This window comes from Maylandia zebra, linkage group LG23 (assembly GCF_041146795.1).
Source record: "Maylandia zebra isolate NMK-2024a linkage group LG23, Mzebra_GT3a, whole genome shotgun sequence".
Taxonomy (NCBI): Eukaryota; Metazoa; Chordata; class Actinopteri; order Cichliformes; family Cichlidae; genus Maylandia; species Maylandia zebra.
In genome coordinates this window covers 24,073,591-24,282,253 of record NC_135188.1, presented here as the reverse complement: position 1 = coordinate 24,282,253, position 208,663 = coordinate 24,073,591, and the positions used below count along the sequence as shown (strand labels likewise).

Below are 208,663 nucleotides of genomic sequence, written 5' to 3'. Positions count from 1 at the left end.
TTGTCGCATTCTTGCCCCGTAAGCTCACTGCATTGCAACATTGTTCACTCGGCGGAGGCAGAAGAAGATGGAGTGAGCTGACGACATTGCAATACGCCGGGGCGGTGGGGAGCTGGAAGATAAATGACTTCATGCGCGCGGACACACACACGCATGCACACACAAAAACACCTAAAAAGATTTCTGAGCTGCTTTGAAGGCAGAGCACACAAGAAAGAGTGAGATCCCCGGCCATCCTGCAATCACAGGCATTCAATTAAACCTAAATGTCAGGAGCTAATGGGATAAAGAGCAGCATGGTGTTACGCTGATCAGCATCAAGGAGAGGGTTAATAATACAAGAACCACCGTATCTTCTTCATTAAGCTTTTCATAATAGAAATCTTTGACTGGATAATTGGAAGCTTGTGATTTATTTATTGAATCTGGAGTGAAGAGAGAAATGTCTTTTGCTAGATTTGAATTTGAAATATTAGCATTTGTAGACTTGAATTTGCATAATTAGGTAAATGTTAGCTTTTATTTTTGCTGACAGTGTAAATATCTCCCCTGTTATTCTGAGCTTTTTACAGGTTCCTCATGAACCTGAGTGGCTGACAGGTGGAGTCTGCAGTATACGCGTGCACCGTGTGTGCGTGTATGTGCGTATGTAAACACCTGTGCGTGCTTATCTCGTGAAGAAACACTGACCGAATCTGCTCCTCCTTCCTAAATCACATCCTGTCTTCCACATCTGCCTCCTCCACTCGTTCTGATGTGTTCTTATCTTGACATAAGGAAAGAAAAATATTTCTATTTTCCTAAATTCTTTTTCTTTTTGCTTTGTTGTCAAGCAGCAAACCCATGGTGGTAAGTTTTGCGGTATAAATCAAGTCATTTATGTGGTATGTTTGGAAACGATTACACAGTTTTATGGAGCAAACAGGCCAGCTGAAGAGAGGTCATGAAGATGCCAGCTATGGCTTTTCTATCTTAAGCTCTCTTTTTACGAATGGTTGTCCAAATGAGAGTAACATCGTCCCTTTTCAAACAGTTTTCAGGTTTTCATCCAAAACCTCAAAAAGGACGGCTATAAAAGGCTTTGGAACTAACACAAAGTTTTAACTGCGATTTGACTTGAGCATGCCCAGAGATGGACGACTGACAAAAGAGTCACACAGATCCAGAGATCATTTGGTAAAATCTAGTCGTTCAGGAAAAATAGGTGTTCCTGTAAACCTCCTTGCAATAGATTTGATTGCTAGCAGGTTGTTAGTCTCCTGGAGTTTGCATGGAACACACCAACTTGTCTGCAAACACAATTTACTCAGCAAACTGTAGTAAGAGGGAGAACATTTGCCTTTAGAGCAAAAGTTGCCCTTGACTGCTGCAAACAAGACATTTCAAAGGGCTGTTTGGTGACTATTGGTGAGTGTTTGCAATCATGCAGGCGTCTTTAATGCAAACTGTGTGCGACTGAGTACAATTCTGGTACAACAGTGAATACTAGTAGCAGCTAACAGCGATTCACCAATAAGTTGGGGAATTAAAGACACAAGACTGGCAAGAAGCTGTTGGATTATTAACTGGTCACATGACAGCCACTGGAAGCCAACGGGTAAAGCGATCAGTTTTTATCGGATTCCTTCGTGGAAGAGAAATTGTGCAAGTCATGTTTCCGAAGTCACGAAGAGGCAACAGAGGGCTTGGATTGCGGGGAAACTCCCAAAACACACCATGGTACAAGAAATCCCTTTCACTGGAAAGAATAGTGACTGTCGCTGCCCCCTCTCTCTTCCAGTACTCCGGAGCGAAGAGACAGACAGGACGGCCGGGGACACCGCCGGGTATTCTTTGCCCCGCTCCGATTTTAGTGGATTTTAATGCTGTGGCTGACACCACTGGACTTTTAATGTTGTTTTTATGTTTTTACTGTGTGTTCTCCCTGGCCAGGGGTGTTTTTAACTGTTTTTAATCTTTTTTGTGAAATAAATTATATTTTAGTAATAGAGTTTTATATTGTTCTATTGCCTTGGCTACTCCACTGCTCTGTCCGTTTTTTTAAGGGGTTGCCCTTCACTTACAATAAAACCTGGTGTCCACCTACATATCTGGCTACTCGGAACATGTCAGTGTCCTGTACCCATCCGTCGGTAAACTGAAACTGGGCTTGTTGCAGGGATCTGAAGTTACTAAACACTTCTTGAGTGTATGCACTCACACTTAGGAACATATAATTATAAATATGAGCGTGATGAAAGCTGGGCAGCACGCTAACGTCTTTAGCCCAGTCTGTATGCTCGTATGGGTCTAACTCTTTCACTCCTTTGATTTTTTCTTCATACCTTTTTTTTTTTGGCCTTTTCGTCAAGTCTGTCTTTGTACGGACCTGCCATGTTCTCCTTCGTTTTGTACATAACTGTTTTGGGGGCAAATAAAATGCAGGTAGGGATTAAAACTGCTAAATTAATGGTTATCGGTGCTGGAAATGCTAGCGCTTCATGCAGTGTTTTCATTTTGCTGCCACTCGTACCTACAATGCAACGCGCGAAAGTCACGTGGTCTGACTGACTCACTTTTGTGACAAGCCTCCAGTGGCCATATGAGGAATTGCAGTTTTGTGGTACTTTACATTTTCCTTCATTTTTTAACCTTGTATGTTGCTGAGGAATTCAGCTATTACTTTATTTAAAGAAGAGCAAAAATCCTTAATATTATACACAGGTAATGGTTTAAACAGTCTATATTTCTTTTTTTTCTTTTTTTTTCTTTTTTTTTTTTTATATTTCTAAACTATGCAAAACCAAGACCACTAAAATGGAAATCAGTCAGCAAGCAGTGATGATAGAGGCGGCTAATGTTCGTTAATGTTGTACTTTCTGGATGATATCGATTTAAAAAAAAATCCCAAAACAAAACAAAAAGCACATTAAGGCACTCCGCACCACATCACACTATTTTCCAGATGTGACTCATGTGGTGTAACGGCTGTTCTTCACAGTTGGTTTGTCACACCTGTGTCTCCTGTGGATAAACATCTCAGTTTTGCGTCAAACGTTCTCCCCTGAGCCCTGTGGCATTTATTTCTATTTATTAAACATATCTGGGCCACCCCGGGCCAGACCACATGGTTAACGCCTTTAGATTTATAGCACCCAAGCTTCGCGTCAAGGTGAAACCTCACACGTAGGCTAATAGATAACTCATAAAATTACCTAAGGGCAGACAAGCCTCTGCCGTTTGGTCCTGTTCATCATTTTTAATCTCGCCTTTACATCTTCATATGTGGACACTCCTACATTTTTGCATGTGTGTGTGTTTGACATGGAGGGGTGAGAGTCTAGTCTCAGATAATTACAGGCCACTGATCCCATCAGCTGTCACCGCCACACTCTTTTTACATGTCAATGACAGCCAAATGGGACCTCATATCCTTCCTCCGGCTCATACAATGCTCTCATTGAAAACATGAGCAGCGGAGAGAAAATCCGAAAGCAAGAAAGCATAGGATGCCACTCCTCGTCCCAGCTGGCGCTGGCTCAATGGCAAAGGGCACTGAATCTTGTCCGCGGAATAACAACCACTCCTATTCCTCTCCTCAAATCCTCCTCCTCATCCTTCACCTCTCTCCGGCCGACTTCATCACCGCCTCGGCTTAATCTCTGCACATTCATGGGGACTTGCACCCAGGCTCTGCTTCTTTGCCTCCTTTTGTGTTTGCCAGCACTCTGAAGAAAAAAGAGGGGGGACAGGGGTGGATGAAGGCAGTGGTGCCTGCGGTTGCTTTGGTTTGTCTTTTTTGGCAGGGGGGGTGGGGGGGTAAGAGCTTGGCAGGACGCCTGGCTGTGGCACTGCATACAAACATAGGGTGAAAACACAAGGTCTGTTTGTGTAGGTTTTGTTTGGCTGTCACATCTCCTTACCTAAAGAAGAGCGGGGGAAAAAAATTGCCACAAGAAATGGTTTGCCCCTCGCTCCCTCTAGACAGCCATCGATTCTCTGCAACAGCCAGGGGGGAGATGGACAGAGATGAGATGGAAAGCAATCCATATCAGGAAATTACTGACCATAACTCAATGAAATTAATTTAATCTTTACAATAAAGTCTTGGCAGGAAGCCCAGTCTTGTTTTTTTTTTCTACTTTCAAAATAGGAAAAGAGCTCTTCGATTAAATCTGAAATACTATCAGTCTGCATGTAAATCTACAAAACAGCACCAAGAGAGTAACCGCAATTCATCACTACAGTATATTGTATATCTGAGTAGACAAAGAGCTGACACAGTCCCTGTTTTCTTTCCTGCATTACATCCCGTTCAGCTAAACCTCCTTAACTCGATCTCCCTTGGACTCGGAGAAGCTGACTTCAGCGCAAACGGCACATTGCATGTGATTTGTGGAAGTTGAAATCTTTACCGTATGTGCCGCTCTTGTGTCCCTCTCGGGGTCCACGCTTACATGCTTGGTAGGGGCCACTGATGTGAAAGGGGACATTGCCAGGTTCCCAGCGCAGCTGCGAATAACATTGAAGTGGCATTCCAACTTGTCAGTGTAGCGTGGGCCATGCACAAAGCCACTTCCTGCTCCTCAGAGGGAAATTTGAACCAGCCGCCCATGCACGGGAATCCGGCAATCTGATCAGATTCAATATGTTTTCCAATGTTTATATGTAAATTAGCCACTGTGCCACTTTGTCATAGTTTAACGCCATGTGGTTTATATCAACGTCTACACAAATTTGTATTTATGTTCTATCCTGTCAGTGTTGCAGCACATCAGGGCCTCTGGGATCTCCTGGTATTTCAATTACAGAATGTCCCCCTGATAAAGGACAATCTGCATAGGTAACGCCGAAAGAGCTGTAACTTATTGCAGCATACGGCTGAGCTGACTGCTTTATGATCACTCTGGTCGTAACCACAACACCAAATCCAAAGGGAAGCTTTGCGGTGGAATGAGAAGGAAGCCTAACATGTTTGGAAGTAGAATGAAATTTGGAGTTTAAGCTACCTTTGGAATTTCTGTTTTCCCTAAAATAATCCCATCTGTTAATTCAGTTACTGTAATATGCATGAGATTAGCTGGTTCTGTTGGAGGCTTCTTCCTGTTAAAAAGGATATTTTCCTTCCTACTGTTGCCAAAGTGCTTGTTCATAGTTGGATGTCTGATTGTTGGGGTTTTCTCTAGTTTGTTTGTATTATTGTAGCGTCTTTACCTTACAATATACAGCACCTTGAGGCAACTGTTGTTGTGATATGACACTATATAAATAAAAGTGAACTGAAATGAATATATTACATCTATACAGTCTAAAGATTCAGCTTGCTAAGGTCTCATTCACAGGCCTAGAAACAGTCCAAAGAGGGTGCTGCACCAAGTTCACTTGGTCACTTGGCCCAGTTGCCTGTCGCTTGCATGGAAGACGGCAACTTGGAAATAGTCACCAAATACTTGCCGAGCAGAGGTGAAACCTGAAAAAGTCAGGTGCAAACTGGAATTAAATAAAGTTCACTTTTAGAGTAAAAGTAAAACTAAGATGTTTCAAACATCTACTTTGAAGACAAACAGACTGTCTTTCTACTTTGCAGCACACAGTTTCACTACTGTTCAGCGAGTTTTTGGTGAGTGTTTGCTAACATGTAGGGGTCGCACCAGCAAGTTAGGGTATAATAACTATTTTTCCCCAGTGACCTGCGGTCGCCAGGAGTCGCCGCCCTGTCCTAACAGAGTTTGTTAGCTTCTGTCTCCATAAAACCAAGATGCCAATGTCACAGAGGCTTTCTAGGAGGCTTACTCCTTACTTTCAAAACTATTAATAAATTAGCGCCAAGTTATCTTAGTGAACTTCTCAAACCACATACTCCTGCTAGAACACTCAGATCTGCCACTCAACTACTTCTGACCCAACCCAGATCTCGACTGAAGTCCCGGGGTGACCGTGCGTTTGCTCTGGCTGCCCCGGTACTGTGGAATACCCTTCCTCTCGACCTCCGCGCATCTGACTCCATTGCACTGTTCAAATCACGATTAAAAACCCACTTATTCAATCTTGCCTTTCCCTCTAGTTAATATTTCTTTTATGATTTTATATCATGCACTTCTATGCTCATTTAAATTCTTGTTTGCTCTGTACCTGTTGCTTTCCTATGTATTAGTGACAGTTATCTGCTTGCATATTTAGTACTTGCTTTGGTCCTATTTCTATTATCCTCCTCCTATACTCTATTTTACTTGTTAAGCACCTTGGCATACCCTTGGTTTTTAAGTGTGCTTTATAAATAAAGTTTATTATTATTATTATTATTTCTATGTAGTTTATGATCTCCAGCAACTCTTTGGTGAAGTGTGCAGCAAAATACAGCACTATGTTGAGGGCATTAACTTTGTCATTTGGTGGCTTCAGATACCATATATTCAATTTATCCTTAGGTTTGCTTTTTTTTGTTGTTTGTTTTTTTTTTGGGGGGGGGGGGGGGGGACTCAGAGCTCTCTCTAACTCTTCAGAATGGAGATAAATGTGATTTAGTTTGTGGTACTTGTAAAAAAATGTAAACACTGCAAAATCTCATTATAACAAAACAGCACTGTCAACAGCTTTTATGTGGACTATTTCTTCGGTACAAAGTAGTCTCTTTGTTATTTAACTGGTGCGTGCAACTCCCACTAAAACCACAAATTGCTGTTTTTAAATTCCACCTTTCACACAAGTTGAGCAAAACATACACAATGTATTAATCAGCCAGCTCTTCGTGATGGGGAGGGATTTTCATCAGTATACTTGGTACAGTTGATTCCCACTAAGCTGTCAACAGAGAAGATCAATCTGATGTGGAGTTACTCACTTTTTCCTGCAGCTCAAAAGGTAATTCTTAATATTTTATCTTGAAGAGTCAATAAGATAAAGGAGTCATATCATATCTCTATCAACAGATATTTGTATATTTATGGGAATCTCTGCAAGATTTCTGTTTCCACGTTTTTTGACCAATTCAAAATGAGGCAGGCTTTGGTTTCATGCAGATCCATGTGAGTATAACTACACACCTGTTATCAACCAATGGATAACCTGGCTATAGCAGAAGCTTCCAGAACCTGATGGATTCCCAGACTGACTCGATGATGTTGCTGTCCTCCGCTGTCCAAAGGGCTTCTCACTTTCAGACAGTGTACGTCTGTATCCACTGTGGTGATTAAGCTCTTCTTTCAAGCTCGGGTCTCATCTGAAGGTGAGCTTTCTCTTTGAACCAAGGAATCTGGGCTTCTGTCAAACCACCGCAAGAGTCTCAGGGTTCCCACAAAACCCAGCTGATGACAGTTGCTGTTTGGAGATGAGGGCATCAACTTGTGAGACCCAGCTCTCCCATGGGAACCTGTGGAAGCTTATCCCAACCCACTGTGCACCCCCTGAAACTGGTGCCTTTCCCATCATGGATTACAGGAGCTTTATAAAGACCACTTAGATCTCCATGCACATCTTTCATCCAGAATGTTTGCACCCATAAGATTGCAAAAAAAACCCTCTAAAACAAAAAAACCCCCAATACAAACCCCCCCCCCCCCCCCCCCCCCCCCCCACACACACACACACACACACACACACACACACACACAATTTCAAAGAATGTCAGGGAAGCAGAGAAGAAAATCAGCCGATTTGCAGAATCTTTAAGGATGGGACAAAACTGTGGTTGCCTCAAGGTGTTTTCTTTTGTAAGGTAAAGACCCTACAATAAGAGAGAAAACTCCAACAATCACACAGTGCCTATGAGCAAGCGCTTCACAACAGTGGGAAGGAAAAACTCCCTTTTAGAAAGGAAGAAAGCTTGAGCAGAACCAAGCTGAAGGAGGGGCCGCCATCTAATGTTAACTTCAGGGTATTTTACAATGCTAGCATAAGCTACTGCTTATGGCTAAGAGAAAGTGCTAAGATTGGCCAGCACATCTCTTTGTTTATCTAACCCATTGTTTAGGTGACAGTCGGTGGTGACATTCAGCAGTCCTGGAAAAATTAGTGGAAACTCATTAATCGCTAATGAGTTTCCAGTAACTTTGACAAAAACAATGCCTGGCCATCTAGTTTATTGGTATCGCCTTTGGTAATTCCTTTGAATTTAAACTGTCACATGCAAAAGTAAAAGCGCTATGAACCTCAACTATAATTTATAGTTTTAACTGGCAAACATGTTAATGCTATCAAGCTAAGATCTCAAACTGAACATCAACATCATTTAAAGCTTGCAAGCATCTTAGTTTAGTCAAAATACCACTATGCTAGCTAGTTCTTTGTTAACTAATTAGTTTTGCTTAATTTCAAAATAATATAAGTTACTGTTCAACACATTAGTCTGTAAAAATGTCACTGCTAGATGTAAATTGATAGTAGATTTTTTTCTCATCTTTGGAAGGCTTTTAGCCTTGTACCTCAGCTATCAATGCTTGATAAGAAGCGTTTGCCTTTATTTACTCTAGAGACTGTAAAACTTTATAAAAGAAGTCCAACTTCTGAGGTGAGTTGTTGAGTATGTGCTGAAATGTCTGTAAGTGCTACTGTTTTTGTTGCTGTTAGCTACTGTTAGCCTCTGCTAACCAACCTTAGTGAAACTTTCTTTTAGGTGGATACAACATTGTTCGACTCTGACACTTACTGAATGAAGTTATGATTATGATTTAAGAACGTAATCAAACTGTTTATCAAAGGTAAAGTGGTATTTTGTATCCTGAGCCTAATATGGCATACGTTAGCTCTTAATAACAGCTTATAGTTTTTAAATGGTTGTTGTTTAGCAGGCTCCTTCTCAGCTGTCCAGAAATGAGAGGGTCACATATCTAATCTGCTGACAATAAGTTACTGTGACAATAATATCAGAAATAAATAAGCAAGTTTATACATGTTTTCATTTGTTAAAACCCTGATTTCATTTCTGAAGCTGACGCTTGAGGTCATTTTACAAAGAAACCGGTGGTGTACCTTTCATTCATGTTTTCGTTTCGTTGGTGAAGGGGACCCCTTCTCCTGTGATAAAACATGGGTATGGTCTTTCATATCTTGAGTCAGAAGGTGCAGGCATAAATGTATCAGCCTGTCCACAACACCAGAAACCTATGATGGTATTCCTTCACCTCAGCTTTTAGTGCAATATGTATGTGGCTGGTCTCAAGCTACATACATAAAACACCATTAGTGTAAAGGGTGATGTCCTTCCAGCCCGCTTTATTAAAATATGGTGGTGGATGGCAGAGACTGCTTCCCACGAGTCCATGCTGAATAAACTTAAAAACGATACAGAAGATAAAGATGAACATTGGGACTACTTTTGGAGCTATCTGAAGCAAACAGGAAATCATGACCATATTATCATAATCTGAAGGATTATTAACTGTGACCACCGGTCCAAATGTTACTTTACCGTCATTTTTATTTGCCCATTTCTGTGTTTCTTCTCTTGGAACCCACTGTTAGTTAGTTTCTCTTTTCTTTCTTTTAGACTTGTAAGGGCAGGGGTGCACACCAGCAGTTTTCTTGTGTTTTTTGTTTGTTTGTTTTTTCTCTCTCTCTTATACATGTTGCAAAATCAATAAAAACTTAAATGTCAAAAAAAATAACAATAATGAAAATATGGTGGTGGCTCCCATAAACTGCAAACCTGCTCCTATGCATGCATGTAAATGTACTGATTCTTTAGCGCTTCTCTAATCTATCTGAGCACGCAAAGCACTTTTATACAACTTACCTAATTCACCCATTCATACAAGCACTTTCCTATCTAACCTTCACACACATCAGAGAACAATTAGGGGTTATTATCAGGCAGTAGCATGCAGACTGGAGAAGCCAGGGATCAAACCACCAACCTTCTGATTACCAGAGAATCTGCTCTACGTCCTGAGCTACAGGCACCCATAAACACATTTATGAGGATGCGTCAGTTTGTTGGAAGATGTAATTACACGCTAATCTGTGCATATCTACAAGTTCAGTATCCTTTAAAAAAATACAGATTGTATCTTTAAGGTAATAAATACATAAACAGAGACTAGAGACATAATATGTGACTTATATGGACATGTTACAGAGATAAACAGGGATGGGAAGCAGATGGAGATAGACAGTTGAAAGAATATCAAAGGTTTCACCGGTCTGCCCTATAACAGGGTTGAAATGTAGGGACAAGGACGGCGTTTGTTCTTTAATCTGCTCTCTCACACTGGGTTACTGCAGCTCTCCTGGGAATCACTTTCAGCCCAACACAGACTGACGGTGGGATCTAAAACACCACTCAGTCACAAAGCTGCAGACACAGGACAGGATACCAGCTTCCCATTTCAACAAGAAATGACAAGACTGTTTTGTTATGAATGGTTTTATTGGAAAAAAAAAACAAAAAACCCACCTCCACATACAGAGTTAAAAAAGAATATGCTGGATTTTCAGGTTACAAACAGACATCCTGTAGTGACATACGACAATAGTTACTGACAGATTCTGGCAGTAGTACAAATGGAGTGGTCTGCCTTTGATGGTAGTTTATCCCTGCCACAGTTTCAAATGAAATTAACGCCACACAACGTTTAAAAAAAAAGCAAAATTGGTAAAAAGCAAAAAAGCAAAACCCAAAACTTATAATAAAATGCTGCGAAAATATTGTGCATGAGCCATGATTAAATGACACTGACGGAGATAATATGATGTGCCCTGGGTTGTCATCGTTTTGTTAAATTGTGCGTTTCTCTGATGATTCTCTTCCGCCCTCTAGTGGTAGTAAATCTCTACTGAAGGAGCAGCAGTGAGCATGTCTGCAGACCCCGTTTACTTTACAAGTGCTCGGGGTGGTTCTGCAGACAGGTGATGAACTCTTTCACCTGTCTGCCCTCAAAGCAGATCTGGTAGACGGCTGCGAACAAAGGAAACCTGCAGAAGGAAGGAGACTCAAAGTTTATTGCATGTTGATGTGAGGACACTGCAAATGAACTGTTTGTAGGTCAAGGAACAGGAACAAAACAAGCTGCTGGCTATAAAAAAATAAATGATTTTAATATCCTTTATTGTCCGAGACAGGTTCAAGATAAAAATGAGCCCACAGCTGCTGGTCTAATCAGAGGTGTAATCAGGCGATATAAGTGAAAACACTTGTGTGTGTGTGTGTGTGTGTGTGTGTGTGTGTGTGTGCGCGCTTGTGTGGACTATGGCTGTTTATACTGCAGTTTGCAGGTAATTACAGATAGCAGGAATGCTGATAATTCTTATTAGTTTCATTTAGATTTCATGCTGCCGGTAATACCAAAACTTCAAGAACATAATTGTGATTTATAACTTCGATCCCAATCTTCGAAGAGCACAGCCAGAGTAAATATTCAGCCCGACTTGAACCATTAATGTAATGAAGGCGTACCCAGCAGACTGGAAACTGGTTCTGCTAATATAAAACAATAAAACAAAGACGTAACTGTACGTAAAAGGATTAGTGGACTTACTTGTTGACCATGTCCCTCTTTTTTAAGATCTTGTAGACCTCCGCGGAGGTCTGCGGACCCTGGAGCTTCTGGCCATTGAGCATTTCTGCCTCCAGCTCAGCGATAGACTGCATGAGCAAACATAAAAGTGTAGGCTGAGCAACCAAGTATGTTGACAAAAAGGACACACAGATAGAGATCTATTGTGTTGATGGCAGTAAGCTTTTCAGGGCTGTCCCGGATACCATTCTTTGGTCTCCAGAGAGTGAGCACTGCAAGCAGCAGACAAGCAAAACTGCTTCTAAGGGGCTTTGAAAGGGAGCTAAATCTAGCAGAAAAGTCACTAAGAAGGCGACAGTGAGATGAACTGAGCCGCGATGATCACTGCTGTGAGCGAGGGGGATATAAAGACTGCCCAGCAAATATTTGGTTAGAGCCCTTAAACTTCTTCCTTCACTGCGTCCATGACCCAAATCAAAGATAGCGTGTGCACGCTACCTCTGTGTACACTTCAATTATTCATAGAGTAAACCCAACGGGGGCCACTTTTCCTCAAGATAAAAATGCTGCAGCCCCATTTAAAGTCTGAAGGAAAACATGACTGACTGAAAGAGTTAAATCAAGTGCAGCTGGGTCCATAGACCTTTTGGACAATGATGCAATTTTTGTAGTCTTGCCTCTGTGCACCTCAACAGTGGATTTTGAATGAATCAGTCCAGACTTCCAGCTTTAATTCAAGAGGTTTAAGTTTTTTTTGCATTAAATGTTCAGAAAAAACAGCCATTAAAAGAAAACAAAACTTTGTTTTCCTTTTTAATACAGTCCCCGATTTTCACAGGCTCAGTCTCAATTGTAGAAACCAACATGGACCAACAAGGATTGTTTTTAATACTTGGAAATTCCTCTCGAGTCGCTCTGCCAGAACTTTACTTCACCCACCTTCAGCTGCTGTTGTTTGTGGGTCTCTCTGCCCTCAGTTTTGTATTTAATAACTGAAAGGCTGCTTGGTTCAGTTGAGATTAGGTGACTGACTTGGTTATTGAAGATCTATTTATTTGCCTGTGAGACTCTTGGGTTTTAACTTGGGGTTGAACAGCTTTGCAGCATTTGGTTGTATCCTCGCAGGGAGTAGAGCCTCGTACACTTCACAATTAATCCTGCCGCTTCTATCAGTAGGCACATCATCAATAAACACCAGTGAACCAGTTCATGCCCTTACCACACCATGAGCACCACAATGTTTGATAGATGATGTAGTATTCTTCAGATCATGAGCTGCTTCTCTAATCATACACACCTTTCTCTTTTTATTGTTCTACTACAAGTTCATCATAGTTTCCAGAACTGCGCGGGCTATTCAAGATGTTTTCTGGCAAAGTCTAATCTGGGTTTATTGTTCTTTGTGCAAACCACCTGTAAATTCTCTGTATCTCGATTCATAAAGGCACGTTTTGCTTGTAAACTTTGACAATGATATAAGTACCTCCTCTATAGTGTTCTTGACTTAGTTAGATGCCATTAAGATGTTTTTCTCAACGATGGAAATAATTCTGTCATCATCCACTTCAGTTATCTTCTGTGAGCTTTGAGGGTTTTTGGTGTTGCTGAACCAGATTGTTGATTTGGACACTACGACAGTTTTTGCTGTCTCTCTGATTTTTTTCCCAGGTTAGTGATGACCTCCCTCATTTACATTAGTATCTGTTTTAACATTATATCGAGAGTTTGAGTGAAATGCAAATGTGAACAACACTCACATGTCTCTGAAACTGCTCAACAGTCAACTGTTTAATTACTTTTGAGTCTCAGAAAATGCGGCACTATGTGTAAAAAGAAAAAAGCTGTAATTCCTGAACAGTTAAAGCTAAATGTTTATATAAAAAAAGACCTTTGAAACTGCACAGTAGTGCACTTCAATAACTTTGATTTTTTCCTCTTAATACTAATAGTAGATATTTGATTTACATTGTAATAATTAACATTTAGTTACCCTTTGGATTTGGATTTTTGTAACTTATATTCCTCTTATTTGAAAAACAATAATTGCGATGGACTGTCCTCTCTGACTCACCTTGGACGTTCTGACGAAGGCCTCTGCGACCTTCCGGTTTCGTCCTCCGTAGCAAGTGGTGATAAGGTCGGCCACGCCGCAGCTTTCCAGGAAGGTTGTAGAGCTCACTGAGCCTTTGCAGAAAATTTTGGCAAAGGCAACCATTTCCATCAGGCCAAGCCTGATTACCGCCGCTTTGGTGTTGTCGCCAAAGTCGAGGCCATCACAGAATCCAGCGCCGACCGCCACAATATTCTAGTAATGCATGAGGGGAAGGGTGCAAACATTTTAAGGTTTTCCATTATACAAGGAGAATTTGACTATGGAAACATCCGTTTACCTTTAAGGCTCCACAGAGCTCCACTGTGTCACTCTCCCGCACGACAGCGATGCGAAAGTTGGGAGTCTGCATCAGTTCTTTGAAGATGTGGCCGTTTGCCTCATTTCTTGCTCCTGTAGTGAATGAAGTTTATTAAACATAGAGTGCTAAATTGCTCCAGCAACACTTAAAACAGGAAGTAACTGTGCACTAGCTTGTCTGACCACCACAAAACCTCCTCTGCAACTTATCTACACATGTGCTGTACAAAGTATCTAACCGATGGTGGTTTCACAGAACTTCTCATCCGCCACCTCGCTGGCGATGTTGGCTCCCATCAGGACGCTGACGTCAATCTGTAGTTTCTCTCGGATGATGTCTGAGATTAGCGTCAGTCCTTCCGGTCCCTCATCAATGCCCTGGATGACAATAATCAACAATTTAAAACATAACCTCTACCCTGAATGGGCTTTTGGCCTTGAGATGATGGTGACACATACAGGATGTGATTGTCTCTGTATTATATTGTATTATATACAAAAAACTCATGATGCCATGACCGCAGAAAAATAAGAAGCTGTGGTTAGGATACTGTTTCCCCTTTTATGCTGGCAGAAAATGTGACATGAACAGTCACAGGGTCTTACTTTGATGAGTGATATCCCGATAGCTCCCTCTGCGATGTGAGGTTTCATCTGATCACAGAGTTTCCCAATGAATTGGTGCGGGATTACAAAGACGAGGATCTTTGCTCCTTTAACAGCTTCTGTGATGTCTGGTACAGCCACCTAGTGAGCCGACAACAGCATGTTAGTCCTCATACAGAACCAAATCATACAGTGCCAGTATGCAAGACACTTCATTTTGGATTTCCTCTAACCCACACAGGATCAAAAGTATACATACAGACTTAAATATATACATGTATTCACTTAAATCTTTTAATATGTGTTGCTGAGGGTTGTACAAATTCTTAACAAAGCCAAGGCCCAGTCATGATCACCAATGATCAATCATGACTAACAGACCCTGTATAAAATCCAAATAAATTCAAACTTTTCACCCAATTCTTTTTTTTAAGTGATTAAAGATGTATGCTGTACACTCAATCCACTCTGGAAAAACGGCAGGTCAGAGAAATCATTAAAAGCCCCAAATGACCATGATATTCATGCCCATGACGAGTGGATGTAAACTTCTGACCACAACCGTATATATCACTGTACACTGATATATATACTAGTTTAATGCTAATTTACGGCAGTATGTATCTGCGGTATATCGTTTTTCATTAACGTTGGTAAATATTTAATAAGCATGTAAGGAATAATGCAAAGATAATTATGACTAATGCAGCGTTCCACTTGGAACTTGATGTTGGAACTTGGGAATTATGTCTCTCCTGAGTTAGCACGTTCCAGAAAAACCAAAAAAACAGGAAGAACAGGTTTGAAAAAAATTCTTATCAAGGTGGAGCTATTCAGACATCACTAGCAATTCAGCATAATTCTTATGTTTTTGCACTTAAAACACACAGCCATAAACAGAGCCTGAGAAGTGCTCTGAGTGAGTCAAAAAACACACAACAGTGACAGCACAGATTAAAAGTTTACAGTTTTACTACAGTTTAGGTTCAGTGCCAACATCTTGGATTAGTAACTTTGGGTATGTTGGTCTGCGCTGACTTCCCGAGTGGGAAGTTCAAGTAAGGTGGGTGTTCCATAGAATACATTTCTGACCTCCAACTTATTAAGGAGCGCACCGTAATCTGAACTATTTAAAGATGACACTGCATACCCACTGCAGCAGCTTAGTTATTTATAGATTCCATGATATTTTCTAATTTTTCATATTCTATGACAGTTTGAACTCAAGTTTAATGATCTATAATTAAGCATGTGGTAACTTTATACAACCAAAGACTGCAAATAATGTCTCAAAAGCCAGTTTGGTGGCATTATTCTCACATTTTAATGAAATATAATGCACTCATTTGTATTTTCTTAAATTAGTTTTCGAGTGTATAAATAGTCTGGCCCCAGGATGTCTTTCTAGTTGCATTCAATAACAAAACAGTAAGAGGAGGATTGTGAATCATAACTGTAAAATACCACACCACAGATCTAAATATGGACGGTCAGCAGCTATGAAACACACTCCTAATTGAAATCAATTTGATTACAGATATCAAATCTTTTAGAGTAAAGGTCAAAGGTTGGTTAATTGTATTAATTTATTAATGTATCTTTCTTACGCTATATTTTTTCAGTATGTGTATGTATTGTATCTCTGTGTATTACAGTGCATTGCAGTTTTATGCTGTTTGAGCATTGTGAATGTAAAAGACCAACAAGGGACAAGGGCAGGAAATTAGCAATGGTATTGGAACCATGTCAAACTGCATTGTTCCTTTTAAAAAAGTTAAATAATCTTATCGGTGCAATGTCGTGTGCTTCAAGATTGCGGTAATTAGCAAACCGGACTGCATAATCTACAGATGATGCTTCTGTAACTGTTGCACTTACCACATTCTTGGGCAGCTTGTGGCCTGGTAGATACTTGACATTTTCATGCTCGGTGTTGATGATCTCTGTCAATTTCTTCCCGTCAATCATTTCTTCATAGACCCACATGTTCACCATTGGGTCAAAGCGGTTGGAAGCTTTGACATTGTGCCCGATAATTTTGGCAATGGCAGAACCCCTGAGGGAGGGACAAAGATCAGGTTAGAGAGCCAGGACTGAGCCTAACCCAAAACCACAGGTTGAAGCTCTGGGAATTAAGTGAGTACACAAAGTACGGCATGTTCCTGAAAAGGCTAAAAAAGCATGCTTAGGCTTGGAATTGGACTTCTTCCAGGAACATGCCCTTAAGGGAGAACTCTTTGTAGTCCCAAGAGTTAGAACCACAAAAGGTACTCACAGGTACTCCGTACAGGTACTCTACAGGAGTGTATGGATTTTATTTTGCAAGACCCTTATTTTAGAAAGCAGGATGCTACTACACGAACAGCTCTTTAGAAGCAATCGAGGAAGGCTGTAAATAACAGCTCCAGATCTTCCTTTCTGATGTGCAGGACAGAGGTAAAGATAAGCCTATTAGATTATGAATACAGCGGGTTTGCAACCAGTAAACGACCAAATCAGCGATCAGTTTTCAGTTGGCTGAAAAAAGGGAACTCCTACTTCTAAAAGAGGCAAAAAGATACAGAAAAACGTTACCAGTTTCCAGATCCAACGATGCAAACTTTCTTTCCGGGCATTTTTAAAAGTAGAAACTCCGACAGTGAGCGCTTTGCAAATACAGCCTGTTGTCCTTTACTCCCCAGTCTTTAACTTCCTTATACGCCCTGAAAACGCTGCTACTCTCTTACCACGCCCTTACTGTCACGGCTACACCTCTTATTATGTGCAGTTCATAAGCAGCAAAGCCTTCTCCACGCATCTCCACCGTTTAGACATCTCCACTGTTTTTGAAAGCTTCATAGCCCATATTCAGGTTCGAGTTTAAAGGTGACTGCATGCAACAGCAACAAGTCCGCTATATTAAAGCGAACGTTTTAAAGGCCAGTTATTATTTAATATTATCGGGAAATATGGGATACCGCCAGTCACATTACTACCTCATGATAACAAAAGCGTATTTTAAAGGCGCTTCCGGTCATTGGGCTTTTCAAAATAAAGCTCTTGCTAACAAAGGATGCCGCTTAAAAAACAAAACCACTACACCCCTAATTAATTTAACACGTAAATTAGCTTATACATTATATTTAAAAACGAGGTATGAAAAACATTAAAAACAAAGCAGATTAATAACGCGTTTCTTTTTAAATAAATATGATTCAGCCCATCATTGAACACTCCTGGCTATCAAACATTTTTACATATTTGTCAAAATATTTATACACACAAAACGCATCTGTTTAATATCTTTAAAGTTGTACTTGTCTGCACATGTTCAGCGTATACAAAAAATATCAAATAATAAATTAGTGGGAACAAATATGGATAATATGTGGCCTATTTGTGTAATTATTTATTCACTTTATTTTTCACCTACAACAATGCAAAAATATATTATAAATGTTTTTAAGGTTATAATTCCTTCTTTCAGATAATACTTACCAGTCAGTATAAAAATAACAAAAAACTAATTTATTTGTTGTTCTTTCTTGTTACTTAATACACAAAATCTGATAATATTTTATAAAATTATTATGTAAAACATTTATTTCCGTTTTAGATTGCGGCTTTTTAATCCCCTCAATTTTTTTTTAACCATTTACGCCTCTTTTACGTTTTTTTGTTGTTATTGTTTGTTTTCTTTTTTGGTTGGATGGATTTTTTGTTTATCATAAATGATTATATTTTTATATATCTTATATATCTCAATGCGGAAACGCTCCTGTAAGGTGAGTCACATGACCGTGTCCCCAACCGAAGCCAGTAAATATCAGGCTAGCTAGCAGTCTGTTAGCTACTCCCAGTTCCAGTAGATCAGACCATGTTTTTTCAGCTGTCATCGGCCAGTTGTCAGTCCAGCGTGTGTAGCCTGTTCGGTGGTGCTTTTCGTTAAGCGATGACCTCCCAGTAAGAGAGACTCCGTCCTTTAAAAAAAATCAGCTCTGTAGACTTGGCTGGCTTTACAGGTTAGCTTAGCGCTAGCAAGCTGCGTCCAGAGGAGGTGTCGTTGCTAGTGACTATGCAAGGGGAAACCACGACGATCCGAATCACGGAAAACGAAGGCAAGCTGGATGTATATCCCCAGAACAGGACCCCGAGCTCGGGGAGAGCGAGTGCCAAAAGCTGGCAGTACAGGTTAGTTTGTTCCGCTAGCAGCTAATTTAGTGTTGTCAGGAGCACTTCGTTGACCCGGACAGCACAACAACCTACTCTTTTTCAGTAGTGTTTAAGTGTGTATTTGGTTCTCAGGTATAAAAGCTGAGTCAGAGGAATGCTCTGTGATTGAATTGTGTATTTACCTTGCTGTGTTTATGGGCGTGTGCTCACTGCCTGTATCATTTTATGAGTGTCTCCTTTTGCCCCATAATACCAGCGATCACATGGAGAATATTGATGGCTACCTGATGAAATATACCAACCTGGTGACAGGCTGGCAGTACAGGTGAGTTCTGACCCAACTTCATGTGACATAAGTCATCTCAATGAGCATTAAAGACCTTACAGTTTTATAGGGACAAAGTACCTTTGTGTGTGTGTTTATGTGTTTCTAACTTACCAAACAAAAATGTAAGGTGTGACTGTGATTAAAAAGTCATATCATGGACAGCAGACTAAGCCAGTGTTGTTTGATTTCAGGTTCTTTGTCTTGAACAACGAGGCGGGCCTGCTTGAGTATTTTGTCAATGAGCAGTCACGGCCACAGAAGCCCCGTGGCATGCTCCCTTTGGCGGGGGCCGTCATTTCCCCGAGTGATGAGGACTCGCATACCTTCACTGTCAATGCCATCAGTGGGGAGCAGTACAAGCTCAGGGGTGAGGATCTGGCAGCCATGAGTGCTCTAAGTTAATTTGGCTTTAGCTGGTGCTTCTGTGCTCCTTCCTGAGCTCTCCACCTTTTATTGATGCCTCCATTCTACTTTTTCTTTTCTTTGTTTTAAAGCTCAGCCTTGCTCTCATTAACTTCCATCTTGTTCCTGCTGTATTGATCTGGATGTTTTTCCATTATCTGCTGCCGGTGATGCAGAAGCACACAGGAATCAATGCTGAGTATGATTACTGTAGAGTTACTGTAACAAGGTTGTGTTCTTCTTCTCCTGTGTGTGTGTGTGTGTGTGTGTGTGTGTGTGTGTGTGTGTGTGTGTCAGCCTCTGATGCCAAAGAGAGGCAGCACTGGGTCAGCAGGCTACAGATCTGCACGCAGCACCACACAGAGGCCATGGGGAAGGTAAGACTGACAGTGCCGAGTGTGTTTATACCTGAAAAGAGGCACATGACCATAATTTGTACCATGGTTGGTTTACACTGGATCATTCTTCTGTCAAGAATATATAGTTTTAAAAATTTATCTTTAAAAGAAGAAGCATAATTAAGATAAAAACAAAAAAGTCAAAAATAAAAATCAGTTGAGGCAGGCTGCCTGTTACACTTTTGTTGGATATAATGACACAGTAGTTCAGTTCAATTCAATTTTGTTTGTGTAGCACCAAATAACCACAACAGTCACCTCAAGGCACTTTATATTGTAAGGTGAAGACTCCACGCTTTTCTTTCCAAGCTCCTTGGACTACGATGACCTGGAAGACTGAGAACCTTCACAGACGTAAAGACTCCACAATAATACAGAGAAAACCCCATATATCAGATGACTGCTTGTTAATAGAGGTATCCTATTAGCCAATCACATGACAGCTGCTCAATGCATTTAGACACATAGAGTATGGTCAGGATGGCCTGCTGAGGTTCAAACTGAGCATCAGCAAGAAGGTGATTTAAGTGATTTTGAATGTTGCTTGGTTTGTTGGTCTACTGATCTGCTGGGATTTTCCCATACAGCCAATTCCTGGGTTTACAGAGAATGATCAGAGAGGGAAAATATCCCGACTGCTTCAGGCTCATAGGAATACAATAGTAACTCAAAACAATCACTTGTTACAAGCAAGGTATGCAGAAGAGCATCTCACCAGCAGCAGAAGACCACATCTGGTTCTTGTCCTGTTGGCAACTGAGGTTGCGGTTCACGCATGTTTGCCAAAATTGAACAATAGAAGACTGGAAAAACATTGCCTGATCTGATGAGTCTCAATTTTTGCTGCAACATTTGGTTGCAGCAAAAATTATAACCACAGTGTACTCATCAACTCATGGCTGCTTTGAGAAGATTAACACACGATGTCACAAACTGATTTCTTGAACATAACAATGAGTTCATTGCACTCATTATGTCTGTGGAAATATTCTTATCCTTGAAAGGATGAGTCAAAATCGCCATCAGATTTATGGCTCAGGTAATGGCCGATCTGTGTGTTTCTTACTAAATCTAACCGATTCTAAATTAGAAGGGTCGTGATCGCTGCATACAGTTTGTAGACGGGCACACCACCATTTTTCTGTAAGGAAACACGTGAAAGCAGAGAGAGAAGTGACAATGTTGTAAGCCCACAGAAGCACCACTAAAGCAACAAGGAAAGAGAAGGAAGTCTGACTGGCATGAAATCGTGCTAAAGTTTGCTTTGTAAGCTCTTATCAGATAATGCGTCTGCAGCTGTGTGAGCAGTTTGTGCAGATATTTGTGTCTGCGAGCAGTGATGACTGTGCAGAAAACACATTTTCATAAGCTCAAAACTCGGTGTGCTTACAAAATAAAAGCTAAAGGCGTATGGCTGCCTTGATGCATGAAGCTTTGTACTTTACCTTCATGTCCAGGATCTTTATCTAGATTTGCATATTAGCATATTTGCAGATTTTTAAAAAAAAAAAAGAAGTTTATAGTAAAAACCTGGAAAACTCATCCGATGTGAAATGTGCACTCCAGAGACAGCAGCTCAGTCAGTCCTGTCTGTCTTTAAAGGCTTGTAAACCATGAACAGCTATGTTTTACTTCAAAGTCCATCTTTGACATCATTGTCAAAGTCAAAATCATCATTTTTTTTCTGTGCTGATGAGCAGTGACACAATGCTCTTTCATTAGTCTTTTTTGGTTTTTGGAGCAGAAAACCCATGCTGCTGCACACCTTTAGGCTCTAAAGGCCCTTAAATGGCTGCTGATCTGTCAATAAATGTGCAGCAGTGAAACAGCCGGACAGTACTTTGGTATTAAAACTGTTAGGGTGTTGTAAAAACTTCCTCAGCAAAATCTATGACTCATGAGCGGATGTGACAGTTTCCTGTTTTCCTTTCACATGTGCCAAAGGAGGCAATCCAACAGAGTTAGAACAGTATCGGTGTTTATGTAAAGAAATATCAGCTTCCAGCCTGTTTGTAAGTGCAGCAAGCAGCAGTATTGATCTGGATATTGATCTCCAGATTGCTGTGCAGCCCGGGGCCCATTTTAATGGTCTGGAGGTGGCCAAGTTTAGGAAAAATGAGCAAAGATGTGCAAAAATATAAGAAAAATGTTTTTAAGTGCTATAAACCACAGAGCCTGGGAGCCGGAGCTGGCCTGGTAAAGACGGTGATCCAGGCCCAATGACAGCTTTGAAAAATTAGAAGTTTGGACTTTTAAGTTTTTAAGTTGGTCATAGGGGTCATATGATTGTCTGTTTTCTGTTTTCTTTGTATTATTTCTTTGTGTCTTTACCTTACAGTATGACGCACCTTTAGGCAATTGTTGATTTGACTATATAAATAAAACTGAACCAAAGGTTCGGGCCAGTTTTGGAGATTCAAAAAAAAATGAAAAAAAAAAAACAAACCCAAAAACATAACAGGATTTTTTCCCTTTTACTAAAATAAAATAAAAAGTGTTTTATAAAATAATATACTTTCAGCATGTTTTGTGCTGTTAGTCCGGCATTTAAAAAAAACAACTTTTTGTTTGTTTACGTACGCTTACAAATTGAGGAAACAGTATGGAGTTCAGGGGCCATGAAAAAGCCTGATAAATATCAGTAGTTTACACTGCTTATAAAATGTTTTTGAAAGCTTTTATTTTGAAAAAACAATATGGTAGTGCAATACACCCCGTCTCATTTATAGCTAGAAACACTGCGCTGACCCATAAATGTAATGACTGTGCTGGTCTCCGTTCCTCAGAGTCAGCCTCCGTCAAAGTCCCGGAGTTACTCCACGGCGTCTCAGGGCAGCGGCAGCTCCCCGATGTCCATGCGCCGGCACAGCCAAAACCCCGCCTCTTTGTTTGGCTGGTCGCAGGTCAGAGGCTCGTCGGCCTACTCCAGTAAGAGGTCCCTGCTGCCCGACCACCTGATGGACGCAAGAGAGGTACACTTTGATCTGAAGAAGTCATAACTCACCGATTGGGGGGAACTTTTAGCCAAGACACAAACAGTGGGGGCTAAATCCCAAGGGACGCTAGTTGCGTGCTACATTTTATGATGATTAAAAAGACTGGATGAAGGCGCCGTGTTTGGACAAGATGAGCAGACAGAAAGCAGTGCTGGCACTCACTACAATGTTTCATTAAAGTTTAAACTCAAGGCCAAGTACAAGCAAAAAGTACAAGAAACATTTAGTTCCTACAAGGCACGCAGCGGTGAATGTGAAATATTTAAGAGGCGCTTTAGAGCAGGACTTTAGCTCACTGAGATTTGTTTAGTCATGAGCTTTAGTAGTCTCTCTCTGAGCCAGTTTAATGCTGCAGATTGTCCACAAGGGGGCACTCTCATGTTTATTTAACTTGAGTGGGATACAGCAGGTTTTTGTTCTAATCAGCAAGGTGTAAATATGTTTTTCCCTTGAATTAATCAGAACGTGATAGTTAAACAAAGGCACTGAGTCAAAATCAGCAGAGCTGCCTGCACAGGTAGTTAATCACGGTCCTGTGAGGCTTTGCCCTTATTAAAAATAACCACGACATCCTTGTATTTCCAGATGATGAGCCAAGCCCAGGGTCAGCACAAAGACCTGATGCAGGGCATTGAGGGCCTGCCTGTGACTCCTGGCCTTTCCCCCCTGGACCAGGACCTGCTGATGCTCAAGGCCACTTCCATGGCCACCATGAACTGCCTCAATGAGTGCCTGCACATCCTCCACCTGCAGCAGGTGGCCCGACAGAGAAGCTCCCTAGGAGGTACGTGGAGGGATGTGGTGGGTTGTTGTTGTTACCTTTTGTGTTTGTCACAAAAGGTAACAACACGTAAGTTGAACTGTATATGTTAAAGTACCTGGATTACGTTAAGGGTGTGCTAATTAATGATGGTACACTAAAAGCTCAAACTCAGTTTAGTTCATCTGGACCCAGGCTGGCAGTCAGAGAGCTTTTGGCCAGCACGAGTTTCTACAAACAGAATACTTACAAAGGTGGGACGGCTTGTAAAATGATCTGCAAACCTCATAAACCTGCATTTTATTCATAGAACATAGAAACATTTTCTTTCTCAGTTTGCACATTTGACATGGTTTCTATTGCTGTATTGTGTTCAGGCAGCATGGACACGCAACTTTATTTAGTTGAACTCATATAGCACTAAATTCCAACTTTGTCTCAAGGGGCTTTATTTTGTAGTGTAAAGACTCTACAATAGTACACAAACCCCCAACAATCATATGACCCCCTATAAGCAAGCCCTTGGTGACAATGGGAAGGAAACACACCTGTTCAACTTGAAGGAACCTCTGGCCACCTGTCAATTGTAGTTTTGACGTAATTTTGAGTCCCTCGTGGTGCTTTATGGTCAAAATCACCTGCTACTGTGGTACTGAGTCGTCCCAAACACTGTCCCTCTGCACCACCTCCATCTTATCCCTTTATTGACCAACCCTTTATATTTACCAGTAAAATTGACCATGGGTTCAATAAAGGGTTAAATAAATTCTATATAAACTCAAGTTAAATTTTAAGTTCAGTAAATACATGATGTTTGGGAAGTGGGTGTTAAATATTTATGTCTCTACTGGGCACGCAATCCTAAGAACAAATCATAGTCTTGCTCATTCAGTGTCTGCACCCAATCTAGGCGGTTAGTTTGGCCGGACACTGGAATTATTCTGCATTATTGATGGGGTCACCTGTCCCCGTTTGTACCACCTGTCTCGCTGGTAATTGGATCTCAGATGGTTAAATATCCATCCGCAGCACCTCGAGGACAGCTCTGTTTTTAAGCTTCACATTAAAAATCATACAGTAAGGTGAAGGAGAGGAGACTCGCTGATCTTTTGTTAAAATGCCGGAAAACTCGTCCCACTTTTTCCACAGCGGATCTCGTTACTCGATGTATATTTCATCAGGCCGGACTCGCCACAGCAGCCAATCAGATTAAGTCTTCTGACGCACAAGGTGAATTTGAATTAGATCTGTCCTCTGCTATACGTACTTTTAAAGGGGGCGGAGGGGGGGGATGCCATACTGAGAGGGTTTAGCCAATCGGGGTGGGGGATGCTTCCAGAGTATCCTGATACCTGTCTTCACGGAGGAGTTGGGTTACACTCTTTTGGTCGACGGCAGCTCTCTGAGGAGCAGAAGCTCTGCCCGGTCAGCTGCAAGGCGATTGCGGGGCGCCGTGCGGTAAATGGTGGGCCGAGCTTAGCGCTACCTGTGCATGTAGGGGGGCCTCGGTCGGGTGGGAGGGAGGGGTAGGACCATGAGTACCTCTGAACCTGCACCTGTGCACTCCCCGTCCACTGCAGGACCCACCATTGAGTGGCTGGAGCCCAAACTGCCCGACATCCTGAAGAATGGCAGCAGCTCTCTGGGCAGCTTCGCAACAGGTGAGGGCCCGCTGGAGGGGAACCGCTTGGAGCTCAGCAGCCCCGAGTCCTGCAACTTCTCCGGGGTAAGACTGGGAGAGGGGAGAGGTTATCTGTGTCATGCTTGTTGCAGTTTTCTGTTAATGCTCTGTGAGACTGCCTCGTTTTAAAATCAGTCATACAAAAAAACTTTAATTTCTTCCCTCCTCTCTCCTCACAGGAACAGGAAGACATAGATGCAGAGGATGAATTGGAGGACTCCTTTACGGACAAGGAGGAGGACCTGGGTGCCGTGGAGGAGGAACGGAGCGTCATCCTACACCTGCTGTCGCAGCTGAAGCTGGGGATGGACCTCACGCGGGTAGGTCAAGTTCCCATATCAGCAAAAACAATCCCTCTGAGACGCCAGCACGAACGGGTCTTTGATAAGGCTCGCTTGGCTGTAACAGAGGAGGATTTTCCCGGAGCGAGAGGAGTTTCTTGTATCAATAAACACAGAGTTCAAAGCACATTGCGTCACAGTGAGGCGTGAAATGCTGCCAAGATTCCCTTCTGATTGGTTTTGAATGCAATTTCACAGAATTCTGGTAAAGAATAAACCAAAATGAGGAGTTCACACCATGTTCATCTGCAGCTAAATAAACCATTTTTTAACAGTGTACTGATACACAGTTAAAAGTATGTGGTAAGATTGTTCCACACGTATTTCAGCCTTGACTCAGCAACTGTTACACAGAAACACTGCCTTTCACTTCTTAGGTTGTTTTTTTTTTGTTTGTTTTTTAAAATAAATCCTCCTGTGCTTTTCATGCATCATTATAAAAAAAACAAACCCTGCAAACTTTTCTAATGTAACACAAAAAGATCAACATCATTTACTGCAGTCATTGTGTCCTGATCAGTCCTTATGGTCCAGTAACGGTCAAAGACGCTGATACTGGTGTACTGGTGCTTTGTAACTTAGCTGTTTAACAGAAAATAGAAAGAACTATGGCTTAACACTGACATGTTGGTTATTGCCTGCATCTGTTGTGAAAAAGTATCTGCCACCTTCCTGATTTTTCTTTTTTTGCATATTTGACAGACTTGCATGTTTTAAATCAGACAAATTTTAATATTAGACAAAGATAATCTGAGTAAATACAAAATGTAGCTTTTAAATTCTTTAAATCATTTATTAAGGAACAAAAAAGTAACACAGACCTACCTGGTCCTATGTGGAAAAAGTTATATCCCTATAGTTTGGTCATTTTGCAGATCTAGTGACAAAACATTTGTCCCAGTGAAAAAGCAACATCCAGATGAACAATATTCCTTCCTGGGATGAGAACTGACTTTGACTGACTTTGTTTCTCAGCTGTTTCTTTAGATCGTGGCCTGATGTGTTGCTTTTTGAGATCTTTTCGCAATATTTTTGTGATTTTTTTGTGATATTGTATCGATACAGGGACAACAAATATTTATCTTGTTAAATAAATTTAAATATTCTTGGAATACTAGGAACAAAAGGGATCATCTCATGCACCATCATCCAGACATAATGTTAGCTAAGCAAACTAACACATTATCCAACATTGGGCGCACTTAGCTTGACAATTCAGATCAAGCTAATGGCTGAAAAGGACAAACTCCTTACATCCACCAAAGAGAGAAAATAATAATCAGCGGCTGCCTGGTGATTAAGTTGAATTTTTCACATTGTGCAATTGACTGTAGCTTGTGGTGATAATCAGTTGCCCAGAGCTTGAGGGTGTTGCACAGTCATGACCACGTTTGATCACAAAGTGATTGCGCAGGTCGCCTGCACCTTTGCAGTGTGACTTGGACCGACTGCAATCCCTCTGAGAGATTTCAAAGGTCTTTAAATAACTGCTGTCTGATTTATAAATGCAGACAGATTGCCAACATTTCGCCATCAGTCTGAATGAGTCTCTGTCATTGAGCACAACTCGAAGGGACTCGACTCAGCTGGCCTGTAGAACAGGAAGGCTGATCAATGAAAATGTAATTGTTAAATGTGAATTTCTGTCTATGCAGACAGCAACAGATATTTGTCACAGTTAAATGCTTATTAAATATCAGCCTGTGATGAGGCTGATATCTAGTAGCACAGTGCTGTATTCGAATTAAAGCCGCCCATGAAAGTAATTGAAGCTGTTTAAAAACCACATTTTGAGGCAGGATAAGGAGTCATGGTTGAAGTAAGCTCCTCATTCTTGGTAATTAGTTGTCAAGGACACGTGCTTAAACACCCTGACCCGAGGCTTACGCTGACACTCTTATCTTTCAGTGTCAGTTTGTTCCTGTAGTTCGATATCCTGCTCTTGAGTTTCTGATTTATCTCATGGGTCCGCTGGCTTACCTCAGCTGGAACTCTAGTAAACACCCCATGATCCGCAGGGTCACGTCCTGTCTACGTCTTTTCACTTCCTCATTGCACTATATTTTTCTGCCTAACCTGAGCTAATTTAGAAGCATCCTCAGACTCAGTTTGTTAATGCAGTATGTTCCAGAAGATGTGATTTAAAATCTCTTCTCTTGTCCATTTTACTTGTAGGTGGTCCTCCCCACCTTCATTCTCGAGAAGCGCTCTCTGCTGGAGATGTACGCAGACTTCATGTCCCATCCGGATCTCTTTGTGACCATCACAGACGGCAGCAGTCCGGAGGACCGCATGGTCCGGTTTGTGGAGTACTACCTCACCTCCTTCCACGAGGGCCGCAAAGGCGCCATTGCCAAAAAACCCTACAACCCCATCATTGGCGAGACCTTCCACTGCTCCTGGAAGGTGCCCAAGAGACCAGACGCCTCCAAGGAGCCTTCACAGGGAAGCCCCGACCCCACTGCTTCCAGCCAGGACTCCTACCAAGTGCGCTTTGTGGCGGAGCAGGTTTCCCATCATCCCCCTGTGTCTGGTTTCTACGCCGAATGCCAGGAGAGGCGGATGTGTGTGAACACACATGTGTGGACCAAGAGCAAGTTCATGGGCATGTCCATTGGGGTATCGATGGTGGGGGAAGGTAAGGCAGCACAATTTTTAAAAAAACTGTGTTCTGCGAGGTTGGCAGCAGGAGTGGAAACACGAGCTGTTTTTACACATAGAGCACATGTAGGAGGCCCGCTCACCAGCAGCGAGTGCAGCGGGGGGTTAGCTCCTCTACACTCTCATTCACACAGGCTTTGCTGAATAAAGAGAGAGTGTAGAGCATTTATTGTCTGATCTGACTTCTCCCCATTTTAATTCTCACCTGCACCTCGATTGGATGTCTAAAAAAGTTCAGGGGCGCGCTGCATTGGAAACATTAGATGTTTTCACACATGAACTCGAGATGGCGTCAGCAGAATCAGGTTGGCTTCTTATCTAAAGTTCTCACTTCTCACGTGTAGCAGAAAGCAAGAGATGGCCCGCCTCAGATGTGTTTTCACTGCTGGAAGTAATCTGTTTGGCTCAGGTGGAGCATGCTGAGTTCTGGCAAGTTACCTGCTCTCTTCTCACGTGCACAATATCATGATGTGTGCTGTGGAGCTGGCAAGTCGCTATCTCACCTCCTCCTCAGACCTCGAGGCCGCAGTGCCAAAAAAGCCTTTCCATACACAGCTGTAACTGACAATAGAAGTGAGGTGCCCCCAACTCCCTTACTCCTCAGTTTGGTTTTAGTTTTATCTTAAAGCCCTCTTATTACCAAAAGCAGCAGTGTAATTAATTTAGGACTAAATTCTGGTGTATCAGGTGTCATAGTTGGTGTACATTCTCATTTGACTATTAATGCATTTCTTAATAAAAGTATTTCTCTCTTGTCCTTGTTAATAAAAATGTAGGACAGGACATGTTTGTACTTTACTGTGTAGGGCCTCAACCACAGAAGCATCTCTGTCATTTCCTCTGTCACCCAGTACAGACAAATAAGGGAAGTGTCGTGGTTGTGCGTCGGTATTGTGCAGAGGCTGTGCACAGCTTTGCAGACTGTCGTCTACATGCCATTGCTGTTTACCGTCACCAGGTGGCAGCATCAAAATTAGGTGGTACAGCCGACCTGTGAGATCCAGCTGCTCTTGATGTTGTTTATCAGTCAACCATCACCATTTGACCTAAACCTGCCGTCATCCTTGTTGGGCTGCAGGCTCCTTTTGACCATTTCTGCGGTAGGGCTGTTGCAATACTAACATTTCAGACTTGGTTGAGTATTTTCCTGGATATTTCTATCATTATTAATACCACAGGGTGGAAAAAGACAAAAGAAAGATTCGACTGTATTCTTATTTATTGTTGCTGGGTAATACATTACATAGTACACCCCTCATATCTCTTTGTTACAACTGGCAGAAACCTTGTAACTCTTGTTTCTGTATTTATTCTTCCAGGTTGTCTGTATTTGCTGGAGCACGATGAGGAGTACACCTTCACGCTGCCCTGCGCCTATGCTCGCTCCATCCTCACCGTTCCCTGGGTGGAACTTGGCGGCAAAGTCACCATCAACTGCGCCAAGTCGGGTTACTCGGCAGTCATTACTTTCCAGACTAAACCCTTTTATGGAGGCAAATTACACAAGTAAGTCTTAGTTTTTATATCCACAACAAGAAGTAAAAGAAATGTATTTAATGTGGTTGCAATGATTGTCATTATATCAATATATGTGGTTTGAATCGTATCAGATTATGAGCTTGTGTTCCTTTTTGCCCATTGGGATCCATTTTCAGAAAGTTATGTTGTTATGCTGATGATGCTCAATTTTATTTACCACCAAAGTGCAACAACTTCCAAGCAGTTACTGCTTCGTTTCTTGGAAAACAAAAAAGTTTAACTTCAAACTGAAAAGCAGAAAAACCCCCAGAGGTGACCTTATTTGGTCATTGAGACGATGCTTTCATTCATTCAATGAAATGTGCTCTCTAAATGAACCGAACTTGACTATGTGACCAGGTGAACTACTAGCAATACTATGACAGTATTCAATTTAATTCAGTTTTATTTATATAGCACCAAATCACAACAACAGTTCCCTCAAGGAGCTTTATGTTGTAAGGTAAGGATCCTACGGTAATACAAAGAAAACAGATAATCCTATAACCCCATGACCAAGCGTTTTGGCAACAGTGGGAAGGAAAAACTCCCTTTTAACATTCAGAAACCTCCAGCAGAACCAGACTCTGGGAGGGTCGGCCATCTGATGCGACTAGTTGGGGATGTTGGCAGTAAGACGAGTTTTTGATTGCCAGTTCTGCAGCTCTTTAAAATAAGTGTCCAAGATGGGCGTTTATATCTAAACAAATCCTCAAAATTGCATGTTTGTATTAATTCGGTCCTCCTACCACACGTTTAGGGTAACAGCAGAGGTGAAGCACAACTCCACCAATGCAGTGGTGTGCCGCGTACAGGGCGAGTGGAACGGCGTCTTGGAGTTCAGCTTCACTAACGGAGAGACGAGGGTGGTCGACGTCACCAGGCTGCCTGTGACGAAGAAGCACGTGCGGCCAGTAGAGAAGCAAGGACCGACTGAATCCAGGTCAGATGAAATTGAAGTTGAAGGAGCGAACTTGCAGTGTATTTAATAGCGTTTGCTGAAACATTTCGATCCTTTGCAGGCGCCTGTGGCAGCACGTGACCGAGGCTTTACGGCAGAAAGACGTCGAGAAAGCCACTGAGCATAAGACGGTCCTCGAGGAGAGGCAGCGGACAGAAGAGAGGCACCGTGTCGAGACAGAAACCCCCTGGAGGACCCGATACTTTGACAGAGAGGTGAGCAGTGGTGATTTATTAGGTTTCTGCTGATACAGCAGCTGGTATTTACTGCATAGGAAGTCATATTGAATCATATAACTGCCACATTGAAGATCTTACAACTTATATACACAAAATATTTGAATTGCATGAGTTAAAAAAAAAAAAAAAAAAACTTCTCAGAGGAGTTTCCACACATTAGTTTGATGCCCATTGTTTGGCAAAAATGTTGAAATCAAATACTTTGCAGCCTCAACTTAAGAGTCTGGTGTTTTGTCTAACTTTATCAGGGTAAACAATTATGCTATCTCACTGCAGACGCTTCATTATCACTGATACGTGATGCCACACTGACTCTCGTCTCTCCTCCTGCAGGGTGAAGGTTGGGTTTATCACAAGCCACTTTGGAAAAACTCTACATTCAAATCCTAGTTTCTTCAGCCCTCTCCTATCTTGGATGTTGATATTGTAGATTCAGGAGTGTGTGTGTGTGTGTGTGTGTGTGTGTGTGTGTGTGTGTGTGTGTGTGTGTGTGTGTGTGTGTGTGTGTGTGTGTGTGTGTGTGAGTGTGCCGGAGTGTGTCTGCGTGCACACACGCATGTGGTCGTTGGTTATGAAATGACAAGCATGACCTGCACTGACGTACAGACGAATGCGACGCTGAGGGGGGAGAAGGACCGAGACGGCATGACCGAAGGTGTTCTCGAATCTCTCACATGATGTTCAGGAAGAGTACAAGTTTTTGTACTGCAGATTAGGGTTTTTTTTTTTTTTAAATAATCTAATGTCAATGAAAACATATTCTTGTACAGGTAATGGTACTCTATTTACACAGCCTTAAGATGATCTGATGAATGATACTCTGTTTGGACTCGGATGATCCGCCTGGATATGGTTTCTTCTTCTTCTCCTCTTTTTAAACTGTGGTCTCACCTGAGGATAAAGGGACTTTTGGTGAATATCTTCTTTAAATAGGAAAGAAAATCCCCAAGTAACTGGAGAATACATCTCATAAAGCTGAATCTGTGTATTTGAGCTGATAAAACAGAAGTCATTCCCTCTGTCACTGGATGTATTTACTTACTCGTGGTGTTTTGATCTGAGCAGTACAGAAACATTTAGTGGATGCCTCCCAGAGTAATTATTAAACGGGGCAATTTCCCAGAGTATATACATAAAATAGCACATTGAGCAGTGCTTACAGAAATTTACGTACTTTAAAATGACAGATTTAAAGAAAAGTACTAAAAATTAAAAAATAACGGCATCTGAATACTGAACACTGAATTCACTCACTGTTTACTGTAGACTGCACTGCGTTTAATGTGTTTACTCTCATTTTATACATTTATTTATCTTGTCACTCTGAAGGAAAGGCCCCAGTCATATAGGCCTAGAGACAGGTTGGCAACCTGATGGCAACCACCAGTTGGTAGGTGGTGCTGGCAGTTGCAAAGAAGGTGCACTAGAACTGCTTTAGTTTCTAACATGTTGCTTATAGTTTGCTTGGAAGACACCAACTTGTCTGCAAACACTTTGCAATGGCTCTCTGAGCAGTAGTGAAACTATGAAGAGTGCAAAACAAGCCTGTAATAGAGACCGCTCACCCTCAAGGTGGAAGTTGAGTCCTTTAAAACATGTTTTCAGTAATAAGGCGTACTTTTACTTTGAATTTGAACGGTGTCTATTTCCGGTTTGCATCACATTCTCAATTCGTAGTTTCACTCCTGCTCAGAGAGTAGTTGGGAGACTGTTTGGATAACACCCAACGTTTCTTTGCACCAACTACTCACGACCTTTCACCGAAGCAATAACAAAGAGGTTATTGGTGCAGCACCCTATATCGCTTTGCGATCAGTTTTACCTTGCAACTGCTGGGAACCACTCCCCAAGCAGTTTGGAAATATGCCCCCCTCCCCCAGTGACGAGAGGTTGCCTGGGGTTTCCAGGTGTGCGTAAGAAGCCTAAGATGTCCTTGGTGGCATCACTATGACTCTATTAGGGTTTTTTTTTTTGGGGGGGGGGTTTAAATCATAAAATTTAGTTCAAGCTCCCCTTTAAGCTGTAAGCAGATCTATCTTAGGGTTTGGTGATGGGTAAAATTCTCCAACAGTTCCAAATAGTTACCGTGTCCAGTAGTGGGTGCTGTGTTTTTGCAACATTTCCTCAGTAATGCATTGTGCCACGAGGTTTCCTTAACATCAACCGTACATTTCCAGAGGGGTGTACAACAAAGCAAGTTCAACAACCTAAAAACACGTTCACAGATCATCTGTTGTACTAATCAACTTTGTTAACCTTCGAACGTTATTGGATTTCATGACTTAAATAATCTGATATATTGGTTAGTTTTTCTTGAGATTTCCCTAATGTTTATGTATGATTGTTTATTAGCCGTTACTAAGGGCATTGCAGTTCAAAAATAATCTTGTTTTATTGTCACAAGTAATGGATTACTCTGTTACAGTCTGCTTGGATCAGTTGGTTATTGTTTGTGGCTTCCAATACGTTGCCAGCGGGAAGTTGCAGAGTGCCCTCTGGTGGACACACAACATCAACCCCTGGCAAGGCTGAAGGGTGTTTCTCTCATTTCTTTCTTCCCTACTTTATCACGTTTTCATTTTAACAGTTATTAATGGCAACAGATTAGCACATCGCTGACATTAGCTAATAGCTGAGATGAGCCAATAGCTAAGATTAGCGCTGCTCTGAAAATAACCTGCTCCACACCAGGTTGTTTGGCATAAGTTGCCATGGTGATTTATCCAGTTTGAACCCCCCCGCACACACACACCTTTGTGATGCTGAAGACTTTGACTTTAGGCTAAACTTAGCTTGTTATCCTTTCATCTTGCTTCATAGTACACCCCTCAGGTCTGTACAGCAGAAGGAGGCACCACCTTGTGGCACTATTCAGCAATTGCACTTTACAAGCTAAATAATTCTCAAGAAGACAGACCACTAAAAGAACAAAACTTGCACATTGACACTCCCCATTGTAAGTGCTTAGTAGTGCATTCGTGAGCAACTATGATGCAGAGTTTTAGGTAAGTAGGTCAGACCAAAAAACAGTGTTTTAAAAGAGCTAAATGAGCACGTAACCAGCCAACACGTACACTGAATTTAACGCCAAGTTTAGTCAGTGTACGCCCTTGTTGATGATCACTATAAATTCCTTTAGAAACACAAAAAGTTTCCTTTCAAAGCTTCAGCTCTCAATTTAATGCTGAATGCTAATATTGATGTGGGTTTTGTTTTTGTTTGTTTTTTTTGACAAGTTCACGTTGCTGGAACAGCATGTTGTAGACTGAAAATTAGCAAATTTTATTAAATAATTAAATGATTCAGTCGCAGGTGAATGCTTCTTAAAAGGACAAAAAAAATGCTATGCCACTCTTCATGTCTTTTGCCTTTTTTCTTTGTGGTTTTGCAGTGTTTGGAAAAGTCCTGCAGCATGATTGCAAACTCACTTAAATTTCCTAATGTCTGTTGTGAAAGCTTTTAACCAAATTTGCTTCCTTTTGTAATGTAAATAAATATTTTCTTTAAATGTGTGTCCATCCCCGAGCTTGCCCTTCTTATTTCTGGAGTCACTTTGAGTACTTCATGTTCAATCAGTGTTTGTTTTCCTCTTTGATTCCACTCTACCGTGCTGTGATGTATACATGATATCCTGTATGTATCGCCTCCCTGCTAAAGCAACACGTTCTGAGAGCAGAAAGCCACCCTGCCATTGATAAGCTACCCCCTTCAAATCTCGGTGCCTTATGTAAACTCTTCATGTGCGTGTGCCGTCCAGCAAGGAGCACGGCACTCATCACCTACTTATCTGACCAATGCAATGATGTATGTATTGTTAACGTGTGTTTGATTTCTTTTTCTTTTTTCTTTTTTTTTTTTAAATCAATGCTTGACGTCGAGACTTCGACTGAGCACTTTTACTAACGGTTTTGACATCCTCCTAGTTTTTGGATTCTGCTGGTTGTCTTGCAGGTCTCTGAAATGCACTGAAGGAAACCTGGTATGGGGAAAAATGGATGTGTGAGATAATCTAATAAATGGTGTATCACTTGTATGCTGTGTCTGGTTCCTCTACTCATCAGCATTATTATTTATGTGAAAAAGGCTGATTTTAAGACATATTGGAAGCTACACCTGCACAACTCCAGAGTAGTTTCCCTTTTAACAAATGACCAGTACTATGCTGTGAAATCAAGTCTAGGAACTCATCAGCTTAGCCTTTGGCTTGGAGTTTCAACTCTACTCAGGACATCAACTTAAAGGGAGCTCTATTACACTCATATCCAGCTCCATTGTTGGACTCTACTAGAGTGGCTTTGCATGATTAACTGTTCAAAATAATCCATATTTATCACATTCATGGCCTTTATGCAGCCCGTCAGTTGATCCTGCCTGAAACGAGCTGTTCTTTCTCCCTTTAAGCCAACTGTTTTGTGATTGGCTGCCCCTCATAAGCAGAAGGTTTGATAGCACATGGGTGGAGCTTCTGTACCCACAGCCAGAGCTGTGAGCCTGGTATGACCATATCTTCTGTCATTAATCATATATTTTCTAAATCTGTGCCATCACAGTAGTTAAAAAATCTGAGGTTTTGATTACACTGACACTGACCTCATTATTTGAAACTCTCTGTTAAATATAACATCCACCATTATAACTGTACATATATGCACTCCTGTGAAAAGCTAACTCCACCCTCTCTGCTTCCATAGATGGTGAGTAGCTGAACAAACGCACTTGATTAACTGATTGTCAGCCAGCATGAGCACCTCTGTAAAAGCAGTCTTTCCAGTAGTGAACGTCCCAGTAAATTCACCCCAAAGTAAGACCATGTTCAGAGAAACTACAAAACTTCCAAGAGCTACAGCTGAGACTCTACAGGCCTCAGTTAGCGTGTTAAAGTTCAATGCAGCGCAATTAAAAAACGATTGATTAATTGAACAAGTATGGCTTATTTGGAAGAGTTGTCAGAAGACAGACTCTAAAAAGATAAATGTTATATTTTAGTTTGCTGATATTGCCCTGCTGCCCACGGGGTTCTAGGTCTTAACACTCGCTTGCTCAGACTTTGACTAAAGCCCATTTTGGCAGGATATTGTGTAGAATCTATGACGACGCTAGCCCTGAGTGAAAGAGAGACAGCTGACCTTGAACTCAGGCACAAGAAGTCAGGTATTTCAATAAAATACACAGTCCCCCACAAGGAAACCCACTGTGATGGAGCTCTGTGAAGAGCCGACACAGCTTCTTTACCCTGTGAGATTCAGCAAGGTGCAGCAGGATTTGCAGGTCTGTTTATTCAGATTATTCCATCATAATCATACCATTAATGCGCATTATTTGCAAATCAGTTTATTTTTTCTGTTTATTAATCATTAAAAACACGTTAATTTTAGCACATGTATGATCTGCATGACCTGCAGTGTCTTTGCTTCTTGCTGACGCAGTGTGTATCAAGTCATCAGGGTTCTTATCGAAGCATAAAGTTTTTTGTTTCTCAAATAGCAACTGTGTTGCACAAACGAGAGCCAGAGGATGGTGAAACACGCGAGTCATACATGAGGACGAGGCAACTATCTCAGCAGAAGAATGCCAAGGACACTTGAGAGATATGCCGGTAATAAAAGACTTTTACAAAAAGTTCACAGTGTGAAGTGTGTGGCAGACTAACAAAACAACTTCAGACTTTAGTTGCACATTTTTTCCCACAGTTTGCAGTAAACAAATATTATTTAAGGGGATTCTGTTATTCTTCTTTTTAATCTCTGTTGTTTTGGTCTTGAATTAACTCGAGCCGCTTTGTGTGAAAACTTGGATTTTTGACTCACTCAGAAGTAACTCGAAGTTTTGAGTTGTGTAACTAAATTGATGATAACTCAAATTGTCAACTGTCAACCCTCTGAAAGTTTTTCGTATTTATTTATTTACTGTAAGTGCTGGAAACAAGCATTCATAGCTTTAGGTATGGTTCACAGTTTAAAATAATCCTCATTTATCTTATTCTGGGCCTTCATTCTCTATAACAAGCAGTTTAATCCTCTCCCTTCAAGCTCATCTTCTTCTGACTGGCTGCCCTTCCCAAGCTTTGTTGTTCCTGCTGGCATCTTTGGCACTGGTGCTCCCCGTCAGCAGACAACAGCAAAATCTTCATGATTCCTTCCACCTTGATGAGAATCCCAGTCCCAGACACACTGAAGCATCCCCACAGCATAATACTCCCACCACCATGCTTCACTCTGGGGACAATGTTCTTTGGGTTGTACACCTCTGCCTTCATTCTCCAAACACAAGCAGTGTCTCTGTGGCCTAACAGCTCTAGCTTTGTCTCATGTGCCGATGTGCTTCCAGTATGCATCATAATCGGGTTGTCCTTAGCATATTTCAGTCTGGCCTGAATGTGTTTCTTCTGCAGAAGTGGTGTTTTTCTCAGTCTGTGCAGGGTTCTAGTGATTTTCCTACAATTCCTGACTTGGACAAGTCATTCACAAGTGTCTTGGTAATTGTTCTGAGATCTTTAGACACATCTCTCACTAGTTTTCTTTCCAGTCTTTGAAATCTTTTGCTTCTTACCTCTGTTTGTTCTCAGTGGTTCTCAACGAGTTTCTTTATAACTATGTATATCCATCTCCTGCTTTGTGAAGATCAACAATTCCTGTTCTCAAGTCTAAACTGATTTCTTTTGTTTTTAACATGATGCTTTGAGCAGTCATAGCTTAAACCCTTGCTGAAGTTTTCATACTGTGAAGATAATCTTTACAAGCTTAGAGCATTACAAAGCACATCCTTGGACAGCAGTGGTGCAGATGTGTGTACGCGGGGGGTGGGTGGGTGTGTGTGTGTGTGTGTGTGGGTGGTTGGGATGGGGGGGTCTGATACAGTCTGATACAGCTACACAGTGTGAAGAAGGTCATCAGTCTGACCCTCCCTGTAGTGAGCAGCGAGCTTCCTTTATTCTCCTCTCCCTGCGTCTCACTCAGGGCCTCCGTCACGGCTGAAGAGCAGCTTCTATTGCTTCTATAACCACCAGGAAAAGTCTCAGCAGCTCCAACTTATCATTATTATCATTTTAATTCACGATGGCTCTCCATATATCTGGTCTAATAACGATGGTCATCTTTTATTTGTTGGTGCTGGGGATTGGGATCTGGGCTTTTTTGAAATCTAAGAAGATGGAGAAAAATTCAGCTGGTGGACAGGTGGAAGTTTCTTTTTTGGCTAATCGGAGGGTCACCTTGGCAGTGGGCGTCTTCACCATGACAGGTGAGTTCACGTAGAAGTGTGTGATCAGTAATTTGGTGCTAACTTCAAACACATTTTGCTTTGTTTTTTTTTAATGAAACAATATCTGTTTGCTTTTATAAAAGTAGTAACTTGTACCATGAATGTGAGACTTGTGTGTGCTCTGTCTTGTATGATCGGCTGCAGCTACTTGGGTTGGAGGTGCCTTTATCATTGGAGTTGCAGAGACTGTTTATGACCCCACAAAGGGGTTAATCTGGGCTCTCATTCCTCTACAAATATCAGTTTCATTCATCATCGGTAAGAACCTCTTACAGAGGAGTATTTACCTCCAAAAATATGCCTAAAATGGGCTATTTTCTTCAAAATAAGATCCACTCATACAGGATATGTCCTTATCTTCTATCATTACTTAAGATTTTTTTCTTAACTGTCCCCTTCTCTTAAAGGCAAATTTTGAATACCTTGACATTCCTCAGCGATCACTAAACTCTTAACCACAAGAATCGAACATAACCTGAAATCTAATTTCGGCACTGCTTTGATTGTTGTCTCTTTTGCTAAAGGTGGTCTGTTCTTCGCAAAGCCGATGCGGGATAAAAATTACATCACCATGATGGATCCCTTTCAGAGGAAGTATGGGACAACACTGACCGGGCTTCTCGCCATCATCCCTTTCATAAGTGAAGTCATGTGGGTTCCTGTCACGCTGATTTCCTTGGGTAATATAAACACACAAACACTTCCTTTCAGAAGTGTTGCCTAAAGGTGCTTTTTGTAGTTACCCTGCAGAATTTAGCCAAACATTTTCACAACCAGGGGGCAGCATTTTACCAGTTACCTCTAAACTTCATATTTTAAATACGGTTATATCCTCATAAGGATTTGCCCACTTAAAGAGCGTATTCACCAGTAACACTGGCTCGCCTGCAACATCTAGTGGTCCAAACTGGTATTACACAAACTACAGCATTCAACTTTAGTTGCCGTCTCTTCAATACAACACACAGGTGTTCTGTTTTTTTTTTTAACTCTTATTTTGTTATTTTTTGGAAGGTTTTAAAACTTCTAATTGCCTGTATTTGCCATGAGTATCTTTAAATATTTATAATGGTCAACATGATTTTCAGAGGTATCGATTATGTGTGTTTTTCTCCCAACAGGAGTCACACTTTCCGTCTTTTCCGATCTGCCCTTAAGTCTCTGCATCTGGATCTCTGCTGCGGTGGCCATCGTCTACACAGTTCTTGGAGGTCTCTATTCAGTTGCTTTTACTGATGTCATCCAGTTATCACTGGTGTTTTGTAGCTTGGTGAGTTTAATGTGACAACACATAAACAAGACTGCTTTTCCAACACGCCAGAGGTAAAAGTTATCTCTCGCAAGAAAGAGTGCACGTTACAGTTGAAGCAGATTCGTTTCTCAAAAGCTTTACTCTGTTTTTTTTTTTCCAGTGGTTGTGTGCTCCCTTCGTTCTGGCGAGTGATGTCTACACCGACCTCCGTCAAACGGCTTTCAACCACACATTTCAGGCGCCCTGGCTCGGCCGCCTTGAGCCTGATGACGTGTGGATATGGATCGATAATTTTCTCGCAATGGTGAGATGACATAACAGTAAAATGTTTCTAATGATTTAATAAGATCTGAAGTCCTTGAAACCTTATATTAAAACAAAAACATTGTATATAAAAGATTATATCAAATAAAGTGTAAAGTTGATATGTCGCTAATAAACAAATTGAACAAAAAGGCTGAAAAAATAAGAGGTACAATAAAAAAGAAACAGCGGGAGGAACATTAGGTTAACTGGCAAGAAGTAAGTAATGTGATTGGGTATAAAAAAGTCTCGTTAGGCAGAGTTTCTCAGAAGTAAAGATGGGCAGAGGTTCACCAATTTCCAAAAACCTGTCTACAGATTTCAGAACAATTTCAGAAAAATTTTACTCACGTAAAATTATGAAAACTTTAAATCTCTCCTCATTTACAGTGCATAATATCATCAAAGGAATCAGAAAATTTGGAGGAATCTCTGTGCGCAAGGACAAAGCTGAAAATCAATACTTGCCCTCAGGCATTTTGAGACATCTACATCATGAGTGTGATTTGCTTTTAAACTCTTGGCCCTGTATATGTTTTTATTTGTTAAAAACAAACTGTGAGCAATAAGTTCTTATGCTGGTAATTACTAAAACACAAGAAAATCTCTCGGTTTTAAAAAAAGTAGCTTAAAAAAAATGAACATAGTAGATTGTGGGCTTGCTCTTTGTTTTCAGAGTGTTGGAAATTTGGCGTTTCAGGACTTCTATCAGAGGACACTCTCCTCCAGCTCCACGGCCACGGCCAGAATGATTTGTTTCATAGCGGCAGGTGTGGTCATTGTTCTGGGAATTCCACCTGTGCTGATCGGAGCTGTTGCAGCATCAACAGGTACACCTGACGTCTTCTTTCTTCTGGCTAAACCCTTTAGTTGTCCCCACAGCGGATCATCTGCCTCCATTTCACCCTTTTCCCTCTGCACATCATTTACTAAAAAAAATTCAAACACTACACATAAAACTTAACTAATATTCTTTTTACTCATCCAAATAGTTTTCATAGATTTTATTTTGAATTTATATTTTATCTGGCAAAAAGGGGCTTCCATACACGATGAGCCTTCAGCAGAATGATTCAGATGATCCAGAGATCAGAAAGGAGCAGGAGGACTCATATTTCAGTAACTTTAAACATTATAATGTTTTCTCTTATGCTTCAGACTGGAACCTGACCTCTTATGGCTCACCTTCACCCTATGAGCGAGGAGAGGCTGCCATGGCGTTGCCCATTATCCTTTTGCATCTTACCCCCACCGCTGTTTTCGTTGTCGCCATGGGAGCCATCGCCGGCGCTGCCATGTCATCCACTGACTCGTGCCTGCTGGCGGCAACCTCCATCTTCACCACCAACATCTACACCCTCGTTAGGCATCAGGTAGGAACAAAGTCGGTCAGAATGCGGAGTTCTTAAAAGTTTGTGTTGATATTTTGGGAAAAATGAGCTTTGGTGTTCTGTTTAGGTATCAGAGAAAGAGCTGCAGTGGGTGATCCGCCTCTCCATAGTGGTCGTAGGGACTGTAGGAACCTCACTCACCTACCTGGACAGCAGAACGTTGGCCTTCTGGATCCTCAGCTCTGACTTGACCTACACCGTCATGCTCCCCCAGCTGATCTGCATCCTCTTCGTCGGATCATCCAATGCCTACGGGGCTGTGGCAGGTTACGTTGTTGCCTTTGTGATGAGAGTGCTGTGTGGCGAGCCGGTGTTCAACCTTCCCCCCATCCTGCGTTTCCCTGGCTGCTCTCTGGAGGATGGTGTTTATGTGCAGCGCTGGCCTTTCAAGACCACTTGCATGCTGTCCTCTCTGGTCACCATCCTGGTATTTTCTTATGCGACATCGCTCTTGTTCAACAAGGGGATCCTCCCAGAGAGGTGGGACCTGTTCAGGGTGAAGACTCAAGAAGAAACAGCACCAGCAGATGGCGCCAGACTCGGTGAAAATGATAAACATGCATCTGAACCGATGTTGGACACAAGATGCTAAGTTTATCTTTTTTTCCTACATTTTCAAGTCTTCAGCACTTCTGCTATATTAAATGATGCACATTGGTAATGGCAATGTTGCCTGATTTCTGGATTACTTTTGTTGTTATGCAAAATAAAATGAACAAATGCCTTTTACTTCACAGCTAGTTAAACATTATGTTTACAATTACCTTGAGTCAGAAAACAATTAATCCCCACCAAGCTGCTTAGAGCACATTTTACATGTTTTTTTTTTAATCATTATTTAAGAGAAATATCTGCTCTGCTGTAACAGCAGCATATTTGTGTATATCACTATTTGTGTGGGTAACTCCGTATAACAACCACTGCTAATAATGAACTGATTGTTAGTTAAACTTGAGTAAATAGCTATTTTACTGTTGACATTTCAATAATAAATATGTCGTACTAATCAGTGGGCATGTTATACTTTAAATCTGTTTATGTCATTAAGTTGTGCAATATAAAATTCCATACTGTGAAAAAGTTTGCCCCCTCTCTGATTCCTCATTTTTTGCACATTTCTCACGCTTATGCTATAAATTTTAATATCAGAGAGGTTAACCAAGTAAATTCAAAGTGCACTTTTTAAATGATTGTATTTTTCCCTTAACAAATGCAATGACCCTGAGAGGTTAAACACACTGGAACTTAAAAAAAATGACAACAGTAAACCACAATAGAAGTAGAAAAAAACTCAGCAAAAGTCAAATAAAACACGAAGGAAGTAGAAAAATAGAAGAAAATATCACAAAACGTAATGGATGTGTTTTTGGGGACACAATAATGTGACGGACCAGCTACGGAAGTGACAGAAACCAAAAACAAGTGTAGGCTTACAGTGACACAGGCTTAGAAGAAGCAGAGGATTCATTGATGTTGTGAGGAATAAAAAGATGAACATAAAGTGTTTTAAACATATGATTAATATAATAGTGTCAGTACGTTTTCCATTAGCTGTTCATTGTTAGCTCTTCTGTCACGTTATTGTCTCCCCAAAAACACACCCATTCTGTTCTTGATTTTTTTAAAGTTTTTGCAGCATTTTTATATTATATATGCTTTTATTTTCTTATGTCGCAGTGTGTTTGACCTCTCAGAGCTACTGTAAAAAAAAAAAAAGAAAGAAACCTGACCCTATTTAAAAAAGTTGTCAGTCATCTTGCTGAGCTATTTTCAAAGCAAGAACTGAAAATGACAGAAACCTCCATTTAAAAAACCCCCAGACAAAGCTGAAAAACAGTGTAAACAATATCCATTTATTTAGATATTTAGGAAATATTCTGATATAATGAAGCTTTATTATTTAATCTTTGCACAAAGAAGACATCATTCGACACAGACATGTTACATTTAAAGGGAGTGACAAACCCAGCGACCCTCAACAATAAATATGCCGATACGTCTTTACATTAGGCTTGGCGTGATATGCATTTAGAAACATCAAATGAAGAATTTGCAGAGCTGCGTGGATTTAGACGACACAACGACAACCCCCTTTAAGAAATGCATCATTCCCTCTGCGTAACTTGAGTCTCTGCGTAACCAAAATGATTACATAATTTTTCACAAATCATGACACAGAAAAAAGAAAGACAAGCAGCCAACAATAAAACACTCACAGTGCACTGGTGTGAGTTATGGCACAAAGTTTTGTCTTCTGTGACCTGACAGCACACAGAGAGGTTTGAGTGTGGAGGCCACAGCAAGCAGCTGAGTGTCACGAACACGGCAGACAGAAAACAACCTGACGTTACTGCGGGACTGTTTCAGTGGATACTCCTGGAGGTATGAGGTTCTCAGTGGACTAAATAAACCGATGTATGCAGACGTCTCTGTTAAGGCATGAAATGAGAAACGAGGTAACGTCTATCTACTGCATCGTCACAGTTGCAATAAAGATAAGAGACATCCCGTCCCCACTGCTCTGAATAGAAGACATCACAGACACAAACAGAACAGCATGACGAACACCAGGACAAGTGTCTCTGTAAATATTATATGCCTTTTTCTTACATATATAACTGCTATGTAAAGATACAGTCTTTGGTCCCAAATAAAATATTGTGCACAACATACACTTTAGAGTTAGAGCTGAACTCAATGAGACAATGGTAGGACATTATGACTGCATGATGATGGCGATAGCACAACCGGTGTTGGTTTATTTATCTACCGGTGAAGCCGCAATCTACTGCCTTCTTCCTAAAACTAACAAACAGATAAAACACATTCAAATGTAGTGTCTCTACATTTAAAAGGGGAATTGGTTGGTTTTTTGCTGTGTTTCCACAGCCAGGCCCCAAAGATGAAGCCTGGGATGACAGAGGCTGTGGGAGGGTCTACCATACAAAGTTCCTGATTGGTCACCATGATTTTCTCTCCAGTTATGGTGCACACTGTGGTCCGTGCCATAGTCTCTCCTATTCCTGCAGCCGTTACAACCCTTGCAATCCCTCCCATCTCTGCAATCTGTTCCATTCCTCCAACTACTGCAACCCCAGTAATCTCTCACATCCATGTAACTCTGTCAATCTGTGCAACTGTGGATTTTTTCTCTCCTTTTAAACGTGAAAATACGAGGTGCATATACATGAACACAAAGGTCGCAACTACTTCATAAGCTGCTGTGAGACTGTGCTGTAATACAGGGAGCACGATTAGACGGCGCAACATCTTCTCACATGAAAAAGTCATGTGACCATGTTTACAGTTTAGCGTTAGCCTTTCAGATTGCATCCACGCTAAAACCACAAAAAGTCAAAATTGTGTTGAATTTGTTTCGGTTATCCTGTTGAGCGTCTCTGATTTATCCTAAACTTTTATTTTTTAGCAGAGTTGATGGAAAAGTTTTTATCCACATCAAGATGTTTACTTTACAAACATCATCACTTAACAAAGCACTGGACATGATGGAGTTTTAGCTGGAAACACGTGTATTCGACTTTATGAACATTTTGAAGTGCAAATGACAGAAAAAAAACATCTCTTTCTAAAATATAAAATCTCATAGACTTCTGGATTACAACATGTCATACTCCACTTCTATGTGATTAAAATACATATGCTGTGTTATATATTTATTCCCTTTACTCCATTTCAAATAAAGGTGCTAAGATAAGTCACTCACTTTATCTTTAGAATGGCTCTTTATAACGTTTATACAAATCTGCACCACATCACATGTTATATCATCTCCTTTTTCAATATAGACATATTTTCTATTTTAAATAGTCATTACTGAGTTAAATAATCCTTTCTCTTATCTTAAATAGGTATTTGATATCGTTGCTGAAAAAACATTTCTGCTCTTGGTGAGGACCAGAGATGAGACCTTATGTCGATTGCTGCTGTAACATACATTCAGCCCTCAGTCTGAGGACAGAGAAGATAAGAGAGTGACTCTGATTTGTCATATTTCAGACAGAGGAAGGAGTTTTCTTCATTTAGGAGACGTAAAGTCAAAACAGTCCTGTCCTTTCAAACTGTTTAAGACTTTCAGTAAAACCAAAAACTTTACTTTTTGTGTTTTATAGAGCATCTGGATAGAAAAAACATCCATCCGTCACCTCTCTCACACGTGGGACTCATCCAGGTCCAGGTCGACGGGTGAGAGGGGGAGGGGAGAGCGGCGGGGCGACCGGCGGGGGGGAGGAGGGGACAGCAGCGGGGTGAGAAGCGGGTTCTCGGTGCCGTCGTCCTCGCTGAGGTGCAGCAGGGTGTCGCTGCGCGGCAGCAGGGCGGTTGTGTCCTCGTCCCCGGGGCTCTCTCTGATCCTAGAAGGCCCCGGGGGTGGTGGAGGAGGAGGAGCAGCAGCAAGATGAGTTGGTGGTAATGGAGGTGGCGGCGGTGGACCCGGAGCGGGTGCTGTGCTCAGCACTGGGAGTGGCGGTGGAAGAGGAGAGGAGGTGCGGGACAAAGGGAGAGGGGAGCAGGTTCTGGAGAGGGGGAGAGGGGAGCAGGTTCGGGATGGGGGTGTTGGAGTGGAAGGCCGGGAGATGGATGGGGGAGGGGAGAGGCTGCTGCGTAGCCCCCACTGCTCTCTCTTCTCCTTGCTGCTTAATGCTTGAGGGACCTGTGTGGGAATACACCTGCTCCTGTAGTTTAGCTTTTAAAGGGCTACTTCACACATAAATGACATAAAATTATATTTTTATCTCCTTAAAATTAGAGGAATAGCTGCAGATGGTCATCATTCTGGTTTGAAGGCCGTAAAGGCGTGCCACAGGGCTCAATACTAGGTCCACTCACTGGCCACTTTGTTAGGTACAGTTGTTCAACTACTTGCTAGCACAAATATCTAATCGATCAACCCTTTATATTTAGGCATGTACACATCGTGAAGACGACTTGCTGAAGTTGAAACTGAGCATCAGAATGAGGAAGAAAGGTGATTTAAATGACTTTGAATGTGGCATGTTGTTGCTGGTCTGAGCGTTTCAGAAACTGCTAAGATTTTTCGTAAAATCTCTGGAGTTTTACAGGGGATGAGCTGAAAAACAGAAAATCATCTCAAACTGAGTTCTCTGTACTCAAACGGCCCCCATAGTCATCAGATCTCAATCCAGAGCACCACTGGGTTGAATCTATACCACAAAGAATTAAGTGGTTCTGAAGACAAAAGGCAGTCCGACCCAGTACTAGCAAAGTGTACCTAATCAAAAAGCTGGTGAATATAAATCAGTAGATACTGCTACAAAAAAAAAATAGGATTTTTTTAGTGAACCAACTATGTAAGTACTTCAATTGTATTGTTTATACCACAACATGACATGGTATAAAACATGGCGATGGTAAGAAGAAGATGAAATAAATGTAGGTAACACTTAGTACTATAGTTTTATTTATTTTATTTAATGTCCACAGCATTCTGCATTTCCTCCTTCAGCTGGTCCTACCTGTGCATTTGTAGGTCCGTGCAGGTCAGCCAAGATCATGGCTGAAGAGGTGGGGGGTACTTCCAGGGTTGGGGACTTTGATGGGGCAGGACTCGTCCCTCTGCCTTCGCCCGGTGGGTCCACAGTGCTGGGAGTTGGAGGCTTGCTTGCCCCCGTGGATGCCTGCTGGCCTTGATTCTCTGTAAAGGTGACTGACCTCTTTTGGTCTCCATGCGCTGTGGGCAGACATGCATGCGCACGTGGTCAAAACAGAGACGATAGCGCCAGCTAGCGACTCGCTAACACATTAGCACCACCAAAGAGAGTGGAGGCAGCGAGGGGATGGGAGAGGGGGAGGCAGGGGATTGGGGGGGTAATGCAAGACAGACATGCAGAGCGTCCTATTGGGTGAGGTTGCAGATAAAAGGGACGAGCCGTTGCAGGGTGGAGAGGAAGGGTTACGAGTTGTGTCTCACCTTCACAGTCCAATAAAGTTTCTTTATTTCGAAACAAAAGCATGAGACAGAACAGAGTGAGAAGAGTCAGTCTGGTGGCAGGTGGTACAGCAAACAGCATTGGAACAAACACAGAGGTCGTGAATGGGGAGGACGGGTCAGTTCAAGTCAGCACACTGACAATAAATAAAGTATTGTTACAGGTATAAGTGTTTGTAAGTCTGGATTTGGATTGTGTGCTTGATCTGAAGTGCAGGGTGAGTTTTGCTGTTACTTTTAAAGATAGTCACGCATCCTGTTTCAGAGTTTTAAAACACATGATGCGCTTTCATCATCCCTCATCTAAGAAAAGACAGATGAAAGCATGTGTGCTGTTACCCAGTGGTTTGTTCTTGGGCTGGATGCTCCTGCGCGTTGTAGAAAGCCTCGCTCCAGATCGACCGCGTGGTTCGGTTTTTGGAATGGACAGCAGGGGGCGTCGCATCTACGGGAAATTTAAGAAAATCCACAAGATGGTTAGCCTGCCCACTGTATTGTAGCGCCTATGTGTGATGTCTTCCTCGTCTTTTTAGTAAATAAAATGCTTTTTAAAAACAGGTTTATGTAACACCTGTAACGGGACACAACCCAAGAATGACTGAATTATTTAAAATAAATACATTTCCACATCTATTTAAAAAATAATAATAATGATTTATAATAATAAACATGAACATAATACAGAAGAAAGTTCTATATATTATTAAAATGACCACAACAGTGATTGTAACAATATAACAAACTTATTAGACGTCTGAAAAATATAAATATATAAAATGAAAAATATATTAAAATAATATAAATCTATATTGCTTCAAAGACTTTGTCTTTTTTATCCCCACATTGTTTAAGCATTTTTAGGGTGGCTTATTTTGATAACTTGATTGATAATCAACCCCGACCGCAGACGCCACTCCTCCCTGAGCCTGGTTCTGCTAGAAGTTTCTTCTTGTTAAAACAGAGTTTTTCCTTCCCACAGTTGAGCTCTTGCTCACAGGGGCTCGTATGATTGTTGGAGTTTTGTGTGTTTATTTGTATTATTGTATTGGTCCTTACCTTACAATATAAAGCACCTTGAGGCAACTGTTTTTGGGATTTGGCGCTATATAAATAAAACTGAACTGAAGTGAATTTCTTTTATTTTATGTGTGTGTCTAAAAATACTTTTAAATTCTATTTTCTTGTAATGTATTTGCTTAAATGTGAATTAAGATAGCACATACTCAATGCCATCAAGTTACATGGACACATGGGACACATGAAAAAAGGTGATGTCCACACCTGTCTGAGTCCTCGCTTTCTTCCTAACGGGGGCTGGATCAGGAGGTTCTGACCTGGTTCGCTCTGCACACTGGCCACCCTGATGCAGTCAGTCATAAAGAGACACACACACACACACACACACACATTCACGTGCGCACATTCACGCAAAACACACAGAAATACGTCACCATAAAGGGACTGAAAAGCAAAGATTACCCAACCGTCGATAAACGCAACTTTGATCACAATAAGATGTCGCTGCTACTCTACCCATTCACTCACTACACAATACACACAGTGTGCTACAAGACACCCAATCACAGTACGGAAAAGAATAACAGTGCTGCCATGATTCAAACACTGAAAACACAACAGGGGAGTAGTAGGGCCTGGAGTGGCAATCCTGACAAAGCAACTTGTCTTGTTTTTTGTGCTACAAATGCCCCTGAAACACCTGAAATGTCCCCATCTAACCATGAAACAGTCATACGGCATATTTAAAGTTAGCTTCTAAACAAAAAACAACAACTAAAGTGTCCATTGTTTGTATTTTTTTGTGTTGCCACCCCAGTTCCCTCGTGCCCCTCCAGATTGGTATCCACAATAGGACGCCCAATTTGATCAGCGAAAAGCCTGATAGACACGTAAACAGTATGAAACACCATGGCACCGATGAGAGGCTGACTTTAGTGATGGCACATTAACTGTAAAGAACCACAGCTAACAGAGAAAGAACAGAGGCAGAGCTCCCTGGCCCCAGGGGCTCTGAGACCCTTTTTAACATTTTTTTTTTTGTAAAAGGGGGAGGGGGCCTGGTTAGGATAGCACAGCGGATGAGCTGAGAAGATGAGGGTCAGTGTGGAGCTCAAGGGGAAGTGAGGGGGGTTAAGGGGATAGAGACAAGGCACATTAGACCCACACAGAAAGAGATAGAGACGGGTAAGTGGGAGGTGGGGGGGCGGAGGTGTGACTGGCCGAGGCGATTTGATTCGATGCGGATGAGTGATCAACAGTGAGGCGGCCGATAGAGGTGGCCGTCCTGAGGTGATGCCCCTCCCAGTGGCAGACAGATGCAAGAATGCACCAACGGGACACAGACAGAGAGAGGGCCACTGTACCTAGAGAGGTTACCCTCCTGCAGAAGACCCTGGGACTCATCTAGCACATTGGGTTCACTGTAAAAAGGGGGGCGAAGCGGGAAAATGGGAGTTTAGGGAGTGTAGTGAGATCCATCACCACCCTGAGCCCCTTCCTTAGCAGGGTTTATATAAGCCAGGGTGTTTCCTCTAACCAAAAGTAACCAAAGGCAGAGCAGACTTTTGATTTTTAACATTCTTACCATGAAACAGAGTCTTAACACTGCTTAATAAAAAACGTGATAAATCAACAGAGATATACATAGATAAATATGACTGTGGTTGTGGAATATGACTGGTTGATTTCTCGTCCATCGGTCGGCTCTACATGTTACATAATAAACAGGAAAGAGTTGAACATTTCATGAAAGCTGCTCTGAAAACAGAAATAATCTCATTAGTTTAACCAGCAGGATAGAAGCACAGTGGTTCTCAAATATAGCTGTGAAGTTTAGACACTTTAGCTTTTTGTAGTCAAGAGTCAACGTATTTGAGAGTGAAGCTATCAGCTGATTTTTTTATTGGTTAGCAACCTGCATTCATAGATCGCAAGTGTAGAAACATATTAATAAAATCCTGGAACATGACATTACAAAGGAGATGTACGTCAGGCACTCAGGAGCCTTGATTGTGAAGCATAAACTCGCTGTAAGCCTCTGACGTCTATAACTGACGACATATGTTTCAGTTAGAAATTTGCACTGTAGCTACACTATGTGGTAAGCACAAGCCCCTCTAAAACTGCACCAAAACCTATGCAGGATTAGGACTTTTTCAGGGCCCCTGAAAAAAATTACTGGGGGGACAAATGTCAGAATTAATCTCCTGATTGACTGTTTTTGTAGAATTCTTTGATTGATCTAAGAAATCAAACTTCTGAGATTAATGTCAAAATTAATCTCATGACAAAGAGTTATATAAAAATGATTACTATCTTCTCAGAATACTGAAATTATTGTCAGGATTCAGACTTTTTCCACTCAGAGTTTTGAGATAAATGTCAGAATTAATCTCGTGACTAAGATTAATGTTCAAATTCTGACTTTTTTCTCTGAATTCTGAGAACAAAGTCAGAATTAATTTTTTTCTTCTCAGAATTCTGAGGGATAAAAAATCCAAAAGACACTCCCCATTTCTTATTAGTGGCCCTAATCCTCTTCTGCATTAACCTGATGTGTACCTCCCTAATGTAACTGCATGTGGCACCGATGTGGCCTGTAACTATTGTGATCAGCACAGCTGAATCCAGCTAATGTTTTGCCAAAGCTTTGTAATTAATAAATGAAAAAGGAACAATTCTTTTCTGAATATAAGGAATACTAATCATAGCATTAATATAAGGACTCACGAATGTCAGTTAACCCCTGGAGAGAGACTGGTGAAAACACTGGATGGTACAGGGGGGAATTTTGTGACCTAGTGACAGCCTGTAACCATTTGCTGGTCAAGGAAAACAGATAGTTCAGAACAACTGGTTTCCAGGTGACTGGTGCCTTAATGCAGGTTAAACAGAGCTGGTCACTGTAGGCCTTTTTACTCCTTTGTTTCCTGTTATAAAGCTGGCTGTTTGATCATGCAGGATCTGCAGTTAGCTCTATTTTTCAGCCCTTTTGTTTTCTCCCTTTCACTCGGTCTGACATCGCCTTTTAATGGCTAGTGAGATTATTTCTGCCTTCACACCATTTCATCTTTACTTTTCAAGTACAGGAAGAACAACTTGCATATTGCAGCTAACAACTAACTACTAAACCACCATTTTTTGTTTGTTTTTTAACCGATAAAGACTAAACAGATTGAATTAAAAAAAGATTTTCACTGAACTAGGTGTGACTGTTTTACATAAGTGCTTATCTGTGGCTCCCAGGTTCAGTGGGAAATGTTACCTGTGGCTGGGCAACATGGTGGTGCGGGGGGCCTCGGGCTGAGAGGCCGCCGAGCCAGTGGCGTGGCTGGAGAAACGGCGCTGTGACATCACCCTGGGCATGAAGGCTTCGTGCTCGCTCACCACGCTGGGAATGCTCATGGAGTCAACTGCAGCGAGAGGAACGTAGAGTGGTGAGTTCACTTTAAAGGAAGTGAACAGGAATGAGTGAGAATAGCTGGTGAAAACAAGGGAACAGTGTTTCTGACTCTCTTCATCGTCCTCGTCGGTACGGCTGAGCGTGTCCTGTGAGGGCTGCCGTGACGGTTGGCTGTCCTGCTCCCAAACTGTTCCAGTGCCTGTGTTGGATCGCGACATTGTGGCCAAACTGAGGCGGTAGGCTGACGTGGAGGTGCCCACCGTGCTGATGGATGTCTTGCCCTGATATGCTGTGGGGTGGGAAACGCCATACGTGACTGCAGAGTTGATAGCTTCTATTTGAAAACACTTACAGGACAAGTTCACCCTGTTTATCCGTCTATATTACTGATTCCTTTTACGTGGACATTTTTTTAAAAACATACTCATGTTCCATTAAGAAATTAAACATACAGACATACACAGCAATCATCTCCTGTCAGATTATATCAGGGTATTTGGACTGCAGTATGTTGTACGTCAGTATGTGTGTGACGAGAAGCCAAAAAACACTAGATGGATAAAATGGGATTTTTAGATGAACTGTTCCTTTAATTTTTTAGTATGTAGCTCCTGACCCGAGCCGCTGTGCACAGCCTCTTTGAGGATCTTGAGCTCATTATTGAACTCTGCAAACAGTGAGCTCTTGCAGAGAGGTCGTGGGATGAAGCGCCGCTCCAGCTGATCAGCGATGTGGTGGCGCGCTGTGATCTCTTCCTGGGAATCGGCCGGCTGGGTCAGCAACTGGAAAAGTAAGATGGAGGAAAAGTGAGGAAGATGACAGCAAACTTTTCAGGAGTGCTGAAGGAGCAGGAGGCTCCTGAAGTCCCCTACCTTGCACTGTATAAAGGGTCTGAGCAGGACAAAAATAGGGATCCGGGTTCGGACGATAAAGTCGATGAAGTCCCAGAAGGCCAAGCCGCCCACCTTCCTCAGAGCCATCTCCTTCACCTGCAGGCTCAGCCGATACCACTGGTTCCCCAGCGAGCGCTCGAAGCAAACCAGCACCACCTTCAGAGCTGTGGAGGAAGGAGGATGAGAAGAGGAAGACAAAGCAAAGCTATAAAATGTTCTCCCCTCTTCTATTGTACCTAAATAAGCAGCCTGGCTCGTGGACTCTGCTAATCCCTCCCTACGCAGATCTTTCCCAGGGTCACCCGGCGTGGAGCAGTGAGCCGGAGAGGCGTCAAGCATAAAGTTCTTGGTGCGGGATGTGGAGATGATACGAGGGGGAAGCAGGATGTTGATGACTGTCTGTAGGAGCAGGAAGACCTCCGGCTGCTCCAGGTGGGGGCTGTCTGCATCGAGAAAACAAAACAAAAGCAGGAAATACAAAAAACCCTGAGCAAGATGCTGATTGGCGTTTTAAGTCTCCTCCTCCAATCGCACCAATAAATCACCTTTGCTCCCGGAGCCTACAGTTAACACGAAGGGAATGAGCAGGTTGAGCAGCATCCCCTCCCGCCTTTCCTGATTGGTGAAAGGTGAGATCACGTGACTGAGGGGGAAGTCTTCCTTCAAGGCCTGTGGAGAAGCGCGAGGGAATTAGCATTAGCACGCGGAGCAGCTGCTTTATGAGTGGGTGTTTGATAGGGTCATCTCGCCATACCTGAATCTGCAGAGCAACCAATCGGACCACGGCGGTGCTAAAGGGCAGAGGCGGAGACAGGTAAGGGCTGAGGTGGAGGAGTGGCAGCCCGTCCGCCACACTGGAGGGGCCAACCACACCCATCACCTGACAACAGACCAGACAAACCACCCCACCAAAAAACTTAAGAAAATGCTAAAAAAAAAAAGAAAAACAACTTTGCTTTTCAACATCTTTGCAGTCCCATACCAGGTTGACGCAGACGTTGATAAGCGAGCGCAGGTGAGGCAGGAACGAGATGATCGGCTGTCGCTGCAAGGTCAGGCAGATCCCCTCGATCAGGCTACTGGCCGCCTCCCACTCCACCTGTCTCCTGGAGAACAAACAAGTACACACCACCACCCCCCGAAACCACATACAAGCACATTGTCATGAGTTTAAAAAAAAAAAGAGCTCACAGGGAAAAACAATTCTGCCCCTGAAGGGAGTTTGTTTGTTTGTAACCAATCTAGTGTCGACAGTTTTCAAGATATCACCTTCAAAGTTGGTAAAATGGTAGATATGGTACAACCTATATTAACCCTCTCAGGCTCAAATTAAGTTTCTGTTGCTAATGCACAAAAGAATACCTGCAGTGGTACTTCTGAGTAAAAAAACTCATAAAATATGTATGTGGGGTAATCTGCAACGCCTGCCTTGAGAGGGTTAACAACTATTTTTTATGGCCCGTCTTCAAACTTCACATCAACATACTAAGCCTTGGGGGACATTAGCACCCAAGGTCAAAGTTGACCTTGAAAAGAAACTTCAAGAAACCACATCAAGGAACATTTCAGATGAAAGTGCATGGAGAGAGCTGCACAACGCACTCAATATTTTTTCATTATGATGCCCTACGATGGCACAATGTTGCCATAAAATTTCACAAAATTACACAGCATGAATACATATTCAAATCTCAAACTTTTAGAGCTCATAGAAGTCAAAGATTGCATCAAAGACAACAAATGTCGCAAAGCTCACAAACATAGCCAACTAAACACTGCAGCAACAGATCCGCCTCAGAGCAGTGTTACCTCTCAGCTAGCTGCCTCCAGTCTACAGTCAGGGAAGCTTTTCTGTACTCTTTATTACCAACATTTATGCATTTATGTATATATGCAAATGGACCTCTGTGATAGTTTTACTCCAACTTTCTACAGTTTTTTGCAGGATTGGACCACTGGAAAGGCGAGGATAATGAAAAGTTATGTGAAACGTGTGTTTGGTTTTTTTACTTTAGAGCAGTATTACCGCAATACTCAACATACTGCAAAACTTTAAAAACTACAATAGTATTGTATTGTGGGCTGTCTGGAGATTCCCACCTCTAGTAAATACCTGACCATATGAATAAGGACTTTCAGGAGACAAGTTCACTGAAGTCCCTGAAATATTTGGATGTGTGCGATCTGACGGCAGCAGATGTGAAGGCCTGATGTTTTGTCTATACCTTCTCAAGTACAAGTAACATAATATTGATGAAGAATTCGTTCTTCATTGTGAGCTAAATAAAGACTAAAAAGACAACATAACACCTATATGTTGCTTTCCATGGCCAAAGACTGGACACTCCAGGCATAGAGGAACGCTGCCACTGATCCATTGTTAGAACAAACATCGTCACACACTTTTATGCCATTACGCATTTAAACTCACAGACAGGAAAACACAGTCCACAGAAGCACTTACGGTACAGCACCCACGAAGGCAGCGCTACAGAGGACAGTGCCAAGAAGCCGTCTATTCACTGTACACACCACGGCAGCGGCACAGCACGATACACTCACAGGGAGACGGAGAAAGAAGAGGGATTGTGTTCAACAGACCTGCTGCATAAAGCCTGAGGGCGAGCGCACCTGAGCGTGGGCATCTTGTGGATCTTGTTGAACATGCGGTCCAGCCTCTTGAGGATGAGGATGAGGGCAGGCCGGACGGCCTCGGACGACCAGTCGGTGATGGGCAGCATCTCCATGATGTAACGCCGCAGCCCTCGGCTCTCCATGGTCAGGGTGTCGTAGGGCGCCAGCTTCAGCAGGGCGTGGGCGATCTCTGCCAGCCTGGGGGCAGTAACATTCATTCAGTTCAACTTACAAGTGCTTTTTAGGATACAGCTTTAATTAACTAAGGAATGTGAAGAAACAACTTTACTGACTTTATTCCCAAAATGTGTGTATTGTGTCAACGAGATATCAACCGAAGTTGAATTAGGGCCGATCTGCAATAGTGTATAACACTATGCATAAATGCATAGTACGTGTAAATATTAATTAATATCTTAAGAACAAACAATTGCCACAACAGCAAGAAGGAAAACAAGTTTGAAGTGCCTTAAGTTTCGAAATAAGAGCAAGTTAATTGTCCACTAGTCAATCGACTATAGAAACCTACAGAAGAGGATTAGGGCCACTGGAAAAAAAAAAGTGGGCATATCTTTTTTTCTTCTTTTCAGGAATTCTGAGAAAAAACTCTGAGTTCTGAGATTAAAGTTAGAATTCTGAGAAAAAAAAATCAGACTTTTTTCTCAGAATGCTGTATTTTTTTTCCTCAGGATTCTGACTTTAACCTCAGAAATCTGACTTTTTTCTCAGAATTCTGACTTTAATCTCACTTTAATTCTGACTTTAATCTCACTTTAACTCTGACTTTAACCTCGGAATTCTGACTTTAACCTCAGAATTCTGACTTTAACCTCAGAATTCTGACTTTTCTCAGAATTCTGACTTTAATCTCACTTTAATTCTGACTTTAACCTCAGAATTCTGACTTTAATCTCACTTTAATTCTCACTTTAACCTCAGAAATCTGACTTAAACCTCACTTGAATTCTGACTTTAACCTCAGAAATCTGACTTTTTTCTCAGATTTCTGACTTTTCTCAGAATTCTGACTTTAATCTCACTTTAATTCTGACTTTAACCTCGGAATTCTGACTTTAACCTCGGAATTCTGACTTTAACCTCGGAATTCTGACTTTTTTCTCAGAATTCTGACTTTTTTCTCAGAATTCTGACTTTTTTCTCAGAATTCTGACTTTAATCTCACTTTAATTCTGACTTTAACCTCGGAATTCTGACTTTAACCTCAGAATTCTGACTTTAACCTCAGAATTCTGACTTTAATCTCACTTTAATTCTGACTTTAATCTCACTTTAATTCTGACTTTAACCTCAGAATTCTGACTTTAATCTCACTTTAACTCTGACTTTAACCTCGGAATTCTGACTTTTATCAGAATTCTGACTTTAATATCACTTTAATTCTGACTTTAACCTCGGAATTCTGACTTTAACCTCAGAATTCTGACTTTAACCTCAGAATTCTGACTTTAATCTCACTTTAATTCTGACTTTAATCTCACTTTAATTCTGACTTTAACCTCAGAATTCTGACTTTAATCTCACTTTAACTCTGACTTTAACCTCGGAATTCTGACTTTTATCAGAATTCTGACTTTAATATCACTTTAATTCTGACTTTAACCTCGGAATTCTGACTTTAACCTCAGAATTCTGACTTTAACCTCAGAATTCTGACTTTAATCTCACTTTAATTCTGAATTGAACCTCAGAATTCTGACTTTAATCTCACTTTAATTCTGACTTGAACCTCAGAATTCTGACTTTAATCTCACTTTAATTCTGACTTGAACCTCAGAATTCTGACTTTAATCTCACTTTAATTCTGACTTGAACCTCGGAATTCTGACTTTAATCTCACTTTAATTCTGACTTTAACCTCAGAATTCTGACTTTAATCTCACTTTAACTCTGACTTTAACCTCGGAATTCTGACTTTAACCTCAGAATTCTGACTTTAACCTCAGAATTCTGACTTTTCTCAGAATTCTGACTTTAATCTCACTTTAATTCTGACTTTAACCTCAGAATTCTGACTTTAATCTCACTTTAACTCTGACTTTAACCTCGGAATTCTGACTTTAACCTCAGAATTCTGACTTCAATCTCACTTTAATTCTGACTTTAACCTCAGAATTCTGACTTTAATCTCACTTTAATTCTGACTTTAACCTCAGAATTCTGACTTTAATCTCACTTTAACTCTGACTTTAACCTCGGAATTCTGACTTTAACCTCAGAATTCTGACTTTAACCTCAGAATTCTGACTTTAACCTCAGAATTCTGACTTTAATATCACTTTAATTCTGACTTTAACCTCGGAATTCTGACTTTAACCTCAGAATTCTGACTTTAACCTCAGAATTCTGACTTTAACCTCAGAATTCTGACTTTAATCTCACTTTAATTCTGACTTTAACCTCGGAATTCTGACTTTAACCTCAGATTTCTGACTTTTCTCAGAATTCTGACTTTAATCTCACTTTAATTCTGACTTTAACCTCGGAATTCTGACTTTAACCTCAGAATTCTGACTTTAACCTCAGAATTCTGACTTTAATCTCACTTTAATTCTGACTTGAACCTCAGAATTCTGACTTTAACCTCAGAATTCTGACTTTAACCTCAGAATTCTGACTTTAATATCACTTTAATTCTGACTTTAACCTCGGAATTCTGACTTTAACCTCAGAATTCTGACTTTAACCTCAGAATTCTGACTTTAACCTCAGAATTCTGACTTTAATCTCACTTTAATTCTGACTTTAACCTCGGAATTCTGACTTTAACCTCAGATTTCTGACTTTTCTCAGAATTCTGACTTTAATCTCACTTTAATTCTGACTTTAACCTCGGAATTCTGACTTTAACCTCAGAATTCTGACTTTAACCTCAGAATTCTGACTTTAATCTCACTTTAATTCTGACTTGAACCTCAGAATTCTGACTTTAATCTCACTTTAATTCTGACTTTAATCTCACTTTAACTCTGACTTTAACCTCGGAATTCTGACTTAAACCTCACTTGAATTCTGACTTTAACCTCAGAAATCTGACTTTTTTCTCAGAATTCTGACTTTAATCTCACTTTAATTCTGACTTTAACCTCAGAATTCTGACTTTAATCTCACTTTAATTCTGACTTTAATCTCAGAATTCTGACTTTAATCTCACTTTAACTCTGACTTTAACCTCGGAATTCTGACTTTAACCTCAGAATTCTGACTTTAATCTCACTTTAATTCTGACTTTAACCTCGGAATTCTGACTTTAATCTCACTTTAATTCTGACTTTAACCTCGGAATTCTGACTTTAACCTCGGAATTCTGACTTTAACCTCGGAATTCTGACTTTTTTCTCAGAATTCTGACTTTTTTCTCAGAATTCTGACTTTTCTCAGAATTCTGACTTTAATATCACTTTAATTCTGATTTTAACCTCGGAATTCTGACTTTTTTCTCAGAATTCTGACTTTAACCTCAGAATTCTGACTTTAATCTCACTTTAATTCTGACTTTAACCTCGGAATTCTGACTTTAACCTCAGATTTCTGACTTTTATCAGAATTCTGACTTTAATATCACTTGAATTCTGACTTTAACCTCAGAATTCTGACTTTAACCTCAGAATTCTGACTTTAACCTCAGAATTCTGACTTTAATCTCACTTTAATTCTGACTTGAACCTCAGAATTCTGACTTTAATCTCACTTTAATTCTGACTTGAACCTCGGAATTCTGACTTTAATCTCACTTTAATTCTGACTTTAACCTCAGAATTCTGACTTTTTTTCTCAGAATTCTGACTTTTTTCTCAGAATTCTGACTTTTCTCAGAATTCTGACTTTAATCTCACTTTAATTCTGACTTTAACCTCGGAATTCTGACTTTAACCTCAGAATTCTGACTTTAATCTCACTTTAATTCTGACTTGAACCTCAGAATTCTGACTTTAATCTCACTTTAATTCTGACTTTAACCTCAGAATTCTGACTTTAACCTCAGAATTCTGACTTTAACCTCAGAATTCTGACTTTAATCTCACTTTAATTCTGACTTGAACCTCGGAATTCTGACTTTAATCTCACTTTAATTCTGACTTTAACCTCAGAATTCTGACTTTAACCTCAGAATTCTGACTTTAACCTCACTTTAATTCTGACTTTAACCTCGGAATTCTGACTTTAACCTCAGAATTCTGACTTTAATCTCACTTTAATTCTGACTTTAACCTCGGAATTCTGACTTTAACCTCAGATTTCTGACTTTTCTCAGAATTCTGACTTTAATCTCACTTTAATTCTGACTTTAACCTCAGAATTCTGACTTTGATCTCACTTTAATTCTGACTTTTTTCTCAGAATTCTGACTTTTTTCTCAGAATTCTGACTTTAATATCACTTTAATTCTGACTTTAACCTCGGAATTCTGACTTTAATCTCACTTTAATTCTGACTTTAACCTCGGAATTCTGACTTTAACTTCAGAATTCTGACTTTAACCTCAGAATTCTGACTTTAATCTCACTTGAATTCTGACTTTAACCTCAGAATTCTGACTTTAACCTCAGAATTCTGACTTTAATATCACTTGAATTCTGACTTTAACCTCGGAATTCTGACTTTAACCTCAGAATTCTGACTTTAACCTCAGAATTCTGACTTTAATCTCACTTTAATTCTGACTTGAACCTCAGAATTCTGACTTTAATCTCACTTTAATTCTGACTTTAACCTCGGAATTCTGACTTTAACCTCAGAATTCTGACTTTAACCTCAGAATTCTGACTTTAATCTCACTTTAATTCTGACTTGAACCTCAGAATTCTGACTTTAATCTCACTTTAATTCTGACTTGAACCTCGGAATTCTGACTTTAATCTCACTTTAATTCTGACTTTAACCTCAGAATTCTGACTTTTTTTCTCAGAATTCTGACTTTTTTCTCAGAATTCTGACTTTTCTCAGAATTCTGACTTTAATCTCACTTTAATTCTGACTTTAACCTCAGAATTCTGACTTTTTTTCTCAGAATTCTGACTTTTTTCTCAGAATTCTGACTTTTCTCAGAATTCTGACTTTAATCTCACTTTAATTCTGACTTTAACCTCGGAATTCTGACTTTAACCTCAGATTTCTGACTTTTCTCAGAATTCTGACTTTAATCTCACTTTAATTCTGACTTTAACCTCGGAATTCTGACTTTAACCTCAGAATTCTGACTTTAACCTCAGAATTCTGACTTTAATCTCACTTTAATTCTGACTTGAACCTCAGAATTCTGACTTTAATCTCACTTTAATTCTGACTTTAATCTCACTTTAACTCTGACTTTAACCTCGGAATTCTGACTTAAACCTCACTTGAATTCTGACTTTAACCTCAGAAATCTGACTTTTTTCTCAGAATTCTGACTTTAATCTCACTTTAACTCTGACTTTAACCTCGGAATTCTGACTTTAACCTCGGAATTCTGACTTTAACCTCAGAATTCTGACTTTAACCTCAGAATTCTGACTTTAATCTCACTTTAATTCTGACTTGAACCTCGGAATTCTGACTTTAATCTCACTTTAATTCTGACTTTAACCTCAGAATTCTGACTTTAACCTCAGAATTCTGACTTTAACCTCACTTTAATTCTGACTTTAACCTCGGAATTCTGACTTTAACCTCAGAATTCTGACTTTAATCTCACTTTAATTCTGACTTTAACCTCGGAATTCTGACTTTAATCTCACTTTAATTCTGACTTGAACCTCAGAAATCTGACTTTTTTCTCAGAATTCTGACTTTAATCTCACTTTAACTCTGACTTTAACCTCGGAATTCTGACTTAAACCTCACTTGAATTCTGACTTTAACCTCAGAAATCTGACTTTTTTCTCAGAATTCTGACTTTAATCTCACTTTAACTCTGACTTTAACCTCGGAATTCTGACTTTAACCTCGGAATTCTGACTTTAACCTCAGAATTCTGACTTTAACCTCAGAATTCTGACTTTAATCTCACTTTAATTCTGACTTGAACCTCGGAATTCTGACTTTAATCTCAGAATTCTGACTTTAACCTCAGAATTCTGACTTTAATCTCACTTTAATTCTGACTTGAACCTCAGAATTCTGACTTTAATCTCACTTTAATTCTGACTTGAACCTCAGAATTCTGACTTTAATCTCACTTTAATTCTGACTTTAATCTCACTTTAACTCTGACTTTAACCTCGGAATTCTGACTTAAACCTCACTTGAATTCTGACTTTAACCTCAGAAATCTGACTTTTTTCTCAGAATTCTGACTTTAATCTCACTTTAACTCTGACTTTAACCTCGGAATTCTGACTTTAACCTCGGAATTCTGACTTTAACCTCGGAATTCTGACTTTAACCTCAGAATTCTGACTTTAACCTCAGAATTCTGACTTTAATCTCACTTGAATTCTGACTTTAACCTCGGAATTCTGACTTTAACCTCAGAATTCTGACTTTAACCTCAGAATTCTGACTTTAACCTCAGAATTCTGACTTTAATCTCACTTTAATTCTGACTTGAACCTCAGAATTCTGACTTTAATCTCACTTTAATTCTGACTTGAACCTCAGAATTCTGACTTTAATCTCACTTTAATTCTGACTTTAATCTCACTTTAACTCTGACTTTAACCTCGGAATTCTGACTTAAACCTCACTTGAATTCTGACTTTAACCTCAGAATTCTGACTTTAATCTCACTTTAATTCTGACTTTAACCTCGGAATTCTGACTTTAACCTCAGATTTCTGACTTTTCTCAGAATTCTGACTTTAATCTCACTTTAATTCTGACTTTAACCTCAGAATTCTGACTTTGATCTCACTTTAATTCTGACTTTAACCTCAGAATTCTGACTTGAACCTCAGAATTCTGACTTTAATCTCACTTTAATTCTGACTTTAACCTCAGAAATCTGACTTTTTTCTCAGAATTCTGACTTTTTTCTCAGAATTCTGACTTTAATCTCACTTTAATTCTGACTTGAACCTCAGAATTCTGACTTTAATCTCACTTTAATTCTGACTTGAACCTCGGAATTCTGACTTTAATCTCACTTGAATTCTGACTTTAACCTCAGAATTCTGACTTTAACCTCAGAATTCTGACTTTAATCTCACTTTAATTCTGACTTTAACCTCGGAATTCTGACTTTAACCTCGGAATTCTGACTTTAACCTCAGAATTCTGACTTTAATCTCACTTTAATTCTGACTTTAATCTCAGATTTCTGACTTTAACCTCAGAATTCTGACTTTAATATCACTTTAATTCTGACTTTAACCTCGGAATTCTGACTTTAACCTCAGAATTCTGACTTTAACCTCAGAATTCTGACTTTAACCTCAGAATTCTGACTTTAATCTCACTTTAATTCTGACTTTAACCTCAGAAATCTGACTTTAATCTCACTTTAATTCTGACTTTAACCTCGGAATTCTGACTTTAATCTCACTTTAACTCTGACTTTAACCTCGGAATTCTGACTTTAACCTCAGAATTCTGACTTTAACCTCAGAATTCTGACTTTAACCTCAGAATTCTGACTTTAATCTCAGTTTAATCCTGACTTTAACCTCAGAAATCTGACTTTAACCTCAGAATTCTGACTTTAACCTCAGAATTCTGACTTTAATCTCACTTTAATTCTGACTTGAACCTCGGAATTCTGACTTTAATCTCAGTTTAATCCTGACTTTAACCTCAGAAATCTGACTTTAACCTCAGAATTCTGACTTTAACCTCAGAATTCTGACTTTAATCTCACTTTAATTCTGACTTGAACCTCAGAATTCTGACTTTAATCTCACTTTAATTCTGACTTGAACCTCGGAATTCTGACTTTAATCTCACTTGAATTCTGACTTTAACCTCAGAATTCTGACTTTAACCTCAGAATTCTGACTTTAATCTCACTTTAATTCTGACTTTAACCTCGGAATTCTGACTTTAACCTCGGAATTCTGACTTTAATCTCACTTTAATTCTGACTTTAACCTCAGATTTCTGACTTTAACCTCAGAATTCTGACTTTAACCTCAGAATTCTGACTTTTTTCCCTCAGAATTCTGACTTTTCTCAGAATTCTGACTTTAACCTTGGAATTCTGACTTTAACCTCAGAATTCTGACTTTAACCTCAGAAATCTGACTTTTTTCTCAGAATTCTGACTTTTTTCTCAGAATTCTGACTTTTTTCTCAGAATTCTGACTTTTCTCAGAATTCTGACTTTAATATCACTTTAATTCTGACTTTAACCTCGGAATTCTGACTTTAACCTCAGAATTCTGACTTTAATCTCACTTTAACTCTGACTTTAACCTCGGAATTCTGACTTTAACCTCAGAATTCTGACTTTAACCTCAGAATTCTGACTTTAACCTCAGAAATCTGACTTTTTTCTCAGAATTCTGACTTTTTTCTCAGAATTCTGACTTTTTTCTCAGAATTCTGACTTTTCTCAGAATTCTGACTTTAATATCACTTTAATTCTGACTTTAACCTCGGAATTCTGACTTTAACCTCAGAATTCTGACTTTAATCTCACTTTAATTCTGACTTTAACCTCGGAATTCTGACTTTAACCTCGGAATTCTGACTTTTTTCTCAGAATTCTGACTTTTTTCTCAGAATTCTGACTTTTCTCAGAATTCTGACTTTAATATCACTTTAATTCTGATTTTAACCTCGGAATTCTGACTTTTTTCTCAGAATTCTGACTTTAACCTCAGAATTCTGACTTTAATCTCACTTTAATTCTGACTTGAACCTCGGAATTCTGACTTTAACCTCAGAATTCTGACTTTAATCTCACTTTAATTCTGACTTTAACCTCGGAATTCTGACTTTAACCTCAGATTTCTGACTTTTCTCAGAATTCTGACTTTAATCTCACTTTAATTCTGATTTTAACCTCAGAATTCTGACTTTAATCTCACTTTAACTCTGACTTTAACCTCGGAATTCTGACTTTAACCTCAGAATTCTGACTTTAACCTCAGAATTCTGACTTTAACCTCAGAAATCTGACTTTTTTCTCAGAATTCTGACTTTTTTCTCAGAATTCTGACTTTAATATCACTTTAATTCTGACTTTAACCTCGGAATTCTGACTTTAACCTCAGAATTCTGACTTTAATCTCACTTTAATTCTGACTTTAACCTCGGAATTCTGACTTTAACCTCAGATTTCTGACTTTTATCAGAATTCTGACTTTAATCTCACTTGAATTCTGACTTTAACCTCAGAATTCTGACTTTAATCTCACTTTAATTCTGACTTTAACCTCAGAATTCTGACTTTAATCTCACTTTAACTCTGACTTTAACCTCGGAATTCTGACTTTAACCTCAGAATTCTGACTTTAACCTCAGAATTCTGACTTTAACCTCAGAAATCTGACTTTTTTCTCAGAATTCTGACTTTTTTCTCAGAATTCTGACTTTTTTCTCAGAATTCTGACTTTTCTCAGAATTCTGACTTTAATATCACTTTAATTCTGACTTTAACCTCGGAATTCTGACTTTAACCTCAGAATTCTGACTTTAATCTCACTTTAATTCTGACTTTAACCTCGGAATTCTGACTTTAACCTCAGATTTCTGACTTTTATCAGAATTCTGACTTTAATCTCACTTGAATTCTGACTTTAACCTCAGAATTCTGACTTTAACCTCAGAATTCTGACTTTAATCTCACTTTAATTCTGACTTTAACCTCGGAATTCTGACTTTAACCTCGGAATTCTGACTTTAACCTCGGAATTCTGACTTTTTTCTCAGAATTCTGACTTTTTTCTCAGAATTCTGACTTTTCTCAGAATTCTGACTTTAATATCACTTTAATTCTGATTTTAACCTCGGAATTCTGACTTTTTTCTCAGAATTCTGACTTTAACCTCAGAATTCTGACTTTAATCTCACTTTAATTCTGACTTGAACCTCGGAATTCTGACTTTAATCTCACTTTAATTCTGACTTTAACCTCAGAATTCTGACTTTAACCTCAGAATTCTGACTTTAACCTCACTTTAATTCTGACTTTAACCTCGGAATTCTGACTTTAACCTCAGAATTCTGACTTTAATCTCACTTTAATTCTGACTTTAACCTCGGAATTCTGACTTTAACCTCAGATTTCTGACTTTAATCTCACTTTAATTCTGACTTGAACCTCGGAATTCTGACTTTAATCTCACTTTAATTCTGACTTTAACCTCAGAATTCTGACTTTAACCTCAGAATTCTGACTTTAACCTCACTTTAATTCTGACTTTAACCTCGGAATTCTGACTTTAACCTCAGAATTCTGACTTTAATCTCACTTTAATTCTGACTTTAACCTCGGAATTCTGACTTTAACCTCAGAATTCTGACTTTAATATCACTTTAATTCTGATTTTAACCTCGGAATTCTGACTTTTTTCTCAGAATTCTGACTTTAACCTCAGAATTCTGACTTTAATCTCACTTTAATTCTGACTTGAACCTCGGAATTCTGACTTTAATCTCACTTTAATTCTGACTTTAACCTCAGAATTCTGACTTTAACCTCAGAATTCTGACTTTAACCTCACTTTAATTCTGACTTTAACCTCGGAATTCTGACTTTAACCTCAGAATTCTGACTTTAATCTCACTTTAATTCTGACTTTAACCTCGGAATTCTGACTTTAACCTCAGATTTCTGACTTTTCTCAGAATTCTGACTTTAATCTCACTTTAATTCTGACTTTAACCTCAGAATTCTGACTTTAATCTCACTTTAATTCTGACTTTAACCTCAGAATTCTGACTTTAACCTCAGAATTCTGACTTTAACCTCACTTTAATTCTGACTTTAACCTCGGAATTCTGACTTTAACCTCAGAATTCTGACTTTAATCTCACTTTAATTCTGACTTTAACCTCAGATTTCTGACTTTAACCTCAGATTTCTGACTTTTCTCAGAATTCTGACTTTAATCTCACTTTAATTCTGACTTTAACCTCAGAATTCTGACTTTAATCTCACTTTAACTCTGACTTTAACCTCGGAATTCTGACTTTAACCTCAGAATTCTGACTTTAACCTCAGAATTCTGACTTTAACCTCAGAAATCTGACTTTTTTCTCAGAATTCTGACTTTTTTCTCAGAATTCTGACTTTAATATCACTTTAATTCTGACTTTAACCTCGGAATTCTGACTTTAACCTCAGAATTCTGACTTTAATCTCACTTTAATTCTGACTTTAACCTCGGAATTCTGACTTTAACCTCAGATTTCTGACTTTTATCAGAATTCTGACTTTAATCTCACTTGAATTCTGACTTTAACCTCAGAATTCTGACTTTAACCTCAGAATTCTGACTTTAATCTCACTTTAATTCTGACTTTAACCTCGGAATTCTGACTTTAACCTCAGATTTCTGACTTTTCTCAGAATTCTGACTTTAATCTCACTTTAATTCTGACTTTAACCTCAGAATTCTGACTTTAATCTCACTTTAATTCTGACTTTAACCTCAGAATTCTGACTTTAATCTCACTTTAACTCTGACTTTAACCTCGGAATTCTGACTTTAACCTCAGAATTCTGACTTTAACCTCAGAATTCTGACTTTAACCTCAGAAATCTGACTTTTTTCTCAGAATTCTGACTTTTTTCTCAGAATTCTGACTTTAATATCACTTTAATTCTGACTTTAACCTCGGAATTCTGACTTTAACCTCAGAATTCTGACTTTAATCTCACTTTAATTCTGACTTTAACCTCGGAATTCTGACTTTAACCTCAGATTTCTGACTTTTATCAGAATTCTGACTTTAATCTCACTTGAATTCTGACTTTAACCTCAGAATTCTGACTTTAACCTCAGAATTCTGACTTTAATCTCACTTTAATTCTGACTTTAACCTCGGAATTCTGACTTTAACCTCGGAATTCTGACTTTAACCTCGGAATTCTGACTTTTTTCTCAGAATTCTGACTTTTTTCTCAGAATTCTGACTTTTCTCAGAATTCTGACTTTAATATCACTTTAATTCTGATTTTAACCTCGGAATTCTGACTTTTTTCTCAGAATTCTGACTTTAACCTCAGAATTCTGACTTTAATCTCACTTTAATTCTGACTTTAACCTCGGAATTCTGACTTTAACCTCAGATTTCTGACTTTTATCAGAATTCTGACTTTAATATCACTTTAATTCTGACTTTAACCTCGGAATTCTGACTTTAACCTCAGAATTCTGACTTTAACCTCAGAATTCTGACTTTAACCTCAGAATTCTGACTTTAATCTCACTTTAATTCTGACTTTAACCTCAGAATTCTGACTTTAATCTCACTTTAATTCTGACTTTAACCTCGGAATTCTGACTTTAATCTCACTTTAATTCTGACTTTAACCTCAGAAATCTGACTTTTTTCCCTCAGAATTCTGACTTTTCTCAGAATTCTGACTTTAACCTTGGAATTCTGACTTCAACCTCACTTTAATTCTGACTTTAACCTCAGAAATCTGACTTTTTTCTCAGAATTCTGACTTTTCTCAGAATTCTGACTTTAACCTCAGAAATCTGACTTTTCCCCCCTCAGAATTCTGACTTTTCTCAGAATTCTGGCTTTTCTCAGAATTCTGGCTTTTATCAGAATTCTGACTTTAACCTCAGAAATCTGACTTTAATCTCACTTTAATTCTGACTTTAACCTCGGAATTCTGACTTTAATCTCACTTTAATTCTGACTTTAACCTCAGAATTCTGACTTTAATCTCACTTTAATTCTGACTTTAACCTCGGAATTCTGACTTTTTTTCTCAGAATTCTGACTTTAACCTCGGAATTCTGACTTTAACCTCACTTTAATTCTGACTTTAACCTCAGAAATCTGACTTTAACCTCAGAATTCTGACTTTGATCTCACTTTAATTCTGACTTTAACCTCAGAATTCTGACTTGAACCTCAGAATTCTGACTTTAATCTCACTTTAATTCTGACTTTAACCTCAGAATTCTGACTTTAATCTCACTTTAATTCTGACTTTAACCTCAGAATTCTGACTTTAATCTCACTTTAATTCTGACTTTAACCTCGGAATTCTGACTTTAATCTCACTTTAATTCTGACTTTAACCTCAGAAATCTGACTTTTTTCCCTCAGAATTCTGACTTTTCTCAGAATTCTGACTTTAACCTTGGAATTCTGACTTCAACCTCACTTTAATTCTGACTTTAACCTCAGAAATCTGACTTTTTTCTCAGAATTCTGACTTTTCTCAGAATTCTGACTTTAACCTCAGAAATCTGACTTTTCCCCCCTCAGAATTCTGACTTTTCTCAGAATTCTGGCTTTTCTCAGAATTCTGGCTTTTATCAGAATTCTGACTTTAACCTCAGAAATCTGACTTTAATCTCACTTTAATTCTGACTTTAACCTCGGAATTCTGACTTTAATCTCACTTTAACTCTGACTTTAACCTCGGAATTCTGACTTTAACCTCAGTTTAATCCTGACTTTAACCTCAGAAATCTGACTTTTTTCTCAGAATTCTGACTTTTCTCAGAATTCTGACTTTAACCTCAGAAATCTGACTTTTCCCCCCTCAGAATTCTGACTTTTCTCAGAATTCTGGCTTTTCTCAGAATTCTGGCTTTTATCAGAATTCTGACTTTAACCTCAGAAATCTGACTTTAATCTCACTTTAATTCTGACTTTAACCTCGGAATTCTGACTTTAATCTCACTTTAACTCTGACTTTAACCTCGGAATTCTGACTTTAACCTCAGAATTCTGACTTTAACCTCAGAATTCTGACTTTAACGTCGGAATTCTGACTTTAATCTCAGTTTAATCCTGACTTTAACCTCAGAAATCTGACTTTTTTCTCAGAATTCTGACTTTTCTCAAAATTCTGACTTTAACCTCAGAATTCTGACTTTAATCTCACTTTAATTCTGACTTGAACCTCGGAATTCTGACTTGAACCTCGGAATTCTGACTTGAACCTCGGAATTCTGACTTTAATCTCACTTTAATTCTGACTTTAACCTCAGAATTCTGACTTTAATCTCACTTTAATTCTGACTTTTACCTCAGAAATCTGACTTTTTCCCCTCAGAATTCTGACTTTTCTCAGAATTCTGCCTTTAACCTCAGAATTCTGACTTTTTCATCAGAATAATTTTTCCTCAGAATTCTTACTTTAATCTCAGAATAAGACTCATAAGAAATGCTAAAAGCATTTTGTAATTTAAACACAACAAAGTAAAGCCTGTGTGTTATCCATCAAGTGCTGGATGTGTGAAAGAATGTAGGTGGTGAGAATTAATGAGTCATAACTTTCTGACTAAATCTGCTGATGCCCAGCAAATACTTCAAGTTACAGTTAGTAATTTTTATGTTTTTCACCAAAAAGCATTCTGTACTCCTAAATATATCTAGAATAGTTTGTAATTACATCTTCCAGCGAGCTGAAGCAGTCTCATATCAATAATGTAATAAAAGCATGAAGCAACGAGACAATAATGTCACAGTCATCTGAATAAAATCTCATCTTCTTTCTCCTCACCTCAAGCTGAAACCCTAACCCCTAACCCTTAGGCTGAAAATCCCATGTTCCCTCTGACAAATAGTTTGATTACATTCTCACACTGAATGAGAGTTTATCTAATACATTTCAACCAACAGTGTTAGATACACGTCAAAGAAAGTTTCACTGATAGAGGATAACAGTTTAGCATATCCTTAACAAGTCACCTCAGTACTGCTGGTCAGAAGTGAGCTTCACTGACTCATCGACTCATTTTGGACTCCCTTCACAAAGTTTTACAGCCTCCTTCAGAGTAAATGAAGCTGGATGCTTCTCAGTCTGCATTGACAGCTGAGGTAAACAGTGGAGTGACAGGGAAAAATTCCAGGGTGGATTTGAATTTGATCCAAACATTAGTGGAAACACAGATACTGAACTGTTTGTATTTCATCTCTCTTGGCTGACTGAAACATGTTTGTCCTATAGCAGCCACTGTAGTTAGGGTTATGCACTTGAATCTCAATGGGTAAGAAAACTAAATAATTTGACAAATTTACACACTAACTAAAATCAGCTGCTATTTCATCGCACACCTCATGTGGGACTTGATGTCCAGTAGCTCCAGAGCTGTGACCCGCGGCTCGCCTGCAACGTTCTGTAGGATTTTGAGCCGTGGCCCACAGTGTTTGTAAAACTCGGTGCAGATGTTCAACAGGGACTCCCGTGGACGGCGGAACTCCTCCCTGGCAATGCGCTCGTCCAGCTCCTCCCTTGGCATGCCCTGGCCCTCCTCCAGCAGGTGAAGATTGTCCCTGACAATACAAAGATCTCCTCAGTCTTGGTTTTCAAACTCCAAAACTGCACTATAGTCATCTATTCTGAGACAGGTGAGAGTTAAAGTTCTGACCTGGTGTTGACCCCTCCGGACATGGCGTGGTTAGCCGTAGTGCCGCCCTTGTGGCCCTGATCACAGCGAGATATCTGGGGAGCCGTCATGGGCCTGTGGACGATCAGATGACAACAACTAAGAGGAGCTAAAAGCAAATCTAGACTCAGTTGTGTCTGCATTGGTAAGAGACAAACCTTGTGAGGGTTTCAGAGCTGTAGAGCAGGGCCTGCAGAGACGTAGCTAGGGCAGCGATGGCCGCAATCTCATCTCTGGCAGCCGAAGCAGACTCCATCGTAACTGTGTTGCTCTTCAGTTTCTGGAGGTAGCAGGGAACCAAGGCCTCCAGCACCATCAGCATCTGGAGACTGGAGAGGGAAGCATGGATAGTATGAGGACAGAAAGCAACTGACAGAGAAAGACGCCTCGATGTTTTTATTGATACCTCCTGAAGGATTCGGGGGCATATGCAACCACAGTGACGCACAGCTTGATGGCCTCGCTGATAGAAAAGGTCAGGTCCTCATTACCATAACAGAAATCTGTGACATATACAGAGTACAGTCAAACTAGTCCAACAGTAATGTTAGACTAACAGTTGAATTTATGAGGCTTCCTTTACAGACTTATTTGATATAAGAGGTTTAATGAATTTGGGCATCAGTCTGAGTTTCTGGACTTCTTTACCAAGTCTCTACTCTCCGACTAAATCCATATGTTGATACCTACGGCAGCTTTGTCTGGAGCCAGTAAAATTGACAGTTTACCCAGAGAGCGTAGAGGCTTCTCAGCTTTGACCAGCTCCAGAGCATCCAGGGCATCCTGGGTTTCACCTTCTAGAGAGACCAGCAGGTCGAACAGACACTGGGCCGAAACTCCTTTAGAAAGACCGGTACTGGTGCTGGTCTGAGATGGATAAGAAGAGAGAAATGCATCAAAGGAGACGAAGAACTTGCAGTGGTGCTGACCGACTGCAGATTCATTTGAATGAGTCCGAAAGTCTTACTGTGAACTCGAGCAGCGGAGCAACGCTGGCAAACAGCTGCAGGATAAAGGGTTTTCGATGGAGGATGTAAAACTGCCGGCAGCAAAACTCAATGCCCTGCCTCAGAAGAGGGTTGCTCTCGTAGTCTGCATAGACCTGTCACAGCAGAACAGGGAGAGGGGATGGGAAATGTAAATTACTGCGAAACTGGAATTCAGAGCCAACTGCTCTTCCTCCACTCACTGTCTAGGCTCAGTTAAGTGTGCACAGGTAAGCATACCTGCAGCATGGTTGGCAGCATCCACTGGTACCCGCTCAGGGAGAACAGATGGTTAAAGTGAACGGCGGTGTTGATGGCGGTCGCCGTGTACTGCCTCAGCAGGGAGCTGTCCTCGGGGTGCAGCAGAAGGGCCCCGTTGAAGACGTTAAGGAACAGCATCATCTCATCGCCCCACGGGTACTCACTGGGCATGCCCAGAAACATTTCCTCCAACAGTTTGATCCACAACACCTTGTGGAGAGTGTCCAAGCCAAACAGCTCTTTTCCTGGAAGGCGGAGCAAAGCAGGATTCATTATCCTAAAATAAACAGTAGGAGCTATACTCAAGTTTATTAAGCTGTTAGTCTTTTTCTCACCTTGAGGCTCATTAAAGAGGGAGAACTCTGCATCGATGGCGGTGCGGGGGAAGGAGGGCAGGCGAAGCAGGTCCTCCTGCAGCAGGGAGACGTGGGACTGCTTGTGCACAGCTGGCATGTGTTGTGTGAGGGAGATGAGGAAGAGGACTCGACCGACTTCTTCTAGTTTACGGGAAAACACCTGAAAACAAAAATTCAGACTATGATTTTCCTGTTGCAGGACGCTGTTTAGGGGCTGATTTAATTTTCACATTTCCAGCCTTACCTGTTTCTGGATGAGCTCCTGTCCTTTCTCAGGCAACATGTGGACCAGGTTGAGCTGAGGAGAGACTGACCTTCGGAACGGGTAGATGTCTCTAACATATGTCTGAAGGATAGAGAGAAAAATAATTACACTAAATATCTCTATGTTTAAAATTAAATTCAATGCCAGAGGTACAGTGGAACAGATGTGACTCAAAAGCACTGGTCTGACCTTTCTAATCTGCACAGAGCAAGACCGACCAACACTAACATACATATGAACTATTATTGATGATTAATGAAAATAGGTCTTGACTTCAGATAATTTAGTGCTTTTAAATAGTTGTTGCTTTTTTCAGTGAACAAAAAACCCCCTCAAAATAAAGTTCCCACCTTTGAATAATGGATGAGGTTCCATCGTTTATCCATGAGGAAGTAGTGTGCCGATCTGGCCTCGGGAATGTTGAAAAATTCCAGACACTCCTGGTTGGAGAAAAAGGAGATGGCTGATTAGTTTACTCACGCTGAATTACAATTTTAAATTTTATGCATTTAGCACACGCTCGCCCAGCATGATTTGAATTTAATTACAGTGATAAGCCTCCTCGGTCTTGCCTCACTGTGTGTGTGATTGACTGAGATGAGAGTTTTTACCTTTAGCAGGGCTTCAAACTGAGTGTCTTCGTGGACTGGTAGCTGGGTTGGGATGTCACATTCATTCTGCCCGTGCACCACCAGCGTTTTGGTTCCTGCAGCAACAAAATGCATGAAAATATTTACATTTTGTGACATATTGTTGATTTCTGTTATTCCATCCATCCATTCACTTCCGCTTATCCTTTTCAGGGTCGCGGGGGGAGCTGGAGCCTATCCCAGCTATCATAGGGCGAGAGGCGGGGTATACCCTGGACAGGTCGCCAGTCTGTCGCAGGGCCAACACACAGGGACAGACAACCATTCGCACTCACATTCACTCGCACATTCACACCTAGTGGCAATTTGGATTATCCAATTAACCTATCCCCACAAGTTGCATGTCTTTGGACGGTGGGAGGAAGCCGGAGTACCCGGAGAGAACCCACACAAACACGGGGAGAACATGCAAACTCCACACAGAAAGACCCCGGCCTGATGGTGGGATTGAACTCAGGACCTTCTTGCTGTGCGGCAACAGTGCTAACCACCGTGCCACCCCTTTTTTTTTTCACCCATTCACACACTGGTGATGGCAAGCTACATTGTAGCCACAACCACCCTGGGGCGCACTAACAGAGGCGAGGCTGCCAGACACTGGCGCCACCGGGCCCTCTGACCACCACCAGTAGGCAACGGGTGAAGTGTCTTGCCCAAGGACACAACGACCGAGACTGTCCAAGCCAGGGCTCGAACCGGCAACCTTCCGATTACAAGGCGAACTCCCAACTCTTGAGCCACAATCGCCCTCAATCGATTTCTGTTATTGAACATTAAAATTAAAACAACAACAAAAAGAGTGACCATAAGGGTCTTTCTCTGTCAGTATGAGACTTGTTTGAATAAAGCTAGAGACCAGAAACAGAAGTTTGCTTTTTGTCTTAGGAAACAATGCTTTTTATACTTTTACCTTTTATCTTTGTTTTGATTTAGAAATGCTGTTGGTATATAGCTGTGGAAATGCTCAAGTTGACTACCTTATCTCAGTGAATGAACCACTTCAGACTAGAAGTGAGAAAAAAGGAATCTAATGATGGATATCAGGGTTCATAATGTCCCTTTTGTTAAAAAAAACATGGTTGTGATGTGTGTTTAGTAACCTGTTGTCTTGTAAAATGGTTGGGTGTGCTTGGGAAAAGAAAGACACATCCTGATATTACCGGGGTTAAACTACACCTTGCTACATTTGGCTGTTCCCTTATCAGTGGGGGCATCACCACAGCGGGTAACTCTCCATGTTTTGTTTTTGCAGATTTTTTGCCAAATACAACCTCAAAGTGAATTGGTGTCTCCGGCTGGTGCTGAACCTGCAGCCTCTCATTTGCCAAGAACCCACTTCACTATGTGGCCACCCCAGTAAAAATGCAACTTAATATTAAATAACACGGTGCTGATCAGACATTGTGGGTATCTCAGCTGGTCTATCGGTCCTACCTTGGTCTGTTTTGCCAGATCGGTGGACGGTCTAAACAAAGATCAAATACAGAGGTGGCACCTGTGCATCAAACACCCTCTGCACCACAAAGTCATCGTTTATAAAGTGCTCCACAAACTGGAGCGTCAGAGCTAACTGGTGGATTCTGGTGGAGAATGGTTTTACAATACAAGCATTACTTATGTCTGCAGTATTTAGCACTCACCTGGCATCGATGCTGTGACCAGCAGTTTGACCTCACACTGCTCTTTCTTCATGGTCTGCTTCAGGTCTTTAAAGAAGAGCCCCTCCACGTAGCCGACCACCTCCCAGAGGAAGGTCAGCGTGGCCGAGATGGCGTCCATGCCCCATTCACAGGGAGTCCGCACAAAATACATGATCAGGCCCACCTTAAAGGAGGAGAAATGATGATGAGGAGAATAAACAGAACTGATGACAAATATAAAGGTACAGGTGAAGGTAGCTGGTGACCCACCAGGTAGTTAAAAAGGATGTGAGAGGTCTGGGCTGGCAGATCTCCAATGTTGAGCAGGAGCTTCCTAAGCATGTACATCAGCTCGTCCTGGTGCAAAAACCAAACAAATGGACAAACAATAAAAAACTCATTGTGAGTCTTTTTCCCACATCTGTCCGCAGGTGTTTGCCTACCTGTCTGTTGCTAACTGTCAGCTTTTCCAGGAAGTGGCGGAGAACGAGAGCTGGATCTTCAATGAGGCAGTTCCAGAGGATTTGCTGGGCAACAGCACTCACTGAGGAAACATTTTTGCATAAATAACCAAAAAAAAAAAATCACAAAAGTTTTGATGCAAATTCATTTTTTTGTGTAGTGACAGCTACCAGCCACGCCATCCTCTCTAACTTCGCCGTCTTCCATGAGGTGCACTATTGGTAGGACGGCAGCACAGATGCATGCTGGGAAGACAGCTTGAGGCGGCTGTAGCATGTGGTGAGTGGGTGTGTGTTCTGTTGTGTTTTCTTCATCTGGCAAAAAAAAAGAATTTGTAAAGAGCAAGTTTTATATAAAAAGTTTAAATTCATTTGTTTCTGACATTTTTCTACCTTCAGCACTGGCCAGCGAGCGGACAGACCATACAGAGCCCCGGCGGAAAGAGTAGTTCCTGTGGGAGTTGCTGGAGGCGCAGGATGGGCTGACAGACAGACGTCGTGATGCCAGGTTCACCACTTCTTCTGCTGGCGGGATCAATGCCAAACATAACCAGTAGAGGTACAGGGGGAAAAAACAACATGCTATCAGGGTAAAGAGCTATGCAGAGTCAAAACACTGTGTGCTAATGTGGCAACCTGCAGGGCTGAAATATGAATCCAGCAAGCAAGTGCCAAAGTCTGCAGTTCCTCTAATGAGCACATGAGGCTGAGTCCAAGTGTGAGTCAACCACTATAAGCACCCATGTTTAACATCTACACTTTACATACTTAAAGCATTAAAAAGCATGTTTACAGTATTGTGCAAAAAATGCTTTTGGGCTCTGAGAATAGTTTTACCCTTCGTAAAAACACAGTTTTGACTTTACGAATCATCTTTACGAATGTAGCTTAGTAACCAAGCGTGCTCATGTTAGCACTCCCCCTTTCATCTACCGTAAATATGGTCACTTCTGGCTTTCAAAACTATTACGGCTGTATAAAAGGTGGAAAACGTGGATGTGGCCATCATTACATTACCCACTGGTTTTGGAGCTTAAATGTTAGTGTGTTATAGCCATATTGTTTTTCTTGGAGTGCTAACTTATCAGCTGCATCCCTAAACTGTATGGGTGCACTATGTCAACTCAGTATTTCACTCATCAAAACTGAAGCACAAACCATCAGGATGGTCTGTAGAAAGCTGAAGTATTACTCAGATAATCCATTAAAAATGCTCTAAAAGGCACTGAAAGCACACAAATCATAAAGAGGTTTAGTCTAATGGCTTGAAGTAGTGGACGAGACCTAGCAGCTGCCATCTACCTATATTGGACACCTGTCAGTTAACCATAGACAGTACAAATCATCAACTCAGCTTCTGGGTCAGAACAATAACACCAGTGCAGAAGTGCCTTAAACCTGCATTCTGTCTGAAGGCCGCCAGTCAGTGATAGCGGTGACGTGGGTTTTGCAGACACATGATCTAGAGGTTGGTCTCCAACCAGAAAATGCTGGGAAAACAATTGCTTAACCTTGAGTCACACAGGCCTACTTACCAGAGAGCAACCCCACTGGCAACCACTGGTTGCTAGGAAAAAATACGCAGTTGCAAACCGAAATACAAAGACTTCCTTGTGATTAATATGGTCGCTAACATATTGCTGCAGAATAACAATCTTTTATAGACTGTGCTTTCTGAGCTGTAGTAAAACTGAAAAGTCCAATGAAACCTGGAATGGAGGCTGTTCGCCTTCAAAGCAAAAGTTGTGCCCTTTAAAACATGTTGGTTGTAGTACTGAGGTACAGCTTTTACTTTGAAGGCAAACTTTATTCATTCGTCATTCGTTGTACTACTGCTCAGCTAGTAGTTAACAAGTACTTGCAGAGAAACATCAAAAACTACAGGCAACTGTGGCAACCAAAGCATTCACAAGGAGGTTTTAGGTGCAGCACCTTCTTTGAATTCGATTTCACATTTCTTTGCATTTCTTGAGTAATGTGCACATGACGTCACATTGCCAACCAGTTTTTAAGATGGAGAAAAGGGATAATCAATCCAAAAGGCTAACACAGTTTTTGCACCAGTCTGCAGAAAGCTTTTTAATGCTGTTAACACAAGAGGGTCGACTCTGTTTTGAAATAACTCTCATTTGGCCACTGGAGGAACTTCTGTGCTCGCTGTTTTCCACCTCTTGAGGTTTTTCTTGTATAAAACACAAGTGCTCATACGCCTGGCGGCCCCACCTTCCTCCTCTTGCTCGGGTGGAGGGCTGCATGTGGGTTCGTAGCAGGCCTCCTGAGCCACAGGGATGGCTGTGATGATGCTGGCCTCGCGGCCCAGACGCCGCTTCTCCTCCTCCTGCTGCAGGTTCTTGAGGATGTGCTCGGCTCGCTGGTGGGAGCGCGACACCGCCCGCGCAGAGAAGGATTTCTAAAAAGGAGGGGGCGAGGATCAAATAGCACAGAGGTAGAGCAGCGGGTGTAGAAATTGTAGGAGGTTCAGAATCGGGGGCAGGGGGCGGGGGGAATGCACAAATTAGCACTTTAAATCTTTCAGGAATGTGTGTGCACAGCTACAATAGGCTTCTGAGGAGCAACTGGACAACACATTAATACAGTAACTCTCCTCCAGCACACCGATCTCATGCTCTAAAATGCCGTCCTGAGCATTATGAAGCACGCTGCAGTGTAGACGTATAGAATAGGAGCAATTTCAATCACGATAAACAATAAATGTGTTCAGACTGGAAGATGGAGAATTTACTGTATCTTGTGCACAGTAATTGCCTCACAGCATTCGCACAAACAAATCTAAAACAGCCATGATATGAAAAACAAACACAGCAAAGTCATTCTCATCCAATGACCATGCATCAACAGCACGACACACACAACATGTCTGTATGCCCGATGCATGCTGTTATTTTCTCCTTAACAATCAAAGCATGTGCCGGAAGACTCTTTTTAAATATGTGGATTGTGTGTGTCCCTGATCAAGATGCAACTATCCAAGATGACCCATGAAACCGCCCCCCAGCTTCTGGTCCGTGATGAAAAACCTAAAAGGTCGCTTCCCCTTCTGTCTTTAATGGTCTGAGGTAACAAGATGCATCAGCAGCACAAACACCCGGACAGAAATACCAACTTACTATGGCATGGACTGACTGAATTAATGTGGGGTACTAAAAACAAAGACAGTCGATTAAATTATAGAACATGTGCTCGCTCATTAAAATCTCATATTTCTATTCATGCTTTATGAAAAAAAATATTTAAAAAAGACAAGAAATTAAAAGGAGGCACCAAGAAATCTGTGTTCACACATTTTTCTTATATTTGCAGATTTCTTGGTGCAGTTTTCCACATTAAACTTGCAGCAATAACAAATGTAATATTCAAAGCAGTAAGAGTGTGCATATCGTCTTTTGTTTTTTGGTGGATTGTGGAGTTAAGTGGGATTAAAAAAATAGTTAAATTATAAACTGGCCTATTTTTACAGGGTTCACAAGCTTAGGAAAACTCTCTCACTGAACTCCAGTGGTGTTTAAAAAACCTTCTCTGTCACTTTAATTAAAAAGATAAACTCTAAAAGCTGTTTCTGATAGTAATACAAGTAGATTTGTGCCTTTTAGAATAGGGCTCAAACTTACAGACTGGTCTTCGTTGATTGGATCCTGGACGCTGCCAGTGTTCTGGGGCACCCAGGGAGGGTCAAATATGGGGACACAGGGCATGCCCAGTATTGGAGAAGGGAGAGTGAAGTTAATGCTGGGTGGAGGGATCTGAAAGAGAAGTACACCAAATTTAGTAAACACAGCGAATGCCCTTCTGCGCTCTCTCTTTTGGGGACGCTAAAAATGCAAACAATCTATTCCAATTTGTTCATGTAAATGGAGAGTCCTCGTCACATTAAGGTTAAGTATGGGGTTCCACAGGGTTCTGTGCTAGGACCACTTCTGTTTACAGTATACATGCTTCCCTTAGGGAGTATCATCAGAAGGCATAACATACATTTTCATTGCTATGCAGATGACACCAAACTTCCTATCAATGAATCCAGATAACACATCCATAGTTAGCTAAACTACGAGAATGTCTTAAAGACTTTTAATCCTCTGCTTCTAAAGTTAGCTAAAACGGAGGTTACTGTACTCAGCCCTGAAAATATTAGAAATGTGGTATCTAACCAAATGTTTACTCTGGATGGCTTTACCGTGGCTTTACCTTGGAGTTGTTTATATGGATATGTGGATATGTTCTTCAGTGCACATTTTAAATAAACACACATGACTGCTTTCTTATATTTGCACATCATCTTAACATCCTGTCTCACGGTGATGCTGAAAAACTTGGACTACTGTAATTCATTATAAACAGGATGTCCTAAAAACTCCCTGAAAAGTCTTCAGTATATCTAAAACATTGCAGCAACAGTACTGACAGGGACTAGAATGAGAGAGCACATTTCTCTTATATATACTATAATCTCTGTCTTTCTTTCACATCATGTCTTTTATCCTGTCTTTGTCCCCTCACCCCCAACCAGTCACAGAAGACGGTCCTCTCCCTGAGCCTGGCTCGGCTGGAGGTTTTTTCCTCTTTAAAGGGAGATCTTCTTGGACATTGGTTGATTGGGATATTACCTTAAAAATATAAAGGGTCTTGAGGTTTTAGTGATTTGGTGCTTTATAAATAAAACTGAACTCAACTGAACTACCTTAAAGATCTGCTGGGCTCCTTCCTCCATGCGAGGCCACACTTGGTAGCGAAAACGCCACAGAGTGTAAAACTTCAGGATGGAGTTAATGCGCTGGCAGGCCTCAGGGTGCTGGAACTCTGCCATCATCATTTCGGTCACTGCATCAGGGACCTTTACGGCGCACAGGAGAAACAAGGCAGCTGGAAGGGGGCAGATAAAAAGGGCAGGAAAGAAAAAGGTGAAACATGGTTGAGGGCAAAAAGCGTTCGTGAACCTTGAAGGGCACAGCGACCTAAGAGGGGACCACCACAGCTCAGTGATGAGCTCACCAGCAGCGGCTGCCATATGTTCATCCACACTGAGTAGGAGTTCCCAGGCTGCGGGCTGGATGTCTCCGTACATGTCGTCAGTCAAGATAGGAGCTGCTTTGATCAGCAGTGAAAGAGGAGCTGGTGACAAACTCATCACCTATGAGAAAACAAACATTTAAGATGAAAGTGCAAAGATGCAAAATGATCTATAATCTCTTTGCTAAGGTAGTAATAAGACACTTTATCTTTGACTTAACATCACCCACAGTGTATACAAACTGAAAAAGGTGCAAGCAGTCCTTTTCAGAGCTACAACACAATTAGAAAACTTTTATTTCCTTTTTTTGGACCCATTTTTTGCTTTCAGAACTGCATCAGTAGTTCATGCTGGAAGCATTTCTCACAGATTTTGACACATAACATCTGTTAAACCTCTGATAAACTGTTAAAACAACAGTTTAGCCATCATGCTGTTTTTGCCATGTTCTGATCCTACCATCTGAACGTTGCATGAAAAATCAAGACTCACTGGACCTGTCAACATTTTTTCCAGTCTTCTATTGCCCAAATCTTGGTAGCTTTTATGAATTATAGCCTCGGTTTTCCTGTTCTTATTTCACAGGAATGGCACCCGGTGTGGTCTTCTGCTGGTGCTTCTGTATAGCTCGCAGGCAATTTCTGTGCCACTTGTAGTATATTTTACAATTCTGCAAAATGTATTTTGGCAGCAGTTTCCGAAATACTCAGACCAACCACTGTGTCACATTCAAAGTCACTTAAATCACTTTTCACCTCAACTCTGATGCTTTGTTTTAACTTCAGTAGGTTGTCTTCACCACAACTACAGAACTAAATGATTTGAATTGCTGCCATATGATTGGCTGATGTGATATTTGCTTTAGAAAGCAGTTGCTTGAACAGATATTACACCTTTGTAAAATCATTAATAGAAATCTCTAGGCCAGACAGGCAGACGTTCCTCTAATGGCCAGACTCCCATGTTAAATAAACAACTTTGCATGATCAACCACACTTGCAGCCTGATCCAAAAATGATTGTCTGTATGAGTAGCTTCTTTCTGCACAACTGTTTTTTCTTTTTAAAATTCATTAATCTCAATGCTGGTTAAAGCTTAAAGCTGGGGTGCGGTCTCCTTTATTGACAGCACGGGCAGCTCTGATTCCAGTCTGAGAATGTGGTGCACATCAGGTAGGATGTAATAATTATAAAAATAACAAGAAAAACAGAAATTCACCTGATTGCGGATGTACTTGAGCATGCCTGTATCCTTCTTCCCTTCTGTGTTGGAGTCAGTGGGTCTTCTCTTCATGGACGGGGTCCTCAGACAAGACTTGTCTGAACACTGATGGGAAATAGTACTTTAGAAAGTGGCGAAGATTTAAAAAAACTAACAAAACACACATATTTAGGTTATTCATCCAGAAAAACAGCCTGTCAATTCCACCTCTTTGTTTTTCTTCACACGTCCTCCGATGTTACCAGAGGAGGCGCTGTCCTCCCTCAGGCTGTCCACCGTCTCCCCGTACACGAGCTTGATGGCACGGACCAGACGGGCGCAGGAGCGGCTGTGGTGTTGGTAGCAGCGTGGGTGGCAGAAGTCTATGTGGGTACAGATGAAACTCTGCTGGTTGCACAGTAGGATCATAATCTGTGCCGAGAGAGAGCAGAGAGGAGGTCAGTATGCGGGAAAGTACACACAGCTTTCCTCCCCGCATGTACCGACAGACTTACGTGAAGCCAGGACATGTTGCGGTGGTAGTTGTCCTCCGTCCCTCCTGAGCTCTGACCTTCTGGCTCGATGCTGGGTTCACTGGTGCTGAAGGGACTGCCTGCAATGTTAAACAAGAACAAACAACCCCATACAGGACGCTGATAATTGTCCACTTATTTCACGATGGAGAACAGTTTCTTTTCCCTGTGCAGAATACTTATAGTGTTCTTTTCACTCTCTAACAGGATCTGGCAAAAACAATACTGCAAAAGTAAACTAATGTTAACATACACTGTAAATAAGTCTTTAACTTAACACATTTTTCCCTATATATTTTACAGAATTTTCCTGTTATTTTAAAGTACATGAAATACCAATGATATGAGAAAAAATAGACTGTTAATTGGCAGGTCTGATGTAAAATAACATGAAAAACCTGTAACTGTGTTTTACAGTTTTTATTTTTTACAGTGTACTGTCATTTCCTTTGAATATTACACAATAATAAATAAAATTATGTTCTTTCCAGGAGTTTCAGTTACATCATACCGATGTCAGTAACTGTGTCCCTGCTCTGCGTTTGTGACAGCAGGCCTTCTTCGTTCTCAGACTCAGAGTCCTGCCGAGACAGCTTGGTGCTCTTCAGACTCCCCGCTCTGCGTATCGAAGACAGCGAGCCAACCTTCTTCACACGAAAACTGCGGGCTCCTTTGATCTGAAGCAGGCGCGAGCCTCCGATACGAATCTTCCGCACTGGTGCTGGAGAGCAGGGGAGTGGGGAGAGATTGTCTACAATCAACAATGAGCAGTGAGTAAATACGGAGCGGTAATCAGCTGCATTAACCAATCTGGATGACACCGAGTCTCACCCTGAGCCTCCTGGGTCTTCTTATCATCACAGGTGGTGTCAGACTTCAGAGTGTGGCTGCTGCTGTTGAGGGAATCGTGCCCGTCTTCGTCGTCGAGGATGCCCGCAAAGCTGATCTTCCTCTCGTAGCGATGGCGGCCGAGCTCTGGGTCCAGACGCAGGCGGCAGCTGTCCAGATCCTGCAGACAAAATAAGTAGAAATCAAATTCTCATCGCTATTCACATCAGATTTACCTTTTTGGATTTTGATTTCACTACTGACCACAAGCGGTTCGGTGCGCGGTCGTGGTAAGCAGGGGAAGGTCTCTCGCAGGAAAGTGGTGATCTCCAACAACAGCTGGCAAGCGGCCATCTTCAGTGCGAAGGGGCAGCCACATTTTGTAGGATTGACCGTGTCTTTGGAGTCAGAACAGATAAGATAAAATATCTAAATGTGGCTAGAACATCTTTTTTGTTCTGACAACCTAAAAGTTGTAGAAACTAAATTTTAATTTAAGATTTTTTTTTTCAAAGTACACACAATAAAACGCACAATACTGTGATCTTATTACTTTCATGCAGCATGTTTTTAAGTGTGACATCAACAGCTTGGCAAGTGCAGACTTTTTATTTTCCAATTTGAGTGGACGTTCATGCGAAATCGTCTTCTTCTGATTAATTCAACACCACACAAATGCACAATAAGGTGCACCTGATGATCTAAAGCTGCAAATGGACCATTATGAGGTAAATATTTTTAATGATGATACAAGTTATCATTAAAAAAACCTAATTTATTTAACATCCTATTGTCCAATCCCTTACATAGGGAAACGGATGAAAATGTAGAATTCAAGTCATGAGAAAACAAATGAATGAGAGTAATGGTTTGAGTTTTTATGTGCTTCTTATTTGGAGGACTGCATTGGTTTGCAGGCCTCAGCAATGTGATTTCTGCCATGCAGTAGCTGACACCACTCAGACAAGCTAAAACAGCAGCAAGGCCTTTTTGGGTCACCACGTCTCATGAGACGCTACATCTGTGTTATATCTGCACAGTACGATAGAGACGATCTGGCCGAGTGGAAACCTGTAAATAGAAGAAAAACAAGTAACAGACACTGTTTTGACTCACTGTCATCTAAATAGTCTTCTTCCTCGTCTTCTTTCCTCATCCTGCGTTTGGTCTCTTCATCGTAAATATAACCCAGGATGTTGGCGGGGCTCTCACTGTCCGAGTGGCAGAGTTCGCTGAGCCTCGTGCCAATCGCCTGAGCAGATTTAACACGTTTACAGTTAATGAAGCCTTTTTATAAACTGTAACCATAAACAATCTTCGACACATTTAACTCACGTCTCCCCACTGGCAGAAATGCTTGGCAGCGTTCCACTGGAGCTTCTGGTTTCTTTTATTGCCCACAATAGGCGATCGGCCCCTGGACAGCCCTCTCTTGGTGATGTTTACGTGGTGGCCCTTCATCCATTCGGGCCAGTTGCCACGATTACACCGGTGGACAAATCTGGCGCATTCCAAGAAAAGGGAGGCCCTGGCCACAACTGGGGCTTCCTAGAAGAACAGAGAAATAAATAGGTGATAGCCTTTGAAAGCTAACAGCGACATCTTTACTCTTTCATTATTTTCTCCAAAGTGAAACGCACGAGGTCCAGAGCAGCGGCGAGGATGGAGGCATCTGGTATGGTTCCTGGCTCGCAGCAGTTCAGGAGAAACTGGAAGCGTTTCATACCCTGTCGGATGGCGCCCAGATTCACTACATTCTTGTTCTTCATGGCCTCCTGGCTGGCTGCGAGACGCTCCTGGAAACCGTGAGGTCCTGAAGGACACCGTGAGGACCACAAGGGAAGAGGTATAACAAAAGCCGTTTGAAGAAGAGTTCTCGTTATAGACTTGCTTGTTTGCACAATAAAGGTTAGACATAGAAATTGCATGAAGCAACATCACCATCCAGGACATTTAACAAATAGCACTGAGCTGACAGATGAAGCTGAGTGAGAGATGACACACAGCCATCGGCAGGGGTTACACCTGAATTTTCAATCGTATAAGAATAGTCACAAAAAACAAGATGAATTTAAGGGCCAAAGATATTTTCAGGCACTTTTCTCCGGCATCTTTCTAAAAGGACCTACAAATCTCATTGAAATGTCAGGCGTAACCACAGCCGCACAGAGGAAAGCTGTATGTGGCCCATTGTGTTTAATCACTAACACTCCAGCACTGGAAATACCACCAGACATCACCACAGAAGAGACGGAGAGAGCACTGACAGCGTCATGCTTGACGTAGCACAGAGACACGCTCCACAGCAGAAAGATGGTTTCATAGACATGAGTTGTTGTGAGACACCGCCCGTCCTCTTTTTTCACCTTTGGGTGAAAACACAGAGGAGAGGAACCAATGCTGGACAGAACAGGACGTGCACAGTTGGAGAGAAGGGAATGTAGACCTATCGGGATAAATGAAATGCTTTAAATTTCTTATTATTATAGAGCTAAAACTGTCTTTGGAAGTAAGAAGTTTGGTTTCAGCACATATAAATGTCTGGCTTTAGGGTTTTTGTGGCAAATCACAGACACAACTTTTCACAGCTTTTGCTCAGACATTGTTTAGAAATCTACAGAAATACTCAATGTCATGAGTAGACATATATCCAAATGAATGTAATTATAATATTTATTTTAAGCTAGTTGCTAGCTATATTGTATTTTATTTTACTGAGATAACATTTTTTACAATGTGTTAGAGTATTGTGAAAAAAGTCTTGAGTCATCCCTCGTTTCTTTATGTCTTGCTAGGAAAATGGGAAATAAATGAAGTGATTTATTGGAACTTTTAAAGGAAGGACATTCAGAGCTCTTCTCTGGATGTTGGTCGGTCCGGGTTCTGGACCATGATCCAAGACGTTTCACTGTGTGTTTTTCTATTCAGGTATTAGTGTTGCTGCATTGGTAGCGTGCTTGGAATCATTGTCATGCTTAAAAATTGTCTTTTGTCAGGTTTTTAATGAATTTTTTCTTAGTTTTTAGTTATATATTTATCTGCTGTAGATTTTTCATCCATTTGTCCAGTTTCCTCAATTTTTTTAAGGACACACTGCACACCATGCTGAGATATGTAATGTTTTCAGCTAATAGCTCTTTGGGAATCACCTTGTTGGTACAAAAATACTATTTTAAGCCTGTCAAACTTTGCTCTGGCATTTTCAAAGATTCAACTTGTTTCCGTTTGTACATGGGACAAATTACATATTTTGGGACAGGCTGTTAGTAACAAAGTGACTAAAGATACAATTTAAAATTGGTTCTTTGCTAAATTGTCTATTATATGTAGACACAACACTGGTTTATCCCTTGAGCTAGGTTTCTTTTTTATACTTGAATGATTCATCACATCTGTGTGGTCAGTGTTAAGTGTCTTAACAAACAAAAACATTCCTGTGAAAATGATCAGGTATAAGGACTGGACTGAACATGAGCGAAAAGCAGCCAATGTCCAAAGAAACAATTTGAAAAACCTTCAGAGACCCTGGAGACCTATTGCTTTAATAGTCTGGCTACTTGGAAGCAAAATATAAAAGAAATAAAGGATGACTCAAGACGTTTGCATAAAGCTACATATTAGTTGTGTTTAAGGTAATTTTTCCATGCTGTAAAGGAACAAAGAAATCTCTTAGCTGTTGGATAGTCTGATGTTTTTTGTTTATAGCAATTACAAAAATGACTTTCAAAGGGCTGTTCAAGCAATCAAAAAGTGTTAATTCACTAGCATGAAAAAGTAGAGGCAGCAAAGGCATCCTGAACTGTAGTCAGTAGTATAGGGGGAAATGAGGCCAGTGATTCATATCATGTAACTCTAGAGAACTTTTGGCTGATCTTTTTGGCATATGCCTTTGACTCATCAACAGTACAAAAGAGAGACACAAGTACCTTCAGGGTGTGAAAAGCAGAGCCGGTGTGAAAACTCTATAAGCCTGCATTCTTTTAAGGGGGCGATCCTTACAGCTACAGAAAGATTAAGTGTCCTATAGAAGCAGCTGTCTGCCTCTGACCTCGGTAAACGTCGCCAAGTTTATCAGTGAGAAAATAGTGAGAAAATAAAACATCGAGTCCATTTCCCCTTCCCCTGTTGTTTTATATTAGCTTTAGTTTTGGGGAGGTTTTTTGGCAGGCCTTCCAGAAAATGATCACTTTGAATTGACACTGATGGGTTGAAAATTCACCCATCTGGATTAAAAGAGCGTAGCAGGCAGCTATCTGGCGAGGCTGACATGGAGAATGGTGGACGGCAGCACTGTCAAAAGACCACGACTTGCGAGGCCAAACAAAACACGACACCACCAGCGACAAACAGAGGCGAGGACAGAAGAAGAGAGGAACAGACAAAGAACGATGGGGGCATGGGGTGGGCGAGGGGGGCACCCCAGGGTGGGGGGGGTCTACCATCTTTCTCTTCTGTGTGGTGAAGCTTGGATGGATTCCTCCTGCCAGACCTCCATTTACCGAGCCGCTTGAAGAAATTCTCCTCCTCGTCCCTGCCGTACTCCGGCCCTACAGCGCCACCTTCAGATAGCTTCACTGCACTAGTGAACTTCACCTAAACACACATAAACACATCCGCGCATATCAGCTGGCAACGTAGACCAAATCAAACCTCTGTTTGCTCAAAAGGACGGCTGATTAGAAAAGCTGCGACACACTATGGTGGCTTTCAGTGGTGGCGAGCTGACCTTTGAACTCTGACGTATGAAGGAGAGTCGATCCACCGAGCTGATATCCAGCAAGTCCTCGACGCCGTCAGTCAGTCCAGAGAGAGAGGAGCGCTTCAACCAGTTCCCTGAAAACACACAAATAAAAAAACACTGACATGAACATCATCATGTATGGTAATAAAGAGGTAAATCTATAAATCGGGTAACTACACTGGGATTATGTATGCATGCACACCAATGGGTAGAACAGGGAACGATGCAAGGGCATTCACTCAATGTTACTGCACAGACACACACATTCAGGGTGTATAAAGATTCACAGAGATTCACAAAGATTCACAGAGTCATTCAAAGAAGTTACAGAAGAAGGACACTGAAACTAAACTGACCTTCCTGCTTGCTTTTAGCTGTGTTTGCAAATGCACTTTTATGATATGTTCAAAGAAGGAGGTGCCATGTGAATATGGTATATAGACAATTTTCATAATAAATAGAAGGGAAGTATAATTACTACGCTACCCATAACTAAATGAAAACCTACAAACACTTATAAATAGCCAATACTGCACTAGGGAGGAAATTTGCAAATAAAAGCTTAAAACTAAACCAATTTTCTCTGCTAAGCTAAAGTTAGGGTCTGGTTGTGTTTTATATTTTTATTTAATCAGCCAATCACATTTCAGCAATTTAGTGGATTTACCATTTATGTAACTTCAAATGTGGCATGGTTGTTGGTGTCAGATGGGCTCTTCTGAGGTTTTCAGAAACAGCCAATCTGCTGGGATTTACAGAGAATGGTCTGGAATGGTCTCAGCAGTGCATTGGGTGAAATCGTCTTATTGATTCAGAGGTCAGAGGTGAATGTGACCAGACTGCTTCTAGCTGATAGGAAGGCAACAGCAACTTAACTGAAAAAACTTGTTACAACTACTGTATGCAGATGAGCATCTCAACTGTAGCAGAAGACCACACCTGGTGCCACTCCTGCCAGCTGAGAACAGGAAACTGAAGCTACCATTTACTGGCTCAACAAAATTGGACAATAGAAAATTGGAAAAATGATTCTTGGTCTGGTGAGTCACAATTTCTGCTGCAACATTTGGACAGCTGGGTCAGAATTTGGTGTAAACAGCATGAAATAATGCCTTGTATGAATGGTTCAGACTGATGACAGTGGTGTAAGCATCTGGGGGGAATTTTATTTGCACACCTTGGCCTCCTTTGTACCAACTGAGCAACATTTAAACACCAAAGTGTTAGGGTTAGTGTTGAACACAGTGTACCCATCTTCTGATGGCATCTTCTAGCAGGATAACACACCATGTCCGAAAGCTCAAATTATCTCAAACATCTCAAACTATAATGATGCGTTGATTTAACCTTTTTTTCATGCTCACATATTGTTATATAAGAATGAATTTCAAATATTACAGACCTCAAACAGTATGAAAAAAATTGTTATGCTCTGTCCTATCTCTGGTAGGTGTAGCTTGAGTTGTGTTGGTATATTGTTTTGGTTAATTTAAGCTAGAAACAGCCTGCTTGATCTTAAGTAGGGGAGACCAGTGAACATCTCATTTCTACCTGTGTAAATAAGTTTAATTGCACATTTAATATATATACATATTTTTATATATTTATATCTTAAGATAAGAAAAAGAAGTGCAATTTCAATGTCTCAGTTTTTCTACGTGATAAACAAATACTGTTGTAGTAAATCAAAGAAAATTGACAGCATGACTTTGTGGGTTTAAATTGTAAGAAATAAAGTGTGTTAGGATGCCTGGGTCGTTGACCCAGGGTTTTTGAGTTTATTATATTATTTATACTTTCTAGTCTTTGGTTTCTTTGAGTTCTGTCTTATGGTTTATGTCTCTGTCTTCTTTAGTTGCTCTGTCTCCCCTATCACCTGTATCCCCTTGTCTAGTTCGCGTCTCTGTGTATCCTTAGTTCCTATATCCCCGTGTTCAGTCAGTGTTTGTGTCTGCCCTGGTCCCACGTCTCTGTTCCCTCTGTGGTGCCTGCATGTGAGTCTGTGTTATGTGTTTCCTGTTTTACTTTGAAGGTCTCTGTCTTATCTCAGTGTGTTCAGTTTACGCTTCCTTTTGTCTCGTCAGTTCTGATTTGCCCCAGCTGTGTTTCCCTCCTGTTACTCAGTCCCTGATTGCTCCCTCTTTGTATTTAAGCCCTGTGTTTCTCTGTGTCCGTGTCGTGATCTACCGTTTATTTTGCTGTGTGTTTTGTCAATCTGCCGGTTTAAGTTTATTTAGATTTTTTCCAGTTATGTTATGTTTGAGTTCAGCATTAAAGCTATTTCAATTTACGTTTGTCTCTGGAGTCTGCACCTTGGGTCCTATCCCTGTCCGCACACAGCCCACACCTAACAGTGTGAAATTACAGCTCATTGTTCAGACTGTGCTGTAATTAAACAGAATTTCTTTTTTGTTTCATTGTTAAAAATAAAAAAATAAAAAAAGAGATTTCTAAAGCAAATAGTAAAAAAAACCAGGAACTTTCCATCATTTATTTTTTTAATCTACAAGTTAGTTACTTTGGTATAGCATGAATGAAGTTATTATCAGTAAAAATAAAGCTGTAAAACTTATGACAATACAGTTAAAAGTCCAAAATCTACGCCATCCCTCACGTTTTCCAAAGCCGTCCCTACCCTACACATGATCCCTAGGTTTTAATTTTCTTCATTTAAGGGTGAAGCTTATTTGCTTCCCTAGAGCAACGCGTGCTAAATAAGCATGTACTCTCTTCATTTAAATCAGTTTTTTTTCCACAGGTCTGCAAACATGCTAGGGGGTTGGGATGATCAACACAACACAGACATGGTACGGATACAGTATGAAGATGGTTCCACATCGACATACGTAGGACAGAGAGAGTGAGCGGTAGGCGAACAGTCCTGCGGCATGCTATGGCACAAAAAGGAGCACAAAACAGACCAAAGAGATGAAGTGACTTAGCCTCGGGGCAGGCAGTGCCACAATGTTGAACACATAAAACACATTATGTTAGAGGGGATTTCAAAGTAAGAGCAAATGCAATGAGATATGGTTGTTGAAATGTATACCGCTGCTCAATAAAAGGATGATTTGTAAGTCTCCATAAGCACACATAGCCTTAGGCTGCCTAATCTTTTAGAGAAATCCTATTTTCGAGCTAGTGCATATTTTCTAGTGCATTCTCGTCACTTACTAGGAGGCAAAAGCTCACTGTAGTTTTAAGACTTTTATTTTGAACCTACCCAGGGACTTCCTTGGGTAAGAAGAGGCTGCTCTTACCGATAGGCAGCTTCAACTTCTTGCGAAGCGAAATGCGACGGGATCTGGATCGTGAGCGGCGGTCGGTGGTGGTGCCAGAGTGTGCGGTGGTGCACTCTGAGGTGTCTTGTTCCGACTGGCTGCTGGTGTCACTGGCGGCGCTCTGCGACTTGAACATCTTCCTCCAAAAATCCTTCCTGCCCAGCAGAGCACCCGGGATCTGTTCTTCACTAGAAGCAGAGAGAGGAGGAGAGGAAAGGTAAGCACAAGGATAAAACATTTCCCACAAAACACTTTTTACTTCTTTTTTATTTTACAGGATGTTTTGGTATAAACTGAATGTTTATCAGAGGGTTAAGAAGGAGCAACAGGAAGAGCTTTTTCTACTTTGAGCAGAGAAATGGCAGCTGAGCTCGACGGAGATGGTGCTTTATGGAGAGGTGAGGCGGACACTCACTGTTCGGGTGTCTGGGGGGGTCTACTGGAGATGTAGCTGCGACACTCGTCTGCAGTACTGGACACCTGACCCTTCTCCCCGGACACACCCGCCTCTGACCTGCGCGCACACACACACCCCAACACACAGACATAGCGCTCAGGCCACCTGATTCAAGGCTCCATTCTGACCTGTAATTTAGGCATCGCACTACTTTAATCTCCACTGAACTGATGTCTTTTACATATTTTATTTCATATGAACTGTTAAAAAATTAAAGGAACACATTTTATTCAGAGTATAGCATCCAGTCGGTCAAACTTGTAGGATCTGGTCAATTTAGTAGCACGGTGTCACTACTCATTTAGTGTCAAACTAAATGACCAGACCTGGAACCTATACATGTTGCACAGGTAGTCCAAATCCGTCAGGGGACCACATCAATATGTGCCATTGGCTGAAGGTTTGCTGTGTATCCAGCAGAGTTTAAGAGCATGGAGGAGATTCCAGCAGACAGGCAGTTACTCTAGGAGAGCTGAACAGGGCCATAGAAGGCCCTTAACTCAGTAACTGCTCCTGCCATAGCCCTTCAAAATGATCACCAGCAGGCCACTGATGTGAATGTTTCTGACCAAACAATCAGAAGACTTCATGAGGGTGGCCTGAAGGCCTAACATCCTCTACTGGCCCTATACTCATTGCCTGGCACAGTGGAGCCCGATTGGCATTTGCCATAGAATACTAGAATTGGCAGGTCCACCACTGTTGCCCTGTGATTTTCACAGATGAGATGATTGAACTCATGTGACAGATGTGAAAGGGTTGTTATGCTGCCTGTAACATCGTTCAGCATAACCAGTTTGTTTCTGGGTCAGTGATGGTCTGGGGAGGCATACCCATACACAGATCTCTCTAGGCCAGGGGTGTCAAACTCCAGGCCTCGAGGGCCGGTGTCTTGCAGGTTTTAGATATCACCCTTGGTCAACTAGTCAAATGATTAGTTCATTACCAGGCCTCTGGAGAACTTCAAGACATGTTGAGGAGGTAATTTAGCCATTTAAATCAGCTGTGTTGGATCAAAGACACCTAAAACCTGCAGGACACCGGCCCTCGAGGCCTGGAGTTCGACACCCCTGCTCTAGGCAGTGACACCCTGACTGCCAATAGGTGTCAGGATGAAGTAAATGGACCAACTGTCAGATCCTACGGTGGTGCAGTAGGTTCTGAGTCCCTACTAGTGCTCAACAATACCCGGCCTCATGTGGGAAGAGTATAAAGGCAGTTCCTGGAGAATGAAAGAATTGATACCATTTGTGTTTAGGCTATAAGGTTTCGGTAAAACAGATTAGCTTGCTGTATAATTTCTAGGTTTAATTTTCATTTACATCAAATGATGTAGCCTCCTTAAGTTTCTAACACATTACCCAACCAGTCCACATCAATATAAACATCCAGAATAATTTTTCCCTATTTAGATCTGATGAGTTTTCAAGGTGTTCCTTTAATTTTTTTAGCAGTGTATTTTACTTAAACTTCTTCCAACCAGTGCCTTCTAACCGTACCTTATATATAAAAGACAGACAAGCCTCAAAAATGCATTCTTTCTAATGGCCAGCAGGGGATCAAAAAGAAGTCAGATTGGACACAAGTCTATGAGAAAATAACCCTCCTTCTCTCTTGATCCAAGACCTCAGTAACTACCTTTCTGATGAGTTTATGATGAGGTCTCATTTACTAGCTTGAAGTTTATTGTGTACAGTGGGCCCTCACTATAACGTGGTTCACCTTTTGTGGCCTCGCTGTTTTGTGGATTTTTTTTTTTAACAGCGCATTGTGTTCTGCGTCCTGATTGGCTGTAGACCAATCAGAGTACAGAATGCGTTCAGCTTATCAAATTTACACAAATCTTCGATTGTTAGCAGTGTGACTCTGAAGTGCTGTACTGTATGTTTGTACGTTTTCTCCCCAACAAAGACAACAATGTCGATGAAACGTTTTGCACCTTCAAAGGCAACCGCGGGTGCCTTGGTTTCATTCCATAATACTGGACTTATTTTTCTACGAAGGTTTGAACTTCGAGAGTGTTTAAACAAGAGAGAAAAGTGTGAAAATGTTCGTGCCTGTCTGAGAAAAGCGTATAAAGTATGTAGTGAGGGGTTTTACAGCCTTGAAACATCTATAAGAATTGTAAAAAATAAAGTTGGCTATTTTGCGTATTTCACCTATCGCAGGTTATTTTTAGAATGTAACTCCCTCGATAAACGAGGGACCACTGTATCATTACGATGGTCATTTAATAAACGGGGTCACAATTAGAGTGAAATAGATGATACAAGAAGACACCATATGTGTCTGGGTTTGTAAACGAGATCCAGCCCTTGGTTTTGAGGTCCAGTTTAAAAAACAAACAAAAAACAAAGACGGCAACAGTGAAGCTTCAAAACAAAAATCAGTACGATTGTGGTGGCTGTGTCCATCTTTTATATATAGTCCATGAGTCTAAGTAGAAACGGAGTGGTACAGATACAAAGAGTCAGCTGTCTCTGCAACTGTAAGTCTATGCTTTCTATATGGGCACCGCTTCACAGCCAGCAGTCATGTGACTTTGTAGCCTCAAACGTGGAAATAAAATAAGTCAGAGGTAGTTTATTCTCTTCAGTGCCATGGCATGCGGTGGCGGCTGTCAGATAAAGCAGCAAACACAGCTGAGCTGCCTCCTGGCAGGGCTACCCAGAGCGCTAACAGCCACATTATTTTGGAAATAAGAACATCAAATCAGTCACTCAAGCAAAAAAACAAACAGATGCAGACAGGACAAAAAACAAAAAAGTCAAGCAGTGATGAGAAGCAGAGCTCTGTTACCTTTACAAGGTGATGGGCTTTAAATTTGACAGTAATGACTGCAGCAAGACATTTATTTTTCACCGTGAAGTCACATTAAGACCGTTTCTAGCCATTGAGTGTACCTCCTGGGACCGGGCTGTTTGGTCTCCTCCTTCTCATCAGGTTTCTTGGTGGCGGTGACCTTCTCCGCGCTGTCCAGGAGCGCGCTCAGTGCCACCCTGCGGAACACGTTTCCGTGGGCCTCTTTAATGAACTGGACCAGCTGGCGGATGTCACAGTACAGACCCTGGGAAAGGACAGAGTGAGACAAACAAAGTGAGAGCAAAACAATGTGTGAAAGAGAAAAGAGAGAATCAGCAGCCAGTGTGAACAGTATGTAATTTTGAGCAAATGTGCGGGAGCAGGCTTGTGTTTTTGTCAAGCCACCAGCTCCAGCTTGTGAGTGGGTGGCCTCTGATTTCGTGCCATAACAAAGCCTGCCTCGAAAAGTGTGTCATCCTCCGCCAACGTACACCACTCACGCCAGCCTAAAGGCTCTGCAAGCACCGCAGAGAGGCCGAGGTACTTCAATGCTTTCAGACGCATCCAAATACACTTATCAAGGGTGCATTGGATATTTGATAACAGATTCTGAGTATTGTGGTGATTTTTAGACCTTAATATGGATATAAAAGTGTGAAAGAAATATTGTTTTTAGTTGAATTCAGCACAAATTTAAGCAACTTACGTATATTCCTTAAGACACTTACTGTGGACCTGATTTTAACTAAGTTAAACACAATCTAAGCTGTCATAAATGTCACTTTATCTGCAATTTCACTTTTAAGACAACTGTATATTGTTTAATTAGACATTAGGTTTAAAAAGAATTGCACTCCATATGCAGTTTTACTAAAGAGCATCTGAAAATTACATGAATTATATGAAAAAAGTAGTTTATAGCTATAATTTGCACGCTAACATTACTTTAATTCAAAACATTTCAGCTCTAGCCTACAGATTAGTGTGCTGTGATCATGTTAGTCACTTCCTGCTTTATTATGTTCATCAGTTAGGAGACAAAAAGAGACACTTTCTCTTTGCCACCCTTTCTGACTGCCGGCCCTAATCAACCCCAATTAGTTTCAGCTGTGATTTGTGGTCCAGTCATTTCCCTCTACATATATAGTCTCTTGCTCTTTCAGTTTGTCAGATTGTGCTTATCATCTTTTTTTGTATTTAGATTTTTGCTTTTTTGAACCATCATACTTGTGCTATCTGATTCTTTTCCGTATACGACTCAGTTTGAAGTGCCTGTGTAGCTGATGGATGCTAAACAAATCAGCTCATCTTGACTTGACCTTGGCCTGAAAGAAGATATATAGCTATTATGAAACACTCTTAAGGGGAACAGCAGATATCGTGTCAGACATAAAAAGGGGAAAAAACTGTCACACAGAAACTCTGTGTTTTTAAACTCTGCTGATGCATAAAACCTCTGTACAAAAGACAGAAAATGGTGCGGAAAAACTAAACTGCATGTTTAATATAGTCTGGTGCGAGCTCCCTTCAAAATTTTCTAAAAAAGAAAAGTAAAACATGTGCAAACATACATGGAAATACAAAACATAAGGCAAAAACTGAGTTTTTACAATTCTAATAAGCTTGAAAGTCAATATTTGGTGTGACCATCTTTATTCTCAGCACAGTCTGAACTCTCTTTCTTGTCATTTCTTTAAGTCGTCTTCAGGAATAGTTCTCCAGGCTTCTTGAAGGACTTTCAAAGCTCTTCTTTGGATATTTCTGCCTTTTGTTCTGTTCTCTGTCAAGGTAATCTGATCAAAATCTGGTGGTACTTTTCTGTGTTCATAATTCATCAATTTTGACAAGTTCTCCAACACCACTGACTGAAATGCAGCTCAAACCTTAACAGAATCTCCATTTCTCATGAGGCTTCAGTGAACAGTAGCTGATTAGCTGAAGGTCCAGGAGCATCTCTCCGGTACTGTGTCAGGTGACCTTCAGATCCTGTTTAATTGCTGTAGATAGTTTTGTAGGCCTGATATTTCTTCTTTTGTCCTCCGTTTGTCCAGTTTCCTCAAATTTTGTAAGGAAACACTACACACCATCCTGAGAAGTTTTCAGCTGGTAGCTCTTTGTAAATCACTTTGTTGGTACACAAATACTGTTACAGGCATACAATAGTATTTTATGCCTGTTGAACTGTGATCTCTTTTGCATTTTTCATAGGTTCTACTAAAGCAATGGGAACAAATGATGCATTTTTGTGAGAGGGTGCTAGTAAAAAAGTGCCTACAGATATAATTTAATATTGGTTCTTTGCTAAGTTTTCTGTCAAGAACTGGACTGAAAATGAGTGAAAAAGACAACACGTTCTCATCCCAAAATGTAACATACGTCGCCATGTGACAAATCTTCAGTATGTTATGCGTTCGGAAACATGAGAACCGTTTGGAAGGAATCTACACATGTACATTTATTTTACTTTCTCATCATTAATTGCTTTGGAAAAAACAATCTAATATGATTAAGATTGTGGTTAAAGTTAGGGATAAGGTTATGTTTATGGTTAGGATTAAGGTTAGGGTTAGAGCTGGAATACACAGCTGGAACATGTATTACTGCTGGGAGCGTCTATTGGATTTCATCCACAATCCGGCGCGTATCATAGGGACGCGGAAGGTTACCTCTTGCGTTCCTATGGGACGCCTCAGGATGTGACAAATCGTCAGTATGTTATGCGTTGGGAAGGAGAATGGTCTGGAAAAAGAAGCCAATGTCTAAAGAAAAAGTTGGAAAGACCTTTCTTGGAAGTAAAATATAAAGAAATGAGGGGTGGCTCTTGATTTTTGCACAGACCTACATCTACAATACATGTTCTAGCAGACCAGAGAGCAGCTTAGATAGCATGTCTGATACAACGAATGAGATCAAGCGTCTTTATCTATAATAAAGCATTAATTTAACTAATGAATCTAATGCGGAGCACCAAAACAGCTGGAAGGCAACCAGGTAGACGATTTCACGCCCCACTCACCAGGTTCTCGGGGCTGTGCAGCTCATGTGTGGTTGAGGCGCAGCGGGTGATGAGGGACTTGAACATGCAGCCCACCACCACGGCCTCCATATTCTGGGCTACAGATTTGTTGTCTCCTGTGGCGAAGTTGTTTCCGAAGCCCGCCTTGTCTGGAAGCAGCAGGGAGGCAGGAGAGACCATGGATGACACAGCAGGTGGTTTAGTCATTGCTGACAGCACTGAGCATACAACAGTGAGCCCGTACAACAAGGAAGGAAGGAGAGGGGGCAAAGGAAAAGGGGGTTAATAAAGCATATGGGGGAGAAGCCAAACTGAAAAGGATTCTGAGTAGGGAGTAAGGAATACATGCAAGTGACTAAGGCCTGCTTTAAAAACATACAGTAGAGGGTTTAGTCTCTTGGTCCAGTTAGATTAATATATCAGCCAGATTAAACCAGAACTTTTAGAGTTGCAGGCGAGTTTGTCACTTTTCGGACAGAGTGAGGGGTGCAGCAATGAAAGCGGTGTCTAGGGAAGGGTCTGATCAGGTCAGTGTAGTCATCTTATTGCTTATATTATCAACTGTTATTGATTATTGATCATGTGTATCTACCGATGTTTCTTTTTTTCGCCCTCCTGGACCTCTCACCTGCACTGCCGTACTCTGCAAGAGAAAAGAGGCGGGGCACAAAGTTGATTGACATCAGGCCAGCACAGACATGTAAGGCGGTGTCAGAAAGGAAGTGGCACCCCACCTCCACGAGGAGGTGAACCCCCAAGATGCAAACACACACACTTAAAAAATAACACACACCCACACACACACTGAAAACTAAACAAGGTGCCCTGTTCACTTTCAAAATTAAAAAACACTCATCGGTTCAGTAACTTGCCAATTGTCTCTTGTAGAAAAATCTTCAAATTCCAGTGCAAAACTGAATTGGCATGTAGGATGTGTCCTAATGCTCATCGATAAAAGCCACTGATTGAGCAGGAATGTAATGGGCAAAGCTCTGGATTGGCAAGTGTACAGAATGGATGAGCGTGTAAGGAAGGTAGGATTCAGCTCATTGAAGTGGATGAAGAAAAAGGAGGAGGATGGAAGCAGGAGGAGGAGGAGGACAACGAAGGAAAGCGACACGGACGAGCGGAGACAAGTGGAAGGAGGAAGGGGGAAAACACATATATAAACAGAGATAGCGCTGAAATGCAAAGTCGAAGTGCGGGGTGAGACAGTGGTAGGACAATTCAGCTTTGTCGACCACACTAGAGCTTTAAGTATTTACCTCTTTATGTGATATTATTTCATTTATATTGGCCTGTACTGTAGCGTCCACACTAGACCTTTTAATGGGACAGATCTGAGTAAAATAAACCTGACAGACTTTGCTAGAGCATAAATATCTGCGCCATTAGGTTGAAACATTTACCGAACAGTTAACTTGGAAATCGATTAATCGTTTAAGCCTTTGATTTAAAAAATAAATAAACAAATTCGCTTGTGCATATACTGTTAAGATGAATATCTTGAGTCTTGAGTACTGTAATTCCCTCACACTGTAATTTTGCTGCAGGAATGACACATTTCCATATTAGCCTGTTGACAAGAGGCCAATGGGATTCTTCCATTAACTTTTTGAATTACTTTCGAAAAAAAGCTCTGTGGGAAATATAGGTGTATGATACTTAATGATTTCATTCAAAAGGATAAAGCTCCATAAAATTTTAGTGGTTTTTGATTTTGGTTTCACTGGTTTACAACTACAGTCATCTCAGAGCACATTTAGGGTAAAAATCATATTATATTAGAGAAAACCCAAATAATCAAACAGCCCTCTGTTTGCAGGACTTGGCAACAGCGGGAAGAAAGAAATCCCTTTTAACAGGAAAAGCCCTTCAACAGAATCAGGCTTAGGAAGGGGCTGAATGACTAATAAGGGAGTGAGGATTATTGCTAATGTTGCATGACTTTACAAAATCTCCCCTATATTCTTGTTTCTTTAGCTTGTTGGCAAATACCTAGCCTATGACACACTTATTTATAGTCCTGTGGAAAACTAACTATACCCTTACTGCTACCATAGGAATTAACAGGGTAACAGCCAGGTACTGCTAATCAGATGCACTTGAATAATTGATCATCAGCATCTCTATAAGAGGAGAAGTTGTCTCAGTTTGCTGCTCTGGAGCATCCAGGTGTGTTTTAACACAATGCCCCAATCTTCCCATGAAAGGTTGTCCAAGCAAAAACTGAAGAGCTACAACTCAGATTCTACAGGCCTCAGTTAGCATGTTAAATGTCAAAGTTCATGACAGTACAATTATAAAAAGACTGAATAAGTATGGCTTGTTTGTAAGGGCTGCCTTCTTCTCCCTAAAAAGAACATGGCAGCACAGTTTAGGTTTGCAGAGTTGCACTGGAAAAAACCCTTCAAAAAAAAACAACACTTCTGAAAAAATGTCCTTGGGACAGATGAGACCAAAGTGGAGATGTTTAACCATAATGCACAAAACCAAACACAGCATATCAGCACAAACACCTTATACTGTAGCACATTAATGGAGGGGTGATGTTTGGGCTTGTTTTACAGCCACGGGACCTGGACACATTGCACTTATTGAATTGTCCATGAACTCCTCTGTATACCAAAGTATTCTAGAGTAAAATGTGGGGCCATCTGTCTGAAAGTCTGGATTAAACTAGGTCATGCAATAGGACAATGATCCCAAGCACAGCAGCAACTCTACAACATGACATGTGGTGGGACCTGAAGTGAGGTGTGCACAAATAAATGCCTGCAAACCTCAATTAACTGAAGCTACGTTGAAAAGAAGAGTCGACCAAAATTCCTCCATAGTGATAAGAAAGACTGGTGGGGTCATCCTTAAAACAATTACTTTACATTATTGTGTGTTTATTCTACAATTTATTTTAACAAGCTACTGAATGTTGGGGTGTTTTTAGTTTTCCAAAAATAATGACATACTGTAATTTGTCTTGTGTTCATCTCAGATTGTATTTACCTAATTAGAAGAACTGCTAAAGACCAGACCATTACTACTTATGTAAAGCTTCTATGTTAACCATAAACAGGTATCTTTCAGGCAGATGACGAAACCATAAGTGTAAAATGCTAACTCATTGTGTGGTGGTAAGACTCATTCCTGCAGCACTCTATTTCCATAACTTTAAGCTTATGTTCAGTTAAAATTCTTAATTTATCCAATACTTTGGTTTAATTTGGTAGTAATCACCACCCAGGATGCTAACATGCTCACACATAAGCTGCTAGCATGCTGATGTTTAGAAGGGTAATGTTAGCATGTTCAGTATCTTCCTGCTAGCATGCAAGAAATATTGTTAATTAGCACATAGCTGATGGAAATGTTGATTAGTTGCTAGCAAATTAGCATGCGGACAATGAACTCAGCGGTGAACATGCTAACAAACTTCGTTTAGGAAGTGCAAATGATATATTTTTCTGTTATTGTGAGCATGTTACCATTCAGACTTGTATTTAATTCAAAGCATTGATGTAGCTGTAAACTTGTCAACATTTGTATTTCCCTACATTTTGTGGACTTAACGATTAATCGATTAATTTAAAAAAAATAATGCTCAAATTAATTAACAATATTTTTACCCCTACCACACGATTTTTCAGCAACAATCCAATATACGCAATCAAAGCCAGTGTTGTTCATCCTGTTTCTGCATTTATTACCAGCATTTATGATATTTTTCTTTGTGACTGTCTCGTATCTGCATCCCTCTCGCGCACACACACAAACACACACCGCAGCACTTACTGTCAGTGATGGGCTCCATGCAGAAGCCCAGCAGTGCATGCAGGAAGTCGACTATGTTATTGAGGGAGTCTCTGTTGACGTACTCGCGCATAGTCAGGCGAAACTGAAGCTTGTCCAGCTTATACAGGTTGGTGAGGCAGTTCTGGGCCTGAAAGAAAGATTTTTAAAAATTAACTTCAAGAGCAAAGTTTCTGGCTGCTGGACTTTTTTTTTTTTTTTTAAATAAGTCAGCTAGCAATAAAGTGGCTTTCCTTTAAATTTAATTTACCATTGAAATTTTTATTTCCATCTTCAGTAGTTTATGCAGTTCTGAGAAAATGTATCTCCCCCCCTTCCGAGTAAGTACAAAATGCAATTTTTAAATTATGATTTAGTTCATTTAAAGGAAAAGTTCTTTAAACCTGCCTGGCCCTGTGTGAAAAACTAACTGAACAGCCTGTTTAAGCTCATGCCAAAGCATCTCATTCAAATTAAAGTCCAGACTTTCACTATGTCTCTCCAACACTTTCATTTTGTTTTTGTTTTTTTGGTTGTTTCTAACCATTCAGAGGTGGTGTGTTTTGGATCATTGTTAGTTTGATCCCAGATATGCGGGACTCAAACCTTCCACAAAGTTCAGTTTTTGTGTAAATGTAAATGTGACAAATATGCAAACAAACAAACAAAAAACAAACAAAAATACTTTTAAACAGCACTTTTTGTCTCCACTGTATGAGTGGAGGTGGGTTCCAAAGTGGCTTGCAGATCCTAAACCAAGTTAAAATACCACCCTCTCTGAAATGATTTTTAGATCACTATCAGCTGAGTCATCTGTAGATGTGCACTGGCAGTGAGATTAGTTGAAGAGCCAGTATTTGCAGCTAGGGTTTTGTGGCCTGCCTGAACTAATGCTATGTTTGTTTTTAACCCTTTAAGACCTACCATAGAACCAAGTCCGCCAGAGCTTATATTATATTTTTACATGCTGTGGAGCCATTTTTGGGAGCATTTCAAGTTGCTATACATCAATGCAACCATTATAGCCCAGATTTTAATAATATGTATTCATTAAGTGCATAGTAATTACATAAATTGCAAAAAAGTGCAATAAACTACAAAAAAATTGAAAATCGTTTTTGATTTTTTAACATATATTTGTAGTTAGAGAAATTTAAGAGTCTTATCCCTCAAAACTGTAAATACAAAAAAGTTGCACAAAATAGTTTCCCACCACAGGAAATTTATTTTGAGTGTCTTCATAGTTTTATTTTTGAAATACACCAATTTTTATACACTGCAGGAAAAATGAAAATAAATATTATACTGCAAATTTGCAAAAAAGCAGCATATGCATCAAAATAAACTATTTCCAGCAGTGCAATATGAGTCCTAAGAATCCCAGAAACGACACAGAAAGTCATAAAGTCAAAGATAACTTTTAAAAAGAGCAGTATAGGCCCTGAGGCCCTGATCGCAAAAAAGACTACATTTCCGCGAAAATGACGTCACTTCCGGATTCGGGCAGGTAATGGCGGAAATGCAAAAGTTCGCGCTGACGTCTATTCCAACGTAGGAAGTGTTTTGAACAGCTGATCAGATCGGTAAAGCGTGTTTCTGGAATATTATGTTTTTGTTCCTGCAAGCGCTTTTTATGCAGTTTTTGCAAAGCTTTATGTGGAAGGAAACCGTGACCTAGGACAAGCTGATGGCATCAGATGTAAGTACAACTCCTCCGGTTTCATATGCAAAAAAAATTTTTGCGCTAGCTTACGTGGTTGCAGTGCTACTGGGATTTAAAAATAGTTACGCATAACAGAGCGTTCCCGCTCCGATCGGCTCTAAAGGGTTTTAATGAAAAAACCAATTCATTAGAATTAAAAAGAAATTGCGGCTGTCTCTCACTCAGCCCAGTGCTCCAGCCAATGAGTTTCATTTTTATTAAACTTTTATTACACCGAAGGAGCAATTCAGTAAATAATTAATAGGTAATGAATCGATGTCACCATCTGAAACTGTGTTTATTTGCACACATTCAAAGAATTAGAGAATAGAGAGTAACCTGCATCCTCAGGCGATCTCCTGATAGTCCTCGATGGCCCTCACCACAGCCGTAAGCACAGCCCAGAGACTTGACTATCTTTATGAGCATTGTCAAAGCCAGGCGGTGGGGGCTGAGGCCACCAGCTTCTTCCTGTTCCCAGTGAAGAGAAGCAAGAAAACACACAAGTTGAGACATTCAGGCATCCTACACCTTTACAATCTCACTCTAAACAAACCTGTTCAAACACACCTTTTTATCGTCATCCTTATTATTTTTCACATCGTCCTTGCTCCCCTGCCCGCTCCCTCCACCACTTCCCCCTCCCCCTCCTCCTCCACCACCCCCTCCTCCACCTCCTCCAGCCCCTGCAATCGGCCCGCCTCCCTGGGCGACTCCTCCGAGGCCCTGAGCTGCCGCATCTTTGACACGAGCCTCTTGGTTCTCCTTGTTATCTGGCTTGGACAACTTGCCCATCCCGGGCACCACGCCCAGCTGCAGCAGGCAGTCGATGATGTTGAGAGCCACGTCGCAGATCCTGGAACTGATATCGTGGCTGAGAATGGAGTAAAGAGCTCTCAGGATAGCCTAAATTGGAAGAAGGAAGGCAAAGAAAGGGTGACAAAATCAGAGAATTATTTAGTTTGACCAAGAAGGTCCCAATAACATAAGAGAAATAATTAAGGAAACTGTAAAGTGTCTGTGATGTTATGACTTAAAAAGGAAAGCATCAGAATCGAGTCTGCTTGGAGTCCCACTGGTGACATAATTGCTTATTAGAGCAGCCAAATAGGGCCATAACTTCTAATAGCTGTATTTGCCCCCAGGGTCCAATTAAATCACTCACTGTGAGGTCCAACATGCCGTTTTTCAGCACAAAGTTATTGGTGCCCTCGATGTTCTCGCCTTCCTCCAGACAGGAGTAGTTGATACAGGAGTCAGTGAGGCTGCGCGGCAGGTTGGCGCATGCCAGCGGCTCCACTGGGATTTCAGGTACAGCCACGGGGTTGCAGAGTTTCTTCATGTGCTCAGTGAAGAAGTCGGCGTAGCCCACGTTAAAGGACGCAACTGTTGTGTTGAACGCCGCCATGGTGATGGTGGAGATCTGAGATCGAACTTTAGACAACAGAAAATCATTTTTTATTGAGTACACGGTCCTGGTTAATAGTTTTTCTAACTCACAGATCCTCGAGATCGCCCTCTTGTTCCACTTAGGTAGCTCCATAGTGCTTTAGCTCAACTGTTTTGTGGATCTGATGAATGGCTGTGGTTTTTCCAGTGATGTACAGATGGGTAGATAGAGACCTTTCTTGTATTATTAGTTCGATGTTTATCTAACTATGTTATGTTCCAGGTACAAAGGTCTGGACTTTGACTGGGTCATTGCAGAACTTTGGTTGTTTTCTTTTTCAGTCATCGCTGCTTTGTTTGAGATCATTCTCCTGTTGCATGACCCAGTTGGAACCAATAACAGCAGTCAGACAGATAATTTGGTAGACCATGAAGACTCATTGACTGGAAGCTGACCAGGTCCATAAAACAAGCCCAAATCATGACCCCACCACCACTGTGCTGCCAGTTTGTATGAGGTGGTTGTCTTGATGTGTTGAGTTCCATTTTCTCCAACTGTGGTGCTTCATACTACAAATAAACAACTCCACTTTGGTCTCGTCTGTCCAAACCACATTGTTACAGAAGTCTTGTGGTTGGTTCAGATGCAACTTTGCAAACCTAAACTGTGCTGCCGTGTTTTTTGTTTGTTTGTATGTTTTTTAACAGAGAAGAGGCTTTCTCCTGGAAACCTCTCCAAACAAGCCACACTTATCAGTCTTTTTGGAACTGTACTGTCATAAATGTTAAGATTTAACATGTTAACTGATGTCGCTCTTGGGTATTTGCTCGAACGTCTGCTCCTATAAAGTTTGCATTGCTGCATTCTGTGATCACAAACCTGAATGTTCCAGAGCAGCAAAAGGATAATGGATGTACTTAGTTTTCCACATACCTTTGCATTTTGCTCATAAAGTTATTCTTTTGGGTTTAGCTTTAATAGCTTCACATAAGGCACAACAGCCAGAAGGTTGTACAGAGATGTACTTGAGAAGAAATGTGTGTGAAACCTGTTTTTTTTTTCTTTTTTTCACTTGGCACCATTTCACTTGCTGCATTCAAATTGTAAGAGATCAACACACACACACAAAAAAAAAAAAACCCTGGCACGCTCAGTTTGAGACTTTAATGATTAATTTAAGTGTTATTGTGTCTGATGTCACAGCACTCTGGCAAGGTCTTGGAACCTTTTACACAGAAGCAATAGAAAGCATCCAAACTGTGAAGATCATTAACTGGGATCGGATGTGAACAGTTGAAAACTGGGAGGCTCGGGTGGGTGATTACACCCACCGGGTCAATGATACTGATTAGGTGAGGTGTCTCCTCAGCGCTCCGAGGACACTTAAAGACAATAACCATCCCAGACACAGCTTGTTCTCCCTGCTGCCATCTGGCAAGCGATTCAAAAGCAACAATGGAACAATGGTTAATGTTGAAGCCCATGTGTCAACGAAAAGAAACCATTTCATTCTCGTATTTGAGTTCAGTCACTTATTTATTCTTCTCATATTTACGGTTGAATCTCTACAGTCCTGCATGTGATATGTACTGAATACAAAAGTGTCCTTTCTGCAAATTTGACCCTTTTGACAGCTTCCTCACAAAATGAGCCTGATACTTTGGTACTTTTCATCCCGGCAGCACCTCATGTCAAATTCAGCTCCTTTCTCGCTAAACCCAAACAGAAAGCGTGTGGCAGAGTGTGAATCAGTTTAAAAGCCGGTGCTCTTATTTTGTGTGTAGTTTGTGTGTAAATTAGCATTGTCACAACAATATTGCTGTTATATAATCCTGCCCTATTTCTGCTTTGCTCAGCGAGCCTCAAAGGGAGCCGGCAGCATCTGTCCTCCCTTTATTGTAGCTGATGGACACTAATGTGATCAGCAGTGGATAATTTGTTTATTTCGCTTTACTTTCAAATAACATGGATGTTTGTGGTTCCTCTTGCACTCTGCCAGCATCTCTAAGAACTCATTTTGATTTGACGTATGCCGGCTTTAATTTGTCTCATTTAAAACATCTGTGATCTATCTTTTATTGTTTTTTAACCATCTACCAACAAAAGAGAGAGTTTAAACTGTGTGAGTGACATCATCTATGTTCTGTTGATTTGTTAAGCCTAGGAAAGACAAATCAATACACTGGTCTACTCATTTTGCTCATTCCTAGCACCATATTTGAGACTCTAACAGAGCAGCTTTGCATGATTCATGCTTCAAAATAATCCGTCTTCACCTCAGGCTGGGCTTTGGTGCAGTCCCTCCTCTTTTAAGCCAACTTTCTTCTGATTGGCTGCTCTGAGATGACCATATTACGCATATTCTCTCTCAATAATGTCATGCAGATCCAAGAGTATTAAAAAACTGTCTAAAAACAAGGATTTAGAGCAGCTTTTAGCTCTTTTTTTTTTTTTTTTGGAAACTGTGGCCTTCATTTCCGGTGTATATATGACAGGAAACCAGGAAAGTCATAATAGGTCCCCTTTAAGACTCCTTCAGGTTTTTTAACATCTAGAAATTTAACTTTTGGGCTTGCTTTAAATACCTGCTCAGGCCCATATTTAAACCATCTTCTTACCCTCCTTGACGGTGTTGTCACTGTGGCTGTTAGAGTGGTCGGGCATGTCTCTGAGCAGCGAGTGGTGGGAATGAGAGTGTTTGGCACTCAGGCTGTCTGCATCTGCAGCTGTGTCTGTGCTGCCCCGCCGTGTGAATTTGCCTGGAAAGAGATGCAACAAATGGACACGTTTTAGGTCGAAAGCACACAACCAAATAACACAACTAAACGTGGACATCAGATGGAGCTGAAAAGAAAAGCTTAACTTTAAGCTCAGCAAACATCAAAGCCCACAGAGACAGAGTGCATTTACGTCCTGCCTACCCCAGAGAGTCTGTCTCTGCGGCTTTGGTGTTTGTTGAGCTGAAAGTTAAACTTTTTTTTTTTACCCAGCTGTATCTGATGTCCATGGTTTCCATCCATCCTCCACAGTCACTAGATCTTGATCCAGTAGAGCCCCTCTGGCATGTCCAGCCTAGAAATCAGCAGCAATTGTGTGATGCTATCATGTCAATGTGGACTTAAAATCTCTAATGAATATTTCCAGCACCTTGTTTAGTCTGTACCATGAAAACTTAAAGCAACCTCTTTTGCAAGGTAAACAGTGTCCAATGAGTGTATTTCAATGTATAAATATTTGAGACATAAAGTGCTAAAATAATTATCAATGGCCAGCTACGGGCATTTTCATAATTTCTTTTATTTTTTAAGAGTTTCTGCTCTAATTAGCAAACTATAGGAGCAACAATTTGACCTTCCAGCAGTCATGGGTTTCAAATTATGACATGTTGTAAGAAGTATCTCATACTTATACACTATGACACAGACTTGAATCTTTCTAGCAGCAGCTCAGGTTAAGTGGGTTCATAACAGCATGGTAAAAGAGGACAGTAGGTTTTTTTTCTTAATGGAAATAAGCCTTTAAAAAGTCACTAACTCTTGAAAATAATAAAAATAATAACTGCTTTTGTGCCTTGAGCAAATGTTAATCTCCACTATTCAGTGAGAGCTCATAAGGAATACCAGTGTCAATGAAGTGACCTAATTCACCAGCTGACAGCCAGATCCAGACTAAATCCTCTGACTCATGAAAGCTCGGTGGAGTGGAAGCAAGACTTCAAACTGGTGGCATCCAATCTCATTACCCATGATGGTGGCCTGCCAGCCTCCACGTTCCAGGGCCCGCCTGTCGTCACCCAGGCCAGAGAAGCTTCCGAAGGAGAAGGTGCTGCGGGTGGGAGAGACGTCCAGGTGGTCATCGTGCAGCAGGAAAGGAACCCCCATCCGACGCTGGCGCTTCTTCCCCGTGTGATGGAAGGGGATGGAGCCCTTTCTCTCGCGGTCCTCGCGGCGGTTCTTAAACTGAAGTGGAACAACAGGTCCTCTCAATCACATGAATCTGTATTTATTGTTTTAGCTTAAAACATAAAGGCCAGTCTCTGACCTTCTTGAAGATGTTCATGCCCAGGTCGGAAGACAAGTCAGGGACAGCCTGCCGACGAAGGTTAGTCAGGGAAACCCTTGCAAAGGTCTCTGTGCTCAGAGATTTCCCCTCTTCATTGCATTTTAAGCTCATATCCTGCGAAAAATAAGAGAAGGCAAAGGTCACGAACCAGCAGGAGCAACACGGACATCCTAAAGATGGCTTAGAGGCGACTATTAAAGCTGTTTCGATGAGTGACCTGAGTCTTGTGGGTGTTGACCAGTGAGGGTGTCGCAGCCACCATGGAGCTGCTGCGTGGCCGTGGCAGAGGTGCAACCAAGGGCTCTGGGGGACGTTCAGGCCTCTCCTCCAGGATCTGCCTGAGGCGCTGCAGGTAGTACATCAAGGCCCAGTGCACGCCCTCCTCCGTCCAGTGCGGCTGCAGCAGACAGCGCAGCACAGCCACATCAAAATAAGTGGCGTAACGTGCCCGCTGGGCCAACGATGCTGGCAGGCCGGCAGGAGCTGATGTTCTGAAAGAAGAGAGAGGAAATAAAGGAAGTTTCACAGGTTCAACCTTTAAGATGGTGAAGTTTAATTTTAAAAGACAGTACAGAAATTAATCACGCACAGATTAAATCAATCTATGAAAGGAGTTCACCTAGTACGTGAAGGTATGCAGAATAAATCGGGCCCTTGCGGGGAGTTCAACAAGCAAGAGGGCACAACCAACTGTGATTGTGAAAGCTAGAAGCTAAATGAAGATATGTGTGCATCAAAGAGTTAAGCCTGTATTCGCCGTTTGTTTCAGAGCATTTTAACATTCGGGCACAACATATCCACACTTCCGCATAACTGGATGGGTGCTACATTGTCAGATAGATTTTGTGGGACTAAGAAAGAGTTGCCTTTATTACATCCGCTGTAACTGCTCTGCTCTGTGAAACCTGCAACTCTGACATAGCTAGAGAGATGTAACAGGTGACATGTAACCTGATTGCTCAATTTTTATAAAGTAAGAACAGCTTCTGCTATATCTGTGGTCTAATTTACCTAATAGCTGATGGCTTTTAGACCACAGTTAGTTTTAAGAAAAAGTTTAGCTCCTTAAACAAAAGTTACCGGGTGTAACTGGGTAGCAAGCTGTTCTGTTTCTATCTGCAGCCGTTTATGTCTGACAGTATTCCTCTGTTTTGGGATCTCTGTGTCCAAAAAGCCAGAGGTGAGGATAGTAGCAACAAGACCCACATAGAGAGCATATGCCAGTGACAATCAACATTCCCTCTAATTTTTCATGTGTCTGAGTGACACACAAACTCCCTGAGCGGCCACTTGGACCACAATGAGCAACATTAGACGTGTGTACTTTGGTCACGCCAGCATCGAATCGAGTTATGCAAACAACAAAGTTTTTTGCAGCTGTTTACTTAAAAATGCAGCCAAGGCGGTTTTTTAAATAAACATTTCAAACTATTTGCAGAACAATCAGCTGTTCTGCATCAAATTTGATGCCACACAAATTGTTTGTGCCACTCCAAAAAATTATTTCTGTCCACTATGAGATAAAGAAGAACAACAGCCTGATACCTGCAGGCCTGACAATAGGAGATGTATCACTCCTGTATCACCTGTAACATTCAGTAGTCGCCTCATTGTTCTGACACACACAACAAAACTATTGACTACACTACACACTAACGACACAAGATTTGCGCTAAACGTCGCAAATCTCTCACATCTCAAAACACCGCCGTCACTCCTAAAACTTCCCCCTTTCTAAACAACTAAATGCCATGTTGCCTTTTCATTTTTTGATTGGTCAACATGGTACATTTTTCCACCAACAGGAAAGGCTGGGAAATTTTTTGATTTTGTTTTTGCTCACATACGGAGAGCGCTTTCGAGCGTTCTCCTTATAAAACGCCATTTTTACCAAACATTACATATATGTTTGGTAAATATATATATATATTTTTTTATCATAACTCTGGTTTTACGTGGCCTATCAACACAATTTAAAAACTGGTATAAAGTCAACACTTTTCCCGTCAATTCTTCCGTCAGTCCTGCTCACATCTCCAATGGTTGTACACGTTGTCATTAACGTGGCTTCACTCCACATCAGCCACGCTGCTTCGCTAGCTAAAACACCGGTGTCGGCACATAAGGACGCTGTCGTAGCCTGTCAACGACGTTGATTAGCTGCGTATATACGAATGTGAATCGCATCATTGGCTGGACTATGGGATACGGTGGCATCGTTCTAATCCCATACTGGAGCAGCCAGTCACTTACTGACTAACACTGCAAAACAGAATTGTTAAAGTATTGATTTTAATTTCAATTCAGGTTAGATTTTTTTCCTGTGCGCAGAGACCGTGCTAGCAGTGCGCAATTGCGCACGCCCGCAGTTTAGAGCAGGGCTCTAGAGTGCGACCAATTTGGTCGCAAATGCGACCAAATTTTTCAGTGGTGCGACTAAAAAAAATATTTGGTTGCACCTGTGCGACCAACTGTTCGGGTAGCAAAAAGAAAAAAAAAAAAAAAATCTGCAACCTTCCCTGTGGTCAACAACAGACACACATTTTGCCCCTATCGTGGACTAAACCAATCAGAGATAGTCAGGGGTGGGACCTCTCTGATTGGCCGTGGTCCAGTTGAAAGTGCAGGTGGAAGTGGGAGGTGAGTAGCTTGAATAAAGCGATATCAATTCATTATATCCTGAATCGACTTTTAAATATAACTGTGTTTTGCCAGAAACGCCAGATTCTCAGATTAAAGCTCACAAAACCATTTCAACAACAACCAAACAGCAAATGAGAGCAGGTACACGGATTCCACACAAAGACGTAAACACAGAACGGACCGACGCATCAGAATCAACTTTGTCTTTCTCGGCTTTCTCACCCGACGGCCCGTAGACGGACACGCTGTCGGAGCTTAGCGGTTCTGATGCGTCCGGTCCGCGCTGTGATTACGTCTTTTTGCGCTGATTCTGAGCTGCAGGTTTTGTCTCTCTCCAACCAAAATTCACCGAGCCAGCTCTTTTCATGACCAATGTCGTCATGAATTTTGCTGTTTTGCTTCCACGACTATTAAAATCACACTCCATGCACAGCTAGCTCTCTCTCTCTCTCTCTCTCTCTGTACTTCAAGAACAGTTTCCCGTCTCCAATCTCTGTTTTCTGTATTATTCATTCGCTTATTACCCACCAGTCTACCGTTGTTTACAGCGCTGTGGCTGCTGTCTTTTTCTTTTTTTCACTTAAATGACCTCGGACAAGAAAGCCTGTTTTTTCTGTTATTCAATACTGAAGAAATGTAAACTTTATATGCAGAACATTATAGAATATTTTTAAGGTTATCTGCTATAAAAAGCCAGACCAGGAAAATCTCCTTCATGTTTTTCTGTGTTTTATTCTCAGTTACTTTCACAGAAAGGCATCTGGTATGGGCTCAAAATGTGGTCGTAAATATTTTGTACTTGTAAAAAAGATTTGTGTGTGCGTAAAAAAGATTTGTGTGTGGACTTAGAAAAAAAAACCCTGCAAGTTACAAGTACGGATTTTTGACCCTATTTTTCTTCCCTTCATCTGATTGGTCAATGTCATGTCAATCACAAATGTAACAATCCAATCAGAGAACAGATGGGTTTGGCTGTCGAGGGGCGCTTTTTTTGAACTGCAGGTCCTTGAAGGGAATAAATGCCCTTTTACATGCCAACCCAGCGTTTTCCTTCATCACCACGAAGGAAAACAGTCTGTGGTCGTCCGAGTTTGGTGATTTTTGTGTCACAGGTCTACGTGTTTAATACAGGGACTTCCACAGCCTTTTCAACAGCGCTGCGGACCGCGGGGTGGGGGCGGGCAGTGTTTTGGAAATGACAGTCTTCATTACAAAGCTTTCTTCATTATGAATTAGCATACATGTTTTTATTGAACATTTGAAGAACTAGCAAAAAAAAAAAAAACTCTTGTAGAGGACATAAAGTCAGAGATAGAAAAGACAAGGAGAAGGTGCATCTAGTACAGGTAGAGCTGCTGCAAAAACCCACAGAGCCCAGCAGCCAGCAACAAATTCTGGATCCTTTGCTTTTAGTTAGCAGTTAGCATTAGCAGCGTATCCTGCATCTGATGTGAAAGGACTTTTATGCTGCGCACTGTGACTCACAGCAATGGTCCTGGGTCAGCCCTGACTTTGTGTTAAACTAATCCTAAAGTAATAATGTTATTTCTAACCACTGATATACCACAACTTTATCCTTTCAACAGCTACTGAAAGTTAGGGGACCTAGCTGCTATCGGATATTTATATAGCGATCCTCCAGCTTCAAACGGTATCACCCTTCAAGGACCTGCAGTTCAAAACAGCGCCCCTCCGACAGCCAAACCCATCTGTTCTCTGATTGGATTGTTACATTTGTGATTGACATGACATTCACCAATCAGATGAAGGGAAGAAAAATAGGGTCAAAAATCAGTACTTGTAACTTGCAGGGGTTTTTTTTCTAAGTCCACACACAAATCTTTTTTACACATACAAATCTTTTTTACGCACACACAAATTCTTTTTACACATACAAATCTTTTTTACACACACAAATCTTTTTTACGCACACACAAATTCTTTTTACACATACAAATCTTTTTTACGCACACACAAATCTTTTTTACACATACAAATCTTTTTTACGCACACACAAATCTTTTTTACACATACAAATCTTTTTTACGCACACACAAATCTTTTTTACGCACACACAAATCTTTTTTACACACACAAATCTTTTTTACGCACACACAAATCTTTTTTACACATACAAATCTTTTTTACACATACAAATCTTTTTTACGCACACACAAATCTTTTTTACACACACAAATCTTTTTTACGCACACACAAATCTTTTTTACGCACACACAAATCTTTTTTACACATACAAATCTTTTTTACACATACAAATCTTTTTTACGCACACACAAATCTTTTTTACGCACACACAAATCTTTTTTACACATACAAATCTTTTTTACACATACAAATCTTTTTTACGCACACACAAATTCTTTTTACACATACAAATCTTTTTTACACACACACAAATCTTTTTTACGCACACACAAATCTTTTTTACACATACAAAGCTTTTTTACGCACACACAAATTCTTTTTACACATACAAATCTTTTTTACACACACACAAATCTTTTTTACGCACACACAAATCTTTTTTACACACACAAATCTTTTTTACGCACACACAAATCTTTTTTACACATACAAATCTTTTTTACGCACACACAAATTCTTTTTACACATACAAATCTTTTTTACACACACACAAATCTTTTTTACGCACACACAAATCTTTTTTACACATACAAAGCTTTTTTACGCACACACAAATTCTTTTTACACATACAAATCTTTTTTACGCACACACAAATCTTTTTTACACATACAAATCTTTTTTACAAGTACAAAATATTTATGACCACATTTTGAGCCCATACATCTGCTGTGATGTTCACAATTCTGATGAAGTCAGTACTGATAAATGATCAGAATTATAATATTTCTGAATGTCTGAGGCTAAGTTGAATTGAATCGGGACTTTGAAAACCGGAATCAAATGGATTATATAAATCAGTGATGATACCCAGCCCTAGTGAGCAGCCTAGGCACGACAGACGTGGATGTAGCTGTAATAGGAAAAGAACTATTGCTAACTTTTCTGTTAAGTTAAGGCCTGATCCTTCTGAAATTCATTCATTCATTCATTCATGCCAGTGCTCTGACACGGTGTCATCAATCTTTGAATGCTGAAAAAGCACAGTGTATCCAGAAAAACACATTATATTATATAAATTATTATAAAATTTGTGTACACCTAACTTTTGTGCCGGTACGCCTAACTTTAAAAAGTTAGGCGTACCGGTACGCCCATGGCAAAAAGTTAGTCTAGAGCCCTGGTTTAGAGGGAACATTGGTGACAATATATGGTATATGACATTGATAGAGGTAAAAAAAAAAAAAAGAAGAAGATGAAAAAGCATGTAAAGGAGGAGCAAGGCGTGGGGTTGGGTTGCAAAGCAGCTTGCAGAGGCAGCAGCAAAAAGTAAGCAGTCTGTAGCAGCTTAAATTGTGCAGCCTACATGAGATTTGCTGATTCGATACTTTGAAGGGTGTCAGTGGAGTCATAAAAGGATAAAATCAGATGATCTGTCAGGACTTTCAGCTCAATCGATATGTTGTTTCATGGACAACTGAACCAGCATGTTGGAGAAATGCATGATAAAGTTCCAGTTGTACTGGCTGACAAACCAACCAGTAGCAGACTGCTGAGGTTGTAGTTGAAGACCAGTTCATCACTTTCATGATGAACTGGTCTCTAAACACTGTGCAGCTGCTCTCAAAGCTGCAGTGAAACTGTAAACAGTGGGACACAAACTGGACACAGTAGACTGTTGCTAGCTGCAGTCCTAAGGCACAACATTTTCACATAAATGATGCTTCTGCATCAGATCTACAGCATAACCTACGCCATAACCAGAACCCAATTTTAACCGTATGTTGCAACCTTTTACATAAGCTGACCTGCACCGCCTGAGAAATGTACGCTGGGTTGACACATACCATAATGACTTGAATGGCTGGAAGGTTACAGTGTTGAAACAAACAGAGTTTCCAGTTACTGTGTGATGTAGATTTTCCCATAAAAGCCTAAATCAAGCTTTACTCTGAAGGCGAACCTTCTCTATTTCCGGTGGACTACACCTCAGCTAGTAGTCGATGAGAAAAACTGACCTCTGAACGTGAGGTCAAGGTCACTGGAATTTGAAGTCATTGAGATTTTTAGTAGATGCACCTATGGCATTAATTTGACAAAAATGTGATTTCCTTCTTGAATTATCACATTCACATCACATTACTTCAGCTTAAACTTGTTCTCAACGCAGACAAAACAAAGCTCATGTTGTTTTCTAAATCAAGAAAATGGGCCCAAACAATCCCATCAGTAACCACTCTTGAAGGTAATAAAATAGAGTTGGTTCACACCCATAAATATCTGGGAATCTTAATTGATGACTCGCTCACCTTCAAACCACATGTAGAGAATCATGTGAAAAATCTGAAGTTAAAACTGAGATTTTATTTTCAAAATAAGTTGTGTTTCTCTTTTAGTACAAAGAAGCGGCTTGTTGCTGCGACATTTTTGCCTGTGCTGGATTATGGAGATATTGTATATACAGTGGGGCAAAAAAGTATTTAGTCAGCCACCGATTGTGCAAGTTCCTCCACCTAAAATGATGACAGAGGTCAGTAATTTGCACCAGAGGTACACTTCAACTGTGAGAGACAGAATGTGAAAAAAAAATCCATGAATCCACATGATAGGATTTGTAAAGAATTTATTCCTAAATCAGGGTGGAAAATAAGTATTTGGTCAATAACAAAAATACAACTCAATACTTTGTAACATAACCTTTGTTGGCAATAACAGAGGTCAAACGTTTACTATAGGTCTTTACCAGGGGCCTGTTCTTCGTACCTCGCTTACTACATCCAAGATCAAATGACACATCCAAGACCAAACCATCGCGCTAACCGTGAGCTTGCTAATCCGGTTCCCCGAACACGCCTGCTGTTGACGATTAGTACAGCTGGACGCAGTAATGTGACATCACTGGGTGTCGTAAAAGGGGCTACGCATCGATAGTAGAAACATTGATCGGCAACCCGCTGATTGGTCGGCGAAAATGTCGAAGGGGCGTGCTCGGTATTTTCCGGCAGCAGAGCAAGAACTCATGAGTGAGGGATTTCAGGAGTTTCAGAGTTTAATTAAAACGCAAGAGAACACTGCAAAGGCTGCAGAAGCAAGGAGAGAGGGCTGGCAGAAAGTTGCTGACAAATCAAACTCGTAGGTAATTTAATAATAATACTAATAATAATGGATTGGGTTCATATAGCGCTTTCCAAGGCACCCAAAGCGCTGTACGATACCACTATTCATTCACTCCCACATTCACACACTGGTGGAGGCAGCTACGGTTGTAGCCAGGCTGCCATATCGCGCCATCGGCCCCTCTGGCCAACACCAGTAGGCGGTAGGGTAGATCTATCATATGACACTATATTGTCCAATATCATATGGCATTATATTATATTATAATATGTTATATTATATCCCCTTTCACATTAGAGCCACAACAGGACCCACAAGAACATGGGAACAAGTAAAAGTGGAATACAGGAGTATTCTACAGAATGGTAATATTTATCACTTAGATTGCTTTTCGTCTCTTGGCAAGGTAATACTGGCCTGTAATACTCTGTTAGTTTGTTCGTAACAGCAACCAAGAAAAGGGCAGAGGAAAAAAAGACAGGTGGTGGTCCTGCACCCCCTCGTCAACAAGTTGGTTAAGTAAGTAATACCCTCACGGGAATATCGATATCTCTCTATGAGCACACTGTCGCGCTGAGCTAAAGGATCCTGTCTATCCCGCAATATACGCTGAATTCTGAGGACTCTCCTTATCAATCTTGCACCTTCCGCAATGGGTGGCTCGCGTATACGGACAGGACATGGCTGCGACAGGCTTCCCAAATCCACCTTCGCTTTTATAGCCGTGGTCTCTCATCTTGATTACACGAAGTAATTTACAATTACTACTCTGAAATATGAATTACATCTGTAATAATCACATACATGTAATAGAATGTTAATAGTTCATTTCCCTTTTTTAGGAAATGACCTGTATGTATCTGTGTGACATCAATAAAAGGATCAAGTGCTGCATTATCTTTAGTTACATTGATGTTATTTATTTATGGTGAAACAGTGGTGGAATATCGCTGTTGCTTTCGTATAAATGAAGCGGACATACCTGCGTGGCCGCGATCTAATCCTGTTTACATAAAGTAAACCTGCTCCCGAGCAGGTTTACGCTTACGGCTCTGTTGCTATGACAGCAAGTCCCGGATGAGCTTCGGGGAACCGAACGATCCGGGATCACGCGAAATCGTCAACAATCTAATCCAGCTAACTTACTTAGCGCAGTACGAAGAACAGGCCCCAGGTTTGCACACACAGTAGCTGGTATTTTGGCCCATTCCTCCATGCAGATCTTCTCGAGAGCAGTGATGTTTTGGGGCTGTCGCCGAGCAACACGGACTTTCAACTCCCGCCACAGATTTTCTATGGGGTTGAGGTCTGGAGACTGGCTAGGCCACTCCAGGACTTTCAAATGCTTCTTACGGAGCCACTCCTTTGTTGCCCGGGCGGTGTGTTTTGGATCATTGTCATGTTGGAAGACCCAGCCTCGTTTCATCTTCAAAGTTCTCACTGATGGAAGGAGGTTTTGGCTCAAAATCTCACGATACATGGCCCCATTCATTCTGTCCTTAACACGGATCAGTCGTCCTGTCCCCTTGGCAGAAAAACAGCCCCATAGCATGATGTTTCCACCCCCATGCTTCACAGTAGGTATGGTGTTCTTGGGATGCAACTCAGTATTCTTCTTCCTCCAAACACGACGAGTTGAGTTTATACCAAAAAGTTCTACTTTGGTTTCATCTGACCACATGACATTCTCCCAATCCTCTGCTGTATCATCCATGTGCTCTCTGGCAAACTTCAGACGGGCCTGGACATGCACTGGCTTCAGCAGCGGAACACGTCTGGCACTGCGGGATTTGATTCCCTGCCGTTGTAGTGTGTTACTGATGGTGACCTTTGTTACTTTGGTCCCAGCTCTCTGCAGGTCATTCACCAGGTCCCCACGTGTGGTTCTGGGATCTTTGCTCACCGTTCTCATGATCATTTTGACCCCACGGGATGAGATCTTGCGTGGAGCCCCAGATCGAGGGAGATTATCAGTGGTCTTGTATGTCTTCCATTTTCTGATGATTGCTCCCACAGTTGATTTTTTCACACCAAGCTGCTTGCCTATTGTAGATTCACTCTTCCCAGTCTGGTGCAGGTCTACAATACTTTTCCTGGTGTCCTTCGAAAGCTCTTTGGTCTTGGCCATGGCGGCGTTTGGAGTCTGACTGTTTGAGGCTGTGGACAGGTGTCTTTTATACAGATGATGAGTTCAAACAGGTGCCATTCATACAGGTAACGAGTGGGGGACAGAAAAGCTTCTTACAGAAGACGTTACAGGTCTGTGAGAGCCAGAGATTTTCCTTGTTTAAGGTGACCAAATACTTATTTTCCACCCTGATTTACGAATAAATTCTTTACAAATCCTACCATGTGGATTCATGGATATTTTTTTTCACATTCTGTCTCTCACAGTTGAAGTGTACCTCTGGTGCAAATTACTGACCTCTGTCATCATTTTAAGTGGGGGAACTTGCACAATCGGTGGCTGACTAAATACTTTTTTGCCCCACTGTATGAATACTTCTGCTCAATGTCTTTGAATGGTTGATACTGTGTATCATGCTTCTCTGAGGTTCATCACTAACCGCAAATTTCAGACTCACCCTGTAAGTTATACTCTCAGGTAGGATGGCCTGCTTTGGCAAGTCGGAGGAACTTTTATCTATATAGTTTTATATATAAAGCAATACTTGGGTTGCTACCTTCTTATATATGTTCCCTGCTTACAATGAAACATGCTGGTCAGTATTCTCTTCGTCTGCATGGTTACTTGTTGCTTTCTGTTCCATTTGCCTGAACTGAATTTGGTAAAAGAGCTTTTGTCCACTTAGCATCCTCGGCTTGGAACAAACTGCAGAACGAATGGAAAATGACTGAATTCATTTTATTAAGTGCTTTTAAATCTAAACTACGAATCCTTAAGGCCAAGTCCATAACATGCAACTGTTTCAATTAGATTGATTGTCATTTCAACTGATTTTTTTATTTTTATTTGAATTTAATTTAATTTTTTCATTTATTTTTGCATGTGTGTTGTTGCTGCCTGTGTTTAATTGAGTAATTTCTGTAACTGTGGGACACTTGCTGCTGCCTATCTTGGCCAGGTCTCCCTTGAAAAAGAGGTTTTTAATCTCAACGGGATCTTCTTGTTCTCAGAAAAACATAAAGGTCACTGAAAGTAGCTGAAATTTAAGCTTGATTTTTAGTGCCTGAAGGTATCAATTTCAAGATTCTACATTGCCTCCTTCTCGAGTCACTGCATTCACAAACTTGGGTGTCCACTCTGCCCAGCTGCCTAGCAGGCTGATGACAACATAAGAAAAACTATAGGAAATCATGGCGCATTACTAGCGACCAAAGCAATCACTAGGAGGATTATGGTGCAGGAGCTTCTTTGCAGCAGTTTCACCCAGCAGGAGCAAAAACCCCTCCAAGAACAACCACCACTGACTTTGGTTGTATCACATCCAATATGGGGGACAACTCCTAGGCAATGTGTGCAAGACATCAGGTGAGAAATCTCAACACAAGTGGATAAAAGTAGCAGATATGGAATAGAACACGGACTGTAGAATGAACAGACACATGCAGTTAAAGTCACCTTTTTACATATGTGCTCATACACATCTCAGCATTTAAGTATTAGTTATTATTCATCTCTGGCTCTCTTCCACAGCATGTCGCGTCACTCCCAACCGGAAGATGGCCGCGCCCTCCTGAGCCTGGTTCTGCTGGAGGTTTCTTCCTGTTAAAAGGGAGTTTTTCCTTCCTACTGTCGCCAAAGTACTTGCTCATAGGGTCATATGACTGTTGGGGTTTTCTCTGCTTTTACCTTACAATAAAAAGCGCATTGAGGCAACTGTTGCTCTATATCAGGGGTCCCCAATCCCAGTCCACGAGGGCCGGTGTCCCTGCAGGTTTTAGATGTGTCCCTGATCCATCACAGCTGATTTAAATGGCTAAATGACCTCCTCAACATGTCTTAAAGTTCTCCAGAGGCCTGGTAATGAACTAATCATGTGATTCAGGTGTGTTGACCCAGGGTGAGATGTAAAACCTGCAGGGACACTGGCCCTTGTGGACTGGGATTGGGGACCCCTGCTCTATATGAATAAAACTGAACTGAATTAAAAGGCACTTTACAGTAAACTATCCCTAAGTAGCTAAACTGAATATCATGATAGCAATGCCAAAAGCCGTAACTACATATATAATTACACTACATCACAACCTTTTGTGTTATATTAGACTGTGATCAACTCCTGCCACATTGCTTCATTAACAATGCATCAAAGGAGGATGATAAACAAGGACAGAGCCCCCCTTCAGCATCATTGGAAGAGGAGCAGAGAGGGAGGGAGGGAGGGAGGGAGCTCCAGCCTACGTGAGTCCACTATAAATAAGCAGGAATGAAGGTCAGCAGTTGGCGAGCTGCAAAGGAGTTACCACAAACTGTGAAGAAACATATTGATACTGTAGGAGAGGCAGACGTAGCGGGCCATTTAATCCCAGCCGCTGTAATAAATGGAGCAGGAAGTGCTGGTCGATATGTACATGAATCACTTTGAGAGCGGGCGGCGAAGGCAGGCTGTATCATGTTTCACCGTCTAGTCGACACACTCACACATACACACTCACTCTCCCTACTGCTATTGTGTCAGGTTGCCACAGAGACCGCGTGACGACAGCCACCCCGGTCCTCCGACTCCATGCGGTAGGAGAGGATGCAGCAGCCAGCGGTTGCCATGGAAACTGCCTCAGCATCAGCAGTGCTGCGCGGATTGCGGTGGTTGAGTAAGCTGCATTACTCGCAGCACCCGGTGCCGGAAATTATTTTATCAGTGCGGTGCAGCGCAGAGGTGCACGAACAGCCTGGTGACTGGCAGATGTAAATGTAAACCGTCCCTCAGAGACCTGGAGTCTGGTGGGGTAGGTGGGGGAGGCGGGGGGTATTTTTGATCAGGAGAGCGTCAAAACTCTCCCTTGCTGCATGTCTGATTTACATTCAGCTCACTGTCCTCCTCAATCCCGCAGTCAGCCTGAAAATCCCACTGCACGCATGAAGAAAGCAATTAATTTGTCTTTGTTAAGCAGGGAAAGAGGAGGGATAGATCCTCCATCTCCTGCATTACCATGTAACCACTGCTCAAACCCTGTGGTGCAAGGATGTGTGAGGATATAATAGGCTCGGGGGTGTTTTTAGGAGGCGAGGGGGTTGGTTTCCGGGCTTGTTTTGATTTTCAGTCAGCTGCCGGCTGTCAGAAGGATTGCGAAAAAGCGTCGGAGTGACATGCTTGGTTGTCAGAATGAGCTAAGATGAGCAGCGGAGGGCTTAGGATGGAAATAAACCTGCCAGTGAGGAACTTCTTTGCTGGTCAGATTTGGTGTAATTGTAAACTTTTTATTTTTTATTTTTTGCCCTGCCTTTGCCAAAGAGAGCTTGAGAGAGACTGAGCCTTGGCCTGGAAGTGGGCACACCAAATCAAGCCAGGCCAGGGACTCTGCCAGCATTAGACATGTAGCACATTACTTCAGCGTAATTACCCTGGATATGTGGGCAAAATGTCACATGGGTTTGCTGATGCACAACAGGAAAAGAGCTGTGGTTGTGTGCGTGAGGGACGAGACAGTACTGCTTGAAGCAACATATTACACAGGGGGAAGTGGATCTATTCATGTACCCTAGCTCATCGCAAGCTAGCAGAGCGAGGCGTGTGGTGCAGTGGGTTTGACAGACGCTGCTGCGGGGCTCGGTGTTTAGCCATCAACAAGACGATGGCACCAGCTCCGTGTCAGTGCAGGTCATGTCTGCACTGCTTCAACCCTCAACTGGCTAAAGCGTGGAAAAATTAGTCATTTCCGAGAGGTTTTATGAAAGCAGCGCCTCCAATATTGATCGTTTATAAATCAAAAATAATGCTTGTGTGATTTCCTCTGTGGGTCTCTATTAATACAATTATCCATTTGTTTGGTAAGTTAAAATTGATGCTTCAACACGTTTCACTGCTTCTTGAGGGGAAACTGAATAACACATGCTCACTTTTTCTTGGAAGGGCCTTTGACCGGTGGGGGTTGCTGTTGGGAAGGGCCACCTTTTTCCACTGAGTTACCACGACGACAACTCTGCTCCCCGACTGACGGGGAGGAGGAATCTGATTGGGTGGCTTCGCAAACCACCTGGAAGCCCTGTGGGTAGGAAGAGAGATAGAGATGGATATCAGGAAGACAGACAGGCAGACAGTTCCTGATAATTAAAGGCTCTGAGGTTGGAGTGTGGTTTCTGTCATGACCCCGGCTCACCGTGCTAATGAATATTAACAGCCAGCCCCAGGGGGAACATTGGAAAAGGGGAGGGGAAGAAGCCTCAGACTCTTGCCCGAGCACATTCAATCAACATGGGAAGCAGAATCTGACAAGATATGGGCTGAAAACGTTAGCTCACCGTGGGACCCGGGTTGCCTGATCCACAGGGGCTGCACTGGTTGTTGACTGGGGAGTTCCTCTTTGCTGTTTAGACAGGCATAACAGTATACATGTGTTAATTCTGAGCAAATAAAAATAGATTATCTCTTAACACACTAATTCCCAACCAGGGGTACAAGTACCCCAGAGGGTTCTTCTGCAGTAGGCAGCAGACACCTGGAATGATTCGTTTCACTATTTATAGAACTGAGTGTCCTATGACTAAATATGTTAGCTAACGTTATGGATTGTGGTTCTTTCACACCAAAAATAGGAGGGTCTGGTTGGCTGGTGATTGCATTGAAGGTTTTTGCTGTTCGATTGCAATTATTGCCGCCTAATTTATAAATGCAGAAGGATTGCAAACACAATATAATCAATCTAAGTCAGTCTGCGCCAATAACCGTAACTCGTCTGTGACACTCTATTTGTTTTTTGTAAAGATTTTTTGGGGCGGCATTGTTACATTACTTTGATAGTAGAGCAGTAAATCTGTGAGGTTCCTCATGGAATTTGTTAGTGTGAATTTCTTTGTATGTAGATTGCAAAGGATTTGCAATTTTTACAGATTTATCACAGTTAATCACAAACAAAATGCATGTAACTACCAAGCTTAACCCCGTCAATCACAAACTGACAGCAGATTGACTCCATCTTATTGTGATTGAAATGCTGGATAACTAGTCAAAACTGTTAGCTAACTTGGTGTATTAGCAGTTGAAATAGCAAAAAGGTACGAATGACCAAATTGCCAAAGCTGTTAGCTAACTGTTTAGATTAACAGTTGAAATATAAAAGTATATATAACTAAAGAGATGAAATTGTTAGGTGACTGTGCAAATAACACTGTTAGCCTAATGTAACAGATAAAAAGCTGTATTACAGCAGCTAGCTAAAGCTATGAAATGAACACCAGTGATTTAGCTGCTATGTTGCCGGAAGAAAACTGTTAGCTAACTTTGTGTATTAACAGTTTTAAATAGCAAAAAACAAACAAACATTTAAATAGTTTAAATTAATTCTTTTTCTTTCTTTCTTTCTTCAATTAAGAATTAACTGTGTGTGCAACAGTTTATTTATTTATTTAATTTATTTATGTATTTATTTGTTTTCTTCACTGAGTGTGTTTTTTGTTGTTTTGGGTTATTATGTTATGGTTTTCTTAATTGTTTAAAATAATAAAAAACTTTAATTAGAAAAAAATTGTTTAAATTAGCCAACTACAAAAATATAACACCAGCAAACATAATTCTATATATTAAATTGCTGTTAAATAGAGTATTAGCTTAGGGCAGTAGATAAAAGGTTGAAATTATAAGCTTATTTATGGTTAACTAACTATAATTGGGACACGGTAAACTAAAAGTATCCCAGATTTAGGTTAAAATTAGTTCAGCTGAACATCTTAAACATGAAAGATGTTAAGGAGGAATATCTGACACAGATGCATGGGTTATATATTAGGAATACGATTAAGAACCACTTTATATACTCTATATATTATATATATAGCCCTTAAAGATAGCAGCGATTTCTCAAAGATAGTAGGAATTTCTTTAAAAAGTGGGAATTTCTTCACCTGTAACAATGTTTCTGACAGGTTTGATGAGGGCAGTAAAAGCAGGGATGTCAGGCAGGCGGTGCTCCCACATTGGCTGCCATATTACCAGACCACTAGCCAGTCTGAAGGTCAAGTCTGACTCCTGGAAAAAGGCAACATATTTACACATTTCTTTCCTCAAAACAGCCTGTAAACACCAGAAACAATTATTCTGTCTTGGTTAAATGTTTTGTGTTGTTAAGATTCTTAAACCTCCGTTACAACATGCTAACAAGACAAGACAGTAATTCCCTGCACAGCTGGGAAACAGTGCACTCCCAGGAGTAATATAAGCTGACCCTTTCATCTGTGTGCACACACAGATCAATAGGCACAGGGTGATGCTGACTGCAAGTACTAAATTAAGCAACACAGGGGTTGCTGAAATTAATCACAAAATTCTCAAAATTATAAATAGTCTAACGCCACAGATTAACACAATGCCTGTGCCATCCTGGCTCTCTGTTACAAAAATCAATTTCAAGGCCGTACACATTTGCATCCGCAGTTACAGACCTTTATCCGATGAACAAGCGGTGCAAACAGGAACACAAACAGCTCTACTGTTGCCATGCTCTTTTGGAATAGTTTGGTGCGAGTATGCTCATCCTCCTCCAGCAGGGAGCCACTGTGCTGTTGTCCTAACCCACCCAGGCCCGAGCTGGAGCAGGAGCTAGGAGCTCCCGGGGAGGAACCCTGGTTCCCCACAGGCTGGAGGAAGGCGCTACTGCTGCTGCCCCTGGACCAGCCGTGGCTCAGGCTGGGCTCATGGTTGCACTCCTGTGGGGCCTCCAGCAGCATCCAGTGCAGCGTGTGGAGCAGCTTGGTCTCCGCCACACCCAACTTGTCCTGGTGACCTGTGATGTAACCGAAAGACAAATACTAAACACACAGACACTTTTTTATCTGCTTAAACATGGCTGGCCTGCCAAAAGTCACCTGCAAGTGGACTCCAGAGAGAAACCAGAAAGCTTCCACTACCAAAAAATCTTGCATGCCTACAAACTGGTCATATTTGATGGTGACCTGTAATTTCCTGCTTCTAAATTTAAACTGAGGTTATTGTCCTCAACCCTAATAATCTAAGAAATATGATATCTAACCAGATGCTTACTCCAGATGGCACTACTTAGGCCTCCAATAACACAGCGAGGAATCTTTGAGTCCTTTTTGACCAGGATACGTCCTTAACTTCACATATTAAACAAATATGTTGGACTGCTTTCTTCTATTTGTGCAATTTCTCTACAATTAGAAATGCCCTTTCTCAGAGTGATGCTAAAAAACTAGTTCATGCATTTCATTACTTCTAGACTGGAATACAGTAATTCCTTATTATCAAGCTGTCCTAAAAACTCTCTGAAAAGCCTTCAGTTGATCCAAAATACTGCAGCGAGAGCATTGACAGGGACTTAGCCAGTGCTTTGGTCAAAGGTGGAGTGACAGGAGAACCAATCTAGCATGTTCTTGCATGAAACCTGAGCTCCCAAAGGAGAAACCCTCAAGGACAACAAGCCGCACAACAGGAGGGATCTGACCTGGATTGAATGAAGGACCCTCTTACTGTGTGGCAACAGTGATTTTCACTTGAAGGCGTATAACAGCTTAGTTCAAAGCCTGCCACCTCCTACTTAAAGAAAGTGTCAAATCCTGCTCAATAATAATGCAAACAGTGGCTCATTCATGTTTCATGTCTGACACATGGAAGTCACATGGAAGGAGTTGATGCTTTTCTCTCCTGTTGTGTGCAGGCCATTTTAATCTCATAAATATTAATTCTATCATTTGCCTTTCTGTCCTTTTAAGCGATGATCTCTGAAAGAAGCTAAAAGGAGAATCAGATTTGTGTTTTGGCGATTGGGTATGACCTGGATGAAGCTGTCAGCTCGATTGGACTAAAGCGTCCTCACCAAGCTTGTTCCTGTTAGACAGCAGGATGGAGGTGCAGTGGAGTACGTGAGGCAGCGCCGCCTGGACCAGCTCCCAGCGGGAGATGCTCTGGATGGCCTCTGACAGGGCCGGCGACAGCCCGTGGAGCTTGTTCTCCACCAGCACTCGCTCAAAGGACTGGGGACGCAGCCAAAGGAGAGAGAAAAAAGAGGAGAAGAGAGACATCAGGCGGGCAACTTAAGCCTCTTTCTTTGACTATCTAAATGTCCCACATGGCCCCGAGCGAGCAAAAGCCTGTGGGAGAGACAGTGGAAGCTCTGTTTGGATCCAAAGGGATCTGGAGAAGCGTCATTATGGATATGAGTCTAGCTCGAGGGTAATGGGAGGAAGCACGGGGGCAAAACTAATTTGCTAAATGCAAAATCAAGAGCTCACTTGATTTGCAGGTGCATTAAGGTAAAAACAGATTACTGGGAAGGGAAGCGATTATTTCCCCTCATCGTGCACATGGTATTATGAAATGACTTACCACACAGGATGCCTCATACTGTTTTCCCAACTTTGGCCGCAGAAAAGCACTGAAAGACATCAACAGAGTGCTTGTGAGAGATTAAAAAAAGGACAAATGTAGGTTATAGGCTAGTAAATCACCCCATTTTGTCTATGTGGCCCACTTTTTTTTACAGGTGTGACATCATACAATCTGTACCCACAGCCCCATCTTCCTCCATTTAACACAAATCAGTGAGCAGACACTCACTGGCGGGGTTTCTCAATCACTTCATCAAATAATGTTGACGTGTGACGCGGTGACAAACCCCCGTCAGCCCTGCCTCGTTTTCACCAACGGCAAACACCTGTTATCAATGTCACCAACCTGGTCTGCCTCCACAGGAAGGTCTGGATCGGGAACGGTATTCCTTTCCCGCACTCCGGTTCGTTTTCATCCAGGCTTTTCCTCTTCACCATTTTGGCCGGAGCCTGCGTGGCCGCCTGCCTGTGTGCGATCACCGGGACGCGCGGCTGCTGGCTCTGCCCAGGTGACCAGCGAGCTTTTCCCTCCCTCTTCACGACATGATTGGGTTAGTCCTGCGTAAAATGGCTGCAAGTGTCGATCGGTCGGTCGGCGGCAAAGGAGAGATAGAGAGAGAGAGGAGGAGGAGGAGGAGGAGGAGAGAGGAAGAAGGAGCGCTCCGAAATCAGCACCTCCCTCCCTGGACAGCGACAGCTGATCGGAGAGCTAATTTATCAGCAGCAGCAGCAGCAGCGGGGCTTTAAAGACGCAGTGTGCAGCTGGGCCAGATGTTCTCCCCCTCTGCCTTTTCCTCCTCCTCTGATTCCCCGCAATCAACACATGGAGCGACTGAAACCGCTGCATCCGCGTGGTGCATCCACCCCTTTAAATATCAACAGGTTGTTTAATAATAGCCCAAGCTGTGAGTCATAAAAACACAGCAAAATCAAATCAGGTGTCACTTCCCGAAACATTCGCACTGTTTAAAGAGGCCATGCCGCGCAATAATATCCTCATAAGGCCATGGAACAGGGATCTAACATGTTGACGAAATCCAGAACAATGCACCGTGTTTTAACATGGCAGTGCTGTTTGAATGCGGTGTTTCCTTGTAAAAGAAGAAAAAGAACGACCAGAACTGTTCTCAGCAGATGGACAGTCACAGCATCTGAACAGTGCCTCACGCTGCAAACACTAAAACCATAAACATTAAAACCCAGCAGGGTTTACAAACTTTACAAAAGACAGAAAAGGATCAATTAAAGGAACAATAACCATGTAGGGAAGAAAAACTTTAGGTTACTTGCGTAACCTCAGTTCTCAGAGTAGCGTAAGTGAGACCTCTTACTATGGGATGACCCTCCCTGCACATTCCTCAGAAGCATTTATCTAATTGGCCAAGGTGACCACCAGCCAATCCTGTTAGGTTGGTGGTCAGGAACAGCCATCCACGTTTAAATAAATTGCGCTATTTAATAGCAGTTATTCAAGATAAGCACCTCTTCTCGCTTAGCAACAGCAAGAAGGGCTGTCTGGGTCATGCTACTCTGAAAACTGGAGTTTAGTCACCATCTAGGTATTGAAGTTTATAATTTGCAGGAGAAAGACGCTGATTTGGTCCTGGTTTTGTTCAAGGGGTTTAACAAATATATATATATTTTTAACTGTTCAGGAATCACAGCCATTTTTATATTAAGTCCTCAGGTGACTGACTTGGCCACTAAAAAAAATCTCTATCTTTGCAGAAACTCTTGGGTTACTCAAACAGGATGCTTTGGGTCAATCAGTTGTGCAGCATTCGGCTAATCTGAGCAGAGGATAGCCCCACACACTTCATAATTCATCCTGCTCCTTCTGTCAGCAGAGACATCACCAGTAAACACCAGTGATCTACAGTAGTTCCACTGGCAGTCATACATACCCATAACCAGTGTTGGTCAAGTTACTTACTGATTACTTCCCCCAAAAAATAATCGTGTTACTTTAATGATTAATTATTTTCAAAAGTAATTAATTACTTAGTTACTTAATTACTTTTTAAAAACATGATTTACAACCTGAACAGGTGATAAAGCAAAAGATCTTTCAGCTCAATTCTACTTTCTCTGCATACATACATACAAAATGTAATCAAATGGAAAAGTCTCTTTAAAACTCGTTTTACTAGTTTTAATCTTTTAACTTTATGCATCAAGCAAAAATTAAATTATATGCAACATTCTCTGACTGGAAGAAATTTGTTTAACATTTAAACCTATTTTCTGCACATTCCAGCACATAAAATAAAATATTTTTTGTGTTTACACTCAGTCTTTCAAATAAATGCAAGTGAAACACAGCAGAAAAATAAAATTAAATTAAAGACTCAGCGATCCTGTTGCTCTACTTTCACCTGTATAGCAGGCGGAGGTTTGCCCTGGTGCAGGTGTGCCGCGGCGGTCAGTGGAAGAATCCGCGAGTGTCTCTGTGAATTTCCCATTATGTCATAGTGCACTCAGTGCTTGCTCAGAAGTTAAGGGTTTTTTTCGCTGTAAAAAGAAATTTTCTTCCCACGCAGTGAACAGCGGACACTAATGTTTTTGTCACTTTTTATGGAATCAAACTCAAAGTAAGGTCAGTACTTCCACGCTTTAAGTAAGAAGCTATGAAATTGGACTGGAATCAACTTCAGATATTTTATCTGCTTCATTTGTCATGGAAGAAGGGAACAGGCCTAATCTGGCCATCAAACTGCCTGTCAGTCAATTGTCTAATTGATTTAGAGCTTCTGCAAATGGGATAGTGTACAAAAATGACTGTAATTCTTAACTCATACATACATTTTTGTTAACCCTCTTGAATTAAAAGCTGCAGTGGTGTACAGAAGCAAGTCTGCAAAAATTGCATTTATCCCACTATAACTTTCATTAGAGCCCAGAAAAGAAATGCTTCTCTAGTAAGCTAAAGAAATATGTCATCGCGCTTCGTTGAGCATAAACTAAAACATATTAATGTTTAAAATTACAGAAAAAATTCATGTAATAATAAAACTGAATGTTTTTGTTAATTCACGAAAAATGTCTGTTTTTAAATCACTGTTTTGCCAAACTAACAAACTCATTAAGTTAAAAAAAAAAATGTGTGTAGTAATGAAAAAAGGGAAAGGTTGCTGTTATTTAATTGTTTATCTATCACTTAATTACTTTGTTGTTCTTTGGCACAGTATGAACAACTGTGGAGGTGTTTAAACAGAAAGAAAAGCTACAAAATCTGTGAAAATATAGTCAAAATTCCAAAGTTTATCCTCTCCTTCACATTTCCCAAAGCTGTCCACAGGGCCGATGTTTGTTGGGTCGATTCTGGCCCCCATGCCTTATGTTTTACCCGCCATTACCAACTTTATGCAGAACTATAGAAAATTATAACAGGTTTTAAAGCGTTTGTCTGTCAAATATACAAACTTCAAATGACTACAGTAAAGCCAGCAATGCCTCCTGTTTAATGAATAATAATGACATTTTTGTTTAGCCTTCAAAACACGTGCTGATGATAACCAAACAGGCACGCCACACATGCAGGTTGACGTGTTTTTCACAAAAAGACGAGTATTTTCAAAGAATTGATCCACAAGACTAGAATGAACCAGTTTTTTTATTTCTTTTATTTCTTTATTTTTGTTGTTGCCATCATCCTGTAGGAGCATTTTGTCATCAGTACGTCTCAAACACCGGAAAGTGTGCACACATCTACAATTTTTTTAAATCTTTTTTTTTTAAATACACATACACAGGCAAAGAGGGGGAGGGATATAGGAAGCACAGAAAAACACTGGAAGGGTAGGTGACATCAGGAGGGGAGGTGGGGGGGGGGGGGGGGTCTCATAATGGTGAGCAGAGAATATGCTAGAACATTTTTTTATTCTTTTTAAAAAAAAACTTCTAAAAGCTGCAGGTTTGTGGGGTATTATTCCCATTCTTTACCTTCTTTATCTCTGCAAACGTTCAAAAACTTCTTTCAAATGGAATGTTTTCATATAAAGCTTCACACTTAACACTTTTTAAAACAAAATTCTGGGCTTTTACCCACTCAAATACACTACACAACCCAGTCTTTGCAAAAGGAGCAAGGTCACAGGGGCCCGTGTGCTAGAATGCACCCGGGCCATTTTACACCCACACAGAAAAGTCGAAGATCGCTCCAAATAGATCTAATTTATTTATCATTTATTTGCCATGCCAGCATAACAGCATTGTTGTAGCCTAATAAAAACCACAGCGCTAATGTAAAACCAGAAAATAAAAAGAAGAGAGGGTGGAAGGGGCGGCGCAGCCCAACGGCTGACGAGAGAAGAAACTAAAACACAAAAATCTATTGGAAAGCTAGCCTTTTAGCGCCCGACTCGACAGAGCTGCAATGGTTATCCACATTTAAATGCTAATAAGCCAGAGCAGCCACAGGGAACGTACAAAACTGTAAATACTTCCAACTACAGTGACATATATTTTTTATATATTTATATATAAAAAGAAAACAAGAGAACACAAGTTTGTCCAACAATTCAGCACAATTCAGGAAATCCAACAAACGCAACAAAGAAAAGTTCATGTCACACACTTTTCTTTTTTATGTTGTTTTTTTGCAGACATGCTCATCAGCCATTTTTTTGCAGGTCAGTTAAGTCTCTCGCTTATCTTTAAGACTAGCACCTACTGTCTAGTAGCTATATCTTGCATTCAGTACCGTATAAATTCTGAATGGACGTCACGGTCCAACTTGAAATTTTTAGCCCCGTGCGAGTGGGAATGTGTTGGTGTTTTTCAACGCACCAAAGAAAAAGAAGTAAAGATGAACAGAAAAAGGACCAAAGAAAAATCCTGTACAATCGTAAAACCACCTTCTTGAACCACTTGAACCTTGGCATTCAGCTTATCTAAAACAGAACAGTCCACGTTTGAGTGAATGAGAGGATAAAAAGCAGACCGACAGACGGGGAGTGTCGATGAAGATTTATGAAGAATTCAGTTTTTTTAAATCCCGCTTGGAAGGGCCGGAGGGATCGTTGATTGGATGAGACGGTCAACCAGCTACAACTGTGGGGGTTACATTAAACACTGGAAGCTTGTGATGGGAACGATGGGAAAAGGAGGGGTGATGGTGTGGATTTGTATTTTTCCTAAGCAGAGGCAGCTGGCTCATAAGCCCTGCTTGGCCAGGGCAGCGGTGACATCCTGGGCCAGCGTGGAGAGCTGGGGCGACTCCAGGAGGTTGATGCTGCCGGAGGAAGACAGGCGAGGAGAGGTGCCTCCCGTCTCGATGCCAGGGGAGTGGGTGACGATGATTTCCGCACCATGGTCCACCCGAGCTTTGGCCGAATCCCGGAAATTCAGCTTGTGGCTCTCGATCTGGTGAGCAGGGGAAGACGGTTTAGGTCAGCGCTCTTTTTCCTCTTTAACGTGAACTGACAGTGACATTTGGTATAAAAAGAGGCTTCCTTTTACCATTATGTTCCCGCCTCCAGGAGTGTGGCTGGCGTTCTCCAGAGAGTTGACCTTGGCGTGGGCCTTCTCTTTGAAGTCCAGCTTCACATTGTCGATACGCACATGTCCTCCCCCTGGGAACAGGACAGCAAGGAGGAGAAGAGAAGTGTTAAACCCACGAGGAATCGCTCGCCTGCAGGACATCACTTCTCCTAGGCAATGCTCAGGGCAAAAAAAATCTCAGTCTGCACACTGCACAGCCTGAAAAAGGCACAAGTGCCAGCTTTGACCTGATTTATACAGTTTATATAGTACCATGTAAGACTGGATGCAATATTCAATTTCCTGCTTTGACACTTTCTTGTAAATATCATTGAAATGGTGACATTATGGGGGCAAAACTGAAGCTGTAAGTGGACAGATGACAGATGAAATTAAGAAATATCAATCAGATTATTGCTAAGATTAAAGGAAATACATATGCTTTTACTAAATCAAAACTAATTTGACCAGAACAGACTTTCGCTTCAGTCAGCCCAGAAACCGGCTATTTGTGGAGGAGTATGTGTGCTGCACAAACATTTGTAGCGTTTCAGTGAAAAACTACCAAAATAGAAGAAACTCTAATCCTGGTGCTTTGTTCTACATCAGTTGGACAACAAACTCCATCGGTATTTCTCTACAACTCCCCACAGAATTGACAACAACATTTGATTCTTAAGACTTCAAATTTCCTAAATCAAGAAAATAAAAGCACAAAAGAAATTAGCATCCAGATCTGATGTACTCGACGAGTTGTCAATGTCTCATCAAATTTAGTTATGGAGTACTTTGCTGGTTGCCCTTTTTTAAAAATGTTACAGCATTGTTTGGGATTTTAGTTTGTTGCTTGGTGGTTGTTAGGCAACAAAGACATTAGTATATGCCATGCATAATCCAACTCCTGTGGATATATATGAGAGCGCACAGTCCTGAAATTAAAATGATACAATGCTTTTATAAGGAGTTTTAGTTGCATACTACAAATGGGCCATTTTAGCTTGCTGGTCGGAGGTTGCTAGGCAATGTGATGATGTGCTATAGATAAGAACAATCAGGGACCGGGTTTGTTTGCTCAGCTGGAGGTTTCATGGATTACAGTGGATATACATAAAGAGAATTGGAACATATATCAATACTGGAAGGTTTTAATGATCCAACATTTACTATAAAACACAGCATTTGTTACGCTCTAAATGGCACAAAAATCATTTATATCCATAAGGACAAATCAAAATCAGCTAATAGCAACTAGTCTTAGCATTCCTTTAAGAAGAGAGCCTTACATACTTTGTACAAGTAGGTTGCCTTCCTTTTTTCCATACATCATATATACTAGTTAAATGCATGCTGGAGTATTGTTTGGTCTGTGATTTTAGTGTGTTGTTAGATAGTTGCAAAGCAGCATTTAGACATCATAAGTTGCATGCATAATTCAACTGCTGTGGATATAAATTAGATGTTTTTGCCACCAAATTAAAATGATACGAAGCTTTTATAAGGAGTCATAGGTGCATAAATGCTGCAAATGGGCCATTTTAACTCGTTGGTAGTAGAGATGGACCGATCCGATATTAGGTATCGGTATCGGTCCGATACTGACCTAAATTACTGGATCGGATATTGGAGAGAAATAAAAAAAAATGTAATCCGATCCATTAAATATCAAAAAAGCACTTCACAAAACTTGCGACATGGCATAACTCGGCCCATAACCTTAGCACGTCGGAGCAGTGATCGCGTGATAGAGCGGCTATGGCATGCGAGACCTGTCCGTGGTCTGGTTGAATATTTGTAGCCTCGCTACCAAACCGGCATTTCATCTCTGAGGAAGTGATCCCCGAGAGAAGTAAAGCAAGTGTGTAAGTTCATCTCTGAATGTTTATAAAGCATTCCAGCATTAAGCTTAACAACTGATATATGGAGCGACTTCCTCTTCTTGCTGCTACTTCAATCGTGAAACTGCTTAATGATCAGCTGATCGGCTTTTCTGTCGTGACTCCGTCTCTCTTGTTTGTTTTTGGCCCACTTCGTGCCAGAAAGAGGAAACCAGCGGCTGAACAACAGCAGCACGTTTAAGCTTGATAAGCTGTTGTTAGAATTTATTTAATATTACTTTCTACACCAGGATCTTTTTCTATGTAGCTGTCAGCTGGTAAGTGTGTAGGGGCGGATCTAGCAAAGTTTAGCCAGGGGGGCCGATAGGGCATTAACAGGGAAAAGGGGCACAAAGACATACTTTCCTTTCTTATTCTCATTTAAAATGTCGAGCTTTTAATAAATAATTATCTGAATCTTACACCCAAAGTTTTAATCTGATGTAAAATGTATAGAAGTCCATTACTGTATAAAGTAACTGTTAAGTCTAATATACACTAGTAAGCTATAGTACTTTTTCCTTTGGGAAGGTACCATCTGTGCAGTCTGTAGTTCTGTTGAAGAAAGATGTTGAATCTATTTAATTATTCTTGAAAAATAATTTATTTCGGTGCGTTTTTTTTCACACTGCATCAAATTAAAGTTGATTACGTCGATTAAGCATCATGAGGTGGAGGGTGGGTGGTTCCCTATTTTTTTTTTTGCTGGGAGTTTGCAACCCTATTAGTTAGGTTGCTTACTCTTTAAAATACCAGAATAGGGAGGATGGAGTAGGTTTAACTTTATTAGATTGATCAGTATTGCTGAACTAGGAAATATTTTGGGTGCAGTGTATTTTTTCCATACAGGTATAACAGAATAGCTTTAGTGTTTTATTTTTTTAAACTTGAGTTTGAACTTATACAAAATGCAGCAAGATATTAAAAAACAGTTTTATTGATTAAAAACACACTATATCGGATTCATATCGGTATCGGCCAATATCCAAATTTATGATATTGGTATCGGTATCGGACATAAAAAAGTGGTATCGTGCCAACTGTAGTTGGTAGGTGGTTGCTAGGCAACATGATGATGGTCATTGTCTGAGATATAGATAAGAACCATTGGGGGCCTAAGGATTTTTTGCTCAACTGGAGATTTCGTGGATTACAGTGAGATATACATGAAGAATATATATCACCAATGTTTTTAAAAGTTTATAGTACGAGTAACTTCTTTCAACAAGGACAATTAAAGATGTGGTAATGACAACTAGTCTCAGAATTCCTTTAAGAAAAGGCCCTTAAACACATTGTACAATAATGTAATTCTCTAAGTTTTTCTAAAAGGCCAGCTGTGGCTGTACAGTACCTGGTCTGTGGTGGATGTTGGAAAAGGAGCCACATTTAGCGGTGACATGGCTCAGGTCGATCTTCTTGGTCTGGATTTGGATCTGCGAGCAGTGGCACATTGCACAAATTCACCTTTAATTGCTTTGAATGTGAATAAACCACAAATAACAGGCATGAAATGCAATGAAATGAAAGCGACAGGTTTCAAAAAGAGAGAAAATGAACGTGGTGAGATGACATGAATCTCTAGACAAAGGCGGTGTGAGTCAATCAACCGCAGTCCACAGAAAAGCCACAGAGAGGCTGATGTCAGATCCCTGGAGGGGAGGTTAACATGAACGCAAGCAGTGACGGTGCAGACATCAAACAAACACAGAACACGGGCGCTACTGTGTGACGCTACGGGGAGCAGGTGCTTCAATTAAACTTTATTGTCCATGGGTGATGTGAATTAGTGCGAGCATTGTAAACAAGAGAAACTGACAGCCTTGCAGGCTGCAGAGGGAAGTGGTTTATGTTATGAAATATATGCACTATGCAGACATGCTGTATGTTGTGGCCCAGGTGAATGCACAAAGATTATACAATTGTAAATGTTTTTGTTTCTGAGACACAAAATACAGCTAATGAAGACGAACACACTCCACGAGGACGGCTCACACACACATCTTAATGTGAAGTGTTATCAAGAACGACAGATCTTGGATGAGATGATTTTCTGCTAAGTCACTCACGTTTCCCCCGCCTGCCGCGTGCTGGATTTTGTCCAGGGAGCCACATTTAGACTTAACGTGGCTAAAGTCCAGCTTAACGCTTGGAATCATGACCTGTGGATGACAGGTTGACTTTTTTCTTTTAAAAAAAAACCCAAACAGACAGAACACACAGGGTCTCTCACACAGCCGTGGAGTCGAGGGGCTTAATAAAAAAAAACCCTTCCTACTTCCCTGCTTAAAATAATCCTGTAGAGGCGTCCCAGGTTTACATCAGTCTGTCGATGCCCACTTTAACTCGAGTGCGCTTGAATTCAGACTGCATGAAATGGGCTGAAGCCTATGCAGAAATCAAGGCCCTGTTTAGCACCAAGTCTCAAACGTGAAGCGCACGAAAGAGTTTACTTCCCAGTGTGCAACATCCACAATTTTTAAAAATTAAAGAAAAATCAAAACTACCAACAGCTAGCTCTGCAAGCTGCTTTGCAACCCACCTCCACCCCAGTTTCCAGTCTATGCTAACTTTCCTGTTATACACTAAACAGTAAACAGTGCTAACTGAAAAAAAGTAACATAGGCGTGCTACACCTTTGGAAATAAACCCCTTCTCTTTTGCTTGTCCGAAACAACGTATTGGCAGACGGACAGATGACAGACGCGTGAACACATAATAGTAGCATGACAGAGTGCCACGACAGCCCCAGCTGAGAAAAAAGAGAAAGAGAAATAAGAGAAAGAGAGAAAAAAGAGAGAGAGAAAGGCGTACATACATTGCCTCCTTTGGGCGAGTGCTTCAGATTATCCTTGGAGCCACACTTTGGCTGAATATGACTGAAGTCCAGCTTCTCGTGTAAAATGTGAACCTAAAATAAAATTGGATAATTATGATAATAATAAAAAAGAAAAAGAAAACACTGTATGTGCCTCATTTAGATAAGTGTGCAGTGAGGGGTCGGGGTCTGTTTGCGTGCATCATTAGAACTAACAATGCTTTTCTTCGTGGTGGTGTATACAGCTCTGAGAATAGCAGTGATACGAATGTTTAATTCCCACTTTAGTGTCTCTCGCTTTGTCCCTTTGTCACTATAGACTTATAATAGACAATAGTCTTCTAGGTTTCTTTACAATCTGACTTCCTTCTAATCGCCCCCTGCTGGTCATTAGAAGGAATGCAGTCTGGCTTCAGTTTCAGAGTCGGCCTTTTATATACAGTCTATAATGACCAGGATAAAAAGGTGCAAGAACCCCAAACAGTGGTGTTACAAACTGCTCGACTCTTATGTTGTAACTGAGACTGCAGTCACGCCCAAGAAATGACCTTCCAAGAATCTTTTACAGAGGACAAATTTGTGTTATTCTCAGAGCTGACCTGGAGGCAGAAATAATCTCACTGGTCAAGTTAAGCCTCACTGTGAGTAAGAAAAACTGAAAGATTGAGTTTCTTTCCTGAGAGATGCTCAGACTGATGCTCAATAAAAAGATCAAGATGTTATAAATATGATGAGGATCAAATCTGCAAATAGAAAACAAGAAAACGTATTTTTCCCCTGCATTAGTAAAAACCCAGCAAACAGTAGTTTTGCTTGTACAGCAAAAATAAAATAAAGTAATAAAAAGGGGGACTGTCTCCACTGAACTGACCTGGATTCTTCCGACAGCTCTGATGTTGATTTATTCCCACGTATAACAACATGTGCTGTGTTTAGAGGTTATCTTTCTCATTCCTTCTGTGGCTGTTTCAGCTCAGAGGTTTCAGCCTTTCTGCAAGGTCGACCAATGACAGAGCGAATGAACTGAACTCAATGACGGCCCTGTTTGGTTTATTTTAAAAACATGAACTAATTATGTAAACTCGGAAAATCACAATACTGAAAACAGAAATACCACATTTACTGTTTTCAGGTCTCTTAAAGTGTTTCTTTAGTTTTGAGTCCAGTCCTTGTACCGGACCATTTTCAGAGGAATGAGCCACTTAACACTGACCCAAGAGTCATTCTAGCTCCTGTAGACTTCAGTCTAAATAGAGTGATTTTGTGTGGAAGAAAAGCTTCTCTGTGAGCAGAAGCTAATATGAAAAGATAGAAAATGGTCCTCTAATGTTTCTGGTCTATATATCTGTCTGCGCTCCTGTGCCGCTCCGCTAAGCCGTGCGTCACCGAGCCTCATTAAAAATTTCTGTCCCTCTGTCAGTTTTCTCCCCAAAGAAGTAAGGAGAGCTGGCAGTGAATCGACTCCACCTCCATATATCACAGGGTTAATGACCTCACCAACACAGCACTGTGGGGACATTAAAATGATCAGTTACACCCCAAAGATTAACAAGGAGATGGTTTCTGTCTCCTATCTGCATGCAGTCCATGTGTTATTTTACGTGTGAGGTACGTCATTGCAAAGGAACATCTCTCAGTTATTCTAACAGCTTGGCCACCTTGAGATCCTCTAAAATTTTTATCTCGTAGGTTCCTAAAAGACATCTTTTTCTGAAAGTCAAGGGTGGATAAAAGGAAGAGAGATGATATATTTTTATGCTGTGACCTTGATGTGACTCCTCCATAGGTAATTCTGCACGCTTGAAATTATTAATACCCAGAGCTGGAAGGGAAAATCCTGCACAGTGACGAAAGCAGCTCCCTCAGGGGCAAATGCTTTTGCAGGCTGGCTGCTCCTTGGAGGCGGTGTTTTCTTAGGAGGAAGGCTTTATGTTACAAAAACAAAACAAAAAAACTTTGGGAGAGCTGAAGGTCACCGGGGAGAAAATTGTTGGGAAAGAAAGAGGAGGAAGACGGAGGAAGAGGGGAAAGGATGCAGCTGATGACGATTCATCCAGACTGATGGAGATGACGGTGGACAGGGAGAGGGCAGAGGACAGTCGGAGGGAGGCAGACACACAGACGGTGGGTTAGAGGCACACCAGACAGTGAGCGAGAGCAAACGCAGAGCATGAGGAGACTATTTGAGCATTTTATGACATCTCTAGAGAGAAAAAGGAGATAAAAACCCATCCTTTTAAAGCTGCCTATTTTTTTTTACTGGTTTGCAGGAGCTGTTTAAGATTTTTCTAAACTCTGATACTCACAGAGCATCCAGTAATACTGAGTCATGATAATAGACAAAAGGATGGATTTAAAAAATCTCTTAAAAATAGTCAAATGTTTTGACTGAGGGAAATAATACAAAGAACGGACAATAATTCAAGTTAAAAACAGCTGTGAAATCGTGATTGGTTTGCAGTTTAAAGTCTTGTGCAGCCTATTTTATTTTAAAATGTGTACTTTACTGCCCCCATGTGGCAGAATTATGTACACACATAATACTTATAAGGACAGAAATCATTAATCTATGGAAATCTGTGCTTTTTCTACCTGCAGATGTTTTCCTGTATTTCTGTGTGCTGCAAAGACAAAAGTCACTCTGTGTCTCAGGGCTGCTTGTTACCTGTCCGCCCTTCGGCTGATGCTTAATGTTGGAGGTGGAGCCGATCTTGGACTTCACATTCTTCAGGTCAGGCAGAGGCTGATTGATGACCTTCAGCTGCCGCTGGACAGAGGATGGAGATTTGGGTGGGGTTCGGATCACTGCCACCTTCTTCTCCTGGAGGACGCTGAAGGACTTGGGCGTGTGGCTGCCCGGGGTGCGCGAGCCGGGCGTGCGGCAGGAGTAGCTAGGGGGCGTGCCGGGTGTGACGGCGGAGGAGCCCGGGGTGGAGGCGCCACTGTGGACTGATCGGGAACGCGCCGAGTCTGTACCTTAAGAGAAGAGAGGGCAGTAATGAGAAGACGAAGGAGGAGGAATGAAAAGAAAACCTTCAAACTATTGGATAGAAAGGAGTGATCCTTCATCTGCTTCTTATGATGATGATGATGGAGGAGAAACACAGCACTGAAAAAGACCTGCTCAGTTTCCACCTAAGCAAACAGCCAAGATCACACACAAGTGTTTGCCCAGGAGCCTGAAAGCACAAACACAGGCAGCTGAATTCATTTAGCTACTGGTGGCTTGTTGCTGCGTTACCGGGGAAGACCCAATAAGATTTTATCCTACATGAGAACAAGGAACACACCTGTTGCTGTGATCCACACCTGCTTTTCTGATAAGATAACTGCAGGGTGGATAAAGCCTATTTAGACACGCTTTATAAATACCTGTTTCCAATGGAAACTAAAGCTTTTTCCCAATTTGTATCACCCTGACCTTTGAACTATGACCTTGAAGCACTAAAATTGGCTTCTATAAGCTGTAAAAACCTGAGATTTTTGGATACATTCATGCAGTGTGTGGTTTTGCACATCTTTATGGCACCATTGTGATGTCATCGTTTGAAAAAATAAAAAGCGTGTCTAATGTCCAAGAGCTTAGGAAAGCCTGGAGGACTATTGCTCAAGAGCACTTTAAAAGAATTACAAAAAAGTCTGGCACCTTGGAAGTAAAATATAAAGAAATGAGGGGTGGCTCAAGACTTTTGCACAGACCTGCAAAGTGTTGTGCTAACATATGAGGTCAATCGATCAGTCTCATGTTCCAGCGGTCCATTGTGGAAGGCACAAACATACTAAATTTACCTTCTTACAAGCAGTTTTTCTGGTCTTAAGGATCACCTGTATCAAACATTACTTCAGCTGCTGTTCTGTGTGATTACCCTCTTTGAATTTCTTGGGGAAATAAATAAATAAAATAAAATCTATTTACTTTTTTGGTACAGTAGAGCTACTCAAAATATGGGACACTGTCTCGATGCATATGGACGAGAAGTCAAGTCTCACATAAAGGGGGACATCTTCGACCCTTCTCGGAACAGGGCAAGATGGCTTTGTACCAGAGGAGGAGAAAGAGGAGATCCTGGTACAAAACCAGGCAATAAGACAAGTGCATCCACAGACCTGACAAGTTTTCAGCTGGTTGAGCGGTTTGATTAAATGATACCCAGAACAGCTGAATTGTGCTTGTTTATGAAAAGGGTAGTACACACTGCTGAATGAAAACCTCTTTCCGGACACCCAAAAGGCCAGATTCATCGCATTTTAACCATTTGGGTGAGAGTTTTCTGATGATCCAGCCCCATTAAACTTGCATGAGGTAAACAAGGCTGGCCACTGAGAAAGAAACAGAGATATCTGTTGCCATTTCCAACATTTCCAATCCAGTTCATGTTTGTTACACAAAAACAAATATGCTTTTCTTTCAAAATCAAGTGACCCTAAACTTTTGTGCAGATTACTGTCCCTCCCTGAGCCAAGCTCTGCCTGAGGTTTCTTCCTGTTAAAAGAGAGTTTTCCTTCCCACTGTTGCCAAAACCTTTCTCATAGGGGTTCATCTGATCGTTGGGGTTTTCTCTGTATTACTGCAGGGATGAAGGGATGATGCTCTCTTCTATGGAAAATATAAGTCCTTATCTTATAGTTATTAAAGCAAACAAGCATAAATAAACTGTATAAACTAATAAACAGATGTCGATGAAGATGGTGTGAAAGGTCTAAAAGGATCTACTAGGTGTTCTACCTGCCATACTAGGGGCTCTTCCAGACCTGGTGTCCGCTGTTCGGAACGCTTTACAGAAGAAGGGAATAAAAAGGGAAAATCAGGGGTAAAACAGCAGGTGGGAAGTGGAAGGTGTTGGGAGTTAAAGTATAATACAAATAATCTGGTGAGTAAAGAAGCAATTAATCTGGGAAGCAAACAATCTGAAGGTTTTGGACCGTGGAGATTCTTACAGGTTGGCCTGGAGGGGGTGCTGTTGTCCTCCTGTTCAGCAGCCGGGATGTGGCGTGTCAGAGACTTGGCCGGCCTGGGGAGGGATGACTTCTTCTCGGGGCTCCGGTACGCTCTCTCCTGGATTAACAGACACACAGCAGAGTTGAGATGCAGGCTGAGGCATGCACATGCTGGTCACAGCCACCCCTCAACCCTTGCTTTTATCCCCCACCCTCACTTTACCTTCTCCACCCATTTCTTAGACAGAGGTGATGGGCGTGAGCACGCGGAGGAGGGACGGGCCTCGCAGAGCTCCGCCTGTACGAGGGGGCTCCGTTTAAGGCTACAGGCAGAGCCGGGCCGGGGGGGCTCGCGATCAAACCCCCGACGCTGCACTGCCATCTTTAATACAACCGCCCTCGTGGGGCTCTTGACCGTGACCATGACAACAGGGAGGAAAGGCATGCAGGGTAGGTGGAAGATGTTCAGGATGGAAAACAGGCATGACAAGCAGATGGAGAAATGAAAAGTTGAGACAGGATGGAGTAAAAATGCAATGTGTTTATTTGTGGCTCATACACAAACAGTCTGTTTGTGTACGTGTGTGTTTTGATCTAACCGAACATATCTAAGAACATTGTTGTCTTTATAAATATGCCAAATGAACCACATGAACATTGGATTATTATTATTTCTGTTTGGTTTAATAATCTTTAGGAATGAAATGAAAGGAACAAGAAACAGAATTTGGCTGAAATCGTTTGAATGAGCTGCGTCGCTCGTTGCTGCACATCATAAGTGTGTTTTTAATGGTAAAATGTAAAATAATTTTGCACTTTTGATGTCTATACTCACAGATTTTCTCTGTCGAGACTGACACAAGGACAGAAGCAAGCATGCAAGACAAAATGATTATGGAGAGAGAGAAAAGCAGACATGCAAAAAAAGAGAAGAAAGCCCAAAAACAAAACAGAAAATATGAAGACGCCATGGCCTAAAGTCGTACAGAAAATGCACTCACCAGCCACTTTGTTAGATAGAACTTTTCAACTGTTTGTTAATGCAAAAGCAGCAAATTACATTGGAGCAACTCAGTGCATTTAGGTCTGTAGATATGATCAAGCTGCTGAAGCTCAAACTGGGCATCAGAATGGGGATGAAAAGTGATTTAAGTGACTCTAAATGAGGCATGGTTGCTGATTCGATCTAATTTTCCAAGCAACCATCAGTAGTGTTTACAGAGAATGGTCTGAAAAAAGAAAATATCCAGCAAGTGGGTAAAGATGCCTTGTTGATGTTAGAGGTCAGAGGAGAATAGCCAGCCATTTGAGCTTATAGGAAGGCAGTAACCCCAAAATAAAAAGGCACACATGGGAATCACACGGGAATCCAGGTGAGGGGTAGCCAATAAGAAGAAAGCGGTCTTTTAGGGATCAATATTACTGAGAGATGATGAAAACACTCTTGGAATAACCTTAACTTTGTGAGGATTTCAATTGAAAGACAAAAAATAATAAACGTTGACTTGTTATACTTACAGTGGTCCTCTCCCTGGACTGGTGGGCCACACTGAGGGGCTGATGGTGCTCCACACCTGTGAAGCAAACATGTTCATCAGTGTGACACACACAAATGCACATTTGCTGAATACAAGGTGAAAAAGTGGACATATGAGCACATTCATATTACAGAAGCACCTTCTGTACACGTATCACGACATTTCACGTCACCCTCACTTCGCTTGTTGACAGAACACACAACCTTCAAACATGCGGCCATTTTCAGGAGACATACACACGCACACAAGTGTTAAACCAGAGTTATTCAATACCAGTCACAATGAATAACATCATCACTGAGCAGAAAAAAATAAAAGCATGAATTTGAAGCAGAGCGGGAACAAATACTCCATGTTTGACAAAATGAGAAAAAACAAAGCATGTTTAAAGCTTTTAGAAAAATAAAACTGAAAAAGAAACCCAAAGCAGACCAGACATGACAGAACTTTAAAAAATAAATCAGCAGCACATGATGTTTGCCAGCTACACTGCACCTTGCTTGATTCCTCAATGAGCCATCAATGGAGAGAGAGCAAAGACATCAAACGCCACATATCCAAAACTGATTTACATTTGAAAAAATGCTTTAATTATTTGGGTGTTGCTCTCTCTCTATCCACGGCACTGACTCCGGGTGAAAAGTGTTCACCTGTGGCCTTGCGTCTAGCAGAGCCGTGAAGCACAGCAGGCCTAGGATGTCTGGCCGCCGCTTTGGCTACACCCTTTCGAGACGGGGAATGACTTTGGAGGGCTGACACCTTACTCTGGTCAGCCCTCCTGATGCCTACTAGCAGAGAGGAGAGACAAGGTTATACCGACATGCATACCTCGGTTAGATGACAAGGATTATAAATTTCAGGCGTAAATACAGAATTGGAACCTTTTTTCTTCTTTATCTCCTCTCTTGGTGGATGGTGGCTCAGTACTTTGCGGGATACTTTAGACTCAGTGGTGGCCCTTGATCTGCCGGGGCCCCGTTTAGCGGGTCTGTCCACCACCACAGGCTTATTGGTCGAGCTCTGGGGCTGAGGAAGGGCTTCGATTTGCTCAGTCATAATACTTTTGTCATCATCTGCAGTGGAGAAGGATCAACAGAGGGCTAATTCTCCACGCTCCTTGCTAGCTAGGAGCTAGCTTAGCACAAAAGACACATTTCCAAACAAGTTTTCTGGTGCTAGCAAGTTTTTAAACCAAAATTATTAAACTAAATAAACATTTAAAGGCTTTTAATCTTTTTTTAAACAACTGATTTATTAACAGGTTTACTCTGGGTACCTTGTGAATCCATCCAGCCACTGTCTGTATCTAGGATGGACACGTCCATGGTGGTTTCATCGTTAGGTGCTTGATCGGTCTGGCTAAGAACATCCGAGGTCTCCTCCTCCACCTTCCTCACCTTCTTTCCATCCTCTTCTTCTATCATTTTATGATCTTCCGTTCCTTCCTTTTCCTCCTTTGTTTCCTCTTTCTTCACCCCTTCGTACTCGTCTGTCTTCCCTTTCACCTTATCTGTGTCTAAGTCCTCTTCTATTTTATCTGCCTCCATGTCTTCTCTGCCTCCTTCCTCTGTTTGCTGTGTCAGCTCGTGGTCAGAGCAGGGAGACAAGTGCGAACTGTCTGTTGCAGGTTCGTCACTGTTTTGGGCGCTGTGACTCCATTCTTCTGCTCCAGACTTTGGATCTTCTTCCAACATCTGGTCATCCACCATCAGTCTCACTTGTTCTGTCTTTTGCTCTTCCTTCCCAGCTTCTTCAGTTTGACTCTTCCTTGTTTCATCCGGCTCTTGGGCTTCTTCCATTATCTCTTGAGGCTCCTCTGCAATCTCAATATCATCTTCCTCCTCTGCTTCTTCATCTATTTGTGCTTGAGGGATAATGATGATCGGAGAAGATATTTGGAGCTTCGGTGAGCCTTTCACCAGACTGCTTTTTTGCTGCTGGTTTTGGTCATTTTTCTCATCTGTGTGCTTTGTAGTAATTAAATCCTGAACAGTGTTTGAGGTCTGTTGCCCACTTTGGATTGTCTTAGCTTTGTCTGTGCTCTCTTCTAAAGACTGAGATAATCCTGAAGCCAAGTCTTTGTTTGGCATTTCTGGTTCATCACTTCTTTCTTCAGATTCTTTCTGCTCAGGCTTCAGATTTTCTTTGTCTAACTCTGACTGTTTATTATCAACGTTTTCAGATGCTTTTAGCTCTGATGGGTCATCTTTCTGTGCTTTCTCTCCTGCAGTTTGGGTTTCTGATGATGTGTCATCTGGGGACTTGGGGGTTGTTGGAGTTGGAGGAACCTTGGTTCCAGTTTCTGTAGGCGCGAAAGTGAACGAACTGTCTGGTGGGATAGGTGAAGCTTCTCTTGATGGGTCTTTTTCAACATCTACCTCAGGGATAGCTTGAATCTTTATGTTCCCTGGCAACCCAGTCTCCAAACGAAATTCACTCAGTCTGTCTTTTGAAGTAGTCATTGGGATTCTTAGCCGATCCGGTTTTATTCCACTGGTTACAGCTTTTTCAAGGATCAGGTTAGACTTTACTGGTGAGCCTTTCTTTTCTACCACTGGTATTTGAGAGATCACAGGGGTAACCTCTTTGTAATCTTGTTGTTGTATTCCTTTTGAAACATCTTTTGCTTTCAAATCCCCTAGATCCTCCTCTACTTCCCCCTCTACAGAAGGGAAACGCTGGTGTGGAGAATCCCCGGGACTGGGTACATCAGCGGGAGAAGGCATGGGCCCTGAATACTCACTGAAGACACAGTAGCCCACCTCCTCCAGCTGGTTTTCTTGTGAGAAAACACTTGGGGCTTGATCTGTCAAGGCAAGCTTGGCTAAAGAACTTCCCACAAGGGCAGATACATTGGCGGGCACTGACTTTCTTCTCATGTAGTCAACCTCCATCCTCTCCAGGGATGGACGAGGTAGGGCACCAGCCAGGTCCAACATCTCAGAGAGGCTTCCTGATTGTTTAGAACTATCTGTGTGCTTATCATAAGGTAAGGGCTCATCTGCCACGGTGGGGATATTTTCAGGTGTTTCAGTGTTAGTTGGGGTAATGGAGACAGCTGGTGGAAATGTAGGTGGATGGCTCACCACAGATGGAGTTGACGGATAAACCTCTGATTCATCATAGCTTCCACTGATTGGATACAAGCTTCCCATGAAGATCCTTGATTTCTCTTCCTTCACCGTCTGTCCGGCTGAAGACCCAACAGTAATGTTCAAGGAAAGACTTCTTTGTTCCAGTCCCAGTTTACCAGAAGATGTGTTGACATTTTGCTTTTGTTGTTTCTCCATATTCTGCACAATGTTTTCATCATCTCCACTTAATTTTATCTCTGCCGTTGTGCTGAGCTCATAATAGCTCTGGGTTTGTGGCAACTCTTCTTCTCGACCCTCCATGGATGTGTCAAAGTAGGTTTTTGATCCTGACACGTGTTCTACAAAAACATCCGATCTGTCAAGTTCTGGACTTGACGTCAGAGTTTCTTGCGAAAGGTCTGTTTTTTGAATATCAGTGAGCAGTGGTGTGTCATGCAATCTACAGTCATTTGCACCATGCTGGTCCTCCTTATTAACCGCCTCAAAAACATCAGTTTTTTCTTTGCTTTCATTCATATTTGACCCTGACTCACTTGGTAAGATAATTCCTGCTTCTTCTTTTTCTTCTGCCATAAGTTCTGATGAGGCCTCTGTCACAACAACTTCTTTTGCTTCTTTTTCTTTAGACTCTGAAAGTAATTTTCTGTCAGTGACCTCTTCCTTCCCACCCTCTCTGTCTTGATTACCCTGCTCTGTTGAGGAAGTGCAGGGGAGAGGTTTCTCTCTATCAGAAAGAAGGGGAGGGCCAGTCGAGGCAGGTTCTTCTCCTTCTGCCTTTGCTCTTTGTTTCTCAGGTGGCAATGGTTCATCTTCCTTCATAGTGGACTCACAAGATGGTTTACTGACTCTCTCTTCTGGCTGGGCTGCGAGTTTGAAGGATACTGTACAACTTTGTGTCGGGTCATGTTAGCTAAAAGCTTTGCTTGCAGCATCCACAAAAGCTAGCCAATACAGTCAAGCCGGCGCCGTCTGCACATAGATACAGTAGCTCTCCATCAAGCAATACACACAGCACAGTGTATTTTGTGGCAGGCCACAACAGCACAGAGGGGGGATCACAGCACCTAATATAGCGTGCAGAACTGGAATGAAGGAATGAGTTGCATGATGTTAGATGACAAGAAGAAAATGATACCCGAACACACTGAATTCCTATTGCAATACAGGAGGATTTATAAAATATGGTCATCAACATGGTGATCAAAATAAGTTACTTTTATTTGATGTATAAATGGTGTTACTGCAATTTCTACTGCAAACATTGGCATACTGTGGATATGAATGAATTGTTACAGTGCACAAATTATAAAACTAATATTTGCAATATAATCTTTATTAAGTTTCACAATAGTGATGAGCAATGAGGGTGAATCTTATTATCCTAAGTGTGTTTTTAGCAACAATAGGAAATTAACTTTTGCTCTGGGATGAAATGAAAACAACAGTGAAACTGAAAGCAGTGATACAACAGACTCAAAATACATTCAGGACTGATTTGTGAGGCACCCATACATGTGGGTACTCTCAGAAACAGCTGCTTCACACACAATTATTCCAGCAAAACCCACATAAAAAATATAAAGAGCGATAATTCTAGCAACAATTACATCTACAAGGCTTTACAGTTTAGACAATGATATTTGCATTTGCAATGTAGCTGGCAATACAAAGGTGCAGAAATGGATTGACTGTAATGTGGTTGATCGGGCGTTCTGATGTCGCTCCGATGGAAAGCAAATGGTAATGTTTTGGATGAAAAAGCACAAACTCAAAATGCTGCCACGTCATTTTGCAACTTCAGGTATTGAAGCGGAAGCTTAAGGATTTCAGAGCAACAAAGCTGCAGGAAGGCTGGCAGCAAAGCCTCAGTTGCATTACAGTTCATTAAGAGTTTTTGAACCCGCTACAGAACACAAGAGGAGCATGCAAAATAGGTTACGGGCAGACGTACACTCACGCTGTACCCTCACACAAACTGTATGCACACACAGAAAACCACACACACCTTTTTGTGATGGGTTGTGATCACCTTGATGACTTCCTCCATTGAGGGCCTCAGGGGTTTGGGCTTGCTGGAAGCCCAAAGCCTGGGGCTCTGTTAAATAATTTGTTTGTTCTAAGAGCAAATCTCTTGGCTGCTCATATGTCACATCCTCTTGGTGACTGTTGAGCTCCTCTGGAGCCTCCTCCTTCTCATCCTGCTGTTGACTGACAACCTCTACTTTATCCTCTTTGGGCGGGGAAGGAAGACGCATAGATGAGACATGGAGGATGACAAAACTGGGATTACATGGTTTACAAGATACTTTCAGCTCTGATGGAGATGCATGGGATGCAATCGACAAGACTTCTAGCTTGGTCTTTATAATTAAATACATAATATTTAACGGTTTGCATACTAGATGTAGAAGCGGTTACAGCATCTTACTACAATAGTATATAACAGTATATAACAGGGGTCCCCAATCCCAGTCCACGAGGGCCGGTGTCCCTGCAGGTTTTAGATGTGTCCTTGATCCAGCACAGCTGATTTAAATGGATAAATGACCTCCTCAACATGTCTTGAAGTTCTCCAGAGGCCTGGTAATGAACTAATCGTGTGATTCAGGTGTGTTGACCCAGGGTGAGATCTAAAACCTGCAGGGACACCGGCCCTCGTGGACTGGGACCCCTGCTCTAAGCCATCTGTCTTTTTATTCATAGACTGTACGTAAAAGATGGGCATAGCCTCTGTGTCGGAAAAGTGCCTTAAAGTTCAGTCGGTATTTGTATTTTGAGGTTATTTAATATAAAAAAAGGGATATTGTACTTATAAATATGCATAGATAAGTTATTATTAAGCTATTAAAAGTACATATGAGTGGGTGCTGGTTTGTGGAAGCTGCCATGTCACCCTGCCATCTTGAATGCAGTTGCTAGGAAGAACGGTTTATATATTTGCCCATAACTGACAATGAGCTGGCTAAAAATAACAACAGCTGGTTATAGGCTAATAAAACTCACACTTTACTTCTGATTAACAGTTTGATTAGGTTCTTACATGGTATGAGAGTTTATTCACTAAATGTCTGAGTCCAACAATGTTACATTCACTTCGAAGAAAGTTTCACTAACAGCAGGTAACAGAGGCTAATAGCAGCTAAGTGAGGCTAACAGCAGCACTCACTAACATAAAATTTCAGGATAGCCTCAATAACTGACCTCAGTATCACTGTCATTGGAGAGAAATGAGCTTCCTTGATTCACTGACCTGTATTGACCTCCTTTCACAAAGTTTTACAGCCTCCTTCTAAGTAAATAAAGCACGATGCCTCTCACCCAGCATTGACAGCTGAGGTAAACAGTGGCCTAACTGCCTACACCATCGGGCGATCTGGTCCGGAGTTGCTTTTGCCGTGTGAGAGCACTTACTACAGGTGAATAGTGCCCAAAGCTTTTGAGGTGACTACAAAATATTAAACTGATTGTTAATTGACTGTATTAGATTTCCTTCTTTTTCCTTATTTATTGCTAAGTGTTGATATTATTCAAGTATCTTAAAATATAGTGTGTACAACATTGCACTTCTTACACACACAGAAGCAGAAACATATCGACCAGCCTCGTCGGTTATGGGGTACAGTCTAATTTTAATATTTTTTATCTGTCTTTGATGACTAAAACATGTTTGTCCTATATCAATCCTTGATTGCAATCTACAATTTACTGAGATCTAGCGGTACAAAGTTTAGATAGTATAACTTTAAACCTGTTGGCCAGAACGGGGCGACTCGTCTAGCAGATGGAACAATAACAACCTTATTTGTCACGTCTTTTACAACCCCAACAGACATTTTCCTGAAGAGTGTGGCGTCTCATGTACTAGCTCCAATTCTTATTGAGTAGAAAAGCCATTTAAAGTCAACATTACACGAAATCAGTGTATGATTAAGCGCGCGACCTCAGAGTCAGATTCATTCTCTCCCACCTCAGGTTTCAAAAAGCTAAGATGGCAATGACTGAAAAAAAAGCATTACTTCACAAACCAGCTGTCAAAGTAGCTATTTCAATCTTTTTAATACGGTCTATGAGCATATCTCATTATCCCACAGATCTAAATTTCAGACACTGAGTAAAGAAACTAACCCTAAACCATGCAGTGAGACTATACAACGCTACACTTTTGTAATTGCATGCCACATGTCAAGAAGAAACACGCAGATATGTTAAATAGCTGAAAGTCAGACTTGGAAAAAATCAATACACAGAGTGAGATAGGGAACAACAGAGGAGATGCTGAGGGGTGGAAAGCAGACTAATGAAATGAAGGACTCCAGTGGCTGGTAATGTACCATTGCCTGAATGGAGGAAGAGTGTTTGTGTTGCCTAGTCCTTGTGTGCAGGGTTCACGACTCAACTAACTGTTATGTGTTTTAAACCAATGCAGGAGTGTGGACAGGACAGGGCGGCATGCTATGCATGCTCCAAACTCCTTAAAGGTGATATGACGATCAGCTGGCATGCAGACAGAGCACCGTGAAATTAAACGGTAGGGGGAAAAGGAAAGAGAGAGAGGAGGAAGAGGGTGCCCCATCTTTAAATCCTAGGGACAAGTGTGCTTGGGTGTCTTTTAGAGACTTTTGTGCCACTCTCACAGCCATTCACACCGTCAACCTGGATAGCCTGGATTGGCTTTAAGTGTGTATAGGTGTACCTTGTGCCACGGGCCCAATCTGCTCAGCGGATGGAGAGGGGGGAGGGGAGGGAGGCAAATTGGCTGAGTCATCCACTGCGAAGGAGAGAGAGAGAAAGACACACACACACACACACCGGGAAGACAAGACATGGATGGGAGGAAGGAAATGAAGACGATTCACTCTGCTGACCTTATCTCTTTGTGAGGTCTCCCTTTGAATTCAGAGCTTGGCAGGTTGTGTGTGCTTCATGAATGGTAAGTGCTCAGCACAAGACTGGACGCTTTCTCTGAGATTTAATAAGTTGGGCCTTTTGTTTGCTGCCCGTTGAGGATAAATGCAAACAGACTCACTAACTTACCCAAATGATGCAGAGAAACTCTTTTTTTTAAAAAACATTTTATTAAGCTTTATAAGGCAGAATACACCCAAGATCAACACATCATAAACTTTCCAAATGTACTTGTTAGACGGTGGCACAAATATCATTGGTTCTCATTTAAATTCTAACATGGTGTTGTAGCACTGCATTATCTAAATTACAAGCTTATTTCTTGCCTAGTTTTTCTCTGTCTGTTTTAAGGGTTTATTCATTCAGTTTTCTTGGTATTTATTTATTCAGCTCAACTTTTTATGAATGCTTTTAGTAAACAATTTAATTGTTTATTGGCAGCAAACATTGCTGGAACCCTTATATCATGCAGGCGCTGGACCGCAGAGAAGTGGATCTTGATGCTGTTTCCATGTAGATGTAATGCTGTCTGTTTAATGTTGTCTTTTTTTTTTTTTGCAGGCAACTAATTTGGTTGAGAATAGACTTTAAACAATGTATAGTGCTTTGCAAAAGTCTTAAAGCCACCCCTTGTTTCTTTATATTTTGCTCGAATGGAGCCAGACTTAATTTTTATTTTTAAAGGGCTCTTGAACAATAGTTCTCCAGGTTTTCTGAAGGACTTTCAAGTGATTAGTTGGACATTGGCATTTTCAGTCCAGCCGTTGTACCTGACCATTTTAAGAGGAATGTTTTTGTTTGCTAGCCACTTACACTGACCTGTGAATCATTCAAGTATAAAACACTCAAGGAATGAACCAGTTGTATTGTGTCTACATATAACAGACAACTTGGCAAAGAGCCAATTTTAAATTGTATCTTTAGACACTTTGTTACTAGCAGCCTGTCATAAAAACACATAATTTGTTCTCATTTCTTTAGTTGAAACTCTGAAAAATACCAAAGATAACACAGTTTCACATAAAATAGTATTTTTGCACCAACAATGTGATTTCCAAAGAGATTTTGAAAAATTTGCATATCTCATCATGGTGTGCAGTGTGTCCTTAAAAATAATTGAAGAAACTGGGCAAAACAAGAAGTATCAGGCTTAAAAAAACCCAAACCCTAAAATATTGACTATGTTTGGAGGAGGTCAGTAGAGAGAAACGAGAGTGACAGCCGTCTACAGCCATCTGTGAAACACGGTGGAGGCTCTGTCACGGTTTGAGCTGCATGTCAGCCAGTGGTGTTGGAAGTCTTGTCAAAATGTAGACACAGAAAAGTAGCATCAGATTTTGACTGTGCAATACAATCTGGAAACGATCTGATTGGCAGCAGCTTCATCGTTTGATTGACTGGCCTCTCCACAGCCTGGAACTTAACATCATTGAAGCAGTCGATTGGCAAGAGCTTCATTTTCAGCATGACAATGATCTTAAACTCACTGCCAAAATCATAAATGTTAGAAAAGAATAAAGCTGAAGAATAAAGCTGGTCACACCAATATCGACTTTCAAGCTCATTAGAAACTTTACTGCATTTCCATGGATGTTTGGACATTTCAATAATCACTGCACCTATTTCCCATTCTCCTAGTAAAATATAAAGAAAAGAGGCTGGCTCAAGACTTTTTCACAGTATAATAATATACTGCAATTATATAATAATTTAACCTTCCAGTTTTGTGCATTTGCTGATTGCTGATGATGATTATAACTGTTCGAGACAGTTTATCTATAGCCTAGTAGGTTTATAATCATAACTTTTTTGATAACTTTTTTCCCCTTTTTGGCTACTTTCATTTTTTGCTAGTTGTTAACTTTTGTGCTCAATTTCAATCCGGTCCACTGCGCTCTTAAATCTTATTGTAATTCTACTTTGTCAGACGAGTTGAGCTGATCCTTCCACTTAACACCGTTTGGGAATCACCAATTTTACACCCACCAAAGAGCCATCACTGTACCTTCCCCAATGTCCTTCTGCCTTTGTTAACACAGCTACAGCAGACTGTCCATGTTCAGCACTCATTCAATCAAAACACTTTCATTTGTTCAAGTGCCTTCATGGGATTGACTGCTCTTGCCCAGCATGATGGAGCCAATCACAATCCTCACAGCTGTAGACCCATCTGGTGGTGTGTGCAGGCACTCCAATCAATGCCATTGATACAACTTTGCATGCACATGCTTTTGCACACACTCGCAAACACACCGCACGCCTACCTGACGTCCCAGGATGCGCAGCCGCCCCGCCCCCGTGGTATCCATTCTCTCTATAGGCTGAGCTGTAGGCGGAGTAGCCATTCTCGCCATTCTCCTGGCCGTTGGAGGCCCAGTGCCCCTCTGGCTGCTGACCGTCTGCCATACCTGCCTGCTGGGAATCCGGGGAGGGGAAGGGTCACCTGTTGTGTCTAAGGGTGGGGGGCGGGAGAAAAGACAACGTATTATATAACAATAATAATAATAAACAGATGAGTCTTGGCAGAGATGAGTCTTTGCTGCAACAATAAGAGGGAGAAAACCCCCTGCGTGGTGAAGGTTACAGAATTGGCCACTAGGGGGAGCACTGTGCTACGCTGATGCTTTACCGGCCGGCCTTTGTCTCAGCATCCACGTGCTGAGACAGGAGGGAGAATATGTGCATCTCATTTGTCATGATTCATTAGTTTCTTTGTTTGGTCTTGCTTTTATCATAAAGGTGTATATGGCAACACCGCCTGATAAAATACATGCCTTCATTGTACGATTATTTGGATTAACCCCCCCCTGCCTCCCCCACAGAGTGCAGGGATGGAAAAAAAGCAGGTGATTAGTAAAAAACAAACAAATTCTTTCAATTTTTAATCCAAAATATGTGACACTCTGCTGTAGAGAGGCTATGACACCGTGGTTGAACACACCCTTGATATCCCATAAGGAGGCTGTTACCATGGCAACCACAACGGGCCTTAAGGGTAGTGGGGAGGGGGGGGGGGGGGGGGGGGGGTCCGGCAGATGGGTTTGACAGGCTCACCCTTTCAGTAGCAAACAAGTGCTCAATATGCACACAAATCTCGGAATATAACACAGCGACCACATTTCCACCAATTACAATAACAAAACGCTTTGTTGCATTCAAGTACGTGCTGCTGAAGTATCTACGTTTTAATCAAGCCTCACTTAAAGCTATGTTTTACCCTCCAGAGCAAACACATAATGTTGCCTCCCGTGTCTGCCATTCTCCCTAAACAGGATCATTATAAACAAGCAGCTGCAAATTATTTCATCATAACAAACCATCAAGAAGACTCCTTTCTTCTTCCTCTCCCTTCTGAGGCACAACCTTCATGCAGGCAGGGGCCGGTCAGTCAGACTTTCAGCAGAATGTTAATACATCTATTATACCCCCAAACTATGGAATAAAAATAACCATCACGCCAGCGATTGTGTCGCCTCATCCTTACACTCCTTTCCTGTCTCCTTTCCCACCCTGCAGCGTCGCATGATGACAGGCCCGCAGTGATCGGGGCTAATGTCTGCTGCAGTGTGAGGCTCAGACAGAGAGGGAGAGAGAGAGATGAAGAAGGAGTAGAAGGAAGACCTACTGACACTCAAAGATACTAGGCCAAACTGTCTGAGACTAAAAATCTCAGCCCAGGGCTCAGTCTAGTCCCAGCTGTTGCTAAGGAAGAAAACTGGTGCGCTGACAGCCACATGGTGCTCATGGTGGTTCAGAACCGCTCTGACCTGCTTTTAGCTTCTTTTTCAGCAATATTGTGCCACACTTGGCATTCACACATTGTCCCTGCAAAGGATGTCATAAACCCTGGCTGTTTAAATAAAGACGTTGAGTAAAAAAACAGGTTAATTTACAGAGTTTTGGGCCAATTAAAATCTTCAATTAAAGAGTACTGCCTGTTTACAGTACTATTAAATTACACATTGACCTTAGGAGCAGAACATGTATTTTTTCCATACTTCTTAAGGATACTGATAAATAAAATTAAAGCAAAGACATTCAAGAAACGCGTGTGGATTGGTGTGCTTCTAAACAGCATCCAGACATGATCAGGACGACCTGCTGAAGTTTAAACTGAACATCAAAATGAGGAAGAAAGGTGATTTGTTCTCCATTCTGCATCCTCCATTCAACAGTGATCAGTATACAGAGAATGATATGAAAGAGCAAATATCCTGAGGAGAATAGCCAGACTCCTTTCAACGGATAGGATGGTAACAGTAACTCAAGTAATCTCAAGAAGACCACACTGAGTGCCACTCCTGTCAGCTAAGCAGGAAACTGAGGCTACAGTTCACACAGATTTGCCAAAACTACACAACAGAAAATTGGAAAATTGTTGCCTGGTCTGGTGAGTCTCAATTTTTGTGACATTCAGATGTAACTTGATTTAAACAACATAAAAGCATGGATCCATCTTGCCTTATCACGATTCAGGCTGGTGGTGTAATGATGTGGTGGATATTTTCTTGGCACCTTTTGGCCTCCTTATGGCCTCCTTAGTACCAACTGAGCATCCTTTAATTACCACACCCTACCTGAGTATTGTTGCTGACTATGTCCATCCATTTATGTCCACAGTGTACCCATAACACACCCATCAGGTGTCAGAAAGTTCACCGAGTTCACTGTACTCAAATGGCCTCTGCAGTCAGCAGATCTCAGTCTGGTAGAGCACCTTTGGGATGTGGTGGAGATGGAGATTCTCATCATGGATGAGTAGTTGGAAATAACAACTCTGTGATGCTATTACTTTAATATGGTCTTAATATGGTGTTTGGTGAGTGTATAAACAAGCAAATTCTGATTTTTTTAAATCCCCAGATTAGAATTATACTTAATTTATTCTGTGACCTTTGGACTTAAGTAACACTTTATACTGAAGTCACGCCAAATTGTCTATTTTTTTCTGTTGTTTGGCTTTGCCAACTCTCCAGACCTTGCTCTCCAGGCACACCCTGTCATCCTCGCACACTTAACATGATTCGACATTGCCCTCTCGCACCGGTTCCCCTTGGTTGTTTACCAGTCTTAGTGTGTTAGAAAGGGATAAAGTCTGCAGTGGCTATTTTCCAACCACAACACCAAAAAATTAGAAGATTAAATGAGGCGTATTCTGCAGTGATGAAAAGCCCTATAACAGTTTTCCTCTCATGTTTCCCACAGCAATCCCTCTCTTTTAAGACACAAGATACTTTAAGAAATACACTCTGCAGGGTTGAACAGACAAAGTGCAACAAAATGAAGTTTGATCTTTATATTTTTAGGCATTTTTTAGATACAATCCTAACAGCAATAGCACAGCTTGAGGACCATCACATTTTTCTAATGCTTAGAGGGTTAGCTCAACAGCACTAGGAGTCAAAAGTGATCCGTCAAATTCCATCACATCTCGAGTTTGATGCCTTAAATGAAACGTTCCAGCGTGATCGCTCGCAGAGAAGAAGAAGAGAAGGTGTGGCAGCAAGCCTGAGGCTAATCGGACATGAGTGGGTTTCTCTTCTTCGTCTTTCTTTCCTCTTTTACTGTCATCGTCTCGCGCTCTCATGACCCCCTGCTGCGCTCCTCTCTACCTTCCACCCCCAGCATCTCATCGCACCACCCAAGCTCTAATCCCACCACATTTCCCTCCCTGTCTGCACCTCATCCCCCCTTCCAACCCCACCCCAATCTGGGTCACCCATCATGCCTCCGTAGAGCGCCACTCACATCGGAATGTCACCATCCATTTAGGATGGAGGATGGAATCTCTGGCAGCCTGTCTCAGTAGGCCAACCTGGCCTTAATCCTCTGTGGGAGAGGCCGAGTGTGTGTTTGAATGTGTGTGTGTGTTGGAGAACCTTTGTGTTTGCAGCTAGGATCAGCACGGTCACTAGGTAAGATTTTCTACACCACACTACAGATTAACAGTATCATTTAATCTCTTCTATTTGCTTTTGAGCAGACTAATCTCACGATAGTATCTACTGAATATCTGTATGAAATGAACGTGTTATAGAGATATAGATATTTTATTTATTGTTCGTGTCTTTTTTCAAGCAAATCAGCTTGTTACACGCGCATTGGTGCACTGAATGATGGCTGACTGTCACACTGAACAGAAGAACTGTGAAGTACTAAAGGACAAAAAAGTTTCCCGTGACCTGTAATCAACCCAGAATCCAGTGGCTTCCTCCTCTGGCAGCAGATGGACAGATTATGTTTTGCTGACTCAGCAGAACATGTGGCGGGGGGCTGGGGGGGTATGAAGCGTAATGAGTGCCTTCAGCGAAGTGTGAATGAACTGTGTAAATGCTGGAGAGCAGCACGATGAGCGAGGCACGCGCACACACAAACTCACAGCCGTGAACACGAGGCAGGGGTGATATCCACTCCTTACAGATTAAGTGCCGTAATAACTGGGGTAGAGGTGCCCTGAGATTATATTAGCACCTCTTTCAAAAGCACTGTTTTCTAGATAATGTTGATATTACTCAGTAAAAATACATTAAATATTTTAAATCATGTGATAATAAAACTGTAAAAAAGCTCAAGGTTGTTTGTGTCCTACTTTTTATTTATTAATACTTTAAACAATAACCTGAGTATCAAAAACTAATGTCACCAGCCTTTCTTTTTGCTGTGTTTACATCACTATGTATCTGCATTCCTATCAAATAACTGCTTCAAGAGATCTAAGTGACTGTATCCGGGTCTCCTTCCCTTTCTTTGGTCACAGTCCAGATCTGTCCATGTATCTCCTGCCAAGAAGATGAGCTAGACTCATACATGGTAAAATAAGATTTTTATCGACTCATAAAACTTGACGATTGATGATTACTTAGTTTTTTAAAATGTCTTTTATGTTGCTGCCTCGTGTCTCGGTGCTCTATTTTTTCTCTTCTCTTCTCCATCACACTCTTCCAGTCATGGTGGATGGCTGCCTCTCCCCGAGCTCTTGGGTCTCATGAAGGACTCTTACCTGTTAAAAGGGAGTTCTTCCTCCCCACCGCTGATAAGTTGTTCCTCAAAAGGGATCGTAAAATTGTGGGACTGTGGAATATAACCTCCTTAAACCTCTTTAATTTGTCAGTAATGATTGGGGTTCATATATACAGTTTTACTAATAAACTTTTCAACATGTCCACATACATGTCCCTAAAGAGGACAATATAACAACACTGGATGACTGATTTGACTGATAAGTCCTGTAAGTTTTGAGGTGGAGGCTCCATGGATCAGACTTTTGTCCAGCACGTCATAGATGCTGGATTAGATTGCGATCTGGGGAATTTTGAGGCCATTCCTGAACCATTTTTACTTTGTGGCAGGGTGCATTATCCTGCAGAAAGAGTCCACAGCCAGCAGGGAGTACTTTTTCCATGAACTGGTGCACATGGTCTTCAGTGCTTAGATACATAGTTTGTTTTCAAACCATGACACTTGCCGGTCATGTGAGCAATGCACATGAACCCAACTATCCACATGATGTAAAAGAAAACCTGATTCATCAGACGAGGCCATCTTCTTCCATCGTTCATGGTCCGGTTCTGCTGCTCATGTACCCATTGTGGGAACTTGTGGATAGAGGTTAGCATGGGCACTCTGACTGATCTGTGGCTATGCACGTTCTTCTGCAACAAGCTGTGATGAACAATTTGATATGCAGTAGCTTGTGTGCTGGATCAGACCATACGGGCCAGCCTTAGCTGCCCATGTGCATCATTGGCCTGTGGCCACCCATGACCCTGTCTCTGGTTCAGTGCTGTTCCTTCCTTGTATCACTTTCAACAGAAACTGATCACTGCAGACTGGGAACACCCAGAGGAGCTGCAGGTTCGGAGATGCTCGGAACGATTCATCTAGCTATCACAATCTGGCCAGTTTGTCAAACTTGCTCAAATCCTTATGCTTGTCGTAATGGTCATAATGTGATGTCTAACTGGTGTATGTAAGTTATACTTGGTAGGTTTTAACTTAACTTTAACTTATTATTACTGTTAGTAATTTCTGAGCTAATTTCCTTGACCCTTCCAAAATTTCTCCAAGCTTGAAAAAAATCCTTTAAATTTGTACATATGTGCATTAGTTAAACACATTGCCTGCTGCAGCTGTCACCAAAACACGATGTAGGCTGAACTGATATGTGTTCATCACACAAACAAACCCATACAGGTGCTTAGTCATCATCATAGTAACCATGACAATATATTCACTTTATGTAATCTAAATGCTCCTCACTCGAAAACAATGACAACAGTAAGTTCATTAATGTGTGCTGTGCAGTTCATTTTAAGTAACCCACACCTGCAAACTGATGTTCCCCCTTTTAAGGCAATTCAGGGTTGAGTTTAACTGAAAGCAACTGCTGGCTTTCTGCACCCTTTATTTTCAGCCCCCAGCAGTAGATGTTCCCTGGCATGCATCAGCCCCATCCTGCAGTGATGTCATTGTTTCCATGGTGATATAACAGCCAGTGCAACCAGTAGAGGAGTGTGACTTTGACCACGTTATGGATCCACAAAGAGGTCAGCAGAGCCTGCAGGATCCGGGGGGGGGGGGGGGGGGGGGGTCACAAATGGGAGCGGAGCCGTTTAACTCATCAATATCCTGATAGCTGGTTACAGGTTGGGCTCTAGATGTCATTTTAGGCTTTTATGCTGCTGGTGGTGCTAATGGGGGCGGTATTAATTATATATTTTTGCATGTAGACTCTTTAGTTGCTATGACAGTAAGAAAAATACCACACAGAGAAATAAAGAGAAATAAATCAAGAATGTATGCCTTTCATGCTTTGATTACAAAAATAATCAATAAAAGAAAAAGAAAACTTGAGAAAACTCCTAATTTTGTTAATCATCTTGCAACCCTTCCAGTTTAGTCTTGGCTCCTATTGTCGTTTCCCACACCTTTTGCTTTTCAAAAAAGGTTACAGCCAGATTGTTTAGATACATAAGGAACACACATCGAAAGAAAAACAACACAGTCAAGCATAATAAACTGCATGATCAAAAACTGTTTGCTTCTGCAGTATCTTCCCCGGCACATCTGTGTCAGGTGAACCTGTGCATTCAATGGTGTCAGCGTAATTGGCAGAATCACTGCTCCCCCTGGTGGAGCCCCTGTTCCAAAATCGACACCTATACTGTATGTTCAACTAAAATTTGCAGCTGCCCAAATGGACAAGCCAGATGCCTTCTGGAGAAAGGTTTTATGGAGAGATGAGACAAAGACTGAGATGCTTGGTCACAATGACCAGAGGTATGTTTGGAGGAGTAAAGGTGAGGCTTTCAAACCCAAGAGATGACTCAGTTCATCTCGGCTGGAGATGGTTTGCTCTGCGCCGAGTCAAACTGGGATATCAGAGAGGAATCGCTGACCTGACGTCAACTGAAATGAAGTTACTGCTCAGAGACATGTAGACGGGGTCTACAGTAAAGATGGTGTAAAAGAAATGAATTCAGCGTCTGAACACCATACAGGTGTTTTTTTTTTCTTGTTTTTATGCCACTTCATTTTTTAGTTCTTTTACTTGTTTTTTTACACTACTTTTTGACTGTTTATATGTGAAAAGTATTTAATAAATAAATAAACTTACTTAATTACTTACAACACTTGGAGGCTGAGGTACAGCTTTGCCAGGATCCTCAGATACGCACATATCGACAGACAGTTAAAGAAAAGAAAACTATGTGAATTAAAGACAGCGTAACGAAGCCCTATAGCTGTGAAATACATCAAAGCTCGTTTTGGATGTATCTCCTGAAGGCTCAGTGCTAATAATTTCGGGTTTTTTTAGCTTATTATTTCGTTTTTATTATGGTATTAAAGAGTGGAGGCAAATCTCTACCAGCCTACCGTGCCCACCAAGTAGACAGTGGACCATTCATGATCATGAAGAGCTGGAATTACACTTGTGAACTGAATAACTTTCTATTATTGACACATCAAACAAACGGCTGCCAGGACAAACAGGACAACTGTGACATGTTTACACAGCACGAGCTCGCCGCCGTGTTTCTCAAAACTTCCTGTCTGTCAGCCCAAGCCCTCTCTTTATTACCCAAACTGAAGTGAATTTTGATGCCAATTACTGCACTACCGCACTTGTATACACCTACACCTACGCACACAATCTGCTAGAAATCAACTGACACGTACACAAACACCCACCGGCTCACGCAAACAAACACAGCTCAAATGCATCCAGAAGTCGTTGCTTAGGAGCGAGCGCGTTGTTAACACAAGCTAGATATAGAAACAGATGGTTGTGAAATCTCCGTCCTGCCGCTCGCTCTGTCATTTCTCTCTCTGTGACGCCACTCAAACACATATCAGCGGGAAAACACAAGATTAGACTTTCAGCTTAATGACTCCTTTTTGGCATACAAAAATATCCGTCATGACACCAACGCAAACAATCATTTCTCTTCTTTGTGAGCATAATTCCCCCTCTATTATATTTAAATATATATATATATATATATTTGACAATAGTCAAGCTGATCCTCTGGCTGAGTGCAGTCACTTAGAGCTGGCTCCCTGGGCCCCATGAGTCATGGGAAAACTGAGTGTGAAATGTCATGGGGGCATTTGAGCAGAAGTAGTGAATCTGGCAGCAGGTTTCCTGCTTTTGCTTTTTCTTTTCTTTATGTCACTTTAAAAGCTCTCATTAAGCCAGAGTTTATCAGCGATGTCTCTAGTAGGTTTATATGTATATAAGGTGGCTCTGCAGATGGCAGCGATGGTGCGTCATTTTATCTCATGGAGGTAAAATCGGATGGAGCACATTTATTAAGTTGTTCAAGACCAGAGTAGAAAACAACTCATCGCTCTCCGCTGACTTTGTTTTGCATGAAACTGCATCCTTGTCAAACTGAAACATGCTTAGCTGCAGCGTGACATGCAAAAATGAGTTTCATATAAGTTGCTGAACATTATTTCTGTAATATTGTAGGGTCTACACCTACTTCTAAATTGCATTGAGATGCCACTTATAAATGTAAATATCCACTTTTTAAATAAGTGGATAAAGTTCTTTTTAAGTAAAGTTTTTTTTGTTGTTGCTGTAGTTCAGGTTGTATTAGCATGGTATTTATATCATTGAGCCAGCTGTGGGTAACATTATTATGTTCACAAGGGCCCTAGCTGTGTCCTGTATGGAAAAATGTTATGTTTGTAGCCGACTGTTCCCCTATGCCATGCTTTTCAGAGCATGAGTCACTGTGTCTATGTTCTTTGTTCTGGAGTGAAATAACTCATCAGCCATTCATGAATTTATTCAATGTTGTTACTGTAACACCTTTGAAGCTGTGTTTTTAACTAAAATACTGAGAAGAATTCATGTTAAAACTGTGTTGGCTTACCGAAGTTGAAAAGCTGTCGTCGGTGATCAATGAGATAGGAAAGCGACGAGCTGAGGCGTCTTCTCTGTGAGGGAAAAAAAGAATACATGTTAGGACATCATTAAACTGTGGAAAAAAATGTTTAACTTGTAACATCCTTCTCTCTAAAAGAGGAGCTGTGTGTCACTGGGTCAGAAACAAGCCTAAGCTGCTTTAATTCACCAACATCTTTACATTTAAACCTCTGAATCATGTCTAGCTAGTCCTGAATCAAATGAGGGGCGTTTTCTACATGACAGCTTTCATTTTGGACTGTGCTTGAAGCAGCCGGGCGGGAGACATGCGTGCGCGCAGCAGCTTAGCTCTGTCACCTGGAGTCTGCCGGCAGCGTTAATCCGATCGTCAGCGTGACCTTTCCTCTCTTTTAAGCTGCCGCTGATGCACAACAACAAAGCCAGAGATGATCTAATCTATTCACAGTGTCAGCACGTGTGAATATTTTTTGCCTGTCTGGGTGTTTTATTTTCTCATTATGGGCTTGAGTGTCATTGCAAGCATTGTTTTATTGTTGTTGTTATTGCACATGCTTTCTTTTGCAAAACCATATGAAACAAATGGTTTTGTTCTCTAACAAGATCGTACTGTTTGGTTTTCCTTCAAAAAAGCAAGATTTCCTTTTAATCTGTAACTGGCTTTGTAGGGTAAGTGGGTTAAGGTGTAGGTTAGCATACGTTAAAAGTGATAATGGGGAAATTTTAGCTAGCTTGGCTCTGGTAAAAGTTGACAAAAACCAACTATCAGCACTTCTAAAGCACAACTCTCATTTCTTGAGAGAAGCAGATGTGGATCAAAAGCACCAAAACTGCAGTTCCTCTAATGGCCACTTGAGGGTGCCCCCAAAGGCGATCAATATCCATTGACGCCCATGTTAAAACTTTACAGCAGAAACAAACATGTTTGGAGACTGACATGAAAAACTCTTTTGGTATCTACTACGAATTTCCCCAAGTACTTTGATACATTTTCACTATGTAAAGTTCTACAACGTGGTCGCAGTTTTTATGTGGCCAAAAAAATAAAAAATAGAAACAGAAGTCATTAGGATAGCTTCCAATTCAATTGTAGGGATGATAATATTCTAAAGAATAAATCAAAAATAATTATCTTCCACAAACAAGTGATTACAAGAGTGTGCATGCCAAACAGACGCACTCCATGGCGAGCTGCTTTTAAGATTTATCAAATTCTTGGATCGGACCGCTGGGGCTGAGCCAGGGGATGAGTTAAAGCTTAAGTCGGCCATGAAGAAACACAGATTTGCACGTTTGCTCTGCTTTGGGACTGTAAGGAGGCAGAACACAGAGCATCCTGTTAACATTAAAACAGTGTGAAAGGACCGTGGGGGAGTTCTGGAGCCAAAAACAGGCATTCGGAGAGAGACACCGAATGCAACAGAGGGCTGAATGAAGGAGAGAGAGGAGGGGAGAAGAGATTTTCCAAACAGGAAAGGGGGGGGGGGGGGGGGGGGTGAGTTATTAGAGTAGAAAGAATAAGAGGGGAAAAAGTGGGGAAAAGATAACTCACAGAGGAGGAAAGTCAAATATTTCCTTCTTTTTTTTTTTTTTTTTTTTTTAAAAGAATGAACATCTCTGCAAGTGACAGAACAATGCCACTGTTATTAATGTTGTCTTGCTCGACAGTAATTTTTTGTGCTTATGCTATTAACCCATGTGGTCATGCTTAACTTATCAGCTTTAGCCTTTAGCTATTAAATTAAACCACAAGGTCTCTTGTAATTTAAGACATTTTCATTCGTCTACTCAGTTGATGCACAGAGTAGGAAATGTATTTACTAATGCCGCTAATGCTTGCTGAAAACTATACTACTATTTTAGCAGTTTAAGGTTATAACCACATGTAAATTGTACAGAAAGCAGATTTTTATTATGAATGTTTAAAGTTTCTGAGTTACAGGTGAACTTTCAGTATTTCCCACGCAAAGACTTTATACTTTCAATTATATGGAAACTCATTTCTGTATGTTTGTTTATATGTCTTTAATGGTTCATCACCATATGCAATCAGATTACTAGTGGATAATCTCCTGGCCCTTATTTTGAAAACCCAGCCCTTGTGATATCCCACCAGTCTGCTTGCTGGACAGGTTCCTGTTGTGGCTGTCCTCTTTATTATTCAGCTGCTTTCCAAGAACCTGGAACTAGCAGAAAACAGTTTTCACACGACTCTTTGTCCTTCCTCTATAGCAGGGGTGGGCAACTCCAGGCCTCAAGGGCCGGTGTCCTGCAGGTTTTAGATGTGTCCTTGATCCAACACAGCTGATTCAAATGGCTAAATTACCTCCTCAACATGTCTTTCATTCTCCACAGGCCTGGTCTGTTGACCCAGGGTGATATCTAAAACCTGCAGGACACCGGCCCTCGAGGCCTGAAGTTGCCCACCCCTGCTCTATAGGAACCTCCTGGATACACCCTTACTAACATCAGAGGTTAAGAATTAAGAGGTTAAGCGTACTGATGATTGATAAGTCTGAGCATCTCTATAAAAGCATTAGTTTTGGCAGTTTGCAGGTCAGTAGCATTCAGGTGTGTGCTAACACAATGCCACAATATTCCCAGGAGTGGACATTTCAGTAAATTCACCATAACATCATAAATTCATAAATTCACCCTCAGCTTTCAATTCTGCTCCAGTCAGACCCAGAGATGCTTAAACTCCTCCACTTTGGGCAGCAACTCAGCTATAAATCAGGCGGAAATCCTTGGGCTACAATCCCCGGCTTCCAAAACTACCCTCTGGTACAATGAACATTAAAATTTTAAATATTTTCGCTTATTTTGCTTCAGTTCTATTTTTCTTTAATTAGTTATCCATCTGCATACAGACAGAACCAGATAAAAGGCAGGCAGGCTCTCTGAAGAAAGGCAGAGAAAGAAAAAAAAAAACTAAGATCATACAGGAAGTAATGTCTCTTACAGAGGAGAGCTGCCCAGCCAGGGAGGCTTAGCCAGAAAGAGAAAGGGATGAAGGGAAAGAAAGAAACTGAGAGACGTATAGTTACAGCTCCGTCCAAAAATATCGGGAGCGTGACAGGAATAGAACCGCTGGACTGAGCACCACATGTTTTTAATGGTTACAGTAAATGATCCTGTCTCTCACACAGCAGCTGCCCTGTTTATGAAACCCAAATGTTCCTCAGCACAGTTCGTCATTCTTTTATTTTCAAAAGTGCATCCATCTTCATTACTCATGAGTAATTCATTATTAAGTGCAACTTTTCCTCACTGTAGGATGAAACCAATTAACAGGAGTTGCTTAACTGAGTAAAAAAGTATGTTTTTGGCCTTCTCATGACTGTCTCTTTGTCTCTGCAAAGCACCAGAATCAGCAAACACCCACTGATTTCCCCAGACTGCTTTTTAACAAAAACGATATATCTAAAGAGTTTCTTATCTTATCACCAAACTCATTAATTCAAGCTTTTACAGGATGATAATTTGACATCTTCACAATCTTATCAGTCATCCAAAGCGACTGTCAACCCACCAGCGCATCATCTTCATCGGTTTAAAAACAAACAAAAGAACAAAGTGCAAGGTGGAACAAACACGTCATTACTCATCAGCCCTTGGAAAGGTCGAACACAGATGACTAGATACTTTTTGTGCATCCTGACATCCAACTTGACCCGCATACGCCTCCCTGGAGGAGGGATTCCAAGTGGGTCAAACAGGGGGCAAACTGAGAGAAGACGGAGGAAGGATGGAGGAAGGCGGAGATGGAGGTCAGAGGGCGACATAATCCACAGATTTGCCTTCTTCATCAGAAATGAGGCAAACAGGAAATTAATACTTATTTTAGTGTCGTGTGAAAGGCCCCGACAAAACCTCGCTCAACTTCTCTGAAATGAGAAGAGGCAAAAAAAATGGCAGAAAGACACTTCCAGAATTATCTGGTTGTGTTTTAATTGAGCAGCCTCTCTGCATTATTGGCAGTTTCTAACTCTGGCAAATGACCTGCAGAGTCTTGGAGATCCAAATCCGAATTTCACACTGAAGCCTTTACAAACATACATTAACTAAAAATCAGTGGAGAAGACACTTGATCTGTCTCACTTGATCAGGTCAATTTCGACATTTCTTCAAAGGCAATTAACTGATCTTAATGCTGAAACCCTGAGAGAAAGCTCACAATGAGCCGTACTCTTATCCTATCCTTTGGATGCCAAGAAAACTCATAAATAAGCAGTTTTCCCCATCACAGCGTTCCCCCCTGAGCACAACATTAGCTCCAACCCCTCAACACGAAACCATGGCTCAGCCTGTACACTTCGTCATTTGCAAATCTCAGATAGGCTGCTTAAATTGCATCACTGTGCAAACAGTTGCTGCTGACTCTGCAAGCTTCTTTGCAACCCACTGTCACTTCAGTTCTTTTACTTTTGAAGATGTCTATTGTATTTGCTGATGTAGCTTGTCAGTAATGCTTTACCCACCACCAGGTGGTCCAAGAACAGCATTTCTGCCACATATAAATTACTGCAGCTGGCACGACCATCCAAAACTAAAGTGGCCTTCATAGAACTCATACATTTTTTGCTTTCTCAACAATGTCACAGATTATGATTAAGTTTAAAGGTTTGGCTGTGGCTCAGAAGGTAAAGCAGGCTATCCACCAATCAGAAGGTTGGAGGGTCGATCCTTGGCCCCTCTAAGTTATGTATCTTTGGGCACCCTGAGTTGCCCCTGATGCATTCGTATGTGAACATTAGATTAAAAGTGCATTAGAGGTGGGAATCACCATACATCCCATGATACGATATTATCACAATACTTAACGCACGATACGATATTATTGCAATTTTTTTAAATATTTTGCGATATTCAGATTCTGTACATAAAGGTAAACTTTATCAATATTCATTTTATCTAATATCAAAGTCTCACACTCAGTCTTTCTCTCATTTCAGTCAGTTTTATTGTTGACAAACTGAACGGCTTGTATTATAGTCTAGTCCAACTTAACTGAATGCAACCATCTGGTACAATTATAGCTATTCTGAACTATGCAACTTATGAAAACTATGCAGCCCATTCAGCAACTGAATAATTTGAAAGTAAATTAAAACAAAATATAATTTTACATTAAATAAAAAAGTTTTAAACTTAATTAAAATAAAACATGTCTTAAATTAAAATAAGTAAACTGTCATGTTTATTGCTGCCAAAAAAAGTTAAACACATTTGGACAGTGAAGGAATGTCAGGATTCTTGCTCAGAAAAAGGATCAACATGCTCTGAAGTCAGAGTTCTAGTCCCCAAAAACCTTGTTTGCAACAAAATATCGATTTCTGCTGTCCCTGTATCGATACATTATTAGCAAACAAAATATCACGATACTACACAGTATCGATTTCCCCCCCCCACCCCTATTATGTATAGAAAAAAGCACTTGTATAATGACTGGGTAGCAAACTCTTTATTTTTGAAGCAGGGTTGTTTTAGAGGCAGGTTTTTATTTCTAATCCCTTGTGTTTGAAAAGTACCATCCACTGCAGCAAGATGTTTACTATAATTTCTGCTTCAGAGTTGGACATTTTCACACTGACGTCCATGGGGATTGACTCACTTTCGGAGCTGGCCCCTAGTGGCCATTGGCGGAACTGAAGTTCTTGGAACTTCAGCACTGGCAGATGTGAACACATCACTTAGTAGGTGAAAGGGCAGAATTGTCAGTCCTGTGATGAGTAGATGATCTCACAACATCCACAGAGGTGTCTTTAGAAGAAACACTGACAAGGATTACTTCTATTTTGAAACCACCTCTAATCATTTTCACTCTAGTTTTAAGAACAATCTCAGACAGTTTTTTTATGCAAAGCATCCATAAAGCACCTACAGGCCTGTATTTAGTGCCAAGGTTACTGAGGATAATGAGTATGGCTGCCACCTGATGACTTAGTAGCTTCTGCTAAACAGACTCCTACCTCCTCGAGCAAGTGCTAAAGGCTAAATAAAGACTGCACGTTCGTGTTGCTTAGCAATGCTGCTGTACTTTAAATCACTAAAGTGCCACTCGATTCTCTGGTTTTATTTTCAAAACCCACACAAAGATTTTCCTGAAATAATAATGAAAACATGCTGCAGGAAACGTGTTGCTCTATGGTAACAACGTGAGCGCTGAAGCTGCGGTCTGTGTTTGTGGCGTGTTTTGGTTCAAGCTGGTGATCCAGACAGATAATTTGACAGAGACTCTCCTCCAAGGTTTTTGCTTCCTCCCTTTTAACTTGGCCATCACCCCCGCTTCCTCATCTATAATTCACACAGGCAACCTACCTCCCTCCCCCCCACACACACAAACCTGTTCATACACAATCCCTCAGGCCACACGCAAACACGGGTATGTTTAATGCATCAAAGTCGCTATAGGAGTTCAAGGTGAAATCCATTCTGTAATATGCGCGGATACTGCACAAAGAAATAATTCAAGACAACTTTACAGGGAGTCTTTAATCCCCAATAAGTACTGCAAACTATGAGATTAGGCTTTGCACTTCTTTAACGTTCCTCTACATCATGTTGGTGTCGATAACCATTTCACATTTGGCATTAAACGCTTACGACTTCTCATTATCTTTCCATCGCCGCTGTGTAATTATCTCAGTGATTCATTTCGCCGTTTTCCAATCACGACTCTCCATCTAGTCCTGAACTCTTTTATTCTGCAGGAGACTTGTAATCAGTGCAATCACACAGTGGTAAAGAGAGAGAAGGAAGGTGGCAGTTTTCGAAACTACAGAAGAGGTGAGCATCAGTGATCCCTGTGAAAACTATTAATGACTGTAGCACCAGTTTGGAGATGAAAAGGTGTACCTGAATGTTTTTTCTTTGTTAAGCCACTTAACACTGACCTGTGAATCGTCCAAGCATAAAAAGCCCCTTTTGTTAAAGAAACCATTTCTTTTGTTGAATTTATGAAAAAAAAATGTCAAAGATTACACAGTTTGACAGGTAAAATAGTATTTTTGCACCAACAAGATGATTCCCAAAGAGCTATTAGTTGAAAACCTGACATATCTCAGCATGGTGTGCAGTGTGTCCTTAAAAATATTTGAGTAAACTGGATGAAATAAGTATTGGACCTAATAAACTATCTATAGCAGATGATCAGTAGCTAAAAGTTATACCCTGGTGAAACAGGAAAAAAAATCCAACAATGACCTGACACAGGACCTGAGAGATGCATCTGGACTTCCAGGTCTGATGGAGTGATGAATCCACATTTTTTGGTTCAAATCATTGGCAGTATGTACAGAGGAGGACAGGAGAGCGGTACAACAGTGAGCGTCTACAGCCATCTGTAAAACATGTTGGAGGGGCTGTCATGGTTTGATGTGCATTTCAGCCAGCGGTGTTGGAGATCTTGTCAAAATTGGTGGAATTATGAACACAGAAAAGTACCATCACTTTTTGATCCACTGTTAAATACAATCTGAAAATCATCTGATTGTCAGCAGCTCAACTTTTCAGCATGACAATGATTGCAAACACACAAATACAGTAAAAGCATGGAACACTATAATGGATCGGCCTCCCCAGAGCCCAAATCTCAACATTATTGAAGCAGTGTGGGATCTTGTTGACAGAGAACAGAACAAAAGGCAGAAACATCCAAAGAAGAGCTTTGAATGTCCTTCAAGAAGCCTGGAGAACTATTCCTGAAGACGACTTAAAGAAATGACAAGAAAGCTGCCTAAGAGAGTTCAGACTGTGCTGAAGAATAAAGGTGGTCCCACCAAATATTGACTTTCAGGCACATTAGAGTTGTACAAACTCTGTTTTTTGCCTTATATATTGTATTTGCATGTATGTTTGCACATGTTCACAAAATATGAAGAGCACATTACTGCTGTCTTAACTTTATTAATATCAGAGAGAAAAGAAACATAGGAGATGACAGGGAATAAACCAAACAACTGTAGATGGTATCTGTCTTCTACATAAGTCTGCAAACTTGTTTTAGCTTATGACGGTTGGACCAAAGCTTCATTACAAGTTTCACATGACTGTGAATTATGAGGTGTGAAAATACAGCATTAGTTTGGCTCTAATTTTAGCATAGGGGGGTGTCACAGATAAATTTGTGGGTCATACTATAATTTAGAAAGGCCTTTCTTTTTCTAGTTCACAATTTCATCAGAAATTAATTATTTATCCTGAGACTCTGAATTCCCATTATTCCCAGTAGTGTTTTTTTTACTCTAAATGAGTACTTAAAGTTATTTTTATTAAGAGCCACATACATTAACAAAGTAGTTTATTACGTGCTTTTTAGTGCTTTCAAATGGTCATAAACACAGTCACACAGTCATGTCTAAAGGTGCAATAAGGTGTATTTTTATCCACACTTTTAACTTTGGGTAGATTTTTGTGGGAAATGGTAAAAAGTAAACAGTGAGTGAGAACGAAACTTAAAGGGAGGTCTTAGATGAGTATCCCAGTCAAATTTGTGTATTGTTTGGTTGTTTTCCTGGAATGAATTGCATAATGTGACGTTAGTTATCATCTGACAGCAAAACTTACAGTTATTTGATCTCAGTTAGCTGCTAATGTAACCCAGTGAAACCTGAAATCCACAGCAGGTAGGCTGAAATGTAAAATTTGCTTTAGCTCACACTTAATTAACTTATCAATTTCCTTTGACTTCCCCTACAGTTGTGGTATATCTGCAAACCACTCTGCAACCCACCTTCACCCCAGTTCCTCCTTTTACGCTGCATGACTCAGTGTTCTGTCTTACGTCACTGATGCCTGTTTTGTGTTGTACCCGGGATGTTTGTGTTGCTTCCTGCACAGAGCCAAGCTGCTAAATAAAAATTGCAGAAGGAAATACCAATCTACTTTTGACAGTTCCTGACTGAAACATTTATCTTAAGACGGCAACACAGCCAAAACTCTGTTCTCTCCACTTTCCCTGTGGCTAAACAACAGACTTGTTTTACAGGAAACCAGTAGGAAAGTGTAGACCTGTAAAATCCATGCAAATCTCTCTTTGTCATAATTTGAAATGTTAAAAAGTCACACAGGGAGGTATCACTGTACAGTGTGTGCAGGAGTCAGCCAGAAGAGGACTCAGTGGACCCAAGAGAAGATGCTTCGGAGCAAATTTCACTGGAAAAATAGGGCATCGTGGAATCCAGCTCTTTAAATGCATCCATTAAGTCTGATCCTTGAGTCAGGAGCCCCAGAGAAAAGTAATATCCTGTTTATGACAAGAAACAACAGGAAATGTGGTTTTGATTATTGGATTTAGTTGCTGCAATAGCATGCTATTAGCATGAAAAAGAAGCAAGAAAATTTCCCATGTTTAGACTGACTACAACAAGTAACCGCACAGTAACATGAGCTTTATAATGGATTGGCTCTTTTACTCACTGTTGAAGTACAGCAGAGAAGAGCATAAACACACATGCTTCCTACGTGTAATGCTCTCTGCCCTTCACATGACCTAAAAGCTTAAACATGTGCTCGTAGCACTTTCTCCTCTGTAAAGCAGGAAGGACCAGGTGCGGGTCTTCGTGTCTCCAAGACGACAGCTGCAGTTAACAGCGAGGACAGGTGGCTGAACTGATCTATATGCATTCACAGTATGTATATATGGAGGTTTTTAGTGGCCTTGGAGCATTACAAGCACATTCATCAATCAACACGTTAGCACAGCGCCACCCGAAATGGTGCCCGGAGGCTGCGATTTCATTACTTTCACCCTGAGGAATGCAAAGAGAGTGAAAAACATTTAGGAAGAAGACTGCAGTTGTTACGCAGACATTTCTGGTTAATCCTTGAAGCTTTTTAAAGTTTCCTTGATGGAAATATGCAGCTGAGACATAAGCTAGCCGCCAATGTGAACCTCTGCGATGATAATATACAGGAACTATTTAGTTCTTAGTTTGTGTTATAAAAGCTACTCTGAACATCTTAAATGTCTTAAATGTCGCCCATGACAAATATATATCTACATTACTGTGCAAAAGTCTTGAGCGACACCTAATGTCTTTATATTTTCTTGCACTTGTTTGGGTAAATCACACTTTTATAGCAAAATATAAAGAATATAAAGTGAATTTATAAGTATAAACTAAAACTAAAATAACAAATAAAAAGTGAAATGAGCAAACACAATCTAAAAGTTAACAGAAACTGAATAAAACTGAAAATGATCATGTAAAGAGTTACATTACAAAACTATTAAACTTTAAACTAATGACTTACGCTGCTTTCTAAATCTGAGCGCATCTGAGGTTAAAAGGAAACTTTAATCTAAGTAAGATTCTGCTCAAGTCACTGAAATGGCCAGAAATTACAAAGCACACGCACACCTGACACCGTTTGAAGCTCAATGCTGTACACATTTAGTCTCTGGGTTTTATTACCTGTTGTTACTAAGCAGCTACCTCACCTTGCTCCTTTTTATCTGCACCCAGACACGTGTCAGAAAAACCTATATGTCCTGTGCTGTCTCGACTGTCTCAAGCTTTCAAATGAGACGTCCTTTTCTCCTGTAATCATCTCATGGGGAGAAGATGAAACTGTCGGAGGTGGTTATTGTTGGGAATAACACTTCTGGTCAATCTGATTGCCCTAAAACTTCAACTAAAGCTGATTAAAAACTGCACCTCTTGAAGCTTCTGTTATTTTTAGCCTTTAACCTCATGCGAACTGAGATGAATTTTGCAAATACATCAAGTTCTGTTTTCTTTAAATCGTCCACCCAACACCCAAACTGACGGGATGCTACCTCATGTCATTGGCCTCCTCTGGGTGTTTTCCACTATGCAGCATCATCCCGCATTCCTCAAATACACTACCAGTCAGTTCACCGGCTCTGCTGCAGTCTTCCCCCCTCCCGCCCCTGAAATGACAAACTGTCTCCTGTGGCTCACCTCCTCTTACAGCTTTGGCATCTAGCGTCATGCACATCAAGTATCACTTGTCAACACTCACTTCAGGGCTTCCTGTCAAAGTCAAGGGACTCCCGTGTTCCTGTCTCCAACACTTTGCCTCTTCAAATTATCCACAGCACGCATTAATCTCTGACAGGGAGGTATAAAAACACTGCAGCCTGAGAGGCAGATGTTGAGAAACGCTGGGCGACTACAGCAGCTCCTGTGCCAGCTGGATAATCAGCCTAGAATTTATCTCCCCCCCTAATGATTAAGAACCTGATTAAGAAGTTCGGAAAAAGTTGCATTTTGTATTGTTAAATACCCGGGCTCAATATCCCTGCAATTTCGGATTAAATCTACAGTTTAGGCATATTTTTTTTGCAGTTGAAGATGTCATGAAGAGAAAACAGTGCCTTTCTTTTCTGCGCTTGACTTCGCTGTGGCACCTACATTTATCTCCGCTGACTAACAGCAGCGAGAAGCAGGGTGGTGTTGACTCTTTCTCTCTCCCACTCATTTTGCCCTTCAAGCATGGCAACAGTTGGTTAACTGCCTGCTGTGCCCTATTCCGAAGGCACGGGCTTGGCAGAACCGGAAGAGGGATGCAGGAGGAGGGAGGAGGGGAAAAAAAGGGAAAGAGAGGAGAGGAGGTGCTGGGTGATTGGGGGACAAGCTGTGACCCCAACAACAAGGACAGAAAGAGGGCGCATCCCCCCCCCTCGTCCTGCCCGCCTCAGCCCTGGCTTGTCATCCCAAGTTGGTCCCAGAAAGCAGACAGCTCGCCTGAGAGCTGCCCAGCAACCGTGCGAGCAGACGGAGACAGAGATAGGCGGAGAGAAAAGGGGATTCAGGGAGGGGAGCGAGGGGGCGTCATGCCACTATAGATATGACAGACATTGCGGTGACTTCTAGCACGCAGTTATACATGCGTAACGTTGGCGAGACGGCAGAAACAAAAGTAGGAGGGTGGCACAGCGGTGTGGTGGTTAGCAGCGTTGCCTCACAGCGAGAAGGTTCTGAGTTGCTGTGTGTTTGCCCTGTGATGGACTGGAGACCTGTCCAAGGACTATATACATATAAATATATATACATAAATATGTGAGTCACAGGCCTACGTCCATCTTTCATTTACAGTGAATACTGCAACCTGCCCGAGGCCAACTGTCCACTATAAAAAGTAAGGGAGGAAAAGGCTTCTTACATATAAACACCGGTGCATGCCGTTACACGCCCATGTTACAGTACTGTCTGCCCTGTTGGTGCTGCTGGCAAGAAATGCATAGTAGATGTTGTTTAGTTTTAAAAAATACCAGTTCATTTTTGTCAGTTGCTTTGAAGGCGTCATAATTTCTCATGCATAATGCAGTTTTTGTGGGTATAATTCAAATGTTATTGTTGTGAATTTAAAAGGATAGGATGCTTTAATATGTTTTCACAGGTGCATAAATGCTAAAAACAACAGACTGTTGCTCAACGACAGGATGGCTTCATTTTATCTGATATAGATAAGAACCTTCTTGGTCTTAAGATGAACCTGTGTGCCAAGATCGGTTGCTCAACTCTTAATGATATGGGAGGAGTTTGTGGACAAAGAAACAAACCAACACACAGAGAAACAGAGATTTGGTGCATTACGGTGAGATTAAGACTATTAGAAGTTTGTTTAACTACTAAGTGAATATGGAGTGGTTTATTGTCCCCTCGGATGGTGCCACAACACGAAAGAACAAAACAGATAAAAGCAGGAGGCGGAGGAATAAATAGTAGAAAGGACAAAAAGAAAGGAAAAAGAAACAGAAAAGATAGAGTGGGAGAAAAAAAAGGGCGCTACATCGCCACCTGCTCCAAAAGTCGATTGAGCTGTCAGCAAACTTGTGACAGCCAGCTCAGCCGGCGCTGACAGGCAGCGTAATGCATCCCGCGGTCTCGCTCGGCTTGGTGTCGCTCCCACTGAGAAACCACCAACAATCTGTTGGCTATGAGTCGCTAACCGCCAACGGCCGCATGCCATCACAGCTACAGCCTCTAAATAGAACCCAATCAGCATTGTTTCCAAGTGAAATAAAGTATAAAAAAATCAGAAGATCAGGCTTTTATCTCGGTTTCGCACACACAGGCACACAGCAGCAGCAGCAGCTCACCCTGAGTGAACCGTGGTGGCTGAATAATCAGGGGTGTCTAGACGGAGCACGTCACAAAGACTAAAGGTCATCAAACCAGAGGAACAACAGCCCCTGGCTTATCACAGCATCACTTTTTTCATATTCGCCGTCCTTCGAATATGTCAGCAGCAAATATTCTCAATCTGTGCCAAACAAAAGAGAATGATACCCAGGGAGATGCTGATTAGAGATCATACATACAATCAGACAAGGAAGAGGAGAAGAAGAAAGAAAGAAAGCCGGCACTTTTTCTCTTGAGAATTTTCCTTTTTTCCCCCAGCCTGTATAATACTGAGCATGCACATCATATTTGTAGCTGTAAAAGCAGCTAGAAAGGGACTATATAATATAATACACAGCATCTTACCTGGTGGGGCAGTTATTCCAGCTTTTTGTCTGCAAAGAGGACACAAGGGGGAGGGGGCAAGGCAGCGGCTTCTGCAGAGAAAGAGAGAGGAAAAAGAAAAGAGATGAAGAGGTGAGAAGAGGAGAGAGCAGGAGTCAGAGGGGCAGCGCCACGCAGACGAAGAGATGCCTTTTTGTCAGCAAGCGGAGCTGGCGAGCACGCCGCTGCAGATTACGCACTCCCTCTCATCCACACACACAGAGGACCGGCACACTGCCTCACAAAGATCTCCCCTTCACCAGCACGCACACACACACACATACAGATAGTGCTGCAGACAAGCCAGTGTCTGCATTACATTGGGGTTGGGTGGAGAAAAGGGGAGGGTGGAGATGTACACAAGAAATGTGTGTGTGTCAGGGCTACATTAATTCATCTTTGAAAGGGATATGAAGCTCATCAAACCCCCAGAGGGAATTAAGTTCCAACATAAAAGACCATCTCCATCCAAGAAATTTCCAGAAGTGCGTTTCATTCTCTTCCCTGTTTATCTCAGCCCTACACATTACAAATGCATGAAACATTTTAACATGACAGTATCTCTGTGTGTGTGTGTGTGTGTGTGTGTGTGTGTGTGTGTGTGTGTGTGTATCGTATGTACAAAGGAGGGGTGCAGGGTTTGCCCCTGTGGTGAATAATTGCTCTGTCCTGGTGCTCATTTGCAGGCATGGCCAAGTGCAGCAGCAGCAGCACCGAAACAAAGACAGCGAAGGGGAACCGGAGGGTGAGGGGGGGGATGTCTGTAGACTGCAGAGGCCGGACCAGCAGAGCAGAAGCACACACAGCCCGGTTTCACCAGGCCTCCGACCTCAAACCACATGAAATGAAATATATTTAGAGTGCAGAGGCTAACAATGGTCTCGGGCCAGTAATCCATCACGTGAGCTACTAGAGATGTCAAAGATGTTAATAAATACAGGGATTATGAGCCGAGCGCTGGAGTGGCTAAAAGACTGAGTGAGTGCAAATTTGAATAATTGGAAGGGTGAGTGGATTTAATGAAACAAACGACAGGTTCAGATTTTTTTCTTGGTCAGAATTTGTCTCACTCAGGTCACCGCAAAAAGAACCAATGACTTCCCATTTATAACGTGACTCATCATCATGTACCATCGTCTTCCTTCCTTCCTTCCTTCCTTCCTTCCTTCCTTCCTTCCTTCCTTCCTTTATGTTCAGGTTCGTGTTCTTGTTCTTGCTCTGTAGTTTAGTTGTCCCAGTATAGTTTAGTTCTCCATTTTGCCGTTTGCCTCTCCATATTTTTGTGTTCAATAAATCACCTTAACGACTGCCTGCACTTGGATCCTCTTTTTCCTTTTCCACATGGCTCTTCTCACTCGCTGTGACAGACAAATAGTTACAGACTTGCTGCAGTGCAGCAGTTTAAGTACAAAATGACAGCCTTGCTATTCAGCCTTTAATAAAGGAACATAACCCAAATACAACCAGTTGCCAACCAGTTGAATTGAGTGTCAAAGACGAGTAACGCTCACCTGCGTAGACAAACTCAGACTGACTGCAACAACGTGACAGCCTGTGTTCATAAATTACGTGGCAATTATGTGTGAACCTTCATCAGTGTGAGAGCGACTGCAGTCACTTTGAATCAGACTGTGATTGTTGCCTTCCTCAAGGTAATCTGTGCAATCACCATCCATCCAAAGTGGTTGCCCAGAGGCCAAGAGTGGTTTAACTTTGGGCAGCCAGGCGGTTGCTGGTTTCTGATAGCAAAATATTCAGTTTAATAACGAGGTAGCCACCAGTTGCAAGGAGGTTGCTGCCCCATTTTTACTATAGCGTGACCGAGTCTTTAGCTAGTAATCATGGGAGCGCATTCAAAGACTAAAGACTTGTTCTCATAATATCCAACCGCACATCCATTGCTTCTAATCGCAGACGATAACGTTAGCAACTTGCTAGCAAATATAGGAGCATTTACTGTCTAATGATCTGGAGTTTGTGGAGACCAAGCCTGAGCTAAGCTTACAGTAAACAGTCAATCTTTGATACAGGGTCTTGACTTTGCAATATAAAATCTAAAATGTACAAGTTTACAGTTTCTATAAGATGACCAAAAAAAAAATGCTATAAAAAGTTGATGGTCTTTATTCTGAACATAAGCATTTTTAAAGGACCTGCCCTTTAAGGAGCCAATAAATTAAGCCATTAAAGTAAAACCAGTACAACCACATTGATGTCAAGAGACACTCCCTGACATGATCGCCAAACCTCGGAGGCCAGTGAGGTTGATGTGAAGCTGAATCACAAAGGACAGAGTCATTACGGTTTCCAAAACCACTTTAGAAGTTAGAGGCTGTGCTCCTTCCACATCCTCTCTTAGTCTCCAATGTGAAAAATTATGATATCAGCAATACATACTGGCCACCCTGCTCTCTGAAGATTTTCTATTGGTAATTGAAAAACCAATATCGGTCGACCACAAGCAGAAAGAGCCATCAGCATGAGGCTATAATCAACCTGTCAGCATCGAGGTCTGGATCAAGTTTAAAGAAAACAAATGAGACATTTAAAATGACAGCTGAAAAATAATCTCAGTGTCAAATTAAAATATGAGCTCATATTCAGATTTCACCTCTTCGGGAGGGTTCGGTGCTCATCATGAGCCGAGCAACAAAGCAGATCCGTCAGAGTCTGAAGTCCAGAGAGACGGAAGAGATAAGGAGAAAACTGGATGGATGGAGAGACGAACAGAAGGAATGAAAGATTGGGGGAGGGAGGCTCAGACGTCCCTGTCAACGCCTCCAGCCTTTAAGGAGGTCGTGCCAGCACCGATTAGAGACCAAGCCTGGACCGAAGCTGCAGAGCCAGCTAGCACAGTCCGGTAACATCTAATCTCCCAGAAAGCAGATGTCGGTTGCGCTAACGCCAATATGCCACAGCCGAACTGTCAACAAGACACAGCGACAGGCAGATCACTCGTCATGTTGTTCACCCTGTGTTTAAGCCGCACACGTGGTTGGTAAAACAAATCAGTGCAAACAGACCTCAAATCTGCAGACTGATCCAACATTATGTCGATCTCACTGCACTGTTGGAAGCACAGGTTGGTCAATGAAGGTTGTGTTTGGCTTCTGTAAGGGCAGGGATAGCTCAGTAGGTAGAGTGGTGGCCCCATGATCGGAAGGTTGGGGGTTCGATTCCCCTGAACGGCTACCCTGAGGTACCCCTGAGCAAGGTACCGTCCCTACACACTGCTCCCCGGGTGCCCAGTGGCTGCCCACTGCTTCACTGAGTGAATGGGTTAAATGCAGAGAGGGATTTTCCCCACGGGGACCAATAAAGTACACCTTCTTCTTCTTCTTCTGTAAGACTGGGACAGAGCCAAGTCATCATGATCTGGCTTGGCCGAACTGATCACCGTGACTTCTGTGCAATCACCCCGGGCTCCTTCAGCTAGACGTGGATGATTTGGTCCTGTATGAAGAGCTGCTGGATATCCCTGGACAACACCCAAATCATCACAAGAATAAGGCTGGAAGAAAAGTCTTTTAAATAATGTAATTTCAAGATGTACCTCCTCTGATCGAGTCTCTAACTCTTGCCTTTAAAGCAAACACCTGCCAGATTGGAAGCTGAACGCACACATACACAGACAGGGATGGATTAGCACTTGAGGGAGGTTCTAAAGCAAATCACTGCAGTGTGAACTAATTCAGCATCATCTGCTTCTCCAGGATAGCAACCAGCTGCTGACTATTACTGGAACTGATATATATACAGACTTGCCTGAGTACCATCATAAGATACCCAAAAGATGACAACTCATCTTCTGAAAGCATGAGGAAAAACAAAATGCAGCACTAGCACAAATTACGTTTGGCTGAGCGAGCAAATTTACTGCAGGTGCTTCGAGGACAAAACAGCAGCGATGGCAGCCTCGGTGCTTCAGTGTCATTAGGGCTGTGATTGCGGCTCCATTTTATTTTGTATAACTCGGACTGCTGTAGCTTATGAGAGTGCTGAGAGGAGTTAATATGAATGCAGATATCGATTAAAGATTACAGCGAGTGCTTTGGGAAAATAAGGTCAAACAAGTGTGAGATAAAGGGAATGTGGAAAGCTAATCTTAGGTTTAGATGTTCCATCGATGTTTTCTGACATTTTAAAGGTTATGAGATGAATCAGGATAACAAATGGCAGCTTAAAGAGGCAGAGAAATTTTTTATTACGGCACATCTATAAAGCTGTGTAATGCAACAGCTAAGATGTCTGATGCAACTTGGTCAGACAGATTACATCCATCAAGGCGAGGCTATAATCTCCTGTGATTGGTTGTTTCACTGTCCGGAAACGTTGGAAAGAGGTGGCATAGCAGCTACATGGGTCAGTTTGGAAAATGTTATTTTATTAATCAGGAGTCCTGAAACTGCGATTTTACACCCATGAAATTGCAAGTGGTTCCAACAAGCATCTACTGTAAGGACTGGTTTGTAAAAAAAAAAAAAATCATACAACAGTCTCAAAGCTCTTTGTCCAAGCAAGAGCTCAAACCTCAAAGTCATCAACATTACTTACAAAAAAATGTAACAAACCCACACACTCCAAGGTATTTGTAAAGGCTTTTCAGCTTTGCTTCAACACAAACCTGCACGTTCACTGACTAATGACTGACGCTTTATTAGCAAGTGAGCATATGGTTTGATACTACAGTTAATCCTCTATTTTGAAACGTATAAACTAGTACGATAAAGATGTAAATTACTGAATATGATCCAAAATGAGGGAGTGCACCTATAAACTCAGCAGGATAGTGTTTAGAGAGGTCAAGACAAAAAGTCGTTTGACCATTTTTATTAATTTATCTTTTTTACAGCCACAGCTATCGCCATCTGGTGGCCTTGAGATAAAATGAATCTACATCTACAATATGTTTTATAAGGTCTATGGAGGCAGTTGACACTTGTTCTGTTATTTGTTCTTACAAAATTTATACAAACAGCATTATTTATTCATTGATAAAAATTTCCTCTAGAATGAATGGGAATAGAAGAGTTAAAAATGAAATAGTGGAAATACTTAAGTAAAATCCCAGTAGAGACGAACTCTTATCACAAAGAGAGTCACACTGGGTAAAAGAGTGCAAATTCCTCAATCAGGAGGGGAACTTCACAGTGAAAGAATTTATTTCAATAAGAGAGCAGTGATAATGATTTAGAGACTCTTTTATAGCCTGCCTGGCTCTGGAAGATGATCAGGTAAGTCTTCAGTCAATAACTAATCATAGCAGACACAACAATGCTAAAACCCTCAAGCCCAATCTAAGAGTCCAAGTCTTTTTAGTATTTTGGCCTGCTTTATAAAAAAACATAAAGGTTGCATTCATATGTTTCCTTGTTTCCTCTTACCATGTTAACTCCACGCTAATACTTTCACCCAGACGTGGACCTAATAATCACCTGTGCTGGCACAGTAATGGCTGAGGATTGGATCACCGCTAGCATCAGCAGGACGGCGGGAGCAATCTCTTTCCAGCATGAGGCTGACGTCCAATTCAAACAACAACAACTGCTCCATTTAGCTCGAAATAGAGGGAAACACAGCGGCATCTGCTTGTTTTGTTGTTTGCTTTAAACAAGTAGTAAATTTGATTTAAGACCGTGGAAATCTAATTACTCAAATCCCTGCTGATTTAACTGTCTGTTTAATGGTTAGCAGGAAGTCATCCGTCCCAGAGATCACCAGTAACTTCGTCCACTGAGGATAATTATGATTATTACATTAAAGTCTCTCCTTTTAGTACAATATCAATTTGATTAACTTGCTCAAAGGTTTCTCTGGTTTTGAGTCTCACTCTGCTTCAAATTTGCCTATTGGACAAAAATTTTCTCTCCTATGTTTCTGCCAAGGCATTCACTTATTGATGTTTGCTCTAGGACGCTTTGATGTTAAGAGGTCAAAGGTGACTCTGTTCAGACCAAACATATGAGCTGATCCGCTCCATCCCTTAAGAGCCTTCTGCATATAGACACAACAGCGTGACTCACACAAACACCACTGCGTGACATCTTATCCGAGCCGTGTGCGCTGCAGACAGCATAAGAAGTCATTAGACATCCACTGATTTACCACAAAGACAATTATTCTGCACAATCCTATAGCTCACAAATGTTCCTTGCTTTATATTCATGTCTGGTAACATCCTAATTTCAGATTCCAACTATCTGCACTTCAGTTAAGATTTTTAGGTTACTCTGTTGCTGGTTCACACCATCCATCCATGTTCTGCCATTTCTCTGGGCCTGATATGGAGGGGCATCAGTGTTAGTACAAATGCTAAGACTTCCCTCTTCCCAGCAATAGTTTTCCACCAAGCTCCCTAGCCAGTCGAGAGACATAATCATAGCATGTCCTTGGTCTTCCCCATTCTCTTAGTGTTTGGACATACATTGAAAAAAATCACTCGGAAAGTGTTGAGGACCCAGCCTAGTCAGATACCAAACTACCTTTCCTGGGTGGCCTTCTTTTGCTGTATCTAAGGGTAAGCCTGGAGTCCCTTGAGACGCAGATCATTTCCATCACAACTCTTACCAGTTAGTGAGAGTAGGAAAGTACAGTATGAGTAAAAAATTAAACTTAAAAAAGGGGTTTTCTAAAATTCAGCACAAATTCAGGTCTCTATCAGCATGCTTTGTGGACTTTCCAGTCAGCCTAGGAAACATAATAACATGGTTAAGCTTACAATGACAGCTTCAGTCATCAGCAAAGGTAACTCTACACTTAAAAGCCACAGATTCTGTCAGCAAAATGTTCAATTCAGCTGTTTAAACCTTTAAAACTTCAATCTCAAATTCCAATGCCCTGTTCAGGTCTCCTTGAGGAGCTTGACGTTTGCTCCCCACCTTATTCGCTTAGTCTAAACTCTGCAGTGAAGTACACCAGACACCAGTCAACACTTTAAGGGAAAAAAAGAAAAAAAATCTTGTCCTTCTGTGGAATTTAAGCCTTGACTGCCTAAAAGCTACTTCTGTCACCATCTATGCTTCTATGTAGTCATATATTGCTTTCTGACCTGCAGGAACATTTTCGTAGTTTCAGTGATTTTAATAGCTCTAGTACGGTCTCAACTCGCTGTAGGAGCAGAAAGTCTCAGAAAACTGTTCTTTTGTGGTGTTTTTTTATGCTGCTACTATAAAGTAGATACTTTATTATCATGAGAAGAGTCAAGCACATAAATACAAGAAACTATCACAGTCAAACAAATGTTTGCTTTTCCTTATATACTGCAGATAGCGGATACTCATATTAAATACCCAAATAACCACATGAGTTTTTAAGACAATGAATTAATTAATAAAACAAATTAATCTCTGTGAGTCAAAAGCTCAGGATGCAGACAGTGTTTTCTACTTTGAATCTGTGACACAAAGGGAAACCAGTGTCTTCATGCATTATTGTATGGAGACGGTGATAAATAGGATGGACACAGTCTGCTAATCGGTTTGTGATTGGATGTAGTCACAGTGGCAGTTACATGCAATCTGTTTGTGATATTACAGTGATGAACTGTGATGAAACAGTGAAAAACAAAAGTCTGTTGTTGTTTATATGCAAAGATATTCACATTAACTTCTTACATTCAGAGTCCAGCCACAAACTCATAGATTTTAACCAGAAATACTAAAAATAGTGACTATAAATAGTGACATAGTTGCTGCAGGATGCCAATTTATCTGCAAATTCAAAAAGGGGCTTGGGAGTCTTGTTTCTTTATTCCAAAGAGATGGGTCACAGACAAGCTGTACTCATCTGAACTGACTGACTCAGATTAATTGCAGCATGCTGGCAATTTGTCTGCATTTATAAATTAGACCAGTCCAATTCAGACCACAGCTGTCTGGACACTGGTTGCCTCTCGCCAGGTGATCTATGCATTCGCCCTGTGAAAGTGATACCCCAGAGGTTGAGGGTGTTGAATGTTCACTCTCTGACCAACCAGTTGGTGGCTGCAACTACTTGCAGTTGGCTGCCAAATGCAAAAAAGTCACATCCAATCACCCAGCCATCACTGATTTTTTTCCAAGTCGTGAGGAGGTTGGCGTCCTATTTTTACTCTGTTGTGACCGAATTGTTTAAGGAAGGTGGCAGGGAGTTAAAATGTGACCCGAAGCATCAAGGAATAAGATAAATAAGGATTCTTTTGAATTGCGACTCTATTAGGGTCCAAAAATAGAAAGAGCTGGTGATAAGCAAAATCAATCCCCTTTCACATCTGCCTTAAATAATAAAATAAAACATAAAAAATGACCAACAGTGAAGACCAGGCCTTATTGAGCCAATATGAGGGTGAAAATAAAACATATTGACTTGTCAGAGCCAATTATAAAAATCATTATGAACCAAAGACTGACTATCGTCCCAGAGTTGCTAATATAATGTGAAAGCTAGGAGGAACAAAACATGAATAAACGAAGGCATGTCGTTCCCAGAGGACCTGTCTAATGGATGGTTACTTCCTGAATGCCTGTTTCATGCTCTGCAACATCAGTTATTCAGTCTAACAAGCTAAATGCTTTAATGGTTGGCATGAAAGCAGATTATTTTTCCCCTTGACAAACAGTAGAACATATCTTCCTCCACAAAGAGGGTGCCATACTCCTTTTACATCCACACACCAGATGAACTGTGATCCATTAATGTCTTAGGAAACTGTTTATTATATTGACACAGTCACCCTATCATTATTCAAAAGGCACAATTGCAAGAAGGTTGGTGAAAAGCTCTTGAGAGCATAAAAGCCTGAGTGGCTTGTCAAAGTGCAGCCGTACTTGTTTGCCGCTGCCAAGAGTAAATAGCAGGCGGTCCATTTGCCAAAAGAGAGCGTCAGACCATCTCAATGACTGGCTTGCCATTCATAACAAAAACCTCAAAATGTGTCCTGTAACTTACAGTGAGTGCGTGGGAATGTCCAGTCCTGTGCAACAGTTGGACCACCACAGGATAACATATCGAGTGTGATGGATTTTTCCCTTTACCACCCAGCAGGAAGGCCTCAGGGGGGTATATATTGTTCCATCATTCACATAATACATGCACACACACACACACTGGCAGGCTAAAGATGGCCTGAGTGCGCTACTCTCGGACTGTCATTCCTCTCAGATATGAGCAGAGCACAGGAAATGCCTCAAATGTGAAATATGCCTCAGAGAGGCCAGTTTAAAACAGAGACGTGATTTGAGGAGAAAGAAAAGAGAGGAAGTGGAGGGGTGGGTGAAGGAGGCTGATGCTAAGACTGTGGGGGGAATTTAGGGGTTACACGCAGTCAAGTGTTTTTATGGACTTAAATAAATTTGTGCCTGTCTGAGGGCGTGTGCCTGCCTTACAATAAATGCTGTATATATTAACTGTCTGCAAGGTTTGTGCGAACACTCTAGCTTGCATGTGCCTGGCTTTACACTAACCACAGGGTGTAGCCGAAGGCTTTGAAGTAGTTCCTACACCCTGGGCTGAACTCTAACACAGGCTACTGTACAAGATCCTGTATTACCCCATGGAAAAATCACAACATGCTCTCTATATTCCCCTTGTAAAACTTCACTAGGCAGAAAAGGCTGAAAAAAGGGCAAAAAATAAAGTATAGGAAAACTGTGCATTTTTAAAAGAAGAGCCAATCACATTTATTTCCAAGCTTGAGATGGTAAATGGACTGTTATGGACTGTAGCTCCTTTCTACTCAGCTGAAAACTTAAAGCACTTTATACTACAAGTCTCATTCACCTTAATTGTATAGTGCTTTGATCTATGCCTAAGCTCTCAGCCTAAGTCACACACTCTCTCACACTCTGATGGAGGCATCAGGGGCAAGTCCGGATTCAATATCTTGCCCAAGGATGCTTCAGCGTGAGGACTGAAGGAGGCAGGGTTTGACTTTACCAATTAATTTTTTGTCTGACCAGAACAGCCGAACCCAAAGATATTTAATTGACTTTATATAAATCATACACTGTTATAAAGAGAGTAAACCTTGTGCATGCTAACAATAGCCAGAATGGCTTCAGGAGGTAAATCTGGATTTCTTCAAATTCAAATTCAAATTTTATTTGTCACACACACACACAACCATACACAGTATGACATGGGGGTGAAATGCTTGTAGCTGTACAATGCCCGACCATTAAATGACAGAAGAAAAGTTTTACAATATTTACAAGTTAGTTTACTACAAAATTTACAAATTAATTTAGGAATTTACAGTAAAGAATGTGCAAATAGCAGAAGAGATTATAAAGATTAGAAATTATAGGAATTCTTCTTCTTCTGGTGAGTATTAGGTATGGAGCCTGGCCAGCGACACCCAGCAACCTTTGTGCGTATTACCCGACTGGCTGGCAAGTGATTTCTTGAGGTTACAGTTAGTAGCTACCGTGAAACTTGTCACAAAGAGGTATTCAGTGTTACACCGAGAACATTCTCAGAATATCTTTGATTGCACATTGTCGCAGTTTCCTGTATTGTATAAAGGCAACTTCTTTGATGCTATTCATCATCCAAGCTGAAGTGAAACTTGAAAACATGTGCTGTAGCCCGAAAACGATGAAGGTTCAAGGTTCAAGGTTCTTTATTTGTCACATGCATAGTTATACAAGTATAACACACAGTGAAATGTAGCCTGACACACTCCTCGACATGTGCAAAAAAATGGGGGTGGGGGGGTGTAGAGGAAGAACATTATATATATATATATAGTATATACATTGGGTGAATGTGCAGTAGTAGCATGAATGTTCATCTTTAAATTAAAAGCTGTGCCTTGATGTTGCAACAGATTGATTTGAAAGAGAATGTTCTTTGTTTCTAGTTTGCGTTGCACTTTTCATGGTTTCAATATCATTAGTTTGTAATTATTTAGAGACAAACTGGCATCTTCCATGAAACTACTGGTGACTGTTCGACCTGGAAAGCAATCCCAAAATTTTTAGTGCAGAATCGTATGCTGCTTTGTGACCACTTGTAGCGGAAGGCCACAACCTCCAGTGACTACTCGCCATCTGTTTGGTCTCCTTGCAAACGGTGGTTGCCAGATGGTCACCAACAGTTTTCTATGTCTGTTTGACTGAGCCCATAGCTTATCTGGAAACACAGGCAAATAAGTGACTATGGAATGTAGAAGCAGCTGGCTAACCTTGGCTGGCTTTCTAGCCAATCCTGTCAGAAACCAGATCAGTTTTCGTTTTTCGTCTTTCTGTGATGTGGTAGGAGCTGGTTGTTTGCTAACATTAGCATTAGCCAATGTGGAAGTGCCTTAAACCTGCATTTTAAGCTAATGACGGGGAAGCTTCACTGCTTTCCCAACCCTTTGCTGATGACTTTGGGGGATCAGTCGCTAGTTTGAGGTCAGTTTCAGGAGTTAATTTGATAAATGATGGCCCTTCTTTTGATTAGAAAAAAGTGAATCCACTGCTACTCATATTGGACAGATGACTGTTGAGCACTCAAAAGGCTTTCTTACTGCAAGTTTCATTCTTCCAGTCACACACACACACATTCATACAACATTGTTTATCTATGCTTTGGTTTGCCGTCCTGTTTCTAAACCCTGAGATAACTGACTTCAGGACTCGACTGACAAATAATTGATATCACACTGGCTAGAGCCATCTTGTATCGAGCCAATACTGCTGCATGCTGTTATTAGCAATGCTGTAGGGGAAGAATGGCATTTAGGCAAAATGCTTACGAGCAAGCATAAATGTCACATCTTTTTGATTTTGCAACAAATTCCACTTGAGTGACATGCCTCACAGAAATCAGTCGATCCGTGAAAGTCTAATCTTTTTTGGGTTTGGCACATTGGCAATTAAAAAGCGCTAGGAGAAATGCTACAAACTGCACCTTAAAGAACTAAACTGCCTGTCACAGCAACCGTGCTACCTCAAAGCTCCAAACGTCTCTTGGAGAACATCGGCCTCAGGTGCTCATTTTCCAACTGAAGCCGTCTCTCTCTTCTGCTTTACCTGCAGGGTGTCTGAATGCAGCAAAGCAAGCAAATAATCAAGCAAACAGAACAAAGGTCAGAGATTTTGCACAAGACTTAAAGCGCGCACAGCAAAGGCAAACTAAATGGAAATGAGGGTGGCACAATGAATCAAACGTGCCAAAAGAGGGAAAAGTAACTTCCACTGTTGCTTCCCTTTGTTGCTCTGCATATGCCTTGAGTCTTTTACTAATAATGCAAACTCTCTGTGGATCATTTCAGGGGCAGATTACTAGCAAAGAAAAGTAGACAGAGGTAATTTGTAGCAGGGATGTCCCCATTTCAGAGCCTTTTACTGCTCAGGGGAGATCTAAACCTTGGCTTCCACATGCCATCTGTTCTAAATTAGCACCTACGCAGGGAGCGCTCAGATCTGGGCACCAGTGGTCAGACGCTGAGGTTTAGAGTCCTGAAGCTCCAACAGCACAGGACAGCACTAAGCTACTGGCAGAGAAAGAGTGAGCTCTTCTTTTTTCATGGTTTATATGCAAATAAGCAAGAGCAAATGAGCAGCAGAGGTCGCACAGTTGTTTGGACAACGTACCAAATGACTTCCTGAACAAGTTGCAGTTGAGTGCTGAGCAAGAATAATAAGGCAGATTAAGCACAAACACATAAAATTAAGTACACCAATAATCGATTCAGGAATGACTATTAGCAAGGCTTTTGGTGGACTGAATTATATTTAAGTCCAGATGTTGGCTTGTTTCTTCAGAGAGAAGTATGAGGGAGAGACGATAAGCCCTGCAGAGCTGCTGTGGCGTCCAGGCTTGGAGGAGAGAGGACACATGTGTCACTGAGACTGAGTGAAGAGCGGAAGTTTCTGGAAGTCATCAGGCAGAGCGGAGGGGGCCAGCTGCACAGGGCTTTTACTGCAGTGGAGGAGGATGTCACAGCACAAAAACATCCACACACTTAGCATGGACGCAAGGTCCAATGATATACCGTGTGCATTCAAATATAGCAAATGAACACTCACACGTGCAAAATACTACTTGCTGAAAAACATAAAAATACGTTCTGGGCGAGAGAAAAAACACAGCCCATATCCTGGGCTGGCAGGTCAGCCGCCTGACATGCAAACACGCAGCCATGGTTAACACCAATAAATGACAAACACGTGGAAACACATCTCGGAGTTGGTGTCAACAGCTGTCACGTCTTATGGGGCAACTCTGTCATTCAGGCCGTGCGCAGGGAAACCGCCCTGTCAGTAAAGCGTCCAAGCCTCCCTCCTCCCATCCCCCGCAACAAGAATGAGTCATGGTAGGCGACTCAGGAATTGAGATGATGTTGATTTTTTGGCTGTACTGTATGGGGGGAAATGCAAGCAACACCCTCATGATAAATGAATAACAATGTGTTATGTTTCGACATCTATTTTTATTGAGAGTAAATCCTGGCGTCTGCCGTGGGGCCATACATGTGGTTTTGCATGTTTTAACCCATTTACTATAAAACAGACCATTTTGAAAACCACTCTGTTCCATTTTAGTGTTGCGGATGCAGCTTTCCCATTGTTCCCAGCAGCTGGTTGTTTTTATGTATATCTGTATGGTATGAAAACTGGTTACTATTTCAAGTGAATGTAATTCTGAATTTATTTTTGCATCAAAAAAACCCTAAAACTCATATTTTACTACAAATTAGCATCCACATTACTGATGGTTCTTTTGTGCTTCTTTTGCTTAAAAAGCACTATGCTTATTTACAGCTCCATATTTTTATTCTGGTACTCTAATAGAGTGGTTTTGTATGATTTACGGTTCAAAATAATCATTTATTGGACTTTGGTGCAACCACTCAGTGCACCCTGAGTTGAACAAGCTGGTTGGAAACATGTTGGAACCAGTGCGGAAACCTGGAAGCTGATATATATTTTGGTCATGTTCCAAAATAAAGTTATTCTGGGAAAGAATTTGTCTGAAACTGAGTAAAATATCAAGATCCAAAATTCCAAGTCCCACTGAAGCTTTTTATTTCTGCTTTTATAAAGAAGACGTGGTTAAAAACAGAGGACTGGTATTAGTATTAAATACTGTTAATAGCCAAAAGAGTAATAATATTAGCAAAAATACAGTTACAAAAAACAAAAAATAACAGATGGACAGTGTTCATGTCATCTATGAAATGGAAAAGTTGGCCTTTAGTCTGAGATCCAGAAGAAACCCGTATACACTAAATAACATTAATGATATATGATGTACCCGATAGGTTTGTTTGGCAGTTTTTTTCTTTTTGCGCATTAAAAATAATAAATAAAAAGAAAAAAATCCAACTTAGCTTCTGCCCCTTTAGGAACACTGTCTTGTGATTGTCTGCTCCTCCTAAACAGCAGCTGGTTGGGGCTTATGTGCCTGGGATGACCACATAAAGGCTGTCTGGTCTCTATGACATCACAAAGAGCTAAGAGTAGGAAAAAAAAGGCCCAAAACTGAGCGTTTCTAGTAGTCTGAAGCCTGAACCTTTGGCTCTCTGGGCTGTGGCAATTCTAGTCTGCTAGGACGCTGAGCAAAACCTCTGCAACCAGCATATATCACCATTAAATCATAAATAATGTGACATCAACAACACGCCCACTTATGTAATACTGTCCAAAGTGTTAACTGCTAGCTTCTATGCTCTTTGAAGCCTGCTAGCTCTGCTAAGAAATTGTCCCCTCATATCCCAATTTACTAACTCCACACTCGACTGTCATGTCACAGCCTGCAGACAGAAAACTTGTGGAAGCTATTCAAATATCTCTTCCCCTATATTTAAGCCGGTATGCGCAGCATTTAATTATTGAGCATTTTATTTAATCATTTTTATCTACTCCACTCACCACAAACTTTCCTTTTTTTTATAACACTCCTCTTTCTCTTTTTTCCTTTTTTTTGTCACTCCCAAAAGGATAACACGTCTTTGTTTTCATGAGACGAGTCCTTATTGTTGTCATTTAAACAGAGTCACGCATGCCACTTGCAGTGGGAGTACATGGAGTCGGGCAGGGAGGTCACGTCTCTCCAACTGACTTTGCAAACTTTGCACAATGTCGCTGCTGTAGTTTAAAGATGATCAGCCCTTAGAGTCCCCCACCAATGTAAGCACCAATGCCAGTGTATTCATATGAGAAAGTCTGGAAAAGCGTGTGCTATTAAATGAGAAGATATGCAAGGGTTTAGTTGGGGTGTGATTCGAAAAGAGGTTCCAGAATCGTATGCCTGCAGGATTATCGAATCATTTCATCAATGTTGGCACGTTTTATCGACAGCAACAAAGTGCATAACATTGATGTCTAACTCATAGCAGTGAGCTTTCCTATGCTTCACTTCCACTCTGTGCTCAGGACTCGGCGACAGTCACAGTTGCGGTGAAACTGAAAACACGAGCAAGCCTTCACCTGGTTTTAATATTGTGATTGATTGATGTAGTACACCTGAAACTGTGCAGCATGTAAAGTAAAAGCAGCCAGGGAGCTTAACCTTACACTGCAGGCACTTCCACTCTGTCAACATCAACGGCATCGATGTTGACATGGACTGGATGACAACCAACTCAAACGGGTTCTCTTTAAAACTGCATTTTAATAGCAAACATGAGTAGTCAAATTTGTGCTCCCCGTGCGCATTTCCTGTCATCGGGAAGCATCGCAGCAAAGCCTTTCACCTTGAGGTCCTCTAAGTGCACACTATTAGTGTAAGTGATACAAGCAATATTGTGGTTAGAGTGAGAGGAGAAGCAGGGGGAGGTGGTAACATGTTCAGCCCCTTGAGGCTGGAGAAGCAGCCAGATGAGTTGGGGGGTGGGGATGTTGTTGAATGGGAATCAGTTATGAGTTTCCATTAACAAAATAGGATGGAGTGAATACTGAAGATAGAGTTATTAAGATAAAAGAGCACAGGTATAATACACCAGCAGGGTGGGAAGCCAATAATGACTTCCTGCACTTAAGGGGCTCAAGGCTGAGGTCATTCACCATTAACTTTACTTGACATTTGCATGCTTGGAGCCGGCCGTGGCTCAGGATATGTCTCTCTGATTACTTCTGCGGTCTCTGTAGACTCTGATTTGCGAAAGTGTCGAATAACAGAACGTGAAAAGTGGTCTAGTTCATGCCCAGTGAGGGTGTATCTGTCAGGGTTACATCTGAAGTCAAATCCAAGACTCAATCAAGAGTTCTGAATGACCCTTCAAAAATACTGAAAATTGAGTTGACCGGTCTCTTACATTGATCAGACAATAGGTTATGGTACTAAATTTGATTCAAGCAAAGGCTCCACAGTTTAATCTAGACATTATTCTAGTGCACAGCTGGGGACGCTGTGTGGGCTCCGTGTTTGTGTGGGGTTCAGGAGGCTGCCGTTATTACTGCAAAGATAGTACTTTGTTTCCATGACACTGAGATGAGTCACTATGGCTACGGCTCCATTGGGGAACAAAGTCAAATGAATAAGGAAGACCCAAGGACGGCGGTGGTGCTCTTATTGACAGAGAGGTGATGTGTTGGGAAATAAAAGCTTGGTACTCTATGAACTTACAGATGGTGTTAAAATGATGGTGCTTTATCTTTTTGAAGGAAGCTGATCCTATTAACCCAGTACTTTTGAATTCTCGCTTATAGCCAAGGTCATAATGAAAAGGCCTGAGTCATTCCCAAGAAATCCGATAACAAAAAAGAAATGAAAATATCATGAAAACAACTGCGAGGTAAAGATTTACCAGTTGTCAACGATGCTTCTGTTTTAAACACAACTGAACACAAACTACAGTAACAATACAATTTATTTACCACACCTATTGTTCGTTTACTTCGGTTGAAGTCAGTTGACAAGTTTGCAAACTTGTAGACTTTCCTGCTGTTTTGTTTCTTTTCACACAGTAAAATCCAAGCGAACTCCAATCGAAACAGTATGTTCTGTCTGTTTACTGACCAGATGTTTGAGGAAGGAGCACAATTAAATACTTTTATATAAATATTTTGAGAACATGGAGAATTTAGATTTCTCAGATAGTTGCTAACCCATGCTTACCCTTGAACATCTATGGTGCCTTGTTGGATCCCAGAATGCAAAGGATACGTTAGCTCAAACTTGCAACTTACACCAGGTGTTGGGTTGGACTTGAACCGCACACAATTTAAACTGACTAAATGTCACAGGTGTGAACCCCCCCTAAATATGCATATAGGTGATATCTGTACATGCATATAGGTCTCCCAACTGAAGACTAGAATTATTAAGCCAATAGTCTATAGTTATATTTAAAATATTTCATCATCAAATATTTTCATTCAAAATGGTGATTTCCTATTTTTTGTTTAAAAATGATCTAAATGAGTTTCAATTTAAGTGTATGTACCAAATAAAGAATAAGAACAACAAGAAACAGTAACACCATGACAGAAATCACACGCTAAGCTTGAACTCCTGAGTCGCACACAATGCTGTGCAACAGCTGAGTTAATTTATTATTTATTTGCAACAAAAGTGATGATACAATCTTCTGCAGGTGAGTCCATCTGTCAGAAAGAGACACTGAGCACTCGTGTCAGTGCATCATCAGCATTCAGAGCGCCGCAATCACCGGCTCTGCAGCAGAGTGACATCGTCTCCAATGCAGCTGACTGAGTGTCACTTTGGCTTTGCACAGCTAGACACACACATATGCATACCCACACCCACAGTGGCTGGAATTCACACACACACAATCAGCACTGCCACGTGCAGACAGAATGATGCAGGGCAGCATTAGCCAGACCGGGTGTTGTGTTTTCATTACACAGATGTGGATGCAGATTAAAGCGTCTTGTATCTCCAGCTTTGTGGTTCCCAGCACAACTGGTTCACATGTCTTTTGATGGGATGCCACCCAGCACAGGAAATAGCTGGGCCTGAGAACATACGAGCTAAAATAAAGTAAAAATGCACTCCGCGTCTCCCCCAGTTTGAAAAGCACAGAGCTGTGCTGAATTTGTGGTGGGAATACGACAGATAAAGGCTGGTGGAACCAGGACGTTGTGCGTCAACGATCTGAAGGGTTTACTTTCCTGTTTGTATTGGCTAGTTCAGTTTTCATCTGATCTCAGGCTGGGGGAGGCATGAGAGGGGCAGGGTACTCTGTGTGTACTTTCAGAGGCGTTTATCACAGCAGTTATCAGGGCAGCAATGCTTTCAATCATCGCTTATTTACATTTTTTATTTTTATCTGGGGTTCAACGGCTTTTATTGAACTGCACCACCCATTGTTAGTGTGCATTACAGTGGGACAACATGGCTAAGTCGTTTCACTATCTGCCTTCTGAGCAAATGCGTTTTGGCTTAGTTCCGGATGGGGAGTTGGTTCATGCAAAAATAGATGGCCATATAATGTTGAACACAGAATTGCCTTCTAAACACAGGCTACAATCACAAGGAGGAACTTCCAGCTGCGAGTGCCAAAATACACTCTATTATGTCATCCTGGAGATGCAAAATCCAAGCACAGTCCCACACACAGCACCAAGCCGGAGAACTGTTCCCACTCAAACAAGTGGGAGCTAAACTTGAGGCGCTCTAAACTTACGTGTAAATCACATCTGCTTCATTTGATCGGCTAAAAGACCAGCAGCTCTAAGCGGGCCGCGATGGCGCACCGGTGGTGATTAACTCATCAGGCTGGAAGGCTCTTTGATTGAACTTACCAGGGGTAACGCAGAAAATGAGGTCTTTTATCCTAGGGTCCAATGGCCCTGCACAGAATCTGCACACAGGGATCTCTATAGATGATCCCCATGTGGGGAGAAACGGGGTGGGGGGTGGGGGGTTTATAATGCTGCGCCTAGATTAGGGTGAAAGGGAGGCAATCAGCCTGGCAGCCCCTGAGGACACATCAAGCTTGTGGTTTTTCTCTTGGACAGTAAGGCATCATCATGGTAGAAAGCAGATGGCGGAGGATTAGCATCTGAATGTGGGCATGAAGATCCACAGGGGTCCCCCCCCCACACCGCTACTCCTCCTCCTCCTGCATCCCCGCAGGGGATAGGTGAGCTGAGAAAAAGACGAGCTCTGGAAGGACAAAATCAATAATTGGAGACCCGTGGTGCGCAGACAAAGGAACCGATGGAAAGCTGGTGGATTTACACAGAGAAGCAGCTAATTACGTTGTCTTCCTCAAAATATTTTTACTGCGGGCTTCCTATAACAATTTCTGGGTGCAGAATCAGAAGGATGCGCAATACAAAAACAAAGCCAGAGATGGCGATCGAGCTCAAAGCTGCCGTAGACATGGTAAAAAAAGAGATAACATCAGGACACATCCCACGTAAAGCTGCTTTTGAAGTTCACGCCTGTGCTGTTTGGACTTGGTCTGAGGGAAAACATGCTGGTATCATCAATGAGCTCTATTTGTAATAAAGCGTTTAAGCTTCACGGCAAGGTAAGCCTACTGAAAGTCATTTTGGCACAACAGAAACAAAAAGAAATGGTAGAAGAAAAGCAGATATGTCTAAAAACATTGTGCAATCTATACCGACTCCATGCACAGCGGGATTTCCCCCCTAAGCTTCAGTAACATAGTAAAATACTACCTCTCAGGCCTCTGCCTGAAAAAATGGCAGGCAGTTTAGATGCAGAGGTAAAACACAGAAGACAGGTTTGCTGCTCCCAATAGACCCAGAACCTGAATGGATTTGCTATAAAACCTTAAAAAAACACAGTGAATGTAAGTTTTACAAGAAAACAGGGGCTATATATGATGTAGAAGGCAAACTATATAAGTATGACTCAAATAATAAATAAAAGGATTGGAAATATGGAAAACCTTTGCAGCCAGTTGCATCATGTACAAATGCTGAATTTCCCCAAAACCTTCTGCCTTCTTCTTTTTCTATGTTCTTAGCTACAAGTTTCAAGCACTGCAGACGTGCCATGTGAAAGCATGCGGCTCCGATTCTCCAGTTTATTGCCCGTTTATCACCAGATACTGTCAGCAGGCACACTGAGTCAATGGCACCCAGGAATACAAATCTCTCCTTAAGAAAAAAAAAAGTCACCCAGCTCATTGTGGTGGAAAACAACAGTCTCCTTCCCGCGAGGGGGGGGCATTCGCAAACATCTGTTGACGCTCCTAAATAAAGCTTAAGTCTCCTTTTTCTGTAGAGATTTATGTTGTTTGATTTAATGAGGTGACCCGAAGTAGTGAAGTCTCCCCATCCCACCTTCAGTAGACGGCACCTTGGGGACAACTCAATGCAGCTGGGCCATTCAAAGTTCAAGATTAGCTGGAATTATGAGGAATTACAATACAAAAAAACAAACAAACAAGCAGATATTCTTAATTTTATTGATGGTACTGCTTGTAGACCAATCAGCGGATTCCCAGATCCAGTTGAAGGTGTGTGGAGGAAAAGAAAGGAACAGCGAGGAAAGGGAACATTATGCTGTGATAAAAAGGACAGAAAGGCTTTTTTCTAGGCTTCTGTCTGTATCTTTTTTTTTTACAAGTCGAGGCAGAGACGCACAGAGGGGCTACACACTCAAAGAGGGTCATTCCTTTGAGGGGCTGGTTTCCATGGCAGGGGTTGCCCTGGTGAGTGGGAAGGGCCTTGATGGTCCCAGTGGAGCAATAGGCCCCTGTCAACAATTCAAATCAATAGAGAGAGTCCAGGTTGGAGGATACATGTGAATAAGGCTACGTTCACACTGCAGGTCTTAATGCTCAATTCCGATTTTTTGATCAAATCTGATTTTTTCGTCTGCTTGTTCACACTACAACTAAAATGCGACAGCAAACACGCTCTAGTGTGAACGCTCAAAGCGGCCCGCATGCGCAAAAGAAGACTTCACACACAACGCGCTCTGTTTAGACCCAGAGCAAACAATATTGTTTGACTGATGGCCCTTAATATAAAGACTTCAAACTTTACGTTTCCCAATTTTTTCTTTAAGTTATTTTGTTATTTACATAATAATGTAGATAACCTAATAATGATCCTTATTGCTGTTTTAGAGAGGAGCGGTGCTTCAAAGGATAGTTACAGATTTCTGTCAGAATCTGCAGATTATGCAGTACAAATAAAATGTTAACGTTTCTCCAACGTTGTCTTCCCAGCAGTTTCACCGATGGCCAGGAAGCGTTCGCGATGTCGTATCGGGCGCTTCTCCGGAGCTGATAATTGGCTTCTGTCTTGTGTCAGTGACGTAAAAGACAGATTTAATGCGACATGACCGTTCAAACAGCAGTCGCTTTCTAAAACATCGGATATGTATCGGATTCAGTACCACATACGAAAGTGACCCAGATCGGATTTGAAAATATCGGATTTGTGCCGTTCACACTGTCATACCATGATCGGATATGGGTCGCATAGGGTCAAAAAAGTCAGATTTGATGCGCTTTCGCCTGGGGTGTGAACGTAGCCTAAGTGTTGCACTAGAGCCTACAGCTTCACTATTAATTGATCTGTCATGTCATATATAGTCAATTTCTTGCCTACAAACATCAGAAAATTTTTACTTTATTTAGTCATTGTGGCTCTAATGCTTTCATTATCTGTTACTGATTTTGACTTTGTCTACAATTGGAAAAACAATATATGTAAATGACTGCTATTGGAGACATTTCCTAAGTGATCCCCTACATGACCTCCTAATAGGTTATTCCTGTCTTTGGTGGGGAGAACAAATAAACACAACTAAGGCTGCATTAACTCTATACCCCTTTAAAGCCTTCCAGGAGTCATGTAACCTTGAACAACTTTTCTGATCTGACCAATATCTGTCATATTTCAGGGCTGCTTATAGGACAAAATGACTAGGAAGTTATTGAGGCCGGTCTCTCCCTATGGAGTTACCTTGGAAACGAATCTAATGGTTGTCAAACCCCGTCTTTTAATTTTTACTGAGGTCTCAAAACTTGCCATTAAGGGTACAGGAGAGATTGTCAAATGCCATTATGGGGGAAAGACTTAAGGTAGTACAAGACTTCCAGGACAACAATGAACTGTACATCAGCGGTCCCCAACCGTTATTGCGCCACGGACTGGTTTATGCCCGACAATATTTTCACGGACCGGCCTGTAAGGTATCGCGGATAAATACAACAAAATAAAACTAGTACCGGTACCGAAAACAAAGAAGATTTATTCATAACACACGTGAAAAGACCCAGGAAAACCGAGTTAACGATAAAAACGATAACAAAATAACGCTGAAAACTGATAAAAACCCTGAAAACCATACATTTCACACCTGAGCCTCAACTCTCGCAGCCCGGTACCAAACGACTCACGGACCGGCACCGGTCCGAGGCCCGGGGGTTGGGGACCGCTGCTGTACATAACACTTTTTAGCCTTTATTATGATAGGACACTAAGGAGTGGTTAAGAAAGCTTGGAGAGAGAGCAGGTTAGGGAGAGACAGAACAAAAAGCCTTGGGCAGATCCAAACCTGGACTTCTGAAATGGTCTTACAGCATATGGTTCACCTGCTCAACCAAATAAGCTATAGTGAAAGACCCCCCCAAAATATTTCTGACCTGAGGAAACCAATCACATGTTTACTAACTAAAAATGCTACAGCTGCGATTACAGCTGCAACTCTAAACTGCGACTCAAGACCCCTCACTTTTCTGAAACGTTAAAAAATGTGCACAATATTCCTGTTATGAATTCTGTCTCTGTGTTGGGAATTATAACAATAACAGTTATGATTCATTGATGATGTTGTGCTAAATGTGTAAAATAACAAAACTCTTGGTTTCTGCTGCTACCTGATATTCCAAGAATGCAATAAACTGAGATTAGAGACACCTACAAACAGCTGCAAGCGACAAACAAAACGTCAGTTCCAGTAAACGTTTTGTCAAATTATATTTGGTTGACTTGAGTGTCTTATTATTCTGAATCATTAGAGTTGAGCTGTCATTTCACAGACATTTAAATGTATGAAAGATGTGAAAACATAGGAAATCTAACAAAGCCAATGACCATAATGGTGCAATTTCTTTGGCATTATCAGCTTTTCAGGTATTATTGTAATGCATTAATTGACACACAGAGAAGGAAAATGTGATTAGAATTACAAAGTAGCTACCAGGCATCCTGAGGCGGACATGTAAGGCATTATTCATTAAATTATGTACTCCAAAATGTCAAAACAGTGAAAGAAGACGTTAAAATGAGACATAAAAAAGACAAAACCAGTTGTTTTGTCTTGCCAATGGCATAAATTATGTAGTAAAGTAACAAATCTTCATATTCAAGAACAAGAACCAGAGGGTCCTTTTGATTTGGCGTGAAAGCAATTAACAAATTATTAAAATTGCTGATTAATTAATTAATTCAAATACCTGCTTCTAGGGTAAAACTGAGTTATGTGAAGCCAAAGTGGGTTTGCAGAGTCTGATGATTTCATCCTGCATATTTTTCCATCGTCTCTCTGTGGCATGTGTGAGAGAGAGGATGTTAGATATGCTTTTAAGCCTCTCTTCAGACACATTCGGCAGCGGTCACAGTAAAACCCCTTCCTGGATGCTGGCCAGGACGTCCACTACACGCAGTCAGCTGCCCCTTGTTCCAGCAGACTAGTTAAAAACAAGACTCACAAGGAACGAAATGTGCTATCGCCGTAATCATGTCTTCCATCTGTTTTTATGTTTCACACTGGCTTCACAGAGCTCCTCTGTGTGATGCTTCTATGAACTAGGGGGTTTCCATTCATCCAAAATACGACCCTGACAAGCAGACGCACTCAAGCGTGTGCACGCTAACACAGTGAAGAGATGTTCTGGTTTACTTAAGAAGCTTCAAACCCAGAGAAGCAATTTACCCCGAATCCTTGGGGACTTTATTTCCACTACATTACCATCCAATCTTTTCCCTTAATGGATGAACTAAAAAAGAAGAAAAAAAAACACAAAAGAGAAAACATGTTCAAAAAACCTCGAGAAACCCAATAGAGTTGGTATGTTCTAACAATACTCTAACAATGAGCTTCATTCAGTCCTCTAGCACACTTCACTCAGTGTATTAGCCTCCAACTGCAGTCAGTTGGCTGTTTGCAAAAGGATGAGGAGAAAACAATTGAGCTGTTTAGCTTGCACATCTGGAAATCATAAAGGCTCAGCACTAAGTAGCTTAGCTACTACGCTAGGCTAACAAGAGGTCCCCAGCCTATTCGGTAAAAAGCTAAGGCTCATTAGTGGTTTGTTCCCAGTCCGAAAAATCAGACCAGCCTCACATGTAAGCACTGCTGCTCCAGCTGCATCGTTCAGACTACCATTAAGTCCTAAAATAAGTTCTGGTTTTGAAGTGACATAAAATAACCTCACATTGAAAGGCAAAATCCCGCCAATGCTTTTTCAAGACCTTCAAACATGTAAGAAACCAGCAAAGACTCGAGCAGCTTTTCGATCTCTCCAGCAATACTGTAGTCCACTACAATCTGAAGGCTAATATTTGCGTGTAGAATTCTCCAGGTTTAATCTAAAGGGTTGTACAATGTAGCTTCATTAATGTTTTGCATCACTTTCCTCATTTGCTCTTTGTTGTGCTTCAATAAAAAATGTAATTCATTACAGTAGTACATTATATTGTTTTTAAACTGCAAAACCCATAAAAATCCAGCCAAATATTAGCACTTTACTAAAATACAGTGGCAGGACTCAGCTGGTTACATATAGCTGACCTAACATCATCCAGAATATGTCAGCAGGCCAGTTGTGTGCAATTTTGTTTGCCAATTAAGGGTGTAAAACCACAAACAGCAGGTTAAATGTCATAACCCTGTTAACACAGAAACACATAAACGTCCCTTGACGGCTTTTTGGGAACATGCAACAAGTTTTTGCCTGGAATGTATTGTTGTCTACAGAAACTGCTCAAAAAAAGACATTTTTACAGTGGATGACCAAGGATCAGGCCTGGTAGGCAGGTTGTATACTTCGTCTTTCAAAAATTCTGAAGAATGTTTTTTTCTGTTTTCTTTACCCAGTCCTTATGTCCTCCTCACAGATTAGCTAACACAAGATCAGAGGGTAGAGCGGCAGCAAATATTAGAGATGCCAATATCTGGGGGAGCAGCCCCTGACTGTAAGAATGCCCTGCATGAGTGTCCTCTCTGTTGAGGGGCAACGTCCGTGAGGAATGAAATATGACACTGGCTGTCAGGGCTCGTTTGGGAAACTAGCGGTGAGCCAGCCATGGTTGGAGCTCCGGGTAGAAGGGCGAACAGGGTGGATGAGTGATTAGAGAGACTATCTTGTAACAAGGAGGTCACAAGATGAAGAATCTGTGTGGTTAAGCTCAATTAACACACACTAGTTTAGACTTTACCAGCTCTTCCTACTACAACTAGACAGCAGATTCTGCATTATTGTTGAATCCAAAAAGCTGTAGGCCTTTTTCTAGGACTGATCACCTCTGCTCCTATCCCACAGCCTAGGTACCCGCTACATCCATCTGTCCTCTGTTGTTACAGCATGCTTCCTGTGCATACAAAGTGTCTCTGACAGCTGTATCTTCTTTTAAAGAGCGGGATACTAGAAACGGCCTTGGTGGACAAGTGCCTACGTCAATGATAAGTTCATTCATTACTGAAAAAAGAATGACGTTCACAATGCTCTTCATCCATGCCTAACAAAAGACTTGTAGGTCCTAATTAACATGGCACACTGCTGAGTGGCAGCCTGTTGAAGCTTTCGTGTGTTTTTCTTGCTTTTTTCAGCATTTCCTTAATCACTTACTCAATTATTCTTAATTACTAATTACTTTACTACTTTACAAATCTTTTTTTCTTGCTTTTGGATTTTTAAACAATTTATATTTGCCAGCTGTGCCAGTTGACAGCACTGAGTACATGCGTGATGCTAATGCTAGAGAAGAAGCAACAGGGCTGCAGAGCTGAAGCTATCATCATGTGGAGTTTAAGGCTACAAGTTGCAAAGTCAATTGACTCCCAGCCTATTCAAAGTATCGTTGGACAGGAAGACTTTGTATAGTGAAAAAAGATGGAGTTCACAGTGATGATGAATAGTAATACCGGAAACGTTCTCTTCATCTCCGAGCATGAAGTAAGGAGAGCCTTCAAAAGAGTGAACACCAGGAAAGCAGCAGGACCAGACGGCATCCCAGGTCGTATCCTCAGAGACTGCGCATACCAGCTAGCTCCTGTGTTCACTGAGATATTCAACATCTCTTTATCTCAGTCGGTGATCCCCACATGCTTCAAAGAGTCCATCATTGTTCCTGTCCCGAAGAAACCCCACCCTGCTTCTCTCAATGACTATCGCCCTGTAGCCCTCACCTCAGTAGTGATGAAGTGCTTTGAACGCCTGGTCAGAGACTTCATCATTTCTTCACTACCAGACACACTGGACCCACTACAGTTCGCTTACCGTCCAAATCGTTCCACAGACGATGCCATCTCTCATCTCCTCCACACATAACTCACTCACTTGGACACTAGAAGGGGGAATTATGTTAAAATGCTCTTCATAGACTACAGCTCTGCATTTAACACCATAATTCCCTCCACACTCACCACCAAGCTGGAGCATCTGGGACTCAGCTCATCTATGTGTCAGTGGATCTCCAACTTCCTAACTGGCAGACCACAGGCAGTAAGGATGGGCGGACATGTCTCAGCCTCCACCACTCTCAGCACTGGAGCCCCCCAGGGGTGTGTTCTGAGCCCCCTGCTGTACTCTTTGTACACATATGACTGTGTGGCCACTACCAGCTCCACCACCATCATCAAGTTTGCTGACGACACCGTCGTGGTGGGCCTGATCTCTGATAACAACGAGACGGCCTACCTGAAGGAGATTAGGAATCTGGAGAACTGGTGCCAGAGGAACAACCTCCTTCTAAACGTCAGTAAGACAAAGGAGCTGATAGTGGACTTCAGCACTAAGCAGGAGAGGAACTACCAGACCCCCGTCATCAACGAGTGCCCAGTGGAGAGAGTGGACAGCTTTAAATACCTCGGAGTTCACATCACGCAGGACCTGTCATGGTCCTGTCACATCAACACCGTGGTGAAAAAGGCCCGTCAGCGTCTCTACCACCTCAGACGCTTGAGAGACTTCCAACTGCCCTCCAAGGTGCTCAGGAACTTTTACTCGTGCACCATAGAGAGCATCCTGACGGGAAAAATCTTAACCTGGTTCGGGAACAGCACCATGCAGGACAGACAAGCTCTACAGAGGGTTGTGCGGTCAGCTGAGCGCACCATCCGCTCCGAGCTCCCTCCCTACAGCAGGCGGTGCTGGACCAAGGCCAGGAAGATCATGAAGGACCTCAGCCATCCCAACAACAGACTGTTCTCTCTGTTGAGGTCGGGAAAGCGATTCCGCTCCCTGAAGACCAACACAGAGAGACTGAGGAGGAGCTTCTTCCCGCAGGCGATACGGTCTCTCAATCACACCACCACACAGTACTGACCCACACATATGGTTCTTACACACACACTGGACTTTCTGGACATTGTTTTCACTTCATCACTTAAATCACTTTAAGCATATTTGCACTGCAGAAGACATAATGTGGATTGCACATCACTGGACATTATATTCTTCATTTCCAGTTAATACTTGTACAGCTGCTGGTATTGTGTATTGTGTTTTAAATGGCACTGCACCTTCTTACCTGTCAGAACTCCTTAGTACTTATCGCCCCAGGAGATCTTTGAGGTCAGCCGATCTGATGCTTTTAGATGTTCCCAGGTATAAATTAAAGACAAAGGGAGAGAGGGCGTTTGCTGTGGCTGCACCCAGACTGTGGAACAGTTTACCTCCTCACGTCAGATTCTCCAAAAGCCTAGAAACTTTTAAAACTGCTCTTAAAACTCACCTCTTTTCATTGGCTTTTAGAAAGGTTTAATTTATTTGTTTATTTATTTTTTATTTGATCAGCGAGGTGTTTTACGAAATTGTGTTCTATTGTATTTTTATCTGTATTTACTGTACAGCACTTTGGTCAGCCTTGGTTGTTTTTAAATGTGCTCTATAAATAAACTTGACTTGACTATATATTTATTTATATTTCTTCATACATTCTTATATAGTTCTATATTGTGTATTTTGTTGTACAGTTATTTTATTTTCAACTTTAATTTATATATTTTATCTTATTCTTCCCAGTTAAATTTACCCTTCATTCTAATTTGTGTTGTACAGTTATTTCATTTTTAACCTTAATTTATATTTTATTCCTTCCTAGTTAAATTTAACCTTTTTAATTTTTCATATTTATTTCCTATCTTATTCATAGCCTTTTCCTTTTTTGTTTTCTTTAGGTCACGAGCAGTTGTCCAAGCATTTCACTACATATCGTACTGTGTATGACTGTGTACGTGACAAATAAAATTTGAATTTGAATTTGATTTGATTTAATAATACTATAAACTTCATGGAAATGTGGCTGAACTTACACTTTACTATAATCATTTACATTATATTAAAGTATACAATACTATTATTATTATTACCATTTTTCCACTTGCTGTAAAAAATAAATTCCCAGATATGGGGAATAAATTAAATATTTTTGTCTCATTTCTATGATCTTTTCTATCACTTGAGTATGTCAAGAAGCTGCATATCAAGTGTGTGTGCACTTGATATGCAGGTCAGTGGGCCGTTTGGTTCTTCTGACGTAGGCGAATTAGATTAGGTCCCTCTCACAGTTGAGACTTAATCACGTACTAAAGCACAGCTCAGCCATCTCCCATTAGACACCTGTGGAACAAAAGGAGCCTCAGACGGGAGCAACAGATATGTCCTGAGACCTTAAACACCTGTGTCTGAGGCACTGAGGTGTACTGCAGTAATCTACTTCACCAACAAGCTAGAATGCACATAAATTCTTGAATAATGAGCAATATCAGAGACTGATCGTGATTCCAGACACAACTCTAATGCAATCGCTTGTCATCAGGAAGGGCCAACGAAGACGATGTGTCTAAATTCCAGTGGAGTGGATGACAGGTCTGTGGTTCCAGGACCTAACCAGAATCAACGATGGGAGATTTACTTAAGGTCACCCAAAGTGGTGCAGGGAGGCGGCTCAGGTTTCCTGGTGGTTATATGAGCAAGAAATGGCTAGATATGGCTTACACACACACACACACACACACACACACACACACACACACTACAACTGAAATTTAAAGACGTTAAGAGTGAGCACACACACAAAACCCCAACCTGTCGTGCCCTGATTAAGGTCATTTCTGTCAGTGATTAGACTCAGCCCAATCTGGTCTGACAGAGGCTTGTCCTTACAGGAGAAGCAGGCGAAACTTGATTCACATCTCACCTGCTGTGCTAATGCACTTTGTCAACCTTCATTCGGCCTGAGCCAAGAAACACCTATTCTGTGTCAAACAGGCAAATATGTTTTGCATGTTTATCTGAATCTGCCATTAATGTGAACCTGAATTACACGGGGCTTTAGGAAAAACTCTCGTGAAAACAATCAGTCCATTTCTACTACGTTCCTCTGGCTCATTACTGCTGGTAAAACAAATTCCACTTTTCGTGATCAAATCGAATCTGACTGAACAAGCAACCACAATGCATTAAGCTGAACTTTGGGGGGATCTCAGGTTACCAAGCTTGGACATCCCCAACATGCCAAGGCACTGATTTCCCTCTACATCTCGTCTACAGCCAGGATCTTCTGAGGCAGGAACTGGAATGTCCAAACACACAAACTCTTGAATTCCTTTCCATAAAAGACTGTTTTCACACTTAAAATTCTACAGAGTTCCTGCTTCTCCTCACTGCACTGAGGCTCGGGAGATGCTGAAAGGATGCAGAACTGAAACAGACCCTTTTAGCCTGCAGATTTTCAGATCACTATCTGTGACTGAGCACATATATTTAAGGCTGTAAAACGATATTAGAGTCCGTCAGGGAAGATCCCAGAATATGGTTTTGGCTTTCAGCTGTCATAACAAGGACATTGTTATTAATTTGAGTCACATAAAAGGCTTCCTTCAAACTACATTTTGCTGGTGAGAGGTGGTGGTGGTGCCTATAATGCCAAGTAGACGCTGGGCTACTCCCATCATAACGCATTGACAAATCGGTAATAGCCCGAAAAGGGGGGGGGGGGGGGGGAGATGGGGATAACTATAATAATCCACAATTATATTGCACTTATATTTACAGTTTTCCTTTTAAATATCCACTGCAGAAATAGGGGGATCCTTTCCTGCAGTGGATGGCTGCGAGCGGCGCCGGTTTCAGCACCATGCAGGCGTGGACCAGAACAAAAGGCGCAGGATGCAGCAGCGCAGAGAGCCTCGCAGGGACGCAGCGAGACGGTGACAAATGCCGCAAATTAATACCCAGGTTAACACATCTGCCTAACAGCATTTTAAATACAAGTCTCCACTGAAAAGCGACTTTAAAAGGCACGCATTTCAATCCGCCACACTCGCAGATATCCCCCATTCTCTCTAAGAATCACGCACATAACCATAATTAACACCATAACCACACACAGCAGCAGAGGATTAGTGGACAGCGACATTGATGTGCAGACTCTGACTTTTTGTCAAACTTTCCCAGCAGCCGGTGTCGCAATCCTACATCTTAAATTTGCGCATCCGCGCTGCTTTGCGCCATCGTAAAGTCTAATTTCCCCGCACATGACGAAGCAAAGCGATTTGGGTCTTACCTGGAGGTTCAGGCTGCTGAGCGGCACTAATGCCCTTGGATAGGAAGAGAGCTGTGGTGACAATGAGAGCGGTATGGGGCCCTGTGGCCCCTCCCCGTTGCAAATGAAGCTACCGTAAATGCAGAAGTCTGCGCGCAAGGAGGATTATGTGGCTTCAGTATGCGATGATGTAGAATCTGTGCAACATCTTTGTAGTGTAAAAACACAAAAATAAAGAAAACACAACGCAGCTCCTGTAAATACTGACACACGCACATATAGGTATAAAGGTTTGATGTCAGGTCATTGCTAAAGGGCTTTGAGTGATTTGATGCAAAGGGGTCAGCTCTCTGTCTGCAGTGGATGTGAGCGCGGAGCTGAAGCACCGGGGTGTGGCTGTTGCTGAGGGAAGATGGAGAAGAAAAAGGAGAGGCGGGGGTTAGACGAGTGGGGCTATGGGGGGAAATGGGAAGGAGGCAGAGGAGATGGACCAGTGAACACGAGAGCTGTGCAGTAGTATTGCTATACTAATACAGATACCAATAGGCTCAACTTACAAAGGCAGCTTATGTTGATCTCATAAAGCCCACGATTTATCTGACGAATAATCAGCGTTTAACGTAATCGAAACATCTATTTTAGACCTGGAACCTAAATGTGCCTGGCTATAAAGAACTTTGGGTCAACCTCTACTGTTTAAATGCGTTACAGGCTTTAAACGAAACAGTAAAAAAAACAGACTGACTGACAGTTAACACAAAAAGGTGGGGACATCTTTCATAATGAATGTTTGAGGTCTATTTTTTAGTTTTCAAAAACAATAACTTATTTAGAACAATTAAGCAGGATACATATTGAACTTGGAGGACAGAAACAAAGTATCCAGCGATACCAATTATTGGTACAGCATTACCCATATATTTGGATCAATTTGAGCCACCTCTAGTCAACAGCAGATACTCTCACAGTGCCCTCGAGGTGAGGCGTAATGGTCACAGACAATGACATGACTCCATATTTACAAATATACACAAGCTCTGAAACACTGATGCTCCAAAATTCTGAATAAATGTGCAGAAAACGTGGTCACCAGCAAGCCTAAGGTGCAAAAACACCGAGCTTCAAACTTTGAAGGGATGCTTTGAATCATCAGGTCTAATTCAACAGCCTGCTTTTTTCCACTGCACTGTCATGGGCTCCTCCAGGTTTGAGCAGTCCTTTACTGCCACCTACTGATGGAAGTAAGTCAATGCACTGAAGATGCTGACGCTGCCATATTATTAAGCATAGTATATGCAGCATAAATCAGTGTGGCACTTAAAGCAGACATCTTTATTTTGATGTTTAACTAAAACAACCCATAACTGATGAATTAAGAATGCAAGTATGCACAAATCTGAGTTAATTATAATTAACACTTGCCAGTAATTCATAATTCATGTTTATGTAATGATGCAGACAGTTCCACCCCATTGATCTTAAACCTGCTACAGTCTGTGCTGTATGTAGAGAGACTTGCAGAGTGACATAACTTTCAATAAGCTGTCACTAGATGTTCCCTGAAGCTAACACATCAGGGAACCATATCCGAAAGATGTTTCTGAAACTTCAGAGGATCTTCGAGAGGTAAAACACCTCCCTGCTTACCTGACTATGGAACGCCAGGACTGCCATAATGAATTAATTAAATACACCATTAAATAATTAATTAAATGTGTCAATAATTAATTAAAATTGGAATTAATTAATTAAATAAATAGTTATGACACATGTAATTAATTAATTATTGACACATTTAATTAATTATTTATGTATTTCACATTTTAATTAATTATTGACACATTTAATTAATTAATTATTGACACATTTAATTAATTATTTATGTATTTCACATTTTAATTAATTATTGACACATTTAATTAATTATTGACACATTTAATTAATTATTTAATGATATATTTATTTATTTCATTTTGGCAGTCCTGGCGCCTGGCTCTCGTCATGAAATAATTTTATCTGTCAGCCTCACCCATCAAACTCAGGGGGCGGGGTTAACGCTGCCCATGCAGCTTCTCTAACATTTGATTGGTTGCCGTGCAAAGTAAGTCAAAACAGGTCGATCCTAGATAATCGATTGCTTGTGTAGACTTGGGGCAGCCAGGTATCCCAGAATGCAGATCAAATCACAGGCAGCAATGGTGGTGGTGTAGTTTTAAAATACCCCGTTTTTCTGTCACCAGCTACACTTTTAACAGTGTTTTAGCCGC

At 41.4% G+C, this 208,663-nt stretch overlaps 5 protein-coding genes across 11 annotated transcripts; 2 read left to right on the top strand and 3 right to left on the bottom strand.

Annotated features, from left to right (window-relative positions):
- Positions 1-10,323: 10,323 nt before the first annotated feature.
- On the bottom strand, positions 10,324-17,395 carry LOC101473153 (glycerol-3-phosphate dehydrogenase [NAD(+)], cytoplasmic). Its single transcript, XM_004562587.4, has 8 exons — positions 17,020-17,395; positions 16,324-16,501; positions 14,446-14,586; positions 14,079-14,217; positions 13,820-13,932; positions 13,501-13,734; positions 11,451-11,557; positions 10,324-10,887 (listed from the first exon to the last, which is right to left on the bottom strand). Exons 1-8 carry the CDS (start codon positions 17,058-17,060, stop codon positions 10,791-10,793), a joined length of 1,050 nt encoding a protein of 349 aa, XP_004562644.2. The 5' UTR covers positions 17,061-17,395; the 3' UTR covers positions 10,324-10,790.
- Positions 17,396-18,206: 811 nt separating this feature from the next.
- On the top strand, positions 18,207-34,915 carry LOC101472859 (oxysterol-binding protein-related protein 11). Its single transcript, XM_004562586.4, has 13 exons — positions 18,207-18,615; positions 18,854-18,922; positions 19,117-19,292; positions 19,625-19,704; positions 22,512-22,697; positions 23,307-23,505; positions 25,062-25,207; positions 25,342-25,482; positions 27,679-28,141; positions 29,484-29,670; positions 30,443-30,625; positions 30,705-30,858; positions 31,216-34,915. The coding sequence occupies exons 1-13, from the start codon at positions 18,500-18,502 to the stop codon at positions 31,270-31,272; spliced, it is 2,157 nt and encodes a 718-aa protein (XP_004562643.1). The 5' UTR covers positions 18,207-18,499; the 3' UTR covers positions 31,273-34,915.
- A 2,857-nt stretch (positions 34,916-37,772) lies between these two features.
- Positions 37,773-42,171, top strand: LOC101472576 (high-affinity choline transporter 1-like). The gene is made up of 8 exons (XM_004562585.3): positions 37,773-38,121; positions 38,287-38,400; positions 38,667-38,822; positions 39,264-39,412; positions 39,555-39,698; positions 40,374-40,527; positions 40,856-41,070; positions 41,156-42,171. Exons 1-8 carry the CDS (start codon positions 37,938-37,940, stop codon positions 41,678-41,680), a joined length of 1,641 nt encoding a protein of 546 aa, XP_004562642.2. The 5' UTR covers positions 37,773-37,937; the 3' UTR covers positions 41,681-42,171.
- Positions 42,172-42,920: 749 nt separating this feature from the next.
- On the bottom strand, positions 42,921-127,065 carry unc80 (unc-80 homolog (C. elegans)). 5 transcript variants are annotated; one of them, XM_076880221.1, is made up of 68 exons: positions 126,586-127,065; positions 126,238-126,286; positions 125,729-125,885; positions 124,335-124,675; positions 123,798-123,921; positions 122,199-122,263; positions 121,797-121,942; positions 108,128-108,401; positions 107,890-108,024; positions 107,591-107,807; positions 106,467-106,607; positions 103,624-103,892; positions 103,029-103,364; positions 102,798-102,929; positions 100,760-100,907; positions 97,563-97,613; positions 96,971-97,188; positions 94,056-94,219; positions 91,111-91,209; positions 90,675-90,883; positions 90,261-90,305; positions 87,400-87,506; positions 87,113-87,266; positions 84,314-84,486; positions 84,009-84,221; positions 83,790-83,925; positions 82,938-83,071; positions 82,677-82,854; positions 82,357-82,596; positions 81,828-81,925; positions 81,541-81,744; positions 81,331-81,438; positions 80,094-80,232; positions 79,783-79,964; positions 78,716-78,847; positions 78,215-78,247; positions 77,310-77,496; positions 75,480-75,611; positions 75,258-75,401; positions 75,069-75,169; positions 74,896-74,982; positions 74,626-74,809; positions 72,947-73,041; positions 72,686-72,775; positions 72,315-72,416; positions 72,050-72,230; positions 71,694-71,959; positions 71,435-71,569; positions 71,196-71,334; positions 70,874-70,970; positions 70,626-70,796; positions 70,450-70,542; positions 70,136-70,354; positions 54,998-55,198; positions 53,349-53,472; positions 53,121-53,246; positions 52,912-53,035; positions 52,603-52,809; positions 52,346-52,530; positions 52,090-52,255; positions 51,583-51,762; positions 51,336-51,483; positions 49,435-49,491; positions 48,335-48,413; positions 47,393-47,498; positions 47,036-47,056; positions 46,581-46,795; positions 42,921-45,757 (listed from the first exon to the last, which is right to left on the bottom strand). In XM_076880221.1, exons 1-68 carry the CDS (start codon positions 126,675-126,677, stop codon positions 45,257-45,259), a joined length of 10,506 nt encoding a protein of 3,501 aa, XP_076736336.1. In that variant the 5' UTR covers positions 126,678-127,065; the 3' UTR covers positions 42,921-45,256. The 5 variants fall into 5 exon arrangements, with proteins under 5 accessions (XP_076736336.1, XP_012777716.3, XP_012777717.3 ...); XM_012922262.5 differs by lacking the exons at positions 90,261-90,305; positions 97,563-97,613 and having other exon boundaries at positions 54,968-55,198; positions 82,357-82,566; positions 87,173-87,266; positions 96,971-97,119; XM_012922263.4 differs by lacking the exons at positions 78,215-78,247; positions 90,261-90,305; positions 97,563-97,613 and having other exon boundaries at positions 75,480-75,608; positions 82,357-82,566; positions 87,173-87,266; positions 96,971-97,119; positions 126,586-127,064.
- A 2,776-nt stretch (positions 127,066-129,841) lies between these two features.
- On the bottom strand, positions 129,842-206,544 carry LOC101469680 (uncharacterized). 3 transcript variants are annotated; one of them, XM_024798674.2, is made up of 17 exons: positions 206,418-206,526; positions 175,744-175,814; positions 162,273-162,336; positions 153,153-153,340; positions 150,677-150,751; positions 144,165-146,846; positions 143,770-143,961; positions 143,539-143,676; positions 142,869-142,924; positions 141,351-141,468; positions 141,139-141,186; positions 139,078-139,388; positions 136,413-136,505; positions 135,664-135,756; positions 134,949-135,030; positions 131,700-131,812; positions 129,842-131,603 (listed from the first exon to the last, which is right to left on the bottom strand). In XM_024798674.2, exons 4-17 carry the CDS (start codon positions 153,292-153,294, stop codon positions 131,394-131,396), a joined length of 4,353 nt encoding a protein of 1,450 aa, XP_024654442.2. In that variant the 5' UTR covers positions 153,295-153,340; positions 162,273-162,336; positions 175,744-175,814; positions 206,418-206,526; the 3' UTR covers positions 129,842-131,393. The 3 variants fall into 3 exon arrangements, with proteins under 3 accessions (XP_024654442.2, XP_024654443.2, XP_076736335.1); XM_024798675.2 differs by lacking the exons at positions 135,664-135,756; positions 136,413-136,505; positions 141,139-141,186 and adding exons at positions 141,574-141,759; positions 142,186-142,203 and having other exon boundaries at positions 206,418-206,544; XM_076880220.1 differs by lacking the exon at positions 141,139-141,186.
- Positions 206,545-208,663: the final 2,119 nt, after the last annotated feature.

What these genes read in the sequence shown, in the direction of transcription:
- LOC101473153 (XM_004562587.4), bottom strand. Translation starts at nt 17,060, where the DNA reads ATGCCCGGAAAGAAAGTTTGCATCGTTGGATCTGGAAACTG. An exon ending in ACAAGCTGCCCAAGAATGTG is followed by an intron (nt 14,587 to 16,323) that starts GTAAGTGCAACA and finishes TCGGCTCACTAG; the next exon opens with GTGGCTGTACCAGACATCAC. An exon ending in AAGAGGGACATGGTCAACAA is followed by an intron (nt 10,888 to 11,450) that starts GTAAGTCCACTA and finishes TTCCTTCTGCAG; the next exon opens with GTTTCCTTTGTTCGCAGCCG.
- LOC101472859 (XM_004562586.4), top strand. Translation starts at nt 18,500, where the DNA reads ATGCAAGGGGAAACCACGACGATCCGAATCACGGAAAACGAAGGCAAG. An exon ending in GCCAAAAGCTGGCAGTACAG is followed by an intron (nt 18,616 to 18,853) that starts GTTAGTTTGTTC and finishes CCATAATACCAG; the next exon opens with CGATCACATGGAGAATATTG. An exon ending in CAAGGACCGACTGAATCCAG is followed by an intron (nt 30,626 to 30,704) that starts GTCAGATGAAAT and finishes GATCCTTTGCAG; the next exon opens with GCGCCTGTGGCAGCACGTGA.
- LOC101472576 (XM_004562585.3), top strand. Translation starts at nt 37,938, where the DNA reads ATGGCTCTCCATATATCTGGTCTAATAACGATGGTCATCTTTTATTTG. An exon ending in GGGCGTCTTCACCATGACAG is followed by an intron (nt 38,122 to 38,286) that starts GTGAGTTCACGT and finishes GATCGGCTGCAG; the next exon opens with CTACTTGGGTTGGAGGTGCC. An exon ending in ACACCCTCGTTAGGCATCAG is followed by an intron (nt 41,071 to 41,155) that starts GTAGGAACAAAG and finishes TGTTCTGTTTAG; the next exon opens with GTATCAGAGAAAGAGCTGCA.
- unc80 (XM_076880221.1), bottom strand. Translation starts at nt 126,677, where the DNA reads ATGGTGAAGAGGAAAAGCCTGGATGAAAACGAACCGGAGTGCGGGAAA. An exon ending in CCCCCCCAGACACCCGAACA is followed by an intron (nt 90,884 to 91,110) that starts GTGAGTGTCCGC and finishes CTCTGCTTCTAG; the next exon opens with TGAAGAACAGATCCCGGGTG. An exon ending in CGACGAGGACGATGAAGAGA is followed by an intron (nt 51,484 to 51,582) that starts GTCAGAAACACT and finishes CTCTCGCTGCAG; the next exon opens with TTGACTCCATGAGCATTCCC.
- LOC101469680 (XM_024798674.2), bottom strand. Translation starts at nt 153,294, where the DNA reads ATGGCAGACGGTCAGCAGCCAGAGGGGCACTGGGCCTCCAACGGCCAG. An exon ending in TGCGCATCCTGGGACGTCAG is followed by an intron (nt 150,752 to 153,152) that starts GTAGGCGTGCGG and finishes TCTCCTTCGCAG; the next exon opens with TGGATGACTCAGCCAATTTG. An exon ending in AGTCCAGGGAGAGGACCACT is followed by an intron (nt 141,469 to 142,868) that starts GTAAGTATAACA and finishes CTGTTAATCCAG; the next exon opens with GAGAGAGCGTACCGGAGCCC.